Below are 231,016 nucleotides of genomic sequence, written 5' to 3'. Positions count from 1 at the left end.
TATATCCCATTTTTTTGTGGCATATTGTTACTGTTTCTGTTCGACATGGTAACAAGTTGCCAGCCATAATCTTGGCTTATGACTGCCACAGTTCACTTTTTCTGTTACTCTGGCTCTGTCATGGCAAACACTTTTAAAATATTCTGATTTATGACAAACTTTCACCGCCCGCTTTCAACTTTTTGCAGTTGCCATTTGGCACTTTCCATTCCACTTTTTTACTTTCACGTCCCTGATGTCCTTGCGCTTCTTTTCTCAACGGTTACTGTGCAATTGGTGACAAAAAAAAAAACAGGGAAAAAAAAAGGAAAATAGAAAACTCTGTCTTGGAGATGGAGGATACAGGATGCGGGATGCGGGTTGCTGATTCTGCTCACTTTGTCAGCCATTTAATTTAGGCGCGATGGCAATTGCAACTGCAACTGTTGCGGGTAAAGGGAAGAAATCCGGAACATCGGGGGCATTAGGCAAGGAGTTATAGCGCAAAGTACTGTGTCAAGTGGCATCTTTGCAGTTTTCAAAGCAATTAGTTTCAAGAAAATTACGAGAACGAGATCCAGACGAATAGTTAAGCATAACTTATGGCCTGACGCTTTCCCGGTTTCAACATTTCCATGGCTTCGTCCTGGCAGCCTTGCAGCCTTCTGCTAATTTTCAGACAAAATTCATCTGGACAGGCATCATGGCTCGGCTCAGTAATCCGCCATTGATTAAGTGCGCTACCGACCAAAATGGCAGCCTGTCACAAATCACCTAAGACACATGGCCCCTTAATGAATTCGTAATCGTATCCTCGTATTTGTATTCGTAATACTTGTATCCAAATGAACTAATGTCGTCTGTGGTCTGGACTCATGCAATTTAGCGAATTAATTAAAATTTTCTCGTTTGGCATGTTTATGATGGCACTCTCAATTAATTTCAGGGCTCGTTGGGCTCGAGAGCATCGGATGTGCTAAGGACATCGATTGGGGTTTATGCATGTAAAGATTGGGAACTTGTTGATCAGAGAATTGTAATAGTGCAGACAATGTTTTGAGGCTAAATGCCACAAGAAGTAGCTGGTATACTGTACATGAATATTCTTTAATCCAAGTCCCCCGTATAAACCGAAAAAGCTCTCATGTCTTTTTGGCAATTAATGCCTTAAATGTGTTTCATTGTCTCGATCATGGTATTTTCTGCCGTCTGCCAACCGTTTGCACATTCAATTTAATTTGAGCCACCTAAGCGCTAATGGTCATTGGCTTAAACATTGCCAGCAAAACTTCAATTCCCCCCAACCAACAACACTTCCCGTGCCCGGTCTCTGTTGTCGATTGGTATCTGACTCGCATGCGCTTGGCCTAACACCTGTATTGTTCTTGAGTGCAGCAATTAGGTAAAAGCAGCCAAAGCACTCACGTGTGCACTGCGATTTTTAGGGGCTTTCTCCATAGGGGTTCCCTTGTTAACAGGTAAGACTTTTAGTCTTTCTAGTAAACCCTATTTTTCTCACTGCATAATTTCAAGCAAGCTTTTGTGTTGGTTTGTTTGGTTGCTTTATTACCGCTTTTGCGCTTTTCATTGCAAACGTTTCACGTTTTTATTGTTAAATGCGGCGCAACATCAAACATTAAACATAAAACACACAACACGGCAGCAAAAATGCTCACATGCTCGGCGGATTTGAAAAGCTGTGGCTCAACGGAACCGGAAGTAGCTACGAATTGTAGTGCGGATGTTGGATAGTAGCACACATACATTCACTCAGGACTTAGGTGCCTGAGTGGGCCTCTTTGTAGTAGATCCGTCTTTTGCGAATTTTGTGGCTGAAATTGTAATATCATGCTGGGCTATTTCGCTTTGTTTTCCTTCTTTTTTTTACGTCTATTAGCTTGGTGGCCATAAAAGCACCGCAGAGCACTGCATGACAAAAAATTAAGTATACGCATTTGAAGTGACTTAATTTAATGACGTCATCCCGTGAAAGCCGTAAGTTGCATACTTTTGGCCTTATACTCATGATGGCCGTAATGTAGAAGTGTAGTAAAAGCCAAACTACTTGCACCAAAAGGTTTCAGGATGAGCGTCGCTCTCAAAGGTAAACAAGTCAGTAATTGCCACTCCATTGCCCCGCTTTGGCTCTGTCATTAATTTTAAATTGGCTGAAACAACCTTTGAGCTCAGGGGCACTCGAATGCAGCTCTCCATTTAATCTCAGCAATGATTATAAATTTAATTGATGCTCAAGGAGGAGGTGCTTCGTTTCCTGAAAATATCCGAAACGAACCGAATAAGTCAATAAGCAGGATTCTCACAATTCGTCTGATTGTCGGAGGCCCCCAGGCTCAGTTCGTCTTGATTGGCATGGCCAGGACACACACTATTCGCAGAGCATTTGTCTCTTTGGCATTTCTTTCCTTTTGTTTTGGATGTCAGCAAAGTTTCTACATTTTATCTCAATCTCACATGAGCATACACACTCACATGCTCAGTCCTTTGCCATGCCACGCGCATCCTGCAGCCAGGACTTTGTGCGCAATTCGAGCATTTGGCGCTTATCGCACATCTCATCCCAAAAATGGTAACCGACACATTTGCACAATTGCTTCTTGTAACTGACACGTCAGCCACGTCCAAAACGTAAACGTTAGTAAACCCCAGGAACTAAAGCCGAATGTTCTGCGCCATTCAGTACTGCAAGGACGAAAGGAATATCTGTATCTTCCCTAGAGGTGTGTGTTGCTTGGTAGTTCCATGAAAATGTTTTTCAAACATCTGCATATTTATCTGCAGGACTTGAAATAAATCTGATTACATGGCATGCTCAATTTGTTTCGATTTATTTGTTTAAGTGAAAAGTGTTATAGCTGGCCTTAGATGCTCTTTAAGTTTAAATATTAGTTCAAGTTTTAGTATTCTGCTCATGAGCACGAGTCCGCCCCTAATGCAAATGTCCTTTAGCGCCTTCGGTTTCCAGTCCTGTCAGCCGAGCGACTGGGATCTTTGCTCTGGAGGCAGATTTAGTTTATGTTCTGGCAACTTTCTAATGCAATTCACGTGTGCTCTGCAATGCAATTGTGGAATGGTCTGGCGTGGCATAGTCTGCTGTGCGGGTGTCTGTCAGTGCGTGCCTCAAGTGTCGGAGAGAATATTGCAACCATAGAAAGTTTCCCACTTGATTTCTAGCTGGGGCATAAAATTCAATGTCCGTAAGAAGTCCATTTGCATTGAATAGGTGGCTGACAGTAGTCGGAGTAGTGTTCTTTACTTCAACAGTTTTGACCGTGTTTTCCATGTGAAATGCAAAATGTTTTCACAAACTCACAATCTTCTCAGCCCTAAAATATTTTGCCAAAACATTTAAGCCAAATATGCAAAACAGATTTCCACTCCCCAGAGCAGAGAAATCCTGAAAATGAAATTTAATATTTGAACATGACTAACTGAAGAGTAAAAGGACAATGAAAAGCAATTCCAAGCCTACAAATAGGCTTTTCGATGAGACTTAAGTCACCTACTGAACTAATTGAAATTTTTAGCTCGGTGTCAATAAATTGAAACTAAATATACCAAAAAATTGTTGACAATAGTTTGCAGAGGTGAACAATTTCTGAAAAATAATTAAGCAGTCAGGACTTTCAATTACGATGTGTCACTAGACAACTTGCCCTCAACTGCCCTTGACAAAATGTTTGTTTTTTGGCCAACATTCTGTGACGGTTGAAGGGAAACGAGGGCTGCCATTAAGCCCAATTTTGTTTCTTTAATGTTTATATTTTTTCCCTTACTTTTTGGCACTGAAGCAGCTGCTGTTAATAAGGTGTTGGGCAATTTTATTTTATTGGTTTTCAGCTAACAAAAACACTCATTCACACCCACCACTCACATGCTCACCCCCAGGAGGTTCCTTTAATTTTAATTGGCTCCACGCCCAAACGCACGTGAGCCAACAATCGTTGTCCTTGCCAGCAGGATGTTACTATATCGAGGATGACTCTGGCTTCAGTACCAGCTTCGACTCCAGCTTCTACCACTTTGTTTGGTTTTGTTTTTGAGGCATGTGTGTTTCTGTTCTTTTTTATTCGTTGCCTTTTTCCTATTTTTGGTGGTAAGGCTTGGCAAGTCGTTAACATGTTCTTATTTAATGCCAAAGAAATTGCCATTGGCATTTATTGCCGTAATTAAGAGATGGAAAAAAAAAGAAATTCGTAGACCAGGACACTTGGCCATCAAAGACCAAAGCATTGGGAGCGCCACTTTTTAAGATTTTTCAATTGCCAGCCGTCTTTTTGGGCAACAATGAAAAAAAAACCTATTTGTGTTTTCTGGTAGGACCCATTTTCTTTGTTCGGAAAACAACCTCATTCCCCTCACGGCACCTTTTTCCCAGAATACTGAGCCCTGCTCCCGTCACTCATTTTGCTTTGAAATTTATGACCCAGTTAGGAAGGCGTTTTTACCTAGGACTTTTAGGTGTCTGGGCTTCTGCAACAGGCGTTTAATTAAATGATTTTAATGCTGCCGTACGAGAGGCCTTAGGACATTCTATATAATGGAATTTTATAGGAATAGGAATCGAGTATCGAAGTGTTAATGTCGTTATATTTAAATTTCAGCTTTATTGAAAAAGATAATAAATTAAAGTTTAAAATCTGCCATTTAATTGCTCGCTTAAAAATTATTTATTTCGACATATTTGCCTGGCTTTTCCTTGAATCGTTTTAATAATTGAACCAATATATTCCCGCACTTCCATGCTTTAGCTGAACAATTGGAAAAAAAAAAAAATGGGAAAAACGAGTGAAAATCTGAAACAGTTGGGCGGGGAAGTTTACCGATTTAAAAATGCACCAATAAATGCCGACACTTTGAAAGTTCATAAAAATAAAAGTCGTTTCCCGGCGACAGTGCTACTGGCGGAAATTGTGCTTATGTCGGCAGGTTTTTCGGTGGCATCCTGGCTTGATTTCCATCAGATTCCCTTCCACTTCCCATACGTGGCATGTGGCTGACGCATATGTTGAAAGTTTAATTAATGTTGTCACGTGTTCGAGCTCAAACGAAGAAGAAATTTGTAAATTACTCCCAGGCAGTATTAAATAAATATGTAGGTGTGTACCATGTATATAATCAATGTATATTTATTCGGAAAGTATCAGTCGTGGTGTAATGATTGAAATTCAATTTAAAGAAAACTCGGAAAACGTGCGCCACCAAATGAATTTTCACTTTTCCTTTGAATGCCGCCTAGTGTTTAAAATTCAATGCACGCACATACGCATATCCTGGATGTCCTTTGGGCGGCTGATAACACTAAAGTTGTCTGTCTGCCTGGCTGCTTAAGTTTAATTTGATACACAAACAGAATATGAAAAACAAAACAAAACAAAAATCAAGAGAAAGGAAAACAGAAACAGAGAAGGCCAAACAAAACAACATCCGATGAAGCGGCAATGCCAAGGACCGTAAAACATTTAAATTAACGTCTCCTAAAAAACAGTATGTGTGTGTATGTCGGGGGTGTGTGTTTTGAGTCCCTGAAAGGCATTCCTGAAATGGTAGGCATAAATGGCAAAAAGGGTCACAAGGCAGCAGGCATGTCCATAAAGATAAAAACCATAACGTGCTCATAAAGCGCAAAAAGGCGCCAACACTTTTCATCTACTTGGTGGGGGAAAAGTCGGCACAACACATCCACCCCCACATAACAAACAAATACAAAGATAGATAGATACATAGATACTCACCGGAAGTGCAAGTACAACGCTGAGTATACTTAATTAACTTTTTTTTTCAGCAGCCAGATTGCTCTAAAATCCAATCCACTCTGCCAAAACAAATAAAAAGCCGATAGCATCTGTGTTTTACATTCAGTAGTTTTCGCCATTTATTGGATTGCTTTTAAAACAAACGCACTTGCCATACATTTAATGTACGACTATTTCCAACTCAATAACATCAACGCTTAACTACAGTACATAATACATGCAATTATCTGGTCATTTTCCAAGCGACAACACAGAATTTTTAAACATAGTTCTCTTCGATTGTTCCTATTTGGTTTTGTTTTTTAGCGACGGGGTGGGCAATTGTTAGCATTGAATCGATGTTAAAGTACTTGTAATATTGCAGCCAAATGTACGACAGCTAATTAGTATTTAATTGTAAGTATAATTAGAGCTAAATTTGATTTATACACTATATATTCATATATATATTTAGTTGGAAGGTATTGTGTGAGTTTATAAGGAGATATGTGTATTTTACAGTTCACATCAACTTTTATTAACTATTTTACAAAGTGGGCATTATAAACAGAGTGTGTCAGTGGGTCTCTTCTGTTCAGTCAGCCTATGTTGTGTGTGTGTGTGTGTGTGTAATTTTTGTGGTTGGGCTTCCATTTTCAATAGATCGGCACTTAAATATGACTTAACAAGTATCAATATATATAATATATATATTTAACAGCAAATGCATTTTACCACTATCATTATGAGTATACTCAAAAACATTTTCATTGCAAATGATTCGCTGCGATTTTCAATTAGTAAGCAATTTAGATTTAATTATGTACATATACGAAATGTAAATGTAATTAAATTCCATCTAAAACACATGACTTTCAACAAAATTTGTATGCGTTTTGTTGAATACTATGTGTGCTGTGTGTTTGCTTGCCAAATTCAATATATTAACAACATTCTGGGGCTCATTATAGTTGCAAATCATTTTGCTTGGCAATGCAAATCACACCGCCACCGATTTGTTGAAATCGCGTGTTTTAGTGCTCTAGTGCCTATGACTACAATTTTAGCTAAACCAATTAATTATCTAAATAAATATACAAATATAATTATATAAAGTCTTTGATAATTTAACGGCGCCTAAGCAAATTTTTAAACTTTTCTGATTGCATCCGGGCGCTATTAAGGTTGTTTAGTGAAAGGGTTTTCTGAATAAGGATAAAGACTTTAAATAATAAATAATAACGTCTTAAAAATTATGCTAGTTCTATAATATCCTTTCAAATTTTAGTCCTGATTAAATCAAGTAGGAAGCTCTCCCTAAACAACCTCAACAATCCTGGCAAAATTCCTTTTATCCTTCTAAACGGAAACCTCTTTGGTGTACTTGGACCGATCGTTCAGATCCAGGACTAACTTATCCGGCCTCTTGGGTCGCGTGGTGCCCCCACTGCCCCCGCTGGTGGAATTGTTGGAGGCATTGGACACATTTCCCAGGGATGGGGCACCCCCCTGGCTTTCGGTTTCCTTGCCTGGCGGCTCATCGAGCTTTTCACCACTGGCAGAGTAGAGAACGATGTCGTCGGTGGAGTGAGCTGCCTTGGTCCTGGACTCCACCTGGACCTCCACGTGATCCAGGATCTCGCTGCTGCGCGACTGTCCTTGGCCCGGAACTGGCTGTTCCTGGGACAGGGGCTGGGACTGGGCCTGGGAGTAGCTGCCACTCCGCCGGCGACCGGTTAGCTTGTACTTACTTCTACAATTATCACAAATTTGATACGAGATGCTGAGCTCCGTCTCGAGGAGATTCCGGGCCGACCGCTTGCAGCTGGTGGGTGGAGTGTTGGTGGCCGCCGTGCGAACAGTGGGCCGGCGCTGGACCTGCTGGGCCGGATCCGGCTGGTCGAGGTCCTCCGACTGAGAGCACATGCACTCCAGCTTGATGTTGGCGAAACTTATGCTGCCCTCCTGCTGCGGCGACCCCAAATGGTCGCAGGCGCTGCGCGGTGGACAGCAGTAGTAGTGCTCCTTCGACGCGTCCAGGCATCGACTGCAGATGATATGCCCATCGGCTGTCCGCCGCAGAAGCTGTTCCCGGAAATCATCCCCGCTCAGCTCGGTGTTCATGGCGCGCTCCTCGAAAGCGGTCGACGGAGGCGTGGAGCTGGGCGGTGTCTCTAGGACCATAGTTGGAATGCTTGTCCGTCCGCCTCCAACTCCGCCCCCTCCCCCCACGGCGCTTCTTCCATTTGCATTGTTGTTCTGTTGGCTATATTTCTGCATCTCGGCATTTAAAGCCAAAAGGGGCAGGGCACTCTGGCGGTTGGCTGCCGAGTGCCCGTGGGTGGTGGCACTAGCCGCGGCGGCAACCACCATCATGCCGCCGGGTGTCTTCAGGCCATCCAGCAAACTGGAAATGGTCATCACGGCCACGCCCTTGGGCGGAGCCATCTCCTGGATGCGTTGCAGTTGCATGCTCAGCTGGCGGATCTCCTCCAGGGCCTCCTGGTCGGATAGTTTGTTTTCTGTGCGAATTATAAATAAAAATAAAAGTGAAGAGTTTCTGTTAATTGAGTAAAAAATTTCATTGACAAATTTTACAGTCTTAAATGGTTTCTTGAATAATTAAAATCAAACAAACTAAATTAATATAGACTTTCACTTGCAGGTATTTTCTTTCCCCCGTGAATGATAGGATCTGTTATTTGAAGTTGTTCTGCAGAAACCAAGAACCACTTCCACTGCCTGAATAAAAAACAAAAAACCGTGCTGCTGTTTTTCCGCTGCCAACTTTTGCACTAAAAAAGTTACCCGTCCGTGTCAAAAGTTTCACACTCCCCCACCAAAAAAAACACCATCCTCTTAAAAAAACCCAGCCAGAAGCTACCTCAAATTTAAATGCGTAATGTTTGTAAGGTCTGTGGAAATGGGTGGAGAAATGGATATGGAGGTAGGACCCTAATGTGGCTTTGACTGGATACTTCCGGTGCTCCGTTTCTCCGGCCCGAATGATAAATGGCCGTTCAATTCACTTGAAAGCTGTCGGTATGATTTAAGCCACGTCCACTCAAAACAGCTCCTTGTTATCAACTTTCAAATAATAAGGAGAAAAACAAATAAATTTACAAGCCAATTCGCACACTGAACGGTATAAGTTAGGCACATCCTCTGAGAAGGAAAATTCTTGGAAAATGCTTTGTGGTCCTTTGGGGATCTGCCCAGTATTTCCGGTAAGTGTATTAAAAGCTTACTGATGTTTTTTGTTTTGTTCCGCTTTTTTTATGCTTTGTAGGTTGTCCGTTGTTGAATTTAGATTTATGGCTGGGAAATTAAGCGAGCGGAGCAGTCGTCAGTGGCCAAAATTGAATTTATTATGTGTGCCCCTCTTAGTATGCAACACAATATTCCTTTTTTTTCGCTCGCAAAAATATTTAAAATTCGCCACACAGATACAAATCTGCATGTGTGTGTGTGAGTGTGGCGGGCATTTGAGTGTTTGCTACTTTGTGATTGTTCAATTTAAATATGCAAATTGAGAGCCGCTTAAAAACTCGCCTAGCAAAAAGATATTCGAGCAAGGGCAGCCAACAGTAGAACGCAGAACCAACCGAAAAAAAATGTAAATTTAACGCACAATTTACGCAGCCACAAAAATGCGTTACGTTTTTGTGTAAAAATAGAAATACGAGTAATAAAAAATTAAATAAAAACCAGGCTCCCACCGCCACTGACGAAAGCCTATCGAGGCCAAAAGAGCTCGGCCATAAAGCATTAAAACATAAAGCGTCGTCGGCGCTCTCACTTGCAATAAAAGTTCTAGGGGCGCAGAAAATTAAAAAGGTTTTTTTCGCCTCCTCTGCCATGGTAGTGAATAGAAAACATCGCGATAACAATAGGCCCAAGGATAATGGCCGGGAGATGCTACCAAACTGGCACGAACAATAATGCCCAAAATTACATCCTTGCAAAATGAATCTTCTGGTGTTACATTTTTTATTTTCTGGTCCATCCATACCTTGGACTAGCAATTGTTTTGGGAGCACATAATCCAGTTTGTGTGTTTTACCCTGAATATCATAGAACCCATTGCACCCAGGTACTTCATTGAAAATTCGTGTAATTATCTCGGAACCGGAATTTTGATGCCCAGAGTTCTAGCATAGAGGTGAGTTACAGATGGAATTACTAATCAAAATTGATTGGATGGCAGTTGCCATGGTTGGCAGTTTAAATAATTCCCTGTAGTTGAATTGTAGAATCTTAACAGCTTTAAAGTTGGCCGCTAGGCAAATATTGTACCATTTTCCATGGGGATGCCACCTGACCCCAACACCGGATAGGTGGAGGATGTGGGGCGTACCTACCTCGTAAAACCCCCCGGGGAGTACACATAGTTGTTTATACATCAAAGCCAGCGAAGCGATAAACAAATATGGCGTCGGCGGCAACTTGGCGGAAGTTTGCGCTTTGTAGCTGCTTCCTTCCGAGGACATGAAACGTACGTGTATGCGAGAAACACACATGAATCAGGGGGTTAACCACAGTCGAGATTGTTTTGAAGCAGTAGCACCAGCCAGAGCAACATCAGAACATAAATCAGCATCTTGGCCTGTCAACTAGATACGCTCCAGCCATCGCCCTGCGTCCCCAGCCCCTAGTCCTTCCGTTTTGAAGCCATGGCTCATGTCTAGACAGCAGCGATAAGCATGTTAGTGACGCCGCCTGTCTCGCTTATTTTTTAATTTGCCAAATAATAAGCCATAAATAAAAGTCAACTTGTCTTTATAAAGATAGAGCATCGTAGGTCGCCCATCGCCTAGCGTCGTCCTCAGAGATCATTTGTCAAGTGGACACTGTCTCGTTTGTCATAAGATGTCGATATCCCCGGACCATTACTACAAATGGACCAATTGTCCTTTATCGCCGCCAGGACACTCCACGTTATTTCACTCACCTGCTGACGTGGTGCCCGCCACGGGGACCGTCGAAGTGGTCACCGAACTGGGATTCGCAAAGGTTCGCACCTGGGGGCGAAAATTGAATTTGGCCCCCGATGCCTTGGTGCCCAGGCCGATGTTCTCCTGATGTGACTTGCCACTTCGCAGGACAATGTAAACCTGAGCATTGAAGGATACGAAGAGTAGATAGTAAGACTAGGGAAGTCAGGACCAAGACACACAATTGAAGTGTTTGGGGAGGCAGTTACTCACCTTGCTGCCAAAAATGAGGGCCAGCAGCAGGGTCACCGTAAGTTGGGTGTGACAAAAGAAAATAATGTAGAGTAGGTCCGGATTGGCAGGCGATTGCAGAAATAGCCTAATTTAAAGCAGATATAGATAAGGTTATTTGGCATTATTTTTAATCAGAAAATGTGCATAAGTTAATCAATATAATATTAATTAATCATCCTACTTACATGGACACATTGAGGAAGCACGTGAGCAGGAACTCATTATAGATGGCCATGGATATGAAGCGGCTCTCGTTGAACTCCGACGGCGCTTTCCGCACCATGATGCACAAACGAACACCCCAGGCCAGGAACAGGACCTCCACTGCAACAAGAGATGGCGGGGGAATCCCGGTATTAGTTCCTTTGTACACTGCTTTGGCTGCCCGACTCTACTTTGAGGTTTAATTAGCAAAACCCGAGGTGCAGCTGCTCCCCGCCCTCTTCAACAAAAGTAATTACATTATGATTTGCCGCAAAAAAGGCTTTAATTGTTAAAAAAAATGCAACTTTTATGGCTGCCAGGATATGCCTTTTTTTGATGCCGAAATGAAAATAACGAGCTACAACTCGAGGGCTAAATACCTTGTAGATGAAAAAATAGATGAAGGCAAGCAGACTGTTGTATGAAATTGTAAAATATTCTCGTCATGGGTGCTGCAGCAAAGTAAAATGAAGTTATTTAGCATTTGCAAAGTGCGTGATGGACGCAGTGGAACGACAATTTGCGATAATTGTTCTGCGCGTTTGAGATGCTCGTTGGAAAAGGTCGAAAAGGAGCAAATGCAGATAGAAGCCACTCGAGTCGCTTGTGAACTTTTTTAATTAAGTGGAATATGAGACTTGCAGGTTCCCACTTCAACATACAAGACGTAGCATGTGGCATGAACTTGTCTAAAAACGGTTGCAACACATTGGGGCAAGAAAGCATGCATTGAAATCGATAGATATTTTATTCTTGGGATAATAGTATTGTTATTATTTTTGACAAGGAATTTGTGTGCATTCAAAATGTTCTGATAGTATTCTCTTTCTATTTTTCAAAACGAAATATTCATCCCACTGTCTTTGATCTTGGTCTCTCGTTATAGTAACATTTCTTGCTCTATATCTGAATTTACATATTTTTTGTCTATTTTTTCCCCCATTTCAAATTTTTGCAGCCAACAGTGCGTATACGTAACCTACGTTTTTTACTTTTTCATTTTTGTTGGCAGCAAGGGAGTTGCCTTTTAAGTGGCCTTTGGCATATTGTTTTTGGTGTTTGAACTTACTCGACGTGAATGTGTAGTCCCACCAGTCGGTCTTGCAGAGAAACGCCTTCAGGTCGTCGGCAGTCCTGCCAACGACAACGTCCGGCGGTGAGACGAGTGTCCTGACCAACAGGCAAGTGCCGATGGCCCCACAAATGATGCCCAGCCTCTTCAACAGGGCGGCATCTGTGATTTTCACAGCCTTGGCAGAGCGCACTCGGAATATCACCGATATCCTGTAAAGTGGCATTGGGTGTCAATTGGATGAAATCACAGGATATTCCCAGTAACCTGGCAATCAATCAGAGACTGTAATCTTAACTTACCGCCAGGTTTTTAGCATCAGGGCTCCGTAGGTGAGAGAAAAGCCAATTTCGCGAAGCCAAATGCGAGCAGTGCAGGTATAGAGGTTCGGATTCGGATACATCACAATGTTCTGGAAAAAGGATAAATTTAAATTGATATATTGCAGTTCATAGCCTCATGAAACCCCGCTTTATTTAGAAGTCATATTGCAATTGCCCGGGATTATCTTTTTAAATCCCCAGAGCAAATAGCCATCAATTCCCAAGAGCGAGTTCAATGAAACATCCCGCACACAAAAATAGGCGACAGTAAGCCACTATTAATATTTCTGGCTTTCAAGGACAATAGAATGGATTTTCCAGATATTTCCTTCTTCTATTTATGATTCTCCCTCACGTATATTAAAAAAAAATCACAGGGCCAATTCTGCTGACACCACAGACCCTCCTCAGACCTTTAGACCTTCCATTGTGTGTTCGTCAAGTGATACTCAAGACGACTAAATAAATCTGCCATAATATAAATATATCCCCCTGCTCTCCGGCTACTCGTTTAAAGTTGTTTATTTGGCCAGCATCCCATTAGTTTTCATCTCGGGCGGGCCATAAATCAATCAAATTAAATTGTGTTGAAATTGATGGAAATCGGAATCGAACACTCGTGTTGGCACGGTATTCAGGACTCGACAGGATTCACGACGGAATATTCGGGACTGACAACCAAACCCAAAGCGGTTTTCCATCTCATTTTTCATTGAATGCAAATTGTGAGGCAATTTATGGCTTCAAATTTTGATTTTGAATTTGAATTCCTCCGGCAGAAGGCAGCGTCGCATCATTGGTTTAAAATAACACTGAGCTGGAGTCCTTTTTGCCATTGGCCGAATGCAAAATTCGGCTGGTAAATAAAGCGGATGCATCTATTGCCCTTAATTGAATCGTTGAGAGCAGAGCCGGGAAAATGAAATTGATTATGTCACTCAATTGGAATTAAAATGGTTCAAAGAATTGACCATGCAGTCAATTAACTTTGCCCAAAACTTCGAGCAAAAACCTGTTTATTCCACATTAAATTATACGGATTTGTCAATTACTTACCGTGCAGTAAATGAAAAAGGCTCCCAATGCAATGACCCGCAATAAAGCCGGACTGGCGGCCCTTACAACCTGTAAAAAAGACAAAATAACAAATAAAACATTTCCAATTAGTTTCTCACCAACTCGAAAGTCCTGCTAAAAGTTTGTAAATTTAAATTGAAATCATTTAATCCGCACAATTTCTTCTTATGCACAAGGACAAGGCAAGGAAAGCTTTTGCAGACTCTTCAGCACTACAACTGGAAGCTGGGCCCACACTTGGCAGGATGTCGGACGCCGTGTTTAGCGCCATTTAATTAGTTTGGGCACACACACTCACAGATACACACCAGCACAATCACACATTCAGACACACACACTGACAGTCAGTGGGGACATGAACCGAGACACAAATGCGACAGAATCGCATTAGGAATGAAAACAGTTTAGTTGGTCAGTTGCCTTGGGACGCGAACAAGTGGAACGAGAACGGGTAAGTGGGTATGGCAGTCCGGGGAAATCTGGATGCGGAGTCGGACCAGATGGTGGGGCAGACAGGGCAGAAACAGTGTCGGAGCAACAAGGGAATAGTATAACTAACTTTCACTGCACACTGCACAACTTTCGCATTCACACATAAATGCTTGGCAAAACTAGGGATCTACAATATAAAATTCATAAAATTATAATTAAAAAAGTTTAATTAATTATTAAATAGTTAAAGTTAAAATTAGTGGTAAAAAGAAAGATTTATTTAAAGGTAAATATGGAAAGAGGTCTGCCAAAAATAAATTTATTTAAAGCCATAAAACTAATATTTCTTAAATTATCTTTATCATACTCCTTGGATTAATTTCCTGAATATTCATAAAGATTATAAGTATACCAAAATTTTTTCCAGTGCATAATATAAGCAGTGAAGGACAAAGTTGCGAATGGTTTAAGACCGGGAGTCAGAGACAATTGGACGCCGGCTGCCGGACTTGTTCGGACATCTAATGAGCGACCAAGTGACACTACCAAATTGGAGTGTGTCGACTCTAGCTGGGCTTTGGGCCAGCTCCCTCCCATCCCTGGGCAACCGGAAGTTGTAGGTAGTGGCGAATGTTTGCACTTCCGTTTATACGCGACAATATCCGCTATCTCCTGCCAGCCTTCGGGGTTGGCTGTCATCGGATTTCTGAATGGAAGGCCGAGACCTCTACACGTACAATATTAACTCGATTCTAACAATGGTAAGCCGCTTAGCGACTCAATGATGACAGCAGCTTAGGTTGGCCCCGGCTCCGGATCAGAGGAATTTGCCAGTGCCCACTGTCAAGTCCGTGAAAAACAAACACCAAGGACTCCGATGGACAGGTTCTGTCTGTTACGGGGATAATTCCATTAGCCACAATTGTCAAGCCATTTTTGACAGGATTTCCAAATGATTTATCAGAGTTTAAAATTCCACAACAGTGACTCGGAATGGCTCCAATAAAGCAGGTTATGGGGGTTCTTTTAAAGAGTTTACAGGCATTACTAAACTTTAAATATAATTTGCGGTCGTGGCTACCCACATTTCCCACTTAACCTTCCATTTAAAAATATTAATTTACTTTTTCTTATTAAGGGATTTTAATAAAAAAATATTATTCCGTCGGGCCAGCCTCGTGGTTATTCAAGGATCTTAGTGATATTTCATGCAGAAAGGCAATTCAGTTAGTTGATAATAAATAGCTCTCACCTTAACCTGCTGGTAGCGGAAGGTGAACCAAGCCGCAGGCGGCAGGAGGCCAATCACGATGCAGGCCAGGGCCAGGATACTGGTCCGCATTGGCCAATTCAGGGCGGCGATGCAGGGCGAGGCGTCCTCGCAGGAGTCACATCCTTCGGCGCACGGCAGGCACTCGTACTCGCTGTTGCTGTTGTACGTCGAGTTCTTGCCCTAATACATATTTAATGAGTGTAAGGCTCTTACGGCAGCCACTTGACTCAGCATTCGACTCCGAATCCGAGCCAGAGTCGGAGTCAGAGTCCTGACGAGAAATGACTTACCAGCATCAGCTTCTCGTATTCCTCCTCCAGCAGGCTGCCGTTGAAGAACTTGTGCAGCGAGACCACATCGGGGAAGTAGAATCCCTTGCGGCACAGACATTTGTAGGATCCGCGCCGAAAGCCCAGACCCATTATGGGTTCGCACTGGAAAAGGACGGGGGGATTTGGATGAAGGAGGAATGAAAATTAAGTGCTGACTGCGGAAAATTCAATGGTGTGCACTGGGAGAAAAATGTCAAAGAATGAAAAAGAAAAGCCTGTCTCTCTAAGAACTCTTAAAAGAAAACTTATAAGGGAGATATCTTCAATAGTTTCTAATAGCTTCTAGCGTAAAAAAATAATTAAATAATAGTAGTAGTAACACTTAGTCCCCCAGTGTAAGCCCCATAATTCTCACCATTGTGGTCCTTTGCTTGCACTTGTCCGTTCCGGCGAAGATGTTCAGCGGTCGCTTGGTGCCCGGCGTATGCTTCTGCGGACACTGGTCGATGTCCACGCGCCGCAAGTCGATATCGATGCCAGATGTTCCTCTGTTCCAGGATAAAGGACACAACAGAAACAGAAACAAAAAGCGACAATGTCAGCAGGAGGCGTTAAAAATTTATGTTATTAATTTGTCAGTTTAACAATCAACTGGGCGGCACTTAAACCAAATGGCGCCATTTATAAACTCGATTCAATAAAAGCGGTAGCCATAGCAGTGTCCCTGTCCTTGTACACCGTCAGTAGCGTATATTTATGGATCCAGTTCAGTTCTAATTCTATTTCTTTGCCAACAAACAATAAATTGCCACTTTGATTGTGCATATGTCCGAGTCGGTAGTCCAAGATGGCCAAGGAAAGATTTCGCCAACAGAAGGGGATAAACTAACATGCGTGTTTGGTTCCGGTTTCCTGACATTGAAAACCGGATAATCGGATAATCGGAGGGCCGGCGAGCCCGGTTATAGAAAATAATTTTCTTGCTGTCGTTGACGTGGGAGAATGGGAATGGGTTAGCCTTGTCGTTTTACAAAGACATAAAGCCATAAAAAGGGTGCACTAAGCTGTCGACCCCTTCGTCTCCTCCGGCGGCTAGTTGAAATCCTATATAGCCGTAGGCTATATATTTGCCATTCTGGTATGCCTTCGTAAAAGGTCGTCGCCGGCAATGGGCAGCCACCCAATTACACGCATACCTAAGCAGATTGTTGGAGGGAGTTTCGGGGACTCCAAATGGGATTATTTGGGGGGCAACACATTCACACACACATACCCACACACGGAACACCAGCACGGAACACATGTAGAATTTTACGCATAATCTCAGCCCATAGCCTCGTCCACATTTTCAAGCCGTCGATGTGGATGCCCACTCGCCTTCATCCTTTTCTCCCTCTGAACGTCAAAAGAAAGTTTTTCTCCTGGCATCCCTTTGGTATTTGCTTTGGTGTTTCAGTTTTTTTAACTCACTCTCTCTTAATTGTTTTAGAGAATTTTTTGTAAGCAAAATTGTGAAAAATGTTGATCTTAAATTAAAAAATGTAATAGGTGATTGTGTTTCGACTGGAGATGTCTAAGAGTCTGGTACTTTAGAATGAGAAACTGGAGGAGTAACCAAATATTATAGCCTTTGGATATGACTTTTTTAGGAGTATGTTTTTTTCCAGATCATTTCCATTCGGTTGCTTCAAAAGAATAAAGTTCCAACGAAAAGTTTTCGTCTCCACTATCAATATCCTAACTGGCATGGCCACCCACCGTCGGCCGTAATGTTTGTGTCCCTGCCGTATCCGGTGGGCAATGGATTGGGTCTCCGTCTCGGATATTGGGGTTATGGGTAGGTGGTCTTTTTGGGTAGGGACTCAAGTCCGGAGTCGGGTTTCCTGGGGATATTGAGACTGCGAATGGTGCATGTGTGGCTGTCAGTTAATATTGACATATCAGTTTGTATTTATTTGATTGTTTCTGACAACTTATTGATTGCGAGGCCGAAAAAAGGGACTTCTGGGAAATGCACAGCGCCGGGACCCGAACCGGCAACTGTACGATGGCCATATTACATTATCGTAATGATTATGTTAATTCCCAGGCAGTTGATCCCAACGCCTTTATGTTGTGCCTTTTTTTCTATCCTTTTTTCTTTGCCTTTTACCAGGACTTTGAATATACACATACTATATATAGTATATCCGTACATGTCGAATGTTATTTCTTATTTGCCTCTGCCATTTTATTTGCTGTGGTTTCATTTGTCCTTCGTCCTGGGATCCCTCTGCCCTTTGTCTGTCGTTGGTCTGGCTTTGTTGTTGTTGACAGTTTGGCAAAGATAATTTGTAAACGGATATTAGAAAATAAGCTGATTGAGCCGACCGACCGGCCAACCGAATGAGTTTTCTGTACGTGTGTATCTCATATTGATTTATTAGTTTGCGCCTTTTGGCTCTTTGAGGTATTTGGGATACGCAGGAGGAGCAGGAAGACCTGCTGATGCGACAATGTTTGCCTATCTGGCGTATACTTGATTTATATTACTAGCGCCACTCTCGAACCATTCGCCATCTAATGCCTACAAATGAGCCATAATCTGGGGAGTTGTTTTTCCAACCAACATACTTATTAGATAATGTGTTTGCTCGGCCTGTTGATCACTGTGAAAATCTTGTTTAACTTCGAGTGCATTTTAAAGCTGAATCCCACATATGGTTGGCGGATTAGGAGGTCCTTCGGATTGCAGCTTGGGATTCCGAGCACGTGCACCAAACACGCATTACGTGAATAAGTGAAATGCATCCGAAGAGCTTTACCCAGTAGTGGGTTTACAGTGCGGATTCGTTCTGGGGAACGAGGGATTCAGGGATTCCTATTACCCCGTCACACATGCACGTGCCAGCTATTTAAAATCTGCGACGCAGCTCCTTTCCCATTTGCGAGTTCATAAAGTTGGCCAAGTTTAGTGCTGTGTAACCAAAAATATAGCTTCCACCGAAGCAGTTGCTGCAACAAAAGAGTCATTGACAAAGTTGTGGCTGGAAACGTAATGGCATCACACCCCAGAAGCACTCCACCCACCACTCCACACACCACACCCATGGAAAACCCATCACGCACACACTATTTTGTAGACCAGTTTGTAAACAACTCATCTGCTGCTGCGGCACATTACGTATACGCCATGCGTGCCACAATTTTCGGTCGCGCCATCTAATGCCCATAATCAGTTTTGTAGTTTGCACCTCGTCGCCTGGCAGGCAGTGCGGCACACTGGCCACTGCCACCATCAGCCAAACACTTCATCTGCCATATTTGTAGCCAACCAACCGTCCGGCCTTCATTTACAAACTAATTTCAAATACGGCCCCGATGACACGGCCCAAATGCTTGTCAAATATTTTGGCCCAAATTTTCGTTGGGCTTTCAAGCCGGACACCATTATGGAAGCACTTTAAACTGAGCGGCCTTTAATGAAAACGGGCCTTTTAGGGTTCTACCAATATTTGTGTGTGATTTCATTAGATATCCCAGAGGAAGATGTAATGCTCAGCGATTTGGTCAAAAATATGTTTTAATTAGAACCACAAATAAGTTGTTTTCTGGTTATTAGATATACAGTGTTATGTTTCTAAATTTTTGATCTGAACTCTTTGCATTTGGCTGTGGATAACCCTCTGTCTTTATAATAAATCCTAGGAACTGTTGCTGGAATTTTACATTCGGGACTTGGCCCGGACTCTGAATCCTGGATAGAGAAATGAGAAATTGTATATGTTGCACATGCAAACTCATAATCAGGCGCACATTCAGACGTTGCATTCGATCCACAAAGGCTGGCTTATTGCCCGTATGTTTGAGATTTCCGTTTCCGTTTGCATCATTACGCTTTGGCCCAGAGAGAATTGTGGAGGATTAAGGGGGGCCGTGGAGAAGGACGTAAGGATGAGGGCCATGGGTAAGGATGAGTAAGCCAAGCTGTGATGCATAAGTCAAGTAAATACAATTCTGGGATTACAATACGCCCCCGCCAATGCCGGGCTGTTTAATATTGAAACTTTACTCGCAGACCCGCAGAGTTGTGAGCGTTAAGCGAAACTTAAATGAAATCAAATAAAATTATTGCCCCAGCAGGAGGCGCCCTTTGTGCTCGTCTCGTTTTGGTCCTTTCGACGTCCTTTCACAGCGGGCGCCTAATGTGATTTGTGCCTTTTTGCCGCCACCGACCGCCGCAGCGCCTATTCCGTTTTGGCCAAATAATTTATAATAAAATTAACTTTAACTTAATGTGGATGCTTATTGTTCCCGGCCCGGCTTGGCTTGGTTTTGGCCTGGCCTGGCTTGGTTCACCATTTCCGCCAGTTCGCCTGCATATTTCATGCAATTAAGAAAAATGAGGCAGCTACACACACCGCATAGCAAATTAAATTAATTAGCAAGTTTCCGTTCCGCCACTTGCCTCCGCGACTCGTTTAGTACTCTCACTTAATTTCTGTTTCCTCTTCGCTTTTTTCCTGCAGCGTAAACAAATTAATTTTAGCAACTAATGGGAAACTGATAGCAGCACATTATTAACATGAGCCGGAAGCGGACGGACACGAACGGACATTGGCCAACTGCAGGAGCTGCTGGGGTCCTGCGAGAGCCGCAAACTTTAGTCATTTTTCCCCGTCTCTCGCTCTCTAAGCCGCTGAAACAAATGAGCTTTGTTTGACGTGGTCCTGCTGCATTCTATTCGAAGCGGTCCGACTATTTTAACTGGCCAGCTGCCATACCGACCCCAACCCAAATGAACTAACGAACTTTTAACATTTTCACATTAATTGTACTGGGCAAGTTTACAATTTAAAAGCAAAAACTTTCACCTTTTATAATAAAACTTTTAATTTGACAACAAAATGTTTAATTTCTGAACTAAACTCTTAAAGAGTTGCACTCTTAAAGAGACAAACCTATAGAAAATGGCTAAAGAAACCAATTTACGGATGCCAGATACCACTGTGCTATATACCAGCCCCGTTCACTTGGCCAGGCCAAAATTTATGTTGCAACTAATTGCAGGCAGTTGCCGAGCTTCCGGCCAAAGGCAGACAGTTGCCTTTGCCATGGAGGATTCCCTGCCCAGGAGCCATCTCTAATAGCCGCACACTTCCCCAGAATCCCCCATTTTGCCGCCGACTGCGTGCGAAATTTATTGAGCGTGGAAAGTCATCGAACGTTAAGTAGGCATGTGTGAGTGTTGGGCGTGGCCCCAACTTTATAATTGATTGCTTTAATTAAATTTTGAAAACACTGCCGGCTGTCTGTTGTCTACTGTAATATGGCAGCCCACCTGCGATCCCAGTGAAAGGGCATTAACGAGAGTGTAATTAAATTTTAAACGCTTACATAGGTTGAAGTGAACTGCTTGTTATAATTACGGAAGCCATTAGGCAAGCCTTTGTTCTTTTTATTTTCCCGAAAAAGTATTTAGTACTGATAGAGAGATCTAGTGGCCTGATGTGGCTGCACTGGCTACTCCTGGTGCTTCTCTTCTCGCACGTCCTTGGGGATATAATACGCCGGGAATGGCCCCAAAGACCTCTTTCCTGGTGGCAGCGTCAGTACTACCAACGCCGATGTGAGTTCTTCAGCCAACTAATTAGTGTTACCGAAAATTTCTATTCGAACTTATTTGCCAAAAGGGTTTCTGAGGATGCGTTTTACGACTACACCTCGACCAGGTGCCACGGCCGAGCCAGAGCTGCGAATTGTGTATCCTTGCTACTGCCCGAATCCGAAGCCCGGAATACCAGACTATAGGGAGGCTACCGGGTATGACAGGCGGTTAAAGGAACCTGATGATGTATTCTTTCTCAATCGCTAAGATAAACTATAACTATAACTACCTCAACTTGCAATCTGGCTTACTGACTTTCAACGGCTGAAAAAATCTGGAATAATCTGGGGATTTAAATCATGGCCACAACTGGTATTTGCTTTTCTGATGATTTTTAAGATAGCAAACCGATAAACATCACGCAGCAGCATCTCCGCAACAGCATCGAAAGCAATTTAGGTTTTCTGCGAAAAACAAAAGCCACGTAATCCTCCTGGCCACTCCTTGCTTCCACACTACCACTATCTCTCCGACACTAACTCAGCCACTAAGTGAAAATAGTTTGTTGGCCAAAATGGGTTCTTGCTGTTGCAATCTGCTGCTGCTGTTGCTGTTGCTGCTTTTGGCCCTGCTCCTGCTGCTGGCCATGTTGTCTGTCCTGTCTGTTTGGCTGTTGTCTACTGCCAGCCAAGTGATAATTGCGAATTATGGATGAAGTAGAGTGGCAATGCAGACAACCATGATGACTGACAATATACATACACATCTGTGTGTATATCCCAGTGTATATGGCTTGTTCTGTTGTGGCCATTTTGTCATAAATAGTAAAGTGCTTTTCATTTAGCTTCTGTCATTAGGCTGATGGTGGCTTCCTCTCTCTGTTTCTAAAAGCCACAAATTATTTTAAATATTCAAGAGGAGAGATGTTTTAACAATATCCCCATGAAAAGAATAAAAAATCACAGTGTGTTAATTAAATATTGTGGCCAAAAATCATCTCCCAACCTATTGATCTAACCACGCTCCATGAAACTCCCATAAAACTTGGTAACAACATTCAATTGAAAAAGTTCGCCTCCAGGAGCAAGTGAAAAACTATTTGGAGAAGAAAAATGAAAATTATTTAAAATAAAAGCAAAAGAAAATAATGAAAAGATAGCTATGATGGAGATGTGTAGTTTCGAAGAGGGAAAAATTCAGTTGAGAAGACAGAACGTTAAAAAGTTTCATAAGAATGTGCACTTTTAACGCACTACTTATTTTTTTTTATTTTTTGCCTCAGTGCGTGAGCAGAATTTGAAGTTAAAAGTTGGACGATGGCGAGGACAAAAAAACAAGACAGCCCCAAAAAATTGCAACTAGCTTGGTGGGACATTGAACGTGCCACAACAGGAACCCAAAAAAGCTGGCCAAGAGCAGCCATTCAGTTTATTCAATTGCTTTTCCTGTTTCGGTTCGCCCTCGAGACAAAAGCCAATGTATACGAATCCTTTGAGTCCTTTGCCTTTCCAAGTCTTGCATTTTTCAATGCACAGTAAAAAATTTAATTAAATTTTTAAATAAAAACTTAAAAGGTAAATTAATTGAAGAGAGCTATAAAATTTTAATAATAAATAATATTATAAAGTGGCTGAAGAGGGATCTATTGTGGCTATTATAAGTTACCTCTTAAATAGGTATTCGTTTTTAATTCAAATTTCGTTCTAGATCCCTACCTTTCATAGATTTCTGTGTATTTTTTCGTAATGCTGCTGCTGACACTATGCAAAAACTAAAAAAAAAAGTGCACCGCTGGCACTGAGAATGCCAGTTCGGGCTCAAATTTCCCTTGACTCAAATTATTTATAGAATGTTCATCTGGCGGTATCCGTCAAATACATGCCAGAGCGTATATGGTATATAAATTCCACACATTTTGCTACCAGTACTCACTTGAAGTGATAAGTTCCGTTTTCGTAGCCGAAGAAGGGAACCGTGTAGGTCAGCATCCAGATGTTGCCGCCACCGCAGTCGTAATATGGCTTCGACCACCTGCCATCCTCGTACTTCACCGCCAGGGTGTCGTCCTCGATCCGCTCCTCCGTCCTGTTTGAGTAGAGATGGAAGGCTGCAAGTAGGAGGCAGAGGAGAGAATATAGCGTTACATGGGCGTTTCAATGGGGGATATCTATTATGCAAACTGTAATTAGAGAACCCAAAAATCGATAAGCTTTCACTGTGGCGCCCGCGAGCTGGTGCGCTTCAAAGGATGCACAGGGAAAAGGATTATGACGAAGGATTTCAATGAACAAATTTTCAAATGCACTTAGACGTAAGGTTTCAGTAACGAACTTATCTCTTAAATGGGTTTAACATTAAAGTCTTTAGTTCAATTGAATAATAAAAAACCGTTTTTGGAAATGTCTTTAAAACTTATTTTCCCGAGTGTCCTTTGCATTGTCTAAGCCAGTCCTGCGACTAATGACTTTATAAATGCAAACCTAGTGTATCTATGCAACACCTAGCTAGTGTATCTGCCACTGATGAATAAACCAAAAATGACGACGCATTAAAATCGAATCAACGCAGGAATGTGGTCATATAAAGCCACTTGAAATGGCCAAGAAACCCACAAAGTTTAAGCAGAATGCCGCTCTTCGAACGCCTGGAACCAGCTCCTTTGGGCCAAAAGGTCACCTCTCTGGATGCCTGTGTCTACTTTTATCGGACGGCCTTTGTGATGGGCTGGCTGCCTCCGAAGAACCCGGCCTGGCAGCGCTGGATCTACTCTTTGTGGACGGGAACCACAATGCTCTTGGGACTAATCTATCTGCCGCTGGGCCTGACTCTCACCTATGTGGTGCACTTTGACAAGTTCATGCCCAACGAGTTCCTCACCTCCCTGCAGGTGGATTTCAACTGCATTGGGAATGTGATAAAGGCCACCATGACCTTCAGCCAAATGTGGCGGATGCAGAAAATGAACGAACTGATGGCTCCATTGGACGAGAGATGTGTGACGCCATCCCAGCGCCAGTTACTGCACGATATGGTGGCTTGGGTGAATCGCATGATGGTTTTCTTTCTGGCCATGTATCTGGGCTTCAGCACCCTCAACCTGTTCACGTCGGTTTTTGCAGGGAAAGCTCCCTGGCAGCTCTACAATCCTTTGATAGACTGGCGCCAGGGTGTCTGGCAGCTTTGGGTGGCATCCATAATGGAATACTTTGTGGTCTGCATTGGAGTGATGCAGGAATTATTATCCGATACATATGCCATTGTGTTCATATCTTTGTTTCGCGGACATCTGGCCATTCTCAGGGATAGAATCAAGAATCTGCGAATGGACCCCGAACTCAGCGAGGAAGAGAATTACAAACAGCTAGTGGCCTGCATCCAGGACCATCGTACTATTGTGCAGTAAGAATACCCTTTTTATTACCTTTGTTATGGACCAACTTATAGACCAACTCTTTCAGATGCACTGAGGTAATACGTCCCCTGCTCTCGACCACCATCTTTGCCCAATTCATGCTGGTTGGCATTGTCTTGGGCCTGGCCGCTTTCAACATCCTGTTCTTTCCCAACACCTTCTGGATGATCCTTGCCAATGTTTCCTTCATCCTGGCCATCTGCACCGAAACCTTTCCCTGCTGCATGCTCTGCGAATACATCATCGAGGACTGCTCCAATCTCACCTACGCCCTGTTCCACTCGAATTGGTCGACTGCCAACAGGCGCTATAAATCGGCATTGATTTATTTTTTGCATCGAGTCCAGCAGCCCATAGAATTCAAGGCTGGTGCCATTTTCCCCATTTCGGTGCAAAGCAACATCACAGTGGCCAAGTTCGCCTTCAGCATCATAACAGTAGTCAAGCAAATGAATCTCGGCGAGAAGTTTCTAAACCACAAGGTCAGTGGTGAACAGGAGCTATAGGGATTCTAAAAAACAATTCTAAAGCTTTAGGCTGGCATTAGAGAGCCTTTTTAATTCCCTAAATCCTGCACTAATCCTGCACTTACTTATCAAATGTAAGCACTCGGTCATTGAAAGTTAAATGCAACTGTCCATCCATAATTGAGTTATTAATTGGGACTAGTAATTAACTATTAACTTGGCTAATTGGCACTTGACAGAGTTGCCCACTTTGGGCTTCAATAATAAATCCCAGTTCGCACTTTACACATGACCGATGGCTGAGTCTAATTACAGGCCACAAAGCTAGGGGCGTGGCTTGTTGGCAAGTTGGCCGGAATTGAGCACCTGGTGATTGAAAGTGGCAGTCCAGGTGAGAGTATAAAATGCAGGTGATGGCCAGAAAGTGAGAGACTGCCAGACATGGTCGTGTTCGAGGTAATCAATGCCGCTCCGCTCACGGAGAAGGTGCAATCGCGGCAGGCGAACATCTATCTGTACCGGGCCATGTGGCTCATCGGATGGATTCCGCCAAAGAAAGGCATCCTACGGTATGTGTATCTCTTCTGGACCTGTGTGCCGTTCGCTTTCGGTGTGTTCTACCTGCCGGTGGGCTTCATCATCAGCTACGTGAAGGAGTTCAAGAACTTCACGCCCGGCGAGTTTCTCACCTCCCTCCAGGTGTGCATCAATGTGTATGGTGCTTCGGTCAAGTCCACGATAACCTACATATTCCTCTGGCGTCTGAAAAAAACGGAAATGCTCTTGGACGCCCTGGACAAGAGGCTGCAGAATGACAGTGATCGTCAGAAGATCCACGATATGGTGGCACGTTGCAACTATGCTTTTCTGATCTACAGTTTCATTTATTGTGGCTATGCGGGATCTACATTCCTGTCCTACGCCCTGAGTGGTCGCCCTCCCTGGTCTGTTTACAATCCTTTCGTGGACTGGCGAGATGGCTTCATCAGCCTGTGGATTCAGGCCATCTTCGAGTACATTACCATGTCCTTTGCGGTGCTTCAGGATCAGCTATCAGACACCTATCCCCTTATGTTCACCATTATTTTTCGCGCCCATATGGATGTCCTGAAGGATCACGTGAGAAATCTTCGGATGGATCCAGAACGTAGCGAGGCGGAAAACTATCAGGATCTGGTCAACTGTGTTATTGATCACAAGATGATTTTAAGGTGGGTTTACTTATTGATAAGAAATCCTTATAAAGATTATCCTTCAGGTGTTGTGATATGATAAGACCCATTATTTCCCGCACCATCTTCGTCCAGTTCCTGCTGATTGGCTCCGTTTTGGGCCTGACCCTGATCAACGTTTTCTTCTTTTCGAATTTCTGGAAGGGCGTAGCCTCCTTCCTGTTCGTCATCACCATCCTGCTGCAGACATTCCCCTTCTGCTACACCTGCAACCTGCTCATCGACGACGCTGACGATCTGGCCAACACCATATTCCAATCGAACTGGGTGGACGCCGAGCCGCGCTATAAAGCCACATTGGTCCACTTCATGCATCATGTCCAGCAACCGATTATCTTCATAGCCGGCGGCATATTTCCCATTTCCATGAACAGCAATATAAGCGTGAGTTCCGGACTTCTAGTTCCCCTTCACTTAACCATGTTTTATTTTATTTTATTATAAATTTTAGGTGGCCAAGTTTGCTTTCAGCATCATCACAATAGTCCGGCAAATGAACTTAGCCGACCAGTTTCAGTGATATCCTGCACTAGAAATGGCCACAAAAAGTCGATTCTTTATGTCCCCGATTTGCATAAAATTTCTATACTTTCCAGCTTATCTCGTAAGATTTTGGCTGATTTAGTTGCCCAAAATGGTAATGGCGGAACGGGGCCCAGCCCCAGTGGCCTAAAATTTTCAAATTGTGTTAACAGACGGAAATTACAACGGCCAGATGAGTGAGTGTAACAACAACAACACTAACAAATAACAAAGTCAAAAGGATCTGGCCGTCTGGAAGGGAATGGGACGGAGGACACAGGAAGTACATGTAACCGTTTACATATTGTATGCGATTTTTATTTAAATTTTATGCTAAACACGTGACTTGTAACCCACAAGAAATGGGCGGCAAAAGGAGGACTATAATAACATAGAAACGGATCGCCCCAGCACGGGGTAAAAGCAAATATTATGACATATTTTTGCGGTTTACTTGCCACACGCGCGCGTCATCATTTCCCTTCCCTGCCACCCACGAGGCACGAGTACATAAACATGTAAAGTGGTTAGAGCCAAGTTAGATGGACAATGATATATGTTTGCCTCCACACATACGAGTGTGTGCAGAGTCTGGAAACGACAATAGTCCAGAAGTTCCTTTCTTTTCCGTCAAGTTATCCCAGGGCCATGAATTTAATTTCATTTCTAGGTATGCTTTTTCTGCAAATACCTTCAAGCGGTATGGATTGCCCATTTGGCAAAAAACATTATTTAATGGATCTCCATAAAGCCCAGCGAAGCCGGCTCACTGAGCAATTAGCCTAAATTATGATATCAAGTGCGCTCTTAAACCGACATTATTAATCATTTTTCGAACATAAAAAGCAATTTCAATGAAAATCGACATCGAAAATTTATCGGCTACATCGGCTATTAAATTCATTGAAATCGCTTCGCAATGGCATTCGCATTCACGGTCGCCATTTCGCGGCGGAGGGCAAAAAAATATAATTAATTATGCGATGGAGAAAAAAAAGGTAATCACTGTGCGAATTGACTGTTTGAGGTAAATAAAAAGACAGAAAATTTGCATTGCCACCACAAACAAGTAGGAAAATTAATTGCGCATGAATTGCCCTCAATATTGGTTGTAGGTGGTAGGTTGTTTTTCAATCCCCACATAATGCCCTTGAAAATGCGTGAAATTTAATAAATCCGCATCTGGCTGTCATTTATGCAATTTACGATTCCCCCATGTCCTTACCCATACCCATGCCGATGCCCATGGCGGCATGCATCAAGAAAGTTGTCGGTTGAAAGTTTATACCACCACGGCAAACGGCAAACGCAAACGGGAAACTTTAAAGGCCAAAACGCCAGGCGAGAAGTGCAAATATGCAAATGCACATAAATCGAAAGTCAGGCCATCCGGCCGTAGTCTCAACATGCCGTAAATCATAGTTTGCTAGGACGCTCTACGGAGTTTCCGCACAACTATGTATTTGGAGGAATGCTGGTCTAGATAAATGACTCCATGTCATGGAACCGCTTTCCGTTTATTGTTTGAAGTACAAATATAATTTGGCAAGTTCCCTTCATTTTTACATTTTTTTGTTTCTTCCGATTTTTTTTTATTATTCCGTGTGGCTCGGCTACTGTCTTTTCAATTTGTCCATCCGCTGGACTGGCCCGGAATAGGCCAAAGCGACGGCATGGTCAAACAAGCGAATGAGAAACGGACTTTTATGGCAAATAGTTGGCTCGGAGCCTGCAATCAGCTCTTGGCCGGGCCCAAAAACGCTATTAGTATGCATGGGGCCTGGGTCTCTCAGTTTTTGGCCTAAACGTTATCCTGCCACACCCCCATGCACCAACTTGTTTGTTTTCGATTCCATTTGTTTTCCTCAACCTTCCCCAATGTCCTGCGTGTCCTGTGTGTCCTATGTGCCTCGTGTCCTGTGGCCCAGTGTCGCAGCCAAAGTCACACAGAACAATCGAACGTGGCGTATACGTAATACGTATGTAGGCACACATTTTTCAACAGCATCTCATGCATTTTCACAAATGCAATTTGCAGGACCAGAGCCTGCGGCTGGGTCTATCGGATGAGGGGCAATGGATAGCAGGACGAGTAATCACACAGCCAAAATAATGGAAATTAATCATTCAAAACAAGGAAAACCTATCAGAATTTTAATAGGTTGGCTAGTATACTATTTACTTAGTTGCTTTTTTCTCCACGTGTATCTGCCTGGGGAATACAAAAAAGCCCATGTACTGCATAACCACGGCATTTAGTTTTAGTTGTAGGCAAGCAAACAAATAATTTGCATGCCAATGTGGTACACGCGATCCCAGCACAGGAAAATGGGAAAAAATTTGTAGACTAGAGAGACGGATGGGAGACTTGATGGGGAGCATAGTGCAACGTGCAACGTGGTGTAACCGTAACCTTTAATTTGCAAATTATTTTGAAATGTTGCGGCACGGTCGTGTCAAGTGCATTTGTTTCTCGCCATCGGTTTAGTTGTGTGCGAAGTTATGCAAGCTGTCGGACAAAGTTTAAGTTTGCATCATTAAAATTAATTGTGTTTAAACTTTAAGCATTAAAGCCTTGTGCAGGCAACTCAAGGGCTTTAAGGCCATAACTCCGAGCAGCTGAAACCCCACTGCACGTCCTGACCTGACAGCTGAAAGGCAAATCCTGGACAATGACGAGCTTGATAAGGAGTAGCCTTCCTTGTGGCGACTCTGGCATAAAATTGGCTTACACGCATCACTGTCAAACACGGCCTAAACACACGGTCATGGCCATGGCAATGGCAATGGCTCAGAATTAGATGCTCAGTGGAGCAAACAGACGAAACGCAGCTAATTACGAAACGGCATTTCCAAGTCCACCAGGTAGGCAGGTTATTACCATTTAAAGTGGAGTTTTCAGGTTAAAGGCCAAGGCATCCTTTTGCCTTTATTTATTATTGCTTAATTGTTGCTCTGTCACGATAAAAGTGCCTAAAATATGCGACTCCGGCCGAGTGCTGAATGCCGAATACGGAATGGCAACGCAATTAGGCAACATCCTTCCCCCGCAGGATCGCTATTCATCTGTCGTCTGGCCAGTGACTAATGAAGTCGCAGATTAAAGCCTCTGGGCAAATATAAATATTCAAAGCCCCTTACCCTCCTCCATATATAGAGTATATACACACATTTGAACATAAAAGGCAATAAGAGAGAGCCTCTGTCATGGCTATCGGGGTGCCATAAATAAGGAGAATAAATCAAGGACATTTTCGGGGTCCCAAAATAGATACTTACACTTGAGATACTGCTCGTTGCGGGCTATCACCTTTTCGGCATTCTTTCGGGCCAAAAAGAACCACTCGGAGGTATTGCCCAGATAATGATACTCCATGGCCAGATCCTTGGCGAAGACGGCTCCCAGATTCGGAGGTGGCAGGCGGTAGGCAAAAGGACAGAAGAGTCCTGGTTGGGCTGGATGCTCGTTCCAATCGAAGCAATTTCCGGCAGCGAATATATCATCGTCGAACTCCACCATGGACAGAACGGAGGCGTGCAGCAGGTTTACATCCTCCTGCACTGACCGGCCGGTAGTCTTAAAGATCCTGCAAGGATAATAACAACAATAACAATCAAAAAATGTATTAAAACAACAAGCAAACAGCCATTGGAATGCATCGGATATTAGTTGCAGAAGGGCAGCGGAAAAAAATGAAATTTATGACCCTGGCAGGCGGGAAATTGCATTGAAAATGCATGGCAGAAATAGAGCTCTCAAGTAGAACTTTTATATACTCTATCAAAAAAGTCGATGAGTTATGTAAGTAATAAAAATGTCATGAGGAAAGATTGGGCTTTTCCTTGACAGTTAAAGAATTGATTGTACAAATATGTCTTTTATTCGGCAGAACCTTATATTAAAGAGTTAAATATTTACTTTTTATGAGATTACAGATACTTGAATATAAGTTATAATTATGGTATGTACAGGACCCTTGTGTCTGCTTAGCCTAAAAATAACTAAACCCCTTTTTCGGGCCAGGACATATATGGCATAATAAGCTTTTGCCCCCAAAAGTGGCTCATTGGACCAAAGACCACCTAGAATTGGGTTTCTTTTCGTTTTTGTTGGGCTGTCATTTTTGTTTTTATAACAGGAGGACAAGGATGAGAAGGAGAAGCTGTGGATGCTGGGGAGGACTGGGTGATGGGGAGGTGACCTGGACTGGTACCAGTGCATACTTATAGGCGCGGCGCATTCAAGCCAAGCATTCAAACTGTGCTCAAGTATGCTCTCCTGGCTTTCTATTGTCTGTTGCCGGATCGCTGTAGGACGCCGGCATATCCTTCGTCCTCGTCGTCGTCACGAAAATGGGTAAATGGGAAAATTACATTGAAGATTTTAGCCAAGAAGGGAAAGGGCCAAATTACCTCCTTGTTACTGTCTGTGTTATATTAATTAAATTGTTTGCTTTAAGAGAGAAGGGGGCCGAACAACAAAAAAACCTTGCAGCATTGACTTCAATTTCATTTTCCAATACATTAGGCAGGAGCATCTGAAGCGGATTTTTTCCTTCATCTTGGATTTTGGGCCAAAAACAGGATCTTGTGACTTTCTCATGTGACGCGCTTGCTAATTGGGCGTGGCTCATTAATTCGCTTGCGGGCCTCATTTGTAAATGTCAACGACATTTTGTCAGCCCATTCCCCTACTACCGCTCCTCTAACATGGCCAAAATCCACCTCCGCAGTGCACCTCCCACAGTGATACCCCCCTGCCAGTGCTCCCAGCCCAATCCATGCGAGTGTCCAAGGCCGTGTCAGGGCTCAAAAGTCGCCTAATGATGATGATGACGATGATGGTGTTGGCGACATTGTTCCCCGGCGATAATGCTGACTTAGCTGAGGAGCTCAGCATGGAGTTGACAGCGTTTTTTTCCACCAGCCTCTCTCATTATTTATGGCCCATACTGGTTCCAAGGATAAGTGCAAGTATCCATCTCTAAGCAACTTGAGAAGTTGAAAAAAATTAACACTTACCGCTATACATGGAAGTTCAAAAATTAAATCTTAAAAAGTCCACGTTTAGTTTTGTTTTTTATTTATGCAATACCTTGTACCCCAATTAGCATTTTCCGTAGAAAGCTTGAAATGTACGTGCGCTTATATAGTTTTGTGCGCTTACAGTTTCCGAGTTGCACGATTTTCCAGCTTTCCCAGCTTTTCCGATAGTACCGCCGCCCTGTGCCCGCCCCTCCCGGCAGTCGACCAAAGTGTGTTAAAAACACTTTTCAGCACTTGAGTGCTGGGGAAGAGGTGAAAACAAGCGCAAAACAAGCTTCAGGTGCCAGTGCCCAGACAGGACGAGAGATCCTGGAGTAAGTAACTCACTAAGTACTCGAAAGTGCTCTCTCCTTTCTGGCCTTTGTCTATGTATGTTTTTTGGGAGAAGGGAGTCTGGGGGGTTAACTGAATAGTTGGCTTAAAGTCATACTGACGGGTTTCGAAACTCATTTTGCAGACCTCGTTCTGCAACCTCAGATGCCGATTTTTTTATATTTTTTTTGTTTTTGACTTGGGAAGGTCGTCGCGTTCACCGGTCGGCCTCCCTGGTTGCTTGTTAGCTCATATTTGCATACAAGGTCTCTTCTAGGGACTCCCTATAGGGAGCTCTATTGCTATAAGGATACCATTTAATGGCTATATTGGAATGATAGTGAATTTTATTACCAAAAATTTACAAATGGTTATTGTATAATTCCCTTTTAAATTAAATAAATTAAGATTGCCAGGGAATTAAAAGCAACTAATTAATTATGTCTTAATTTGGAAACAAAACTGGAAAATGAAATTTAATTTTGGATTTCGCCACCTGGGAAATTTATGGAAATTTAAGACCTATGTAGGTGGGAAAACGTGGCCCAAATCCTGGAGAGCACTCCTGGGCTGCCAACGTTGGCGTGTCCTTTGGCCAAATGCCTCAAGCAGCGGATGCTCTTCGACAGTAACTGCGTGTCGACATCTTAATTGAAAGCGAGATGCTCCGGTTTAATTATTCAAAGCGCACGCTCTGCCCCTTGCCAGGACACTCTACCCAGGTCCTTGCCTTGGAAAAGCAGACCCGTCTTGAATGAATGGCCCGGATGACGATGATGATTGGCTGGCTGGTTGTCGAGAACCTTTTTTCGCAGGCGGGGCAGGTGGCATGGTAGGTTGTTATCCTGCCATTCGGGCATCCTTTATTTTTGTTTACCGGGTGCGCTTTTAATGGGCCATAACGGTCAAGGCTTTTTGCCAATTTTAATTAGGCTATAATTAAATGATCAAACGGTGAGCCGGAGGCACAACTGATAAGATACATATTTAGATATAATTCCCTGCTAATTGACTTCTGTGAATTATATTTCACAACGCCCGATCGGAGTTTGGGGCCAAAAATATCTTTAAAAGCCCATCTTTTTCCCATGGATTCTGTTAATGGGATGTCTCTACAAAGGCCTTTCGCAAAAAATCAACAAACTAGCAAGGCCCTATGTAAATTAAAAAGTAAGCAGTGCATTATAATAAAAATATGTGGCCTAAAATATGTGTTTTTGTACCCTATGTTGTAACCTAATTTTCAAGACAAGGCTATGAAAGGGGAAAAAAAAACATCAAACATTTCGCTTGAAAGGAAAATCATTTCATCGTCCTGTGATTCTGTGACATGCCAGTGTGTGTTGTTCAATTATGAGGCAGGAAAAGGAGTTCAATTAATTAAAAGTTGGCCCACTTTGGTCCTGTTTTACTTCCCTGGTTTCCCAGGCCCTGCTAGCTTGCGGCTAATTGAGCCACAAGGCACTTGTTGTTGACATGTTTACGCTGGCCACAAAGCTTGCCAGGATACCAAGAAAGGCAGGACTCCTGCTCCCGCTCCCACTCCCATTCCCATTTTGTTCTCACGTCGCCCCTGGTAGCGTTGTTCTTTTCATTGTTGAAAAAATGCTTTTTGATTTAGTCCATTAATTGCTTTCAACTTCTGGTAACTTCTTTTCAACGTACTTTGCCACCCCGATGATTATTATTGCGGGCACTGCTGCTTCTCGCTGGTGGGCTGATGGTATGGGGAGCTAGCGAGTGAAAGCGAAAAGTTGGCAAACATTTTCGGGCCCGTCCCCGAAAAAGTTTCTCTTTTTGATTTCCTGCCGTTGTACAGCGAGCATAATGAGTCCAGAGCCACACCACCGAGTTTAGCGCCTTCCATTCAGGCAGCCTCCTTGGCAAAGACAAACTTTGGATCCTGATCCAAATGTTTTTATTGTGGAAAGAATAGACTGCGAGTTGCCATCAAAAAAGCATAAAGAAACCAAGAAGCGCCGGCGGTGGCTGCGACTGCGACTGCGGCTTTGGCTTAAATGTTACGCATACGCCAAGTGGGCCAAAACCACTCGGGAGCCACTGATTCGGTGGCAGACACTTTCCCCCCTTTTTTTGGCCGGCAAGGATACTCGACAAGTTTGTTAAGCTGTTAAGTTATGGCAACATGTGTTGCACAAAGCGTGCCAAAGGGATGCAGTCATGTAGTTTTCTTCAAAACCCATGAACGGAGGGGAGCCCTTGAAAAATTCACACACTGTTGAGTTCCCCTAAAACGAATACTTATGTAGTCGCATTTTAATTAAATGGCGAGGTGTCGACGGATTAAAATACAAATTTAATTAAACTTTCAGAAAAACGTTAAAACTTTTTCCTTAAAAAAAGGAAATTAACTTCGTCTGTTAGACAAGCATTTCGAAGAGAAAGTCCAATTCTGTTGACATATTGAAGGCCAAATGGGTAGTCAGTGTTAGTGAGTGCCAACTGTAGTTAAAGGGACCAAAAGTGGAGAACCGCCAGGACCATTTACATGGTAGAACGCCGGCAGGCAGCAGACAAGCATTCAGCCAGGATTCAGCTTTCGTCGGTGCAAGGAGTCAAGACCAGATGCGAGAACTGAAATAAACCAGCTGGAAAAAAGGCCGCGACCAAGTGGTGCACTAGTGGTGCTGGTTTCTGGTGGATTCTCTTACCTCCTCCTAACATATTTTGTTTTTTTTTTTATTTTTCGCCCAGTGGGGGCCAGATACCGCCGTTGGCCTACAAAGGCATGCATGTCCATGTCAGCTGCAGTTGTGGGTTTTTCTTTTCAATGGCAAAGGCAGCCGTGTAGAAGGGGGGTTTTTGGTGGAGAATCCACATTAGGATTGTTTTGCGCAAAATGAAAACAATTTCCATTTTGGGGCTAGGCAACTGTTAGCTGCATTCTACGGCGGCAAACAATAAAAATAGTAGAAGCACCGGCTGGGGGCGGCCAAATGGGGCAGAAGTCGGAAAATGGGAAAAGGGAAACGGCAGGGTTATTAGCACCGCCCGCTGGGCAAAGCAGAGTCGAGTAAATCAAGCGTCACAAAGTCCCAAAACCAGGCACACTGAAAGAAATCGAGTGGAAGACAATCAAACAAGCTGACAATTGCAAAACAGTCCACACAGAAAATAGCTTACTTTAAAGAGGTTTTTGTTTTAATTTTTAATATTCTTTAAATAAAAGTGTTTTATAAAAGAAAAGAACTATAAAATTCTCTTTGTTGAAATGTAAAACTTCTGCCTGAACATTGACTTGCATAGATATATTTGTTTGCTTCCGTTTGGAGAACTTTTTGAAGGATGTTGACAATGACGCTGGATCTTCCGTGCCTGGGGGTGCGGATGTCCTTGCCGATGTCGCGTTTTATTGCCGTTGGCAATTGGAACTGCATCGCTTATGCAGATTTCAATTTCGATTTTGTTGTTTGAACTGAGAGCTGAGAGCAAATGCCACTGCCAACTGCCAGCTAGAAGCTACCAACCAACAAGCAAAATTGAAACAAGCCAACGTAAAGGCAATAAATTATTTGCCAAGTTTATCGCCGAACTGGAACAGAAAAGCAAAATCATTGCCTGGCAAATAGTGGAGAGATGTGCACTCGTTGCTGGGAAAAGTCAAAAGAAGCCAATAGAGATAGAGTTTAGAAACGAGAACCAGAAACCGGAAACTCAATTTCAGGAAGAGCCAAAAGGAAAGAGCTCACCGTCACCCTCCCTCCACTCACACAAATCACACCTTGCCACACACCACACTTTACCTCCAAAGACGACAACGACAACACATTTAAGTACTTAAAAGTTTTCCGATTCCATCCACCTCGTTGTCGCACTTTTGTAGGCAACTGTGCCTGTGTACTGAAGTCGCTTTTCCTTCCAGTTTTCCTACAGTTTGTATTCATACACGGTACTGTAAGGGTAGGTAATTGTATTTATTAGAAGTTATATGATATGGAAACGGAATCATGAACGACCCCTAGAGTATACATATATATTCCGGATCAGCCAAGTCCATTTATCAATGCATGCATTTCTGAGACTTTAAAAGATAGATCTATAAGGCTCCTATATCCTTAAAGAGTACCGGGTATCATATAGTCGAGAAACTCGTCCTTGTCGTCCTTTCTTGTGTTTTTTTTTTTTGTTACTTGGTCGTGTTTGCTGTCTACACTTTGGCGGCGTGAACGGAAACTAACGAAAAGTGGCCAAGAAAAGGCAAGAAAACAATTGAAGCTCGTAATTTCAAGTTGAATTGATATTGTTTTTTCTGGCAGTCCCCCCAAACCCCCATCCACCTGGCACCTTCCTCCTAGTTGTTGGTGCTATTGTTTTCCTTAAATGTTATTCTTGTTTTGTTTGAGCAACAAAGTAAACCGAACCGTAGGAAATGCCCAAACACAAAAAGTGAGCAGGATAAAAGGGCGATAACAATGTATCAAAAAACAATAACTTCAATTAGTATCTATGTATCTGTGCAGTCCTGTTTCTGTGTATCTGTGTGTTGTATCTGTTAAGGGTCCTCCATCGTGGGCCAAAGTAATTTCCTTTCTGCGCTCGAGTGAAACTTTTCCGGCCACCCTTGATTATGTTAACACAAGCAAAACTGATTAAAACATTCCCTCTGATTAGAGGCCTATGCCTCATCTTGGCTCTTTAGAAATTTTCGAAATGAGTTAGGAAGCAGGAACTGGGAACCAGGGGGATTTGACCTGCCATCCTGCCATTGAATTTATGACGGCCAAAAGTGGGCGGCCACTGAATAAATCAGCCCGGGCTTTTCACAAACAGTTAGCAACTCCCTGAGGCCACATTCCTTATTGAGCAAATAATGAAAACAAATGTCGGGCATATGACACTAAATGCAATAATGTTGATCCCGATTCTGATCCAGATCCCGGGGTGGCCGGGCGCAATTTAATTTATTGACATTTGTCGTTAACAGCCACGGCAGTGAGACTTTGACATTTTATTGCTCCCCAGGCCAAGTTACAATGTTCTAGATTGTCCTCTGTTTTTTTTTAGTCCCACTCTATATATATATAAATATACTCGTATAACTGGCAATATTTTCCCATTTTCATTTCCAGCTTTTCCCACTTTTCCCTCTGTCACTTAATTTGTCAAACTGTTCAGCCGGGTTAATTGTTTATTTGTGTGTTCTCATTGACAAGCGGCATTTGTTCATTAGATTCAGTTCTTTATTTTCCTTCCATTTTTCCACTTTTTTGTGGCTTTTAACAAATGGATTTTCTCGTCAAACAAAAGTCTTGAATGTCTTCAATCAGCAGTCTGAAAGTTGTTATCGTTTCTTGAAAATTATGTGGTCGTATTGGAATTTTATGTCCTCCCCCCACAAAGGACTCCAGGGCAAAATCACATCCTTCGAATATTATCTAGCGGCCTGTTGCACGGAGCTAACCACACCCATCCTGGCTTCGAAAAAAGTCAAGTTTCTTGTCTCCTTTCCCACAAAGACACCGGCTCTGGCCATTAAAGAAAAAACTGAAAGACATAAATTCCAGGTCTAATGTCTGCCAGAAACATTCTCATCGACGTTGACATATAGAATGCGTGTATGCAGGCAAGGACACTGAACACTGAACACAGGACATAGGACATAAGACACTGGACACTCGACAGTGAACCCACATACCCCAAATCTGAAGAAACTTTACTTTGTTTATTGTCCTGGGCAGCTGCTGGAAAAGCAGAAAACCCAAAAAAAAAAAAATACATCTCTGAGCTAAGCCATGAAAAAATGGGAGAAAAACTTCTGCACAGGATTCGTCTGAGACTTGCCACAAGGATTAGAATTAAAGCTGAGGAACATGTATCTCGGTGGGACTGTCAATTGGTTCGTTTCACAAAAGATACTCAATCGATGGCGGAAAATGAAAACAAAACAAAAGTTAAGTCCGGAAAACTTGCCCAGTTTGGACAGCTAGAAAATTGTGAGAAAAACCAAATGAATTGCCTTCATCGTGCAGGTAAATTAATGTCTTGGCTCTGATTTTCGTCCTTTTTTTGGTAGCAATAACAAAAATGGCGCAAACTTTTTGCCCGGCACGCCTCTGTTCATCTAAGTAATTGAACTTTTATCAAGAAACTGCACGCAGCCAGGCAGACGTAGAGGAAAATTGGGGAGTGGAATGAACAGCCAGGAGGTAGTTCCGCCAACTATGGCAGACAGGACCGCAACAAGAAAAGCACATTATGCTTCTTGTTGACAAAGGCCACTTGGCCATCTGGATGAGCACAAATTGGCGAATAACTACTGAGACGTGAAGGGAAAGCGCTGAAATTCGGAGGACCAATGCTTGGTGATCTTTGAAAAGACATACATCATGGGAAGTCTTCTATAAATTAGTATTAATATTTTTAAAACTCTTTTTCATATTTTTAGCCTTCAAAACTTTTGGTTATTTTTGTCAAAATTATAAACAACAATTCTATTCTTAAATTATTTCCACAAACTCTTTCGGAGGGCGATATCCAAAAATGCCAAATATACAGTTGCAGTCATCCGATGGGGAAGTCTTCAACATCGACTCGGAAACGGCCAAGTGCTCGAGCACCATCAGAAATCTTATTGAGGATTGCGGCCTGGAATCGGAAGAGAACCCACTGATTCCCCTGCCCAATGTCAACTCCACGATCCTCAGCAAGGTCCTGATATGGGCCAATCACCACAGGGCCGAGAAAGCAGAAAAGACTGAAGAAAATTCTGGTAAAGACGAAGCGTCAGCGGTGGTTAGGTCCTCGGATGTGATCAGTGCATGGGACGCGGAATTTTTGACCGTGGATCAGGGTACACTGTTCGAGTTAATCCTGGCGGCCAACTATTTGGACATCAAGGAGTTGCTGAGCGTGGCCTGTATGACGGTGGCCAATATGATAAAAGGACACACCGCCGAAGAGATCCGTCAGACCTTTCACATTCCCAACGACTTTTCGCCTTCCGAAGAGGAATTATTGCACAAGGATAGGGACAACGAGCCAGTGATTCCAGAAGTGGAGTCGAGTTATGGTGAACTATAGAAACTATTTATTGATATTTTATTAAAAATAATCCTTTTCAGAAACTTTCAGTCTTTAATCTTAACAAGGGAAGTCCTAATTTTAAGTTTGAGTTGGATTTGCTTGGGAACTTTTAAAATATTATTAAAATAACAACAAATAGTAATAACAAAGACTGAGCCGGGTCTTTTTGGGAATCCATTTCCATTTCCACTCGTATTTGACCATCGTATGGCCAAAACTTTCGATTGGAAAAGTTTTCCATGTGGATGATATGGGATGGGATATGGTGGCGGAAAAGTTTGCGTGACTCTCACTCACCTGGTCAGCATATTGGCACGATTGACGGCCACTTCGGCCTCCACTCGGAACCGGTCCTGGGCATACCGGTCGACCACGCCCTCTCCCAGATTCAACGAAGTCCCAGCCACACAGTTGGAGCCCATGAGATGCTGTTGCTCAATGTACTGCAGGAATTTGGACACCAGATCAATCTTGCTATCCCGGGCATTGATCACATCGGCGGTAATCTGGTTGGACTCCATGTTCTCGTTGTCCTCAACATCGCCGATGACCAGTTGCTTGGTCTTGTCATCAATCTGTACATCGGGGGGATAGCCATCGTCCATGGTGACCTCGGAGGTGTCCAGAACGGAGTCTCCGGGGTCATCGCCAACATCTCCTCCGCTGTCGAAGCTTATTTGGTTGATCTCCATGCTGGCTGCCTGGGATCTGGCCTCCGCCTCTGGTTGGTTGTCGTTCTTGGGAATATCCTCGTCCAGCCACTCAGTGGTCGTCTCGTTTGTCAACTGTAGTTGGCCAAAGAGCTTACCATCTACCTCGTCGTCGAGGTCCAGGGCATTGGTTTCATAATCCGAATCGGAAGAAGACGAGGTGGAAGAGAAGGCTTTTTGGGAATTGGAACCAAGTTTGTTCCAGGTTCCATTTACGGGCTGAAGTCGAACCACTTTCGGCCTGGTTGTGGTAGATAAAAGCTCCACTTCATCCTCATTGTCCTCGTCATCGTCCTCGTCGTCGTCGTCATCTTCATCGACATTGACATTCTCCTCCATATTGACCTCCTGGTGGCCATCTGCCTCCTCATCCTCCGGCTCTTCCTCCTCGGCTTGATAATTGGCTCCATCACGCACAAATTGCCGATTTGTGGGGGGCGTGGCAAAGGATTCCAGTTCGTCAGCCAGCTGCATAACCTCGCTAAGAGCTGCCACCTCTGCATCCTCACTGGCAGGACGTCCCTGCAGGTGCTCGGCCTCCGCCAGGCTGCGATGGTTCTTGGGCGGATGCAGCAGGCCCAGGCTTTTGTCCACACTCTTGCGAATGCTCTCGTTGATTTTCTTCTTGTGCAATTTACGGATTTTGTGCGTGACAGGGGCATTCGAGGTACCACCACCACCGCCCACAGCTCCCGGCTGCTGGGTGGGTGTCGGTACCGGCAGGAGGCGAGTGACGGTACTGGTGCCACTGCCACTGCTGCTGTTTGCCGTAGTCGATCCATGGAGCAAATGGGAACGAGAACGCCCGTGGCGAATGTTGAAACTGTCGCCCGTCATCAGGGTTTCCGCTTCCGCCTTGATGCGATTCCGCGGGGAGCCCGTAGCGCCAGGAGCGCCATCTGGGGCGCCAGCCTCCACCTCGATTTCCGCCAGACACACACTCAGGACAACACACATCACACTCATCAGCAGCGGCAGTTGGCGGGTCTGCGGCATCCTCGTCCGCATCCGCATCCTTGGGCTCCTGGCGGTTGCTTTGTGAGTCGGCTACCCCTATATCGGCTATATCGCTTAGTTGCTCGCCTTGATTGGCTGATCAGCACTTTTTGTGCTGTGGTTATCGATTTGAGGCTCTACTACCTTTATCGGTATTTTCAGATATCAAAGGGCGTCGCGGCGCCAACATCACGCATTCGCACCGTTGACCGTGCACCGAGCCGGCCACTGGCTGATGGACGAACGATTGATGGACTGGGGCGTTGATTCCGTTCCGCCGGCTTTGGTGGCCATTTCCATTTAGCCCCTTGGCCCCTCAAGCCCCTCTTTCCAACAACCCTGGGCAGCTTCAATTTTACGCGTCAAAAATCAGCTGCAACAGAAGAGAAGAAAGTCGGATTATTAGTTTCGGTTTGCCTTTAACATGATGATGAGAGAGTGATGGAAATGAAATCTATTGATGGTGGATGGTGCATCCTACTTGGAGAATTAAATCAAAAGAATATGGTGACACTGATTCAATAAACTTTGAAGACAACTAAACTATACTTGTTCTGTAGAAAACTGTAAGCATTATTCCTTGAATTCCTTATAAAGGAATTCTATAATTTTATCCATTCATATTTTTTTTCTGTGCATTATTTGGCTAAAGTTAATTGGGAATTTCCAATAACTCTACCCTCTTTTTTCTTTTGCAATTTTCCCCACTATTTTCCGAGATTGTTTTTCGCTCCCCAATGAATTCCTTCAATGCTCCTGCCCAAGTCCTTATATTTTTCGGAATGTAAGCAAAATGTTTTCTTTGAATTATGCGATTTTTGTGTGTAAGTATTTTTTCCACGGACCAAGGTCGAAGTTCGCCTTTAATAATAATTCCGTTTTCGCTCCAAAGAGCAGAAAGCTAGTGGTAGTCAGACCTTTTTTGGTCCAGCACCAGGATACACACAGGACCACAAAAGCAAGCCAGTCCAACAAAAAGTCATACTCTCTGAAAATTCGCGTTAAAGCGGCAATTAAAAATTTCCGCATCTACGCAGCGGAAAAACAACACAAATAAATAATTGTTTTCCCCCGAGTCGCCGGCAAGGAGAAAGCTAAATATTGCGCATACGCCGCGTGGCACCGCTGCATTGTGTCAGCCTGGAGAAAGTAAGTGAAAGTGGAATGCAAAGAGGCGTAGGGATGGCAGGGGGTGGAGGAGCCTCTAGGACGCAAATTAAACGCAATTTCTGAGAAGTGCGCTTTGATTGTCAGCTAGGGGATACCGCGGGGCTGGGCTGGGATGCCAGGAAGCTAAGTCCTGGGAAGCTGGATGAGCAGCCAAGTGTACATAAATAAAAGTGTACGGCCGCAGCTCGCATAAATATTATGGCGCTAACAAATTATATGCCATTTAAATGTAATACTAATTCTGAAAAGAAAATTCACTCGACGGGTACAGATTTCCGAGCTCAAAGCATAAACATTTTATGCTCCACACGAAAATATATATATGTAGTACGATGGTATGTGAGTGTCTTAGGCAGTGCCAGCACCAGTTCTAATTTCGAATTTTATGAGCCATAAAAATTGCTCTGAGGCGAGACCAAAAATCAGCAGACAACCAGCAAACACAGTGGCAACAATGGAATGCTGAAATGGACAAAAGGCCTGGGATCGTAAGGAGTTGGGAAGGTAGCCTAATGGCCAACACAGCAAGAATAATTGACACCCCGACCGCACGGCTGTGTGACTATCAATTTTTCAACCAAAAGTCCTACGGGGCCATGCTGGATTTGTCCAAGAATCACAGTCTCTTTAAAGGATAACCCTGGCTAGCACATAAACAGATAGGTGTTCTGTACAAAAATTGCTGGGCAAACGGCGATGAATTTTGTATGTGCAAGTGTCGCGGCTTTAGTTTTTTCCAACCATGGGATTGGGAACTCAATCCAATCAGACAATAAATAAACAATTGACTGCCAGGGAGACGACGAGTGAGCTGCACTATCCATTATTCATAAATGGAAGGACAAGTCAACGGGGGCGGACAACTAAATCTGAGCGCTCACCGGGTGGAGCTTTACGGTCGGACAGTTAAAAATACTGTCTCCGGAGAGGTGAAAGTTTGATTCCGGTTCTGGGCTCTGGCCTAAGCAGAACCCACCCACCCACACACAGTCCCGGTCGGGCTAATGCATTACGACAAACAAGATGGCAGCAGGGGGTTAAAAAGCAGCAGGACGGCGGCAACAGTGACACTCCCATGCACTTAACCCTTGACACCCAAGCCAACCCACCCACAGTTCCAGCTCAGTGCTAACAGTTCCGGGTCCCAGCAGATGTGAACCTGCTGACAGCTCAAATTTTTCTCTTTTTCCACGGATGAGTGGCTCCTGATGCAGGTAACCTGACCCTTGAACCTTTCCTACAAAACAGCACACACGTGGCCGAGGTCCCTTCAAAAACTTAAAATCCAATTTGTAGCGAAGGGCGAGTGCATCTGTGACAGGATTACCGACTGTTCTTAGCCTGATTAATGCCCACGGCCAACTCAAATAAAATAATAAGGCCAATATAAAAAGAAAAGAGTGTCTGGATCCCCAAAAACTAAACTCGAATTGCAAAAATTCTCTGATTTTCCATAACCCGACAAACAACAAACCTACTGCTTGATTTTTTGCTTCGGAAAATTTATGTAAACACATTAACAGACTCAACGCATTTGCCTTGCATGTACAGGATACAATGTGTCCTTGTTGGCGGTGTCCTTGCCAGTGACAAAGTTGGAGCGTTAAATGAAATTCGGGTAATTTTTCTGTCGTTGCCAGTGAAAAGAAAGAAATGTCTTTTGCCAAAATAGCAAAAAGGAACGGAAGCCGAAACGGAAAACGTCAAAAAAAGAGAAGATTCAAGAAACTGAGGTGGTTTCAGGTTGGTTTTCAACACGAATTTGGAAGTACTCTTCAGGGAACTCTTAGATGAATGGGAGTATTTCATACCTCTACATTATAATTTAATATTGGGGATCTCTGAAAGATTTTAGATCCAGAACTTCTATTTTCATACCAATTTTCCTGTAAATATTTAAAAACAAAGAGTTTCCCTCCTTTATTTAGAAACCAAAGTTTTCAAAACTCTTTTTGACAAGAGTATTGCGAGGCTTGAAATGGAAATGTTGGGCCGTCACCTTTGGCTGTACTCCATCCCACAGGACGAAAATGTCCTCAGCATCGTCAACTCATCAGCGGCGTCACCTTTGTGAGGTAATTCACATTATGTGTCGGCAATGGCGTAAAAATAAGAAAAACGAAAACAAACAAAGCAACAAACAAAAAGGCACGAACGATGGAGGGCATACCAAAAAATGACATTTGACTTTTAAATTAGATAATTTTTTTTAGCTGGCAGTCGGTCTGCCTGACGGCCTGGCTGGTTGCCAATCAACAGGAGGGGGAGGTGCTTGATGTGTCAAGGATAGGGGCAGAAGTGGTGGCAAGGTGGCAGATTTCAAATAATTTAATACGAAAAAAGTGTAATTGATTTTGGTCAAAAGTTGACAAATATTAGGCCAGCTGTTGGCCAACAAAGGTATTTGATTATAATTTTCAATTTAATTTTGAAATGTTTTCTGTATGCACGAGTCTGAATGTATATATGCAGTCGGTGTGCTTTGGTATGCATGGATCAAACAAGATGCTCCCAATTTGCATACAAATGATGCAGAAACACACAACACACGCACACAGCCTCTCGTAAACACACACTGCTGCACACCACTCACACACTCGAGTCTCGAGCTCATCTGGGTTGTGTTCTTTACAGCCACTAATACTAGCTACAAAAATCACATAAAACGCAAGCAAATTGCTCAGATTATGAGCCACTTGGGCTTGGCTTGGCTTGGTCTGGCCTGGGAAATGCGGAAAAGCAGAGGTGTTTAGAGTGTATGTCCTGTGTCTGTTTTTGTACTTATGTATGTATATCTGGGAGCTGCGTTTTTATGAGCTGGCAAACATGCTTTGAGAATTTATGAAAATAAAAATTGCTAAAGCCAGACATGCCACTCGCTACGCAGGCAGCAGTCGCATTTCAGAGCTTCTTGATTTTCTATTTTTCCGCATTTGTATACTCTAGAAGAGGGTATTCTTTTTTTCAAGAAACAGACCAATAATCCGTATAAGCCGTATATTTATTCTACATCTGAATCAGCCTCTGTCCGTAGCTCAGAGTCCTATCCCTATACCCTATAGATTAGGGATTTAAGCATAAAATATACTTCTCAGGGTATTCATCCTTCGACTTGAACCTTTTCTATAATTTTTAACTTGTTTTCCTTTCCACCTTCATTAGTGGCTATTTGTGGACTAAACCGTAGATACAAGTCCTTCCATGCTCCCAGTTCGAATGTATTTATTTATTTATTTGTTTGTTTTGTCTGTCTGGCAGTGTTGTTTTTCCAGCCCCGAATTATTTAGGCCATGGTTATTTAATACAAGCGCCTACACATGTTTATCCGAAAATTCAACTAAAGGTAAAGTTTGATTAAGACATGTTTTTCAAAGGTAGAACCCCCATAACCCCCATAATGTGAAACTTTAAGTCTTCAGAGGGAAACTGCGATAAGCCAATAAAAACATCCCGACAGCAACGGAATATTTCACTTATTATTCCAACATAATTGTTTTGCCTGAAACAGAGAATTTGGAGATTGCACAGCGTACTTTATGTATTATGTGTATTTTTCTTTGTTTATTTAAGCGCCAGCTCGCATAATGGAATCCCCTGAAAATGGATTCGGATTTGCACGCAGCTTAAAGACACAGCGATAAGGATATGCCAGGATATGTGGGATGACGCCGAGGCGCCAGAGGGGTAAACACATACATTGTACGAGTACGTGATGGCAGAAAAGCGAGTGTCAAATGGCAGATTATGTCGCCAGACATTAAATCACCGACAGCAGGTAAAATATATGCGATGCTTAAGCAAAATCAATTCTATTTATACGTGAGCGCATAAATTGCAGGGCAACAGACTCCAACGAAGCCCAGACGAGTGTGTGCCACATGCCCCAGGACACTGAATATAGGATATAACCTATACTCGTATATAGGATTCAGCAATCAGGCAGACAAACGTTGCCGTAATAAAATGGAGATGTAGTCCTAATCCTGGCTTACAGCTTAAAACGAAAACACCTTTCGAACGGCACGGCCTCGTCTCACCATCCCATCCCGGACCAGCCCACTGAAAAACTGTTTATTTCGTGGAAAATTTATAACCGGAATTATGTGCTTTATGCTCAATGCAAACAAAACTTTCCACTCACACAGGCGAAATAAATTTCCCAACATATTGGCATGGGCGGATGTGTGTGGAGCTCTCTGGAGCTTTATTATATTATTGCCATGCATGACATTTATAAATTTAATAAGCCAGAAGGACCCTAGGCCCCAAGCTTTTGTTTCCAGGCTAAGACGGGAATTATGCTAATTATGAGTTTTGATTTCTTTGAAATGTACATTTAATGGAAGGACCAGCCAAACTCCACCCAAAGCCAAATTAATTGGGTTTTTGGCAAATTTTGAAATGCAAATGGGTGAGTTATGAAAAGTTCAACTTTAAGCCTTACTTTCGTTTGATAAACGGCAAAAGTTTCTTCAAATATTCTCCGATAGGGCAAACAATTGGCAATGACCTTGCCAATAAATTCAAAAGCCAGACCTTGTCTGGCCAATAAAGAGGACAAATGCCAAATAACGCATACGCCATGTGGAACGCGGCTTTAACTTATTTCCATTGCTAATAGACTGGGCCGAGATAAAAGTTTTGCCTTTAAACCGTCGCCTAATGGACAAAGTGCGGGTCCATAAATTGACCAAGGATCTTTAGACGAAACCCAAACAAAAACAAAATAAATAAAAAATAAAGAGAGCATAAAGTATAAATATAAAATAAATATAAAATAAGTGAAAAGAAACAGCAGCAGGCGTAAAATCGAAAGGCAAAGTCGAGTCCCCAAGCCAAAGCTCAGTCAGATGGAATTTGGCCTAATTTATGGGCCTCGCCAACATGAGAGCCAATATAAAACATGACGTTGCCCTTTTATTGACCAAACAGACCAGGCCCGGCCAGGCTCAAAGCCGAACCGAAAGGCAAATCATCAGCAAGGACTCGTCAAATCCAAGATTCCCAAATCCATTCCCCCTGTGGGGAATGTGGAAAAATCCCAATTGAATGACCAAGGCAAATAGCTGGCGTTGGCAAACGCAAAGTCTTACTAAAACTATTAACTAAATTATCGACGGGTGGAGCTAGTGAAGTATCGTAAAGATACCAAGATGACGCCATCGTCCTCCCAAAAACCGAAAGTTTAAAGCCAACGCCAAACGGCGGAAATAACAAATGTTAAATGCTCATCAATAACACTTCCTGCTTCCCCTGCCACGGAAAATAAAATTGAAACTGAAACCGAACTGAACCAAGGGATTTTCTCCCCGTTCTCTGTCAAATTTTTTTGTGAAATTTTTTCCTTATTTTTTACCAGCTCTGTTGTGTTGGGTAATGTGATTTATGACATCGTTCTTTTTGTGGCCGATCACGCTGCTAGATGCTTCGCGCTCTGTTCTCTCATGTATAAATAATCAAATCCAATTTGGTTAATGGCCTTCCATGCTCCATGCCGGGATTGCTGGCTCGATGTTTAACCAATATCCAGTTGATTTGGTCCCCCAAAAAATTTCAGCCATTATTCCGCCAACTTAAAGACCTAGTGCCGCCGCTGAAACAGTGTAGCAGTACAGAGCACTGCTTGCCGTTGCGAACCTATTTTAATTTCCTGCCCATGTCAATCAATTTGCAAGGACCTTGAACATGAAATGTCTCTCTGCGCCTGTCTGGTTAAGAGTGTAAAAAGGACGAAAGGAAAGCGGTGCTGTGCGGTGCGTCGTCGATGGGGTGCGGTGTCGGTGGACGAGCACTGACGCACACGTGCCACGGAAGGAGGTAAAGCAAAAAACAAACCAGGTGAGTGTCAGGTCCTTCAATGGATGTGTTTATGGACCGTGTATCTTCATCTCCATCTGTTACATAACTTTCGGCTTATGCACTCACTTACATCTAGATCAAAGGACACCCTTGCTGCCCAGGACCAGGGGTCATTTTCATTTGGTTTCGCTTTTATCGCAGCTCGTAAATTAATAAAATAGGCGAACAAGTGAAGCGGCAGCAATCAAGCCTACAACACCAACACATACACGGGCCAGGACATTGCCGAACCGTCGACAATGGCCACATTAAATAATACAAGCAGCACGGCGAAAGGATACTCGTATCGTTACAATGCCATCTCGACTGTCGTTGCGTTGAGCGTGCATAAGAAATACAAATGTGGGCATGGCAGTACTTAAACACACACCACCTCAAAGACACACACACAAACGCACACACACGTTGGCCGCACATGTAGTGTAAAGGGTTACATTTCAGATTTCTTTGGCCTTTTCGATTCGACTAAGGAATATCTTTTCCTTCTAGTTTCTAATGAATTAATACATTTTGTTTCTTAAGGAATAATTAAATTAAAGCTTCAGCTATTAGCTTTATATTATTTTTTAGTTATTAGCTTTAATTATACATTTTATTTTAAATAATCTTTATAGCTCTGAGGTTTTAGTTTTATATCCAACTCTTTAAAAGTGAATTATTGAGTAAGAAACAAGAATGATGCATTAATTTATCTTTATTTTAAAAAATATATGAATTACATTTCAAAAATGTTGTTAAAAAGTTCGTTTTTTATCATATAAATTTATTGAAAAGACTAAAAACCCGTGAAGCTTAATTTAATTTTCATTTGGGAATATACAAAAAAAAAGTCATCTAGAAATTCTAGTCTAGAATATCTGAACATTGATATTAATACTTTTTTTTAACAATAAACCCAACTTTTTCAGGCAAAAAATAAATCAAATAAATTTATAAAATATTCAGAATTCCCTGAACCTGGGCAAGGAGGAAACGTGTGCTGAAATAACATCGAAAAAAAATGGCAAAGGGTAAGGGCCAAAGGTGGCGCTTACCACATTGGTTTGGTGGGTGGGTTGGATGGCTTTTGCGGGGGAAAGGGGTGGCGTTTTCACACCGACCACGCCCACACGCACGACTTGTCATTCAAGTGACGGTGAAATGCTTGTCTTTGCTCTGGAAGCAGCCTCCGTGGCATTGTCCTTTGTGCCAGGACAATGGGCTCAAGGGGGTGGAGATGGGAGTCGGATGAGTCGTCTGGGTCGCACACAAATGACAATTTAAGGGGACAATTTTCGCGCGCGCGTGTCCTTGGAAAAAGTCTGCATTCAGAGCCATCAAGCAACAACCTTGACACTTGACTGTTGCTGAAGTTTGAGCTTCAATTGGATTGGAACTCGCCACTAGCCGGAGAAAGTTGCAAGTGGTGGCAAGTCGCTAAGATGATGGCAGCTTTTAAGGCCTGACAAATGATACGCTATGGTCCTGTTGGGGCAGTCCTTCTAACCCTTTCCTCCTCCTCTCCATAGGCAGCTTAAAAGTTCCGCTGACAACTGTCGCCATAACTCACTTTTGCAGGACAACCGGGCAAAAGGCAATCCTTCCCGCCGCCAAACCAAAACCAGTAACTGTGACGTCGCAAAACTAGATTCAGGGGAGACCGAAACTTGGTAACGACACTTGGCCAAACAAGTTGCAGGCAAAAGCCAACAGTCTCGAGAGTCTGGCCATAAAGCTGATCCACACAAAAAAAATAAATGCAAAGGAGTTATTAAGTTATTTAAAAAACTAAAACTTTAAATATTTTTTGTTGTGTTGGAGGACCACATTCGAGAACCGTGGGAATTGTTGCCATTTGCAAGTGTTTCAATCACGGCCAGGCCAACGAAAACCTCGGCTCAAAGCACCTGCTGCCTCCAGCAAATGGCAAAAATAAGAAAGAACAACGAAAGAGAAAAAGCCGCCAAGAAAAATGGCATGAGAAATGCGCAGGAAGAATGGCACACTAATCATCTGCAGGGACAATTGGGAGAGAAAAAAAAAACGAAATGCGAATGGACTGGTTGGAAAAGCCAGTCAGTCGACAAGATTGTAACTCAACTTTGGTATTCGACGGCAATTATTCTGTCATTCCTCTACTCTCCCCCAAAGGAATTGCATTCCGGTGACCTGGCCATTGAGTATCCTATTGTACATCGATCACAACCAATATTGCGGGTCAAAGGAAAACGGATACTGAATCAAAGCTGGAGAGTAAATAACCTTTTAGGTTGCTGCCTATACAAATGGAGTCCTACTTATTGGCGTTTAAATCAAATCAACCAACCCCCTAATGAGTGTGTCGGTGTGGTATGATGGGGTGTGTCTAAAAACCAAACATTTAACGGCCCGTCAATCAGGGCCCACCTCGGGCATTTAAAATCGCTTAAATAATTGATTTGTTTAGCCACACCGCAATCGGGTCAATTTAATTAATGTTTAACACGCCACAATCATAACTAATTTAATGTGAATTCAACGAATCGTTGTCCTAGGCAATAAAACAACTAAATTATTTAACAATTGGGCGTGCCAACTAGGCAGGCACAGGCCGAGGCCCAGGGCAGCCTAAAAAGATCAACTCCCGCCCATTTTAATTGCGTCCGTCCAATTAGATTGATTGCCCTTCGGCCTGCTGAAATGAGCTGTGAACACAGTTGGGCTTAATTAATTGGTTGCATGTTGAATGGCCAACAAGCTCCAACACAAATATTGGTCCATCCGAAACTTTTTTGGCCAAAACGAGTAAGCCCTTGTGAGGTAGAATGCTCCTTGGCATAATTATGTTACTTGTTTTCCGTACTTTAAGCCGATTTAAAGCAACTCAGCTTGTATGTCCCGAGGACACATGGGTATTTTGGGAAGGATTAGGCGAAAAAAGAGGACGAAATTCCCACCTAGCTTATCGTGGTGCTCAAATTTAATCAAATATATGCCATTCACTTAGGCTTTCAGTTTGCCGTTATGGTAATTTAATTTTTAATTGCATTTGCTTGGCATGTGTGAGTGGAAATGGTCAACTGTATTAAGCGATTAGTCAAAATCATAATTAAATAAAACACAAGCGCCGACAAGGACACGCAAAGTAACGTGTGTTTTGTTTGTATATCCTTATGTATCAATACAAACAAAGCATACGTAATTATTTTACTGAAAGTAGATTAAGTAGCTAAAAAAATAGGCAAAATTATGCAAACACTGAGCGGTTGACCATTCCGAAAGAAGATGGGGAACCCCAAAGGCTTCCGAAGTGGAGGTTGGGATAGAAATAGCTCAGCTCGAAAAAGTTTCCCTGAAATTTGAGCCCGGACACGTGGCAGGCGATTCCTCGAAATTTGATTCCATATTTATTTTTCGACGTATTCCCTGCTTTGATTCATCTTTTCCCCTTTTTTTCTTTAAACGGAATCAGTTTTGGGTAGTCTGCGCTTAAATTATCTGTTAAGGTCTACAAAAAAAAAGCTCTTTTATAGCGAATCTGAAAATTTAAAAAGAGTTCAAACGCTCAACAGTAAGCAACTGTTTATAAAATAGTACCAAAAAATCTCTTGATCAAAGAAAACTTCCTCTAATAAAGTCGTTAGGAAATTTTAAATAATTGCTATCCTGGGGAAATCGCAGCCCCGCACCCGACTCTCTGTAAATTTTCTTCAACTGTATGCAAATGCCCAACTAAAACTGAAACTGCCAGAGAATCTCCATCACTTCGCAGCATGGGTCAATGGTAATCTGCAGGCATCAGCATGAGACTGCGTAAATTTGCATTCATAAAGCAGAAGCAGCCAGTTGGCCCATTTGTATGCAAAGTTAAGTAAGGACAGACGGCAAGGGGCAAGTGAAAGTAAACACCAGCTAAGAACTGTTGGATAAGAGCCGTGCGCCGAGGGCCAAGAGTGTGCAGGTAAATATTTCGAATTAAAACAATGGCCTAAAACAGAAGCTCAGTACTTTTGGGAGGGAGGTGTATGTATATGTTGGCCGAGCCAGCAGTTAACCAGAATGATGCGAATAATAAGTCCAATGAAGCTCGAATCTGAATGGGGGACAGTAATGTTGGCCTAAAGAAAGCGAAAAATGTGCTGACATCAGAGAAGCATAATTTCTTCATTTACAGAAGCGGCGCCGAATTAATTGGTGACCAGAATTATTCGAAACCTAACAAAGGAGTTTAATTAATTTACCCAGTAGAATGTTGCGAACCACATTCGCAGACAGACCTTGTCCTCGGTTGTGGGTCAAAGTCGCTGTGGAAATACAATTTCACACTTGGACTGGCACAGCCTGAGAGTCAGACAGTGCTCACACGGCGTATGAGTTATTTCGCAGGACCCCCTGGTTTTCGGACTCTACCATACAGATTTTGGTTCGACTTTCTGGCCGTTTCCCTAATTAATTGAGTTGCTTTTACTGAGCCAGAATACTTGGATGGTTATGAACCCCCAGAGGCTGTTCCTTTACATCGTCGAATACAATGGAATTTATTATATATTTTTATTTTTGGTTTGACCGTAACAGTGTGTGTCCTTTGTCAGGGAGTCTTATTTGGAGTCCTGTTTCGAAGGCATATGCTGTCCAAACCAAAGCCCTTTAAACAGTTCCAGTGCAGTGAGTGCAAATGGTTTTATTGTTTTTTCTTTGTTGTTCATTTATTTTCCTGCGGGCTTTTTTTATTTTATGTATAGTATTTTAGCTTTCACTGATTCGGTATTTAAGCCCTTGCCGTACAACTGAATCGCACCAAATGGGATTGACTTAAGCTGTTGTCCGTACAATGGTATTACGTATATGACCCGAATGCCGGAGGCCCGGGAACTACATTTTATAATGTCAAGGATTATCAAAGAAGCTCGAGCTTATTTTTTAATTAAAAGAAAATAAATATTTTTTTTTTCTTTTACAGTTAATTTTTTTCAGTAGTATATTTTAATTAAAAATTAAGCTTATCACAAAAACCTAATTACCAATTAATTTGCCTTACCTTTCAAATATATTCCAAGTTCAGCTTGATTACAATGTAATATTAATTTTTTTCTAATCTTCTACTTAATAAACTTTTTCAACTTTTTTACTGTTACTGCCATTTTGATTATTTTAAACTCGTTCCAATCACTACACTCAACACGCGATCTTTGCTTCGAATAGATCGTATCATATGGTGTTTATTATATTTTGGAATAGTATTTTTTGGATTATCTCTATGGGCAGACAACCACGCCACGCCGCGTTTCAAAACGAACTGCCAGCCGCTGCCCGACATCCGAACTCGAGCATTAAGGGCGCCTTCGGCTGGACGAAAAACTCACCATGCCCCGAAATGAGTCGGGAATCCGAGTGGCATCCGAGCCCTCGGATGACATATGTACATATGGGTCTGTGGAGCAATCGGGAGAAAGTGAAAGCAGTTGCCACACCGACAGCAGCATTGGGGCAGGTTAGTGTCCACTCTCTTTCAGCTATCTTCCTCTCGGATTTCCTGCGATGTTCTTGATTGGATTGGAATCCTCGGAGCTGTTATGATAAGAAACTCTTATAAAGATAAAAATAATCTGTTGAATGCTGGTATATTTTACTATGCCATTTTTTTAAAGGTTCCGAATTTTTAAACAATTTTCGAAGCACTTCCTCCAGAAGATTTGACAAAAAATCCAAAAAAAAGTTTCCTCCCAGTTTTTGATGCAGATTTATGGAGAATCGATCTACAAATCGTTTAAGACACTCCGCTCTAGAATCGGATAAGTATTGGCTCAGATATGGCATTCGCAGTGGGTCATATTTTGCCCCCATACACTTTCCACATTTTGAAGGGGATGGCCCAGAAAATTTCATGAAAAATTTAAAATATATTTTGTTTCCTGATTTTGATGCATATTGATGGAGAATCGATCTACAAATCGTTTAAGACACTCCGCTTAAGAATCGGATAAGTATTGGCTATGATATGGCATTCGCAGTGGGTCATATTTTGCCCCCATACACTTTCCACATTTTGAAGGGGATGGCCCAGAAAATTTCATGAAAAATTTAAAAAATATTTTGTTTCCTGATTTTGATGCAGATTGATGGAGAATCGATCTACAAATCGTTTAAGACACTCCGCTTAAGAATCGGATAAGTATTGGCTATGATATGGCATTCGCAGTGGGTCATATTTTGCCCCCATACACTTTCCACATTTTGAAGGGGATGGCCCAGAAAATTTCATGAAAAATTTAAAATATATTTTGTTTCCTGATTTTGATGCAGATTGATGGAGAATCGATCTACAAATCGTTTAAGACACTCCGCTTAAGAATCGGATAAGTATTGGCTATGATATGGCATTCGCAGTGGGTCATATTTTGCCCCCATACACTTTCCACATTTTGAAGGGGGTGGCCCAGAAAATTTCATGAAAAATTTAAAAAATATTTTGTTTCCTGATTTTGATGCAGATTAGTGGAGAATCGATCTACAAATCGTTGAAGATACTCCGTTCAAGAATCGGATAAGAATTGGCCAAGATATGGCATTCGCAGTGGGTCATATTGTGCCCCCCATACACTTTCCACATTTTGAAGGGGAGGGCCCAGAAAATTTCATGAAAAATTTAAAATATATTTTGTTTCCTGATTTTGATGCAGATTAATGGAGAATCGATCTACAAATCGTTTAAGACACTCCGTTCAAGAATCGGATAAGAATTGGCCAAGATATGGCATTCGCAGTGGGTCATATTGTGCCCCCCATGCACTTTCCACAAAATTGAAGGGGATGGCCCAGAAAATTTCATGAAAAATTAAAAAAATATTTTGTTTCCTGATTTTGATGCAGATTGATGGAGAATCGATCTACAAATCGTTTAAGACACTCCGCTCAAGAATCGGTCCCAAAATCGCAGGGTGTCGCAGGGTCACAATATGCTCCCCTTTACCATTTTTAAATAGGATGCTCCAGTAATTTTGACAAAAAACTAAAATAAAATGGATCGTAGACTTTAATGGGACTTCTTTAGAGAAAAAAAATGTTTTAATAAAGATTTGAATCTTAGACTTTATGTTAACTTGTCAGTTTTCTATGTTTTTCCCTCTTGGTTTGCCGGACATGCGCAGAATGCGAGATTCTCTCCACCCTTTCGTACAAAGTTCCGGCATTTCGGCGTGGTGAGTACGGACTCAGGAAGGCACTGATAAGAATCGCTGATAAGAAATGCAGCTGCATCTGCAACAAAAGCAACACGTTGAGGCGTGGTAATTGCATAAGAAATTTATAATTAAGAGTGGGAAGTTATGGGGCGATAGGAGGAAGTGGCAAAGGGGAAAAGGAAGCTCTCAATGGGACGCTCAACGGCGGTACTTTGTGGGGACGAGGAGGTTGGGTGGCCATAATGATGGGCAAACGCTGTGACCAGCAAACCACAAAATGCTAAACGCTGCAGACGCAATTAATGCGCACCGTTTTACAATTAGCGAACTGGCCCAATTATGCAGCTGCCTTCCTGCAAAGCCCCCTAGACCCCATAGAGACCTCTCTGGCCCCCATCAGTTCCCCAAATTACCCCGGCTGACAACCTCCACCGTGAATCTTGGTCGTTGTTTTGCTTCGTCCGAGCAGGGGCTCTTAATAGCAAATTCATGGCCACTCTGACCGGCCGTTGTTATTTTTATACCCTGTTAGGGTACAGGGTATATTAGAATATTGAATTGCAACGATAATTTGTTACAGGGATAAAGAAAAGCTTATAAGTTTCAAATTTCTCGCTTTTTACCTCTTCAGCACGCTTCAATAATGGAAACTTTTATTAGAGTATTAACGCTTATAGCTATAAAATAGAAAATTTTAAAAGCTGGCATAACAAAGGATTGTGTGTTAGAAAGAGAGAAGTATCGGGTATCATATAGTCTTAAAATAAGACTATACCTAAACCCTCTATTCATTTTTTGTGCCCTTTTTTTTTGCTTTAGTGGGCACCTGAATTTTTGGTTTTCGGTGGCTGGCACAGCCTTTTAATTATGATAATTACATTGTTGTCGCTCTCATTTGCTGACAGCAGCTGGAGTGCAGAGTAGACGGTGGGGGAGGCCCCTCAAAAATTCCCACTTCATTGGATAGCTCCTGTTTAATGCAGGATGCACATTTTGGGTCGTCGCTGGGGGCAAACAACATTCTTAATTTATGCAGTAGAAGGGCATATCAAAAGTTAAAAATTCAAGTAACCGTAAAAACATTTTCTATAAAATACACTTTATTACAATTTACTGAAAAAATGGTGTAGGAAAAAGTTAGTTAGTAACTTTTTCATTAAGTGCACGGAGTAGGTGAGAATAAATTAGAAACATCTTTCATTATAGAACTTAAATATTCTTCTCAGTTTTAGCCATTAAATGAATAATAAATCGAGTTTTAATGACAATAAAATTTATAGGTTTTATGACAAAAATTAAAAATATATGTAATTAATATACATAAACTAGATTATTTTGAATACAATTTTAAATACATTTAACTATTAGAGGAATTGTTTCATATTTTAAATCTCTTAGTGCCACAAATATTTTGATCAGTAAAGATCATGTTTCCACTAGGCCTGGCTCTTCTTGCTACCCAAATAATATGGAAAACAGTAAGTTCAAATATATTTTAGCGGTATCTTAATAATTAAATTTTAAAAAAGAGCTGTGATCCTCTGACGATCTACAAAACCACAAATGTGGAATGCGGAACTGCGCCAAAGTACTCTGTAAATGCCTCCTGTGTGGTCAAGGCCATTAATTGTAACAAGGCTGTGGCCAATGTGGATGTATATCTTGTTCAGCAACTAAAGAATATATCAGTAAGTCACTCAATAGATTATCTAAGTAATAGCTTATACATATTCCATTTAAGGTACGATTTCAAGTTTTCAAGAGAGACTACACCAATAAAATGCAACCATGGTTGATTGATGTCACCATCAATATGTGCGACATTATTGAACGAAGGAATTTTCTGCCCTATGGAAAAATGATTTTTGTGATCACAAAATCATTTTCAAACTTTAATCATTCATGTCCGTATTCAGTGAGTAAGTCTGGCAATTAGTTATGTACTTAATGGACTCAATTACTTTGAATTTTAATACATATAGGGTCATCTGTTTGGTCGCGGACTTTATATTGATGAGAAAATATTTCCAATCGTATTTCCCTTCGGGTTTTACAAATTGTCTATTCATATATACGAAAATTTTTACGACAGGCAGCGAGAATATGTCGGTTTTATATCTCTCACTGTTGAAGCGAAGACGCCATACACACCAAAGCGAAACAAGACTCGATCTAGGTAAAACAAGTATCTGAAAATTTTAGAAATGGTATAAAAATTTCAGTGAGAAATAACTAAAAATAATTGCAATACAATGTACAACCAGGAACCAAATATAATATATTATATGTAAATTGTTACCCCATCAAAGGTTTTATGACAATAATATGATTTTAAATAAAATATCCATTACTTGCATATTTAGCTTGATCTATCTAAAATATTATAAATTATTCTTAATACAATTTTAATTACATCAAACTTTTAAGGTTAATGTTCAGGTTTTTAATATCTTTTTGCCACAAATATTTTGATCAGTAATAAGCATGTTTGTATTATGGCTGGCTCTTCTTACCGTCCAAATAATATTTCAAATAGTAAGTCTTAAACACGATTAAATCAATATAAAAAATATTAAAAACATAAACACAGACGTGTGAACCCCTGACGATCTACAAAACTACAAACGTGGAATGCGGAACTGCGCTAAACTACTCTGCAAATGCCTCCTGTGTAGTCAAAGCCATTAACTGGAACAAGGCAGTGGCCAATATGGACGTTTATCTTGTTAGAGAATTAAAAAATATATCAGTAAGGCCCTAAATAGCTCATCTAGATAATGCGTAAACATCCTACGATTTAAGGTACGACTTCAGGTTTTCAAAAGAGACTACACTAATAAAATGCAACCATGGTTGATTGATGTCACCATCAATATGTGCGACATTATTGAACGAAGGAATTTTCTGCCCTATGGAAAAATGATTTTTATGATCACAAAATCATTTTCAAACTTTAATCATTCATGTCCGTATTCGGTGAGTAAGACTGGCAATTAGTTATGTACTTAATAGAGTTAATCATTTGAAATTTATTTATAGGGTCATCTATTTGGTCGCGGAGTTTTTATTGATGAGAAATTATTTCCACTTATATTTCCCTTCGGTCTTTACAAATTGTCTCTTCTTATATATGAAAATTTTTACGACAGGCCCCGAGAATATGTCGGCTTAATATCTCTCACTATTGAAGCGAAGGCACCATATACCCCAAAGCGAAACAAGACTCGATCTTAAACAAGTTAAACAAGAGTGAAAAATTAACAAAACAATATTTTTAATACAATGTGCTAACCGAAACTAAGTTTAATAATATATACATACTGTTACCTCATCAATGGTTTTATGACAATATAGTATGAATACAGTAAAGTCAATTATGTATCCAAATATCCATTACTTGCATATTTAGCATGAAATATCTAAAATAATCTAAATGTTCAACTCTTTTAATATGGGTCTGGAACCAAATTTTTAATAGAATTATAATTATATCAAACTTTTAGGGTTAATGTTTATGTTTTTAATTTCTTTTTGCCACAAATATTTTGATCAGTAATAAGCATGTTTGTACTATGCCTGGCTCTTCTTACTGTCCAAATAATATTTCAAATAGTAAGTCTAAACCACGTTTATATCTATATTAAAAATATTAAAAACATAAACACAGACGTGTGAACCCCTGACGATCTACAAAACTACAAATGTGGAATGCGGAACTGCGCCAAAGTACTCAGTAAATGGCTCCTGTGTGGTCAAGGCGATTAATTGGAACAAGGCAGTGATCAATATGGATGTATATCTTCTTCAGCAACTTAAGAACATATCAGTAAGTTTCTCATTAGCTTATCTAAGTAATAGCTTATAAATATTTCATTTAAGGTACGACTCCAGGTCTTCAAAAGAGACTACACCAATAAAATGCAACCGTGGTTGATTGATGTCACGATCAATATGTGCGACATTATTGGACGAAGAAATTTTCTGCCCTATGGAAAAATGATTTTTGGGATCACAAAATCATTTTCAAACTTTAATCATTCATGTCCGTATTCGGTGAGTAAGTTTGGCAATTAGTTATGTACTTAATGGACTTAATCACTTTTAATTTTAATACATATAGGGTCATATATTTAGTCGTGGACTTTATATTGATGAGAAAATATTTCCAATCGTATTTCCCTTTGGGCTTTACAAATTGTCACTTCTTATATATGAAAATTTTTACGACAGGCCCCGAGAATATGTCGGCTTAATATCTCTCACTATTGAAGCGAAGGCACCATATACCCCAAAGCGAAACAAGACTCGATCTTAAACAAGTTAAACCAGAGTCAAAAAATAACAAAACAATATTTTTAATACAATGTGCTAACCGAAACTCAATATAATAATATATACATACTGTTACCTCATCAATGGTTTTTTGACAATACAGTATGAATACAGTAAAATCAATTATATATCCAAATATATATTACTTGCATATTTAGCTTGAAATATCTAAAATAATCTAAATGTTCAACTCTTTTAATATGGGTTTGTAACCAAATTTTTAATAGAATTATAATTATATCAAACTTTTGGGGTCAATGTTTTTTTGCCACTAATATTTTGATCAGTAATAGGGATGTTTCTACTATGGCTGGCTCTTCTTACCGTCCAAATAATATGGAAAATAGTAAGTCCAAAACAAGCTTAAATCAATATCAACAAGAAAGGAAAGCTAACTTCGGGCGGAATCGAAGTTTATATACCCGTGGCGCCACGCATCTTATACTATTAGATATATAGCAGATCGTATATAGTTGGCCGATCCTTATGAAATTTGGCATATTGAGTTATATTGCCCAAAGAGGAATCCATTGAAACTCCCATGCTTCTAACTTGAAAAACAACCAAGTTATGGCATTTTCGATCTATCAGGTATTGTAGCTATAGAATATAGACGGCCGATCCTTATAAAATTTGGCAGATCGGATAAATTTGGCCAAATTAGAATGCATAAATATGAGCATAAATATGATTCGCTTATATGAAGACTTTCGGATTAATTTCAGTATATACTGAGTCAATGTTTCCCTTTATATAAAAAAGAACCCAAAACCGGAGAAAATGACATAATTATTCCAGACTATGGACAATAAATGCGTTTTAAATTACAATAAAACTAAAATGATTATAATCAAAATAATATTAGGTGAGTGTGTTACAATAATTTAAAGCAGTAGCAATAATGTGCTTAGTATTTCAAGTTCTGGTTGCCGCTCTTCTGATCGGGAATATGGTACAGTTTAATAAATTAATTTCAAATGCCACCTTATACACACATATCTTTCTGGATTATAAGATCTGTGATCCCCTGATCATTTACAAAACCACAAATATTGAATGCAAAACAACACCAAAGTACTCCACAAACGCAACTTGCAGATTGAAGGCCATTAACTGGAACAAAACTGTTGCTAATATGGATATGGATTTTGTGAGGCCAATGAATAACATTTCAGTAAGATACTTACCAAGATTCTAAATCAATCACCATCACTTATTGGATAAAAGATACGGTTACAGATCTTCAGGAGGGATTCCACCAATCAATTTCAACCATTTTTGGTTGATGTCACCGTGAATATGTGCGATTTTATTCTTCGACGCACTTATTCGCCTTATGGAAAAATAGTTTGGAATTTGGTCAAAACCTATTCCAACTTTAATCACTCGTGTCCCTATTCGGTAAATGAGTTATATGTTAAATGAACATAATATTATTTTCAAATTGCAGGGACACTTGTTTGCCCGGGAAATATATATTGATGAGAAATTCTCGATGATGGTGTTACCTTTGGGCCTCTACAAATTCACCGTGACTGTTTTTGAAAATTTTATAAACAAACCTCCTGAATATGCAGGCACCATCAGTTTATACGCTCAGGCAATGATTCCCATTAAATCAAGGAGACCTCGAAAAACGCTTTAATTTTTCGGTTGTTGGGGTTTCGGCTAATATAAATAATAAATGTTCATTTAAAAATTATTTTTGAAGACTTTTTGGGATGGTTTCTGTTGCTATTGCCTATATATTATATATCGCTTATAATATAATTAAAACTATATTTGTTCCAACCAATTACCTTTAAAAATATTTCGGACTTCATTAGCTCTTTGCAAGTGATATGGAAAATTAGATATCATATCAAATTTAATCTTTGAACTTTAAAGCCAAGTACATGCTGAATTGATATTCCTAATATAACCACAGACATAGTTCCAATATGTTGGTATGCCATGGTAACTACACAGTAAGATAATTATGTTTCTTGTGGCATGAACCGTAATTGGGTTATGGCATGCACAGTCCAGCCAGGCGAAAGATTTCGCATACAACGACTATTTGGAAGCGAAACTCTGGCGCTGCGATGGGAAAATGTCACAATTAAGACCTTAGATGTTTCAGAAACAGTGTCATTGCATTGCAGCTATATTCTTCATGCTAAGGGTGTTCGCAACCCCAGTTTATAGTCGTATAGTCATCGCCATTTTCTATTTTTGGCGCGCTGCCATTTCAACGGCAATGCAACAATTTATGGTGCTGTCAACAATATGGCAACATGTTTTTTGTCCGCCATGCCTCTGGACATGCTAATTGCATGCACCATGCAAAAATATCAAGCATGGTTCGCAGCCGTTGAAATTTTTACGAAGCTCTCAATTTAATGCCCCATAAATTCGTATGTGAGATCGTTCGTGTGTAGTACGCGTGTAAAATTGACAGCGAGTGCGCCATAAATTCTGTAGCATACTTTTTAGCAAAAATTTTGACACACATGCATACGCACAAAAACCGCTGACAAAAGCAGAATAGGCAAATAATACCTAAGCGAGCATACAGATTTTTTTGTCAGTTTTATTAATTAAAATGAGAGCCCTTCCAAAAAGACACCTGAATTATGACATGCGATTTTCCATGCATTTTCGCAATTTTGTTAAGAGTTGACCACAAATGCTAGACCCACAAAATGGTATATAACCCACATTTCTATTTATTTTTTTAGCAGCACATTTAACAATTAGATAACACGTTTCATTTTCATTTCTTCAAAGGACATCTTGTAGAAGACAAAAAAAAACAGTAATTACTCAAAGAAATCTCCTTTATTAATACGATCGTTATAATATAATACATCCCAGTATAATATATTCCAGCCTTCCTTTAATGGTCAAGTGGAAATAAATTTAATCAACAGCAGGTGGCCATCCTTCCTAATTTCAAATTCCTAATTGGTTTAACCACGCAACCTTAATTATCTAATTAGGCAGCACTCATTCGAGTATTTAAGGAGGCTACGGAGGAGACTGAGTTTAAAATAAAGGAAACCATAAAATCATGACCGATGGAACAGTTGATAGTCTTGTATTCTTCCGAAGCCACTGGACAGCCTGGAGAATTCTGGGATTGGCGCATCACCGCACTAAGTCGTGGAGAAACCTCTACTTACTGTACAGTCTTGTGATGAACGTGTTGGTTACCCTGTGCTATCCTCTTCACTTGGGCATGAACCTATTCCGGAACGGCTCCCTCACTGAAGACATTCTCAACCTGACGACCTTCGCCACTTGCACAGCCTGTTCGGTAAAATGTTTGATCTACGGATACAATATCCGGCAGGTGATGGAAATGGAGAGGCTTTTAAGGCTCCTGGATAGCCGAGTTGTTGGCCAGAAGCAACTGAATATTTACAGCCAGGTTAAAGTGCAGCTGAGGAATGTCCTTTATATTTTCATTGGCATCTACATGCCCTGTGCCCTGTTTGCCGAACTCATGTTTATATTCAAGGAGGAGCGTGGGCTGATGTATCCCGCCTGGTTTCCCTTCGACTGGCTCAACTCCACTCGATACTATTATATGGCGAATTTGTATCAGATAGGTGGAATAACCTTTCAACTAATCCAGAACTATGTAAGCGATTGCTTTCCAGCAGTGGCACTCTGCCTCATATCCTCGCACGTGAAAATGTTGTACAAGAGATTTGAGGAAGTTGGGGAAGATTCTGAAAAGGATGCCGAAAAAGAACTGGAAGCCTGTATAACCGATCACAAGAACTTGTTGGAGTAAGTACAGTTTACATTTTTTAATAAGTTTTTTGAGTTTATACATTTTTTTATGATTTTCAGACTTTTTCGCCGCGTTGAGGCTTTTGTTTCTCTGCCCATGTTAATCCAATTCACAGTCACCGCCCTGAATGTCTGCATTGGCATTGCAGCTTTGGTGTTTTTCGTCACCGAACCCATGGCCCGAATGTATCTGATTTTTTACTCGATGGCCATGCCCCTCCAGATATTTCCAACCTGCTATTTTGGCACTGACAATGAATATTGGTTTGGGAAACTTCATTATGCGGCATTCAGTTGCAACTGGCATCCTCAGAACAAGAGCTTCAAGCGAAAAATGATGCTTTTCGTGGAGCAAGCCTTGAAAAAGAGCACGGCAGTGGCTGGTGGAATGATGCGAATACATTTGGACACATTTTTTTCCACCCTAAAGGGTGCCTACTCCCTATTTACCATTATTATACGTATGAGAAAATAGTTTGCTTAAAAACCAACCAAATAAATAAGATTTTTAAGTATTCAATTTCAATTGGCAAACACTATTCACTTTTCAAAAGATTTAATCAATAACCTGACTCCTGTGGGCAAGCCAGGAAGCCATTTGTCGTTTTCGCGTTCAAAATGGCGGACTCGCCGCTCCATTTTGCCAAAACGGAAGTGACTGCAGTGGCCAAAGGCAAAAAAAAATGAGTAGCTAATAAGAATTGAAAGCTGCAATAATTGGTATTTGATTCCAAACTTTATTTCTCTTTATTTCTCTCTACATCGCTTACCTTATTAAGTATACGCCACGTGTGCCCAATGACTGGATCGAATGGCGACTAATTGAATCACTCTGCAAAATTTGCATAAGACCAAATCAATTGCTCAGCCAGGATAACAAGCCTTGAGCCAAATGCCATTGCTCGCATATTTATTTGCACAAGCGGTAAGACATTAAAAGACTTTTGCCTTCCATTCGAGTCCAGAGTCGGAGCTAGAGACGGAGTGCAGAATCCGGTCCCAATCCCAGTGCCGGTCCCTATCCCCGAGTTTGTAATGCGCTTAAGTCGGCACAAAGTCCGTGTTGGATCTGAAAGGGAAGTTAACATTGTAAAATGGACAAAATGGACAAGCCAGACCGAAGAGGCCGAAAAGGGACCCAAATAGCTAAAATTTATAGCTTGCAAAAACTAAAGAGCAGCCTGGGACTTTGTATTCCAATCGATTTGATGACCGTGTACCATCCTTGGGCATTCAAACTTGATTTGAATTTATTACAGAACGCATTTACTTCTGTTTGCCGCCTAATTCCCCAAGCCGAGCACGTACACTAAAGTCCGCGTCCAATTCCGATTCCGAGTAGTCGTCCCAGTCCCAGTTCCAGTCCCATTTCCCAAAACCCAAACTCCTGGACAGGACATGCTTAATTTTTAATAAAAAAGAAAAAATCGACTTAAAGTTTCCCACCCAGGACCTTTGTGTATTTAGCAGACTCAGCTGGTTGCTATCAGCCGGAAATTGTATTTGGTCACTTGGCTCATTTCGTCAGGACCTCGTCATAGCCATTATCATCATTATCATTTTTCCCTGCTTATCATTTCTCCCCCAACCGAGTTGAGTCTGCAAGTCTGCGGGGGAAACTCTAACTGTGGCAAGTCCATTGCACTTGGGCGGGATGATTTAAGTTAGTTTGCAGAACTCGGACACTGCAAAGAAATTTGGAGTAATATTCTGTATACTTTCTATATAAATATTTCAAAAAATGCGCTTTATTCTATTTACTATTCTCAGAAGAATAAATATACAAATTTGATATAAATAGGCATGTTATATTGTTTTCTAACAGTGCATAGCACTCAGCTGGAGTGGCTCATTGGCCACTTGCCACAACCGAATGTAATTTGTTGTTCAGCAGTACGTTAATACGGTTGCAACAGCGGCAAGTGGCAAGTGGCGGTACTGCTCCTTATAAGCCAGCTACTGTTGCTGTGACAGCCACAAGTGGCCAAAGGATGAGTTGGGGGCCATACACGAAGATCCTGATGAGGATTGCTTCGTCGTTGAGCATCAAGTGGTTACCGTACGTGAAACCCTCGAACTGTTCGACGTTCGAACCCTCCAATTCAAGCAAACAGGTACACACGTAAATCAATTTTCCGCTTTCCCACAACTCCTAAGTAACTCACCATTTTCGCCAACTTCCCATTTAATTAGCAATAATTTCAGGGATAAATAGAAAGGTAAGAAAACCAAGGGAAACTATACCCAAACAGCCTGCAGCTTTGACTTGAAATTAATAGTTTTCACATACTACACTCCAGTACAACGATGGGCAAGAAGTTTCCAGTTCACTAAAGTGAATCAAAAGAAAAATTATCCCAAACTTTGTTGGGGAAACTTTTGTCAATGGCTTAACTTGGCTAACAGCCACATGCTTTTAAAGTCGCAAAACGTAGGGGCAGCTGCAACGCGGTGTACGTTTAGTAAATTACAAGGTTTTCGTAGTCCTACCATATTGTGGCTCAGATATACAGGCGAATGTTTATAACCAACAAGAAAAAGTTTTAAAGAACACAGTTTTTGAAAAAGAATCTTGAGTCATTACAAATTAGTGTAAGAATTTATTAAACACTATACTGCCAAGTATATATTTAGAATTCAAGCCCCTGACAGAACTCAATACCCATATGGCCTCGGATAAAAACCCAAATTTTACAACCGGCATAAGAAAGTCACTTAACGTGGCCAATGGCACATTAAGTGAGCGATGAATGGGACTGGTGTGGTGAGTAAAAGTTAATTTTGGCCTCAAAATGTTGGCCATGTATAAGTTTATATGTATTTAGAGCCACGCATGTAGTTTGCCAAAGATTTACAAATTTAAGGATGGGCAAAGAATTTTGACGGCGGTGGTGCTGGTAGTGGCGGTGGAATATTCGTCAGTAACAACATTTTGCCTAAACTATGCCATTAACATACAAAACTTTCCCAGCAGCCGGCCTCTAGTCCTCTCTCTTTCGATCCACTGCCCACCATCTCTTTCTGGCAACCCTTCGAAGCACGTAAATACTTGCCAGAAACTTGCACGAATTAACAACAAAAAGTTTGTCCTTCTTGTGTGACGGAAAACTTGGATAGAATAACACAAGACTGACGCTGGCAAGTGACAATAACACAACAGAACCGGCCCAAGACCGAGAGAGATGGCAAGTTCCGGTTGGAGGGTAAGAGAAAGATACAGATGGTGCGCCAGCAAGATTTATAGAATGTTACCAGGATTTTGAGAGGAAAAGGATTTTCGGGAAGGGGGCAGTGCCAACGGAGCCAAATGTCAAACAATTTGCGGTCTTCTAACCCGGCATACTTCAACCCCTCCCACAATCCATTCCCCCTATCTCCGGGCCAACTTCCCGCCAACTCACTTGTTATTTAAAGCCTGGGCCTAAAGGCCTTTTGGCCAAAGTATTTATAGCTCAAAACTTTATGAGTGCCGGGGCCCATAAAAAGAAAAGCACTTCGCCCCGGCATAATTGCCGCTAAAGACTGTTTGGCGTCCAATGTGGATTGTAGTCCAACTATAACTCATTACGGCTAATGAGCGTTATTTGTGCCCAGACTGGCACCCCCAGACCAGGAGCAGGACCAGGACCCGGACCCGAACCCGGCCATCTCCATTTTACATGAGACATGATGACAGACTGGCAAAAGGTCGAAAATTACTTTGACTTGTGACGCTCTGACAGAAGCTCACAAATACACAAGGACGAGCGGGCTTTAACTCGGCCAAAGGGATTACGTTTAATTGACAGCGACAACAAGTGACAGCCACTGTCGACTTGGCCAAGAGCGGCAAATAGAGGTGGAGACAGTGGAAAGCATGAGCGATAGGAGTATGGGGTGGTTTGGTGGAAAATCTTCAAAGGGCTTAATCTTGGTAATCTCCTTTTTGAAAAATATTTTAAAAATGGTTCGTACGTTTTAAATGAAAATTGAATCCTACATAAAAACATAATATAAATACCAGAGTGTAGTTACTAAAATCTTTAAACTGTATATTTTAAAGCATGCTTTTAGGGTGCTTTCAGAAATAATCAAAAATATACAAGCTTTTTTGTACTTCGTCGGATTGTGAAAAAAACTTAATCTTAACTCATTATTACTCATCCAATCCCTTTAACTCATCCAAGTATCTTTATGTGAGGCCAAAAAAATCAATCTATTAGGTTCAGCTTTTAAGAATTTAAGATCTCAATGAAGCAGATAAATCCCTTCAAAAGAATTTTAAAAGACTCTCTTTTTATGCATTTAATCCTTCGAAAATGCACTCAAAAGCATTGATTCCGATTTTTTGTAGACCTTCCTTGCTGGAAAACCTGCAAAAAATTTCCCATTGCCTAAATTTACAATAAGCCACTTCCCGAGCATACAAAACGTTAAAATGGACCAGAAAATGCAATTTAAAGGACATCCTTTGGCAGCCTGTTTGTCTGAACGAACTGTTTGCGGATGGTCCTGTAGTTGAGCTTAATCGCAGTTAACACACTGTCGTTTAAATGCAAATGATGCGACCCAAACAGCTAAAATAAACGTGGCCAAGAGGCGTCTTTCCCCACATCCCACTTTCCACATGTGTGGAAAATGTGAATGGAGTTGCGGAAAAAAACGGAAAGTACGTGGGTAACCAAGGAAGCGAAAAACAGACACTGGAAGGTTGAAGTTTGATATGAAAAATAACATTCCAAATCATTTAATGTATATATTTTTAAATTACTAACAATGGTTTAAAGAAATGTATTTAGGAGACTCATAAATTCGAATCATTTATATTTCATATTTTCCCTCAGTTCCCTCAAATCTCTTATTAAAAGCGACCAAGTGGGCGTGGCCGGTACACGTGCAGCCCAAATTGGTGGATTTTGGCATCGAGTCTGCGGGACAATTGAAATTTTAAATGCTGCCAACTGGCAATGACAATAATAAAGCTGATGAGCCCGTGACGACGAGTTGGTTGGTTGGCTGGATTGGCTAAAGGACGACCATAATTATGCTGATGATATGTGTTCTACAATATAAGTACATGCCTCGTGGGGCTGATCCAATTGTTTACTCGAAAATCTCTTTGCGAAATACACGTGCCACTTTGGGATAACAGATCCTGGATTATTAAAAGTACATGTAAATGCGATTTATTGTTTAAACACATTTAACACAAATAAATATTACGAAAAGGGCTCTGGAGAATTGCAGGATATTTTAAGAATTGATAACAGCAATTCTTAAATATGAAATAAAATATAAACTTTTTTTGGTCAATGTTTGCAACTAAAAATGCTTGGAAATGTTTTCACTGAAGGGTCAGAGTTTAGGTAAAGGTAAATTTTAGCATAAATCTGTTTTTTGTAAGAGTGGCATTTTGCATAAAAAGCTCCAAGGCACAGTTACATTTTTACGGTTCGTTAAACATAATAGGATTTGAATTTATTTGTTGCTTATTTTTCAAACTTTTAAATGCAACTGGAAATCTTGTGTGTGCTATTTTTTCAGACTCTTTAGAAGGATTTATTTCATAGAAATATCCATTTTGAATGAGTCACAATCTAAGATACAGACTCCAGCAATCACGGTGGCCTTGACATGTTTTAGTTTAATGATTTGGTCTCGATTAGAGCTACGTGCAGTCCGAATAGATAAACATTTGTTAAAATGGCATTAAATTACACGAATGTCGGCTGACAAGAGGCAATTTAAAACTAATTTTGCGTTCATCAAATGCCACCACAGTCAAGGCACATGAAATAATTGCGCAGATATAAAGATAGAGCCGTAGCAGAGTAATTATTTTGGAGTATAATTTTAAAACAAAGAACGTTTAAATGTTATGTATGAATGTGTGAAATAGAAAGCAATTTTTTTATATTTTAATATATAATTCTTCTTAGAGGCTTCATAGCCATTGTGCCTAAATCATTTTTCTCCCATTAGCATCACTAAGCAACCTCAGACAGTTTTTGTTTGCACTTCATTTAATGCAATCAATCGAAAGATGATTCACATTGATTGGGCGAATGCCACAAGTGATACAGAGTGGGGAGTGCCATTGGAAAAGTAATTGAATTATGGACATTAAACAATTGATGCTATAGGATTCCAGACACTTGTGACAGTTTGAATAAGTACTTTTGTTTGCTTGGAACCGAGCCATTGTATGCTCAGCCAATGCCGCCCTACCTCACATATGGGAGCCAAGAAAGCATTTAAGCCAAAACCCATTAACCAAAACATGAGCCCAAACAAGCCCAACTCCACGTAACCCGAGATTTTGACTCTTCGTGTGTTTAAGGTCAATGCCGTGGCTTGTCGCCATAAAATGCGTGCTGTAAAAATAAACTTGGATCGTAATTTTCGAGTGTACTCTTGGTGTCGTATCTGGGAGATTCGCGAACTTTTCAACCCAGAAACAGAGCAAAAAGCAGCTAGCCCAAATGAGACATGAAGCTTCACTTTTATAGAAAGTTCTATTTCCGGATTTTCTGATTATCTTATCATTCAAAAAAGTAATACCAATCAAAAATACTATCTAATAACTATAGTTTGTTAATGTCATGACTGGTTGTTAATAAATAAAATCAATATACCAGTTACAGAGTTAAAATTAGAAGCTCACAGATAAGAGAGCTGTGAAGATCTACAATAAATATTTACAAAGAACACTTACAAAAGAAAAAACAAAATCTTATATACAAAACTTTGTATAAAAACTCAATAAATCAAAAGAAAATCTAAGTAAAGTTGTATTTTTTTGGAACCACAACATGTGTGGAAAATGAACTTGACCCTTGAGAGTGGAGTGCATTCAATTGAGATAACCCTCCTGAATGTGGTTAGAAAAGTGATGGGAATAGTGGATGGGGGAGTGAATGGGGAAATGGAGAAACAAACCAAAATAGATGAGAAAATAACCAATGGGCATACACACACACAGTCGACCATAATTGAGATGCCAAATGGATTCACGTGTGAGCCAAATTTCCCCCGGCCTTCGAAGAATCCATCTGCGTTGGCAATTCACTTCCTGGAAATCCTTCGGTTATTCAAACATTTCCGGAACTCATAGTCGGAACCTACTTCCGCAATAGAATCACGTACAAATCCAGGACCAATTATTGTCCCCTGAACGAATCCTGAATTCAGGACGTCTGGGTGCGAATTAAACTCAAATTTGATTTTGGAGCTGGTTTGGGGATTTCGTCCAGTATCATTAGTGATTGGATTTTTGTTATATTTTCGTTGCCCATCTCTGACCATTCGTCATGCTCTGGTTCCCATCGATGCCAGTTCTCGATGCCATTTCAATGGATAAGCAATTAAAACTCGCCACCAAAGAATGGTTCAATAACTATCAATAATTTTCGACGGCAATTTGCCGATTTTCTCCATTTTCGCATAAATAACAATAGGAGACGAGTGTGGCAGTCAGTTGAACGGAGTTTCCAGACTAACAAACAGGTCAATATTATACACCAAATATCGATAAAGTTAACCTGCGCAACCGTCGACTGCAAACTGCCATTTGCAAACGGCCAGCAAACAAATCAAGTGTAGACTATTTGCAAACAAGGTAACTATAAATATTCGCACCCAACTGTCTGTATATTGGGAGAGACCACGCGGCGTATGAGTGATGCAGTACTGGTGCAGTGTTGCAGTGATGCAGTTTGACGCAACTGACTCATCTCGTTTTAAGTAAATTCAGTGAAAGTTTGTCTAAGCCGAAACCAGAAACTGCATTTGCAATGTTTGACGTGCATGGCGAATTGATTGCCGCATATGCGGAAAAGAAAGTTCACAAATGGCTGGCAAACACAAACACGTCAAGAGACCAACCCACCATCCCACCATCTAGCCAGTATACTCGTACCACTTATAATATACGAGTACATAATCACAATTATTTGCACAGCGGTGGCAGTAGGTTCAAATATCCCAACGGCAAACTGAAAACGGCAAAAGCCAAAAGGCAGCTAATCAGTTAGCCACTCTGACGGGCCCCACTATGTGGTGTTGTCTTTTCGCACCACTCGACCAAAGTAAACAGAAATAGATTGAAACAAAAGTTGCAGAGTGCAGAGCTCAGCTCGGAGTTGAATACCCTCAAAGCTAGCTGACCCACTGCAGCTCTTAGCAAATTAAGTTTTCTGTAATTTATTCACGGAAAACTTTTTGTTTTTTATCAGTAAATAAAAAGCTTAAAACGCTGTAAACAAAGATGCCAACAGTTGATGCTTTAAAAATGTGTAGTACCCTTTAAATTTTTCTTTGAGAAATTTTATAATATATGTATGTATTTTTATTTTTCGCCTAAGTAAATTAATTATTATTTTTTTTTTGGGTAACTATAGGAAATTTTAAAAAGAGTATTCTATATTCCAATTATTTTCAACCATAAAGAATGTTTAGATTGAGCGTCGAGGAAGCTGAAATACTCTTTAATTAGCTAAGCTTTATTATTTTTAATGAGTATGTTAAATTCTACATTTATCAATAAATAAATTATTCCAAAAATAATTTTACATTTTTCGCAATATCTTGAGGAGTAGCTTTTTAGTCAACATATAGCCTTAACTTTATAGAACTCTTTAAAGAAATGTAGATTCGAATGCAGATTGATTAGGAATCTATTTATAAATGCAACAGAGGTAAAAGTACTCCAGCTGGTGCTACCCAAGCCAGAGCTTAATCTTTTTATTAGCCAGTACATTAAATTGTTTCTTGGCCAGAATTGAAAGTTCCAGTACACCGAGCGAAATGATTGAAATGAGACTCGAACTCAGACTGCGCACGCGCAACGCGTACGAAAAACAGCTGAGCTACGTGCTCGGCTACTTAACTACTCAGCGGGCACCTGCCTCCGGTCTACCCCTCGGGCACCTGCCTTCGGTACCCCGTAGACCACCCTTAATCCCTCCACCCTTCAGGCGGCCTACAGCAAACACGTTAGGCGCCAACAAAGCTGAGAAACTCGCCTGGCAACCCGCGCTTCTTACCAAAGAAAAAAACAAAATAAATAAATAATAAACAGCAACAAAAACGTAAGAAAAAAAAAGACTGAAAACAGATAAAAATAAAAAACAACGAAAACGAAAAGAAAACAAAACGTGAGACGCTTCGTTGCCGGCTTGAGATGGCTTGACTTGGCCAGAGCGTCAGAGCCAGGCTTAAAGCAACTCGCGGGCCTCGAGTGTCGGGTAAGAGACTCTTAAGTGCTTGGCTCAGTTCAGTTGCGAATTTCATACAACGCGAGACGGTTGCCTTTTTTGCCTCCGAGCGGCGTTGGGTTCTGTCAAAGCCGAAAACTCTGTCGAAAAGTAGCTAAACTTCATTTCGATTCCGCAATCGAATTCGCAAAAAACAAAACTAAACTCACCAGGAAAAAAAAGAAGTTTCGCGATTAGGCGGAAATTAGTCAAGCAAATAATTATTTAACTCAGTCGGTGTGTGTTCGAGTTTCTGCAATTTTCAAGTGGAAAGTGACTTGAATTCCCAGCATTTGGAGTATTATACTGTGCACTGCAACAAAATGATCGAGAGGCGCAGCCAGTTGGATAAGGTAATAGAACCTTAGTAACTATTAAATATTACTTTAGTAGTTGGTTAAATTTCTGTAACTATGTTTGAAAGTTTTCGCATTGAAGTTGATGAAAGAAAAAAAAGCGTGTGAACCTTACGATTTATTATTTTTTGAAACAATGGGTAGTCAAAATGGGGAACTAAACAACTAGTTAGTTAAACTTGATTATTTCTGCTATCCACAAAAAATAGTTGGCTAATTTTAGCAAAGTTAAAAATACAATATTTGAATATTCATAGAGTATCCGCATCTTCGACCTTGGCCAAAATTAAGTTTACCATTTTTGGTTAATGACTGCCCCAACTGTTTGATATATAGTTCTAATGATACAAGACACAGAACATATTTATTTCGCTGATTGCGATCACTGAAGAGGGTGACGAGCTTTTGCGATTCACACACATAGTTCTCGGATGTCTGATTCAGGTTTTTTTTATTTTTTTTATTTTCTGATTAATCAGACATGTGCGAGATTTTCTTCACTGGTTCTGGGATTCTAGCTTCTAGCTTCTACCAGATCGCACGATTCCATCTGAGAACTTTTGTTTGCTTTTCAAAGTATTCTCTGTATCTTTTGCTGCTTATCTTAAAAATATTCGCAAAAGTAGCTAATTCTTAATTCACATACTTGGAAATGACTCAGTCAGTGGCTTGGCTTTGACTCATTTGCATATGTTTGGCAGTTAAAACTTTTGCTTTTGTTTGGCTGTTAGTCGGGACGCTAAAAAATTTCGAAATGTTTGAAATTCTAATTAATTATGTGCGTGCCAAATTACGTAAGATGCTCCGGCGAAACGAAAGTAAACGCTTCAAATGTCTAATTTATTCAGATTCTCAACGATCGTTTCGATTACAAAGTATTTAAAGCACAGATCGTCACGACGATCCTTAAAAATTCAGCGGAAGTTTTCCGGTATTTTTGGCCAACTGAACGATATAATATTATTTATATTGGGATACGTCATTCGCCTCGGAATCTGCGTCACTGCGCATGCCCAGCTGCATTTATATAGAAGATTAGCCGGGCTTGGGTCTCTTTATGATAGGTTCTTAGGGACTGGCCGTGATCCGTGTCACGTAGACTTCGATGGCAAAGTAAACCCCCATCCCAGCCCTCGCTTTAAGCTTAAAAGCAGATAAAGTTCCATTATTAATGAGGCTTAAAGCACGAAGTAAGCAATTAGGCTAAAGATAGATTTACAAACAAAGGTAACTAAAAGAACTGTTTAAATACAGAGCAATTCTTCTTAAATTCACACTCCATTAGGGGATTAACCGACAGATTAAATTATTTTTAATACTCATAAATTAACGCTAGCGTATATTGCGGCGCATTAAGAGTTTAATGATCAACAATGGATGTTTTATAAAAACAATATGTGACTCGTTAATAATTTGCATATTCATATGAGCAAGTGCACGCTTAATCAGATTAACGGACCGCGTTTAAACTAATAAAGGCATTTGCACTTACCAGCAGAAAAATGTGCATTCTTTTTGATCACTCTATTAAGTCGTTAATAGACCGTTGCAGTTTTGTTTGAAATTTAATTAAATTCTTACTACTTTTCAGGGGAAAGCTTTTTTTGCCATATTATAAAATTTCATCAGGTATAATGGATTGAGGAAATTAATTAAACAAATATATTGGTCATTACATGTTCAAAATAGAATTCCAATTGCAATGCAACGAATTAATTGAATTGATTTTATTTGTATTAAGTGCGGCTTTGCATTGAATGTGTTTGAGAACAGAAACTTAATCAATTTAATTATAATAACTAAAATATGCGTACTGTTTTAAAATAAACATTCCAACTAACAGCTATGAAAAATAAAGCTTGCTTCAAAATCTCTTTTTTAATTTATTTTCCCTATGTAGACCTGCTGCCATTAATTAGCTATATGATTACGATAGCCTCCCCGCCCAACAGCTGCCCATTTTAATTGGTGTTTAACTCTGCCATTGAACTTTGTTTATTTCTCCCAGAGCACTTGGCGTATAATCTCAGTTACTGCCCAGCTAACGACAACCACTTGAAACAATAACAAACTTGGCGGTGTAATTAAATCAAAGCCACTAAGAAGAAAAGTTAACGTAACAAAATAATATGTGTGAGGCCATAAAAAACAACAATACACAAGCTAAATCCAAACAACAAACGCTAAAGCCGCTAAGCGAATAATCAATACTGAAAAAAATCAACAAAAAATAAGAAAAATCAAAATAGGTTCTGTTTTTTGTTCTTGCTTTTTTTACCAACATTTATCTGCACGTGTTCGACACTGGAGTTGGGGGGTGTAATAATAATAAGAAGCCAAAAAGAGGCATACGCAGAAGCACTATAAAAAATATGAGTTGATATTCTTTCCGCCAAAAGGTCACGTACCAAGCCAGACTCAAAACTCGACGCCAAAAATCGAAAGAACGATTCAAACAAAAAAGAAGTGTAATACAATTAAAGGAAAATCTGGCAATCAAGCTTACAAAATGGGGGATTGCTCTTTTTATGGGTGTGTGTGTGTGGGTGTCGGTAACCCCAAGCGAAGTCAAGGGCCTCTGACTCCCACTCCTTTTCACAGAAAGGACTTCTGTACCTTTCGCTCACTCTTTTTCTATGTTGATTGGCTTTCGCTTGTACTCTCACCCTATGACCCAGGACAATGTCAGACAGGGGCGTAGCAAGGGGGTTATAATACAAAAAAATAATAATTTACTTAATTTAAAAATATATGTAATTTCTTGACAACTTAAATGAGAGGTAATTTAGAATTTTATCTGAAAAGAAGAAAAAAAATAACAATTCTTAGAACCTCTTAAAAAGTCAAAAGATTAACTATAAGCCATAAGACATTTTGTCATTTTAAAAATAGGTGCAAAAATTCGTTGAAAAGCCAACTGGGTGATTTTTTATGATTGTTTGTTGTTTCTCTAGCTCGTTGTTTGGCTATTCAAATTTTATGCATTGTCAGCAAACAACAACTACAGCACAATGACCAAATAAAATAGATGACTGGGGAGGAGGTCTGCGGTAGATGTAGCTCCACTGTCTATAGCCAGTCGGTCGGTCGGTCGGTCGGTCGAACATACAATTCAATTTAACGCTTTACGACCCGCCCGGTTATTTGGTTCTCTAGTTCAAGTTGAGGGTCAATAGCTGTTTTGGCTTGCATTTTAGCCGGGCTTTGTGTGTTTGTTTGCAATTTGTAAAATTGCCAAACAAATATTGAATGGCGAATGGGAAAAAAAAGCGCCGGCGAATGCAAACAGTCTCATCTGCTTATCCGACGTAGGCGAAAACTTTACTTTACAGATGCGCCCTTTCGCAGCCCCACCTTTGCTGTTTATATTTATATTTAGCCAGGGTTTCGATGGTGGGGCCAGGGGGAGGGGTGGGATTATAGCCAAAAGGGCGGAGCCGGTTCAACGTGATTCATGCCAAGTTCAATGCATCCATTATCTGTTGAGCTTTTCACAGAAGAAAAAAAACCTATAAAGTTTAATAAAATATTTACACTTTATTTATGAAACCTTTTAATTAGGATTTCTTTATAATTAATATTTTACAAGAGTTGAAAATGTATTTGCAAAATATTTAAGCTTTTAATCTCTTAAAATAATTTTCTGTGGAGAGGCTTAATTTCATTTTACCTTAAGTGGGAAGGTTGTGCCTACAAAGAGTCTGTATAAACAGGAAAACAGCATTGGGGCAGGAAGGTTAAAAAACGAAAAGGGCTTTAACGAGATGACAAGTGAGACGAATGGACACGTGACTCTCGCTTTGCGGCAGATCAGTAATAAATTCATAAGTAGACTAGGCAAGCAATTACACGGCTGACTAAGATAAAAGTATCCCATAGGTTAAAGTTTCTCACAGGCATATATTAACATACTACTCAAGAGATTCGTTAAGATTTAAAGCAATTTGTATTGGGATAGATCAGTATGTAAGAAACTTGGGTTTAAGACTCTTAAAGAATCTTAAAAAATCTTTCATTATAGTATTATAATGAAGGATTAATTGTATCTCAGATGTATAATTTCCATGATCGGCTTGAGCTTGAGATCTGGTTATGAGCTTATTCTGATTCTGGTTATGGCGCCTCTGTTTATGGCGGTTCCGGTCCCTCCCCATTGCACTTTATTGGCTATCCGACTTATCATTGGATTAAAGCAATATAATTTTAATGCCCGAGTGCACAGAACAATGAAACCTGGCATCCGAAACTCGGTCAGACAGATGAGGTGAGCCACTCTAGCGGTTGCCGAGCCACAGAGCCACTGGGCCCGGCTTCTGGCCAAGTTCAGTGAACTGCAGCCACCTATGGCTTGGCATTGGGCGCGAGCGAGAGAGCAGCGATCTCCGGTGAATAAGTGTGTCAGGCCGACAATTACACTGAAAGTAGACTGTCCACTTTTCCTGAAACCAGTTTACCAACAGATGCTGAGAAAGCTGGGGAAACGGAAGAAATTCTCTCGCTTTGTTTGCAAACTTTTACGTTGCAAGACTCTCACCGGCAAACAGCCAGTGCACTGGCCAATATGTACACAAAAAGATACATCAACGGGCAGATACTGTATCTCACACTCACACACACACACCAGTAGTTGTGCCGCGAAAGCTGCAACACTCTCTAGCTCTCTCTCTTACAAGAAATTCTCTCCCACACACACGCTCAGTTCACACATGCACGTACTTTCTCTCTCTTGCCATTTACATGCGAATCTTGATGTAGTTGTAAGATGAGAGCAGATGACCTGCATGATCGACTGGGCTCTCGGTGTAACTGTAACCGTGGTGTACAGGCCTTATAAGAGGCGCATGCGCTGCGCAGCCGCCAGTCGCGCAGGTGCACTCGAAAAGAACACGTCGGCGGGAGGAATAGTTGGCTAGGACAGTTCTGTCTGCCGCCCAAACGGATTTCAAATCATTGCCAAAATGACAGCCAGAACAGCAGCAACAACAAGCACCACACAACGGAGCGTATATATCACTAACGAGGTGAGTTCCTGCTTTGCCAAAATCGGACAGACTCGCACGCAAAAGGAATTCAATGGTCGGTAAATAAATTATGGAATCTGCCGGGGGCACTTTTAATTCTGATTACGATTCTACTGCTGATTCTGTGTCTGACTCTGATTCTGATTTTGATGAGTTCCACTCGTCGCAAACTGGTAGAAACTGGCTGCTAATTAGCGCTGCCTCATTAAATGCGCGACCGAACCAACGAAACTGTTGACGCGGACGCGGTCTGGGGTCCTCGAGACCGAGGCTCTTCAAAAAGTTGGAACAAGAACGAATCGGTGCAAAAAGTCGGAAAAACAAATATCTGAATGGGAGCTGGCAGCCGTTAGCCGGTAGCCATGCCTCTTGCCGTGTAATTACGAAACAAAAGCATCATTTAAGCCAACCAATGTCAAAGTTCAGAGGACCAGACCTTATCCCAGTCCCAGTCCCACTCCCAATCCCGGTCTCTAGAAAAATATCCAAATTAATAATCAATGAAAACAATTAGCGAGCAAACAAACGGCGCGAAATATTCTTGGGAAAACTCGTTCTCAACACTTTTGCTCTCGAGCCAAAAAGCCGCCTTTAGCCGTCGTCGTCCCAGAAGCCTAACGCAATATTGGATTTGAAATGATTAGAATAAATTAGTATTCATTTTCGCCATCGCGACGGGGGCAAACAGCTTTGGGGCCCGAAAAGCTCAAAAGAAAGCAACAGTAAAAAGCAAACAAACAATATCAAAATTTTGACTTGTCCGCCCCAGGCTGGCCCAGGCTGGCTGGCAGGGAAAACGAAGACGAGAAAAACAGAAGTCGAAGTAGAAGCAAAGTCAAATGCAAATTATAAAGAAATAATAATAATAATGTGGCTAATTATGAGTGAAATTTGAGGAAATGAAATAAATAATCAAATAACAAGAAAAGAACGTACGAAAAACCAAAATTGTTCATCATGTGGAAAAAAGACTTCAAGTGGGAAGAGGAAAATTGAATGAAAACCATTGCGGAACTTTAAAATTCGATTATTCCTTCGAAATAGAGTTTATTAAAGCAATTACACCTTAAAGAGGTGAGTCGGTTACCTGCGGTTACCTGATTACCAAAGTTAAATGAGATTGTGTTACACCGTCGCCCACTAATATCACTGTGCGACAAAAAAAAAAAAACGAAATACACTTGGGAAACGAGATAGTGTAGGTTGTTAATCTGGTCGAAGAGAACTCTAAAATATTTTTTTTATATTTTTGGAACCCTCCAATTTTTTTTTATTTAAAAATAACCGTTTTTCGGGACTTTTTTGCGCTTAAAAATTCCTGAACGCGTTTTTTTCAACCGATTTCAAAATTTTCGGTGTTTTTCAATAGTTAAATGTTGTAGCTTTTGAAAAAAAAATATATCTTCGATTTTGTTGAACAAAAAGGACAACATTTTTACACCTGAAACTAAAGTTTTCGACTTTTATTCGTGTTTTTCGGATTTTGATGCCAGTTTTTCGGTAAAACTTACTAAAATTCTGTCATGTTTGCCACATATCAATGTTGTCTTATTCATTTTGAATAAAACGAGACAAATTTCATCAAAAAATAATGAAAATTGGTGAAGTTATTACGCTTTTCCCAAAAAAAGTCAACTCAACCTAGCGGGCGCTTCGGAGGAACAATGTGTATAAAAATAAGAGTATATTGCTTTCTTCTGACAAAAAGTTTGTCATTTATGCCACATATTAATATTGTCTCAATAATACTGAATAGAACGAGACAAATTTCATCAAAAAATAATGAAAATTGTTGAAGTTATAACGCTTTTCCCTAAAAAAGTCAATAAAACCATGGGAGCACTATAAGAAGAAGAGCATATTCCTGACTTATACACACAGGTACTCCGGAGCGCACGCAAGGTTGAATTGACTTTTTTTGGGAAAAGCGTTATAACTTCACCAATTTTCATTATTTTTTGATGAAATTTGTCTCGTTCTATTCAGTATTATTGAGACAATATTAATATGTGGCATAAATGACAAACTTTTTGTCAGAAGAAAGCAATATACTCTTATTTTTATACACATTGTTCCTCCGAAGCGCCCGCTAGGATGAGTTGACTTTTTTTGGGAAAAGCGTTATAACTTCACCAATTTTCATTATTTTTTGATGAAATTTGTCTCGTTTTATTCAAAATGAATAAGACAACATTGATATGTGGCAAACATGACAGAATTTTAGTAAGTTTTACCGAAAAACTGGCATCAAAATCCGAAAAACACGAATAAAAGTCGAAAACTTTAGTTTCAGGTGTAAAAATGTTGTCCTTTTTGTTCAACAAAATCGAAGATATATTTTTTTTTCAAAAGCTACAACATTTAACTATTGAAAAACACCGAAAATTTTGAAATCGGTTGAAAAAAACGCGTTCAGGAATTTTTAAGCGCAAAAAAGTCCCGAAAAACGGTTTTTTTTAAATAAAAAAAAATTGGAGGGTTCCAAAAATATAAAAAAAATATTTTTGAGTTCTCTTCGACCAGATTAACAACCTACACTATCTCGTTTCACAAGTGTTTTTTCACTGTCGCACCGTGTATGCAACCGAAACTATAATTAAGCGCCAGCGACTCGGGGAGAAGACCCACACCAATTCTGTGCTCCTGGCCCACTCCCACTAGTTGGCCCAAATTGTTGGCAAAGTAATTAACTTTTATTGGCTGCGGACAAACAAGAAGATCGTGGGCGGACGCTTCAAGTTGATGTACGGTGTATGTACATGCCGCTTATTTTCGTAAATTCAATCTTTTTCTTGTGTTTTCTACTCACGCGAACATTATATTCATACTTATGTATGAATGTGTATATGCATGTGAATGTGTGTGTGTGTGTCCTGGCACGAACCATGCCCACAGTGTGGGCGGCCACAAAATGGTAGCGAACTGAGCTCCTCTGTTTGTTTGCTTCGCGTTTAGTCTTCTGTTTGCACTTTTAATATTTGCCCAAAATTTCGAGTAAGAATAACAAAAAGATTTTTGCGCGCTCGAGTCAACAGAGTTTCACAAAAAAATTTTGGTGAACACACACATCAGCAGATACGTGTATGTGGAGTATCAATAGCAACAATTACAGACCAGCGAGACAACTAGGCGTATGCGTGATACTGCTCATCGACATATCACGCATACGCCTAGTAGACAGACGGAAACGGCCGACCACAAGTGTTATGGGCCCATGTCTTGTCCACAGACATGTCTGCAATCCGACTGACTGTAATTCAACTTGGCCAACTGCAAGCAAATTGAATTTGCATTGCGAAATGCAAATGTCTCGCAAAAGACCCCTTGAAAAGACCCACTTTCCAGAGACACAAAATGGTCAGAACGGAATCCCATGCACAGACCTGGCCTGAAAAGCAACTTCTTGTTATTCTCTCGATTTGTGTCCCATTTTATTCTGTGGTATTTGTGGCAAGTTTTTCTCATGCAAATGGAATCTCACATTTTTACACACAATTCACTTACTGAGCCAGTGTCTCCCAGGACTCACAATGCGTATATTTCTCATAAATTAAAAGGAAGAAAAGGACTCGATTCGGGTTGAGCCTTTAACTTGTGGCCCTGTGCCCTGTAATTTATATTTGTTGGAAATAGTTTTTATGTGTTTTTAATTACACATTCACAACTTTTCCTAAGGCTGCTTTCCAATTATTGGAAACAATTTCTGACATTTTCCCTTTGGAAGCCGACATATTTGTGTTTACTTTAGAAAAGCACACATGTACCAGAACTGCCCACAAATATGCAAATACATTACATGAATACCTCGTTTTCAATAACCTTTTCCCGTATTCTATCTAAATAATTCATCGAAAATTTGTAAAATAAATAAAATGTTGTCTGATAAACCCATTGGTATAAGCATGATTTTAATGACGGCGATTTAACAGGAAACCACATGGAGTTACCTCTTCCGAACAAAACATTTATTGATATTTTTTTTTAAAAACAAATATAAATAAAAACAATAGCGTTGGTAATTACAAAAACTGTTAGTTAACATATTTTTCATATTTTGCAAACCTTTTTTGGCCATTACAGATTTCAAGTACAAGCCAAACAGAATCTTATTGTTTTTTTTTTGACCAGCAAGGGTCAGGGTAGAGATTTGTTTAATTATTTGTTTAATTAAGCGGCAACATGTTGTATCTGCGGTGCACCTTGCCGGCGATTCGTGTCAGGGCTGCCGCAGAATCTCTGGGCGAGTAGCAAATGTTCGTTTAAATGCTTTTCGAGTAACAATTAGATGGCCAGCAATTGCAGGGTTAACTGCTGGCCCCTTTGGAGCAAAGTCAGTGCCGCCCGTTGAACTGTCATGGCTGGTTGGACACTACCGCCTCACCCCCCAGTCGCTTTTAGACCAATACTACTGCCAAAGTAGCCGAGGCACCGGCTGGTGTTGACCTGCTCTGCACTTGCCTTTTTTATGTTTTGATTTGCTGTTTTACGAACCAGCCCAGCCAGACACACAACAAACACAGACAGCCGGCCATTGATGGACGTCTGATACACACATTTGTATATATATTTTCGTAACTAAATGCGGGCTCAAAGTTCGTTGGATTTGAACCTTTTGCCTTGGACGGGGAGCGATTTTGAAATGCTTTTGCAATTGAGTCGGAGTGGGGCGGGAAAATTCACTCACTGCCATGTGCAAAAACTCGATGCATCCACGCGGTGGCGCATAAAACTGGTTACGCTTCGCAAAACGGCACGCGGCTAGGCAATCCGGCCTTGATCTAATCCACATTTTAGAATCACCAACAGTCAGCAGCAATAGCAGCAGCAGCAGCCGCCACAGTCGCAATCACAGCAACAGGCAAGCAGATTCTGTTTCAACTTGGGCAGCCAAACTTGATTCTCAAGTGTTTGGCCTACGTTTAGCCATGGCTGCCCAGAACAAACTATCGGCTAAATGCTCAACTGGTTGCATTGCTGCAACTTGACTTTCAGTCATTGTGCAGCTCCAAACAAGTGCCGTTCAAGAGCGGATTGCCAAGATCACCAGTATGCGGTAGCATGACTTTCAACAATGATGTATGCCCCTTGTGTGTGTGTGGCCTATCATATACATGATTTGCATTTAATTTTATATGTTTTTCTTCTCTCTCTTCATTCAGATAATCATCACGGCCATGGACCGATTCGTTTGGTTCGTCCTGCTGGTGGTAATGTCGCACCTGGTCACTGAGTTTACACGTGTCTCGGGCTACGCGCGGGGCCAGCGTCACGAGCTGGTTCTCCTAAACGATGTAAGTATGGAATCATGTTCGTTGAGCGTTAAAAGGTTCACTTACTCACTGACGCGGAAAACAGCTTGCGTAAGAGGGCCTTTGTTATTTCGAATGAATTAAAATTGTGTTTGTGAAATATTACTCCAACTAGTAGTAACTACTTTTGCCATTTTCCAGACACTGCTCCAACCGATGCCCGTTCAAAACATGCTCCTTTACCCCGGCCAGGACTACGGACACTACCCGCAACAGCATCCATCCTCCGCTGCCGCTGCCTCCTCTCCAGTAAACAGCTTGCAACAAAATGCGGCACTATTGCTGAGCAGCCTGGCGGCCGGGGCGGCAGCGGGAGTGGGAACCGGAGCATCTGCAGCGACCAGTGCGGTTCCCGGCAGCAACGGGGCCATCCTGGCCCTGGGCGATACCCAACCCGCTCACACGGCAGAGAGCACATACCCGGTGTTCAGTTTGCGCCCGTTGATCGACAGCATTTTCGAGGTGAGTTCGCACCATTGCACCCCGTGGCCCCCATTCCTCCATTGACAATTGTTCATTCGAATATTCCGCAGATTCCGATTTCGACGCTGCGCGCTGTCAACAATTTGGTGGGTCGACTGACCGGCAGCTATCGTCATGCCCCGGGCCCGGAAGTGTCGCAGAAGTCCGTGGCAGCCGGCACAGCCCTGCCCACGGGCAGAGCGGCCAGCCCACTCTATGCCCCCAATCCGGATCCCCACCCCGATTTGCAGCGTAGGCAAATGCGCGAGGAGATGGCGTAACTTTTGGGGTCCAATTTAGTCAGTAATTTTCGAGTGAATGTTGTAATTATGTTTCAGTGTATGTTGAATGTGTTTTTGGGTGTGCATTTACTTTGTTTGTTTGACCTTTGTGATATATGTGAGCCTTTTTTAAGCCTAGCTTAAGAATATTTATGTCTAAACGAAATGTAATAAAAAAAAACTAAAGATAAAAACATATGTAAAAAAATTAAATAAAGATTTTTTAGTAGTTAGACGGTATTAGAAATATATAAAAAGTAGTAGGGTTTAACCAGTCAGTGTAAAATAACATTTCATTTTCAATTTAAAATTGTAAATTCTATATTTACAAGCGTTTTACATTCAACCCTTGGGGGAGAGCCCCAAAGGCCACAATAAAATTCCAATTCCAAATAGACGGCCATTTACAATTTAAACCAAAACTGTTGCATACTTATGAGCGCAGAGACCCACGCACACAAACGAATATGTAAAAAAAATGGGTAAATTAATTCATAAATGCAAACATTTCCCATGTAATGGAATACAATTAAATACTATGCTTTCGTTGCTGGACATTGTACAAATATTGGCGGCTATCGGCGAGTCAATAAACGCATCTGTCGTTTCCATATCAGCACATCGACCAAAAAACGCATCCCCAGCAATTAATCTTTCAACCAAATTATATAATTTGGTTATCAACTGGACGTTGGCATTTCCCGGAATTTAATATGCAATTCCAATGATTTGTAAAACAAATATGTAACCAGTGGAAATTAATTAATTTAAACCGAATAGGAGTTTTAACTCTAGGGCACATACAACATTTGCATATAATTAATGTGGAACAACTGTGATGAAAGGGAACATCAAGTGATTTTATCAACATTGGACATTGTTCAACCATCCATCCATCACCTTTTTTTCACCCACTTTTTTCTCAAAAAAACACCCAAAGTAATCATGCGTGATTCAAAGGACTTGAGACTACTGGACTGGCCCCGTCCATCCGTATCGAATCGTCATTGAATTGAATTTAATTATATTTTTTGTTGGACCCTAGTTGGGTGGCATTTGATTTCGGCCATCGCATTCTAAATTATCCAGCACGTGCTCTGCGGATTTGGTCAGAATTAGGAGCCAGAAGGAAAGGAAAGACAGCAGAAGCCGAAGCAGAAGCGGCACATTAACGCGGCTGGCAGCTTTGTTTGTCATTTGAATACCTAATGAACAAAAGGTTGGAACAAAAGAAGAGAGTCCAATGCGGAACGTTTCACCCAGCCGTAAAATGGCAACCAAAATCGTGGGCTACGAATAAATCCCAAAAGCATCCCAGATGGAAACTTTTTTTTTTGGAAACGGTTTAATCGAATTTGGTAAACCACGCTCAGTGCTTATTAATTTGTCCAACTGCAATTGGCAATCGCCATTGGACGGCAGCATCTTTGGAGCGTGAACGAGTCCAAGCTCGAATTTTTTTTGCGGCCAACTGCAGCCGAAGGCAACCACAAGCGGCCAATTGCTTAAATGCCAAAAAAAATCTGTTGGTAAACAGAGGGGGGAAAGTTGGAGGAAAACCCCCAAAATAAAGTATGTTGCATATTCGCTATAATTTTCCAAACCGGTTGGCAGCAATTTTGCCGAATGGGTTGGGTTTTAATGGGGCGTATGAGTAATGTTTTTGTTTTACTGCGAATCTTGGCTAGTTTTGTAATAAGGCAGGAAAAAACGAATATTAATCTATATTGGATTATCTGGGAAGGTTAATCGATTGCATACGGCTTTGAACTCTAGTTAGTATATGACTTCAATAATGATAATGACTTGAAACTTTTACCTAACCAATGAAAGCTCAAAGTATAAATGGCATAACAGACACACAGTGAAAAGTGGACACAGGCACTAAAAAAAGAACCCGCTTGGAATACTCCCAAATTCTCACCCAGTTGCTAGAACAGGTGCCATGGAAGTGCTAATAGGTCGTCGCCACCTCCTATATGTATAGCTTTTGTCAGAGATTCTTGCATCATCATTGCAGCAAGCAGATTTCAGTCTTCATATGCTTTCGATTGAGAGATAATAAATTATAATAAATCAAGAGAAAGAGGAAGACGACAGGCCGCTGATGAGAATGTGTCGCCTATATAAATAGATGGCTGCATATTTAATTGCGACACAATTCCAGTTTTCGCAGTCAGTAGACAGCAGGCACAAGGCAGAAGCCAGACAGTAGACGGTGGATTCCGTTCCCCTTCGACAGAATTCAAGTTTAAGCCCGGCTCAGACAATCGACTCAACTCGACTCGACCACTGGAGTTCAGTTTGAGGCGAAAACGCGTCGCGACCACAACGAACCACCGGCTGCTTACACTTAACCGACATAATAATAAAATCGCCAGGCATCCAGCGACCGACAGGTACAGACAAAAGCGACAGCTTCGCTAGATTCGTTAATTAATCAGAAAAGTTGAATTCGCATGTGAAAGCCGTAAGCAGAAGGCCCAAGCACAATTATGCTCAGCCGCTCCCCAGAAAAGTGCGAGCAAGAATTCTGGGGGACGCGTCCCGCATATAAAACGAACCTGGAATTGAATTCGATTTCGGGATTGTTTTTGGCACAGAGAAAAATATTTTGAAAACAAATAATTATCCAAAGATTTCTAAGCCTAATTTTCTAATTATTTCTTCCAAACTTAATTGGATATTTATTTTCCAAAGATAATGCTGACATTCTGATTACTTTTTTCTCTGTGTAGATGCGCAATATGTTTATCTTACTCGGAGGACTCTGTCTGCTGCAGATGGTCAGCTTGGTGCCAGCCCAGGTGAGTTGCCTTCAGTGTTCCCCCGATCCTTGGAGATTCCAATTCTCGAAATTAATTAAAACAGTCACTGCAGACTGACACCTGCCATCAAGCCAAGTCCAGCGTTCAGGGGGAGTGGTTGAGGCCCCATTTTGTGGCCAGGACTATTATAAGTCAGTTGGCCAAGTGCGGTTAAAAATATTTTAATTACAACGCGGTTGTGTGGCTATTTATTTGCCATTTCTAGTGAAGAATATTTATTTGGTTGCCGGTATTCAACCTCAGGGGACAAGTTCAAAGCCTCAGATATTTAAGCCCCCCACTAAGTCATATTCTTATAAATCGGAAATAATTCTGAGAAGTATTTTGCTTCGAATTCATTAACTTGATTAATAGTTCAAGCGATGAATTGCTTTTCATGCTTTATAAATTTTCCATTACTTTTACTTTGTGCTTTTGAACTTTTATTTAAGAAAATTATAAAACTAAAGAACCAATTTAGTGTGGGCCAAAGTTCAGCTCGAACTTGGCTATCAAATGGTTGTGCAATGTCCGGCAATGAAGAATTTTTAGTGCGCGATTTCTCAACACGCCGCGGCTCTAATTACGAAAAGGCAACCTTTTAGTTGCCTGCCTGCCTGGATAGCAATTACCTGGCATAGTGTACCTCACGCCTGGCCACTGGCTGGCCCGCTGGCTTGCTTATCATTAATCTTGGCTTCACGAGCCGCGACCAACGATTATACATCATTTTAATAACTACTGCTACTGGTAGTGGCTCACTAGTTACCGCTTTAGTGGCCACCTTGAACTTTGCTCACCTTGCCTAACTAATATCAATTTAATTGCATTTTTCGCCACCCGTTACTCATACGCCATGTTGCACTTAAGTTTGGGCTTAGTAATTGGATATTGTACATGGAGAATAAATTTTTTAAGGGTTGTAGACATGTATTTCAAAAACCCATCTATTTCCTCATATCCTCATATCCTCTGCAGCACCAGGCTTAACAAGTAAACTGTCTATTGTTTGGTTCTTAAAGCTTAAACCCTTAATGCTTAGAACTAAATAACTTTATGGTAATCCTTGTCTGACCAATGAAATTTTCACACATCTCAGCTGGAATGTTTTTTGGCCTAAACACTCTTTCAGCCTTTGGCACCTTTTTCCATTGTTTTCATTCTTTCGTGAGATTTCTTTCACTTTGGAAAGATTATTTCTACTCTGTGGCTTGAGGGCTAACGAAAATTAGATTTTAATCAACGCATGCATGAAATTTGCATTTGCTCTAACAAATCCTAAATGGAAAGAACCCAAATAATTTTTTGTTTGGGTCGTCGGAATTGAAATTAAGAACGAACGTAAAAACTTCTGAGATGGGTTTGCCCCCCAAACAACACAGAGACCAACCAGATTCCATGGAATTCATGCAAATTGCCTGCCGTTTGTGCCCTTTTTCGGTGAGCATCCTAGAAATCCTTTTTGCGACTTTCTTATCATTGCGACTCGTGGCCCAGGCTTATGAATTTTACCAACTTCGAGCGACAATCTTTAATCTTCCAGTGGCCATTACCTTAAATTAGCCAGGCACAATTGTGGCAGTGTGGTTATTTACGCCACCAGCTCTCCTCTGTGGCAACAATAACCACATCCTGATTCTTATCAGAGCAATGGATGTTCTGTAAATATGCCTCTCATTTAATACACGAACTAGACGAACAACTACACAGGTAATACCTGTCAGCTATAAACACTAACTATTGTTTTTTTGTGTTTTAGATAAACAAAAGTTCTGCTATTGTTTGTCTACAAACTTTCCTTAATTATATTAATATAGTATTCATGCATTTCAGTCAAAATATTTCATTATTTAGTAATTTCACAACTTTTAGATAAACTTTTTGTTCGCTTTGAATAATTAAATAAAGTGGCTTTTTTTATTCAAATAGTTACATTTCTCATGATTAAATATAAAACCAGCAACTATTCTATTTAAATAGCTTTCATTGATAAGGCTGTTAAAATTAGTTTGCTTAAAGGATATAATATACATAAATATATTAAATGTCAGTTTAAAGTCACATTTCATTGAGAAGCCGATAGCCTCATGCCTCAACCTCCAAATGACGTTAGTGGGATGTTCAAACTTCAAACTTTTTACATTTTCATATTAAATATTATTTAATTGTCGGGTTGGTAATATTACAGTATCGTAACAAAGTTCAAGGCTACAAATATTGTGAAAGTGTAAAGTTATCTTATCGTTCTAACAAATAATAAATTATTTAAATATAATTACCTTTTAAAATAAGCTTATTTGTAACTTAGTGCCAGTAGGTCTTTAGATTCAGTTTTTTTTTTAAATTTTCTTACTAATACGTAATTATTATTCACAATTCATTGTCACAGTTTTAATTTCTGTGCCATATTAAGGACATTCTAAAGGTCCAGGCCATAAAAAGACACTTGTAGATGAGCAATGCCCGGGGCAGTTATGTTCCCCTGGCCGGCCTGGCAATGCAGGACTACAAACTTGTGGCCAATGCCGCCTCCGGTGATGGAAGCTGTTGCCACACCATCCGGTCCGTCGGTTAGATCCTCGACGTGTATACCCGTAATCCGGTAGTTATCACTGGCATTCTGCCGGAGATTCCCAAGGAGATTAAGCAATTTTCAGACATGTATATTTGCGGCAAAGTGCTTGATATAAATCTCACCTGCGAGCCGTAGATGAGATCTCGGCCCGGGGACCCTGGCGGTAGGTAAACATCATCGGTGTGCAGCAGGCTGGCATATTTGTTGACATGTCCCCAGGTGACCGTGGCGCCGTCGCCGAGCAACACCTGGCCAGATAGCATCACCAAAAGCAGCAATGACAACATTTGAGGCAACCGGAGGTTGTGGACTTTCAATTCCCACACCTTCACTCTTGTCAACATGGCAGCGTACATGTGTATGTCTGCCACGGACTCCGGATTCCAGAAACTTATTCTTGGCGAGTGCTTTCACTTTTCAATGAATTCTGGCTTTCCCACCGCCTACCTCCGTCTCCGCCACCAACGTCTCCTTCTCCACTGTACTGGGTATGGAACTCAAATGAGCTGCCGTCAGGAAGCCAAGTAAAATATAATATTATCACAATGTCTGGCTTGCTGAAAAAACTGTTATCAACTGCAGGTGTAGTTGGTTCTCATATTTGTTCTCTTTTTCCAGGGCCATTATCGCGTTACTATATTTTTTATACCCTAACATTAGATAGCACTACTAATAAGAAATTAGTAACTCTATCTTTTAAGAAATGAGGGCTTTTATCTAGGACTCTATCTTCCACCAAAAATTCCCAAATCTTACTTATTAGAAGAGCATCCGTTAGTCAACAAAGTCTAACCATTTGGTTTGTGAGCTGACTTTTAACTGTCACAATTATTGATAACTTTTAGAGCACGGTTCTCACTGCTCTCATTACCCAGTTTCATTATCTAACTCTTTGGGCCATCATTACCTGCTCGGCTCTCTGTAGTACTTCGTTATCATTGGATCGAAGTAGTAGTATGTAGTTGGGAAAGCCAAGTAATGTGTCTGCTTATCTATCGCCCAGCATTACGAATTTATTTCTCTTCAAACGCCAACAGCTAAAAACAACCTGTGTAAATATTATCAGTCACACGAAAATGTTCTACCTTGACTTCTAGCCAAGACGTTAAGAAATTTTTTTATAAATTGATTAACAAAGGCCTGGGGGCTCAAGGAATATTTATGAAGTAACTTAACCGGGCACAGAAAAGGCGCTTTCTCCTGTTGTTCCATCCTTTTTGACTTCCTTTGTTTGGTTTGCCGAAAGTTGAGCCGCAAGTTTACAACTAAAACTGAAAAACGGACCCAACGTCTAAGTGCAAAAGTTTTTGGCCGAAGAACCGAAGGCTAAAACTTTTACTAGCATTACGTATACGCACCGTGTTCCCAACTTTTTGCCAAAACTCTCACATTTTCATCACGCTTTTCGCCAACAGCTGATTACCCTGCGCGACGGCAAGGTGGGCGTTAATTTTGCCGGCTACCATGCCGATGCTGGACTCGGAGGACTCTTAACCGGAAACTCGGCTCACGGCGGACTCAGCGCCTCCGCCGGAACACCTTGGGGCTCGAGAGCAGCCGCCGGTCTTGGCGGCAATCTGGATGGTAATTGATGACGGTTATCCCGCCAAATACATTCGAACTAGTCTTATGCGTGAACATCCTTTTTAACAGGACGCACTTCTGGAGTGGGTTATGCGGCTGCCCAGGCTAATCCCTCAGTGGGTGCCAGTGCTCTTTTGGGCGGCAGTGTCGGCGAGCATGGTTATATCGGAGCCGAGGCCCACAGTCCCGGCAAGACGCTGATTTCCTCGTCCCAGCACACCGTTCAGCCAGCACCTGCTTCGCCCACGTCTGCCCCAGCCCAGGGTCCTGGAGTGCCCACTATTCGCTCTTACATCCAGAAGGTCAAGCCCCCTAAAAAGTACTCGCTGATCAGTCAAGATGTAAGTATTTAAATTGAAAATTAAAAGAGTATTTTCAGGAAATATAATAGTGCTATAAGTAGAAAGCCTCCCGCAACATAATTCAAATGAAGTTGTATTTACCAACTTTTCATAAGTTTCCTTCAAAGTCAGGTATTCTTGACAAATTTTATAAAACTTATTAAATCAAAAAACTTTTAAAAAAGGAAAAGCCACAGATTTCTTTGATCTAGCAAGTTAAATATAAATTTGAAAAATTTAAAACAACTAATAAAGTAATCGAATGCAATTGAAAAATTCCGAAAACTTGTTCGCAGGCAGCAGCAAGTTTTTGAACATTTTCGGGTCAAAGTTTTTAGTATCTTTCAAGTAAAAAAGTTCTTAAATAATTGTTTAGAGAGATAGGTAAGCTTGCAGTTGGGTGAAAAAAACACCTGAAAAGTTTGTCGGTGAAAATTTAAAATATTTTAAGCCTATTGGCTTACCAATCGTCGGTTTTTCAATTGCGCAATTCGTGGGAATTTGTGCAATAAATCCTTCCCGGCTGGTATTTAACTAGAAAGTTGGATGAGTGAGTGTGGTCGAATATTGATCAACGCCGTATTGCTGTTGGCCAACCCACAACGAGCAATCAATCCATTGGCCACACCCACTCACCAACCACCCAACCCAACCAATCGCCCCCACCGTTGATGTTTTAGCCGGACCGCAGCGAAATCATTGAAAATCATGTTAAAACGGCCGCAGATTCCGATGCGGTGGGTCAACACGAGCCCCAGAGCCTGATAATTGTCAAGCGGCCACGCCTACGCGTTAAACGCCCACGCCAACGCCAACGTACCGTATACGTGATGCATCAGCATCAGCAGCTACAACAACAACTAATTCCGGAAACAGAGGAAGTGGAAGTGGCGGAAGGGGATGCAGAGGCGCGGCAAGAACAGTCGCCGGTTGAGGTAAACGTAGCAACAACATCGAATGCGGTGCGTTGTGGCTAACACACATACATAAAGCACAGCCGCACACACAGATACACACGCACACTACCCACACACATACGCAGACACAAAGATCTGTATCCTTACAGATACACAGACACATGGCACTCTAACGGTGAAACAGAAACAAATTGTTGGCTTTTTGGTGGAGCTGGAAAAAAAACTTTTGCTTTGAGAAGGAATGAAATTTTGGGCTGTAATTTTGTTTTCGAAAAACATTTGCGAACGGTGTGGGCGGGGCTTGGGTCAGCTGCTCCTTTATTATTTCTGTGAATTATATTTTAATACAATTTAAATATTACTTCCCCCGGACGAGCGATTCCCTCGAAGTTTTTCGTGCATGTGATGCTCACCCTTATTTCCTTTAAAAGTTATTTTCATTGTTATTATTTATCCGGAACTGAAAATATCTCATTACCATTCGTAGGCGCCAGTGAAGAGCGAGGCGAAGGCGGTCCAGACCACCAAATACAAGGCGGTCCAGCGAGCACAGCCAGTGAACCAACATTTCATCGCTCCTCAGACCCAGGGACCTGTGGGTCTGGCCCTCGATGTGAGTTTTGAATTAAAAGCATAATCCGGGGAACTCGACTTTAACCATTTAATTGTTTTCTCGCTTCTCTCCTTGCAGATCCCCATCGGCATCCTCCGCTCCTTGCAGCAATCACTTGGCGCCCTTACAGGTGGAGCTCCCCAACAACCCCAAACCGTGTCTTCGGCGGGTTACAAAGGCTAGCCTGCAATTAGCTTGAAAAAAATGTACAAGAAATAATCTAGCTTCAGTATTTTTAAGCTACTTTTTATAAAAATACAAAACACCAGGTGAAAAAAAAATTAAGCTATATAACCCAAGACAAAATTATTTATATGGAAATAAATATGTTTTTTTCATAAAAAATTTTAATAAATGGTAGTAATTTAGTAATTTTGGAACTCACCTGTTCTAAAGGATAATTAAGAGTGTTATTATGTGGCTTTTCTTTTGACGAAGCTCTGACACTTTGCAGTCACTTTCTCACATACTCGGTCAGTCAAGTAAACTGAACTGTTTAAACTGAAATGTTTACTTTGATGATTTTCCCCCCAGGACAATGTTCAACTACTAGGGTCCTGGTAGCCGTTGGTTGTTCCCATGTTTGTTGTTGATTAAAAAGGATCTCAGGCTATTAAATCAATTGCCACAAGGGCCGGGGCCAACAACAATGCAGGGAAATGAATTGAAATGGCATCCGCATTTGAGGACGAGCAGCATATTGTCGGTACAGGATCTGTGAAAATTCGGTGGAAATTCAAGTTGGAAGCATGGCAAAATACCAAGGCATCGTTGCTTGTTTATTTAGGAGGGACTTACATGCATGTGCTAGTGTGTTTCCGTGTCTGTATGGGTATATGTGTGGGTGTGGGTGAGATCCAGACCTCAGACAAGATATGGCACACAGACACCAGCACAATCGGGGGCACCGCTAAGTGTGAGCGAACAAAATATTTCACACTCGGCAACCGCAGGCACTTGGGTGCCCCAAATTTAGATGGAGTGTGCGAGTGGGGAGCTTGTACGGTACGGGGTCCTGTAGTCACACCTAAATGAATGCACGATACAGGCAACATGCATTGTGTAAATGTGCTTAAATACTCCGAGGGCTTTTATGCTTTTTAGACCCCCGGGCCAGTCAAGGGTCAGTTTGTTTAGAAGGGGGGGACATTCACATCCGACGGCGGTTAGTGGCCGCTATTTAAATTTCTTAATTAGTGCCTGGCCGGAACTTTATAGCCCGTTTTTACCTCAACGCTAACTGATACGAGTATTTTCCAGCAACAGGCCTTTTCAGGATTTTTGTGTGTTTGGCCAAGTTCATAAACAAGGCCCTAAAGAGGTCTAATATATTCAACAAAATGGCTGAAAAGGAGAGGTTTTTAAATAACACCATATATTTTAAACTTTAAAATCTTAAAAGCGAAAAAGCATTTTTCCGTAACTAATTTATATTAAAATCTTTAGGCTATAAATTTATGCATAATTACTAGGAATAAATTCTCATAAAAAGAAAATTTGTCGGGCCATAATTTTTCTGCCTCTTCCTGAGACACAAATCTTTCTCGAACGAAACGTATTTCCTTACAAACATTTTCTTCATTACTAAGCCTCAAGCATAACTTAAATTTCTTGAAAAAAGGCAAAATAAATATTCTACCTATTAATGTGTGTGGGTAATATAGTCCAAAATAAACAGTTCCCTTTGTTATACCCTTGTAGAGGGTATAATGGTTTCGGCCAAAAGTTTTGGTCCCATATCTTCGCCAATTTCCATCCGATTCCTAAGCGGAATACCTTAATCGATTTGTATATCGATTCTCAACCTATCTGCATTCAAATCTGAAAAATAAATTTTTTTTAGAATTTTTTTGAAAATTTATGGGGAGTTCCCCTCAAAAATGTTGATAAGTTGATGGAGGGTCAATATGGACCCCAACGATAGCCATATCTTAACCAATTTCTATCCGATTCCTAAGCGGAATACCTTAATAAATTTGTACGTCGATTCTCCACGAATCTGCATTAAAATCTGAAATCTGAAAATAAATTTTTTTTTAATTTTTTTGAAATTTTTTTGAAATTTTATGGGGTGCCTTCAAAAATGTTGATAGGTGCATAAAGGGTCAATATGGAGCCCAACGATAGGCACATCTTCGCCAATTTCTATCCGATTCTTAACCAGAATACCTTAATCGTTTTGTAAATCGATTCTCCACCAATCTGCATTGAAAACTAGAAACAATATATTTTAGGGTTCTTTTTATGTTTCCAACTGGTTCTACTAAACTGCTAGAGTATATCAACTTCGACTCCGCTCGAAATTAGTTCTTCTTTCTTTTTTTCATGTAGAATAACGAAGTGTCCTGTTGCCTGTTGGGGGTCAAAGGCAACGCAACTTGAGCTCGATTTGTGGGTCGCGGTTGCCTCATTAAATTTAACGCACGTGCCGCACAAATTATGTTTGACCTCACATACACACATATAGAGACACCAAGCACCCACAAAGCAAACACCCACAAACCCAGCACCCAAGCTTCAAGCTCAAACTTATGCCCACTGACCGCCTCGCATACATTTAAACATTTTTCTAATTTAGAGTCTGGCACAAAGAATAACGTTAGTGGAAAATTGAAAAGGTTTTCGCTTCGCTTCGGTTCGGTTCCGTTTTTATTTTATTTTTTTGTCTACAATTTACGTGGGCCACATGAACCAAGAACGCATGAATAGGTGGTAGGTTAAATCATTCAACAAATGTGCTCGGCTGCCTGGCGGTCTGGCCACATGTAGGCACTCCAGGACCTCACAGAGGAACCCATAGAAGAGAAACCGCACACTCTTGCTTATTAAGTTGCCCTCTTTGGAACGCCCAAAGGTAGGCAGCATAAAATTTCAGCAATTTGTTGAATAGACCGCACTCTAAATTGATCTGACAAGCTTTAAGTTCCATATAATATGTTTTTGCCTTAAAAAAAACACTCATTTTAGTGAAAGAGCTCTTATTCGCTTACATGTGTGCTCATTTTAGTTAAGTAGCTAGAGATATAAGCCTTTGCACATTAAAGAAGCCCAACAATACTATCTATTCCTTGAAGGAACGAAAACAGAATCGTTTCCGGGACTACGGTGCGTATGGTTTATATTCAACTTCAATCGCCGACTTTACCGCCAGGTAACTAACTGTGGCGCTTATAAATATTCATTGCTGGAGCTTTCGCAGATCGAGTGCCAACAGCTGGAGCATAAATATTCATAAATTCGAAAAAATCTTGTATGTGATGAAAGCCGGGATTCTGTTTTAAAACTTTCCATTCGCCTACGTCGCGCTTTATTAAAGTTGTCGTACACTTGTCTGGGTCGGAGAAATGGCTGCCCGCCCGCATTTGCACACACAATGTTTATATGCAGCATTCAAATATGCGCTGTCTGCATTATTAATGAGTCGACTCCATTTAATTGAAGCAATGTGATTGCGGCCATGCGCCACGAGGTGGTAAGCGGAGGCGAGCGCCCATCCTGGCGGCTGGTGCGTTGATCCGAACCAGGCTGAACACCTGTCGTGCCTGAGCATATGCAAATTCGGTTTGCCACGTGCTCCGGGCTACATGTCACGAAAGACCTCCCCTTCTGGCTGCCCCCGGTCCATGTTAGCCACACGACTGCCATTTTCAAGTGTCAACATTGTGAGTTTTGTGGGCCAACTGTGCCTGTGCAACTTATACTGAGGCCAAAACATTAAAATTTCAACGAAAAAACATGAAATTAATTGGCATTCAATTACCACTGGAACTTTAATTACCATTCATTTATGGATTTAACGTTAAATAAATTTAAAGAATTTTAAAAAATACTATTATCTCTACAAATTCTACAATGAACTACATTCCATAGAGTAGCAAGGCTCCCCCAATTCAATTTAAGTACAATAAGGAGAAAGGACTTTTAAATATTTTATTTCAACACGAATAAGGAACAGCCACAAATAAAAGCACACATCGGGGAACTCTTTATTTCTGTGGCAAAATGGAAAGGTTTATTCAGGTATATAGCTCAATAAATTTTGCAACCAAAGTGAAAATCGTAAACTTCTGTAAGCTCAAGTTAACCGCAAATATCCAGCGGCCTGTCAACAGGTCCTTGCTCCTGTATTTATTTCCGTTGCTTTCAACTGGTTGTGGTAAGTATATGTAAAGGTATTTAATGGTTATTTCAATTTGGAACATTATGCTGAAAAGTTCCAATGCGCCGACATGAAGCAACAGACGCCCTGGAATTTGTGGAGACGAAGAAAATTATGAAAAGCCCTCGCTATAAACCACAAAACACAAACCGCAAAATCTCTTTTAAGCCCTGAACACATCCACTTAAATCCGAACGAAATAATTTAACATTGCGATCGAATTGCAGCAACTTGTTCGCGCCATCTTAGACAAAAAAAAACAGATACAAGACCACCCTGGCAAAGGAGTCGTTTTTCACCAAGAAAATGTGCAAAATCGCGAAGTGAAAAGTATTTCTTTTCCCCTTACGCCTTTCGTAATAAAATCATAAATCCAGCCAAAATGTTGAATGGGAGAGGGCGGAGAAAAGGGGAAAAAGCGGTGGGAAAACCAGAAACAAGGACTCCGGGTCAGGAAGCGGAAATTATGTTGACCTGTCTTCGGCTTAACCTTTGTCTTTTTGGCTTTTGGTAGTCATTTTGAGGATTCGCCGCCATGAATGATTGCAATTTAAACTCGTCGGTGCTTATTTTTACACTTTGGCAGAGTTTTCCTTTCGGGCCGAACCTTTTCCGCTTTTAGCGCAGCCTTCCATTTATGAAGCTCCTTTCTGCTTGGCTACATTTTTATAGCTGCAACAGCAGCATAATTAATTTCATTTTACGACGAGGCGAGTTGCAAAAATGCATAAAGTCAATTAACTGAAAAAGCAGTCGGGGAATGGAGCCCACAGCCAGTAGCACCGGCCGAATGCTAAGATGGATCCTTGGAGCACTCGGAGCAGCAGGAACCGCCGAGGGTGCTGATGAGGTTGTAGTGGCTTAACTGAGCATGCTGAAAATAAATCAACGGGTGAAGTTGCTGTCCGACATAAATTCCTTGAGCCATCGGCCACGGACACTCCATTATACGAATGTTAATTTTTTATAAGCGTTGATTCCGACATTCTTATGAAAGGAATTTACATGAAGAGTAAATTAATTTAAATTGAATTGTATTCTGGATTGGGCAATAATGTAAATTTTATAAAAATTATATATATTCAGCTTTTTGCTTACAAATTTTATGGGTTTTTATATTGGTCAAAGATTGTTTCTTTTTAATCCTTAGAGGAATAAATTTTTAAATCCCATATTTCTCATCTTATATTACATTTTATTATAGTCTAAAAGAATTTATTAATAGCTCCATTTGAATATAAGCTCCGTTTAAGAAACCGTTGTGAACAATCGTGCTGCCACCTTTTCTTATAAAAGCTCGAAAATGGTCACTCTAATGGCCAACAGCTGTTCACCAGCTGATGTGCAAAACAAGCCAATTGGGAAGCCGGTGTTTATTGTTTTATTTACATTTTTAATCGTCCTACAAAAATCACAAAACACAGGAATTAAACCTGCATTAGAACCATCAACGAAGAATATTGCATGCCTAAATTTCCAATGAGCTAGCACGCGGCAGTCAAAACGAGTAAACAAGAACAATGTGAGTAGGTGGCATGGGTGGTGGAAAAGCGCAGGACTCGGATTTTGTGGAAAGGAAAACGCGGCAACGTTCAAAATTCGGACTTCATTCGAGTGGGAGCCGAGCAGCAGAAAGGACACGCGACACGGAGGTTTCTCGGAAACCTGAAAACCCAAACAAACCATAAATCTTAAACTTGAACCCGATTACAAACAAAGTTTTGTGTTTGCCATTTCAGCACCCGAGAAAATGGAGGACTTTAGCAGCATTAAACCGAACAGTTCGGTGGTTAAACTGGCCTCATGTCTGGAGAAGATCTATACCAAAATCGTGGAGAGCCGGGAAAAGCAGGTACCGGAGCACCAGATCAAGGAAATCGAGTTCCTCCGGACGCAATGCAAGCACGAGCACATGCAACTCAGTCTGATGAGCTGTCAGACGTTGGTACGCCTGGTCGACGAGGGAGCCCTGGAGGCTAATGGAGTCCAAAACTCGCTGCTCTCCATGCTGGGGAATTCGGGGTGAGAATATGCATTTAGGATACTTGCCTGTCGGGCTGTCTAGCTAGCCTATAATCTAAACACACACCCTCTGCCGAAGCGACCCACATAGCACAATTCCGCAGGGGTGCGCCTCTGAACTTCCGGAGTGCAGCAGCAATAGCAGGTGGAGGAGTAGCAGCCGGAGGAGCGGCTTAAGTGGAGCGCAGCGACTCCAATTGCAAAATTGCGGAATAACTCAAACAGAGTTGCATAAATTACTCGGTGGTGGGCCCACTCCGCCACTTAATTAAGCTGCCATTTAACGCTTGCCAATGCTCAGATTCAAGTGCTCCCAACATTGTTGTCCGTGTGTCAGCACGCAATCCTTCGCATTTCCGCTGGACACGTGCCCCCCCCACTGTTCGAAATTAATTGCCCAGCACTTGGCACGTCATGTGATAAATGCGAAAATGAATTATGACGCGGATTTCATGTTGTGTTTGGCATTGGCTCGATTTCCGGTTGGCCGCAATCCACAGTCCTCAATCTTCTGGATCAGCGCCATAAAAACTATTAGCCGTTTCCCGCCACGCACAGGGAGAGTCCACTGTTATCCCTCCCACGTATCGCTTTGGCATAAGCGCGACCTTGGATACCAAATATTTGATGTATGCAAAGCGACTGCTAAAGTCTGGCATTGAACTTGAAAGCCACAATAGAAATGTTTGCGGAGCGGCGAAGGACAACCAAGGAGTCATGTAATGCCGGAATTAACCTTGATAAGCGAGCGCCTGCAAGTGCAGGGAAAAAGGATTGCATATTAATTGGCCTGCAGGGGAGCAACCGCAATTAGAGGCCAGACCCCGTCATCCGGTGGCCAGCGCGTGAATTGTAATTACCCCGTCAAACGCAAAGCGATTTACTCCACCTCCAAACTTCTCCTACCTGCGGCCAGCTCCATCCTTGACTGTTGATTTGCTGTTCCGGAAGTGGCTGCTAAACGCCTGTTTAGAATCGTTAGGGACTTATAAACTTGCATTTAAATTGTCTGACGACGATAAGTAAACTATCAAGTTCCTGTGTTTACAGCCGTGTTTTTGATATAAGTTTAGAATACTTACTTATTATGACTTAAGTAGAAATTTCTGTTAATTTTTATAAAAGATCAAAGGACTAACACTTTCTTCTTGTAGACCCATGCACTTTGCCATCATCACTGAGAGTATTCTAGGTCTCCAGTTGCTCAACTTGAAGCGCAAAACTTCCTTGTTGAAGGACTCAGAGACATACCAGTGTCCCTATGGGCTCAAGACCCAACAGCATCCTTTAATATCCTTGATGCAGCACTCTAGTGTTAATATGCATGATGTAGCCAACAAGATTATTGGAATCTGCCAGCACCACGACAAGGGGTAGGTGTCCTGTGAAGTTTTTAATCATTTATCGCCAAACTTTTGATAATTTTCCTTTCCAGTATTCGAGACTTTAGCATTGAGTTTCTGAGGCCCGTGTTCCTCTTTGTACTCTGCAATCCTCAAACACTGCATGACGTAAAGCCCATCTGGACGTGCCTGTTGAATTTAAGTGGAAAACGACCAGAGGCACGCGCTCTAATGCAAGAGCTGCTGGCTTGGAGCAAGTTCAATAACGCTAGTACTTGCCTTTGCACCAGTATCCTGTTGATCGAGGCCATCGATCACTTTCTGCAGCAGGAGGATCACGCCCAGTCCATCGATCTGGCAATCTACCAGGCCTGTCTCATCAAGCAGTTGGCCAACTATGGCATCGATCCTCGCCCCAGTCTTCAGTGCTTGCTAAGGGCACTTTATGCCACACGAGAACACACGAAAGATCACTATCACGTCCTTCTGATACTCTTGGCCGAAGTTGTGCATGTACTTTCGCCCTTTTATCTGGCGGATCTGCTGCGCATCATTGTGTTTGTGGTGGTGCAGGAACGCTGTGGCCATGAATACATTCTGAACATGTGTCTGGACGGGATAATTCAGTGGATGTCTCAGACTGCATTCATACCCGCAGAGGGCTTGGCCTTGGCCGATCAGATAGTCCAAAGGGTTCTTGATCCGAAGAGATCAGACCAGGAGGCAGAGCGCATTTCCACAGGACAATTAAAACCAGCCCACATGCGAAACTATCATCCCGATATAGCAATCGCCTTCGATCTGGCCGCCCTGGTAGAGTCCTTTGACGCCTCTGACAATCAGGACGTCTTTGCCTTTGTGGATGCCTTAAATGTAAAGTCTAATACAGCCTTCTGTCAGCGATTACATCTCTTTCTGAGAGCTCTCTTCTTATCACGAGAACCACCTGTGGACTGCTGGTTCAAAATCTACGAGGTTATTCTGCAAATAATCAAGGTCAACGAAGGCATTGCCTACGACTTTATGATGACCTACATCTTTAAGCTGGCCCATGAAAACAGTCCGGAACTGCAGCTGGAACTCCTGAGAGGATTGGCTAACTTTGCCGTATCCAAAGTATTTTATTAAACAATTGTATTACTCTTTAAAGCTAACATATTTCAATTTCTTTGCAAGGATAACGTGCCCATGATCCTTAATACCATCAGAAATCTTTCCACCGATAATGGCACTTTTTGTGTGGACTTGTATCTGCGATTGTGGCGCGTGGAGACCCGTACTTATCCCTTTTTGCTGAAGCAAATTGCCCAACCCCTTCCAGAAGGCGACAAACGGTGGGAACTGCAGATAGCCCGCACTCATGCCATGAGAGAAATCTGCCAAGAAAAGTAACTAAAGATTATTGAAAACTTTTCCGTAAAATTTAAATTATTCTTATTTTTAGACCCACTTTGCACGGCTCGGAATTGCTGCCCCACCTAAGCAACACCCTTAATAACTGCTCCGATGAGGCAGGAGACTTAGCTACTTCGCTGGCTTTGGATGCCATCTATGCTCTTTGTGACAGTCACACCGTTAATATTGCCTCGACTTGGCAAGCCATCGGCAGCAAGTTCCGAAGTGAACAACGTCCCCAGACTCTGAAATCGCTGTACAAATTCTTTGGCCTGGTTCCACTACTGCAAACACCCACTTTGGAGTACGAAAAAGTGGCTGACGATGCCTTGGAGCAGCTGTGGCAGGCTGTTAGCCGACCGGGAACAGATGCCGCCCAAGTACGCCAAGCGCTCGTAGCTCTCAAAAACTATGAACCTGGAACCACACTGAATCTTCGCCATATTCCCGCCCAATTTCGTTTTGAGATCGTTGGTGGTGGAGTGGCTGGCCCTGGAGGACGGGAAGTTCTGGATTTACAGCAGGAATCAGTACCCGGTGAAGTTTGGGTACAATTGCTGCAGAAGATTCGTCCCGAATGCGGTGACGCGGCTGCAGACCTGATATCTCATTATGTGTCCGGTGAAATTGAAGGGTTTCGAAGCGGAGTCTATCGGCTACCAGAAGGTAAACCGGAGCCACGAAAGCTTGTGGGCTTATTCGCCACCAGTCCACTACGCGCAGTCACAAATTACATTGTGAGCCAGGCGCGATTTGGGGACTACGTTCCCGAACCATATGCCGTAAAGTTTGCGTTAAGATCGCTATCAAAGAAGTTTCCCAAGCCCATTCCACCACTCGACTGGAGTTGCTTGACCAGCTTTTTCCACCTGTCCTTTGATGCTCGTAAGTACTGCATCATGATAGCAAAGAATCAGGCTCTGAATTCCGGAACCGCCAAGCGCTTGTTGGAAAACTTCCTTGTGGACTTTGAGCCCAATTGCTTCGAAGAAGATCTACTGTTGCTGCTCTCGCTGCTGCCGGAGATTGCCAACAGTGTTAGTCTACAAATTCTTAAGAATTTTGCCGAGAAGGTGGCCGTCTACTGCTTCAAGGAGTCGCAGCTGAATGACTTTTCCGAGGGTATATTTAATATTAATAATATATATTTTAATTAAGGAAGAATTTAAATATATATTGTATCTCATTTTAGGTTGCCTCTTTGAGAAGTTCCTTGAAAGTGTCAAGTACATTTTCACTGGACAATGCGACATACCCGAAGTGCTTGACGTTTTCACCCTCATTGTTGAGCGTTACATGGATTCGATGGACTTGGATTCGAGATTGTTTGAACGCTATACGGAGGTGGTGTCCACCTTGCATCCAAATGCCATTGATGGGCTTACAACGCCTGCGAATTGGTGGGAGACGCCTGTGGGAAAGCTGAAAAAGGCAACTATTATTCGGTGCTACTTGGTGCTGTATAACGAGAAACTCGCCAATCCTCTGAAATGGCTTACGCCCATCATTGATGCCTATGAGAAACGGGAGGAGGAGCGTCCGTTTTTCTACCGCCATCTGGCCGCCACCCTTTACGCATTTGGAAGCGATGAACATGCCTGTAACTGGATATCAGAGATGTTTTTGGAAATCCAAATGCTCCTAGCTGAGGCCTCCAATAAGGAAAAAGTTAACCGGGCTCTATATCTACTGGATATCTTCATGTTGGCCGTCGACGTGCTCTCCGGCTGTGCAGTTCTCCTGGGCAGCGTGGATGTGGTGGCCACAAATGAAAAACAGAGGCTTTCCCTGTTTCCAGAGAGCATGCAATACCTTTGTGACCACATTTTCTGGAAGGATCAGGAGGCCAAGGTTGAAAGGTGACAGGAATATAGAAATCTTTACTATAATTATTTACCATTACAGATCTACGAATTCCTTTTTAATCTCTACAAACTCGCTTCCATGCCATCCTCCTACTCGGATGTATTCCGGGAGGCAATCATCTGCTCCCGGAATAAACCCTATTTCGACACCAAGGGAGTCTGGACCAAATACGTAGGCCTGCGTAAATGAGCACGACGTAAACGAACTCACCGCATTTAAACTTCTCTGCCCACGCCTGAAGTGCACTTGAATGGTTGATCCATTCGATACCGTCAATGTTAGTCAATTTTTGATAGCAAACGCGCATTCTTTGTTGTTTGTAAGAGTTTGAAATACATTAAAGCATTTTTGCGCACAAAATTCAAAATTTCTTAAAGGTTGCCAGATAGATTGACAATTTGGCCACACTGATAACACTTGAAAGGAGATATTATCGAAGGCGGAAATCGGTAAAGTCACATCTCTAATTTCCGTGGACATTCGCTGATCAAAATTATTATTGTTTATTTAAAATGCAAATTAAATAGATACCTTCTGTGAATTTAATCCAAAATACTGATTGCTGCCTGAGCTTCTAGGCCGGTTAAATAAAAAACGGAATTATTATCCGGACGGCGTGCTATAAACGGAGGCAACAGGAAAACCCAATCAAAACGTAAACAATGGACGATATCAAGCTGGCCAAGGTTAGTTATTAACTTAATCAAAGCCCAATTATGTGCTACGGTTACGTACTGTCGTGGTCATTACACGGGGCACCTGAGGGCAGTGAAAGAGTTGTGAGTCATCCTTTTTCCGCTTCTCCATTTATTCAAAATCGATGGTCCACCTGTTCCGTGGCAAAAAGGACCGAGGACCGGCCTCCCCCTGACCATACACATCCTTGGGGACCATCCAGCCTTTGGAAGCCAAAAGAACCCAATTCATATCTATTAATATGTTTGTAAAACATGCGCATAGCCCAAGAAAGTAAATTGGTCCTGACCTCTCTCTGTTTTCAATCGAAAACGCGCCCACACGCCCAATGTTAATCATGCACCCACCCACACAGGCGCAGTTTGAGAGGCCAAATTTTAGCCGTGAAAAAGGTGTTCCCCCAATCCAGCGAAACATACGCCCAGCATCTGAAAGGCATGTTTTCAAGCCTGGCCTTCGGCAAGGCCTGTTGAACTTTGTTTAAAGTCTGTGGCCGTTGGGATAGGAAGTAGGGCGGGAAATCTAGTGATTACCGGATTAGTTATTTCTTTATAACCAAGAAATTTTTATTTAGTTATTCAAGATTAAGTTAAGTTAAGGATATATTAACAATTTTTAATTTATTAGTTACATAGTTTTCAGAATACTTTGTCTTTTCTGTTTGGGATATCCTTTTATGGGTAGGGTATGCATTCTCTCGATGAGAGAATTTCCCTTTGACAAATTTCCCAACACAAACTGTAGCACGCTTATAAGCGCGCGCCTTTTGCTGGAGCAGCTGAGTCTACTCGCAGCGGTCGTGGCGAGGGTTTCGCTTAGTGAATTCCATTCCACAGTAACACAAATACACTCTCACTTGTGCACTGGCAATAGGAAGAGTCAGCCAAGAAAAACACATAATATCCCAGTGTATATTTGTGAAAATCGGGTTCGTGTGGCTGGCGAAAAGTGAAAGTTATCCACCTCCCACATTCACGTGATTTTGTTTGATTTGTCAAGCCGAAAAAGCGACGGTTGCTCCTCCTGCTTACTTCGACAGCTCCTACCCGTCGGCTGTTAATTCAAAATCAATAAACCATTCAATAACAAGTGAGCCACTTGGCACTTGCACCATGGACTTCACCAGATTCATGAATAAGTTCAACGAGATCGAGCGCCAGCTGTCCCCCACCTCTGCCCTCCGGCTAAGCTTTGACAATATATCACCGGAGACGGAGGAGCCGCCGGATGGCAACAAGAGGCTATGGGGCGTGCCAGTGCCGCCTTTTGTCTCCGAGAAGGTGGTTTCCTGGATCGAGGAGGAGTTCAACGAGGCGCCCGTCTTCTACAACGGCAACAGTGTGCTCAAGAAGGTAACTGGCTTTCGGATATCACTGTCCGAGTTTCACTGCCCATTCTTCTGCAAATTATGCAAATCCTAAGCCCAGAAGCGAGGCAATCCGAACAAAATCCGACTAATTTTCCGTTTTACGCATTGCCACCGGCTACTGAATGGCCGGAAAATATGCAAATCACCATCGAGCGCTTGGGCAATATGTTCGGAGACCCGGCTCCTCTCAAACCCTGCCGCCCCTGAAACGTATTTGGGTCACATGCTGCCGACCAAGTTCAATCTATCCTGGCTGCATCCGGGCACCATTTGCGTCACAATTCTGGCTGGGGTAATGGGCGAATTACTCTTCCGTTCTGCCCCCACTCGAACTGACAAATTGTTGCATTGTCAGCAGGATACCCGAGTGCGGAGCTCTGGCAATTAAGTGGATGGGTTTTCTATCAAAGTCACAGATGCTTCTGGCCGGGAAATTGTCATCGGTCATCAAGTATTCGCCACCGTAGGCAACAGGCTGACAATTGCAAGGATTCCCTCGACAGTTGAACTTGTTTTTGGTTATTTTAGGTTTCTATCGAATCAGTGTAGTTTCCTGAAAATTATAGCACTTTAAGTACAGAAATCTTGCCAACCTGGCAATCGCTGTTTTAAATATTCAAGAGAACCTTTTCCTTTAAAGTTGCTACTTTCATGGTTCATGATTCTTTTCCCCAAGTTCCTGCAGTGTTTTCCACAATTTGCATCTTAAATTGAATTGTCTGCCCGCTGGCCTGGAGTAATGAACTCCCACTGGCTAAATCAGACAATTAACTAACCTTATCTATCCCGACAATGGACCACCGGCCTCAAACAAAGGCCCCAATCTAAATGACATGAAAGGAAATTAGTCCGATGATGAACAGCTCTCGGGACACACAATATGTATGCCTCCTGGGCAATAAAAACTGGCCCGACTGGTGGGAGTGGGGCCTAAAGCCGCCTGGGCCTAAAGGACCATCAAAGGAATGAATGTGCTGGCTGGCAGGACGGTTATCCTTAATGGCTGAATACCAACTAACCGCAAAGGGCACGCTATGGCTCTATTTATTCAATGCTTTAAAGTTTTCCCATCCTCGAAACCAGATGAGTGCTTCATGATGCATCTTCTGTCCTGTTTTTTTTGTGGTAACAGGGGATTCTGTTAATTGAAAAAGTTTCTTGCTCCTTGTATGTCAATAGAAGTTACTTTTTCATGGAATTCATATAGGTTTAAAGGAGGGGATAGGACTCCAACAGAGCTTTCATAAACAATACCATCCCACTGACGTCAGTGGGAGCAGAATTTAAATAAAACTTTAACCATTTTTATGATTCTTTCTCGATTGTTTGTGCAGGTGGAGAATGTGCGGATGATAGATCGCTACAATACCAAAAATCCCACAGTGGGCACCCTCTATCTGACGGCTACCCATTTGATATTCGTGGAGCCCGACAGCAACAAGGAGACCTGGGTAAGTACCCCCGATGACATCATCAATCCTTAGCACCAAAAACACTTTTCTTTTCGGGCTAAGACGCTTTTTTTCAGTTAGTGTAGCGATATTTTTATTTGCGTGGCTGGCCCACAAACAGTTTAGTGAGTCACCTCGGTGTCGGTTTGTGTTTCTTTCTTCAGCGAACGTGCTCAAATGGAGGTTTTTTCTTTCCTCCCTCGGTTTAGGACCGACCTCGAGCTCGGCTGTCAAAAAGTTTAGAGCCAGCCCCTCTGCTGCACTTCCGCCTTTTTCGCCAAGAATAATTTGAAAGCGTGAGTGCAGAAAACGCCTGCAGATAGTTGTTTGAGCTTAAAGTTTTCTGTTTACACAGGAATTTAATTCGCAGCTGCAATCTTGGCGAGCACTAAAGGAGGTTGTGCATAAGCGTGTTGCGTATACGCCACATTGCACAGATACACGAACAAATTAAATTCCCAGCTCGGCTTTTATGCACAATAATTTCCCACCCACGCCCGCAATATGCATACCCCATGATGTGGCGAGTAAATAGAGGAAGACTCTTTAAATTCCTCAACAGGAACAGCTTGCTACGAGTTGCTAGTTCCAACGCGGTCTCTATTCTTTCGCCAAATTGGATGGGCCTTGGGAAAATGAATGTCCTGTTTGCTCGGCAAATGCGGGCTTAGCGCGTTAGCTTATAAACTAAATCCCTCCCAGAGCTCGTATCCTTTGATATGCGACCGTAACCGCTCAAATCCCCGCCCATGCAAGTGCCACTAAATGCTCTTAATTATTCCTGCTGCGAATTGCCATGGGCTGCCATGCCATGTGCCACCCGCGGCGTATACGTAATCTTTTTATTTGTTTCCAAGGTACGGCAAGCGCCGCCATGCATCGCATTTTAATTGCCAAAATTGTATTAATTATGAAAGTGGGCGAGAGTGTAGTGAGTGCCACAAGTGGCCCCAGAAGAGCAGTAGTCTCAACTATCCTAGTTAGTCCTGGACCAGTGCAAAGTGGTTAATTAAAAGTTGAAACACTCAACGGCCAAGTGGTCTAGCTGCTAGGGAGTGCTGGGAACTACATATATCGATTTTCTGTGCCATTGAAAATTGGTTGTTAAGTTTCCCATAATCCAGCTGCTCCGTCCTGCCATCCTGCTTTCCGGCTCTCAATTTTTTACTGCCCTCCACAGAGGCGCATCAATTATTTAGTGCCAAGAGCAGTTTGGACCGGGCACGTCCGCCCATCGGAAGGGGGAGTTCCTAAAGTTCAGTTGAGTTGTGTCTCTTTATATTTTTTTTGGCGAGTGTTGCATAATCTCATCCCTAGTGGAAGTCATGGTCATAACCAGACTTTTGACGAAGGAAGCTCACAAAAAAGAGTTGGATTTAAGTGATTTACTTTTCTAGGTCACGGATTTGAAAAGAAATTGTATTCAATACTAGCATTATTTACTTTATAGATCCTGCACATGCACGTGGCCAGCATTGAGAAGCTGCCACTCAGCACTACAGGATCGCCGCTGCTCATTCGCTGCAAGACCTTTCTGTCGGTAACCTTTGTCATTCCCAAGGACTCCGAGTGTCACGATGTGTACACCTCGCTGCTGAAACTCTTCCAACCAGGTAGGTATTCTCCAAGGAATCGCCAATAAACCATAAACTCTGATTCCTCCCAACCATCAACAGTGTCCATCAACAAATTATATTGCTTCAACTATCAGCCGGCCAAAGATGACTTCCCCAAGAACGCCGGCTGGGACTTCTTCAAGCTGGAGGCGGAATTCAAGCATATGTTGGTGCCGAACGAGAACTGGACCCTCTGCTCGATGAACGAAAGTTACGAGCTGTGCGACACCTATCCCCGTCAGATATACGTGCCCAAGGAGGCCACCAAGCTGATGCTCATCAGTAGCTCCCGATTCCGGTCCAAGGGTCGTCTACCGGCACTAACCTATCTGCACAACAACAAGGTAAGCATCCTATTTGGCTATCATTCGTACCAACATCTGATAAACTAACCTCCCGAATTAAGGCCTCGATTTGCCGATGCAGCCAGCCGCTGTCTGGGTTTAGTGCCCGCTGCCTGGAGGATGAGCAAATGCTGGAGGCTATTCGAAAAACCAATCCCAACACAGACTACATGTACGTTGTGGACACTCGGCCACGGGTAAGTTTGAGGGCAAGAGAATTCCCAAGCGATTGGCACATGCAAATAATCCACTTACCCTCCTGCAGATAAATGCGATGGCCAACAGAGCCGCTGGCAAGGGATACGAGAACGAGGCCTTCTACGAAAACATCAAGTTCCACTTCCTTGGCATCGAGAACATTCACGTACAACGTGCTAGCCTGCAAAAGGTTCTGGAGGCCTGCGAACAGAAATCGCCGACAATGAGCGCGTTTTTGAATGCCCTCGAGTCCTCCGGATGGCTGAAGCACATTCGCTCCATATTGGACACGTCAAGGTGAGCAAACAAATGGTGGTAGTTGAGCTAGGAGCGCTCTTTACTGTATCTTGGGGATTTATTTATAATTCATAACATCCGATTTTTTGCAGTTTCATCGCCAACGCAGTGGATAAAGGAGTCTCTGTGGTGGTTCACTGCTCTGATGGCTGGGACCGCACAGCCCAAGTCTGCTCATTGGCGCAACTGATGCTGAATCCCTACTACAGGACGATCAAGGGCTTCCAGGCGCTAATCGAGAAGGATTGGCTGGCCTTTGGCCACAAGTTCAGTGAGCGGTGTGGCCACATCCAGACGGATGCCCGCGAAGTATCACCGATCTTCACGCAGTTCCTCGACTGCACCTGGCAGTTGATGTCCCAGCGCAGCGAGTCCTTCGAGTTCAATGAGCGCTTTTTGCTAATCCTACACGACCACGTGCACTCCTGTCAGTTCGGCACCTTTGTGGGCAACTGCGAGAAGGACCGATTGGACCTGAAACTGGCAGAGCGCACCTTTTCACTCTGGGGCTTTATGGCCAACCACTTGAACGAGTATATCAACCCGCTGTACAAGCCCAACGTAGATGAGTCTATTAAGGCCAATCTAGCGCCCCAGTGCATCAAGTAAGGATCAATTAGAAGGGATTAATTGGCATCTTATGGTATGTTTTTGTTACAGATTCTGGCGGGGAATGTACAGTCGCTTCGAGAGTGGCATCCATCCGCGGGAGCCCTTAGGGGATCTGCTACTCGACAGCAAGGAGCACTGCAACTCGCTGGAAGATCACGTGCAGCATTTAACCAAGCGCATTGCAAGCTTCAAGAACTACATCTCCAAGTCGGCCAAAAAACTGCAGGATGCCACTAGCACCACTTCGAAGGTTAGCAAAGAAACCTCAAGCACCGAGATCAATGACAACAAGTAAGACGCACTTTCAAGGACTAGAATTTCTTCTAATGTGTTTCTGTTTCAGGTATAACTATGACAAGAAGCTGAGCGAGCTGTCGGCAGCAGACGACGATCATCCGCTGAAGGCCAGCAACATGTCCTTTGCCAATTTATCCTTAAACGCCGAACAGTCTAGTCCCGCTCAAGCTTTGCCCGACGAGCTCAATTCCGTGGCTGTGGACTGGAAGCCCATGCGCAATGTGACCACCTGCTCCTGCTCCACGCCCTTCGACCAGTTCAGCAAAAAGGTGGGTGCTGACTAATTAATTAAAGAATTTAATGTAAAAGTTATCCTTTTTCAGACACACTGCTGGCGCTGTGGGGACATCTTCTGCGAGCGGTGCATAGACAAGAATGTGGCACTTCCTGGACACGATAGCGGCAAGGCGGTGCCCGTGTGCCGTGGCTGCTTCCGCCAAATGCAGAAACAAAGCCCGTAAATATCATACAATTAGAGTCTATGGCTAGCCTAGTTCAATGTTGTTTGAGGGATTCGAGCTTGGAATCAGCCATCGCAGAGGAAATTCTATTAAATTATATTGTATGGATGTATTTATTGTTGCATTTGTAGCCGTAGTTGCTTACAGAAGCTCATTCAAGTTGTTGCAAATGAAAACCCCCCCGAGTTGAACCAAAATGATCTACTAGCGATTGGCTTCCTTGTCATCATCCTAGTCTGTAAGTCGGGCACAAAACCGTATTTTGTTGTTTACAATTAGAGAGAATAATTTGCCGAAATCCCACACACATTATATACAATACAAGCAAAGAGTACAATTGAATGTAAAATATTACAGAAGCACTGTTATGTCATATAATTATAATTTTATAATCCGATCAATTTCTGGATCAAGTATGTACAGATCGGGCATAGCCCTCCTCTCCTGCCTCCTGGCTTCACTTATATTCCACTAGCTGTAGCGATTCACCCTTAAAATACTACGCAAACTTGTTTATCGATTTGATCAAAGTGTAATAAAAATTATTTATTCAACAACTGCGAGTTTCTACCGAGTGATCCATGATTATAATTACGATTCTTAATAGCCAATATCGGGCTTAATGCGCAGAATAACCGGAACACTGGTGCAGGGCAGGATGGCCACTTCCGTGACCACAGCGCTGACCAGTTCTGGCGGCGTAATGTCATAGTTCAGATTGAGGGGCATCAGTTTTCCCTTGGCCGCCCAGTTATTCAGCTGGCACTTTTCGCCCCGCACCAACTGATTGGGATCGCTCAGTTCGTTATAGACGATGGCGTCCGTCTGGAAGCGCTCACTGAACTTGTGCGTTTCGCAGCAGACCAGCACGGGTACGTTGTGGGCGTTGGCCACCAGGGCCACTTGTGCCGTGCCTGTGCGTGCCATCACATACCCGTTGGCCAAGAGAGCATGGGCTCCTAGAAGGACTTTGGTGGCTTCTGCCATCACATAGCCCACAGCATTGATGAGCACATAAGTGCAGGGGATTCCGGTAGCATGCAGGCGGCGCAGCATCTCCTGGCCCTCGCATCCGGGGCGGGAGTCCACAACGATCACCCGGAACGCCACCTGGCGCCGCTTCGCCTCTTCGCAGATGAATTGGATCAGAGAGGAGCAAGCAAAAGTGAGGATCACATCGCCGTCTGTAATTTTTTCCTGAAGAAAGCCACTTATCGCCTGGGCAGCTTTACCAATCTGATTTTCAATGTAAGTATCGATGAAATGGCCCAGTAACTCCTTAAGCTAAAAAGGAAAAATAGAAATATGAAGACTACTCTTTCTGTAACCTTCCATAACTTACCTCCGTTTCGGGTGTGTCCGTCGGCAGTTGGGTGAGTTGGTTCTTAAACTGTTTATAGGCATTCGAGACGGATACCGCCAGTGGCCGGCACTTGTGCAGATGATCCACATGGTGCTTCACAGCCGCATCTAGACTCCGACCAAACTCCTTTTTCGCAGGGGTCTCAAAGTCCTGGACAACTTGACGCAACGCATGCAGGAAAGCAATGCAACGCGCATTGGAGCCTACCACCGTACGTTTGGCATATTGGACTCCTAGTCTCGCAATGGCTGGATGCACGAGAGGATCGTTGATGAACAGACTATCACCCTTAGCGCAGACCAAGTGGTTGAAGAGCTTGACCCGGCACTCTGAGTGGGAAGTAGCTTGTGGCGATTTGCTTGGCGAACTGCTGGTTGTTGTTTTGGTGGGAGAGGCACTTTCCCTTTTCGGATCTTTGCTGGGGCTGGTCGCTGCAGCTGAAGGTGCTTTGCCAGCTGGAGGAGCCTTGCCGGTTGGAGGAGCTTTGCCGCCAGGTTGGGGCTTTTTTGTTAGGCCTTGCGCCTTTGCTGCTCGTTGAGCCTCCTGAATAGCTCGACGCTCGGCCTTGCTAAGAGCCGGTTTTTTCTGCAAACAAGAGGGGGTTTAAAATATATAAAAATTAAAAAGAATGTAGACAGTACCTCATGCGCTTCTGGGGCTGAGGGTGCAGTTGCAATGGCCGCAGGAGTTTTATCCGACACCTTTAAGTTGGCCAACTGTTGTGTCGCAGCCTCTACTTTGACTCCAGACGCTTTTCCCGCCTTGGCAGCCTGCTTGGCCGCCTTCTTGGCTTCTCGGTCAGCCTTAATTTGATCTCTGGATTTCTCCGCAGCTTCCACATCATTGCCGTTTTCTAGGTTGGCTTGCACCACATTTGTCTGCTGTTGCGTTATATTGTTGTTTTCCTTGTTTGCTGTTACAACTGATGGTAGTTCCAGCTTTTCCTTCGCTGTGGTCGTTGTGGTGGTCGTCAGCTTGGTGGTGATAGTTGTCTGCTCCACTTCGGTGATGATTGTGGTGGCTGGGGAAGCGGCTGTGTTGGGGGTCTTCTGCTTCTTGGCCTGTTTCGCCAACTTCTTTGCCTCCCGCTCGGCCATTACTTGCTCGCGAGTCTTCTCAGGTGCCCCCGCATCCCTAACGCTGTTTTCTCCTGGCATTGCACTCGCAGAGTCGGTGGTTGAGGTCTCCGGGGTGGTTAGGCTGTTATCTTCCAGACGATTTCGTTTGTTTCGCGGACGATTGCGTTGCCTTTGCTTCTTTTGCTTATTTTTGGCCGGCTTACCGACTGTCTGCGAATGCGAAGAATATAATTAGTTCATGGGCCAAAGTATTCGGAAAGGTTTAAGGTTGAAGGTTTTAAAAGTATCCAATTTTTAATCAAATCAGAAACATGCAAAATCAAAGTCTAAATTTCAACTTCTAGATAAATAGGTTTCGGTTGAAGTGAGTGAGGCTATCTACCTGTGGCACCTGTTCTCCCATTAAAACCATTCTGAATGCTTGAAAAGAGATAGACACAATGCAATTTTAGGGGAAAAGGATGTGGCAAGCTGCATGTGTTAGGTGCAGTAGCAGCAAAATCTGCTTCCTGACAGAACCTTGTGAGTTATTAGTTGGTCATATATAGTTCGAAATCCATTCTTAAGTTTGGAAGAGCCCACAAACTTACCTTGATATTTTTATTTTTGTTTAATTTGCGTTAAAACTTTGCTCACGATGACAATATGTGGATATCCAGCTGTTTTTTTGCTGTGTGGCCAATAATCGGATTCCGATAAACTCTTGGCCAGAACTGTTTACGCACTTTCCAACACTAAAAATGTGTCAAAAATACCGTCACCAATGAAAATTGTAGTGATGTGCCAAATATATCGCTATCGAACTTTCGAAACAAGTTGGCATTTCGATTGCTGTCGTTTTATTTGTGAGGTACGTATGTTCGGCTGCCACTGCTGAAAATTACATAATTTTTTGCAAAAAAAGTGAAAAACACTCCTAAATTGCAAATCCCGCTGCAGCAACCAAATCATCAACTATAATGGCCGACAAAGCTGCTGCCGAGAAACCTCTGGGTCGCCCCATGCGCTATCCGTACACCTTCTCGGCGAAGATTGCCCAGTTCCCCATCAAGCACTACATCAAGAACCAATGGATCTGGCGCTACTACTTCATCGCGGCTGTCGCCTGCGTGCCTGTGTTCTACAAGATCAGCAAATTGGGTTGGTTTCAACTGCGATACCTTTATTTGTTATATAGTAAATGTTGCATTTTTCTTATCTTTCAGCTAACTCTCCCGAAAACAAGAAGGCATGGGCTGAGTCGCAGGCCAAGGAGCACGCCGAGCACCACTAAATGGCCATTAATCTAGTTTTATTAGTTGCATCAACATTTAAGAGCTGTTTGTGTTTGGATTAACGTGAGATCGGCGAATAAAAAGAGTTGAAAACTATTATAAATTTGTATTTTTTTTTATAATTTGGCAAATGTTGGCAACAAGAGCGCTAACGATGGTCAATGTGGTATTTTTTATATAAGGTTGCGGTATTTATCGAGGGTACCAATTATCGGCCTTGTCCATCTCTAAGGGAAATGTTTTGGTGACCGGCTGAAGAAAACGCGGATTATTTTAGTTCTTTGATTTGTATATTAAAATTGCGCTAGCCAGTCTAATTCTATAGGCAGCTACAAAGACTTGCAGATTATATACAAAATGCATTGCATCCTCTGTTTTACCATCATTTAAAAGCCACAGCGGTGGTGGACATCGTGACCACGTGAAATCCAGCAACAACAAGTCGCGGCCATGGATTTCCCAGAGTTTTCTGATATTAATATAGATCAACTTTTGAGCGAACCCGCGCCGCTTGGGAATGGGGTGATATCGTCCTACAAGCAGATACCCACGCCCAGAATAAACGGGAATGCCAAGGGGAAACGAAGCCTTCTGGCGGAGCGGATTGCGCAAAGCGACGACCTCATCCGGCAACTGAAGCAGCTGCAGACCAAGAACAAGCAGCTGACGGACCTGCAGAAAACGGCTAAGGAGGTCACCGAGCTCTACCAGAAGGAGAAGCAGTTGCGGCTCGAGCTAGAGGAGAGATCCAACAAGTTGGCCGCCCAATGTGGAGAACTGGAGAAGCAACTCGATGTGCAAGTGGCGACCTGCGAAAACCTGCAAGATGAGTTGCAGGAAAAGGGACTGCCGGTGGAGGCGAAGGATGTGCTCGGCATCCTCATGCAGTTCTACCAGCGACTGGGCGACGACTGCGGGCTCGGGCGAAGGGAAAACAACATCATGAAGAAGCTGAAGGACTACTGCAAGACAGCGGAAATCCCTGTTCCCCCGCCAAGAAGTCCGACCGCGCGGCATAAGCGGAAAAGCCCTCAAAATGGTGTCAACCAGTCCACCCAAACGGACCAGGAGCCCGCTAAGGAGAAGCCTTTGGTTTGCTCGGTGGGCGTGCAGGTGGGGAAGCTGGTGGAGACCAGGAGTCAGGGATCACAGTACAAGAGAACAACCACTACGAGGGGCACCACCACGGCGTGCTTCATTGAGAAGCGTGATGTGGGCACCTGCTTCCCAGAGCCCGTCCTCTCACCCAAGGTGCGCCAGATATTGGATGAAATGCTATCCTGGCGGACAGACAAGGTGATTTCCCCGCTGAGCCCACTTAGTCCCATCAGCGAAGTGCAGGAGATTTGCTCCGCAGTCAGCGTGGCCACATGCACCACTCTGTGCAACATTCAGCGGGAAATCGACTACATGCCGGAGGTGCCATCGCAAATCAAGGTCTCCGCCTCTCGACCTCCGTCGCGCGCCATGATGGATGGCATAAAGGAGGAGGCCCGGTATTCATTAGGCAACAAGGAGCTCGCCAAGGAGTTGCTGAACTTTCTACCTCAAAACCAAAGCTGTCTGGCCAATCTCTCGCCGCAAGCCTTCGATGAGCTGTGGCAGGTGTTTGGCCAAATGGTCCTGGGCCTCTTGCAGAGGCGCTCGATCCAACAGAGCGCCAGCAATGCGGACTTTGTTAGTTGGCTCCACGAGCTCTACGAGAGCACGGAAAGCTATCCGGCGGAGGTGTGCACGAATACCACCAACAAGAAAGGTAAAATCGCTAAAAAGTTAGCCGTCAGTGGAATAATTCAGACTAACCTCCTTTTAGATTTCTCTGCCGGCACAGACTGCGTGGACATTGGCACGGATCCCATCGTTTTGTCGCCGAACATCAGCTACGGGGGAAATGTGACACCCATTCGGATACCACCGAAGCCGAAAGAACGAAAGTCAAAACAGAAGAAGCGCAAAGCGACTTCGAGCGTAAAGTCCTCTCCGAAACGAAAATGCCTGGAAGCGGACGTATTAGAAGACAAAAATAATGCAAATAATAAACCAGTAGATAAGGAAGATCAGAATGAAAAAGTGCCGGAAACGGCTATACAGTTTTTAAGCAATTTGAACACTTTTAACATGGCCAACTGTGATAATCTCAATATGGAATTGGACGAAGAGGAAATGTATCTGCTGCAGCTGACAACAAATTCAAAGAGCCAAGGACCTGAACAAATCAGTAGGGATGAGGTGCAGCTGGAAGTAACTACAAGTACTACTAATTTATTGCCTGCTGTCCAGAATGAAAGCAACTCTCTAAGGGATGATGAAGGAATTAGACCAAGCGAAGAAGTACTTCCAAAAATTAATGAACCTTTGCCTTTCGAACCTGAACCTGAAAATGAACCTGAAGAAGCTAAAAATACGGAAATCTTTGAGGAGAAGGCAAGTAAGCCTACAACAGAAGGGGAACCTGCTCTAGAAGAACTACTATCTGTTGGAAGCTCATTAGAGGAAGAGAAAAGCAGAGTTGCCAAAAAGCTACAAACGCTGAAAAGCTTATTTGGCAGTGATTCGGATTCCGATGGGTTAATAAAATGGAGAGATGAGCAATTGTCGCAGCCAGGCTCTAAGCCTTGTGAAGAATCTAGCACTGATGCTGAGATTTTAAGCCTCCTTACCGTGCGGCCGAGCAACGCGCTTATTGCTGACTTTGATTCCATTTCAAGTGAGGAGTTGCCAAAGTCTGAGGAAGCGGGAGAAGACCAAGCCGATGATGATCCTCGAAAGACTCCCCCTGAGCGACTGGAAGAATCTTTATGCCTGAGTGATTTCACTTCCGATTCGCCCGAGCTTGTGGATTTATCTTTAAGCCTTAGTGATTGTTCCTCTGATTCTCCTAAGCATATGGTTGTGTCTTCGTGTTCTGGTGATTCCAAATCAGATGTCCCGGAGAGTCTGGATGTGCCAACGTGCCCCGCTGATTCTAAACTAGAGGCTCATGAAAGTCTGGAAGAGTCCTTATTCCTCAGTGATTCCAGCACTGATTCGGAAGCCGAGAATGTTTCGAGCAATAATGATGAGTCGAAGGGGGAAAGAGGTACTATGGATATGGATGACATTCAACTGGACAAGTACCTCTCATCAGAGTTACCAAGCAGCGCTCCAAGAACCACCAGTGTCGAGAAGAACAGTGGGCACAATGTGAAAGCACCAGAGGTCGAGTCGTCCGCTCTTCCTGTTCTAAGGAGCACGACGAAGAACGTCTATGGCTCCAGCGATGATTCGGATAATCCCCGCCTGGTCATTGACGAAAGCGCCGAAAGTATGTCCGATTGGGAGAAGACGCCGTCGCCTTTGTCAGATTCTCCAAAGCTAAAGAGAAACATAAAGTCGGTTTCCTCCCTCTTGGAAGTACGGATGACCCGTTCAAGAGCGAAACAATTGGAGCAGAAACTAGATGCGGATGGAAGGACATCTCTGGTGGATCAAATAAGGAAGCGGCTGAAACACTCTCTGCCCTCTGACTTGGAAGGAAGGCCCCTCGCGTCAGATGTCCTCCCCAAAGTAGTTGAAGCACATGTGGCAGAAGGTCAACCCTCAAATGTAAATACCACCCCCGAGGAGTTGCCTAGAAAGAAGGATAAATCCTGTCCAGAACCCAGTCGTGTGATTATCTCGCCTCCCGCTTCTCCCCCACCTGAGCCAATCGAGGAGCATGATGAACCCATCGATATTCCTCTCGAGCAGGACATGTGCCAACGAATCAAGGGTCCGCCACTGCTCATCAGTCATGTAATATATGTCAGCAAGAATCAGGAGCAACGTAAATTGCCGGAGGAGTCGGAGAAACGGAAACTGAATGAAACGCTAGACAGGTATCTCAAGGACACCATGTATCTGAACTCCACCCTCAGGGATCTGGAAGACAACATCAAGAAGGTGACCAACAACGAAGTGGAAATAGTGGATGCCATGATCACGGTAATCTGTAAGATCGGCTTCGAGGCGAATCCCATGATTCGGTTGATGAACGCCCTCCAATATTTCGATTTCACGGAGAGGTTCATGCTGAGGGTCGAGCTACGCCTGTTTAGATTCGTCAAAGACCGTCCCCAGACCGCAATGGCCATGACCTATGTACGGCTATACCTGAAGATGGCTTCAATGATGGGACATGTCGAGAATCCGGCACGGTTACTGCTGGCAAAGATACTGTATCACTATGATAAGGACATGCCTGTCCTGGTCTTGGAACTGCTGACCCAATTCCCCACCGTTATTCCGCATCGGGAACAGCGGGAGTACGACCACTCCGATCCTCTGATCACCGTCATAAAGCACCTTTTGATGAACAAGAAGTATGACATGACCGACCCGGAGAGTCCGGAGCGATTGCTCTTGTCCAAGTTGCGCTTCGAGTTCCACTTTAAGACGTTCGAGCCAACCGCGAATCAGGTGCTGGAAAACCTGGTCGAGAAGCTGAAAGCGGGCCGGCTGGAGCAGCTGGGCTATGCCTTCGCGCTGTTCTGTCGCCGCAGTCCGTATCTGAAGATAGAGGACACTGTTCTCGGGGAGCATCTGATGCCGCTGGCCGCCAGCTACTGTGATCTCGCCACCCGGAGCGAGGACTACGATGACCGGCTGCAGTCCCTGGTGCAGTGCATGTCGATGGCTTTGAAACCGCTGCCGATAGATACCGACATTGCCGCCTGCGTGGGGCTCTTTAAGCGCCTCCTGGTGGCCGTGCCGCGTCCTGCCGTTCAACAAGCCGTCGTCCAGGCTATTCTGCGGCTCCAGAGATTCGGATTCATGCATGTCTCGGACGTCCTGCAGAACTACAGGCCCGAGTACTCTTTGGAGCCGCTGACCCGCGCCATGCTTCGAAGTTTCGCCGAGCGGAGAAGGAAGTACGTTTATAGCCAAACCCACAGAAAGTTCCAACGAGATTAGTCGTTACCTATCCTTGTATGAATTGCAACTATTTATTTATATAAGTGTGTAATTTTTAGATTTTCTGAATTAAATTAAATGCCAAATGCGATACGGATACAAATACGGATCTTTACAAATTTCAACTTATAACTAAAATACACAAATCGATTGCACTTAGGTTAGATCGGGGATTAAATGGGGGGTGTGGATATGGATAGTTCGGCCGGAAACATAGGAAAGCGTAATAAACATTTACAAAAGTGCTTAGCATGAATTTAGACAAGTAGCTATAATTAATTAGTGGACTGTACAGTAACATTTATCTATCTTGGGTCTAGTGCACAGTTGAGCACACAGCTTCAACAACAACAACATCTCGAAATGCCCCTCTGCCGGATGTGAGGTATAAGGTACTTGATGAATTCCCAGGCCCAGCGTTTCAAAGGTGCTCACGAAGCGTATTCGGACAGGAGTCCCAGACCCAGTTGTCGTCGTAGAGAGCATTTAGTTCATGCTAGATTATTTTGTTTAGCTGGAAGATACGAGTTTGTTAAGCATATTTTAATTATTTCTGAAGAGGATGAGGATATCTCCTACCAAGGATCGACGCTGGTGCTCCTTTTCCAAGGCAACCTGGGCCTGTTGTGGCGAGAATTTCAGGACTGCTGATATCACCTTGACCAACGTCTCGTTGTTGGTGTTGCCTGTCAGATACTGCCAAGAAATCAATGGATAATTATTAATTTCCAGTTGAAAGATGATCTGGTGGACTGACTCACCTGGAACATGATATTCCGCAAGTATTCAAACTCTGTGTTGGCGGGAACACTTTCACTATGCTGCATGGATACCTGGAGAGTATACAGAAGCCATTACCCACTTGATCCTTCAGTTACTAGCCCTTCTACCTACCAGTGTTTCATCCAATTGCCGCGATAGCTTAGCGTTCTGCAGCTTGAGTCGTTCGTTGGACTGCTCCAGTATCAGGTAGTTCTCGCACTTTTGTTCCAGGAACAGATTGCGATTGGTCACGTCCTGCACCTCGTTGGCTATCTCCTTGAGCTTCGCCTCCAGCTCAGCCTTCTCGCCCGCGGCGGCCGCCTCCTGCACGTTTTTGGGCGCCATGCTGGCTAGAAGTTGCTGGGCCTGGATACCTGCCCGCAGAGCTTCCAGTTCGTTGATCCGTTCGGCCATCTGTTGGTTGTTGGCCTGCAGCTCCTCCAGCTCCTGCTGCATACTGGACTCGGACGCATTACTCTTGTGTTTCAGATCCTCCAGCTCCCGCTGCAGTCGCTCGTTGAGGCTGCGCAGGCTGTCGGAGTCAGAGGACGCCGCAGATTGCTCCTTCAGACTGGATATCTCCTTGGTGAGACTTTCAATTTTGTCCTGCAGACTTGAGTGTTCTTCCTGGGATTTCGTCAGCTCGTTCTGCTTTTCCTGGAGTTGCTGTTGAGCCTGGAGGAGATCCTTCTGCACCGCGTCGCTCTGCTCGGTCACGAAGCTGGCGTGTTCCTTTTGGCGCGTCAGTTCCACGGCCTGCTCATCGATGGCCTTCTTGAGCTTCGCTGCCTCTGCCTTGGCTGCCTCGCTCTGGACCTCCTTCTCGGACATCTGGACGGCATGCAGCTCGGCCTTCTCCTGCAGAACATACAACTCACACTGGAGGGACTTGAGTTTCCCCTTCACTTCTTCACCCTCCGCCAGCTCCTGCTCCAGTTGCTTGGTGTGCTTGTTAAGGTACTCATTCTCCACCTGGATCTCATCGTACTTGGCCAGTTTTTGTGAGTTCTCCGCCCGCTCCTGCAGCTGCCGATCGCTCTCGGCCAGGATCTCCTGCAGCTCCACAACCCGACGGTTCTTTTGAGCTACCGACTCCTTCAGTTCTTCCACATCCTCCCGATGTTTGCTCTTCAACTGATCCATTTCCAGTTGCAAGGCATCGTTGGCTTCGTGCAGGCGCTCCACATCAGAGTTGGCGGCACTCCAGCGGGCCTCCAGAGTGGCTATCTGGGCGGCTTGGGATGCACTGGCTGCCTGAATCTTCTCCTGAATTCCCTGATCCGCCTGCTGGGAGGCTTCCAGCTGCTCGCGAAGATTCTTGATCGTCGCCTTGAGCTCCGTTTCATTTTCCAAATTCTGGCTTTCCAGCTCAGCGCAGCGCTCCGCCTGGTCCTTCAGCTGCTGCTCTTGTTCCCGCTGGCGTTCCCTCAACTGCAACAGTTGCTGCTGCTGCTCCTCCAGGTTGCGCTCGAGACTGGCCTTAACCTGCTGCAACTCCTCGCTGGCCACTTGGAGACAGTCCAGCGTGTCCTTGGTCAGCAGCTTCTCCTTCTCGTAGGCATCGCATTTATCCTGCAAGGTGCGGTGGTCGTGATCCATCAACTCCTGGGCGTTCTGGAGCTTCGAATGCTCATCCAGGACCTGTTGCAGCTTCAGCTGAATCTTGCCAATCTCCTCCTGCTTGGACTGCACTTGTGATTCCAAGTGGTTCGCCTGCTCCTCCAACAGGCAGTTGCGCTCGGCCAACTTGGTGTTCTCGCTCTGGATCCCCTCTAGCTTGGCAGCCTGGCCACTGCTGTCCAACTGCTCCTGCTGAAGGGCCTCAATGCGGGCTTCCAGTTTGCGCTTCTCGCGCTCCAGTTCGCTGTGTGAGTCTTGAACTTGTTGTAGGTGCGCCTGAATGGTGCCGATCTCCTCCAGAATCCCAGCGACCCGAGTCTGCAGCTCCTCCTTTTCGCTCTCCACCTTTTGAAGCTGGTTCTGACGATTAGTCAGCTCGCTTTGGAGCTGTTCCAAGCGAGCAGTTTGTTCGCTGAACTTCGACTGATGTTGGTCATGTTGCTTCTTCAGTTTGTTGAGCTTATTGCCATTGGCTTTTAGCTCCTTCTCCTTGGCTAGCAGACTAGCCTGACTGCTGGATAGCTCCTGACTGATGGCTTCCAGTTGAGTTTTAAGAGCCGTCACAGTTTCGCTCTCCGAGTTGGCGTGCTGGTCGTTCAGGATTTGAATCTCGCGCTGCAGCTGCTCCAGTTTCAGTCTGTGCTGCTCCTCCAGAGACGCCTTTTCAGAAGTCACGGCGGCCACGGACTCGCGTTCCATCTCAAGGTTCTTCTCCAGCTCCAGGGTCTTGGCCGTTAGTTCTTCCTTGGCCTTTGCCAGCTGCCCCTCCCAGTCGCTCTGTTGATGGCGCTGAACGATTTCCGTCAACTGGTCGTTGTGCAGCCGCAGATCCTGCAATCTCTGTTCGCTGTCGGTCCTTAGGGCATTCAGCTGCTGCTCCAAGGCATCAGCTTGCTCCTCCTTGGCCGAAAGCTCTGTTTGCAAGGCATTTAAACTCTTTTCCACTTCAAAGAGCTTGTTCTCAGCTTTTTCTTTAGCTGCTCGCAGTTTATTCTGCTCTTCCTGTATTTCCTGAGACTGCGAGCTATGATCCTGGTGTTCTTGGCGCAATTTTTCCAACTTCTTCTCGTTTTCCGTTTTGAGAGTTTCGAGGTTTTCCTGCAGCTTCGCCAACTGATCCTCTTTGGCTTTAATTTCTGTTCGAAGGGACGTTATTTCTCCTTCTGCTGCCACAAGTTTAGCCTCAACTTCGTCCTTGGATGTCTTTAATTTATTTTCCTGCTCTTTTGCTTCGTTCGATTGGGACTGAAGGTCCTCTTTGTATTTCCGAAGTGTCTCGAGGTTCGTTTCGTTTTCCTTTTTGAGAGCAACAAGTTGCTGTTCCAATTCCACCAACTGATCCTCCTTAGCTTTGTAATCGTTCTTAAGGCTTTCCAGTTCCTGGTCCTTAGTAGTAAGCTTCGATTCGGCATCCAACTGGGCAGATTGTGCCTTCACAAGCTCCGCGTTGGAGTCAGAGGCTTGACTATCGCGATCTTCGTTTTGTTTCTGAATGTCTTTTAGTTTTTGTTCGTTTTCTGCCTTTAGGGCCTCCAATTGTTTTTCGAGTGTGGCCACCTGTTGCTCCTTGGTTGCGTAGTTGCCTTTCAGCGTATTCAAAAGATGCTCTGTGGCTATCAGTTTGGCGTCGACTTCCTGCTTGGATGACTGGAACTTCTTCAGTTGTTCCTTGGCATCGCTAGTGTGCGATTCCCGCTGTGCCTCAAGCTGCTTTAGCTTCTCCTGCAGGTTTCGCACCTCGATGTCCTTGTGCTCTAACTCCGTGTGGATGGCCTGCTTAGTTTGGGCCAGCAGCAGAACGTTCTCCTCCTCCTGCTTTCGCAGAGCCTCGTATTTCTCGGTAACCTCCTTAAGTAGCGCCTCGCTCTCTTTAAGTTTCTGCTGGAGAAGGGTGATATCCTCGCCAGAGGCGCCATTGGCAGAGGATGCTGCCTTCTCATCTATATCTATAAGCTTCTCCGAGTTCAATTCCTGGCCACTCCTCTCCAGGGCAGCAGTAATGTTGTCGGGATTCTCCCCCAGCAGTTTAAGTTTCGTCTGATAGGCCTGCATCTTGCAGCTCATGTCGTCCATTTCGATGCGCAGAGCCTCCTCCAGGTGCGCCTTGGCCTGCTGCTCCAATGTACACTGCTCTCGCAGCTCGCTGATCCGTCTCAGGGCCTTGTCTTGGGTCTCCACCAGCACCGACTAAAATGTGATTTTATCAGTTACATCGCCAACATAAGCCCACCGATAAGGCAAAGATAAGATATACGAATAGATACCCTCGCCTTGGAGCTGTCGCGCTCTAATTCCTTGTACTTCTTTGCCAAGTCCGTGTAGCGGCATCGGTACTTGTGATACCTGTCCAGGGACTTCTTGTAGGCATCGTACAGCTGATCCTTGGTGACGACATCCAAGCGAGCCGTCGAGGCGGAGTCATCGAACTCACTACTCGTCTCGTCCAGGTCGGACTGAAGGTGGTAGACCTACAAAAAACAATTTTAAATCATTATTTGGTTAGAGATTGTATCCTTTAAGGAGAATTACGGCTGGGGCATCGTAGGAGGGCAGGCGAAAGGACACATCGCTGGCCATCGACGAGTTGGACAACTTCCTCGTCCTGGGCGTGGCTCCGCCTCCGAGGCCATTGAGGGACTGGGTGGAGGAGCGTCCCCGCAGCGACGACGCACTGGTGGCCGGCAGTTTCTGGATGCGATACGGGGAGTTCTGAGGCGTGTCTACAATAAAGAGTTATTCATACTTGGGCGATAAGAAACCTGTACGGTAACTTACCCTCCTCCGTGATGCTGAAAAAGTTTTCGCTGTTGTTGCTGTTGTTCGAGTCCGAGTTGGGTGTTGTGCTCGATGAGCTCACGGCGGCCTGAAAGGAATGGAAATAAGTGAGTAAGTGCAGCAGCTGGCTCTATCAGGTCCACTGAAATGGGTCAAAATGGACAATAAAAATCACTTTCTCAGTTCCCCCGCACACATACACCTCTCGGTGCTACTGTTTTGATTGTGTGCGTTATGTTTTTCTTAATTTGCACTTTTCATCTGACCCCGCATCCCCTCCTAACGAGAAAGTACCTGGGCAGCATTCGCAAATTGCTGAAATTTCGAGGGGGACGCCTTCACCTCCTCGATCAGCTTATTCTTCAGGTTGGCAAACATGATGAGGCCGTGTTGGGCTACTTTTTAACTGCCTCAGTTCCCTAGTTCGAGCACTGTTTTAATTTTTAATTAAAAACACATCCAAAGTGTAAATACGTGTCTGCAGTGGATATTAACAGTCTATATAGAGTATAACAGCTGTTAATTAAGAGAGGAAAATATCTTAGGGCATCACTGGCGAGGGGTAACACTGGTAAAATGTATCTACAAGATACCAGATGGCGCCACCTATGTAAAATGTAGAATCTGTTCAAAACCATCAAGATTCAAGCTAGTTTCTAGCCCTTTTGACCAGCTTACAACAACTATTTTACAGAATTTCCCTGGTTATTATTATCTGCATATACATACATATATTATCTGTACATATATATATATATATTTTAAGCTATTTTTTTAACAGAGCGCCTAAAATCATGCTTCACAGTAACTGCATTGCAACAATTAACATAACAGACTGTGCAGCAAGAGTTTAGGCGCTCTGTTAACAGAGTTGAAATATAATTTTTTAACACTTTCATTACTTGCATTTTTAGTGTAATAATCTACCAGTTATGTCTCTCTTAATTACCAATTTAAATTAATGCAAATTAATGAATGACTTAGCATCTGAAAACAGCGGCTAGTTTGGGAGAATTTCGAATACGATGAATTTTAATGAAGGAAGATGAGCATAAATACTCCAAAGCCGGTTTTAGAAGCAACTAATTTAATATTATTTTCCCGGGGAGGTTACAATTCTGAATGAATTAAACCCTGTTCTGGCACGAGCCATAGTTCACCCCCATCCATTCTGTATTTAAGATTTCTGTCAAATTAAAGCCTTTAAAATATTGGTAGTTTATTTGTGGGGGTTTTCTCGCATACAATGAACAATTATAGGTTATTTTTTAGTTCTAGGTAAGCCAGTGAAGAAATTGTAGTGCGCACTTGGATAGAAAACACAGTTGAGCGTGAAATGCATTTAAGTAAATGTCTCGAGTTAACACTTCTCCGGGGGGCTAGGCTGTCCAGGACGCAGCTACTCCTCACTTGTTCTGGTTCGCGAGGAACTCCTTGTGGCGCTGGATGGCCTCCTCGTGCTCCTTGATCTGCTGGTGATGGAACTCGGCCTGGTGGATCTGGTCGTTCTTCAGGCGCTCCAACTGCTCCCGTTGCTGCAATGAAATAATAAACAAAGTACAAATTCTCAATTAGCTGGTGTGTATCTTCAAGATGAAAAAAAGTCGTAAAAAACTAATTACGGGTTAGCTAAGAACGCCCCTTTCGACGGCTCATCAATTAATAACACAACCGACTGTCATTATTAGCTGCTATCCATATAAGAGGCTTAGATCGCAGCTCCTCCAGAGAGCAAACAATCGCCTTCGCCCCTTTGTCAAATATTTGGTTAAAATTTTTAGCACGAACTCGCCGTCGTCACTACCCGTTTAGAGGCCAAGAAAGTGGTTGGTAGGACAGAGCATAAGGTGCCAAAACATTGGCTGTAAGACCGTCGGGGGAAAAACCACCTGCCACCTGCCACTGAACCTGAATCAGCATCTTCATAAGCTTGGGTCTTCGTTCTGCCTGTTCCCTGCCCGAGTGCTCATCTGATGCCAAGCCTGTTTTCAGTCGATAGTTGGCTCTGACTGGGAAACGACGAAGAAAGTGTTGGAAGATCGGGGTCATCGTATAATATTATTGCGCATTTCAGGCCGCATCTGGCCAAACATCAATATCAGAATACTCAGAAATTCACAGAATATTAAGTTAAATAGGCTTAATTGGCCATCACCTCAAATAGACAATAGCCATTCGCGATCTGCTCTCTTCAATCTCCTCGAGCGGCTCTCTTCACTTATCAGGGCCCGAAAACCACGGACTAGGTTGATAAGCGATCGCCGCCAGAGCGACCGGAACACTTCCCCTCCGACTTTGCTACGGAATGGAGCGGCTACGTATTTTGTTAATCACCCTTGTGGTGGCTTCCGTACAGGGTTACGGCCCTGGAGGATCGCGACCAGTGCGTACTGTGGAGGTGCTGACGCAGTGGCGCCAGCTGGAGTACGGCTTCCCCACGGCCCAGGATCGGGAGAACGCCCAGGCTGCTGGCAATCTGGTGCCCGAGAACGGCACTCCCATCGATGTCCAGGCGCAGTATCTGTCCAATGGCAAGACTAGGGTGTTTACCACAATCCCTAGATTCGCCAATGGGATACCATACACGCTGGCCACCGTTTCCGAGACGCAGGGCAGGAATGGACCCCTTTTAGAGCCCTATCCCAGCTATTCCTGGCACAACGGCAACGGCGAGAACTGTGACCAGATCACCTCCGCATTCCGAGTGGCCGTAAGTTCTAGAAATCTTCTTCGAAAATATAGTCTAATCCCTAGTCCGTTACAGATCACGGAATGCAACCAAATGTGGGTCATCGATTCGGGTATCATTGGCACCACCCAGTACTGTCCACCCCAACTGCTGCAGTTCGATTTGAACACCGACCGGCTGCTGCATCGCTATAGATTCCCCAACGAGACCTACATCCCCAGAGGATCCCTCTTCATCACGCCCAATGTCCTGGTACAGGATCCCCCGCCCAGGGGCAGCTGCAGTCGCACCATGATCTACGTAGCCGATGTTAGTTACCACGGCTTGGTGGTCTACGATCATCAGGCAAAGACTTCCTGGCGGGCAGAGAACCGTTTCATGTACCCCGATCCGGACTATGGACAGCACACAATCGCCGGGGAGAGCTTCAATCTGATGGACGGAATGTTTGCTCTGAACAACGACAAGCGGAACTTGTACTTCCACCCGCTGGCCAGTGTCAGTGAGTACGCCGTGCCCCTTACTGCACTCAACCGGCAGGCGAACTGGGCCGACGGCCCGGAGGCTGTGCCGGAACAGTTCACTCTGCTGGGCAGGCGAAAGAGCGAGTGCGCCGCCTCGGCCATCGATGGCCGGAACAATGTCTACTGTGTCACCTTCAATCCCATCAAGCTGTTTGTTTGGAATGTGAACACCCCATACAATTCTAGATATTTTGGCACCTTGCCAGCCAAGTCCGATGAGCTGCAGTTTGTCAGCGGCATGAAAGTGGTCAGGAATCCAAATGGAAGCGAAGAACTCTGGATGCTTTCGAATCGCTACCAGGTAAGTTAACTAATAATGTTTTCAGTCTGCTATTGATATTAATTAATGCTTTCTTTTTTAAAGAAAATTGCAACTGGCACTTTAAACTCTAACGAGGTGAACTTCCGCATTTTGAAGCGCAAGTTGGATGATGTCCAGGGAGGCGTTTTCTTTGCCAACGATGATGACTTATCCAACCGTTTGGTGTTTACCTAGATGTCTTATAAGCCCAAATATATGTTTTAAGCTAAACTTAGTAAATATTAACACATTTGTTTAGTTTATTCTGGGGAGAAATAGTGAGTTATAGAGATAAGTTGAATTGCAGGGATTATCTTTTGGATTTAAATCTTAACTTGGTTTATGGTCTGGGAAAGTGTCTTGTTATCTTTACAGATTAGCACTTCAAATGCCCACCTCTAGTGGAACTAAATGTCTAGTCCATTTTCTCAAAGCCCTACTGTATGTATTTTCATTTTTAAATCTCTCGAGGCTCCAAAAAATGATGGCAAAGTTCAGGGTCACTGGTTATCGCCTGATGATTGGGCAAGTCTTGTGTCTTGAGGGCTCAGCCGAAATGGAAAATTAGGACGCTCGAGATTACACCATCTTGCCGTGCCATTGCCACTGACCTTAACCGTTTGGATTTTCGGCTTTCGCCAACACACGCAGTTAGTTACTGGTTTGGGAAACAAAACACATTGAATGGATAATTGATAACACTTAATGGGGCGATGAACCGTTCGATCGTTCGAACCAAATGGGTGCCGTGCATAATTAGTCAACACCACCATCCAGCAACTTGTTTTCCGAGGCGTTCCACCGGGCGGTGTGTCCACCAGCGACCAAATAACGAGAATTTCAGCGCACCGAGAGCTTCGAGTGTGCAATTAAACCAGTTACCAAAGCTGACCTGCTTAGCCTGCTGTCGACTGGTTGGATTAGAAAGACATGGGCCAGCTGCCCGCCGCGCATGCGCAGTATCCGCCTGGTCTTTAAGTGGAGCAGATCACCCGAAAGTGAAAGGATTACGAAATGCAGTGTTACATACTACTTGGAGCCTGTTTCTTGTGCCTGACAGCATCCTCCAGAGCCTTGGAGACTGTCTTTGGGGCATTCAACCTGGAACTGGAGTTTCCATCGCCACAGGAAAGGGAACGAGCCCTGCGAGAGGGTCTCTATGATCCCAACAATGTGATTCCCATCGATGTGGACGTCTATTACAAACGTGAGAGCTCTAATTTTCTTCATAGGCGCTTTTAAAACCCATTTCTTTCCAGATGGTGATCAGACACCTTCAATTTTCGTGACTATTCCCCGGTTTGCCAAGGGCGTTCCCTATTCCCTGGCCTATGTGACCAATGAGATGCGTCCGAATGGGACTCTCCTTCAAGCCTATCCCAGCTACGAGTGGCACAAAACCCATGGAGCTGACTGCAACGGGCTGACTTCGGTCTACAGGACACAGATAGACGAATGCGGTCGCATGTGGATACTGGACAGCGGCGAGATAGACTTTGTCCAGCTCTGCCCGCCGCAGCTGTATGCCATCGACTTGGAGAACGGTAGGATTGTGCACCAGTACCGCATGCCGAAGCGACTGTACAAGGAGGGTGTCAGCCGTTTCGTAACCCCAACCGTGGAACTGCATCCCCAAAACTGCGACGTGGGCTACGTATACATGGCGGACTCCATAGGAGACGGAATCGTTGTCTACGACGTGGCCGCCCAGCAATCGTGGCGTATCGAGAACAAGTTCACGTATCCGCATCCGGACTTTGGAACATTTACCATTGCGGGAGAGAGCTTCCAGCTGTGGGACGGAACAGTATCCACCACTTTAACCCCCCACGGACTGGGCGGACGCCGCATGATGTACTTCCACTCACTGTCGAGCGAATGGCAGATGGCCATCCCACTGGATGTGGTGAACAATGGCAGCAACTGGCGACTAAACGATGTGAGCGCCGCTCTGGATCAGTTTCAGCTTTTGGGGAAAAGGGGAAGTCAGTGCGTGGCCGCGGCCATGAGTGAGTCTGGATTTCTGATCTGTGGCCTGGTGAAGCCGGCCAGCCTGTTGGCTTGGAACATCGGAACACCCTACACGCATCAAAACCTGGTGATGCTGGTCGAGGACGAGGAGCGACTGCAGTTCACCAGCGGCATTAAAATCGTGAGAAATCACGAGGGGAAGGAGGAACTATGGGCGCTGTCCAACCGCTTGCAGAAAGCTTTTGGTTCTGGCTTGAACTTCAAGGAGATCAACTTTCGCATTCAAAAATGTGGTGTTCAAGAGCTGCTTAGCGGCAGACCGTGCTATTAATGTTGCAACAGATCAATTATACTCAATTATTAGAAATAGAAGCTTGTGTTTTCTGAGTCTTACCTTCTTGTAGAAGTACTCCTCCTCGCGGGCAGCTTCCAGCTTGCCGAAGGCACCACCGGCCTCGCGGATGGAACCGCCACCGCCGCCTCCCTTGCCGGCGCCACTGCCCAGATCGCCAACCTGGCTGCCGCTCATCTTGGCCAGTCTAAGGGGGAGGAAATGGGAAGATTGGATTAAAAAAGTTTTATAGCTCTCTCAAGGGACTACAGGTTAGAAAGGATAACCTATAAATATATTAAATACATCCTGGTAGAAGCCTATGGCCACCCAAAGCCATGGAACCACCCAGATACTTCTCAGAGCCGGTTACGCAACAGTGAAGTAAAGCATAGAATTCTCTCTTTCACGCACACACTAGCAGTGCGAAAGCCGCCCGCTGGCGAAAGCGATTTGGATTGAATCAAAATTGTTTATCTTATCGCATATTGAGGAAAACTGTCGGCGCATAGAATACATAACACATTGAAGAGTGTGAAGAAGCCATTACCACCCCAGTTACTATTTTTTTTTAAGTTATTTTTAAGCCAATTAACAGGTTAGCTTTTTTCTCACTTACTGAACTCCAGCTGGGTAGAGGCGGGTGCTGCGACGTACGACGAACATCTTTTCTATTCAAATGGACAAACTGCAAGAAAATCGCACATAAAATTTAAGTTATTAATAATCACAATGAATTGCAGTTAACTGTAATGATGTCGCCATGTACAACAGAGTGCATTCAACTTTTGAAAGATTCCAAGGCGCAATATCCAAAAAAAAAAACAAGATATGTATATCGAAAGGTACTCGTATCTGTATCTTTGTTTATTGTTTGCATAAAATATACCCTAGATTTCGTCAGAACGATTCTTTTACATATATATTTAAATGCCGGGAATATTGCGGCGCAGTTGAACTTTTACTTACTTGATTCTTTGAACGACGAAAGTTTTGTGCGGTGTGACCGTAGATGCCGTAATGATATACACCAGCCGGTTTTTTTACGCGGTCACACATCAGAGATGTGAAGTTTTGAACATCAATTAACCATCAAAAATAATTAAGACCTTATTACACTTAATACAGTTGAATATATGTTATATTTTAACTAATATTTAACTATTCGCGAGCGTATTAGGAAACTATTACCTTTTTAAAGTGGTGACAAAAATGTCACCTCTAACTTATCGATAAACAAAAACAATAATCCAAAAAGCTAAAAGTTAGCAATCTCTTCAAGGCGAAATTCTTCAATGGCAGGTATGTCATAGAACCATAATAAAACTAAGACTTAATATATAATATATAATTTTCTACAGAAGATCCAGATAAACCCTCCACCTCTAAGAAGTCCGACGATTCTCCTCTCTTTCCGCCCGCCAAGCCAGGAAAACGGGTGGATTATGGGACAAACGACACACTGGAGCTGCTTGAAAGGATTCCTAGCCAAGTGGTGGATCTCAAGCTGGACGATGTGTTGACGGCGGTCAAAGAAGTGGACAACCTCTGTGACTATCCGCGCTGCAAGACCAAGACGAGCCTTATGGGCCAGGATTGTCACCACTGCAAGAAGAGGTTCTGCTTCAAGCACGGATTGCCGGAGGTGCATGGCTGTGGGGAGGACATCAAGAGGGAGGAGCGCAAAAACTTTCTGCATCCAAAGCCGATAAAAACGATACGCCAGGAGGAGGATGTCAAGAATGCGAAGAAACGTCTTGATGCAAAGCTGAAAGACATGCAGGTGGGGCGCATGCAGAAGGCTAACGGCGGAGGATCCAAGAAAAAGAAAGGAAAATAAGACACCTTGGAAAATAATATATTAGGAAAGGAAAATTGTTTATTTTAATCAAATATAAATTTACAGTTACATACTCAAACACAATATCAGCTGTAGTAAACAAAAGTCAGCTGTTTTCTGTTGCATATTTACAAACGCAACACTTGGAAATTAAAATGTTTTTACTACGCTCTAGGCAGTTAATAAAGCCGGAAATTATTAAATTTAATCTACAAGCCTCCCGTAATTTGCAATATATTCAAGGTCAGTCTCCGGAGCCAAAGATACGTGAATACTTTTACTACATAGATCATGAGGGAATGGTGAGTGTGGCAATAGATAATATAATTGATTGTAATTATCGAATAATGTTTCTCAGCTCTTTCTGGACGATGCCAAAATGAAGAACTTTACCAGCTGCTTCAAGGAAAAAGACTTTCTCCGGTTCTTCTTCTCTCGACTACGGCTGAACCACACGGACAGATACGAAAAAGACTTTCCCTACATTTCCCTTTGCGGCCGGGAGAGAAACTTTATAAGGTGTGATGATACGCCGGTTGTTTTCACGGAGCAGATAAACAAGGATGACAGCGAGGTTCTCAGCTATGCCCACTCGGGGCAAGTCCTTACACAGGCCTACGAGCCTCAAAAATTATATATGGATCCAAGAAATGGAAGGGTTTATCACCCAGCAAAGCCCCAAGTAGGTGGCATTGGGCTGGTTCGCTCCAAGTTGGCAATAGAGCTAAGCCAGCACTTTGAATTTCCGGCAGGCGACCCATCTCCCTCTCATTTCCTTTGGAACGGAGAAAGGCTGAAGCTGGAAAACGACTGGGTCAAGGATACTAAACGATTTCCAATGAACGAGGAGTGTATATAATATAGATTACAATTGAGACATTACAGTTATATATAGCTTATATGTTACAATTATTGTTACTTTTTTTACTCAATGCTTAAAGGCTTGAATTCGCCTTCTTTAACCCAAGAAAGTCCAGTGGCATGTCCCCCATTGGCTTGCTGAGATGCCTCCGCCTTATTTCTGCCAGCTTTAATGCGTTCCAAGACTGGACCATGAACGTCTGGTTGGAACTTTTCGAATACTATGTAGTGTGGATCCTCCGTGGGTGGAGTGTCATAGATGTGAGCCTTGCTTTCCTTAATATTTTCCTGAACTCTAGCCGCGTACTCTTGCCTGTTGTTCATGAGCAGTTCCGCAGCCTCTGCATTCTTAAGCTTATCGGTTTCAATGCCACGAATGCTGTCTACAGGATCGAAAAAGATGGCTTGCATGTACTTGAGCACCTGCCACAGATGATCCTCGCCGCAACGCCACTCAGAGAAAGCATGGCTGATGTCCAATGTGTGGGTGAAGGGACAGACGTGAGGATGCATCACATCCTGCTGGAAAATTATAGACTAAGGAAAATGGAGCTGAGATTTGTATGCTTTTTTCATATTTTCAAGCTTACTGGAAGACTTTTTTCATCCGGAAAACGGTCGGGCAGCAAAATTGAGAAGCGGAAAACACTTTCCGCATAAAATCCCTGGCGTCCAAAGAACACACCGTACCACTCTGAAATGACATAATTATATACATAGGTTTGAGAGCCTCAAATGCATATGTTTTGGCACTTACGCAAAGAGTTTTCATAGCTGGGTATAACGTATATTCCACTTAACTTCTCCGACTCGATCATTTTGCTAAAAATATTATTTTTAAGAAAATTAAGTTATCTTAAAAAGAGTATGTTCAAAACTCACTACTCCGCCAAGATTTTATACTCTTGCTGGATAGTTGTGATCAGCAACTTTTCGTCCTTCTTAGAAGCATCTAAATCAAGTGTCATGGTTAAGATTAAAACAAAATAAAACACAAAACTTTAAAAATAAACAAGGAAAATATTATTTTTCCTCAAACAGCTGTTCGTGATAGAGCTGCCACACTCCTAAAAAGGAAATAAATGGCAGCACTGATGCCAGAATCAGAAAACAAAAATAAATGGATATTTCGCTATTTAATTGCACTTACATGTTGGAATAAATCTCAAAATAGTATAAAAAATTAATGTTTACAATATAAATACAAGTACTACGTAAATCACTTCATTTTTATCCATTTGTTTCTTAAACCCCTTGAAACCTGTATACCCTAAGCTTTCGTTGTACACGGTATACAAACAGCATCAAAGCATGCTGCTGTTCAAATTCACAAAATCTTGACAAACACTGCGAAGGAGGAACTATCTGCCCAGCTTTAAGCCATGGAGGTAGCCGGCATTAACAACCAACAGGAGAAAACGGAAAACAGCGTGTCAGTGGAAAATGCGGCGTCCACAAGTGCCGGCATCACAAAAAGCTTGGCGCCGGAGCCCGAGTTTTACGGCAAGGCACAAAAATACTGGTCGGAAGTTCCTGCGACGGTGAATGGAATGCTTGGAGGCCTGGGGTACATCAGCGCCATCGATATACAAGGTTCAAATACCTTTCTGCGGGAGATCAGAGTCCCTGGGAACAAGCTGGCCCTGGATTGTGGCGCCGGAATCGGAAGAGTCACAAAGAATTTGCTGCTTCCGCGATTCAGTCGTGTGGACATCGTAGAGCAGGATCCCGCATTCGCCGAGAAGGCCAGAGAGTACTGCAGCTCTGAAGGAACAGGCGGATCTGGGGAATTGGATGAGATCTTCAATGTGGGCTTGCAGAAGTTCGCGCCCACGAAGCAGTACGATCTTATCTGGAGCCAGTGGGTACTGGGCCACCTCACTGACCACGATCTGGTGTCCTTCTTCCGGCGCCTGCGACAGGGATTGGCGCCGGGCGCCTACTTCTGCATGAAGGAGAATGTGAGCAGCTCCAGGAAAACGGTAGAGGATAAGCAGGATTCCTCCGTAACACGGCCCCTAGATCAATATGAACGTTTCCTTAAGGAAGCCGGTTTCCGTATTGTGCGCAAGGTGAAGCAGCAAAGTTTCCCCAAAGGCCTCTTTCCGGTTTACATGATTGCCTGCAAGCCCGTTTCCAGGGATTGAAATAATTAGTAGTTTAGATGCGTACAGGATGTACTCAAACAATTGGACCAGGAAATTAAATGTCACAACACTAGCTAGTCACGAAATTTGTAATTTTTAGCAGTGAATAAATAGGCTTGAAATGTTTTGTTCGTTTGACCATTAAATAATGAAAAAATATAGTTTCCCTAAATATTTTTAAAGAATTGAAAGTTAAAATTATTTTCTAAAAATGTTACCAATAAAAACAATATTTTTTAATTGGCAGTTTCAATTTATTTTTAATTTAAACAAGAAAGGAAAGCTAACTTCGGGCGGAGCCGAAGTTTATATACCCTTGCAGCTGAGTCGCAGTCCGCTAGGTGGCGCCACCCATCTTATATTATTAGATATATAGCGGATCGTATATAGTTGGCCGATCCTTATGAAACTTGGAAAATCGAATTTTTTTGCCAAAAGAGGAATCCATTGAAACTCCCATCCTTCTAACTTGAAAAACAACGAAGTTATAGCATTTCCGATCAATCAGTTATATGACAGCTATAGGATATAGACGGCCGATCCTGATGACATTTAGCAGATCATATAAGTTGGCCCAAATTAGAATGCACAGAAAGTCCCATCCTTCTAACTTGAAAAACAACGAAGTTATAGCATTTCCGATCAATCAGTTATATGGCAGCTATAGGATATAGTTGGCCGATCCTTATGAAATTCGACAAATCAGATTGTTTTTCCCAAAATAGAATCTCTACCAAATCCCATCTTTCTAACTTAAAAAACACCAAAGTTATGCCAATTTCGATCGTTCTATGACAGCTATAGGATATAGTCGGCCGATCCTTACGAAATTTTGTACATAAGATATTCTGGTCAAATATAACATGTGTAGAAACTCCCAACTCTCTAACTTAAAAAACACCAAAGTTATGGCATTTCCGATCAATCAGTTATATGGCAGCTATAGGATATAGTCGACCGATCCCGGCCGTTCCGACTTATATACTGCCTGCAAAGGAAAGAAGGGTGTGTGCAAAGTTTCAACTCGATAGCTTTAAAACTGAGAGACTAGTTTGCGTAGAAACAGACAGACGGACAGACGGACAGACGGACAGACGGACCGACGGACAGACGGACAGACGGACAGACGGACAGACGGACATGCTCATATCGACTCAGGAGGTGATCCTGATCAGGAATATATATACTTTATAGGGTCGGAGATGTCTCCTTCACTGCGTTGCACACTTTTGACCAAAATTATAATACCCTCTGCAAGGGTATAAAAATACGTTAAAGAATCGTTTAAAATCGTGTAGCTTGGCAGTTCCGGCCAGAGTTGCCACCACTTCCGATACAGCTGTTGCTCATGCTCCCGGAGCTGATGAAACTTTGCCGCATTGCAAGTGCACGCCGATTGTGATTGTTTATACGTACGCAAAAAAAAAGATTCCCGAAGATGTCTAAAAGAGTTCAACCGGCGTGGCAGGCTCCCAAGGCGGCGGAACGCCCCAAACTGAAGCTGTTTAACAGCCTGACCCGCCAGAAGGAGGAGTTCGTGCCGCTGGACGGGAATAATGTAACGTGGTACAGCTGCGGGCCCACCGTCTACGACGCCTCCCACATGGGGCATGCTAGGTGAGCCGAACGCCACATCAGCATGGTGTGCTTCATATCTTATCTCATCCGAAACCTTCCACAGATCTTACATTTCGTTCGACATTCTGCGGAGAATTCTGGCGAACTACTTTGGATACCACATCCACTATGTGATGAACATTACAGACATCGACGACAAAATCATCAAGCGGGCCCGGCAGAACCATCTCTTCGAGCAGTATGCCAGCGAGGCGGGTAAACTTCCATTGGAGCAACTGCTTGGCCAGCAGAAAGAGGTCCTGCAGAGGTTCGAGGCCACCTGCGCCAAGAACACAGACCCGGACAAGAAGATAATGCTGGACAAGACTCTGTTGCGTATGAACGACGCCGTGGAAGCCCTTACCAAGGCTGTGAGCAAGGGCGACGAAAAGGAGATCTCAGAGAAGCGGCTACATTACTTAAATGAGGCAAAGGACCCCATAGCCGATTGGTTGGATGCCCAAAAAGGTGCCGGAATCAACGATAACGCGGTGTTCGAGGCTCTGCCTCAGTACTGGGAAGATCAGTTTCACAACGACATGAAGTCATTGAATGTGAGTCATTGCAGTACCAAATTGGATGTGATTCACTTAATATAGCTTTTCAAAACTTCCAGATCTTACCACCTGATGTGTTAACTCGTGTTTCGGAGTACGTACCTCAGATTATAACCTTCATTCAGAAGATCATCGACAACGGCTTGGCTTATGCGGCGAATAGCTCTGTCTACTTTGATGTCAATGGATTTGACAAAAGGGAGAAGCATCATTACGCCAAGCTGGTGCCAGAGGCCTATGGTGACACCAAGTCTCTTCAGGAGGGTGAAGGCGACCTGTCTGTAGCCGAAGATCGCCTCTCGGAGAAACGTTCTGCCAACGATTTCGCGCTTTGGAAAGCGAGTAAAGCGGGCGAGCCCTGGTGGGACAGTCCTTGGGGCAAGGGACGTCCAGGTTGGCACATTGAATGCTCCGCCATGGCCTCTGACATCTTTGGATCGACTTTTGATATTCATACTGGTGGAGTGGACCTCAAGTTTCCGCACCACGACAACGAGCTGGCACAATCAGAGGCGGCTTTCAACGAGTCTGAGTGGGTCAAGTACTTCCTCCACACGGGTCACCTCACTATTGCCGGCTGCAAAATGTCCAAGTCGCTGAAAAACTTTGTGACCATCCAGGAAGCCCTGAAGAAGCATTCCGCCACCCAGCTGAGGCTTGCATTCCTTTTGCACTCCTGGAAAGACACTCTCGACTACTCGGAGAACACCATGGAAATGGCCACGCAATTCGAGAAGTTCCTCAACGTAATGAACGAAAAATATCATTGCTTTTCTGATTTTAATTTCCCTTTTATTCTTTTTGGTAGGAGTTCTTCTTAAACGTTAAGGATCTGACCCGTCATGTGCTTTCCGAAGAGCCTCGCCGGCAATTCGATACCTGGACTGAAGTTGAGGCAGCTTTACAAAAGAAGTTTTCCACGGCCCAGGAACAGGTGTATGCTGCTCTTTGCGGTGAGCCATTCAACGCTTAATATTTAATCATTTTATAACTCATTTTTTTCATTGCAGACAACATTGACACTCGAAGCGCGCTGGACATCGTTCGGGAGCTGGTCTCCGCATCTAATGTGTACATTCGAGACAACAAGAGTCGTCTGAACAGCTTATTACTCCGAAATGTGGCCACTTACATCACAGACTTGCTGCACGTTTTTGGTGCGATTGCCGGACCCCGTGGTGGCATCGGGTTCCCCATTAGCGGAGGCTCAGGATCTCAGGCTGCTGGTGCAGATCTGGAAACGACGGTGCTACCTTATGTCCAATCGATGGCTGAATTCCGTAATCTAGTTCGGGAGCAAGCCAAGGCTCTAAAAGCCTTTGATATTCTGAAGCTCTGCGATGATCTGCGCGACAATGTGTTGCCCAATTTGGGAGTGCGATTGGAGGACAAGGATGGTGGGCAGTACGCTGTGAAATTGGTTGACAAGGACTCTCTTCTGAGGGAACGGGAAGCCAAGCTGGCCGCTGAGGCAGAAAAGGCAGCCGAAAAGGAGCGTAAGAAGCAGGCAGCCGCCCAAGCAGCGGCAGCCAAAGAAGCTCAACGACGAGTGAATCCCAAAGAAATGTTCCTCGGGGAAACAGAGAAGTACTCGGCATTCGACGAAAACGTAAGAGCTACAGATTTTTCCCATAAAGACTATTTAATAATGAATTTCTAATCGCTTTTAGGGCCTGCCCACACTGGACAAGGAAGGAAAGGAGGTAAGCAAAGGACAGATCAAGAAACTGCAGAAACTTCAGCAGCAACAGGAACAGCGGTACAAAGAGTATTTGGCCTCCATCAACACGGCGTAAAAGATCAGAGCAATCGTCGCAATGATATTAGCTTAGCATTTAATCCATCGAAAACCTTAAAGCTCACCTTAAATTCTAAAAAAAAATTACAAATGCAGGAGATTTCAGAACAAGCTCAAAGCAGATTCGAAAAAATAAATCATTTTTATGGTAATATCAACTTTTAATGTTCGCGTAATTTCTATTACATGCAGCGGTCCTGAATTCTATTCAATAACTAGGGTCTAAGAGAGTGAACTTATAAATAAATTAAGTTAACAGTCAACTCATAAAAGCCAATCCAATCCAACAACTCACTTTTGCCTACAAAGAGCATCGATTTCTGAAGACAACAAGCCGTCTTTCTAAACAGAATCTACTCTCTGGTTATAGATATATAGATGCAGACTGAGATCTAGCATAAATGGCCAAATATAGCCAAGAGATATGTTCTTCATATTGCAACTTCGACAAAATCGGTCTCCCCACTGTAGTTGAACGCTATTCCAAGTCTTTGGTATATCTCCTAATTCCAATGGAATGTTTTGCGGCTTACAAGCTGCCAATGTCGTTGTATCGCTTCAACTTTTCGGGGAAATTGTCCCGGAACAGTACGGGGTCCGCTCTGAACTCCACCGTGCGTAGCGGCATGCGTCCGTAGATTTTCGAGAAGCGATCGATGCAGGCCGAACGCTCTCGCATGTGATTCAAGTCGGCGGACAGCATCTCTGTGTTGGTGCACTCGGGGCACTTAAATTTCTTCCTTGGAGTAACCTTGATCGGTGGATTATTCGTGATGTTGGCCACTAGGAAGTTCATGGCAATGTCCTCGCAGTTCATGTGTTCATCAACCCAGTCCTTGATATCGCCCGGCATGGCATGGGTGTACATGTGGCTCCAGAACTTATGATGAAAGGCAGCGCCCGTCAGGACCATGGATATTTGGTTTGTCCACTCGGATTCGTAGTGCCAGCGCATGGTGTTGTTGTCCCAGACGTGAATTCGGCTCGGAAAGCCTACTATGTGGTCGGGAAACTCGCGCCAAACTTCGTAACTAAAATTAAACAATTGTTAGTTCAGATAAACAAGTTGTAAGTAATATAATAGTACCCGAAATCCAGCTCGTCTGTGGTCAGCATGATGATATCATCATCTATGGTTAGTATGGCTTCAGTTTCAATTTCCGGATAGGGATAAAAACGATTAGATAGCTTGTTCTCCTTGGTTTGTCGGATCTTCAAAGGCTTGGAGATGGAGGGAAATGTAGACACTATAGAAGACATAAAATTAGAAACAGAAATCGAATCCCTTAAGAAAGAACTCACAGTGCGGAGGAGACTTTTTCTGGTTATTCCAAACGACCAGGATACTTTGCAGCGATGGAACAACGGATAACTTCTGAATCAGCAAGAAGAGGCTCTCCACACGATCGTATGTGAGAATAACTGCTGTGAATCCCTGGGATTTGGGCGCCAGGGTGGGCAAGAAGAGCGGATTAAAGGTGGAGCGGGCATTTGTATCGATGACGTTCCACTTGCGACTGCTGCGGGCCCGCAAAGGAAAGATGCGACTCTCCAGTATCTCCAAAGCAGTCAGTGTCACAGTTTTCAAGTCCTTGAAGTATTTGGAATAGAGCCACTGGACCTGCTTCTGCATTTCCACGATCTTTATATTCGAAATGGCTTGGAGCTTCTGCATTACGGAATGCAGTTCAGACTCCCGAATACGCACAGAGGCGAGGGACCAATCGATGACATCCTCGAAGGGCATTATATAGTTGTCCACAGCAACTACAGGAATGCAGTGCTGGGACATGATCTCCACCAAGTCCGGCTGCCCCAAGCGAAGGCTTTTGGTGATCAGACAGAACTTTCCGCGGGAAAGCAGTCTTGGGTATTCGAGAGACTTGTGGTGCTGGGATACTGGGCATCTAGAAGTCAGATCCATGTTCTCACAGGCTCCCAGTAGCAGCATCTGGTCATTATGGGCCAACGCCACCTCTCGCATGGTTCTTACGAAGCGAGGCAGTATATTGAGCTGAGCCACTAACAGGAGGAATTTCCTCTGAGCTGTTGCATGAGCATGCTGCGGCACCAGGCGCGGACTCCATACGGGAATGGAAACATCGAAACCCGGACGATATGACCAGGAGTCGAAGCCACCGCCAAAAATAATTGCATTATCCGTGTTTACGTCCAAAACGGTGTTGTACGATGGAGCCGCACCGGGCAGCATGTTGAAGATGATATGGTTTGCTCCGCGATCCCAGAAGTCCAAGGATGCCAATGCAGCGCCGGCCAAGTGCTTGTCAAAATTGTTCTGATTGAGCAAGTCCAAGCTGGGCAGGAAGAGGCACGCTTCGTTAGGATTGGAGGTGTAGTAGCGGCTCTTCAGCACTGCCTCTAGGATCTGGAAGTACTCGCTCGAGAGGGTGCTAGCCACATTGTCGCTGCGTTCGTCCACAAAATCCTGCAGCGGATAGATATACACCTTCAGGCGGTCGTGCTCGCATTTGTAAATGTTCAGGCAGTCCCAAAAAGTGCAGTTTACATTCCGCGCTCGCTGCTCAGCTTCTGGGTTGATGGGCACCTCCTGAATGTTCCCCAGATCTAGCACCAGGGTATGGGATTCCCTTTTCCCATGGAAGAATCCATCGTGGGGGCTGTTGGAGAGGTCCCACAGCAGAAATCCGGCGCAGAGGGCCACAATGACTAGCAGTCCATAGGTAAGGAAGTTGAGAATCTGCTCCTTGGGATTCGAATGCGAAATGGAGCGGGACTGGGTCACCAAACCCACAAAATACCTAAATTTGTTCATTTTATCTGTACCCAATGGAACACCTGAGATAGTCATCTCAGTCGGATGTGGCTTAGTCGCTTCGATCTCTACTTCATTCGGGTGGTCTGCAACTGCGCCTAAAACACATAATAAGTTAAAAATAAAGAATTTTCTTTAAATAAAGCTTCTTACCTATACTGGCTTAATGGCTCGTGAAAATAACAATCAGTGATGCCAGTTTGGCTATTACCTAGCTTTTTCTAGCCAATCAGCCAATCAGCTGAAGGTCCTTAAAACAGTGTGCCCATACTTTTTTAAACATTCACTCAGACTGCAAATTTGAATCAGAAATTAAAAGTCAAATAAGTTTATTCCTAAAATTTAAATAACTTAGAAAATGTTGCAATAATTTATTTGATCATAAGAGGAATATTAAATATAAGACATAATACCCGTTTGCTGCCACTGAATGGTTTCCCTCAGGTCAATGGTAAATTTCTTATCGACAGAAATTTGGTGGCTCCGAAACTGAACAACAAATAGTCGACTTAAGACTTTGGGTCCTTTTTCCTGGGCTGCAACGAAACGCTCAGCCTAGTTGCCTTGATAACACAGCTTGGCAGCTGCTTTTGCAATTTGGCCGCCACTGCCTTCATGTTTTTGACGTAGAGCATATCAAAAATAATGAGCTGCTGCAGATTGCTCAACTCTCCAATCACCTCCAGGCCGGAATCGGTTATGTTGTAGCACCCAGACACCTGTAGCCTCTCGAGCGACGAACTGATGTGCAGAAGCCCCTCCAATCCGTCGTTCTCCAGATGCTTGCAATTGTGAAAAATGACCGTATCAATGTCTTCGCAGCCCTTGAAGTGCTCCAGGCCGATTTTCATAATCGAGGCATTGCTAGCGTCCACTACCTTGATAGAGAAGGGATTGTTTTCTAGTGGCAGGGAGTTATAGTCCTTCCACAGCTTGGTGGGGTGTTCCTCAAAGCGGACACCGCCTCCATTCTTGATAATCCATTCGGCGCACAGGCGATTGGGACCGACCTTTGCCAGCCTCTCGGCGTCTACTTGGTTGAAGGCGACAGCCACATAGCCCCAAATACCGCGAGACGAGGGCGTCGTCGCCGGAGGGAGTGGGCGGTGGGCAGCTGCCGGGTCCTTGGACCACTGGATTTTAACCTGTCCTCTTTGAGATATGCGGAGGAGCTTACTTAACAATAACATTTCCCTGTTGGACACAACAGCTGGTCCGGCGGCGCCCCTTTCAACCCTGTTTTGAGGGCTGCCAGCTTGTCAATTTCGACGCAGTTCGGGAAAAATTTACAAAAACTAGGCGAAATTTTCATTTTGGCTTTGAATATTTTTGGTTTTTGTCTTTTTTTCAAAAGCATTGTAATTTATAGTTTTTAAATAAAGTTTGTTGAATATATTTTTGTTTTATTTGAATAATGCGGCTATGTGGGTATGTGGTAAAATATTTAATAGAAAAAATAGATAAATAGGAGAACTACTATTTCATTTATAAGAAAGGAGTTATTAAGTCTAAAAATTAGATTTGAAAATAATATTTAAAATAAAAACAGAGGGTGCCCATAAACAGGAAACACAGGGTGATTCGGGAAAAAAGAAATTACTCTATACGTCTTACCAAACCAGCTCTCTGGTCACACCGCGTTCAATTTTCAGAGCCGAAGGTCGTCCGCGCGCGTCGTCGCTGGAAATCAATTAATAAAAACAAGAACGAAGTGAATAACTTTAATAACCGATCAGAGTGTGTGAAGATAATCGGCCAGATCCAATTGCCTTTTATCAAAGGCAGGCCTAATCAGTTTCCGAAGCGAGTGCGTGTGCGGGAGAACGCTAAGAGCGTGCACGCCAAGAGCATAAAATCTCGGCAATAACAAAAAAAAACGAAAAATACATATGCTTGTGGTTGCGATTGAATCGCTAACTGGCGTTTGTTTTTCGGCCTGATAAGTGAACAAATCACAGTGTTTTGATCGAAACTGAACCTCTGCAGAGGTGCAGTCAGCAGCAAACTCCAAACACCAAACAAATAGCAACAAATACCGTCAAATCTCGATTCCATTCTCGGTTACGTCCGCCGCCGTGTTGTTGTCAATGGGAGTGTGGTGTTGTTGTGGTGGTGTGTGTGTGTGTGTTTGGTTGCGTGCGTGAGAGCTTGCCGCCACCGCAATTGAGGAAAAAAAAAATAAATATATACACCAACACTGTGAGAAATATAAATAGGTTCTGGGTGTGTGAGTGAACAGTGACGTTGCTGGGCCCCCCACCTCAGTCGTCCAACAGACAGCATCAGAAACGTGTTAAAGTGACGAATAAACAACAATCTGGGGGGAAGAAATCATTGCAAGCGATAGACAAACAGAACAGAAACAGAAACAGAATCATTTGTATACTTCCTTGGCACATACATCTGTGTATACACTATAGGCTGCTGCTACGTAATAGTTGCCGCCGCAGACATTAAGGCTCTGGCCCACTCAGCCGCCCACCTCCCCCGGACTAGGTGAGTAAATGCCGCATTCCGGTGCCTAATTAAGTTAAAAATTGACTTTTATTCTACATTTGTACAATTACAGTGAAGCTACTCTAAGTTAGATGAAGGTATTCCCTTTTTAGTTGAGAACTCCTGAGGCACTCAGCAGGGCCCGTGAGAGCCCGTGGAAGAGATGAATGATATACGGCCCGGCCATGTTGGTTGATAAATGGCGCGCTATATTAAATGATTTATTTCTCTAGCTAGAGCTGGTGCTGGCTCTGGTACTGGCACTGGCACTGGCACTGGCACCTACCCCCGAATGCTAATCTCTGGCAATGGTATCTCTCAGATACACATTCATGTTTCGGAGCTAAATGCCTGCCAGCACAGCACACGAGCTTCAAAAAGCCCACAAAGCCCACAGAGATCAGAGCAGCAACTCGGACATCAATCAATTGAAAAATGTGAATAATAGTCTGGAGACTATTGGATAATTGTTCAGAGTCTATTATCTTCTACTCTCCGTACCAGTCTCTAGTCTCTTGCCAAATCCATTCAATATTTTTATCCGCAATCCACAATCTATTCCCAGACTGAGTCAGCCGACTGCACTCTCCTCAATAATAGTTCTAATAACTATTTTCTAATTCCATATTAGAAATATTGTTTTGAACTTAACTTTTTGCCAGTTATTCCCCAGTTTGTGCTCTTTCCGTTTTCTAATTAGTTATAATTACACTTAATGCAATTTAGTTATGAGGTTCTCTGTTTCTGGGCCCACATTCGTGAGCTCCTCCATCCATCTGGGCAACTGGGCCGAGCTCTGTTCGTGCCGTTTCCATTTTTGCATTTATACATTTTAGCATTGATGGGGGATTTTATGATTAGTGCAACTTATTGTTCGTTCGTGTTGTTGTTCGATGCATCTGACTGGGCTTTCCAAGGCAGGATGGGGGGAGGGGCCACTCTGCCACGTTGGACTTTGCAAGGCGTTGATGCAATTTGTAGTTGGAAGATGTTGCAGGGCTGATATTCTTCTATATATTTTAGCCTAAAAGTCTTCAAGATACTTGTTTTTGAACTTCTCCTCCCTAAAACCCTTAGACTTCTACTACTCTTTAGATTTTTAAAGCCTTCTACTTCAGGAAATGACTAATATATTATAATTATCAAGCTTAGGGAGGTATAATACATGTTCTCAGAAAATTTCAGAACAATCTGTACAGTAGTCCTTGAGTTTTGATGGTCAGAGACTTTAAAAACAAGGATTATGGGGAACAAATCCCTAAAAAAAACCCTAGAAGCCATAATTTCCCTCTCCAAATTACCCTTTCTCCATAAAAATATCCTTGAATTAAATAAGAAAACCTCTTCGATTATTAAATAAACAAAAATTAAGCTAAATATATGTGATTTATGAGACTAAACATGACATGTCCTATAAGATATCCCTGCGGCACTTTCGCAACTGCTTCCGCATGAAGAGGGCATCCAGCTCGGCCTGCTTCCGCTTCTCCTCCTCCTCGATGGCCTGCCGGATCTCCTCCGCCTCGTTGTTGGCCTTCTGGGAGATGAAGTGGACGTCGGGCAGAAAGTCGAGGATGCCCTTGCGGATCAGGTACTGGTAGTTCATGGACACGGTGTACTTGATGTCCTGCCCAGTCACCTGGCTGAGCTCCATCCAGTGGATGTACATCCAGTTCTCGTTCCTCAGATCCCGGATGCTGTTGTACACCGGGATGAACTCCTCTATCTTCTCGATAAACGTCTTGGCCACGTCGCTGATCTCTTGCTTCTCGGCGAATATGTCCATGGACTCGTTCAGCTCCTCCATCAGCTTCATCATGTTCTGCCAGACGTCCTCGAGATCCAGTTGGGCGATGGGATTGCCCAGGGTGGCCTCCTCCAGCTTGAGGAAGTTGGCGCAGGCGTACCACAGGTTCTTGTACGGCGTGAAGCTCTCGATGATGCTCTCGAGGAACTCCACGGACAGGGGCTCCAGTTCGAACAGCTCCTGGCGGTACTGCAGCGTCTTGCTGACCTTCTCCAGCTCCTTGATCAGCGCCCACGTCTTCTTGATGTCCACCGAGGTCTCCTGGGCGCGATTCGGATTGAAGGCCAGGGAGTATGCCTGCACCTCGTCGTTGAGGGACTCGAGCCGCTCCTCGAACGCCTGGCACTCGCTGCCGTGCAGGCGCAGGAACTCCTCGATGTCGATCTTCTGCTCGTCCTTGAGCGTCGACAGCCGGACCAGTATCTGGTGGGGCCAGGCGTACACGTTCCACTTCATGGCGAACTGGAAGTCGCTCAGGTTGTAGAAGAAGCTGTCCAGCAGGTCGTACTCCAGCCACATGATCTGAATGTCAGCCCGCAGCTGGTCCACCACGTCGGGCACAGTGGCTCCAAAGTCCCGGATCTCGAACAGATGCTCGATGCTGATGGGCCGTTCGTTGATCCGCCGATAGACCTCCAGGCAGCGGTCCAGCAGGCCCTCGTTCGTCTCGTACATCCGATCCACGTAGTACTCGAAGATGCGCCGGACGATGTCGATCCGCTTCTTGATCATGAACTGCTTCATGATGTCCACGTTGATGTAGTACGGACCGATGGTTATGAAGGCAGGCAGGATGGTGCGCACCTCCTCCTTCAGCCGCTTGTGCTCCAGTATGTCCCGCTTGACCTCCGAGGAGGGCTTCCGGGCGGCGGCATAGGCCGACATGTACGAGTTGATGTTCATCAGATAGAAGTCTATGAACCGCTCGTACATCCGGGCGTACGCCTTGAGGGGCAGGGTGGCCTGGCTGTAGCACTTCTTGATCAGCTCGTTCTCGACCAGATACTTGTCCTCGATCAGCTCCACCGTCAGGATGTACAGGTTGGGGGCGAACTTCAGGAAGCTCATTACGGCGGCGTCTATCATCCGGACGCCGGCCGACTTCTCCAGGCACTTCTTGAATATCTCCATGAGGGCCGGCTGGAACTCCTCGGGGTCTGTGGAGTAGAACACCTTGCGATCCTCGTTGATGCCCAGGGTTAGCGCGAAGACAGGCTTGGGGAAGGGGAACTCGGTGTCTATGTAGTTGCTAGTCCACTTGTAGCTCGGCTTCAGCTCCAGGAACTGCAGGCAGGGATCGCAGACAAAGTGCGAGAAGTTGCGTAAGGATGTCTCTAGCAGGACCTCCATGGACTCCTGCATGCGGAACTTCACCTGCAGGATGAACCGCGATATCTTGCACATGAGGTAGACGGTCCAGGTGTTCAGCGAGATGTCCAGCCACCCCTTGCCCAGGGCCCGCAGCACCACCGTAATCACCGAGGTGAGCTGCTGGGGCCAGTAGACCTTCAGGTAGGTGGCCACGTTGTCGCTGTGCGCCTCCTGGGCCTGCAGGAAGTCCACCAGGGCCAGTGGCTTGCTGAAGCTGCAGATGAATATGGAGAGTGTCTCGATGTACTGGCACTGGCCGGCCACTCCGGCCATGGCCTCGATGCCGCCGCCGCAGTAGAAGATGCTCGCCTTCAGGAATTCGTAGCGTTTTGTCTTCATGGTTATGCCGAGGGCCTGCAGCTCCTCCCGCTCCTTGGCCGAGACGTCCACGGCAAAGGATCGGGGCAGGAACTCCTTCAGATTGATGTTCACGAACTGGGGAAACTCCTTGGGCATCTTCAGGATGTACTGCTCCAGCTCGTAGAGGGCCATCAGGCGCTCAAATACCAGGTTCACCTCGGAGCGGAGTCGCCGCTTGCACTGCTCCGACACCTTGGCCGCCTGCAGGATCGCCTCGATGGGCTTGAAGCTGTAGAAGACCGTCGACTCGATGTCCTCGTGCAGGACACAGTCGGAGATGAGCTCCATCAGCATCAGTTGCTCGCCCTTGTGGCGTTCGTGGACGGCCGCCTGGAGGCGCTTGATGTACTTGTGCGGGTCCTCCGCCATGAACATGAACTGCAACTTCGGCACCGTGTACGTGCATCCGTCCTCCAGCGACAGCAGCGTCCACATGTCCGTTTCCTCGTTGTGCGCCGTTACCGCCGCCATCACCCACTGGCAGTTGAGGAGGCTTCGGTTGAGGGGCAGATAGGCCCGGGCCGGCAGGGGATAGTGGTCGTTGCCCACCACCCCCAGCTCGAACCAGGCCGCCGGGGAGTTGATGTCGAAGTTGCTGTCATCGAAGAAACTCAAGGGGAACTTGTGCGGGAACGCGAACTCCGACATGACGTTGTACTGCTCCTCGGTGGGCTGGAGGACGTCGTCGGTGAGGCCGGCGGCGGCCAGCTCCGCCAGGAGATTGATCTTCTGGTATTGCCGTCGCCGCCGGTCCACCTCCACGTCCTTGGGCAGGTGTCGTTTTGGCACAAACCGGGTCTGGATCACCTTGGGCAAGATCGTGGGCAGGGGGAAGCGGTGCGTCTTGCCCATCTTGTCCACCAGCGTCAGCCAGCGCTGGGCCTCCTGGATGGGATAGAAGACGTCGGTCAGCTGGTGGCGGGGAATGTACAGCTCCTGGTAGTTCATGATGGCGGTGCCCGGCCGGGGTGGCATGATGCAGATGGCCTTCTCGCCCTCCTGCTTGAACCGCGGCGCATTGTCCGACGGGCCGAAGGTGATGGAGTCCCGGTCGCTGCCCACTTCGGAAGGATCATCGGTGCCCAGTTCCCCCCCATAATCGTATTCCGAGTCCATGTTTCGGGTTAATATGTTTTTCTATTTTGTTTTTCGAGTTCGGAGCGAGGCCTTCTCTGTTCCCCGGATCTTTGCCGGGCTTAGCTTCGATCCAAGATCCAAGTCACAGATACTGCCGCACCTGAGCATAATATATTACTGGGTGAGGTGTGAATTCTGGCTAAGCTCTGGCCATCACCTCCGCATCATATGCATATGAGCTGCAATTTTAGCCTGCAATAGATTGCATCAGGTGGTCTCATAAATAAATGCATTTAATGCTTCGCTGGGCTTGGATGAGCTGGGTGTCTGGGTGTCGGACCCTGGGGAATTCCATGCCACCACCAACTCCGAATTGACCATGGCATGTCTCTTGTCTCACGAAAGCATCTCCCAATGAGGAACCGAACCAGTACCTGGGCCTCCTCATCATTAGCAATTTGAAATGCACTCGCCGGGATGGTGGAGCGGGGCATGGAGTGTATCCAATTATTTCAGCATTTTATGGCGTAAATTTCCTTAAACCCCAAACCATTTTTCAACTGAAACTTTTTCAACTAATCGAGCTGGGAGGAGAAGAAAACAAAAAGTTAACCCGCCAGAAGACTTCTTCTGGCTCGCCTTCTCCCCTCTTGGAGTTCCAATCGCCCAGTAAGGAGACTGCCGCTCCAACGGCAGCAACAAATCTTAAAAAGGCATCAAGATTATTGCACAGAAAAATTCTTTTCTTCACACCTTGGCCAGACAACCCAACGTCGTCGTTTTTGCTCCTCAAAGACCTGAACTGAGCTCTGGGGAGTGGGGAGAAAGGGTTTTAAGAAAAAAAAAATAAAAAAAATGAACAGAATAAGAAACTCGAAGAATTAAATACGACTTCAAAGAAGGCAACAGCAACAACATGCTGGGCTAAAAAGCGGGCACATGGACAAGAAATATGGTCAGAACGGAGCTACAAGCCGAGGTCCAACACCACCAACAATGGACATCATGTGTGCAACAACAATAAAAACCAATTTAAGCCGACGAGCAAGCGGCTTGAAGTGTGTGGCAGGAGTGTGGGGCAAGAGGCACTCAAAGAAAATACATTTAAAATATAATAAAAAAATATAAACTTAAAAACAAGACTATCTCTGACTAACTCAGCTAGTCTTTTACTTAATAGTTCTCTTAAAAAAAATATTAAAAATATTTAGTGTTTAGTTTTGAGCCATTTCTCTCAGTGTATCTTTAGTGTGGAGTGCGGAGGATACCTCGTGGGCTTACCTTCTTGTCGGCTTCGTTTAACTGACGTCCCTCACAACAACAACAACAACAACAAAAACAATAAGAATAATAACAACAACAACCAAAGCAACAACGCATACACACAATCAGTTTCAGAAATCAGATTCGGTTCGAAGTTGAATAGTTCTCGGCTCGTTTTTTTTTTTTTTTTTGTATCTATGCGGTATTGTATCTTTGTCATTGCCCCGATCTATGCTGCCATTATCAGTGTAGTAGTGTGTGTGTGTGTGTGTGTTTGTATCTGTCAGATACGCGGCACAGCTGTAGCTCTGGATTAGGGATTTCTCGAGGGTTTTTCGTCGGACCTTTCACAAAGAAAACAGAAAAATAAAAACCTGAACAAAATATGTCAAAAGATGGGTTTTTTTTAGGAAGGGTTTTCAAGTAAATTTAAATAAGAACATTGTAGAATTTAGAAATGATAGGTAATGGCATGGTCCTGCTCCATTCATCTAAAAATAATAAGTCACTTGGTCAGTAAACCATTCATTCTCCCCCATGCCCATTAATCATGGGAATAGTTCCCTAAAATCCCTAAAAATAAAAGACATTACAGGGCCTTCCTCGGAGTCATTGTATTAAGAATCCTGTTATTACCTCAACCAAGTACTTTTCACCTTCAAAGTGGCAAAAAAAAAAAAACTTCAAAAGAGCAACAAAATCCGCTTTCCAGAAAAGACCCAAGACCTCTGAACAGATCATGGCCAGAAACAGATGCTCTCTCCCTTCTAACACGCATACAGTCGAGGAGGAGGAGGACCTGAATACAGGAACCAACCGATCATATCCAGCAACAATGCAAGTAAAATCCCAGAATCTCTTGTACTGCTGCTCTTTGGAAAACGAGGCCCAATCCAGTTTTGTGTTCTGTGCTCCCTGCAGATCTCAAGTTGATTTCTTTTTTGGCTTTGGGTTTCCTGCAGTTTTTTGTCAGAATTTCGTGCTGTGCTCTGTGCTGTGTGCTGTGGCATGGCCTGGGCTGCTTTTGTGTTTTTATTTTTTCTTCACACCTTTGGCTGAAAAGGCAGCCAAAACCAAAACTGAAATTTCAACGTTGACTGGAAATCCAATTCAATTCCAATGGCCGGGGCCGGAGCCCCAGCTGCACCAGGAGTTCTTAGTGTGTGTGTGTGCGAGTGTGTGTTTGTGGGAGCTGGAAAGAGATGGGAACTGGGGAGTAGGGGTTTCTTCCCACAGCCGGTTTTTGGTGTTGGTGTCGCGCTTGGTTTTCTCACTTGGCCCGATCCGAGGCCTGGGCTCACTGACTGGCTGACGGCCTTTTGTATTTTCGTAGGCCGCGTTCTGGAACCCGGGACCGGGACTGGGACCTCAATGGCTGACAGCTCCAAAGCCCTGGGTTCTTTATTATTTTCGTTTTTTTATTCCACACTTTTTTGCTTTTTATTGGGAAGTACACAAAAAAAAGATACTTCTTAGAGTTCTAAAAGTATTTAAAAGATTGTAAATGATATTATATGAAATAAGTTGTGTCAGAAAACAGAGTAGGCATTGCTATTTTATTTAAATAATATTATTTTATAGATCCTCCTCAACTCAAATCTTATTTCTTCTTGTGTAAGTCTTATTCCTTAGGATCGGTTAAGATCTCTCGACATTTTTCTTCATTTCTTGGCCGAATGGAATACAATTTGACATGCTTGGGATTTCCATGAGAGCACAAATAATCGGAAATTATGGCCGCTGCAGATTAATTTTGAGCTCCTTCTGCGGCCTTTTGCTTTTATCTCAGATACTATCCGAATATCCGAATATACGAGCCGATTAAGTCTTAGGGATTACAAGTTGCCGTTTTCGATTCAAGGTGGAGAAGTGAGAGAGATCAGATCTGGAGCGGATTGGGTTTTTGGATTGAAGCCTTCGTCATGACACTATCTGGAATACGTGCCATGTACTCCAACGCTGACTCTGACTCGCACTCCGACTCTTACCAAGTTGGACAAACAATAATAACCCACCCAAAGTACGGTGGTATCAGGGGTGGGTTTGTTTATCATCCGCCTGATAACCACCTCACATTTCGGAAGCCTGGCGGCTCAAATTGTGCAAGTCTGTCATTCGGTTATCACCGACGGACCTCGTAAAGGCCTTTCTCGGAAATCGGTCGATGGCAGGATAAGATTAGTGCCACAATGAGATCAACAACTAGGTCTCTAAAACGTACACTTTTGTTTCAATTTTTTTTGGGCATGATGCCCATTTTTATTGTTAATTTTGTCGTTTTTGTTTGATTTTGTTTTTTATGCCAACTACTAACTGAATAAAATGTGGAGAGATCTAACCTGGGAGATCACCATCAAATTTTGAAATGTAACATTGCCATTTTAAAGCTTAACTCTGATTAGGGACGACGGGTTCCTGCTCCTGCTGCGGCTCTCTTGGCGGCCCTCTTCTTGGCCTGGCCCAGCTGTTGGGGCTTCGAGGACGAGACTCCCAAGTTACGGCGAGCGCGTTGACGATTCTCGGCATTGCGTTGATTTTTGACGGCACTGGCCACCTGCATTTCGGTTGTGGTTTCTGCCTCCTTCAGACGGTAGAGCCGGCCGTTCATTTCCACACAATCTATATTCAGGACCGGCTCCGGAGGCGGCAGATTCACTTTCGATCCGCAGGTGGGGCAGGTCATGCTCATGTCAACGCCGCAGCAGGAACAGTACTCCTCGTCGTCTAGTGTTGTGTTGGAAGCGGAGCGTCTATGCCCTCTCTTAGCCTTGGGGCTCTTCTCTTTGGAATTCTCTAAAATAAGCTCTTCCTGTTTCGATTTCTCCAAGAGCTCCTCCTCGCTCCTGATCCTTTCAAGTTCCATTCTATTTTTAATTCTATCGCTTCTACGAGGAACAAACTCCACAGGAACTTCGACTGGTAAGGTCGGTTCGACCTTCTCCTTGGGAATCATTGACGTAAAAGAACTAACCTGTTGAGGATTGAGGGATTTCCTTTAATAGGATCTCTTGATTATCCCTCTGAAATACTTACAAATGCTGGTAAAAAATCCTTGTTGGCTATTCTTTTGAAAAAATCTTCCATTTTTAAATGCTTAAAATAATATTATTATTTGAGAAAAATATATATATTATTCCTATTTTCTGGCTATGTTTGTTCTGTTCTGTGCTGAGACTCTATATCGAATGAACTATATGAGGAATGAGGCAAGTCACATCTACGAATAGGACTACTTTGTTTTAGGATTTGAAACAAGATTCTTTTTTTTGGGTCATGGGTGTCTTTGTTTTCAGTTTTTTACTATCAAGGTTAAATAGTAAAATTGAATAGAATTCATTCACCTGACTGGCCGGACGCCCACCACACCCCAAAAGATATGGTTAGGATACAATATTTGGCATATGATATCACAAGCTGGCTGGGCTTCTTATCACAATAGAAATAATAACATTTGTTGCGCTTTATTTATTCTTTATTTATGTGCCTTAGACCAATCAAGCAAAACGGTTTATCATTCAAGCGATAAAAAAGACGTTAATTTATTATACAAATACCAGTACACTGGCAAGTGAATACATATATCAACCTATAGACTTATGAACCGGCAGTATGGGGCAAAAGAAAATAATAATAATAACAATAAATGTTTACTAATTGCGCAAAATTGAACTTGAAAATGTAAAAAGAGTAAATAAAATCAGCAAACATGGGAAAAGAAAGGAAGTACAGTGAAAATTGTTTAATTGGGAAAGTGTTTTAAGGGAAAACTTGCCTATTTCAGCAAGAAAAACTGTTTATTTTCATTCATTTTCGAGAACAAAGTCCTTAAAACAGAAACTGTTCTCAAAATAGAGTGACCAAAGTTTAAAGTTTAAACTGAAGCTTAGAACAGAGTTGCCGAAGCTTAAAAAGAACATATAACAGTCCTTAAAACAGAGTTGTCGAAGCTTAAACACAAATAGTCCTTAAAACAGAGTTGTCGAAGCTTAAAAAGAGAAGCAGTTTACCGTAAATTGTGAAAAAAAGCAATCGCAATTATAAACTCTTTATTTTTTAGTTATTTAATTAGCAGGCCCTGGCTGAGAGGCTGGCTGCTCGTTCGCTCTGTTGGACTACGTATAGTACGTACGTCTATCGTATCTAGAGTGGAAAATTAATGGCTACAAAATTAAATTTATTTTTGCAAAATGAGAAAAAAAGCAACTCTGAAGAGAGGCAGCTAAATTAACAGCAACAACTACAACTACAACAACAACAACGGACTTGGGCTGCCAGACAGCCTGGCAATTTTGTTTCTTATTGGATTTTATTCGCGTGCTTGTATATGTGGCTGTGTGTGTGTGTGTTTGTGTGAAATTTATGTTGCTATTTGCGTCGCGGTGGCTGCGCTGCCTCTTATCGTGGGTTCTCGTTGTTTTCTGTTGTTATTGTTGGTATATCTGCTGGCACGTTACCTAATTAGTTGCCGCAGACAGCGCGACGTTTTTACCTTTTATGTGACTCTTGTTGTTGCTGTTATTGTTGGGGCCAACACACACACACACACATACGCACACTTTGACGTAACACATTACGACAACCGGCAGCGGCGACGCTGACGTCGACTGCACGCGGTTTCCGTTCTCTGCCCACGCAAATTCAAATGACTTCGAATGGCGCTGCACACATCACCACAGCGGCAGAGCAGCGACAGAGCAGTGGCAGCGAGTCCGGCACCAGAAGAACTCAATTGTATCTTAAAGATACAAAATAGAACAACAACAACAAGGGAGCTACAAAGCGCAGCTTCTGACAGAAAAAAAAAACAAACAAACAATGGGAGAAAAAGTTAAACTAATTTAATAAATTAAGTTTGAAGCAACTCAGATAGGAAATTCAAACATTTAAATAAAAAAATTAAAAGCTAAATCTTAATTGAGAGTTTAAAATTGATGAATAATAAAAATAAAGAAAAAACCACCCACTGTACAGTGGGTTTTGGCAGCAGCTTTGTCTGCAGCTGCTTGGCGACCCCACCTCACCTTAGCCACACCACCCCACACCACCTCACCCCACAGCACCTCACCCCACAGCACCTCACCCCACAGCACCACCACCCACCTCCTCAAGACACGGCACTTTTTTTTTTTTTTTTTTGACCGCCCACTGCCAGAGGAGCTCTAGTGGTTTTTTGGCTTGTGGCGCGGCTTTTTTTCTTCTTATTATACTCTTACAAAGTATACTATACTCTTTTTTAAGTGTTTGTTTCTTCTTTGAAGGAGTAATTCACTACCCTATAATCTGTTATACATTATATTAGTTTAAAAATAAAAGAGCCTAGTCCCTAAAGTCTAGACTTTCCACAGAGGTCTCTGAATGGCTGGCAGTTACATACAATGTATATAGACCAAGTATGAAGTATTTTTTTTGCCATTTTATATTTTAAGATACAAAAGCTATAAAAACTGATTCCAAAATCCATGTAAAATACGAACAAAGCCATTTTTTTGATTAATCGGTATTGGGAATCGAACCTGTGTCCTGTGTAAAGGGCTTTGGGAGACTCTACTTTCTGAACTTCAGAATGAAAGTTTCTGAACTTTGAAAAATATTAATTATAGAGTATTATAAATTCGACTACTTTTGAAGTAAAATTTTTTTCTCATTTATTTATTTTTTATTTCATTATACGCCAACGACATCTAAAAGAAAAACAACACTTGAGCAAATGCAACACTCAGCTTATTCGCAAAAATATTGCATATGGTGTATAGTGTAGAGTGTGTGGTGTTTGGGGTATGGTATATGGGGTATATTTTGATTCGTTTGGCAAAGGTAATAAAATGCTAAAACAGACAAAAAATGGTAGACGCAGAAACATTTTTGGGGAAAAAATACGTATTTCTGTAAAAGAGACAAACAAATAAAAAATAAAAATCGAGACAGAGATGAAAAAAAATACAAAAAAAATGAAAGATAAATATGTGGGCGACAACAACAAGCGTTTAAAAAAGAAAAAGCGACAGTCTGAAGAGAAAAAATTACCAATTTAAATTTAAATGTTCGATTCGGACGCAAGCCACTAAAAATTAAGTCAAATAAAAATGCAGGCAGGGCATTTAAAGAAGTAAGCTGCTAAACTGCTAGACAAAAAATACAAAAAACCACAAAAAAAAATAGAGAAAAAGATGAGGAAAATGTATACTCGAATGCATAGATACGATAATTATATAAACAACAAAAACTGATTGTCGATGGGCTCTGTTGCTATCCCTTTTCCATGGGGGCTCTCCCTGCCCCACAATCCGCCTGAAAAATGATGTCGTTCTTGCCCCGACTATCCCGAATGATCATTAGAAGATACATGAATATGTGCCGATAGAGATACGGATACAGAGATACAGATACGTAGCATAAACATATGCTATTGCTATGCTATAGTATGGTGTGGTATATGGTATATGGTATGGAACTCGGACCATTGTATATATCAATGGGTCTATTATCATATCATCATCGGCACACGGACAGGCGACAAACGTCGACATTTTGTCGTTTTCGTTTTTTTTTCTGTCTGTTTTTTAAGAAGACAATACCCGGGGCCATGCCAGCGTTATCTAATAAATTGTGAGGGAGTTGACAACGGTTGACAAAAAAAACTAAACTTAAAGAGGAAAACAAGTCAATGAAATCTGCATTTGATCGTAAATATTGGTGTTGTCTGTAAGCTGTCCCGAAATGAGTTCAGAGTGAAAGCCACAGACCCCAAGAGATCTTCCTCTCGATGGCGTGGGTTTTCCCCCAATCGACTTAACCTTTTTGTGGCAAAAGAAGAATCAGTATTTGTGCTTATCGATATGCGAATTAGGCATCGATTATGCATGCAAATCGATTCAAAATGGTGGCACATTCGTGGGCAGTGGAAATTAGCGCTCTCCGCTGATTGGTGTGTGAAAATTGAGCCAGAGATCGTCTCAGATAGCCCCGAGAGATATATAGTGATTTAATGGCCCGCATTATGCTTAGGATTTGTGTGCTGATCGATAGGTGCGAAATCGGTACCATTGTTCCTCGATCGATGATCGATGGGGTATTGCCATGCCCTCTTGCCCCCCATCCAGGTTGGCTTTCGCAAATTTGGGAGCTTGTCTGGGGATTAATTTATCATAAAATTTTATAGAGGGGTTAGACTCATAGACCTATCATAGGTGTAACTACAAGACCTCTTTCTGTATTAATTTTTAAGCCATTTCCTTCAGTAAGTAGGTTAGTAACATACTTATTTCCACTTGAATGGGTAACCCTTCTTCGGAACAGGCACTTGTCCCATCAAATATTGACCGACAACCCCACCATCTCCACCAAGTATCAAGTACAAACATTTTCCTCTGTAGATACCGCGATCGGAAAACGAATAAAAACGAAAAACTGCGCAAACCCCTTGATTAGATAATTGCAGAAGCTTAAAAAAACTGACAAAATGTAGAGCATGTTGGGGGAGAACGTGTGACAATCTTCAAGATACGCCACCAACAGATACAGATACAGATAGAGATAGAGATAGAGAATTGGTGCCAAGACTTCTACTCATTATCGACGGAAAAAACTAATCAAAAAACCTCCTCACTCCCGGAGTCCGGACTCTTTCCTGGCCAACTTCAAGCACATAAAAGTAGCTGCCTGGCCTGGCCTGGCCCCGTCCTGCCTATATATAGCCCGGAGCGAGATGCAGACATGGAGCTGGTGGGAAATGCCCGGAAAGTTTCCTTTGCCGAGAAAACTCTTTGAAGAAATATCTTGAAACTAAAGTAAGCGGTTGCCTTTGCTGACTGGCTGGCTGGCTGCTGGTATTTTTTTATTTCTTGCCTCTGTTTGCCTTAGTGTGTTACTAAATTTGGTTGTCTGGGCATTTTTACGCGTCTACCCCCTATTTTCCGCCCTGCCTGCCCTCCCAGACTCGAGTGTGTGTGTCCGGACCATTTTTAGTAGCCTGGCTAGCCGACAGTCTATATATGCACATCCACAAAGAAAAAATAATATAAATTATAAATAAAGCAAGAAGAGATTAATTAATTAAATAAAGATTAATTTAAGGTCTATACTTAATCTTTATACCTTTTTTTCCCAGTGCATACACTATCTAAGCTAACATTTTCTTTAATTTGTTGCTGAGAGGTGCCCTTTTTTAGTGGGTTCCTGGGAAACTGCTCCTCCGCTCTCCACTCTGCCCGTATCCGGGAGAGAGCCATTGAAAGGTGACACCCCCACCTCCACCACCTGGCATCCGCCACTGTATTCATCCGGCAGTTAGTCTTTATCTCTTCGGAGTACCCGGACCCGGACTGTCACCGAATTTAGCGAGCTTTGGACTCTCATCTCATGCCCCCCCAGTGTTTATTCCAATTTCGAAATAAAAGCTGCACACGCTGCACAATTCTGGAGTGGAGAGATGAAGACATTACGTCTGAATTGTGATTTCTGTTCTGTTTTTCTGAATTCTGAATGCCTTTGGGGGCCTCAGTAGTCTTCGTCGTCTTCGTCGCAATGGTGATGATGATGATGTTTTGCTGTTTTTCTGTTTTTTTTTTTTTTTTTTGTTTTGTTTGCATTATAAAATCGTTGGCTTTGCGCGTTTTTTTTTTCGCACAAAACATCCGGTCGTATTTTAATTTAATGAGTATAAATTCTGTGCTCGGCCAGAGACACTGGCAATTCTGCACAATTATTATTTATTTATAAAGCATGAAAAATATCTATACATTTGCGGACTATATTATTTTCATTTCATTTCCTTTGGCTGGCAAATCATGACTAGGTTTTTGGATTGTCTAGACGAGAGAGGTTTTTAGAATTAAATGGATTATTTTGGGGAAATATTTAAGTGATATTTTCTGGATAAACATATATTTTGTTATGAAATTTAAACAATGTATTAAAGAATTTTCAGGGAAAATATACGAAGGAAATAGGAACATCTGAAGGGCTTATTAAATTTTTACTGTTTAAAGTATACTCGTTTTTGACTAAAAAAAATAACGTTTTATTTGAGCTTTAATATTGCTAAAAATATAAACAAATTAAGAAGAAAACTGTCCAGTATTAGCTGGTACATTTTATTAAGAAATTGTATACAAAATTTCACAAAAATCGGTATAGTAGTTATGGAGTTATGATTGTAAAGATAGGTCCTTCGAGGACAGACATGATTTTGGGATTTGGACACCTACTACCTACTACTCGTTTAAAAATAGTCATAACTCTGTCAATTTTGTTCCAATTGTCTAGCCCTTTGGACCCATTATTCATCAGATATTAAGTATTATAAACTAAAAATAATAAATATTAAAAATCTCTCTTTTTTCCAGACATCATCATGCAACTGCTTGGAGACTGCACGGCGAGCGGAAGGAACTGTCCAGCTTTCACGGACGCAGAGTGACATTCGCGGGCATATCGGCGCTTTAAACGCTGCGACTTAAACGAATTTAGTAAATACCACGAAATGCACGTTTCGGCCATAAACTGGCCACTGTGGAGGCCAGCATCGAGGGAGAGTGATGGCAGTGGCGGAGGTAGCAGCCGCCTCCGAATATGCCGGAGTAGGAGCAGTACTATGGCGAATGGTAAATTTTTAATGTCATGCGACAAGTGGCGACGTCGCCGGAAAGGCAACACAAGCACTAATAACAACAGAAACAACAAAGAGCCAGCAGCATCGAGTCGCAATAATGATAATTGCAATTATTCTACAACCAATGATTTCAATAAAATCAATAAACTGCTGCTAATTACGTACATGCTGCTGATAACAGCGGCCACAATTTGTCAAAGCGCCGCCCAGTCGCCGTCCTCGTCGTCTGGCGGAGGACGGGACGGCGAAGGAGGATCGCCGCTGAGTGCATTCCTCAAGTCTGGCGGTGCCTCGTACAATCAGCAATTGCCGCAGCAGCAGTTGTTCGCCATGCTGACCAGGAACGGGGGATCCTCTGGGTCGGGATCGGGAGCTCGTGGCAATCGGGGGAATGCGAATCTCCAGCAATTCCTAAACCTGCGCGAAGATGAATCCGATGCGGATGTGGATGACGAGGACATGGCTGCCTTGCATATCCCCCATCGGTCTGGAGCAGCTGCATCCCATCTATCCTCCGTCCAATCCGGATCACTGGAGACCAATGGCTTCGTCTCGGACGACGGGGGGCAGTACGAGCAGGCGGAGAAGGCGTTGCGAGAGGCGGCTGCCGCGGCCAACAACAAGTACAACATCGACTGCCCCAAGGACTGCAAGTGTGTGGCCGGACTCTTCGAGTGCGACAAGCTGCATCTGGAGAGGGTTCCGGTGCTGCCCAACTACGTCCACACTTTGTGAGTATCTTAAAGTTCCTAAAGCCGCCACTCCATTTCATTTTATTTGCCAACATTGCTCTTAGTTCTTTTGGAATACTATCCCCTTTTTTTTTTTATTCTTTTTTCTAACCCCCAAAGTCCTCCGCCATGGTGGAGGTTGAGGAATTCGACAGAATTTGAATCCTCCAGTATTTGGCGAGGGGATGAAATGGCAGCCACCCCCACCACTAAGCTGCCAATATAAATTGCAGTCGAGTCACAACCCCATTCGGGTTCGACATTTGCCCTCAATTTGCTGTCCTTTTATTTCGGGGGGTTGCGATTTTATCGCCGGGCCTTTAATCAATGTAATGCATGGAGAATTATGCAAGCTCTGTTCCTTTGTTATCAGCGGCTCTGCATCGATAATTGCGCATAATTGCACTTCATAAATGCACTCTCTAATCATATCTCTCCTCCGCAGGCAACTGGCGAACAACAAACTGAACGACACGACGGTTCTGGAGATCCGAAATCTGTCCAATTTGATAAAAGTGTAAGTGCTCTAGGGGATTAAGGACACAATAGCTTATAGTAATTGATTGAATTATTGTATTATAGAACCCTGAAGCGGAATCTACTGGAGGTGATACCCAAGTTCAGTGGCCTAAATGGCTTGAAACACCTGATTTTGGCCAATAATCACATTACCAGCATCTCCAGAGAAGCTCTCTTGGCTCTGCCAGCGCTAAGAACCCTGGATCTGTCCAGGAATCAGCTACACAGTATTGAGGCTAACTCCTTTCCCATACCCAACAGCCTGGGTCACTTGTAAGTATCCCAGAAGACTCCTCTAAGCCACTAGAAGACTACCAACTAACTTCTCTTCTGTTCCACAGAATACTCAACTTCAACGAGATAACCAACATAGATGTGGCTGCCTTTGTGCCTTTGAATAATCTCACAGATCTGGAACTGAATAACAACCAAATCGGCAATCTTCCAGTGGGAACCTTCCAAAACCTAACTCGATTGAAGAAACTGTAGGTGGCAGGGATATGAGTTCTATAAACTATAAACTACAACCTCTGTCATTCTCCCTTTCAGATCCCTCAACTTTAACCATCTGGAGATAAACTGGTCCACTTTCAAGGGCCTGGTGGCCGTGAAGAACCTCCAACTGAAGGCAAACAGGATTAGGGCGCTGCAGGACGGCGTCTTCTACGTGATGCGGAACATTGAATCCATTGACTTGGCCCAGAACCAAATAACATCGCTCTCCCGCAAGGAGCTCTACAACCTGACGAAGCTGCGCCACCTTAATTTGTCGATGAACGCCATTTCGCACATCGAGGTGGACGCCTGGGAGTTCACGCAGCTGCTGGAACTGCTGGACCTCTCCCACAACGCCATCACAGAGTTCAAGCCCCAGCATCTGGACTGCCTGCAGCGCCTGAAGACCCTGAATCTGGCCCACAACCGACTCCAGTATCTGCAGGACAACACCTTCAACTGTGTGAAGAACCTGGAGGAGCTGAACCTGCGGCGTAACCGCTTGTCGTGGATAATCGAGGACCAGAGTGCCGCTGCACCGTTCAAGGATCTTCGAAAGCTGCGAAGACTCGACTTGCACGGCAACAACCTGAAGCAGATCAGCAGCAAGGCAATGAGTGGCCTGAACAACCTGGAGACCCTCAACCTGGGCTCCAACGCCCTGGCCAGCATCCAGCCCAACACCTTCGAGCACATGATCCGCCTTAATAAGTTCGTCTTCAAGTCCCTCAACTTTATCTGCGACTGTGAGCTGATCTGGTTCCGCAACTGGTTGCAGAGCCAGTTTCCCCAGCACATGCAGCACGTGGTATGTGGCTATCCGGAGCACCTGCTAGACCGCCAGATTAGGACTCTAAGTGACTCGGAGTTGGTATGCGGTAAGTTGAAGCGTTAAAGATTGGTTTTGGAACAAAAAATAATCATTTTGTTGGTCTTTCAGTTGACTCCCCCAAACCCAAATTGGAACAAGAGCCGCCAGAAAACATGCTGGCAGTGAATGGAGCCAACATAACTCTGGAGTGCATTGCCAGTTCTCCGGCAGCCGCTTCCCTGGCCGCAGCGGATGAGCTGAAGATCAAGTGGCGGCACGACAACCAGCACGTTCTGGAGCGACCGGCCGCCCTGCATGACGGCTCCAGCACCGAAACGAAGATCCACCACGACCAGGGCACTAACCAGACCTCCATCTATGGCTATCTGAGACTGACGAACGTTAGCTACGAGAGCGCTGGACGCTATCAGTGTGTGGTATCGAATGCCTTTGGAACTACATACGCTCAGAAGTTCAAGATATCCATAGGAAGTAGGTTCACAGATTCCATGTCTTATGGCCAGCATTAATCCTTCTCCTTTTATTGCCGCAGTTCATCCCACTTTCCTGCAAGTACCCTCCAACCTGACACTAGATGCTGGCGAAACGGCCAGGCTGGTGTGCTCGGCCAGCGGGGATCCTACGCCGGAGATGGCCCTGCAAAAGTTCGGCGGCAGCGAGTTTCCGGCGGCCACTGAGCGGCGATTGCAGGTGATACGCGAGGAGAACGCCTTCCTGATTACCAACGCCAAGCCGAGTGACTCCGGAATCTACACGTGCACGGCAGTGAGTGCCGCCGGAGAGATAAAAGTAAATGCCACGCTGGTCGTAAATGGTAAGTTCCCCATTAACCACTTTGTGTGAACAGTCGCTAATGGTCTTCCATTGCACCTTTACAGATAAGCCCCAACCGAGTATACCGCTGGTGCACCAAGAAGTGGTTGTCGGCCGCACCTGTGTGTTGGAGTGTTTGAGCGAAACGGCCAATACGGAGATCGAACTGGAGCATCCGCATCGCGAGTGGTTCAAGGAGAACAAGCCCATCCACATCTCGGACGGTGATCGCTACTACTTCACCAACAGCAAGGAGCTGCTCGTGATCCTGAATGCGCAGTCCAGTGATGCGGGTCACTACCGATGCGAGATCACGGACAACTCACGCACTTTCACCCTGCAGTCGGAGCTGGTGGTGGTCAAGGAGAACCTTAACTGGGACGTCTTGCTCATGGGCATTATTGCGTTGACGGTGACGTGCGTCCTAGTGGACTGCTGCATCATTTGGTGTACGTTGCGGTACCAGAAACGGAAGCTGAGGATGAGCCTGGCTGCCGAGCGTTTGGCCGCTCGAACGCAGGCCAGTTTGCACTCAACGCTGGACAAGGATCAGATGCAGCTGACCACTCTCAACCGCACGCAAATGAGACCACATCAGTCTCAGTTGGTCCTGGACGGGATTGCCTCGCAGCACCAAGCGCAGGCACGTCCACGCAGTCTGGCCGATTTGGGAAGCGACGATAACCAGGCGGCCCACAGTCGGCTGATCGTGACGACGACTCCCTCCTATGAGCAGCGCTGCCTGGAGCAGGGCCTGACGCTCAGGTATCTGCAGCAAACTGACCTGGAGACCCAGCAGGATCGCCTGTCTAGCAAGGACTCGGGCACTGGATCGGATGCTGCTGTCAAGCGCAGTCTCGAGGACCTTGTGGTGGCCATGCCTCGGCACAAGAACCACACAGATGACGAGGATGATGAGGAGAACGATCTACAGTACGCTCCTACGCGGGCGCTGGGCATCTCCGAGTACGATGACATGGAGCTGTATGAGCTGAATCACACGGCAGCCGAGCAGCAGCATTTCCTGCAGAACAACAATCACAACTACGACGGTGGCGGGGGTGGTGGTGTTGGTGCGACGGGAGCTGCTGGTCTACCCAAAGTGCTGCCACGCAGTAACTACAACAGCATCCAGCAGCAGCAGCAGTCCAACGCAGTGGACATTTGAGTGGAAGGCTAAACCAAATGTAGCAGGATCACATACCAAAAACCCGCAACCCGCCCCCAAAACGAACAAAGACTGTTTAACTCATAATTGTAATTCGTAGGCCGCCTTATCGATGCCTTTTGGGGAGGAAATTAGGACAGCTAGAGAAACATACCAGTGTCTTCGTAATTTATGAAATTTTTCTAAAGCGCCCCCAACTATTTGATAATCTGAATCGTATATTTATAATTTTGTTTTGCTTGTGATATTATTTATTATTTTGATTGCCCGAGTTTTAATCGTAATACCTCTGTATATACCACCTAGCCACTAAGAGTAGTTCGTAATTGGATTCGTAAGTTGATGCACACTCGGTGGAGAAAATCCAGTGGCCAGTACCGGCTAGGACTCCGCCGATTGACAATGAATATTTAATGCATATTTTTCTTTTTTGGTTGAATTTGAAATTACTTTGCCTTACCATTGGCCTTGACAAAATGTGAAACAAGTCGAAATATTTAATAAAATTAATGCATTATTCCAATATAAAAAAGATGTATTTTAAATCATTGACTTTGCAGACTCAGACTCTGGTCATAAAAAATAACAATAGTCTTTATTTTGGCTATTTCAGATATATATTTAAACATAAAATGCCTTAAATAAATGCTTGGTCAGTTGGAATCTTCGGAACTGTCGCTGTAAGCAGCCAAAAGTGATAGCCCAGCTGGCGCGGAAGATGCAGGAGTAGGGGCTTTTGGTTCTGCTGCCGTAGGCGCTGTTGAGGCTGGAGTTTTTGACTCGACTGGATTACTAACTGCAGGCTTGGTTCCATTAGAGTTCGTTACACCCACTGTCTTAGGTTTGACCAGCACTAGAGGCGCTTTTCGCTTCACCAATGGCTTTGAGGTAAGTGCTTTGCTGGAGGAGGATGCGGCCACGCTGAGGGTATTCGTCTTGGCCTGCTTGGCTGATGGGGGCGCTGGTAACGGGTCCTCTGGTTCCTCCTTGATTTCTTCAATGATTTCCTCGGCCACAATGCGCGAGGCTCCCTCGGATTTCGACTTGAAGTTGACGGATCTGTGGGGAAGGATAAGAAAGTTACAAAAGGCAAGGCATGGACACGCTGCAGTCCGACGTACTTTATGAATTCCTCGTCCTCGCGCTCCTCCCTTTCCAAGCGTTCTCTCTCCGTTTCCACCGTATTGTACTGCTGCAGCATGGTGGAGTAATCCACAGTCTGCTGTCGGCGGTTCAGATCGCGCAACTCCTCGAGACTTTCGATCATCTCGATCTCGTTCCGCGACTGCTGTGTCCGGTTTTCCAGCAGCTTCATTGGGTTGTTGGCCTCCTCTTCGCGAGCCTCCTGCTCTTCGCGTCTCGCCTGCTCCTCGGCCAACTTCAGGGCCATGAAATTGCGCGTGGCACCCGCCTCAATCTCGTAGTCCGTGTTCTGGGGATCTGTTTTGAAGGAGATCTCCTGCAGGCAGCGGGTGCACTTGATGTAGAACCGGTATATCCTGATGCCGAGATATGTCTCGTTCTCAACGTCTTCCTTGCGGGCATTGAACTTTTTTCCCTTGTAAATATACTCGCCGCAGGTTTTGCATCGCATATTAAACGGAGCCATTAGTCGGACGGTGTATTGCCTGTTCTTGGCCAGTTTCATGCGCGGAATCTTCGACGGATCGAAGTCCGGAGGATAGTATTTCTGCAAAGAACAGCGTCAGAAGAGAGCCATGATTGTGGAATTGAAGAACAACTTACATTTAGAACTTTGCGCTCGGACATTTTGCAGAAAACGTAAAACTTTGTGGAAAATAAACCTAAACACAATATTATAAACTGTTGTTGCTTCTTAGTATGACCAAGTGATAAATAGTGGTGGACAAATATTCTTCAAAATGTCGATATATTTTCGCGTTTTCTAATACTGACCTGCAACTGTTAACTAGCAGTCTGTTGTTAACAGATTGGATTTTTGGGCGGACGTATTTTCATTTTTAAATATTTGGCATTAAATTTTGGCAAAATATTGTTGAAAAATGATTTAAAAGGGAAATAATGATACCGAAACCCAAAAAATAATACTTTTATTTGGCGATAATAAGCATTTTTTTATAAATAAAAGTGTAAAAACAAAAATTAGTTAGTTATAAAGCTCCACTTTTAAGATCCATTTGCTACGATTTAGTCACATTTCTTTGGCTATTATTGCACATAAATTATGGTCGTATAATACAAATATACAGGTATACAGGTTCTGTCATTTTCTGCCTCACATATTGGTGCTCGTGATGCTTATAGAATCGGGTTGAGGACCGCTCTTCCGCTGACCAGCATACCGAGCGGGAAGCTGCAGAACAGGCACACCACCTTCCGAATCCGGGAAAGGGACTGTGTCCACTTCGGAGTCGCCACTGGCGCTGGTATCCACGTCTGGGAAGCTTACCTTCTTGGGTGCGGAAAGTGGGGGCACAGTTTCATTAGCCGGCTTGGGACGATTTTCGAGCTTTAGAGCCGCCCGAGGAATCTTGTGCTTCACCAATTCGTAGGTGCAGGCGTAGAGGAAGGTGTACTGCTGTATGGTCTGCACCATCTTCATGCGTTGAAACCTCAGCTTCTTGACCGTCTCAAAGATGTTGATCTTGGACTCGCTCTTCAGACGCTGCATGATTATGTCCAGACCGATAAAGGTTCCTGTCCTGCCCACACCGGCACTGCAATGAACCACAATGGGCGAGAAAGTGGGCCGCCGCTCCGACTTCACCTTCTTCACAAAGGTGATCAGGTGCATTGGATCCTCGGGAACGCCATGATCTGGCCACTTCTTAAAGTAAAAGTGGACCACCTTCTCCTTGAAGCCGTACTTGTCATGGACTACAGTGAGCTCCGTGCGATCGTAAAGGTCAAAGCTTTCCTTGCTCTTCACCGTGACAGTTAATCCTCGCATGGTATAGGGGAAGTACTCGTGGCACTTGATCTGTGAAGGCAATCCACATCTTAAAAAAGGATCAATGGGTAATCTAAGGCACTTACTATGTTGCCTTCTCGGAACTGGGTGACCTGCACAATAATCCGCACATTATACTGAAGCACCATGCGCCAAAAGTCCATTACGCTCTCCGGCTTGGGTCCTTGGGTGGCTATATATTCCTTTTTTCGAGTATGACCCTGGGAAAGGAGTTTAGTTTAAGCTCACAGTTCATTTGAGGATAAATCACTTACATCTACAAAGGAGGCATTAATATAGTCCGATCCTTCAGCATCTATGTCCAGGATAACGCGGTTCTTGTCATCTGGAAAAGGTGAAAATTGAATACATTTTTAAAAGTCTTTGTTGATAGTCAGAAGGATACTTACAAGGATATATGTCTGCGTAGCGATTTTTGTGACAGCCCAACTCCGAAGCTGCATAACTCAGCACCACGGCCGCCACGGTGATCTCTTTGAATTCCCGAGCCAATTTCTCCGGCTTGGCTACCTCGGAGTAGAAAATGGCAAAGTTCTTGGCAATGATGTTGCCAAAAGGATCTTCAATTCCCTGGCCAGAATCGCGATGCCTGCGGTCAAATATTTCACTAATCAGTTAACACTTTCCTAGTTAAGTCCTGAACTCACCAAGCAATCCGCTTTCGAACCCACAATACCACCAATCCAATGACAAACGCCAGGAGCAGGCAACTGCAAACGCTGACCAGGATCAGGGTTACCTTGATGGCTGCCTCAGTTTTGAACTCCAGGAGGGCAGCATCACTATATCCGGACGAGGTGAACAATCTTACTACCAGATAGTATTCCGTGTCCGCCAACAAAGGTCCGTTGCAGAATCGATCGTTATTGGGACACTTGTCCTCGCCGATTGTAAATACGATTTCGGAGTCGGTATCGGAGTCCGTTGTGTCGTAATTACTCCGTCGATTACGGGCACTTTCCAGGTTGCGTGCTACAGGATTCCAACAGAACGGGGTTGTCTGGTACTGGGCAACGCAACCGGCGCTGCCATCTCCTCCTGCATCTTCGTATGTCAGCGAGTTGGGCCACTCCTTGGAAACCTCGAATCCCAGCTCTGGTTGGGATGCCCCGGCGCAGTTCTTCTGCGAGACCAACAGGGCAACGTATTTGATCTCACCCGATTCGGAATTCATGATGCTTGCTGGAAGACGGACCACCGCCGACTTAGTTGGATGATTCGTTTCGTCGGTCTTGACCCGCATCTGACCCACCAGATCCTCGCCCAGGCGTGATGGTACTAAGGACATATAAAAAATCAATAAGAGGGAGGTCTTCGATATGAATTTTATACTCACATCCTGCTGGCGACTGCCACTGGCCGGACACTCCGCCGCTCAGTTCATCCACATTGAAGTTCTTGACTGCCACCGTCACCTTGTACTCGTATTCCGGCTGCATTTCCGTCTCCGTGTAGGACATCCGCCCCTTTTTGTTTTCTGTATCTAATGGAACCTGTCGCGTAAAGTTTTCATTCTTGTGATTTGTTCGCGTTCCACTAAAATCGAGCTGGAAGTACTCGATCTCGCCATTCGACCTGCAGGGCACTGTCCATGTGATTGTGACATTGGCGGAGTATTCGGGATCCGGATAGGGTCCCATGGGAGACACAGTCAATTGCGTTACGTTGTCGGAAACTATAAAGTAAGTCTTAGAAAGTGTCTTTTAGTTAAAATATTTTAATATAATATATACCTGATGGCAGAGTAATGCCAATTACGGGGGCTGTGTAGTCTCCCATTCCGAAATCATTTTGAGCAGCCACCTGGATCATATACTTCATTCCTGATGCCAACAATGAGTAGTTGGAAGTTGTGAGGGCATTGGTCTCTGACTTGGACCACTCATCGAGGGTGCAATCTTCGGGCATAAAGTAGTTGGGTTCGTGGAGCATTAGGAAGACCTGGTAAAATTTGAGGGCTCCGTTTAGATAGGTGGGTGGATCCCAGTTGAACTGGAGACTATGCGCCGTCCTGTCTACGTTCTGCAAGTTCTCTGGCCGCTCAGGAACTATAAACAATTGAAGTGAATATATAAGATTCTAAGAATCTCCTGTATCACTTACAATAGTTTGCTGTGGAGATACCAGTTTCGGTGACTCTTTCCGAGGGCCCGGCCACATTGTAAAGTATCACATAGCACAGATAAGTGGTGGACGGAGAAAGTGGGTTAACATTCGCCTGGAAACCTGCAAGGTTACACGGTTATAAGATAAATTTTCATGTTATTCCCTGCCGGATAGATACCCACCTCTTAGAGTGTGTCCTTCGACGTAACGATCGGCGTATTTGTAAGGAACATTTTCATTTGTGGTGCAATTGAAAAGGGCATAGATCGTCGGGCAGGAGTTGTTGAAATCATTGTTCAGAGCGCTAAGCTCGATACTGTGGGAGCTAGTGCTCAACTTTTCAAATTTTATCTAAATTGGGAAAACAATAAAATATAAACAAAAAGTATTCAGTCTGTATGATTTTATACTCACTTTTGGTTGGGAAACAACCGCAGCTCGCATCTCAACTGGAACCTGTCTCGGAGTTCCTCCATCACGCTTTTCAGTGGTGTACGGAATGATCTGGATTGTATACATTTGACAGGCGACCAGATCCGAATAGGAGACACTCGTATCTTTCGTGGTGACACTGAGAGCCTCCACGTCCACATCATCATCCGTCCAGCCAGATAGGCGATAGCCATCGATGCAAAGGTCCGCATAGGCGGGTATCTCCCAACTGAGATCCAGGGAAAACGCATATGTTGTTACAACAGGGTCTAAGATCTCGGATGGCTCTGAATCCAATTATTTTCTTCATTAGTAAACATGGAAGTTTATACACTAATCTTGATTGCTTACGATCTTCTTGGACAGTACCCTCTCCTTTATAAGAGGCCCCACTGGTTCCATTCAACATGATCGGCACTATTTCCACCGTGTAGATACCACAAGGGTCTAGATTTTCGAATACAGCCGTTTTTTCCTCGGTCACCAAGTCCTTGGACACCTTTACCGGACGCTGACTGGGTCCAGTCAGGCTTACACTATAGTTGGCCACACATTTTGGGTGATCCTGCGGCTCTGACCACGTCCAGTTCAACATTCCCTCGATAGTAGACTCTGTACTGAGTGTGGGTTCAAAAACAATACTGGGGACTGAAGAAGGATCGAAAGTTAGTTAAATTTGTATTATGGCCCTCTGCGATGGCCATATCTTGGCCAATATTGGACCGATTCTGGAGCGGAATACCTTAAACGACTCGTAGATCGATTCTCTTTCAATCTGCTTCAAAATCTGGGATTAAATTATTTTTGAGATTTTTTCCAACATTTTCTGGGCCATCCCCTTCAAAATGGGGAAAGTTCATGGGGAGCCCATTATGACCCTCTGCGATGGCCATATCTTGGCCAATATTGGACCGATTCTAAAGCGGAATACCTTAAACGATTCGTAAATCGATTATCTTTCGATCTGCATCAAAATCTGGGAACAAAATATTTTTGAGATTTTTTCCAAAATTTTCTGGGCCATCCCCTTCAAAATGTGGAAAGTTCATGGGGAGCCCATTATGGCCCCATGCGATAGCCATATCTTGGCCAATATTGGACCGATTCTGGAGCGGAATACCTTAAACGATTCGTAAATCGATTATCTTTCGATCTGCATCAAAATCTGGGAACAAAATATTTTTGAGATTTTTTCCAACATTTTCTGGGCCATCCCCTTCAAAATGGGGAAAGTTCATGGGGAGCCCATTATGACCCTCTGCGATGGCCATATCTTGGCCAATATTGGACCGATTCTGGAGCGGAATACCTTAAACGACTCGTAGATCGATTCTCTTTCAATCTGCTTCAAAATCTGGGATTAAATTATTTTTGAGATTTTTTCCAACATTTTCTGGGCCATCCCCTTCAAAATGGGGAAAGTTCATGGGGAGCCCATTATGACCCTCTGCGATGGCCATATCTTGGCCAATATTGGACCGATTCTAAAGCGGAATACCTTAAACGATTTGTAGATCGATTATCTTTCGATCTGCATTAAAATCTGGGAACAAAATATTTTTGAGATTTTTTCCAAAATTTTCTGGGCTATCCCCTTCAAAATGTGGAAAGTTCATGGGGAGCCCATTATGACCCTCTGCGATGGCCATATCTTGGCCAATATTGGACCGATTCTAAAGCGGAATACCTTAAACGATTCGTAAATCGATTATCTTTCGATCTGCATCAAAATCTGGGAACAAAATATTTTTGAGATTTTTTCCAAAATTTTCTGGGCCATCCCCTTCAAAATGTGGAAAGTTCATGGGGAGCCCATTATGGCCCCATGCGATAGCCATATCTTGGCCAATATTGGACCGATTCTGGAGCGGAATACCTTAAACGATTCGTAGATCGATTATCTTTCGATCTGCATCAAAATCTGGGAACAAAATATTTTTGAGATTTTTCCAAAATTTTCTGGGCCATCCCCTTCAAAATGTGGAAAGTTCATGGGGAGCCCATTATGACCCTCTGCGATGGCCATATCTTGGCCAATATTGGACCGATTCTAAAGCGGAATACCTTAAACGATTCGTAGATCGATTATCTTTCGATCTGCGTCAAAATCTGGGAACAAAATATTTTTGAGATTTTTTCCAAAATTTTCTGGGCCATCCCCTTCAAAATATGGAAAGATCATGGGGAGCCCATTATGACCCTCTGCGATGGCCATATCTTGGCCAATGTTGGACCGATTCTAAAGCGGAATACCTTAAACGATTCGTAGATCGATTATCTTTCGATCTGCATCAAAATCTGGGAACAAAATATTTTTGAGATTTTTCCAAAATTTTCTGGGCCATCCCCTTCAAAATGTGGAAAGTTCATGGGGAGCCCATTATGGCCCCATGCGATAGCCATATCTTGGCCAATATTGGACCGATTCTGGAGCGGAATACCTTAAACGTTTCGTAGATCGATTATCTTTCGATCTGCATCAAAATCTGGGAACAAAATATTTTTCAGATTTTTTCCAACATTTTCTGGGCCATCCCCTTCAAAATGTGGAAAGTTCATGGGGAGCCCATTATGACCCTCTGCGATGGCCATATCTTGGCCAATATTGGACCGATTCTAAAGCGGAATACCTTAAACGATTCGTAGATCGATTATCTTTCGATCTGCGTCAAAATCTGGGAACAAAATATTTTTGAGATTTTTTCCAAAATTTTCTGGGCCATCCCCTTCAAAATATGGAAAGATCATGGGGAGCCCATTATGACCCTCTGCGATGGCCATATCTTGGCCAATGTTGGACCGATTCTAAAGCGGAATACCTTAAACGATTCGTAGATCGATTATCTTTCGATCTGCATCAAAATCTGGGAACAAAATATTTTTGAGATTTTTCCAAAATTTTCTGGGCCATCCCCTTCAAAATGTGGAAAGTTCATGGGGAGCCCATTATGGCCCCATGCGATAGCCATATCTTGGCCAATATTGGACCGATTCTGGAGCGGAATACCTTAAACGTTTCGTAGATCGATTATCTTTCGATCTGCATCAAAATCTGGGAACAAAATATTTTTGAAATTTTTTCCAAAATTTTCTGGGCTATCCCCTTCAAAACGTGGAAAGTTCATGGGGAGCCCATTATGACCCTCTGCGATGGCCATATCTTGGCCAATGTTGGACCGATTCTAAAGCGGAATACCTTAAACGATTTGTAGATCGATTATTTTTCGATCTGCATCAAAATCTGGGAACAAAATATTTTTGAGATTTTTTCCAAAATTTTCTGGGCCATCCCCTTCAAAATGTGGAAAGTTCATGGGGAGCCCATTATGGCCCCCTGCGATGGCCATATCTTGGCCAATATTGGACCGATTCTGGAGCGGAATACCTTAAACGATTCGTAGATCGATTATCTTTGGATCTGCATCAAAATCTGGGAACAAAATTTTTGTGAGATTTTTTCCAAAATTTTCTGGGCCATCCCCTTTAAAATGTGAAAAGTTCATGGGGAGCCCATTATGACCGCCTGCGATAGCCATATCTTTGCCAATATTAGACCGATTCTGGAGCGGATTACCTTTAACGATTCGTAGATCGATTATCTTTCGATCTGCATCAAAATCTGGGAACAAAATATTTTTGAGATTTTTTCCAAAATTTTCTGGGCTATCCCCTTCAAAATGTGGAAAGTTCATGGGGAGCCCATTATGACCGCCTGCGATGGCCATATCTTGGCCAATATTGGACCGATTCTGGAGCGGATTACCTTAAACGATTCGTAGATCCGCCCAGGATGCAAAAAATTGCCCCCTCTTATATTTGGGTAAAATATACTTACGTTTTTCAGCAGATGTGAACTGTTGCGAAGCCTTAGACGTCAAATTCTCATTTATGAATATTTCGAAGGTGTAGGGCTCACATCCTTGCAGGTCCATCAGCAAGAACTCTCGCAGTTTGCCATCGGAGGAGGATTCGCTCCAGTTACATTCCACTGTGGGGAGAATGGGGAAAATGAGTGGAGTCCACTCCTCTGTTGGATAAAAGCACTCACCCTTGCCGTCGTCTGGTTCTAAGGGCGTTTCCATTGTGGTACTAAGATCATAGTCCATGTCAGGGGTGGTCAGGGTGGTGGGCTCCATCGTAGTGCTCTCCTCTGGATATGGGTCCTGGGGACATTCGTCGCGCCGCCACTTGAACTCATAGTTGCTGATGCAGTACTCCTCGACGGGATCGTTCCAAGTAATCATAGTAATGCCGTTGGCCAGGTTCGTGACGTTCATCGAGAGATCTCCCGGTTCTGCGTAGAGTGTGTCCACCGTATTGACGTCTGTGTCCACCACGACACTGGCATTGTTTCGGGTCAAGAGGGTGATTGTATGAGTGAGGCAGGCCTTTATGTCTTTATCGAAGGTGTAAGTGCTCTTCTCGTTCAGCTGGACGACATTGTAGCCGAAGCCCGTTGCCGATGCCCTGGCATTGATTTCAAAGTTCTCCACACAGGCTCTATCGGTCGTCTGCCATGATATCTTGATGGTATTCGACGTAGGCTCAAGCGATTTAACAGTGGTTCTAGGCTCTAAACAAGAAATATTTAAATATTATTTATAGAAAAAAGTTTTTGAAGTCCACTCACGTTTATACTCCGTGTAGGCATAAATAATCTGATCGGCAGATGGTGGCTTTTCGGCTACATTGGATCGAAAGGACACCACACAGGTGTAGAAGGTACAGGGATCGAGGCTTTCGCTATAAACCACAAGAGGAAGTTTTTAAGAAAATAACCCCATACTCCGTAGATATTTCTCCTACCATACATTATCCTCATTGGCTATCGTTTCCTTCCCGCTGGAATTTCGACAGGTGACACCATTGATGGAGAACTCCGTCTCATCGGTTAAACTAAAGCGAAGAGTATAAGCCGTAGCTGCCACATTTACCTCAGCTTCTAAATGTTTTAAAGGTAATATAAATAATCATATTCAATAAATTGTAATATAAAATTATATACTGGTGCTTTGTCCTTGGGCCCAGGCAACCAAAAAGGTGAGAATCAACCCGTATATCCTCAACGTTGGCTTCCACTGATGCTCGATACTCATCTTAGGGCCACATTGCTTCCGATGCTGTTGTAAATTATTAAGAATAAAAATAATTTAATATAAAACCGGTTGGTTCTGGGATTTTTCCCAAAAGCATTAACCTCACCCAATTGCAAATCGTATTTGTATTCTTATAATTAGTGCCTACAAAAACAAAAATACAAATAAGAGTTCACTGCACGGTTTGAAACGAAAGGTGATTTCAAATTTAAATTTATGGACAGCGAAGATTATCTGGCGAGTTTCTGACCAGCTCAACAAATGTAAATACTGTCCCCCTACTGTCCCCTATCGCCAAAATTATAATTTTTTTTTTTAATCACTAGCCCTCCCAACAACTTATGAATGGTAATTGCGAAAATTCCTTTAATAATTGAAAAATGTAAACAAAGAACGAGGCGAGATAGGGCCAGAAGTAAGTATCAAAATGTGGGTCTTACGCCAAGTAAGTACTCGATAAACTCAACCCAACTCATGGACAATTACTCATGGGAATGGGAATGGGAATGGGAAGCGAGTTTTAAAAACCAATCTGACCAATGTCAGGCGCCGAATGTACGAAAATCTTATCTGAGCACTTCATCCACAGCAGAAGTGGCCAGCAGATATAGCAATTGATGATAATCTGGCTTGTTGGACACAATATTGGGTTGCTAAAAATTAAAAATCAATATGAAACACAGTGCAGCACAAAATATTAGTTCAAAACTGAATGACTTTGTTTGCAATCCTGTCACGAATTCGAAAAACCAATTGATTGCAAATAAAATAGAAAAATATAGCCGACGTGGGGGTGCGTCACTCGATCTGATGCTCTAATCGAACGAATACCGCAAAAATAGTAGCTCTAATTACTAATTTCTGTTGTCGCCCCAACGACGACGGAGGCAGCCAAAGACAGCTCTTAAAGGCAAATAAAATTACACTTTTTAATAATTATTGATGGCGCACGTTATCTGTGCCAGTGTGTAGGCGAATACCGGAGACAGTTGGCCAGGTTACTGGAGCCCCGTTGGCTGAATTGGTTAAACAAATCGCGTCGCTCCAAACACACCAAATAAGCCAATAATAACAATTTAACGGTTACACACGACAAGCTGCCTTTATCAAGCGCATATAATCAGAACCCAGGTCCAGATAACGTGCATATGTTCGTTAAGCTGCGACGGGAGTCATAAATTTCCATCAATTTCGGTACAAAAGCGCAATAAAGCCTTTGGAAATAGCTTGCAATGACCAGGATTGGCTCCTGTTTCAAATGGTCTTTAAACTTCGGTCGTAAGCTCAACGGATTTCTTGTTATCGGTTATTATGGCATTGCAGTAGGACGAAAAATTTCCTGATTAATTTGATCACTTCGATATTGACGAGGCGTGAGAGCCTTAATTGGGAAAATGATTTACATATTTTGGCAATTTGCACAATGAAATTGGCACCAAACTTGGTGATATCAAAAAACAACACTCACTGCTGCAAGATCGTTACTGATTTTGTCGCTTGTTGTATTTTAAGGTGCGCGCGACAGCGAATATTCGACACTTTAACGATCGCAAATATCGGCCGAACTAATTTTAACCGTTTCCGCTGAGCGTTTGTTGAAAACTGAGCGTGAACGGGAATAAATAAACGCCTCTTGGGCTGAGTGAGCACTGATAAGGAAACTCTACTCCCATAATGTGTATGAGTGAGATAACATTTGCAAGTTTATTACAAATTGGAGATCAGCAGAGTTGCTAAGCGATCATAAGAAGTTTTAATGTAAATTGAATATGGAAAGCAGGATATCCTTAATAATGAATCTTGGTTTTAACAACGGTAGCTATTACATTTTTTAAAGTTACCGCCTTTCACGCTATTTAATTATACTGTTTTTACAACACTTAAAATAACCGAAAAAAGGTTGCCAGAATTTCGAATCTGTAATGTTAAATATATCTGTTAGGTTTAACAGAACAGTTTTTTGAACAAGAAATATCGATAGTTGGAGCAAAGGTACCAATTAGATTACACTAAACACACAACGAATAATTAGTTAAACATTGGATTGTCTTTTACCTTTTTAGTACTAAAATTTAGTGCTTAAATAGAGACCCTTTTATTGTCTTGTTTAGAAAAATTCAATGAATCAGTAAACAAATATCGAGATTCTTATACAAAGAATATCGATAGGCTGAATTTTGATACATTATCAACAGTCGCAACAAAACACCCATCTCTATCTCCTATCTCCGTCATTCTGCGTAATTGTAATTCCTTCGAATAATTCTTGATAAAAAAAATAAATTTAAAATTGTATGAAGCAATAAGCAAAACAAGTGGAAGTAAGTATGCATAGCGCATAAATAAATCAAATTGATTCGCCGCGTGGAAGACGGAAAAGCAACGATTTTCGCAACTGCGAGCTGTGTGAAAAAAAAAAGCCATGGAAAAAGTGTCATATGTACGATAATGTCTGGGTATTGGTGCGCGCGTTATGTACCCCGAGTGGAGGCGAATAAAACGAGCACCTGAACAATAGTTTTCGTCGAAAAGCCGTGCGTGCAATTGTTGGTTTGTCCTTTCCAATTTTGCATAGTGCCTTTTGAACTCTAATAATTTTTTTTCACTTCGAGCCCCTCTACCTCCCCCTCTCTCTATTCAAGATGGCCGTCGTAACAGTTGATTGTTGTTGTTGTTGTTGTTGTTGATGTTGGCGTTGTTGTTATTGTGTGTTTGCTTTGTGTTTGTTATTGAAAAGAAAACGGGAAATAAGAGAAAAAGAAAGAGTTATGCAAATTGTATTGGACAGAGCAGTGCAAAATGAAATGAAATAACGAAGAAACAAAACATTACATTTATTTTTTTTTTTACAACCACCAGAAAGCGATGACACATCGCCCTGCTACAGTGTGCGTGTGTGTGTGTGTGTGAGTGTGAGTGTTTTTTGCGCATGTGTTAAAGAATGTGTCCTCCCCCGCAACCACCCCCTCTCAGCAGGCGATTGATCGATTTTTAGCCAACTCCCCGGTATTCCTGGCCAACAAACACCCACCACCCCACCGCCCAACATGGAAATGGAAATGGAAAGAAATGGGCCCAGACACAGACCAAACCAGTTCTGCCAATCCGCAAGAAATCTTGTTTCATTTTCCACTTTGGACAGGCCATGGCCAGGGCGTTCTTTTAGGTATCCAACGAGACCCGTTGCTTGCCATTTCCCGGAATGTGTGGAAAGCGATGTCTGTCGACGGGCTGTCTGTCTCTTAGTCTCCTCTAGCACCTTGCCCCCTTATCTCTCCAACCAGCTTATCTAAGTACCTGCCCACCAGCTACCAGCTCCAGTTCCGAGTGCTGCTTCCACGTTAGCACCTCGAACAGTTAGGGCCCTTGCTACTTTTGATTTCATTTAAATGAATATTTGAGGCTAAGAGCAAGTTTTAATCTCATATATATATAAAAAATATAAAGATTAGCCTCCTTTCTCCTCCCCCTTCCAAGATCTAGGGCTAAAGTCACAGTTTAAAGCTTTTTATTTCCTCGCTGCACTTGAAATTGCACCACGAAAGTGCCATGTTGTGTTGCATTTGGCCGTTGCAAGCAAGTGTGTGGGTTAATCAATGAAACTCGCAAATCGGTTGAACAACAAACACACGGCAAGTGCAAGGTCTGTTGCCAAAACAGCAACGGGGAGACTGCCAGAGAGAGAGTGTGGAGGCGTCCTTATTGGATATCTTGCAGCCCTGGTCTCTCAGCTCTCACGCCCCCGCGATCTGGCCGCCACTGTGGCAAGATTAAGAGCATTTTAAATTCAAATTCCAGACCGACTTGAGCAAGCACAGTGAGAATCTGCTGCCATTCCACCGATTTTGTAATATTTCTTTTTTTACCGAAGCGTGCGACCCAAAACGCCCCCTTCTCATTGTTTTTTTTGCTTTCTGGGTGGCACCGTTACTGCCACATTTGGAATAACGGTCGCAGTGCGCATGTCGGTGTGCTGGAATGCTGGTTGCCACAACACAAAAGCTGTTGACTCCGTCCGGAGGAGCCCTAATCCTCGACCTTTAACCCGCCCACTAGTGACGCTGAAACTTTTATTGATTTTATTTTCATGTTATATATTTAGATGCGCAGTTTGGCGGTGGAACAAACAGCCACCTACAACCCACCAGATATTCAAATGTCCGCCCAGAGTGCTCCGCCAGCTGATAAGGGGCAAGTCGCGCTCAGCGGAATGAGTCATGGCTACAGTGGCGGTCAAGAAAATAGCACTAACTATCGGGATTTAATCGATATTAATATTTTTGCTAAGAGATTAACTTATTTTTGGCATAAGAAATAGTTTTAAATTAGAAATATTTACACTTAAAACTAAGCCCTTGAATAACTAACTAAATAAACTTGAATATTAACCCCTTTTTTAACCAAAAATGGCACATGCTATTTTTTTGCACCGCCATCGTAATGACTCAAACCCGTTTGGTCAGTTTTTGGCATTGCTAGTTTCAGACAAAAAAAAAAAAAATCGTTAAATATCATTTGGCCAAAAATAATTTGAAAACGTCATTTCCTAGTCTCAACGGGTTAAGCGTGTTGTGAATGTGTGTGTGTGTGTTTGTGTGTGTGCTTCTTTTGCAGCCTTATTTGCCTATAAGAAGTTTCTTGAACTACCGTTAAGTCCGTCTAATTGGCTTTGGCTTTGAGTTAGTTGGCAACGCGGGCTAGTTGGCCAAGTTGTTGTCCAGCTGACCAGCCCGCCAGCCGCCCATCTTGCGCTATCAAGTGCCCGAGATATGCGCTCGTTGCTCGTTTTGTTTTCTGATTTTATTTCTGATTGCCGCTTTATGGCGTGCTATACCTGTGATTCGCCCACCTTGAGTTGATTGAAATGGACTTGCCAGTGCCGCCACTACACAGTAGTTGTCTAATTTCTAGATTTTAGCTTAGCGATTGCCGGTCGACCCTTGAACTGCCATTTAATTGCCGGGCTTCTACGCTTCTAACTTGACTTCCAACATACCTATTCGATTACTATTTCTCTCCAATTATTTGAGGTACGAGGTACGGACAGAAATCTGTGCCAGAAACCCAAACTGCTCATCATAATAATGATGATGCTCCGTTTTGGCAAAGCCACAAAAAAAATTAAAACCATAATGACTGGCTGGAAAGATGAGCAGAAGAAACTCAAACCCCTGGGGCATTATTGCAACACAAAAAACACACAGAGAATAACCCAAAAAATGTGGGTGACTTGCCCTCCATGAGAACTCAAACGAAACTCGCTGGCATTTTTGGCATTTAGCCTTTTGCGAAACCAATTTCCTGTCTCCAGCTCTGCAATTCATCATAGAGCTCCGCTGATCAGCAACTTGAACAACTTGAAGCCTCAATGTCGAATTCCAAATTGTATTTATGACAAAAAAAAAAAAAAGCAAACACCACCAGCGGATGGACAATATTTGTATTATAATTCCATTTAGGGTTAAAGGGAAAGTACAACCATTTTTAATCGCCTCTCTCCTCTCCATTGCAGAACTGCACGAACTGAAGGCGGTTGAACCAAAATCGAACGAGAGCAGCAAAAAAAGCCAAATCAGAAAACAGTATGAAAATGGTGTTGTCGCAGCGGCAGCGCGAGGAGCTGTAAGTTTCTTTTAAAACCTTCATAACTATATCAAAATGTAACCCTATTTTTCCATTCCCGCTTAGTAACCAAGCGATTGCCGACTATCTGGGCTCAAATGGGTACGCAGACTCTCTGGAGGCATTCCGGAAGGAAGCCGATCTCAGCACAGAGGCAGAAAAGAAGTTTGGCGGCCTGCTCGAAAAGAAGTGGACGTCCGTCATCCGGCTGCAGAAGAAAGTGATGGAACTAGAGGCTAAGCTAACCGAAGCTGAAAAGGAGGTCATCGAGGGTGCACCCACAAAGAACAAACGCACGCCCGGCGAGTGGATACCTCGGCCACCAGAGAAATACTCCATGTCCGGCCATCGGGCCAGCATAACGAGGGTAAGTTATTGGACTTTTCTCTTTAAGAAACCAAAAGAATACATTGTTTCCCCTTTTCAGGTTATTTTTCATCCCATTTTTGGACTTGTGGTGTCTGCATCAGAGGATGCCACCATTAAGATTTGGGACTTTGAAACTGGCGAGTACGAGCGCAGTCTGAAGGGACACACAGACTCGGTGCAGGATGTGGCATTTGATGCCCAAGGAAAGCTCTTGGGTAGGACATGGCCACTCTAAATCAAAAAATTATTCTAATTCCTCTTTCTTTCTCTTAGCTTCCTGCAGCGCCGACTTGTCTATTAAGTTGTGGGATTTCCAGCAGACCTACGAGTGCGTTAAAACCATGCATGGTCATGATCACAATGTATCCTCGGTGGCATTCGTGCCTGCCGGTGATTATGTTCTGTCCGCTTCGCGAGACCGCACCGTCAAAATGTGGGAGGTTGCCACAGGGTGAGCTAAAAATAAAACCCAACCAAGAAATCACTTTTTAAATCGAAAATACTTGATAGTTACTGCGTGAAAACCTACACCGGACACAGGGAATGGGTGCGAATGGTGCGAGTGCACATTGAAGGCAGCATCTTTGCCACATGCTCAAATGATCACACAATCCGTGTTTGGCTGACGAATTCAAGAGACTGCAAGGTAAATAAATTTAAATGCCAATAGAGTCTTATGTTTTTAATAAAAATATCACTTTAGGTTGAATTACGCGATCATGAGCACACTGTTGAGTGCATTGCATGGGCGCCAGAAGCTGCAGCCTCGGCGATAAACGAGGCAGCCGGAGCGGACAACAAGAAGGGCCACCATCAGGGTCCCTTCCTCGCCTCTGGCTCTCGCGACAAGACCATTCGCATTTGGGACGTGAGCGTCGGACTTTGCTTATTCACGTTGAATGGCCATGACAACTGGGTGCGTGGCCTGGCATTCCATCCGGCTGGAAAGTACCTAGTCTCGGCTAGCGACGATAAGACCATTCGGGTCTGGGATTTGCGCAACAAACGATGCATGAAGACGCTCTATGCGCATCAGCATTTCTGCACCTCCATAGGTGGGTTAGCCCTCCTTCCCCTCCGAAGGAGTTTATTACCCTCGAACATAAAATATAATGTATTATTTCGTTGCAGATTTTCACAAAGCGCATCCGTACGTCATTAGCGGTAGCGTAGATCAAACAGTTAAGGTCTGGGAGTGTCGTTAAAGAGCTGGCAAGGAACAGTTGGCAAGGGTTCTGCTTACTTCTCAATTTAAACATAAAGAAAGCTAATATATTAAATCACACACCAACCAACCAACACACACACACACCACGCCCACGTATGCGAGCAGTCTCAGCCACCATAGCGGCAGTTTATTTTCCAGGCGCTTTCTGTGTCAGCGTCCGCATGCAAAATGAACATAATTGTATTTTAAAAGTGAATGAAACTACTGGCGAAAAAAACGAATTATTTATTTAATTGTACGACTTTCTAAATAACTAACTACCTACCAACCTACCTATTATATACAAAGTACATATACATTAATGCCTAAATATATGCCTATCTAAAGTAAAGCCGTATCGCCGCGGGTCTCCTCTTTTAGCTGAAAAGTAACAGGCGCAAGTCGAGTTTGTCGTAGAAATCGTTTAAAGCGATCAAGTATTTGCAATTTTATAAAAACAAAAGTTTATTATCCGACAGAAAGCTGTTGTTCCAGTGTGGCACGATTTATTCTTTTTCTATCCATCCATCCATCCATAACTTGTACCCGAGCACCACACACTCACTTATACACAATCGAGAAATTAAATGAAGTTGACGTGTTTAAGTGTTTGAACTAAAAAATAAATGAAAAACTAAGCATAATAGAAAAATACGCTGAAGGCGATTTAAGCGAAAAGAAAGTATTTCAAGTAATTAGAAAACCTTGTAATCACAAAGATATATTTGTTATTGAGAACTACTTGGATTAATGTATTCAGTATGCTCTTTTTACCATAACTGAGGTAACTTCAATATCGAGTTCTTTTTAAACTAACCCACTATCCAAAGCCCTGTTTTGTGTTCTTTTTTTTGCGAAAGGATCTTCAACAAGAGCAAAAGCGTCTATCAGCAAAATGCTTACAAATTAAGTTGGCTTAAGTTCAAAATATGATTTACTTTTACGGTTTACATAGTAGAAAAATGCTGCAAATTTAATTTTAATAGTTTTTATAAGTGCAACGGCAAAATATCTGTCAAAATATATATATATAAAATTATTATACAAATTGTGGAAAAATCGAAACGTTCGTATCAAATGTATGCAAAAAAACAAAAAAAAACAGCCGAAAAATCGATGAACACCAATCATTTGAAGAACAAATTTTTGGATTCCATGAAAACGAAACACTGAAATCAATAAATGTTTGCTTCTTCAAAAAAAAAAATACAAAAATAAATTGGAATATGACTGTTTCTGTCAAGGGTGTGTACCTTAAACTTGACTTTTGCTATTGATGTCAAATTTTTGGATAGCATTTACTGTACTCGAAATGCTGCACCATATTATAATAAGATATTAAAATGCACTAGAGACAACAGAAAATCGAAATACACAAATCGCAAACCTGCTTCTCTCCTTCAAACAAGCTGCTTTAAATCAATGGCCTCAGATGAAAAATTCTATAATACACGGCGATTTATAGCGTTCGCCTGTTATACATACATATAACGAAAACTACTATAAATAAAACTGCAATTTTGTTTTATTAATAACTATTCGGTGTATTTCTGGAGAGCGTGGGAAGGTAGACTTTCTTCTTAGCTTTCATTGGCAGGTTCTTCAGCTTTCGTTTCTGGGGTCTTCTCATCGACCTCTTCTCTTGAACTTGCTTCGTCTGGTGGGTTTGTCTCCTGAGCCTCCGGCTTCAAAGGCACTTCCTCCTTTTCGTTTGCAGCTTCCTCCCCTTCAGAAGCACTTCCACTTGACTCGGATACGTCCTTGGCTTCCGGTTTCTTTGCTTCCCGTGGCTTCTTTGCGCGCAGTTTCTTCTTCTGCCGCTTGGCCCTTTTCTTCGCAGTCTTTTCCTCGGCCGCCCGGCGGTTGTCCTCCAGCTTTTGTTGGTAGGCATCGTCCGCTGCTTCCCGAGCACTCTGGTTCTGTATGTTCTTTTGGCGGGCGTACTCCTTGCGCCGGAGGTGGCGGTAGACGTGGAACTCGCCAGATCCGGCACCCGCACTGCTGCCCATCACGTTCCTTACAAAGGTGGGCACAGAGGACATGTAGTCCCGCTCCTTCCTCTGCTCAGGGATCACCACGGGCTTATCCTATTGAAAAAAATCCATTTAAATGCTTGTTTAAGGAGAAATGCACCAAGAATTACAGGATTCTTCATCAGCTTTTCCAGCTTTAGCCGTTGCAGGTCCGTGGCGGTTTTGACAAAGGATCTGGGGGCTTTGTCCTTTTCATCAGAGTCGCTGTCGCCAGATCCTGCATCCTTCTTCTTTTTTCTCGGCTTGACCTCGGGCTCCTTTATTAGGTTTTTTATCAGCGACATGTTTATTTATGCTTGGGTCAGTGTGGCCAGACCCTAAGCAATGCTGTTTTCGATAGACCCTGGCAACCCTGTAGTGGAAAATAATCGATAACACCTTATCGTTTTCCTGCGACCTCTAGTCCATCTTCATTGTACAAATTTTTGCTGGTCAGATGGAAAAACGACGCGAAAAATGAAAACGCAAAATAGAAAATCGAAATTGAAGTGAAACCAAGTGCAACTACGTCGGATTAAAAGGTGCCTTATTTAGATGATTAAGAAAAGACAGCCCACCGATTGCGTGGCGCCCAGAAAAGTGCTGCTCCCCCGAAAGAAAAGAGAGCCATAAAAATCGATTCTTCAAAGAAGTCGCACGGACTGCGAGCGAGCGAGGCTTTTTCGCGCGGGCGGCGGAGCCTTTGCTTTTTAGCCAATTTAGTCAGGGCCTCGAAAAAGTATATATGTGTGTATATACTTTTTTTCATTCGTCCAGAAGGGGTGGTGAAGAGGAGGTACCTGTGCAAGGTGCATTCAATGTGTGTCTCTGTGTGTGTGTGTGTATGCGTGAGTGCGAAAAATGCGAAAAAAATGAATGTCCTCTTAGTCCCAGTTCTCATGTGTATATTTTATTTATTTTGTGGACAGGACACTCGAATCAAACTCTTAATTAGCTAATTTCTGGCAAATATTTAAGTGTGCGTCGCGCAAATAACAAAAAATGCCAGCACATGACAATAAAAAACACAAGTGTGTGAAGTAACAACAAAGCAGAGCCAGAGTCAGAAGCAAAAGCAAAAGCAAAACAAAGTGAATGACAAAAGTGGAGAATGAAATGGAAATCCAACCAACCACCCACTTCCACCCCACCACCCCCACGGACTCTCTCTATTTGTGCGCCTGTGTGTGTGTGGCGCTAATTGAAGAGCCCACAAAGTTCTCTACTTACTTTTTTTTTTGGCGCTTTTCATAATATAGTTGGAATATATATATGTTTCTGTGTTTGTGAGTCAGCCTACAACTTCCACCTGCTTTCCAGATTGCGTGCACACCCAATTCCCGCGAGGACAACAGTAAAAAAAAAAAAAAACAGCCAAATAATAACATTACTAACAAGCTAGCGAGGAAGGAACAGGAACAGGAGCAGGAGCAGGCGCTGCCCACCACCACCACCACCCCCTATCCCAGCGAGTGGTGCATGAATCACTCCCCGGCCCGCATCGAAAATCATCCAGAAGCCTCCGCCATGTCAAGTGATAAGATCAAAGTCGCGGTGAGGGTGCGACCCTTCAATCGACGCGGTGAGTATTCTTCACAGCAATGTGCCAAGATTATGTCACAATTCATTACAAAGTGAGTAGAGTAGAGTACTCCTTTCTGCCAGATCTCAACTCTAATCTGTCCATTTCATCTCAATAGCTGTTATAATTTTGAAAACAAAGCAGATCCCTTGTTCCCGATAGCAGTCTGCAAGGAGTTGTGGCCTCCAGTGGCCTTCCTGTAGGGACACATTGTATTCTACTGCAGATTGCAGGTTCCTGGTTGCAGGTTGCCTGCAATCAATAATGCAAACTACACAACCCGAGAGTGTGTGTGTTTTTTTTGTGAAAAATACAAAAATTTACATGGGCTTCTTCGCTTCCTTTGAAATTCAGTTTCTTTTTTCAACTGCTGTGCCAGCGGATTTTTTCACGAGTACCTAAACTGCCAGGGACTACCTAAGGGCGGATGGACGGAGGGACTGCCTGGCCTGTCCCCGGGTCCCGGGTCGTCTGACAAACGATTTTCAACGTTTCCAGCTAATTTCGCGTTTCCCACTGCAGCCATGAAGTGTTGCAAGTGCAAAAAACAAAAAAAAAACAACAAAAAATCAAGCAACAACGACGGCGTCAGCGATTCCAATGTCAACACTGATCATTCATTTGGCTTATCCGTGACTCACCCGGCGAGAGTGTGTGTATGGAGAGCGGAAATGAAGGATGGCAGGAAAGGAGGAGGCAGGGCTAAACAGGGGGCATGCCTGGTGCGTGGGGCAAGGTCCGCTTGGATTCTCGCTTTATTGATTGAATGCCAAGTGTTCCTCCGCCACGCCAGTTACACATTTGTTTACAGCCGAGTTTTGTTATTTATTTACAAGCAAACATTGTTAGATTTGGGTTTAATGTCAGATTGTTGACTTTTCTGCTAAAGTAACAAAAACTAATTAGGTTAAGGGACTAGGTAACTCATTTTCCATTGAGAGTTGAAGGTGTTTTTAGTCTAAAGAGGGGTTATAGTTGTAAGAATCATATCATAGTTATAAGTTATAGAGCTATAGAGTTATAGAGCCCTCACTTCCCCAACAAATCAGTTGTTTAGGAACTACTACTAACTAGTACCTGAAACTATAACCCCTGACTAAGATACTCTTTCCTACAAACTCGATGGAAGGCAGTTTTATTTTTAGATGCTTGACTGTTTGTCTGATTCCCTTTTCCGATTCCCCAGCACTGGGTATTCATGTTACTTGGTTGTTTGCCACTTGCCATGATCCACTGCCACCTTTCCGCCCCGGAATAGTCACCGGAATGCCTCCGATAAGCAGTCTATAGTCGTTATCTGGCTGATAAAGTTTGATGATAAGAGGATATACTAGTGTAGGGAGACGCTTGACTTGAAAATGACAGCAATATATAACATTAGTCAATCGTGGGCATCGTATTTGGGCCATGTCCGTAGCTGGTGACCTCTTCAGAGCCACCAGAGCGTAAAATGAAAACAGAAACACAGACAGACAGACATCGCAAAGGCAATTTCAAACGCAAAGACAGCCAGCAGGCCAGCAGGCGGTTGGACGAGCGGACCAGCAGACCAGCGGACAAGCGAAATGAAGTCACAGCTCTGACCAGGCCGGAGAGTTGCTTACCAAAAAGCTTAACCTGTTTTCACCATCTAATAGTGTGTGTGTGTATGTTAATTTCCATGTTGGACAATAGCAAACGGTCCGAGAGAGAAATCCATTTGAGGTTATATGGGTCTCGAGTCGCTATCAAATCCAACTAACCAGAACTACAAATGAGACCATCACCGTCGTCAAATAATTTATGACACGCCTTCGCCGGCCTAAGGCCTACAGCCCAAGACATACCAAGATGGCCAGGAAGGACGCCCTATACAGGATTGGTCCTTTGCGGCTTTCATTTCCATGTCATGTCACGTTCTCGATGTGTCGTTTTTGTAATGTAAAGCGGAACGGAAGTTCCAAAGGCCAGACAGCCAGCTCACCACCAGCACACACCAGGATATGATGGGATATACGTTGTATATTGGTCTCCTACCCTACCCTACCCTACCTCCTCCCAGCAACACATGTGTGTGTCTGCCAGTCAGCCAGTCTGCCAGCCGGGGTTTGGCTTTTGACGTTGCTGTTGCTGCCATTTCCTTCCCTTCTCCATGTGATGTTTTGTATTTATTGGGTTGCCATTTGGCTGCTTGGCTGCTCTGCTCTCTGCCATTTTCAGCCGAACGGAGAATGCGAAGGACACACGGAACGGAGGAGGCTTCGGAACTGAAATATTTCCACGATTTATTAGCTGGAATGTTTTTTATTTATAAACGTGCCATGGTTGAGTGAAAAGAGCAAGGATATCAGTCTTAATATCACTCTATTGTCATTCCAAAAAGTAATATTTCAGTTTCCATTAGAAGCTTTATTTATTTGCTTGAAAACCGGAAAGAAATTAGAGTGTGAGAAGCCACTTTTTATCAACCAAACTCTCAAATCTCATACTAATCTGCTCCCAAGAATGCCAAGGGCAATCGAAACCCACTTTTTTGAGCAATCTAATCAGCCATTCTCCACTGGTTGTTGTAATATTTATTACAAGAACTGCCTGACTTCTTTTTTCGTTTGTTTACAAAACGAATTGGCTATTTGAAAGGTTCTCCATTGAGATTATAGTAGTGGCATTGGCCATTTATCGCCCCTCTCGCCGACGCGTCGGCGGATCCATTTTCGCACATAAGTACGAAAGCCCCCAAGTCGAAAATGAAATACACACACGTTTGAGAGCTATGTGCGCTCTCCGGGTATAGCAAAAGTATAAAAATTAAATTGTTTTTGCCACTTTGAACTCGTTATCACCCCAAGCGCGGAATAAAGGCGAAATTATCTCAATTTTTACGCTCATCATATGCGATTTATATATTCCGGAACCCCATAGCTGAAGCCATTTTTCCTTTTTTTTTTGTTTCAGAAATCGAATTGGGTACAAAATGTATCGTGGAAATGGAAAAACAGCAGACTATTCTGCAGAATCCACCCACATTGGAGAAGATCGAAAGGTAAGCTTGAAGAGATATTCCAGAATTCTTAAATAAGTATTTTATTTTTATTTTCGACAGAAAACAACCAAAGACATTTGCATTCGATCACTGTTTCTACTCTCTGAACGCCGAGGACGACAACTTCGCCTCCCAGGAGACGGTGTTCGATTGTGTGGGACGTGACATTCTGGATAATGCGTTCCAGGGCTATAATGCCTGCATATTCGCCTACGGCCAGACAGGTATGGGTCTCCGACCAAGAAACAAACAAGGTTTAGACAAAAATGATTAATTCTTTACCTTCGTTGCAGGCTCTGGCAAGTCGTATACGATGATGGGCTCCCAGGAGAGCAAGGGCATCATTCCACGCCTCTGCGACAAGCTCTTCTCCGCCATCGCCAACAAATCCACCCCCGAGCTGATGTACAAGGTGGAGGTCTCCTACATGGAGATCTACAACGAGAAGGTTCACGATCTACTGGATCCGAAGCCCAACAAGCAGTCGCTCAAGGTGCGCGAACACAATGTCCTGGGTCCCTACGTGGATGGCTTGTCGCAGCTGGCGGTGACATCCTACCAGGACATCGACAACCTCATGACCGAGGGCAACAAATCGCGCACCGTAGCTGCCACCAACATGAACGCCGAGTCATCTCGCTCGCATGCCGTCTTTTCGGTGGTTCTCACTCAGATATTGACGGACCAGGCGACGGGTGTCAGTGGCGAGAAGGTGTCCCGCATGTCCCTGGTGGACTTGGCCGGCTCGGAGAGAGCTGTGAAAACGGGAGCAGTTGGCGATCGCCTGAAAGAGGGCTCCAACATCAACAAGTAAGTTAGTTAGTTAGGTTTATTGCTGGAGATGCAGGTTCTCTGTCATTCGGTTGGACTTGCTCCACCCGCATCTCAGTGGCCTGCATTCCCAGTGAAAATTAAGCTTATTAAGGTTCTTAACTAATGATTATCATTACTAGATCTTTGACCACGCTGGGCCTGGTCATATCGAAGCTGGCCGACCAGACGAACGGCCGGAAAGGCGGCAACGACAAGTTCGTGCCCTACCGTGACTCGGTTCTCACCTGGCTGCTGAAGGACAACCTGGGCGGCAACTCGCGCACAGTAATGGTGGCCACCATCTCCCCCTCCGCCGACAACTACGAGGAGACACTGTCCACGCTCCGGTATGCGGATCGAGCCAAGCGAATTGTTAACCACGCCGTGGTGAACGAAGATCCCAATGCCCGGATTATCCGCGAACTGCGGCACGAGGTGGAGACGCTGCGCAGTATGTTGAAGCATGCCACTGGGTCGCCGGTGGGCGATGTCCAGGACAAGCTGGCCGAGAGCGAGAATCTGATGAAGCAAATATCGCAGACGTGGGAGGAGAAGCTCGTCAAGACCGAGCGCATCCAGAACGAACGGCAGCAGGCTCTGGAGAAGATGGGCATCAGCGTGCAGGCCAGTGGCATCAAAGTGGAGAAGAACAAGTACTACCTGGTCAATCTGAACGCAGATCCGTCCCTCAACGAGTTGCTAGTCTACTATCTGAAGGTGGGTTATAGCTTTAAAGAAGTTTTTTATATTGAATTTCATTAATAATTAATATTTTTAGGATCGCACACTAATTGGTGGTCGTAGCATCAGTGGCCAGCAGCCGGACATTCAACTCTCCGGTCTGGGAATCCAGCCGGAACACTGTGTCATCACCATCGAGGACAGTGGCCTGTATATGGAGCCGGTGCAGGGTGCTCGTTGCTTTGTCAATGGCTCGGCCGCTGTGGAGAAGACGCCGCTGCAAAACGGCGATCGTATTCTGTGGGGCAACCACCACTTCTTCCGCGTCAATTCGCCAAAGAGCAACAATACCAGCATGTGCGCCTCCGAGCCACAGACTCCCGCTCAGCTGATCGATTACAACTTCGCCCGAGATGAGATTATGCAGAATGAGCTGAGCAACGACCCCATCCAGACGGCCATTGCTCGGTTGGAGCGCCAGCACGAGGAAGATAAGCAGGTGGCGCTGGAGAAGCAGCGGCAGGAGTACGAGCGCCAGTTCCAGCAACTGCGCAACATTCTCTCTCCCAGCACACCGTACGCTCCGTACGCCCCCTATGATCCGCTGCGGATGGGCAAGATCACACCAAATACTCCCACCTCGCAGATGCGAGTGGAAAAATGGGCGCAGGTAAGGGGGAATTCAAGGTGACCTCAATTAGAAACCAGGTGTTAATACTGTGTGTACTTTCAGGAGCGCGACGAGATGTTTCGGCGTAGTCTGGGCCAGCTGAAGACGGACATTATGCGAGCCAACTCTCTGGTACAGGAGGCCAACTTCCTGGCTGAGGAAATGGAGAAGAAGACCAAGTTCTCGGTCACTCTGCAGATACCGCCGGCCAACCTGAGTCCGAACAGGAGGCGCGGTGCCTTCGTCAGCGAACCGGCGATCCTGGTGAAGCGCACCAACTCCGGCAGCCAGATCTGGACGATGGAGAAGCTGGAGAACAAGCTGATCGACATGCGCGAGATGTACCAGGAGCACAAGGACCGGGTTATGAACGGACTGGTATGTTAAAGGCGGTCGGTCGACCGATCTCCTGATCTTCTCATCCACCTGTTGCCATTGTGCTGTTTACTAACCATTTACAATTGTATCGATTCACACACGCATCCAATTAACCCCTGACTACAGCCCCTTGTAGAGCCATTCTCAGACGAAGAGTACGACGACAAGGTAATTAATCCCCCAAACCACCACCCGAAACATCAACACCACCACCACGACTAAACTATATCGTAGATAGTATGGTTGGGCTGTTACTACCATTTCTAAACTGATCTCTTTCCAACAGGACGAGGAGAACAAGCCTCAGGACCCGTTCTACGAGTCCCAGGAGAACCACAACCTGATCGGAGTGGCCAACATATTCCTGGAGGTCCTCTTCCACGACGTGAAACTGGACTACCACACGCCGATCATAAGCCAGCAGGGCGAGGTGGCCGGGCGCTTGCAGGTGGAGATCGAAAGGATTGCTGGCCAAATGCCGCAGGATCGCATGTGTGAGTCGGTGTCCGAATCGTCGGGTGACTCGAGGGACGAGTACGATGATCCCGTGGATCCTACCGCAAACCAGATCACCTGCCGCGTGACCATCAAGTGTGCCAGCGGCCTACCGCTCTCGCTCTCTAACTTTGTCTTCTGCCAGTACACATTTTGGGGCCACCAGGAGATGGTGGTGCCGGTGATCAATGCCGAGTCCACAGCCCATGACCAGAACATGGTCTTCAAGTTCGAGCACACCAAGGACTTTACTGTGTCCATCAACGAGGAGTTCCTGGAGCACTGCATCGAGGGAGCTCTGTCCATCGAGGTGTGGGGCCATCGCAGCGCCGGGTTCTCCAAGTCCAAGGGCTGGGAGGTGGAGCAGCAGCAGGCCAAGGCACGATCTCTGGTCGATCGCTGGGCGGAACTCTCGCGCAAGATCGAGCTCTGGGTGGAGATCCACGAGCTGAACGACAACGGAGAGTACTCGCCCGTGGAAGTGACAAACCGCAATGAAGTTCTCACTGGTGGCATCTACCAGCTCCGGCAGGGGCAACAGCGAAGGGTCAATGTGAGAGTGAAGCCTGTCCAGAACTCAGGCACCCTGCCCATCATCTGCCAATCGATTGTGAATGTGGCCATCGGCAGTGTCACGGTGCGGTCAAGGCTGCAACGGCCCCTAGACTCCTACCAGGAGGAGGATCTCACAGTGCTGCGCGAGAAGTGGAGCGAGGCTTTGGGTCGGAGGCGACAGTATCTGGACCAGCAGATCCAGATGCTGATCAAGAAGGAGGAGAAGAACGAGCAGGAACGTGAGCGCGAGCTGAGCTTGGTCCACCAATGGGTGTCACTGACGGAGGAGCGCAACGCAGTGCTGGTCCCAGCACCCGGATCGGGCATTCCCGGGGCACCTGCCTCCTGGGAGCCACCGTCCGGCATGGAGCCACATGTGCCAGTGCTCTTCCTCAACCTCAACGGCGATGATCTTTCCGCGCAGAACACCAACGATGAGCTGTCAATTGCCGGCATTAACTCGATCCTTTCGAAGGAGCACGGCCACAAATTCTATACCCTGCAGATCCTCCAGCACCTGGACAAGGACGTTTGCTGTGTGGCCAGCTGGGATTCGTCCATGCACGACAGCCAGGCTCTGAACCGTGTCACCGAGGCCAATGAACGCGTCTATCTCATCCTGCGGACCACGGTGCGCCTGTCGCATCCTGCTCCCATGGATCTGGTGCTGCGCAAGCGGCTGAGCATCAACATCAAGAAGGGCCAGACGCTGACCGATCGATTGAAGAAGTTCCGACTGGTGCGGGGCGAAAATGCCATCTGGCAGAGTGGCGTCACCTACGAGGTGGTATCCAACATTCCGAAGGCCTCCGAGGAGCTCGAAGATCGCGAGTCCCTAGCCCAGTTAGCGGCTAGTGGGGATGACTGTTCCGCCAGTGATGGAGAGACCTACATAGGTAGGAGAGTCTAATCTAGTTCCAACAGTAGTTATTAACTAATTCAATGTGTCATCTTGCAGAGAAATACACGCGTGGTGTGTCGGCCGTGGAGAGCATCTTAACCCTGGACCGACTGCGTCAGAATGTGGCTGTCAAGGAGCTGGAGACGGCCCACGGACAGCCGCTGTCCATGCGCAAGACCGTCAGTGTGCCGAACTTCTCGCAGGTAAGGATTAGTACCCATCCGAGACCCACTCCGACTCATCCCATTGAGCCGCTGCCGCTGCTGCGCCGCTTTTGCACATCGACGCTGTCGCCGCCGCCGCCGCCGCTGCTGATATTTGTGCTTTCACTTACTCACCTAACACACTCGAGCAAAATTAACCAAGAAAATCTGACTAAATCGCAAATTCTTTCTCTTTTCACACTTTTTCTATGCGCTTTCACCAAACTAACCCAAAACCCCCAAAAAACAATGCAAAATTATAATTAAACTTGAAAACCACCGTAAAAAATGAAACAAAATTAACCAAAACTCCAATATTCGGCGCGCACTCCTCGCAATTTTGATAAAATATATATCCCTCTCTATGTGTGTGTGTGTGTATTGGTATTATCCTTGTCTTAATGTTAATACTGTGTATGTGTGTGTTGAACCAAAAAAATGCTTCTCACTGCGCACATAGGCGGTAAAAGACACCACCAATACCGGGAGTGTAAGTAACTAGTAACCAGTATTCAGTTTTCTGTTTCCTGTTCTCCTGTTTCCTGTAACCAGTATCCTGTAACCTGTAACCCGTATCCTTTATCCTTCTACCTGTGCCAAGCACTGTATATTAAGCTTCTGTAGTTGATCCTTTTACTTTAGTTACTGTCTCTTCTTAGATTCTACAACTAAAATACAACCTGTTCTCTAATACGATTTATGTGCGCCCTTCAGTTTGCCATCTCGTTGTGTTTCGTTTTTTACGTTTTTGATTTCCATTTCCGTTTCGTTTTTAACTCGAACATTTTTATTTCATCCTGTTGAATAACATTTGTTGCCTTCGCAATTTATGGTGCAAGAAACTCATAAATAAACTTATGCAGATTATGCGCTTCGATGCATCGATGGAGTCGCTACTGAATGTGGGACGATCCGAGTCCTTTGCCGATCTCAACAACAGTGCCCTGGGCAACAAGTTTTCGCCAGGTAAGGTCATCTATAAGATATCTATTATGGTATAACAGTTTGTTTATCTCTTCCAGCTGGCCATGGCGCAGGAGGAGCAGGCAGCGGAGTCATCCGCAATCGCCACAGCTTCGGTGGCAAGGGAAGCAGCGATGATTCCCCCGGAAAAGCCTTTGGCATTGGTACGTGCTTGTCGCAAAACGAAGCAGTCCTCCTTTCTTATACCCGACAGTCTTATTTTATATACTCACCATTAACTTTTGAGCAAAATGTTGAATCTATAATCCATATAATCGAGTTTTTGAATCCACTATATATTAAACTATAAACTAAACTAAGTATTCTGCATATGCTTATGCGAAGGCAATGCGATCTAATTGCTCTAGAGCAAGGGATTTATCTTTGTTTCAGTATCAGTATATATATATCAGTATAAAATCTGTTTATAATCAGTATATGATAGTTTTAAAAAGTCCTATATGTAGCTGTTTATGAGTACATCTAGTTTTAATTAAATCGACCTAATGGCAACAAGATAAATCCTTTTCCGAGTCTTTTTGTGCTTCCTGTGCACAGAACATGTTTTAAGAAAATGTTTTTTGAAATTCTGTTATGCTTAATTCCGCTTTCTTCATGCCCAAAAAAGAGCAAGCAATGTTTAACTAAAAAAATAATATCGAAAAAAGGCAAAAAAGAGCCATCTTTCTATCTCTCGCCTTGCTTAGTTCCAACTTCCGAAATTTAATCTAAGTTTTAATGTTTGCTTTGCTTTGATGCAACACCTGCAGCAACCAAGCAATTAGCAATAGCAAGAGCAACCACATCAACTCGATCAGAAGACTCGAGCAATTCTTCGTCCTCGACACTCGATGCACTCGACAGCTCCCTCCCCATTCCATTTGCTTATCATATAAATTGACATGCAACATGCAACATCCACGAAACCCCATGAACAAACCATACAGAATCACACCGAAGCCCACATATGTAGCTTCTACAACGTACTTACTTACTTACCTTACCTTACGTATGGTTTCTCACGTGTCCAACTCTCTTTCTTCGCTCTTCGTTCTTCGTTCTCCGTTCTTCACTTTAACGTAAATCGTAATGAAATTCCACGGCCACGGCCAACAGGCACAATAGCTCTGCTGTCAGGTAAAGGCCAATAACTTATGCCCAAAAATAAATTCAAATCCGAAAGTGCATTCTTGATTGCTATTCATTGATTGTTAGTTGAGTTCAAGTTTGTCTGTCTATCTCACACACCGAATCACACACGATCACCGTTCAGTCATTCAGCCACATACTATATATGATCTCCCATTTGAGTCCCAGAGGACGCCCCTTCTTCCTCGCCATTTAGAAGTGTTTTAATGTAGTTTTGTGTTGGTTCTGTTTGCTGGTAAATCTGTCTTCCAATCATACCCGAGACTCTCTTGATCATCAACCGAAAATCAAACTGTTCATCATTGAACTGTTCATCACATCATGCCATTCCGACATTCCGAAACCACGCAATCCGGCGCACAATTCACACACCAGCAACGCACACAGCACGAGCGTATATGTAGTGATTTTATTCTCAACTTACCTAGACCTTAGACCTTAGAGCCCTAATTGGTGTTACTACTATCCTAGTGCGTTGCCAGGGATAGGGGATAGTCCTATCCCTGGCCAGTTTGATCACTCATCCATGACTGTATATTGCATTGTAACTAACCATAACACATAATCATTGTCTTTCCCCGCCCCCGAACATTGTGGAATGCAGCGCGTCCAACATTTTTGAATCTCAATTTGAACTTGAACACATTGAGAAATGCGCCAACGAAACGTATGTGGTTTGTCTAGCATTAAGAGTGGCTATCTGCAAAGAGGGAACTTCCTGAAACTAATCCATTCTCTTGAATGTTTCCACAGCTTCGCCGGCCACCACCAAGCTACTGGGAATGCGGATGACCACGCTGCACGAGGAGCCTCTTGGTGGACATAGATCTCTGGATGAGGAGCCAGAGGACAGCTACAGCGACTCCGAGTACGCCGCCGAGTACGAGCAGGAGCGGCAGCAGAACAGGAGCTTCGCTGGCGGACGCTCCCGGCTAACGGCCTCCAAGACCATGGACTCGTTCATGGACGTCAGCAACCACTCCAACCAGAGCTACTTGAGCTACACGTCCAGCGCCAATTCAAATATGAAGCATCTGACTGGCCTGGCCACGCTGAGCATGAGCTCCTCCACCAGCAGTGGCTACGGCTCCCAGGCGGTCTCGTGCAACAATCTGAGCAACGAGGACATAGCTTCAATGCGTTCCATGAGCATTGATGAGACGCCAGGTGGGTTCTTGATTAATTAATGCCTTTAAACTGTAGTTAACTTGATCTCGTAACTTGTAGATTTCGATCGAATCAACTCGAATTCGCCACCCAACCGACAGACTCGTGTCAATCCCTTCCTGAAGGACATGCCCAAGGCAAAAGCCCAAGATCAACCGGAGCCTCAGGCCAAGAAGCTGCAGGAAACGTTTACGCACCCATTGGAGCTGCCAAAGGAAAACGCACAATCCGACGAAGATGAACCCGAGCAGTTGCCAAAGAACAACAACAACAACAATGTTGAATCGGTCAAACCAGCGGAGCCAATGATCGTTGCAGAGATGGAGCAGGAGGCTGCTGACCCAGAAATCGAATCACAACCAGAGCTTGCCACAGACAATCAGAACGGCAACAAGTCCGCGGAGGAGGAGGTGCTGGAAGGCGATGGCATCGTTACGGAAGAGCTGCCCGCTGGCAAGGTTGTGCGGCGCAAGAAGTCCAACACGCAGCCACCGAACAACCTGAACAACAACAATACCAGTAACAGCACAAGTCAGGCGCCGCGTGTCAACCATCGCGCTTCGGTGGCCAAAATGGAAGGCCTCGCCGCCCTAATGGACTCCAGCATAATGACAAGCAGCACAGAAATCGATGGTAAGGGTAACAAAGCTAAGGTTAAACACTTCTAATCTAATATCCAATCCTTAAAGATGAGAGCAAAGATGTGGAAATCACCGTGCCCGATTGGATAGTGGTTGGCGAGTCGGTGTTGATACGCCCTTACAACACGAGCGGTGTTATTCGCTTCGTTGGCGTCACAGAGTTCCAGCCGGGTGCCTGGATTGGCGTGGAATTGGATACCCCGACTGGCAAGAACGACGGCAGCGTGAAGGGTATTCAGTATTTCCAGTGCAAGCCGAAGCACGGCATGTTCGTGCGCTCCGACAAGCTGATGCTGGACAAGCGCGGAAAGGCGATGCGGGCGTACAAGGCCGCTGAGAAGAGCAACAGCATTAGCAAAGGTAACACCACTGGCCTTGTCTAAAAAGTACATTTACTTCAAATCGTTTTTTATTTATTCTGGCAGAGATGAGCAGCTCGATGACTCGATCGAAGAGCCGCGGCGAATCACTAAATGTGGCGGCGCGAAAATGATTGTATCCGAAGTGTTCGCATCAGTTGCAGCGCTGGACTAATTGCCGACAATCCAGTGTCACCAGCAGCAGGCCAGTAGTAGCAGCAACAGCAACAGCGGCAGCCACGGCTACGGCCACAGCAACGTGCCACCGGTTGCGTGCAACTAACGGCGCTGCAGATGCGAACAGTCACGGCAAGAAGTGCAATGCCAATCGACGCTCGACGGCCTTCTAGAGGCCGTCCGGTTAAAGGACATTAATGGAGGGACGTCGTAGCCCGTCAATCAACGAACAATGCGGAGCATAATCCACAATCCAACCATATTCTAGCTTACTTAACTACTCTCTCACACCAATGCCGCAAATGAAATGCCGTACACTTAACCCCCCACGCTTCTCTAAGTAGTTTAAGGCGGTGTCTACAGCAGAACTAAATACTAATTACTAGCTAAACTAAACCGAAACTAAGCTAAGCCAGGCAGAGCGTAGTTGCAATGCTAATCTTTTAAGAACCGAGTTTAATGACGAGCGCGCACTTGGGCAAAAAAAAAAAAAAAGAAACGTAAAGAATTCGTAATTCGTAATTCGTAAAATGTATGTGTGAAAATGAACAACTTTTGATTCCATTGTTTTGTGTTCGTGTAGTTAATTGTCGTTTTGCTTATGATTACCGATTACCGATTACCTATTACCGATCTATATATATTTTTGTAATGGTTCTTTGCCTTTTAGTTTAGTTCAATTGTTTTTGATATGAAAGTGACTTGGTTAACGATGAGCTTATATTTTTAATTGTTATCGACTATATCCAATATATAAATCATTTGTATATATTTATAATTAAGACCATGCAATAATTTTGTTTCCATTATCCCCCCTTTTTTGTACCGAGCTCACATTTTTCTTAGCGCATTTATACAAAAATAATATCAATTACAATATTAGCAATTAATGAGAAAAGCAGCATATTCTATACCGGCTGTGTCCAGGCACTGGGAGCCCTCGTCCTTAAGATGGATCCCCCCATCTTTGATCTTAGTCCTCCGATTAAGAGGCTTCGCTCTGGCGCAGTTGATGTGTAAATTGTATTATTTTGATGTGATGTATTTATAATTTTCCATTTATATATGCCTTAATATATAAATAAAATTGATTTTATCGTATTACCTCTTTATTTTTTCAATTAGAGATTTATACATTTTTTAAAGATTTAAGTTCGTATCCCGTCCGGAATGTGCAATATAAGTGTTAGGATCTTTAAGTTGTATTTAGTCAATGTTGAAGGTTGTGCGACGATGTTTGTGAAGATACAGAAGCTGAACCCACAGCTCGGCAGTTGACAGCTGTGGCTGTGAGTTTGTCCATGAAAGCAATAACTGCATGAATATTCGATTTTATGTTAAGATATTGTAATAATACACCCAATTCGATGATTGAGTGTGAGTGAGTGAGGCACCTCCAGGCTGGGAGCAGCTGGGAGCGTGTCTAAAATTTAAACAAGAAACTAAATAACCGGCACCGGCTGACAAGGCACGTTTGTACGTAGAAACGTAAACGTATCCATCCATCCATCCAACCAACCAACATCCAAGACACTCCAAAAACTGAGTCTGAGATAAATTGCAATTTAAAAACTAAAAAAAATGACAAAATGAAAAATATTAATGACAACAATAAGATGAGCGATTTACACTTAGAAACCCCAAAGAATAAAAATAAAAACTATTACTTAACAGACCGAAAGCCCAACTGGACGATCTACAGCCATTCATCCAGTGTATACAAGCATGAATATACACACTTATATAATATATATTAGGTATATATTTTCGAACTGTTTTTCTAATTGCGTAAATGCGAAAAGCAACTACCAGAATATACTTGAAAATACGTCCAAAATTGAAGAATTCAAGGTCAAGATACAACTACGATATATACTTACGATTGCATGGATATTCATGAAATATAAATATTACTTCATATTTTACCAAACGATAATCCTAATGTACTAGAACTCTTAGTTTAGAAATTTTCGAGTGCGTATTCCCAGGATATGGCACTCTATATAATTATGGTGTGTAATGTGTGTGTGTGTGAATTTATGTAGACGCCGCAAATTAATTCCGTAAATCATAAATTATATATTTAATTCTGATTTAATGTACATAGTGGGGCTAACCACCAAACATCGGCTAAATCACCAGCAAATTAAAGCATTTAACAAGCGCAGCAAATGGCATTCAACTAGAGCTTGATTGAGTAATAGAACCCCGGCAGAAAATCGAAAGTTAGCAGCACACATTGGGCTTTAATTGTAAAATAGATCGAGATTATATAGCTGTAGTCAGTTACAGATACAGATACAGATACAGATTGCATCGCAAAGATACTTAAATACGTAGCTGTAGGATCGATTGGAATCGCCGACAAATTAAATCGTACCTTGAAGTTATTGAAAAAAATAAAATACAAGAAAAAAACAAAACGCAGAATTAATCATATTTTTGTGCTATATAGTGCAGTTCTCCCACGCAATCAGCCCCCGATAATCTAGTTTGCAAATTGCATATAGCATTTAGCATTTAGCATTACGGAATGTTAGGCACACACATATTAAATGGGATATTATGTAGGATCGGAGGAGCCTTCGGAACGGAAACTGTTTACAGAAATATTCGTAAGTTTGCGCACTCTTAGAGCTTTTAGCACGATCAACGAATAAATGTTATTGTAAAACCCAACAGCAATTCCATCAGTCGTTATACAAGAATAAAAACTAAATGAAAATAAACTAACCAGAGTTCAGCAGAAATTAATAAACTAATCGACATGCTAGATCTGCTTTTATCATAGCACACACTACAATACATTCGAGGCTAGACCATTGTTGATGCATTTGTTTAGTTCTTTTTGTAAGTACGATGATAATCCGAGTTCAGTTGACTCTTCACTTGTAGTAATAAAAAAACAAAATTAATGCAAAAACGGAACAAAATAAACAGAAAAATAAGTGTCAGCAGCGGAAACCATAAAGATAATTTTAGTAATTTACAATTGTTTTACTCCAATTTAGATATTTTAAATGCAAAAAACTTCAGAGAAACAAAAAACACATGCGCATTATCAGCAAATTTAAACAATTTCAGCAAAAAAAAAAACAAGAGAATATAAAATATGTACTTATATCTATAAATAACATACAAATATACAAACATGCAATGAATATTTTTCAATGGAGTTGGCTTTTATTTCCCCCACTGCTGTCACAGCTGGTCAACGAATGTTTGGCCAACAAGGTGGCCTGAAAAGCCTTGAACTCGGCCCTCAGATGTTACCTGGTTACCTGGTTAGTGACTAACTGGTTAGTTACATTTAATTATGCCCAACAGCACCTCTGGCCTAGAGGGTTTCTGAGAAATGAAGCCATCTGTCTTATGATGTGCATCTTCCAGTCGGAAGAGCTGTTGTTTTTTATTTTATTTATGAAAACAAATGGCAAAAATTGATGTTAGTAGATAAATGCTTACAACACTTTTAGTTTACAGTTTACATAGTTGGTTTTGTTTTTTGTTTAATAGCAGGAGACTCAGGTCGACTCCCGTGCGGTGGAATGCATTTGTTGCATCCTCAAAGTTTCCTGATCACATGGCGACTATAAGGTCATCGGTGAAGCATTTACATAGGATATACCGACGCTCTGTTTTTGTTTACAACTCTCTTTCTCTCTCAATATATAACTAATTACACACACAGAATACACAACACACAGTTAATTGTTATTAGCGTTTCCCAAATGACTTGTTTGCGTTTGATTTCCTTGCTTTGATTTGATTTGATTTGCACTAGCTACCACTCCTCATCGGTCCTTCCTTAATATACACAGTGGGTGTGTAGAAAATATATAATCTATCGTTCAATTTTCAGTTATTTACAGGTTGATGCTCTAATTCGAATTCGAGTCTGTTTTGCGTTCAGTCGCGTTAGTCAGTTTGGTCCCCATCCCATCCCCATCGTTTCCCATTGACTCCGGTCCTTAGTGCTGGATGAGCCACCTCTGCGAGTCGCTGTGGGGGTCGCAGGGCGCCACCTGGGCATCGTCCAGGGTCTTGAGGCCCCTGTGGTCCAGGCACATCCCTGTGTTGCTGTGAACAAGGTGCTGGCGCTCGTACTTCCACTGCTCATTGAACTCATCGTTCTCCAGGCACGGCACCATCACCACTCTGTACGGTGGCGACTCGCTGTGCTGGACTGTGGCACAGCTCAGTTCGTTGCGCAGCACTTGGGATTTGGTGAAGGAGAAGAGCTGTGACTTTTGCAGCGTTTTGCCGCAAGGATAGAGGCCCACATTGTAGGGCTTCTCATTGTTCTGCAGCAGATCGTCGAGGCAGAGGTTGCCGCTCACGGCCTGCACCTTTCCCCAGGCATTCACATTGTGGGTGGGCACGAACTTCTCCGGGTAGATGTTCTTCAGGTACCATTCGAAGTTCTTGCAGCGCAGCTTCTTGCGGAGCATCACCCGGTGGGTAACGTCACCGATGTCTGCGTGGAACTTCAGATCCGGTCGGTTCAGGAAGAAGATATTTATGTACTCGTCCATCCACACTAGAGCCATGCGGGCCGTATTAATGCCGTGAGTGTCTCGATCATTGGGGAATCTACAAAAGAATATAAATTAGATTTTTTAATGAGACCTAATATCAGAGATCAAGCCGAAATGTCCAAGGTCACCATGAGTTTTTGTGATGATACGGATATGGAAGCTGTATACTTCAGAACTTACTTGTAAGGATGGAAGTCACGGAAGATGTGGCCAACCCGGGAGCAGGGAATCGTCTCAATGGTGCCGCCACACTGCCAGATGCGGAAGGACATCTCCAAGTTCTCGCCGCCCCAGCCGTCCATCTGCTCATCGTAGCTGCCCACCTCCCAGAAGTAACGCCGATCCATGGCAAACAATCCGCCAGCCATGGTGGGACTATAAGCCGGGCAGATCTCCCGCTGCTGTTTGCACTCCCGACGCTGACGCTGCTTCTCCCGCTCCGGCAGATTGATCCAGTCGAAGTGGCCGTTCCATTGGAAGCCTCCCACCTGGAAGGACTTGTAGCCGTTGGTGCTGTACTGGAAGTCATTGGCATCGATGACATCGATGATGGGCACCAGGACACTGGTCCTGGACTCCTTGATGCGCTGCAGCAGGGGCTCACACCAGCCGATATTGCCCTCACAATGGGCATCCAAAAAGATGAGTACATCTCCCGTAGCGATTCGTGCACCGGCCAGTCGGGCCCGGATCAGACCCAAGCTGAAATGAGAAAGGCAAAAACTTTCTTCAGCAATGCCAAGGGAATGTTTTAATGGAAAAAAAAACCCAAAACAAAGAAAATTTATTGGGTCAACCGAAAAACTTCGATGATTTGCCAAGCACGACTTACACTGTCTTACAGGGTTCGTAAAATCATAAAAACTTTTGAGTGGGGTAATATTTTTAAAGAGTTTTGAGTTCATGAAGAGTTTATAAACTGCCTAGTAATATTCATAAAGTTCAAGATTTTCGCTAAGCTTCCGATTGCTCAAATATGCTAATTCCCCACTTATAGGTCATAAATTAGAGACCGAACAGCTTCCTACTATTAGTTTCTCGATAGTATGGGGTTTCTAGCTTTCTGGTTTCATTATTTGTGAAGTTCCCTCCATAAACCTTAACCTGTAATGCCCAGAAATGTGTCAATAATGGTGGGCCATTAAAGAGTCTGCAAAGCACCCATGCTGCCGAGTGTAAATGCACGCAGAAACCATCGTCGTCGTCGCTGGAGAGTTACAAAAAGTCAGGCCCAAGCCCGAAAAACACACATAATCGTAACTTGACGAACTGGTTTTCTCTTCATTTTTTAGTTTTTAGCCTTTTGTTGTGCGGCCTGTGAACGTTTGTCGGTTCTGGCCAAAATGAAGATGCTTCTGACATGGCAAACAAGTTATTCAAATGAGTTCATGCCGTTCCAACGATTCGATTAGCGGAATATCTGAACTTTTCCTAGCCCCGTAGGTCTGGGTTTTGGGTTAGGGTTTGTATGGTGCTCCACTTACCGGTTCTTCAGCCTCAGAATGGTCACCTTGCCGGCGGGTATCCTCGTGCGTATGTAGTAATCCAGTTTTCCGCCAAGCTCGGGATTATCGCTGCCATCGTCGACCAGGATGATCTCCTTCAGGGCCTTCTCGTTGCAGGTGGTTAGGGTGCTGTGCACCGTGCGCAGTAGAACGGAGTAGGGTTCGTTAAAGAAGATGATCACCACACTGGCCGTGGGCAGGGTGTCCACATCGAAGCGTTCTGCCGCGCACAGCGGATTCCGGTGGTCGCCCACACTCCGGTTGTACAGCAGCTGCTCGCTGAGTTCCTCGTTGAGGGCGATCTTCTTGTAGATGGCCTCGCCCCGCTCCTTGGCTGCGCCGGTCAAGTGCACGGCCACTCCCTGCTCCCCCAGGCCGACACGCTGCTTCTGCAAGTCCAGCTGAATGGACTGCTCGTAGGGAGAATGGGTGGCAGGTCGGGCAATCTCATTCTCATTGTCGCTGTAGCCCTCGAACCTGTCGCGTCCGTGGCCACGCAGGGCAGCCGGTCGGAGGAGTGGTGGTGCCTCCTCGTTGGGGCTATTGTGCTGCACCTTGCTGTACAAGATGAAGCACAGGGCCACCAGGATGAAGATTATTAGCTTTCCGTAGAAGGACCTGAACCGAGGCAGCATGGTGTCTGGCGGTGGAGGTGGGATTCGGTCTGGAACTGAAACTGGGACTGGGTCCGGCTTGGACAGAGGTAGCAGACGTGGCTCTGGATCGCGTGCCCACTCCTAATGCTACTACTGCTTCATTTGTCACGGCGAGCACATACACACAAGTGTCTGCATATATAAGTAAACCTCTCGTGCATATGTTTCTTCGGTTTCGGTTTCAGTTGCCCACGGATTCCAGTTTATTCTGGCCTATCGCTCTCTGCCGCGCACCGTCGTGTGGAGTGGCTTAAACTAGACTAAGTGGAGGTATTAGTTCTAAGCGCGACTCGCCGCCCATAACGCCAATTAAACAACAACAACGGTATCAAAAACGAATTCTTCGCTTGTTGCTTTCCAGTGTTGACAATGGCAACCAGTGTTGTAAGGCAACAAATTTGAATTTTAAATGTTAAATAAAATTTGAAGACTCTTATATTTGTTACCTTGATTTAGCTATTAATAAACTATTGATTATAACCGTTTTAGTTTAAATTATTTTTGTAGATGGTTCTCTACGTTTCTGGTATATTCTCTTAAAAAAGTAAACGGTCCTATTTATCGACATAGCAGAGTTGTCTAACATAACCACTGGTTGCCCGCCAAAATTAAAAACCAAAAAGCTTTTAAGCTCAACATCTTGGTTAAATCAATTTTATATGTTATTTGACTTGTTGCTTCTAGTTTCCCAAGCTTTCCGTACGTTAATGCAACTCATTTCATAAAAAAATCATATTTTTTAGAAAGGTTTAAAGAACTAAGAAACTTAAATAGGATTATTAAAGAATGGACATATAAAATAATATATAATAACAATATAAAAATAAATATTGCCTAATACAGCAAGTTGTTTCTTGTATATAATTTATCTTTCAACACTTTAAAACCAATTACGGCGGTTAGCTCTCTCATTTTGATTGATTTCTTATCTATTAAGTAACAGCTTTTTAGCTTTTAACCTTTTAGTTTATCGCTCAATTATGAATGCAATTTACCACTAAAAAGTCAATAGCTCTCTCCCAACGCACTTTGTGGCCCAGTTGGCAGAGCAATTACCTAAAAAAGCGGAAATTTAAATCAAATAGAGCTTCCTGTCTCGAGTACCGTTGTGAGCTCTAAACTGAAAACGAAAGGGACTGACCGGAGCTGACCGACCGACTGCCCTGCCTCGCACTTGACACCTTTGGTGGCACTTAATGCACAAATGGCATGTTCGTTTGTTGTTAAAATGAGACAAATGGGTTTCCTATTAAAAACCTGTTGCTCTACCTTCAACAACATGCAACCACATGTTGCTAGTAGGAGTCGCAGTATTGTTTGTTTGGCTAAATTTCATTTTAATTCTAATTGAGATGGGGGATTCGGTGCGTTCTCATCGCAACTTTCATTTGGTAATTCTTCGGAACGATGCCAACAAGTCTGTGCCCATTTTTCGGGGGCTGTGATTAATTTTGGCAATTAGCATCGGAATCTGAGTTTTTATTGCTGAGAGTCGGTGGCGAGCTCTTTGGGCCGCATAATTAATACGTTACGTATACGCATTGGTGTCGCTGCGGGAAACGCCACAGGCCAAATCAGCGGGCGGAGCAAGAAAATAGTGAAATTAAAGTTCAAAGTGCTTTTCAGCGATGGTAATTGGAGTTTCAGTGGGAAGCAACCGGTTAGCGGCTGCGGCTCCGACTGCACCACTGAACCGCTGAAAGGTGGCAACTGTTTTGCCAATCTTCGCCAAAACTCCCTTAATGGCTTTGAGCGACAAAAACTAGGAAGGAAATAAATTACTTTTGTAGTCTTGGGGAGGATGGACCTGCTCGGTTTCAGCCTTTGTTTTAGTTTAAGCCGCCACAAAAACAAAAATAAAATTGGTTTGAAAAAAACAAAAATAACCAAAAACCAAAAGTGGTGACGGGAGATGGTGGATGGAGGAGCATCGGATGGCTAGACCAGATTTTGGAATTTCATTTCGTGTGTGTGCGACCTTAAAATACTAGTTTGTAAAATGTGCAGCAAAATCCGGCATTGAAACTGATTAGTTTCTTCGGTTGAAAAAATTAACACCTCTTAAATTTGAAATACTCTTTTATTATTATGGCCCCCGAAAACTTAATATGCATTTTCAGCACATTTGTGAAATTGTTAATGGCCTCAGGTCGAATTAGTTGGCTCTTACGCGATATATGAGCCGCAACCGGATTGAACCACCAGCTACCACTAGCCATCAGGCCCCCAACCGTCAAGAGTCCACAAATAGGTTTGTGTAAATAGCAGAAGTACTCGATAAATAATTTTTAAAAATTACTCTATTCAATTATGAGTATGAGGCTGAAGATTCCCAACGAGGTCTCATTAATGTACACTGTACAATAAAAAAAGGGTTAAAAACAACAACCGAAAAACAGTTTAACCATCGCCAGACATTGTTCCATACGTGGAGTCGATTATTGTGGTTAAGGTGGCCGCCGTAATGACTCGAGCCACAAAAATCTATTAAATCCAAATGGCCCTGAGGATCACCACACAAGCAGCCAAGAAATGGTCGACTTTAACGATCATCATTCATCAATGGAAATGGGCAGTCAGCGTTTCGGATAATAACAGAATTTGGGATTGCAATTGAAAAATGTCTGCCATAGATTTTACGGATTACGGATTATGGATTTGTTTTTGTGTTTGGCCACTTTCGTTTCGGTTCAAAATGTTTGCCCTGTTTTGCCAAATGTCAAAAGGTTGTGCAATTGGGATGATTGCGTTGGCAGTTTCGTCGGTCCCAAGGGATGAGTACAGGTCAGATCGGTCAGCTGCGATTGGTTCCCAATCCGATCAAAGCTGGAGCAAGTCCAGCGATGACTTCCCATGACAAATTGATCCACTTGGCAAGCGTAATGATGTGCCACATTATCATATATACTTTCAGGCATGATTTATGATAGATAGAGTCTGACCGCGTTTAAAAGGGGAACTTCGTTTACAACTATTTCGAATCGAAAGTGAAAGATTTCACGATACCACATCAATGGCAATGACAATGCCAAGCCATTGTCTCACCCACTAAGTTGCTCTTGGCGCCTAGGTTACCCAATTTCCAATCCCAATCCCTGAAGTAGTGCCCTAGGTCCAATCAGCACGCGTCAAATGTGGCGCCAAATTGACGAATCAAATTATGATTCGAATCAAATATGCTCGGAGACATCGCACAAATTATGACCGCTTTATGGCGGTAGCAGGTCCATCTTTTGCATAATCCCCGGCTCCGACAACGACTACGAATGCGACTGAAACACCCGCATTGTGGTCTGTTTATGGGCATATTTATGTAAGAGCCAATCATGTGAGATGTCATCAAATATTTGGCCAGTTCACTGGGTCGTCGACTCATCGTATCGCCTGGAATGCACATTGGGTTTTCACAATCTCCCACTGATCGCAGATGGACATGTATAGATACATCCGATTGTCTTTTAAAACCACATCAAAATCAATATCGCGTATCGATCAAAATCCAAAATTAAGCATTGTCTCACTGTTGGCAACCTCCGATGTGATGATTCGAATCCATTCGGTTTTGATTTGAATAGCCCATGCTATTCATACAATAACCCCTGCTTCTTCATATCCGCTATCATTTATTGTGCGGAGGTGGCTAATCCCAATTCAGCATTTCTTTGTTTGTTTTATGGCTATTGACGAAGGTTGAGCAGAATGGGTTTAGCTATGCTAGCGAAAATTTTTAATTTAATTCAGCATATTCGTGCAAAAAATATGGAAATGATTCACAAATACGTTATTCAATGTGCCGTAATCTGAAATATTATAAAAGCTTTTATGTTCCACTGAACATCCTGTAACGCCTCCATGTGTGCTCCATCACAAAGCCGATGCAGCCAAGAGCCAAACCTATGAAATATAGGGCGAATATCCATGAGAGATCGTCCAGGTCGATGGCGTCGCCGTCATCTTCCGGAAGGCTCAGGTCCTCGAGGGGTGTAAGACCCAGCTTAACCATATCGTAGAAGCTATTATCAATCCAGTGTCTTAGCAGGCCGAACTCCTTTTGGCTCAGAATGTGCGCCTCTAAGAGGTCCCGATAGGGCAGATATCTTCGTATGGGTAAGGTCAAGAAGGTGAGCCTGGTAAGGCAGAAGTCATCCGAGTAGTAGAATATGGGTCGGGCAAAGAGCTTCTGCTGCTCGCGGTAGGTTTCCCAGCGGATATCCGAAACAGGGAAAATGTAGTTGATATTGAAGGACTCTCGCAATGTAACAAACTGATTGAATTCATCGAACACTTTCAGCCGATCCTTGTGTATTATATGCATCATGTGGCCCTCCGTCTTATGGACCATATCCCACTCCACCTGGCTCAAGGCGATTTTATATCGGGAGTTATCCACGTCCAAAAATGATCGCAACATGGGCTCTGGCGGAGGAGTCGTCAAGAAGGACTGCAGATATGCCTGGTACATGGTGGTGGTGATAAGGCTGGCAAAGCATAACAAAAAGATGATCAGCTTTAGTTGCCGGTTGGAGTTCAATGGAAAGGGATACGGTTGACCCAGAAATCCTCGGAGGCATTTGTCGTTTAGCAGAAGGTTGGCAAGGTTCAGTCCCCGCCAGGACTTCTTTTGACTGTAGATCAGCAGCAGCGAGAAGATGCAGAACAGGAGCAGCATCACGCCCAGGACATGTGAGTCAATTATCTCCGAATAGATCTGATTGTATGGCAAACTCTGTGGTAGCGGTACCATGAAGCAGTAAGTGCATCCCACATACGGGTAGGTGAATGTATCAAGGTTGATCTTCCGCCAGGTGGGTTCGAGTGACATACCAACGTCCAGTCGGTCTTCCTGGGTCCATTTCGATATGTTGCCATAAAATATGGTTTCACTTACATCATCTAAGTCCATTACCAAGGTGGCGTTAACTTTTTGTACAAAGTTGTTTACCAAATTGGCCACGTAGCCAATAGCTTTGGTCTCATTCGTTTTTGGATCGCGATAGGTCATAGAACGGGGCGCCAATTTATCCGGCAGACTTCGGATCGGAGCCCCATGCATGTTTCGAAACTGATTTATGAAAACCTGTTTGTTGCTGTAGAGATCAATCTCCTCGTAGTTGGGGTCTTTAAACCAGCGACAGGCTTTTAAAACAATTGAGTTATTGGGATTAACACTAATAATGGCTACGTTATACTGATCCTTGATGGCATAGCTCCTGCACACTGACTCTGGCTGAATGACCTCCTCGGTGTAAATCAAACGTTTGTTGCTTTGCAGCTTCATCAGAGTGCGATAGTTTTCCTCCTTCTCGGCATCCAATCCACAAGAGAGCACCAGGGCCAGGGTGCTGAAGTCCCAGTCGAAGTCCGTGCCACCAGAAGATACCAGAACAATGGCAACTTCCAGTCTCCTTGCGAGGGAATGAAAAATACAATCCTTTCCGTAGACAAGCACTGTGTTGTAGGATTCTTCGAGTTTGAGTCTTAAAAGAAAGTTCAACAGTTCGCCTTCCACTTGTGTTTTATCCCTCATCTCCAGGAATTGGGCTCTTAATTTCCCAAGACATAGCAGAAGTACAATAAACCATGCCATGACTACTTTGGAACTGTTGGAAAAAAGGGCTAGTCCCTCAGTTTTTATTTTATGAACTGGGTTTGGTCTGGCATGCACTTTTTATGTTAACATCCCTTGGAGACTTGTGTGGGCCATTATAGGGTACATTTAAAATGCAAGTGATTTTATCGGCAAGAAGTATTTTATTTTCCAAATACATGCAAGCGACTCCACCTAACTTTGCTACCTCCAAGCTCTAGTAAAAATATTAAAAAGCTAAGCAACATTCCTCCCAAATAGGCTTTCATTACCACTGAGATGTCATCCATTAGGAGGCTTGGTGAAAAGGGTTTGGGCTGGCTCAGGTCCTTCAGAGGGGCTAGCTTCAGACTCACCATATCGAGAAAGCTGCGACTTTTCATGTAGGACACCAAACCAAACTCCTGTTGACTAAGCATGTGGTCCTCGAAGAGATGACGATAAGGCATATGGGGTCGTAGGGGAAAGGACAGGAACAGCATCTGGGTGAAGCAAAGGTCCTTCGCGTAGTAGAAACTGGGCACTTTGAAGAGTTTCTGCTGCTCCTCGTATAAGGTCCAGCGATCTTCTGTGACGGGATAACCATAGCTGGTGTTGAAGCTATCGCGAACACTCAAAAACTTGTGCCAATCTGGAAATATTACTCTGTTGGTGTCATGTATTTTTTTAAATCGGGAACTGTTTAGACTGGCCAGTAGTTTCATCTCCACGCCACTGAATGCTACCTTTTGTTTGAATTTCTGCAAGTCATTAAAGGACTCAACCCGAGGTCCATATGGGGGACTTGTAAAGTAGGACTGCAGGTAGGCTTCATACATTGTGGTAAGCATTATACTGGCAAAGCACAAAATTACGAAAACTAGTCTCAATTTCTTGCTAGCGTTGGCAGGAAATGGAAAAGTTTGGCCCAAGAGACCGCGGAAACTCTTGTCATTGAGCAGGACGTTGGCCAGGCTGAGATCCTGCCTGGAAAATTTACTGCTAAAGATCAGCAACATGGTGAGCAGGCCGAATAGGACAATAATGATTCCAACAACCAGGCGATCCACTATCATCACATAAACCATATTGTAGGGTATCGTTTCTGGAACTGGCATCATTAAACAGTATGAAGTTGAAGTCCAGGGGTAGCTGGCTGTGTCAAAATTTTTGTTGAACAAAGAAGCGTCTGCAGCTATTCCAAAATCCAGTTTTCCTTCGATTACCCACTGCTTGATGATCAAGTAATCGGTACGATTGCCTATTGTTTCCAATTTCAAAGTGGCATTTATTCTTCTTGCAAAATTTATAACCAGCATGGCCACATATCCGAATACTCTATGTTTTTTGCTCTTCTCATCATAAAAAATCAATGATCTTGGGGCCACACCATCTGTCATGGCTCTGATGTCTCTTCTATGCATATTTCGAAGTTGTTCAACATAAATTGGCTTACCTGTTGAGAGGCCTATTTCCTCGACAGTGGTATTCGGAAAGAAGCGACAGGAATATATTGTTTCTATTTTATCAAAGTTGTCTTCCATTATGGCTATATTATACTGCTCCTTGGTCGAATAGTTGTTGCATATCTCCTCTATTTGAGAGTTATCATTATTGAAAATCAAACGTCGACTGCCTTGAAGTTTCATGAGAGTGCGATAGTTGTGCTCCTTGTCGTCATTGGATCCGCAAATAAGAATGAGTGTTAGGCTACTAAAATTCCAATCAAAATCGGTGCTACCTGATGATACCAAAACAGCAGTGAATTCCATATATTTGGGCAGAGTGTGAAAAATACAATCCTCTCCATAGATAAGCACAGTATCGTAGAATTCTTCATTTTTCAATCTTAATAAAAAGTTTAATAGGTTCCCTTCCACATCCAGTTCATCTTGATGGGATAATTCTATGGAGTGGCTTCTCGATTGCTCACAGAATATGAGAAGTATGAACAGTACTGTCAGAGTCATCTTGAAACTAATGGAAAACCCGATGGAGTGCAACCTTTTTGAAGGATTATGTTCTTTCTCTGAGGCATGTGATATTCGTGTTAACACTGCTGTGAAGGCCATTGAAAAATATTTAAATGTCGCGTTCATGTCGTGATGTCCTCCACTTCCATAAACGAAAACACGACATCCGTTTGATACAAATCTCTAGGAAAAAGCACAAAATGCTGACAATCATGGCGCTAACATAGAGTGTCAATATTCCGGAAATATCCTTGAATACTATACTGGCCTTTTCATCTCTGGAGGTGCTCACATATTTATAAGGAACTAATCCCAATGACTGCATTTCAGAATAGCTACTCCTCATCCAATAATCAAATAATCCAAATTCGTTCTGACTCAGAATGTGATTTTCAAAGATATGGCGATACGGCAAGTTGCGTCTCAGGGGAAGGGACACAAATATCGTTCTGTAGAAACATAAATCCATCGAAAAGTAGAAAAGCGGATCCTTAAATGTGTTTTGGTGTTCCATTAAAATGCTCCATTGACTTTCCGCTACCGAATAACCATAACTGGTGTTAAATCCGTTTCGGAGATTAAAGAACTCCTCCAGAGTCTCAAGAACGTATAAGTTATCTTTGCTTATTTTTTTAAAAGGTTCATTTTCTCTAGCGGTTAGAACCTCGATATCATTTTCGGTAATTGCTATCTTCTGATTATATTTTTTGAGACCTTCATAGGACCGAATCAGTGGTCTATATGGCGGATGGGTGAACAGCGAATTCAGGTAGGCGGTGTACATGGTGGTGATCATGATACTGGCAAAGCAGACGATAAAGAAAATTAGTTTCATGTGTCTGTTTGGGTTGGCGGGAAATGGAAACGATTGGCCTAAAAGTCCCCGCAGGCCTACATCGTTAATCAGAATGTTCACCAGTCTAACATCTTTCCACGATTTTGTCCTACTGTAAATAATCAAAATGGACAGAAGGCAGAACATAATGAATAGGATTCCCAGCACAAGACGATCCAATATAATCAAATATAAAATATTGTGGGGTATTTTCTCCGGCAACGGCAGCATGGTGCATAATTTTGTTATCATGAAGGGATAGCTACCGGTATCGAGATCGTGGCCCCCTGAAGGAGTTGTCTGGATGATGGCAAAGTCCAGGTATCCTTCGTCCACCCCTTTATCAAGATCTGTTAATTTGTTATGGCCCAATGATATTATTTCCAAACTAGCATTAATTCTGAGAGCAAAGTTGGTAACCAGATTGCCACAGAAGCCCTTCATTTTCTTTTCTCCAGTTTTTGGGTCCACATAGGGTATTGATGCAGGAGGAATTTCCGAGCCCATTACTACAATCGCACCACCTTGCATATCACTAAAATTCTCAATATAAATCGGCTGACTGTTTGACAGATCGATTTCTTCGAAATGGGCTTCTTGAAATTTGCGACAGGAGAATATAATGTTTGTTTGAGAAAGGTTTGGTCTCATCATAGCCACGTTATAATGTTCGTTTTCGGCATACAAATCGCATATATCTTTAGGTTTTGTATTTTCTTGGATCAAAATCAAACGTCTGCTCATCTGTAGCTTATCACGAGTTTTATTTTGTTGTATTTTGTTTTCAAAGTCCATCGAGGAGTGACAGCTTAGTATCAGTACTAGACTATTTAAATTCCATTTAAGGTTGGGATTTTCGGAGGATAACACAACCATGGGGGCTTCGAAGCTTCTGAGAAGAGATAGAAAAACACAGTCCTGTCCATATATGAGCAATGTGTCGTAGGGTTCTTCCCTATGCAATCTTTCGAGTAGAGAAAATAATGATTTCTCTAGGTTATGATCTATGGGACTTTCATCGAGTATTTCCAAGAAATTACCACTCGCACTGGAAAATCCAAAAAGTACAATAACCAACCAAGCCACGGACATAATGAAACTGTTTTAAAATTCCATAGATTGCCACGTTTTGTTCTTTGCCGTGCGGAATATTTTATTTTGTTTGGTCATGCAATCTTTATGTTCCCTTTTAAATTGTTCCCTTTGGGGTAGTAGCTTATCTGCTATTTATTGTTATATTTTTATTAGGAGTTAACCTTTAAGTAAGGTCTAGAGGTTTAAATATTGCATTTTATTTAATTATTGAACATTATACAAATTACCTTCTGCCATATTGACAGATACGCTTGAATATTCTTCCGTATTCCAAAATCTCCAGTATAAAGAAACAAATACTTATCAGAATAGCGCCTGCATAAACTTTGAGAATCCGGGAAATGTCCTCCAACAATAGACTCTGTGGTTTCTTTTTCTGGCTCAAGTCATTGAGGGAAGCTAGGCCCACTTCCACCATTTCAAAATAGCTCCTGGCCTTCCAGAACTTCACCAAGCCGAACTCATGTTGCCGCAATATGTGGTCCTCGAAGAGATGGCGATGTGGCAGGTACTTTCTTAGCGGAATACTGAAAAACATAAACTGGGTGAAGCAGAGGTTGAGGGCCAAGTAGTATGTTGGCTTTTCGAATAGCTTTTGCTGCTCCTCGAAGCACTCCCATCGATCAATCGTCACAGGAAATATAAAATTTGTTTTCAAGGAGTCCCGCAGGCTAAGGTATTCGGTCCAATTGTCATATATGACTAGTTGATTCTTGCTTATTTCACTGAAATGAACATTTTTGGAGCCTATCAGGATGTTTGCCTCAATTCTGCTGATGGACATGATGTGTGAGAAGTTAGCTATATCCGGGAAGTCGCGAATAAACGGCTCAGACGGTGGCCTGGCGAAAAAGGATTGCAAGTAGGACTCGTACATAGTGGTTATCATTACGCTGGCAAAGCAAAGAAGGAATATTACCAGCTTCAGGTGTTTATTTGGATTGGTGCGAAGTGGAAATGATTGGCCCAGAAGGCCTCGCAAGCTTTTGTCGTTGAAGAGGAGATTGGACACATTCAGGGCCCGCCAGGATAAGTTTTGGGTATAGATTAGCAGAACGGAGAATATCCAAAACAAGGCAAGAATTATACAGAGCACCACAGGATCCACTATCATTGAGTAGACCAGATTGAAGGGCACATTGGCTGGTTTGGGTACCATCAGGCAGTAGCTGGTCAGCAGATACGGATAGGATATGGTGTCCATCGTTGAGTGCTGCAAGGAGCTGCCCACTCCATTGGCAATGTCGAGCACACCCTCAACTGCCATCCTTGCAATATCCTGTACGCTAGCTTTCTTCAAGCCCATCTTGGAGATATCAATGAATTCCAGGCTGGCGTTTAGTTTCTCGCAGTAGGTAGTCAACAAATGTGATAAGTAACCCATCATCTTCAACTGGTTGGTGTTTGGGTCTACATATGTTATAGTTCTAGGTGGAATTGGGTCAGCAACGGATTTTATACTAGATCCTTTCATGTTCCGAAAGTTCTCGATGTAGATGGGTTTGTTTTCGAAGAAGTTAATTGCCTCGTAGTTTGGTGTTTGAAAGAAACGACAAGAATATATGACATCCGTTTGATAGAAGTCTGGCATTACCATGGCTACATTGAACTGCTCCTTGAAGTTATAGTCCCTGCAAACAGATTCCGGATGTGTTTCCTGCGCTATTGAAACAAGGTGCCTGCTCCTTTGTAGCTTTTGTAGAGTTTGCTGACTTTCCCCGATTTCCCCAGCTGCTTCACAGGTTAGTATGAGTGTGGAGCTACTAAAATTCCAATCAAAGTTAAAGCTACTTGAAGCAACTATCACCGAAGGTATCTTTAAGGGCTCTAGCAGAGAGTGAAATATGCAATCCTTTCCGTAGACGAGCACGGTATTGAAGTCTTCCTCCAGGCGAAGACGTTGCAGTAAAAGCACCAATCTTTCCTCCGTTTCAAGTTCCCTGGAGTTTGTCATATTGAAAAGAAATGCCTTCGACTGATCCAGGCAGCAAAGTATAACTATAATTATAAGCCCGTGTGAAGCCATCCTAAAACTGTTGACCAATTGCAGAGGACTTGCAGTTTTTGTCACATTCGGAACACTGTTGGCTGTCATGCCATTTCCATGTTGCATTTATGGCATTGTTAGCCCATTTGTGAGGCAATTAACGGTTGCACTTTTAGGTCTTTAACTAACAGTTATTTTATGCGGGACTCGGACCCTGAGAATGTCCAGTCCCGAGGGCAAAGCCCAACCGCTGGCCTTGTGCGTGTGATTGCCCCATTTGCATTTCTCGAAAGCCTTTTAACAACTTCCGCTCCGAACTTGCAGTCCATTCCAATGTGAAGCATGTTTGCAGATGAGAGTGAGTTTAAAACCGATTGGAAGACAAGCATATAGACAGTCGGACAGTCGAACAATTCAAATGAAATTTTCCGGCAATTTGAGCCAAGTCAAGCTCATTGCATTCGATTTTGTGTGACTTTGGAGCCGGGGTCCCGCATCGAAAGTGTAGAAACGCAAACATTTAATTTTATGCTCTTAATTGCAGTGCAAGTGGATTTCAATTATTCAAATGATTTGTTTTCCTGGCGTGCAGGCTGCACTTCCGAATTTTTACTACCAAAAACTACAATTTGTCTGAAAACTTAAAAAAAATGCAAAACATGATACAAAACTGGTCTAAATACCAGGGCATGGCTTTCTTGGGAGAAGGCTAAGAGTAAAGCCAAAGTCGAAGGCGAAGGCGACAATGAAACTGAATTTCTTCTGCTTCATCATTGTCTTGTGATGATATCGTGGCTTTATCTCTGGCCTGGCTTTTGCCATTTGGCTCACCGATGCTGTTGTTGGTGCTTTTGTTGTTGTTGCTTTTGTGAATGACGTTTCAGCGAAAGTTGTTACGATACCATCGACAACCATCCAACACCGAAAGCCTATGCAAAACCGGTCGGTCATTGATTTTCGGTTACTGCAAATTGTCTGGCCATGACCAGCTGTGGAGCACAACTCATCTCCATTTGCTGCAACTGCAACTGCAACGGCAACAGCAACTGCATCAGGCAAAGGTAACTGAAAATGCACCGACATCGACAACGGCCACAAAAAAATATCTTGTTGTCACTTGTCCCGCGCCACACTGCGTATACTTGATTTGGCCATAATGGCTTTTGTGCGTGCAACTGTGTGTGGCGAATTCGCAATTTATGGCCGGTAAATGTTTATCAAGTCAACTAGTTGTATCCCCCGACCGAAAATTGTTAAAAATATATTTAAAAAAAATATTTTTGTTTATTTTTTTTGTCTAATATGCAGACATCAAAGACAACCGAGTATGTTTTCTTTTTTTGATTGGTTACACTTTTGTTTGTAAACATTGGGAATATGATGAGGGGAATTACATTTGGTGTTATTAATAAGTACAACATTTTGTTTATTGTTAAAATGTATACTTTTTCCTGGAAAAACTAATGAGAGATACATTTTGTATTTCCGTTTTTGGTAAATTGTTAATTCAAGATTTTTAAGATTTCTGAGACATGTCTTCTTGATTTTTGTTTAGAAACTTTATGTCATTAATTATATTTTTTTTTAGTGGGTGGAAAAATTCGATAATCTTTTCAAGGGTGTAAAATTTATTTATGTGCATTATTTATGAAGTTGTATATATTATTTTTTACGGAAATAAAAATAGTTTGAATGCTAAAATCATCCAAAATCTGCATGATCTGCCCAAGACAAGAAAGTTAAGTGTAGACATGTTTTACATAATTTTCCGTTAAATATTCTAGTTTAGTTTAGTTTTGGCCAACTGACCCAAATACAAACCAAGTTTAATCGCATAAGAACGGTTGTATTATTATAATCCCAAAGTGCAAAACGGTTTGCATTTCCTTTCACTCTTTTGTCTGGCTTGTCAAATCGCTTGTAATCCAAGGAGCCATAAAACAAGAGCCAAGAGCTAAAAGCCTCCGAAATCTGCACAAGCTGTTCATTAGGTCTTCGATTGTGTTTTTGTTTTCCAATTTTTTCTTCAAGTTGTTTTATTTTTGTATTTCTTCCAGCACGAGCATTATATTTTTGGCGTGGCTCTCTTAATGTGGCCACTTTTGGCCTTTTTGTTTGTAGGCCAGCTTACCGGCGATTTTAACACACATTGCCCAGACAATTGTTAATGTCCAATAGCTCTAGCTGGCGGCAGAAATGCGGTTACTACTTTTTACTCTCTTTTTACCATGAAGCTTAAGCTGGAACTGGAGCTGAAACTGAAGCTGGAACTGAAGCTGAAACTGAAACTGAAGCAGTTGCCATTGAAAGTAAAATCGATGGCATATCCCAGATTCACTTTCGATGCTTTTTGATTGAGAATACTTGAATCTGGTATTGGATCCATCAAGTCGAACCGCAAAGCTCATAAGGCAAACGAGGGTCGTCTTCGGGCCGCAACTCTCTCGGCTGATTTTCTCTCATTTTTACTCCGGCTTCGTCTTCGTTTTGGCCAACTTGACGCCTGCAGACGGTTTCAAGTTTCAGTTACATTTCGGCAGCGACTCGGCTTGGTTGCTCTTCCAACGACTGCTCCGCGCGCGCCACTCTGTGATTATACCATTATCCTGATCCGCGTCCAAGGATAATCGCCAGAAATTAAGTGGGTGTAGTGCCTCATTGAATTTGATTTTATATTTTCATATTTTTCGCGTGTGCTGATTTTACAAAATTTTAATTTTTTAGCAGCCGAATTCAAGGGATTCCGGATTACAATTAGCATCCTGTCGCGATGAGAACTCTGCCATTGCTGGTAAGTGCAATTAGATGATTGATTTCGAAGGGAAAACCCCGAAATTAAGTGGAAAATTATGTAACCGTATGGGTTCGTTAATCTTCAAATGCGAGGTGTTGATGCTTTGCTTGACCTGCGGCCTGTGAACTCCAGCTGGCGACCTCTTCCCCATCATTGACATTGACAAATTGTGTCATTACATTACGGGCCAGAAAACGAAGCCCTGCAGTCTGCTCTGGAGCGAAGTAAGCCAAGTGTAAATTGCCTTCCGGCCTGCCTGGCTGCCTGCGACTCTGACACTTCAACTTGGCACTTGTTACGCGAAGAAATGTCGGCCTATCTCACGGATCTGATCCGTATCCATGAGATGCACATGGCACATGTGTATGCTCCGTCTGCAAATTGTCTCATTGTTTTCCCGACCCTTGTTAGCATTACCATAGATTTGCACTTTTCTTTGGGTAAACAAATACCCAAAGTCGAGTTATTGAGCAAATTTTATGCCCTTACTTATTTTTCAAGGAATTTAGGAATTAGATCTTTAATCAGATCTGTGTTATATAAATTATTCATTTGTCAATCAATATATTCGTTTCTGTAGGATAAAAAAATTATGAAAAGCTATCTACTTTTTATTAAAATTTTATAAAACAAAGCACCGATCATTACTGCAATCATAATGAAATTTCAGACATAGAAATCAACAGAAAATCAATTATTTTTCATCAGAAAAATCCAACTTCTTTGCCCCGTCCCCAGTACAACCCATTATTTACACAATCACATCCCTTTTGCAATATCAAATCACATGCAATCAGCCACCTGCTGTAGAATTGCTGGAGGGGGCAGCTGGTTGGCAGAGAGCTCATTTAACATCTTCATCTGCATCATCAACAAAATCAACATGAGACCCCGAGCACATCTGGAACTGTCCTCCTTTCAATCTCTTTGCCTTTGTATCTGTATCTTTTTTTTTTATTCATACTCGTATACTTGTATTCGTATTCGTCTTCGTCGCCTTTCAAAACCATCTCGGCGCCAAATGGCCATCAGATTTTGGCTTTTGCAAAACCTAACCAGAGATGACTCTAAACTTTTGCAGCCGAAAAATCCCCTTGATGATCATTAGTGATTGCTATTTGGATCATGAAATAATGCGATGTGTGTGTAACCTTTACAAAAGGCACACAAGTGACTTCGTTTATTGAACTTCTATTGCAATTTCGGTTGAAAAGAGTCTGGCCAAATACATAAATGCCAAAGTGTAAAGAGTTTGGCCCAGAAAGTCATTATTTCAATTGTAAAGGAAATCATTTCATGGCTAATTTTCGAGCACATGAAAATGAAAGAAAGAAAATGCTGATTGTCATGGAGCATATTTGTTTTGGGCCAAGAAGAATAACTATGTGGCTATTTGGCTAGCTATTTTCTGTGACTTTCAGAAAGCTACAGAGGCATTTGACCAGCGGCTATTCACGACACCTGCTTTTGGCTCGTCGTAGTAGTATTTCCCCAAATAGGCCGAGGTTGAGCATATTTTAATATGCTGCACGCATGCAAACTGGCCATTTGGGTGCTTGGAGTGTAGAAAGTTGATTGGATTTATTTCGTCTTCTTTGGGACTTTGGATTCGAATTTGGATTTATTATGAATTTAGAGTGCAGCCCTGCGATGTTGAATTTTATTGAGAAGGAATGCACCTTTCACTTCCAGTTCAATTATTTCCTTGCCGGGATCGAAATCGAAAGATGCGCTGACTGGATGCTGTCCAGCAACCGAAATCCCAAAAAACAACAAAATATATAAATACGGGAAAAAAAGGAAAACTTTTGCAATTGAAGACGAGTTGTTAGCAGCCAGTTTTTCGGTTGGCCAAATGTGAATGTACCATCCGCAAGATCGACGATGAGGTTGCTGCTGCTGCTGTTGCTGCGGCGACACACGAAATTCATATTTTGGAATGCGGTTTTCGACCGCAGACAATTTCTGTGTTCGGCTCACAATTACACCAAGTATCCGCAATTCGGTGGTCAGTGCTCATCCGCGGAGGATATTTATTTAATTAAATGTTGCCCAAGTGGCCGGCATCTCTCTGAATGCACCGACTGCACGCATTCCCAATCCTCTGGCCCCCCTGATTATTAATGATGATTCGAATTTGTTTGGATGTCGTTTAGCTAGTCTACTAATTTGTGGCGTTAACATGTTAGGCGCTTTTAATTATCCAAAAAAAAAAAAAAATACAAAAATAACTTTTCACCGGCGATGAGAAGGCAAAAGAGAGCATTGCGTAACGGTCGTGAATGCGGCCAGAGTTCATCGTGGTTCCGGCTGGGCTATTTGTGTAAATATTTTGTGGCTATCAGCGTCTAGAGACTCGACCAGATTTGTTTAATTTATGCATGTCTCTTCATCCAGGGGTTACCGATTATTTATTTGATTTTTATTTATTTTATGCAACGACCTTGCTCATCGCTTAGGTTAAGTAATTAAAAGTGAGCCATAAAAAAGGCAACCAAGACAGCCAGCCACTGACCGCCCTCAACAGAAATTGGTTGGTTAATTTGGGATTGTATCATTTGATTGGTTTTTGCAGCCCTTTCCATCTTCGGCGGCTGCTAAATTAGGATTTAACTTTCGGTTGGTGGCACGAGTTCGTTGCCTAAGTCTTTTGTTTCTGCTGACGTTTTCGCCTCCTTTCGGTGGCAATATTTGCGCTATCCAATTGTTATGTTGCCACTCGGTGGCAAACATGGGCAGTGCCTGGTCATTCGTGTCTTACCAGCTAATTTGCTTGATTTGTCGTCGTTTGCATAACTTGTTGTATGTAGTTATTGTTGCTTTTTTTGTTGCTTTTGTCACATACGCAATGTTTGTTCGATTGCATTTCAATTCACTCATTACTAAGTAATTTGCAATTGACACATTGCATAGATTGTCAAGATTGCAAAAAGGCAACTAGATATGTATTTGCATAAATGATGCTAGCGAAGTGAAATGCTGGCAAAGAAGTTGGTCAAATTACAATTGAGACCCGCGGTTGTCACAATTGCTGGCGCTCTTATTCGAATGAGGAAAAGCCTGCAATCAATTCGAGAGCTCCCCCATTTGTAGTCGAGATCCCTTGGAGTGGTTGGACAACTTTTACATTTGTTCGGCATGCAACAGATTCCAAAGTGTGCATAGCTTCATCTCCCATCATTTGCCAGTAGTGCCCATTATGCAGATCAGCTTCGCTGGCGGGGCTCACGCACAGGTCCAACCCGCCGCTGTTCAGATACAGCCCAGAGATACTTCCCACACCCGCTGAGCACGCACGGAGCTCCAAAAGTTGCCACTTGTCGGCAGGTGGACCTTCTTCATCCGCCAAGCTTTCTCGGGGCCAATCCATGTCACGTTGGGGCTCTAAATACACACAGAAAAAAAGTAATGGCCATTATTTTGGGCGACTATGTTGTTTTTTTATATCCCAATAAGATTTTGTATCTTGTTAGTAAAACTTATAGATTTATAGCACCATTATATGAAAGATTTCTTTGATTAAACCAGTTTTTCTTATATTTTTGGAGATATTTAGTTTTTTATAATTTAAAATCTTGTAAAGGCATATACATCTTGAGATAAAAAGGCTTATAAAATATTTAAAATATATTTAAACTTCACATGCCTTGAATAAGTTAATAAATTTTCAGTTTAAATACAAAGAGTTCATTTAAACCCACTCTGTTTTTTGTTGTTGTGTACTTTTAACCCGCCACAGTCGCAGAAGCAGCATAAAAACACTTTCATTTTTCATCTCATTTAATAATTCATCATATTTTTCACCTTTTGTTTCTCTTGGCCGTCATCGTTTTGGCGTTATCTGAACTGAAATGAAGTGAGCCATCCCCCCGCCGAAAGTGTTTATGGCCTGGTCCACATTTTCCCGGCTGGCGGTGTGTCGCTTACTTCCGTTTTCGTTGGCGGCGGAGTATGGCACTTCTAAAAAACACAATGACGGCGGAATGAAAACGATAAATGTTTTATTTTCGTACATGGCTCTTGTTTTTTACACCATTTAGTTCGGCTGAGCGAATCGAGACGCTGTGCTCGCACGCCAAGTTTGTCGCTTGAGTCTTTCGTTTGTTTTCGCAAGTCGCACATTTTCTACACCTCAATTTAAGCCCGCCACTTCCTTTCTTCATTCCTGCCGGCTGGGTATCTGGCTGGTTGCGCTACAGTTATTCCATTTGGACAGCTGTCTCGATCTCCATGGCTTATGCAACCAGGGCCTGGGATTTAATTATAAGGATTTACCCGATTGTTGGCAATTTTGCGCGAAAACGAAACGCGAAAGTGACGCATTATTTACATCCGCTTCGGTTTATTTCTTTCAGCTTTTTTCTTTAAGGAAATGATGTCACTTACGGTTATATACTACACTAATATGTGTGGGCTGTTGTTCTCGATGTTGGTATTTCATTTCTGTGGACATTATAGTTGTTTGCAACTTTTGCATAATGTTATGCGATGACTGACGGTTCCTATCCACTCGGCTAATTGGCCTGCAGACAAGTCTGCAAGCGATTCTTAACTTAATTTCTCACAGAGATGACTTTCAGGTTGGTGGCCAGAATTAGCAGTGTATAGTGCCATGTCAGAGGAGTATCTGCAATCTATTCACATGACAGAGGGGCCAAACAATGGCAGATCATCTGGCACATATCATAACTGTTCATCATCAAGTGCATATGATTGCATGATTGCAGTTAGCCGGGTTTTTTATTCATCTGGGCCTGGCCTAGCCGGGTGGTGCTGGGCTGGTTATGATGTGCTAGTGCCAGTTGCAGTCGAAAAAAATAAACACAATTTACATGAGAACCACTCCGGACAATTTGTCAGTTGCAGTTTACCCGACATGTTGTATTCATCCAGCAGATTTCACTTGGCAAATCGTTAGACACCAAAAGCAAAAAACCAACCGCAAAAACGTGCCGCTTGTAAACAGGCAGTTGTAGCTGCCACTCTCGGCTCACTTAGCCACATGCCACAAGTTGTTAGTCCTGCGGTCAGCTTGTTAGCTTCAACCGGTGTCGGTGCCGGTGCCGGTACTGGTGCCGATGGTGGAGATGGTGCTGCTTTATCGGAATGACTTCTATGACCATCCCCCAACAAAAACATTTACACAATTTAGGACATTACACAACAGCAGCAGTTAGAGTTACAAGAGAGTGGTCAGCACAGCACAGCACAGCACCCAGACTGGACTTGATTTACACCTGCCTACTAAATGCTTGCCAAAAGATTTTTGTCAGGTTGTCGAGCTTTCTTCTTCATTTCATTAATATATATTCCTGTTGCATAACTGTTTCTTTTAACTTTTTGGCCAAATGGAGGAAAACTCAGGCCGGCTGACATCAGATTTATTGGCCTGTAAACATTTTCGTTATGTTAATGTGCGAGTTCAGCTGTCGAGTATTTTCGGGGGTTCAGCTCTGGCTCCAGCTCGAGATGAGATGATTTTTGATGGTTTTTTACTCAGCAGCTCAGTAACTTTCTCCCATTGTTAGCATCTTTCTTTTCATGAACTGCTTTTGGCTGTTCGCGCTGTCGATGGTGCTGTTGATTTGATTATTTCTTTTTTTTTTCGTTTACCATATACATTTTGTTTTTCATATTTCAGTTTTTGTTTCCTTTATGGAGTGTGTTTGGCTTTGTTTTGGCAAATCTTTGACATTTACTCATTGTATGTGGTCAGCGGAGTGTGTGAGCTTTCTTTGGGGGATCGACTACTGGACAAACACTCGAGACTCGAGTCGAACTGGGCATCGCCAAAGGTGTAGGTCAGTTAGATGGTCACCGGTATGGTAATGTGACAGTTTCTTTGGGAAGTCACTATTGTATAATCGCATTGTTTGTGTGGGTTTTGATTAGCATATAGTAAATATTATGTGGCTCACAAAGGTTATGGCATAACCTCCTCCCCCCAAAAACGAAATTAAGCCGAAAAAAAGTGAGTGTATCGTAGTGACATCACTGCCGGCCGACTGACTGCAGTCTGCACATCATAATTGCAATTAAAAATAGTGTCATTAAGCTGTCAAAATGCGTGTTGAAAAAAACGAGTATAAAATGTGAAAACAATGCGAACACAAAAGGAACTCAGACAGTAGGGCTGTCTCAAGAGCTGTCAAAACACGGTCTCACCAGCTTCCGTTTTGACATGACACTGGGCGGGATATGCTGGTACATGGATGAGGCCCAAAAACAATGCCTTGTAGATGCCATAATCAGCTAACACTACCGTGAGATACGCCATCGATGCCGATCGACAGACAGATCTACACACTGAAAAATATATCAGTGGGAGTTTATTAAAATTATACATATTTTCTATGTGAAAAAGAGGTAGAATTCAAAGCACGAGCCTGAAGTTTTACCTTCTGAATCATAAAACATTATACATTTTTTAAAATACATGCAAACAATGAGCAAATTGTTTTCTTTCGGTGTCGTACAGTGGGTTAACTCTCATTGTCGGTCGAGTGTGTATTATTTTCACTTCACTTTCGGCTAAAGCCGTCAAAAAGTGTTATATTCGTACGCGTACTCTTTATTATATAGATACAAATCAAATGTCAAGCGCGCCCACACACTCCGCCCATTCATCTGACATTTGCAGTCCAGGTGCAGTTTGGAAAGTTTTTGGAAAAAGAAAAATTTCAAGACTCGCGCTGTGAAACAGAATTGAGTTTTCCATTTCTGTAGCTTTTGGCATTTTTGCGTGGGCGTGGCCCAGAAACTGGCTCACTGGTGAGTGAGACTTCGGTGCTGCCTATTCGGGGCCGGTCAATTGAAATTCGTCGCCGCACTTCATGCCAACTTTCACGGCTAAACAAAAGCAAAATATAAAGGCTGTGCTGCTTTTTCCGCCAAGCAACCGGCGATGATTCAATGCCGTCGCAATTCCCTGATTAACCATATCGTAAATCGAGTCAGAAACGGAATGCTTGACTTGAGGTCGAGCCTTGCCTTTAACCCATCAAGTTGGCGGTGTGTCAATTCTGTGGTCGACATCTCAATCCCCAGCCTCTCCAAGTTTTCATCCCAATCTCCGTCTCGTTAGCCATCTTAGCCGCAACTTGACATTGACCCAATGCAAAAAAAAAGCCGAAATGAAATAGACAAAAACCCGTCAACATTTTGTTGGGCTAATTTGTTGGCGCTGTTTGCGTTTATTGCGTTTTTAATTCGCCTTTTTTGGCATTCACCAATTTGCTTTGCCATCTTCTATTTGGACCGGGTAAAAGTATGTTTTCGGATGTGGTCTCTTGTCGGGGTCTCGACCTTGTCGGCGCTAAACAAAAAATAAATATCAATTAAAATATTTGTTTACAGGAATCACGGTGTAACTTTTATCTCCAAGATTTACGGCATCTTTCAGATTTTCGGCTAACAATTTCCCCCAAAAAATTAATTTCGCTTTCAAGGCTGATCTTTATCTTCCTACTCGTATGATCTATTCAAATTTAATACGAGTTCCACGAATTTTTAATTAAATTATATTTGAATTTTTGTTTGCTTTTTGTCGGTTGTACTAAGACCCAACTTTCTTTTCAATTTGCAGTTGGCGCTGACGCTGCTGGCCATAGGAGTGGTGGCAGCTTCATCCTCCACGACCAGCGCCACCACCACCACCACGGCGAAACCAAAGACCGAGGAAAAGTCCAAAGTTGAGGTCGAGAAGCCGACCAAAGAGCCAACTTCGACAACCAAAGCTACACGACAATCGAAGGCCTTGAAGCCGGGCGATAATCGTGGCAAGAGGACTTTGTACGACTTTGGAAATGCCGGTTATTTGTATCCCGAAGTGGCCAGTCGGAGGACCGGCTATGTGGACAACACGGCTGGCTACTATCCCCAGACTGGCTTCTACAATGGTCAAAATGCCATTGGTAACTATTAAAAGATATATCCATTTTAAAAACTAAACTTAACAATCACCAAACTTTCAGGTCAATACTCCAATAGCTTTGGCCCGTCCTACTCCCCGTATCCTCAGTACTTGGAAGCCCCCGAGCCCATCATTGAAATCATCATCAAGGATGCTAACGAAACCCTAGCCGAGGAGCCGGCACAGCCCATTGTTACCAAGAAAAAGAAGAAGAAGGAGAAGGTCCATGTGTTCTATGTTAACTACAAAAAGGATCAGAACAACAAGTTGCATCTGGAATCGCCCATTGCCTCTCTGAACAACGACGACAACGAGGAGGAGGAGGAAGAGGAGGAGGAGGTGATCCAGTACCCGGCTACTCCACTGCCCCCCGTTAAGTCCACCACGCTGAGGACCATTATCCACCCGGACTCCGAGAAGTTCCACAGCAACTCGGGCATTCATGTGTCCTTTGGTGCGGAGAACAAACACCAAACTCTACACATTCTGGAGGAGCATGATGCCGAGAGTATCCAGCGTCAGGTGGTGGCCCTCCCCCCATCTGTGGGCAACACCCGTGCGGATTACGGTAGGGAAAGCAACTTCGGTCGGGGATCCGGACCTTCGGCGAATCTTTTGTTCGGAAACTACCAGCAGTCTGGCATCAACTATCAGCACCAGCAACATCAGCAGCAGCTGCCTGTCCAGCATAGCAACAACTACTTCAGGCCACCGCAGGCTCTGGTTGGTCCTCCTCCCAGTTACCCCAAGCCACAAGTGCAGCAACAAGTGTCGCAGCTGCAACCACAACAGCAGCAACAGCGCCCTAGCATCACCCAGCAACAGTTGCCGTCCACTTCGTCGCAGACGATATTCAACAAGTTGGTACAACAGTCTCAGTACTACATCAACCACAATCAGCAGTACCAGCAGCATCAGCAGTCTCATCAGCAGCAAGCTCATCAACAGTCACATCAGCAACAGCAACATCAGCAGCAGCCTCACCAGCAACAACAGCAGCAGCAACAACAGGCGCCACAACAACAGCAATATCAGAAGCCTCCCAACAAGCAAGTCCAGGTGCCATTCTTTCCAACAATTCCGCCAAAAAGTATAACTCCTGCGCCATATCAGCCCGTTAAGTTCAGACCCACACCTGCCCCGGCTGCCCAGGTCAAGCCTCTGCCACTGCCCGTGAAACTAGATAATGTCAACTACCAGCAACAGCAACAGAAGCAACTGTATCAGCCACAGCAGCAACAGAAGCTGCCGTTGCAGCAGCAGTCTTATCAGTTCGTGAGACAGCCTCAGTTCGTGCAACAGCCCCAGTTTGTGGTGCGTTCGCCCACTCCACCCCCCGAATACTACTCGCAACAGAAGCAGCAAACGCAGCAGCAACAGCAGGTGCAACATCAACCACACCACCAAAGCAGCCTCAGCTATTTCGACATCAAGCCCTCCAAGGAAACCGAGCTGCTGAAGTCAATTCCCAAGTTTGAACAACACATCACCGAGACGGTGCACAATCCTGTCCAGAATTCTCCCTTGCCTCAGCAGCAATACCAGCAGCAGCAACAGCATCAGCAATTTGCTTACAGCAGTACTCGCAATGAAGTGATCCATGATGTTCCCGCCCCCAACTTGGGTCCCACGGTTTCGGGACACTACATCACCGCCAGCTCTCCCTCCGGAAGCCAACAGCAACAATCCCACTTCTCCAGTTTTCCCAGTGAGGCATCACCCCAGCCTCCCGTCTATGCTGAGTCCACCCATGGTCAGAAGGTGATGGTGGTGACCCCAGTGCCCCCGTCGGCCAACTATGTGACCTACAGCCAATACAACCAGGTCCCCAACGAACATGTGGTCCATGTAAATGCCCAGCCAGCTGCCGCCGCTCTCCAGGCTCAGGCCAGCACCAACTTCGCCCAACAGCCCAGGCAGCCAGCTGTCTCCCAGATTAGTGCCACTTCCACGGACAACTCCCCATTCAGTGTATCCACCTTCCATTCGGATGTCTTTAAGGAGTTGGAGCAGCGCCATCAGAAGGACCAGCCCAAGTTGCCGGCAGCTCCCAAAGCCTCGCCAATTCCTGTTGCCGCTCCCACCACCACTCCAGCATCTGCTCCCAATGGAAAAGCCTCTCAGACCCTGCTCCAGCTGCCTGACGAAGTTCCCGATGATCTACGCCAGCAACTGTTCTCCTCGGGAATCCTAAACAATGCCGACATTTCCATCTTGGACTACGACAAGCAAGGAGACATTGCTTTGGAGAATCTGCCAGCCGAGCACTTGCAACACTTCTACGGAGCCGGTGGTGGCGCCCAGATTGCCGAGACCAATAAGGTTCTGACCGTGGTGAAGCCCAATGGCGACAAGGTGGCTCTCAGCGAAAAACAACTGGACAGGGTGAAGCAGACAAACTCGCTGCCCCAGAAGCAGAATCTGGACGTCAAGGTGGTGCGATTTGATGCTGGCCAGGAGCAGAGTGTGAGTGAGAAGTACTTGCGAACTGATGCTACTGTGGTTACGCCCGTGGATCTGGCCGAGCGCCAGCAGTACAACCGATACCTTCCTCTGAAGATCAATGGTGCCCAGTTCCCGATCCCCGAAAGCGAAGAGCTCCTGGGAAAGCGAATTGTAAGCGTGGTGGTCCTGGCACCGGTGGAGGCACAAGCTCCTGCTTCCGGCAGCAGCGAGGCAAGGAGTGCGTCGGATGTTAGCAGGGAAGTGAAGTTCCTCGGCGGTGAGCTCATCAAAACGCTGGTGAAGAAGCCCACCAAGGAAAACTTCAAGCGCTGGCTGGAGAAGGAGGCACGCACGGATCTGGAGTTGCAGTCCGTTGTGCTGTTGGTGGCCAAGTAAGTATAGCTTCCTGAAAACCCACTTCAACCTAATCAATTCACATCTTCCAGATCCAGCGATTCATCCTCGGAGCAGGAGATCTTCATGTACGACATTGGAACGGGAAGCATCAATCGCCTGAATGGCGAACTCTCCAGCACGTTTGTGAACGTGGCCGAGGAGAATGCCAGCACCGAGGATCTGGAGCATGCTGCCACCTTGGACCCCAGTTCGCTGGAGTCTATGATGCATCTGCGCCGCAGATAGAGATCGAGTACGAGTCGAGCCGCCGAAGTCCACATCAAAATGCCATTTAGCTTCTCAACTAGACATTGATCATTGTGCGCCCCTGAAAACCCCTATTGATTACCTAAAACCCTTCTTAGTTTTTTTTCTCCAACTTTAATCTATCCTCAGGTTGCACAATTTCCACAAAAACAAAAGAACACGTTCACGTTGATCACGGCATTGCATCCAATCCTCTCGTAGTATTTCCATCTTGTAAATATTCTATGCTGATGTTACAATTATAGTAATTTAAGTTAATTTACGTAAAAATATTAAAATAAAAATGAAAATTCAATAACAGTCTTTGGAATTGCGGTATTTTTAAAGCTTACGGGGCGAAAATCAGGGCACTAACCTGTTTGGAAAGAGTATAATCTTTGGTACTTTCAAATGAAGCATAATTCCAACTTCCACTAACTATAACTCGGTCAATACATCGACGAATCACCGACGAATACACCGATCGACGAATGTCATACCTTCCCGATCTTGTATCTTTACGTACTATGATTCTACATCAAAACCTGGCTAACTAAAATCTGACCCAATTTTCGAAAATTTTCAAAGGGGTACCCTCATGATTTTGGCCGAAAATGGGTCCAAAATTGTATTTCTCGATTTTTGAAATATTTTGATGCAGATTTTAGGAGAATAGTTCCCTGATTAATAATTGGTATACCTTTTTCAAATCCGATGCAAAATGGCTTAAATATGGACTAAAATCGGACTCAAAAGTGTTCATTTTGGCCACTCTTATATCTTAACTTGGTCAAGAGGATTTTCGGCTCTATAAATTGCAGGGAAGTAGTCATAACTTGGTCAATATTTATCCGATCGACGAATGTCATACCTTCCCGATCTTGTATCTTCG

General features: G+C 43.4%; 39 protein-coding genes across 60 annotated transcripts; 22 read left to right on the top strand and 17 right to left on the bottom strand.

Moving 5' to 3' along the window:
• Nucleotides 1-5,847: 5,847 nt before the first annotated feature.
• LOC6495901 lies at nucleotides 5,848-53,230 on the bottom strand. 2 transcript variants are annotated; one of them, XM_001959784.3, is made up of 14 exons: nucleotides 52,967-53,230; nucleotides 39,533-41,314; nucleotides 30,113-30,420; nucleotides 23,133-23,307; nucleotides 16,029-16,161; nucleotides 15,632-15,775; nucleotides 15,321-15,521; nucleotides 13,616-13,684; nucleotides 12,539-12,648; nucleotides 12,234-12,448; nucleotides 11,146-11,284; nucleotides 10,940-11,045; nucleotides 10,684-10,846; nucleotides 5,848-8,254 (listed from the first exon to the last, which is right to left on the bottom strand). In XM_001959784.3, the coding sequence occupies exons 2-14, from the start codon at nucleotides 40,957-40,959 to the stop codon at nucleotides 7,092-7,094; spliced, it is 4,353 nt and encodes a 1,450-aa protein (XP_001959820.2). In that variant the 5' UTR covers nucleotides 40,960-41,314; nucleotides 52,967-53,230; the 3' UTR covers nucleotides 5,848-7,091. The 2 variants fall into 2 exon arrangements, with proteins under 2 accessions (XP_001959820.2, XP_032306376.1); XM_032450485.1 differs by lacking the exons at nucleotides 5,848-8,254; nucleotides 10,684-10,846; nucleotides 10,940-11,045; ... (2 more) ...; nucleotides 12,539-12,648; nucleotides 13,616-13,684 and adding an exon at nucleotides 15,213-15,262.
• Nucleotides 21,055-21,494, top strand: LOC6494706. The gene is made up of 2 exons (XM_001959782.4): nucleotides 21,055-21,221; nucleotides 21,286-21,494. The coding sequence occupies exons 1-2, from the start codon at nucleotides 21,101-21,103 to the stop codon at nucleotides 21,465-21,467; spliced, it is 303 nt and encodes a 100-aa protein (XP_001959818.2). The 5' UTR covers nucleotides 21,055-21,100; the 3' UTR covers nucleotides 21,468-21,494.
• Nucleotides 23,500-25,258, top strand: LOC6494707 (putative odorant receptor 59c). The gene is made up of 3 exons (XM_044715279.1): nucleotides 23,500-23,522; nucleotides 23,817-24,599; nucleotides 24,659-25,258. The coding sequence occupies exons 1-3, from the start codon at nucleotides 23,500-23,502 to the stop codon at nucleotides 25,116-25,118; spliced, it is 1,266 nt and encodes a 421-aa protein (XP_044571214.1). The 3' UTR covers nucleotides 25,119-25,258.
• LOC6494709 (odorant receptor 59b) lies at nucleotides 25,521-27,261 on the top strand. Its single transcript, XM_001959780.2, has 3 exons — nucleotides 25,521-26,290; nucleotides 26,338-26,695; nucleotides 26,763-27,261. The coding sequence occupies exons 1-3, from the start codon at nucleotides 25,521-25,523 to the stop codon at nucleotides 26,829-26,831; spliced, it is 1,197 nt and encodes a 398-aa protein (XP_001959816.1). The 3' UTR covers nucleotides 26,832-27,261.
• Nucleotides 38,596-39,382, top strand: LOC6494710 (S-phase kinase-associated protein 1). 2 transcript variants are annotated; one of them, XM_032450486.2, is made up of 2 exons: nucleotides 38,596-39,221; nucleotides 39,274-39,382. In XM_032450486.2, the coding sequence occupies exons 1-2, from the start codon at nucleotides 38,693-38,695 to the stop codon at nucleotides 39,288-39,290; spliced, it is 546 nt and encodes a 181-aa protein (XP_032306377.1). In that variant the 5' UTR covers nucleotides 38,596-38,692; the 3' UTR covers nucleotides 39,291-39,382. The 2 variants fall into 2 exon arrangements, with proteins under 2 accessions (XP_032306377.1, XP_001959814.2); XM_001959778.4 differs by having other exon boundaries at nucleotides 38,612-39,221; nucleotides 39,284-39,370.
• A 3,306-nt stretch (nucleotides 53,231-56,536) lies between the features above and the next one.
• On the top strand, nucleotides 56,537-57,045 carry LOC26513840. Its single transcript, XM_032450188.2, has 3 exons — nucleotides 56,537-56,587; nucleotides 56,639-56,797; nucleotides 56,851-57,045. The coding sequence occupies exons 1-3, from the start codon at nucleotides 56,537-56,539 to the stop codon at nucleotides 57,043-57,045; spliced, it is 405 nt and encodes a 134-aa protein (XP_032306079.2).
• Nucleotides 57,046-62,493: 5,448 nt separating this feature from the next.
• LOC6494711 (odorant receptor 59a) lies at nucleotides 62,494-63,696 on the top strand. The gene is made up of 2 exons (XM_001959774.1): nucleotides 62,494-63,218; nucleotides 63,282-63,696. The coding sequence occupies exons 1-2, from the start codon at nucleotides 62,494-62,496 to the stop codon at nucleotides 63,694-63,696; spliced, it is 1,140 nt and encodes a 379-aa protein (XP_001959810.1).
• An 8,762-nt stretch (nucleotides 63,697-72,458) lies between these two features.
• On the top strand, nucleotides 72,459-84,044 carry LOC6494712. 2 transcript variants are annotated; one of them, XM_001959773.4, is made up of 4 exons: nucleotides 72,459-72,807; nucleotides 82,991-83,122; nucleotides 83,282-83,602; nucleotides 83,674-84,044. In XM_001959773.4, the coding sequence occupies exons 1-4, from the start codon at nucleotides 72,778-72,780 to the stop codon at nucleotides 83,881-83,883; spliced, it is 693 nt and encodes a 230-aa protein (XP_001959809.2). In that variant the 5' UTR covers nucleotides 72,459-72,777; the 3' UTR covers nucleotides 83,884-84,044. The 2 variants fall into 2 exon arrangements, with proteins under 2 accessions (XP_001959809.2, XP_014762926.1); XM_014907440.3 differs by lacking the exon at nucleotides 72,459-72,807 and adding an exon at nucleotides 77,659-77,831.
• A 2,003-nt stretch (nucleotides 84,045-86,047) lies between these two features.
• On the top strand, nucleotides 86,048-93,065 carry LOC6494713. Of its 2 annotated transcripts, XM_001959771.4 has the most exons (7): nucleotides 86,048-86,282; nucleotides 86,622-86,690; nucleotides 90,681-90,849; nucleotides 90,919-91,190; nucleotides 91,871-92,125; nucleotides 92,595-92,720; nucleotides 92,799-93,065. In XM_001959771.4, the coding sequence occupies exons 2-7, from the start codon at nucleotides 86,622-86,624 to the stop codon at nucleotides 92,901-92,903; spliced, it is 996 nt and encodes a 331-aa protein (XP_001959807.2). In that variant the 5' UTR covers nucleotides 86,048-86,282; the 3' UTR covers nucleotides 92,904-93,065. The 2 variants fall into 2 exon arrangements, with proteins under 2 accessions (XP_001959807.2, XP_014762927.1); XM_014907441.3 differs by lacking the exon at nucleotides 91,871-92,125 and having other exon boundaries at nucleotides 86,052-86,282.
• On the bottom strand, nucleotides 88,348-89,831 carry LOC6495897. 2 transcript variants are annotated; one of them, XR_004309886.2, is made up of 3 exons: nucleotides 89,388-89,831; nucleotides 88,970-89,310; nucleotides 88,348-88,898 (listed from the first exon to the last, which is right to left on the bottom strand). XR_004309886.2 is itself a non-coding variant. In XM_001959772.4 (2 exons), exons 1-2 carry the CDS (start codon nucleotides 89,619-89,621, stop codon nucleotides 89,110-89,112), a joined length of 435 nt encoding a protein of 144 aa, XP_001959808.2. In that variant the 5' UTR covers nucleotides 89,622-89,831; the 3' UTR covers nucleotides 88,349-89,109. The 2 variants fall into 2 exon arrangements, 1 of the variants encoding a protein (XP_001959808.2); XM_001959772.4 differs by having other exon boundaries at nucleotides 88,349-89,310.
• Nucleotides 93,066-98,199: 5,134 nt separating the features above from the next.
• LOC6494714 (focadhesin) lies at nucleotides 98,200-103,865 on the top strand. The gene is made up of 8 exons (XM_001959770.4): nucleotides 98,200-98,401; nucleotides 98,619-98,901; nucleotides 100,056-100,274; nucleotides 100,337-101,360; nucleotides 101,421-101,632; nucleotides 101,689-102,761; nucleotides 102,832-103,490; nucleotides 103,545-103,865. Exons 2-8 carry the CDS (start codon nucleotides 98,630-98,632, stop codon nucleotides 103,692-103,694), a joined length of 3,609 nt encoding a protein of 1,202 aa, XP_001959806.1. The 5' UTR covers nucleotides 98,200-98,401; nucleotides 98,619-98,629; the 3' UTR covers nucleotides 103,695-103,865.
• An 80-nt stretch (nucleotides 103,866-103,945) lies between these two features.
• On the top strand, nucleotides 103,946-111,403 carry LOC6494715 (myotubularin-related protein 6). Of its 2 annotated transcripts, none has more exons than XM_014907442.3 (10): nucleotides 103,946-104,191; nucleotides 106,905-107,021; nucleotides 108,472-108,634; nucleotides 108,698-108,981; nucleotides 109,044-109,178; nucleotides 109,247-109,476; nucleotides 109,569-110,081; nucleotides 110,137-110,379; nucleotides 110,432-110,654; nucleotides 110,709-111,403. In XM_014907442.3, the coding sequence occupies exons 1-10, from the start codon at nucleotides 104,168-104,170 to the stop codon at nucleotides 110,844-110,846; spliced, it is 2,070 nt and encodes a 689-aa protein (XP_014762928.1). In that variant the 5' UTR covers nucleotides 103,946-104,167; the 3' UTR covers nucleotides 110,847-111,403. The 2 variants fall into 2 exon arrangements, with proteins under 2 accessions (XP_014762928.1, XP_001959805.1); XM_001959769.4 differs by lacking the exon at nucleotides 103,946-104,191 and adding an exon at nucleotides 104,978-105,553.
• LOC6495896 (translation initiation factor eIF-2B subunit delta) lies at nucleotides 111,359-116,448 on the bottom strand. Of its 3 annotated transcripts, XM_032450679.2 has the most exons (5): nucleotides 113,879-113,995; nucleotides 113,671-113,708; nucleotides 112,851-113,498; nucleotides 112,189-112,794; nucleotides 111,359-112,130 (listed from the first exon to the last, which is right to left on the bottom strand). In XM_032450679.2, exons 2-5 carry the CDS (start codon nucleotides 113,698-113,700, stop codon nucleotides 111,447-111,449), a joined length of 1,968 nt encoding a protein of 655 aa, XP_032306570.1. In that variant the 5' UTR covers nucleotides 113,701-113,708; nucleotides 113,879-113,995; the 3' UTR covers nucleotides 111,359-111,446. The 3 variants fall into 3 exon arrangements, with proteins under 3 accessions (XP_032306570.1, XP_032306571.1, XP_014763528.1); XM_032450680.2 differs by lacking the exons at nucleotides 113,671-113,708; nucleotides 113,879-113,995 and adding an exon at nucleotides 116,366-116,448; XM_014908042.3 differs by lacking the exon at nucleotides 113,671-113,708 and having other exon boundaries at nucleotides 113,879-114,007.
• Nucleotides 113,999-114,658, top strand: LOC6494716. Its single transcript, XM_014907443.3, has 3 exons — nucleotides 113,999-114,138; nucleotides 114,228-114,428; nucleotides 114,494-114,658. Exons 2-3 carry the CDS (start codon nucleotides 114,248-114,250, stop codon nucleotides 114,559-114,561), a joined length of 249 nt encoding a protein of 82 aa, XP_014762929.1. The 5' UTR covers nucleotides 113,999-114,138; nucleotides 114,228-114,247; the 3' UTR covers nucleotides 114,562-114,658.
• LOC6494717 (little elongation complex subunit 1) lies at nucleotides 114,756-119,597 on the top strand. Its single transcript, XM_001959766.4, has 2 exons — nucleotides 114,756-116,318; nucleotides 116,376-119,597. Exons 1-2 carry the CDS (start codon nucleotides 115,013-115,015, stop codon nucleotides 119,492-119,494), a joined length of 4,425 nt encoding a protein of 1,474 aa, XP_001959802.1. The 5' UTR covers nucleotides 114,756-115,012; the 3' UTR covers nucleotides 119,495-119,597.
• Nucleotides 119,505-125,173, bottom strand: LOC6495895 (golgin subfamily A member 4). Its single transcript, XM_001959765.4, has 8 exons — nucleotides 124,946-125,173; nucleotides 124,652-124,739; nucleotides 124,406-124,596; nucleotides 124,141-124,344; nucleotides 120,389-124,063; nucleotides 120,256-120,327; nucleotides 120,074-120,190; nucleotides 119,505-120,008 (listed from the first exon to the last, which is right to left on the bottom strand). Exons 1-8 carry the CDS (start codon nucleotides 125,027-125,029, stop codon nucleotides 119,991-119,993), a joined length of 4,449 nt encoding a protein of 1,482 aa, XP_001959801.1. The 5' UTR covers nucleotides 125,030-125,173; the 3' UTR covers nucleotides 119,505-119,990.
• A 672-nt stretch (nucleotides 125,174-125,845) lies between these two features.
• On the bottom strand, nucleotides 125,846-131,498 carry LOC6495894 (ATPase inhibitor A, mitochondrial). 2 transcript variants are annotated; one of them, XM_001959762.4, is made up of 4 exons: nucleotides 131,437-131,498; nucleotides 131,087-131,155; nucleotides 130,531-130,675; nucleotides 125,846-126,186 (listed from the first exon to the last, which is right to left on the bottom strand). In XM_001959762.4, the coding sequence occupies exons 2-4, from the start codon at nucleotides 131,131-131,133 to the stop codon at nucleotides 126,058-126,060; spliced, it is 321 nt and encodes a 106-aa protein (XP_001959798.1). In that variant the 5' UTR covers nucleotides 131,134-131,155; nucleotides 131,437-131,498; the 3' UTR covers nucleotides 125,846-126,057. The 2 variants fall into 2 exon arrangements, with proteins under 2 accessions (XP_001959798.1, XP_044571145.1); XM_044715210.1 differs by lacking the exon at nucleotides 131,437-131,498 and adding an exon at nucleotides 131,386-131,424.
• Nucleotides 126,213-128,411, top strand: LOC6494718 (protein yellow). The gene is made up of 3 exons (XM_001959764.4): nucleotides 126,213-127,361; nucleotides 127,416-128,165; nucleotides 128,229-128,411. Exons 1-3 carry the CDS (start codon nucleotides 126,957-126,959, stop codon nucleotides 128,358-128,360), a joined length of 1,287 nt encoding a protein of 428 aa, XP_001959800.1. The 5' UTR covers nucleotides 126,213-126,956; the 3' UTR covers nucleotides 128,361-128,411.
• LOC6494720 (protein yellow) lies at nucleotides 128,413-130,505 on the top strand. The gene is made up of 2 exons (XM_001959763.4): nucleotides 128,413-129,372; nucleotides 129,425-130,505. Exons 1-2 carry the CDS (start codon nucleotides 129,180-129,182, stop codon nucleotides 130,465-130,467), a joined length of 1,236 nt encoding a protein of 411 aa, XP_001959799.1. The 5' UTR covers nucleotides 128,413-129,179; the 3' UTR covers nucleotides 130,468-130,505.
• Nucleotides 131,499-131,609: 111 nt separating the features above from the next.
• Nucleotides 131,610-132,515, top strand: LOC6494721 (DNA-binding protein SMUBP-2). 2 transcript variants are annotated; one of them, XM_001959761.4, is made up of 2 exons: nucleotides 131,610-131,769; nucleotides 131,829-132,515. In XM_001959761.4, the coding sequence occupies exons 1-2, from the start codon at nucleotides 131,763-131,765 to the stop codon at nucleotides 132,305-132,307; spliced, it is 486 nt and encodes a 161-aa protein (XP_001959797.1). In that variant the 5' UTR covers nucleotides 131,610-131,762; the 3' UTR covers nucleotides 132,308-132,515. The 2 variants fall into 2 exon arrangements, with proteins under 2 accessions (XP_001959797.1, XP_032306026.1); XM_032450135.2 differs by having other exon boundaries at nucleotides 131,634-131,769; nucleotides 131,832-132,515.
• On the top strand, nucleotides 132,463-133,216 carry LOC6494722 (UPF0598 protein CG30010). The gene is made up of 2 exons (XM_001959760.4): nucleotides 132,463-132,609; nucleotides 132,666-133,216. The coding sequence occupies exons 1-2, from the start codon at nucleotides 132,463-132,465 to the stop codon at nucleotides 133,164-133,166; spliced, it is 648 nt and encodes a 215-aa protein (XP_001959796.1). The 3' UTR covers nucleotides 133,167-133,216.
• LOC6495893 (protein crossbronx) lies at nucleotides 133,140-134,253 on the bottom strand. The gene is made up of 4 exons (XM_001959759.4): nucleotides 134,051-134,253; nucleotides 133,926-133,990; nucleotides 133,759-133,862; nucleotides 133,140-133,705 (listed from the first exon to the last, which is right to left on the bottom strand). The coding sequence occupies exons 1-4, from the start codon at nucleotides 134,134-134,136 to the stop codon at nucleotides 133,232-133,234; spliced, it is 729 nt and encodes a 242-aa protein (XP_001959795.1). The 5' UTR covers nucleotides 134,137-134,253; the 3' UTR covers nucleotides 133,140-133,231.
• Nucleotides 134,254-134,427: 174 nt separating this feature from the next.
• Nucleotides 134,428-135,440, top strand: LOC6494723 (alpha N-terminal protein methyltransferase 1). Its single transcript, XM_001959758.4, has one exon. It carries the CDS (start codon nucleotides 134,551-134,553, stop codon nucleotides 135,313-135,315), a length of 765 nt encoding a protein of 254 aa, XP_001959794.1. The 5' UTR covers nucleotides 134,428-134,550; the 3' UTR covers nucleotides 135,316-135,440.
• Nucleotides 135,441-136,641: 1,201 nt separating this feature from the next.
• LOC6494724 (cysteine--tRNA ligase, cytoplasmic) lies at nucleotides 136,642-139,445 on the top strand. The gene is made up of 6 exons (XM_001959757.4): nucleotides 136,642-136,932; nucleotides 136,997-137,486; nucleotides 137,549-138,235; nucleotides 138,298-138,442; nucleotides 138,500-139,098; nucleotides 139,160-139,445. Exons 1-6 carry the CDS (start codon nucleotides 136,754-136,756, stop codon nucleotides 139,283-139,285), a joined length of 2,226 nt encoding a protein of 741 aa, XP_001959793.1. The 5' UTR covers nucleotides 136,642-136,753; the 3' UTR covers nucleotides 139,286-139,445.
• On the bottom strand, nucleotides 139,428-142,351 carry LOC6495892 (exostosin-2). The gene is made up of 4 exons (XM_032450249.2): nucleotides 142,235-142,351; nucleotides 140,590-142,179; nucleotides 140,375-140,534; nucleotides 139,428-140,318 (listed from the first exon to the last, which is right to left on the bottom strand). Exons 2-4 carry the CDS (start codon nucleotides 142,115-142,117, stop codon nucleotides 139,817-139,819), a joined length of 2,190 nt encoding a protein of 729 aa, XP_032306140.1. The 5' UTR covers nucleotides 142,118-142,179; nucleotides 142,235-142,351; the 3' UTR covers nucleotides 139,428-139,816.
• Nucleotides 142,352-142,437: 86 nt separating this feature from the next.
• LOC6495891 (ATP synthase subunit s, mitochondrial) lies at nucleotides 142,438-143,511 on the bottom strand. Its single transcript, XM_001959755.4, has one exon. The coding sequence runs from the start codon at nucleotides 143,269-143,271 to the stop codon at nucleotides 142,591-142,593; it is 681 nt and encodes a 226-aa protein (XP_001959791.1). The 5' UTR covers nucleotides 143,272-143,511; the 3' UTR covers nucleotides 142,438-142,590.
• Nucleotides 143,512-143,709: 198 nt separating this feature from the next.
• LOC6494725 (leucine-rich repeats and immunoglobulin-like domains protein 3) lies at nucleotides 143,710-165,155 on the top strand. The gene is made up of 9 exons (XM_001959752.4): nucleotides 143,710-144,577; nucleotides 159,800-160,796; nucleotides 161,242-161,313; nucleotides 161,379-161,588; nucleotides 161,657-161,800; nucleotides 161,865-162,688; nucleotides 162,751-163,113; nucleotides 163,175-163,456; nucleotides 163,521-165,155. Exons 2-9 carry the CDS (start codon nucleotides 159,937-159,939, stop codon nucleotides 164,621-164,623), a joined length of 3,858 nt encoding a protein of 1,285 aa, XP_001959788.2. The 5' UTR covers nucleotides 143,710-144,577; nucleotides 159,800-159,936; the 3' UTR covers nucleotides 164,624-165,155.
• Nucleotides 145,945-149,271, bottom strand: LOC6495890 (dynein axonemal heavy chain 1). Its single transcript, XM_001959754.4, has one exon. It carries the CDS (start codon nucleotides 149,229-149,231, stop codon nucleotides 145,989-145,991), a length of 3,243 nt encoding a protein of 1,080 aa, XP_001959790.1. The 5' UTR covers nucleotides 149,232-149,271; the 3' UTR covers nucleotides 145,945-145,988.
• Nucleotides 152,712-153,653, bottom strand: LOC6495889. The gene is made up of 2 exons (XM_001959753.4): nucleotides 153,489-153,653; nucleotides 152,712-153,426 (listed from the first exon to the last, which is right to left on the bottom strand). Exons 1-2 carry the CDS (start codon nucleotides 153,537-153,539, stop codon nucleotides 152,854-152,856), a joined length of 624 nt encoding a protein of 207 aa, XP_001959789.2. The 5' UTR covers nucleotides 153,540-153,653; the 3' UTR covers nucleotides 152,712-152,853.
• A 6-nt stretch (nucleotides 165,156-165,161) lies between the features above and the next one.
• Nucleotides 165,162-166,526, bottom strand: LOC6495888 (splicing factor YJU2). Its single transcript, XM_001959751.4, has 3 exons — nucleotides 166,370-166,526; nucleotides 165,745-166,313; nucleotides 165,162-165,682 (listed from the first exon to the last, which is right to left on the bottom strand). The coding sequence occupies exons 1-3, from the start codon at nucleotides 166,391-166,393 to the stop codon at nucleotides 165,277-165,279; spliced, it is 999 nt and encodes a 332-aa protein (XP_001959787.1). The 5' UTR covers nucleotides 166,394-166,526; the 3' UTR covers nucleotides 165,162-165,276.
• A 172-nt stretch (nucleotides 166,527-166,698) lies between these two features.
• Nucleotides 166,699-176,826, bottom strand: LOC6495887 (phosphatidylinositol phosphatase PTPRQ). Its single transcript, XM_001959750.4, has 17 exons — nucleotides 176,679-176,826; nucleotides 175,120-175,234; nucleotides 174,921-175,056; nucleotides 174,745-174,857; nucleotides 174,163-174,687; nucleotides 173,950-174,102; nucleotides 170,466-170,762; nucleotides 170,097-170,401; nucleotides 169,865-170,033; nucleotides 169,680-169,802; nucleotides 169,310-169,624; nucleotides 168,913-169,251; nucleotides 168,224-168,854; nucleotides 167,966-168,165; nucleotides 167,831-167,901; nucleotides 167,642-167,776; nucleotides 166,699-167,585 (listed from the first exon to the last, which is right to left on the bottom strand). Exons 2-17 carry the CDS (start codon nucleotides 175,208-175,210, stop codon nucleotides 166,881-166,883), a joined length of 4,308 nt encoding a protein of 1,435 aa, XP_001959786.1. The 5' UTR covers nucleotides 175,211-175,234; nucleotides 176,679-176,826; the 3' UTR covers nucleotides 166,699-166,880.
• Nucleotides 176,827-177,387: 561 nt separating this feature from the next.
• Nucleotides 177,388-182,760, top strand: LOC6494726 (lissencephaly-1 homolog). Of its 2 annotated transcripts, none has more exons than XM_001959749.4 (8): nucleotides 177,388-177,531; nucleotides 180,723-180,832; nucleotides 180,899-181,199; nucleotides 181,260-181,416; nucleotides 181,475-181,652; nucleotides 181,712-181,847; nucleotides 181,905-182,256; nucleotides 182,333-182,760. In XM_001959749.4, exons 2-8 carry the CDS (start codon nucleotides 180,795-180,797, stop codon nucleotides 182,404-182,406), a joined length of 1,236 nt encoding a protein of 411 aa, XP_001959785.1. In that variant the 5' UTR covers nucleotides 177,388-177,531; nucleotides 180,723-180,794; the 3' UTR covers nucleotides 182,407-182,760. The 2 variants fall into 2 exon arrangements, with proteins under 2 accessions (XP_001959785.1, XP_044571143.1); XM_044715208.1 differs by lacking the exon at nucleotides 177,388-177,531 and adding an exon at nucleotides 177,727-177,744.
• Nucleotides 182,761-183,931: 1,171 nt separating this feature from the next.
• On the bottom strand, nucleotides 183,932-184,784 carry LOC6495886 (PRKR-interacting protein 1 homolog). Its single transcript, XM_001959748.4, has 2 exons — nucleotides 184,552-184,784; nucleotides 183,932-184,495 (listed from the first exon to the last, which is right to left on the bottom strand). The coding sequence occupies exons 1-2, from the start codon at nucleotides 184,723-184,725 to the stop codon at nucleotides 183,989-183,991; spliced, it is 681 nt and encodes a 226-aa protein (XP_001959784.1). The 5' UTR covers nucleotides 184,726-184,784; the 3' UTR covers nucleotides 183,932-183,988.
• Nucleotides 184,785-184,801: 17 nt separating this feature from the next.
• LOC6494727 (kinesin-like protein KIF13A) lies at nucleotides 184,802-199,277 on the top strand. Of its 10 annotated transcripts, XM_014907451.3 has the most exons (20): nucleotides 184,802-184,962; nucleotides 185,741-186,002; nucleotides 188,937-189,024; nucleotides 189,085-189,248; nucleotides 189,318-189,834; nucleotides 189,978-190,554; nucleotides 190,616-191,188; nucleotides 191,252-191,566; nucleotides 191,693-191,734; nucleotides 191,853-193,512; nucleotides 193,575-193,720; nucleotides 194,181-194,210; nucleotides 194,584-194,686; nucleotides 194,743-194,847; nucleotides 195,800-195,820; nucleotides 196,437-196,499; nucleotides 196,586-196,999; nucleotides 197,060-197,632; nucleotides 197,689-198,000; nucleotides 198,066-199,277. In XM_014907451.3, exons 2-20 carry the CDS (start codon nucleotides 185,900-185,902, stop codon nucleotides 198,131-198,133), a joined length of 5,874 nt encoding a protein of 1,957 aa, XP_014762937.1. In that variant the 5' UTR covers nucleotides 184,802-184,962; nucleotides 185,741-185,899; the 3' UTR covers nucleotides 198,134-199,277. The 10 variants fall into 10 exon arrangements, with proteins under 10 accessions (XP_014762937.1, XP_014762931.1, XP_014762930.1 ...); XM_014907445.3 differs by lacking the exon at nucleotides 191,693-191,734; XM_014907444.3 differs by lacking the exon at nucleotides 194,181-194,210.
• A 2,269-nt stretch (nucleotides 199,278-201,546) lies between these two features.
• On the bottom strand, nucleotides 201,547-205,258 carry LOC6495885 (polypeptide N-acetylgalactosaminyltransferase 1). Its single transcript, XM_001959746.4, has 3 exons — nucleotides 204,199-205,258; nucleotides 202,895-203,416; nucleotides 201,547-202,769 (listed from the first exon to the last, which is right to left on the bottom strand). Exons 1-3 carry the CDS (start codon nucleotides 204,852-204,854, stop codon nucleotides 202,148-202,150), a joined length of 1,800 nt encoding a protein of 599 aa, XP_001959782.1. The 5' UTR covers nucleotides 204,855-205,258; the 3' UTR covers nucleotides 201,547-202,147.
• A 3,406-nt stretch (nucleotides 205,259-208,664) lies between these two features.
• Nucleotides 208,665-210,462, bottom strand: LOC6502570. Its single transcript, XM_032450962.1, has one exon. The coding sequence runs from the start codon at nucleotides 210,460-210,462 to the stop codon at nucleotides 208,696-208,698; it is 1,767 nt and encodes a 588-aa protein (XP_032306853.1). The 3' UTR covers nucleotides 208,665-208,695.
• Nucleotides 210,463-210,504: 42 nt separating this feature from the next.
• On the bottom strand, nucleotides 210,505-212,832 carry LOC116654681. The gene has a single exon (XM_032450189.2). The coding sequence runs from the start codon at nucleotides 212,538-212,540 to the stop codon at nucleotides 210,627-210,629; it is 1,914 nt and encodes a 637-aa protein (XP_032306080.2). The 5' UTR covers nucleotides 212,541-212,832; the 3' UTR covers nucleotides 210,505-210,626.
• A 1,735-nt stretch (nucleotides 212,833-214,567) lies between these two features.
• Nucleotides 214,568-216,459, bottom strand: LOC116654682. The gene has a single exon (XM_032450192.1). It carries the CDS (start codon nucleotides 216,455-216,457, stop codon nucleotides 214,568-214,570), a length of 1,890 nt encoding a protein of 629 aa, XP_032306083.1. The 5' UTR covers nucleotides 216,458-216,459.
• Nucleotides 216,460-218,822: 2,363 nt separating this feature from the next.
• On the top strand, nucleotides 218,823-230,440 carry LOC6494728 (putative uncharacterized protein DDB_G0271606). Of its 2 annotated transcripts, none has more exons than XM_032451091.2 (5): nucleotides 218,823-218,972; nucleotides 219,059-219,122; nucleotides 226,711-227,038; nucleotides 227,099-229,874; nucleotides 229,929-230,440. In XM_032451091.2, exons 2-5 carry the CDS (start codon nucleotides 219,102-219,104, stop codon nucleotides 230,122-230,124), a joined length of 3,321 nt encoding a protein of 1,106 aa, XP_032306982.1. In that variant the 5' UTR covers nucleotides 218,823-218,972; nucleotides 219,059-219,101; the 3' UTR covers nucleotides 230,125-230,440. The 2 variants fall into 2 exon arrangements, with proteins under 2 accessions (XP_032306982.1, XP_001959777.1); XM_001959741.4 differs by having other exon boundaries at nucleotides 219,056-219,122.
• The last annotated feature ends 576 nt before the right edge of the window (nucleotides 230,441-231,016 follow it).

The sequence above is a fragment of the Drosophila ananassae genome, chromosome 3L (assembly GCF_017639315.1).
Source record: "Drosophila ananassae strain 14024-0371.13 chromosome 3L, ASM1763931v2, whole genome shotgun sequence".
In the NCBI taxonomy this organism is placed as follows: Eukaryota; Metazoa; Arthropoda; class Insecta; order Diptera; family Drosophilidae; genus Drosophila; species Drosophila ananassae.
This window is presented reverse-complemented; position numbering and strand designations above follow the sequence as displayed.

Bases quoted from the DNA above. Each gene is read 5' to 3' on its own strand.
- LOC6494725 (XM_001959752.4), top strand. From the start codon at position 159,937: ATGCACGTTTCGGCCATAAACTGGCCACTGTGGAGGCCAGCATCGAGG. The intron at 160,797-161,241 runs GTGAGTATCTTA...TCTCCTCCGCAG, and splicing joins CCCAACTACGTCCACACTTT to GCAACTGGCGAACAACAAAC. The intron at 163,114-163,174 runs GTAGGTTCACAG...TTATTGCCGCAG, and splicing joins GTTCAAGATATCCATAGGAA to TTCATCCCACTTTCCTGCAA.
- LOC6502570 (XM_032450962.1), bottom strand. From the start codon at position 210,462: ATGGCATGGTTTATTGTACTTCTGCTATGTCTTGGGAAATTAAGAGCC.
- LOC6494726 (XM_001959749.4), top strand. From the start codon at position 180,795: ATGAAAATGGTGTTGTCGCAGCGGCAGCGCGAGGAGCT. The intron at 181,417-181,474 runs GTAGGACATGGC...TCTTTCTCTTAG, and splicing joins TGCCCAAGGAAAGCTCTTGG to CTTCCTGCAGCGCCGACTTG. The intron at 182,257-182,332 runs GTGGGTTAGCCC...ATTTCGTTGCAG, and splicing joins GCATTTCTGCACCTCCATAG to ATTTTCACAAAGCGCATCCG.
- LOC26513840 (XM_032450188.2), top strand. From the start codon at position 56,537: ATGTTTCCACTAGGCCTGGCTCTTCTTGCTACCCAAATAATATGGAAA. The intron at 56,588-56,638 runs GTAAGTTCAAAT...ATTTTAAAAAAG, and splicing joins CCCAAATAATATGGAAAACA to AGCTGTGATCCTCTGACGAT. The intron at 56,798-56,850 runs GTAAGTCACTCA...ATTCCATTTAAG, and splicing joins AGCAACTAAAGAATATATCA to GTACGATTTCAAGTTTTCAA.
- LOC6494716 (XM_014907443.3), top strand. From the start codon at position 114,248: ATGGCCGACAAAGCTGCTGCCGAGAAACCTCTGGGTCGCCCCATGCGC. The intron at 114,429-114,493 runs GTTGGTTTCAAC...CTTATCTTTCAG, and splicing joins CTACAAGATCAGCAAATTGG to CTAACTCTCCCGAAAACAAG.
- LOC6494714 (XM_001959770.4), top strand. From the start codon at position 98,630: ATGGAGGACTTTAGCAGCATTAAACCGAACAGTTCGGTGGTTAAACTG. The intron at 101,633-101,688 runs GTAACTAAAGAT...TCTTATTTTTAG, and splicing joins AGAGAAATCTGCCAAGAAAA to ACCCACTTTGCACGGCTCGG. The intron at 103,491-103,544 runs GTTGAAAGGTGA...TTACCATTACAG, and splicing joins GGAAGGATCAGGAGGCCAAG to ATCTACGAATTCCTTTTTAA.
- LOC6495892 (XM_032450249.2), bottom strand. From the start codon at position 142,117: ATGACTATCTCAGGTGTTCCATTGGGTACAGATAAAATGAACAAATTT. The intron at 140,535-140,589 runs GTGAGTTCTTTC...TGTCTTCTATAG, and splicing joins GAAAAAGTCTCCTCCGCACT to TGTCTACATTTCCCTCCATC. The intron at 140,319-140,374 runs GTACTATTATAT...GTTTAATTTTAG, and splicing joins ACAGACGAGCTGGATTTCGG to TTACGAAGTTTGGCGCGAGT.
- LOC116654681 (XM_032450189.2), bottom strand. From the start codon at position 212,540: ATGAACGCGACATTTAAATATTTTTCAATGGCCTTCACAGCAGTGTTA.
- LOC6495886 (XM_001959748.4), bottom strand. From the start codon at position 184,725: ATGTCGCTGATAAAAAACCTAATAAAGGAGCCCGAGGTCAAGCCGAGA. The intron at 184,496-184,551 runs GTAATTCTTGGT...TTTTTTCAATAG, and splicing joins AAAAGCTGATGAAGAATCCT to GATAAGCCCGTGGTGATCCC.
- LOC6495896 (XM_032450679.2), bottom strand. From the start codon at position 113,700: ATGGTTTTAATGGGAGAACAGGTGCCACAG. The intron at 113,499-113,670 runs GTAGATAGCCTC...TCGCATTCGCAG, and splicing joins TGGGAGAACAGGTGCCACAG to ACAGTCGGTAAGCCGGCCAA. The intron at 112,795-112,850 runs GTACTGTCTACA...TCTTGTTTGCAG, and splicing joins CAGCCCCAGAAGCGCATGAG to AAAAAACCGGCTCTTAGCAA.
- LOC6495895 (XM_001959765.4), bottom strand. From the start codon at position 125,029: ATGTTTGCCAACCTGAAGAATAAGCTGATCGAGGAGGTGAAGGCGTCC. The intron at 124,345-124,405 runs GTAATTCTCCTT...TGTTTTTTGTAG, and splicing joins CCTCCTACGATGCCCCAGCC to GTCTACCACCTTCAGTCCGA. The intron at 124,064-124,140 runs GTATCTATTCGT...ATCACATTTTAG, and splicing joins GCGACAGCTCCAAGGCGAGG to TCGGTGCTGGTGGAGACCCA.
- LOC6494728 (XM_032451091.2), top strand. From the start codon at position 219,102: ATGAGAACTCTGCCATTGCTG. The intron at 219,123-226,710 runs GTAAGTGCAATT...TTCAATTTGCAG, and splicing joins TGAGAACTCTGCCATTGCTG to TTGGCGCTGACGCTGCTGGC. The intron at 227,039-227,098 runs GTAACTATTAAA...CCAAACTTTCAG, and splicing joins CAATGGTCAAAATGCCATTG to GTCAATACTCCAATAGCTTT.
- LOC6494715 (XM_001959769.4), top strand. From the start codon at position 105,314: ATGGACTTCACCAGATTCATGAATAAGTTCAACGAGATCGAGCGCCAG. The intron at 109,179-109,246 runs GTAAGTTTGAGG...ACCCTCCTGCAG, and splicing joins TTGTGGACACTCGGCCACGG to ATAAATGCGATGGCCAACAG. The intron at 110,380-110,431 runs GTAAGACGCACT...TTTCTGTTTCAG, and splicing joins ACCGAGATCAATGACAACAA to GTATAACTATGACAAGAAGC.
- LOC6494718 (XM_001959764.4), top strand. From the start codon at position 126,957: ATGGAGCGGCTACGTATTTTGTTAATCACCCTTGTGGTGGCTTCCGTA. The intron at 127,362-127,415 runs GTAAGTTCTAGA...AGTCCGTTACAG, and splicing joins CCTCCGCATTCCGAGTGGCC to ATCACGGAATGCAACCAAAT. The intron at 128,166-128,228 runs GTAAGTTAACTA...TCTTTTTTAAAG, and splicing joins TGCTTTCGAATCGCTACCAG to AAAATTGCAACTGGCACTTT.
- LOC6494711 (XM_001959774.1), top strand. From the start codon at position 62,494: ATGACCGATGGAACAGTTGATAGTCTTGTATTCTTCCGAAGCCACTGG. The intron at 63,219-63,281 runs GTAAGTACAGTT...TATGATTTTCAG, and splicing joins GATCACAAGAACTTGTTGGA to ACTTTTTCGCCGCGTTGAGG.
- LOC6495890 (XM_001959754.4), bottom strand. From the start codon at position 149,231: ATGGACTCGGAATACGATTATGGGGGGGAACTGGGCACCGATGATCCT.
- LOC6494712 (XM_014907440.3), top strand. From the start codon at position 77,769: ATGACAGCCAGAACAGCAGCAACAACAAGCACCACACAACGGAGCGTA. The intron at 77,832-82,990 runs GTGAGTTCCTGC...CTCTTCATTCAG, and splicing joins GCGTATATATCACTAACGAG to ATAATCATCACGGCCATGGA. The intron at 83,603-83,673 runs GTGAGTTCGCAC...AATATTCCGCAG, and splicing joins TGATCGACAGCATTTTCGAG to ATTCCGATTTCGACGCTGCG.
- LOC6495893 (XM_001959759.4), bottom strand. From the start codon at position 134,136: ATGACACTTGATTTAGATGCTTCTAAGAAGGACGAAAAGTTGCTGATC. The intron at 133,991-134,050 runs GTGAGTTTTGAA...TAATATTTTTAG, and splicing joins TATAAAATCTTGGCGGAGTA to CAAAATGATCGAGTCGGAGA. The intron at 133,706-133,758 runs GTAAGCTTGAAA...CATTTTCCTTAG, and splicing joins CGGATGAAAAAAGTCTTCCA to TCTATAATTTTCCAGCAGGA.
- LOC6495901 (XM_001959784.3), bottom strand. From the start codon at position 40,959: ATGCGGATGCGGACGAGGATGCCGCAGACCCGCCAACTGCCGCTGCTG. The intron at 23,308-30,112 runs GTAAGTATCTAT...TCCTACTTGCAG, and splicing joins CAACGAGCAGTATCTCAAGT to CCTTCCATCTCTACTCAAAC. The intron at 11,046-11,145 runs GTAAGTAGGATG...GCTTTAAATTAG, and splicing joins TGCTTCCTCAATGTGTCCAT to GCTATTTCTGCAATCGCCTG.
- LOC6495888 (XM_001959751.4), bottom strand. From the start codon at position 166,393: ATGTCCGAGCGCAAAGTTCTAAAT. The intron at 166,314-166,369 runs GTAAGTTGTTCT...TGTTCTTTGCAG, and splicing joins CCGAGCGCAAAGTTCTAAAT to AAATACTATCCTCCGGACTT. The intron at 165,683-165,744 runs GTACGTCGGACT...CCTTCCCCACAG, and splicing joins GAGGACGAGGAATTCATAAA to ATCCGTCAACTTCAAGTCGA.
- LOC6494706 (XM_001959782.4), top strand. From the start codon at position 21,101: ATGTGGCTGCACTGGCTACTCCTGGTGCTTCTCTTCTCGCACGTCCTT. The intron at 21,222-21,285 runs GTGAGTTCTTCA...ATTTGCCAAAAG, and splicing joins TCAGTACTACCAACGCCGAT to GGTTTCTGAGGATGCGTTTT.
- LOC6494710 (XM_001959778.4), top strand. From the start codon at position 38,693: ATGCCAAATATACAGTTGCAGTCATCCGATGGGGAAGTCTTCAACATC. The intron at 39,222-39,283 runs GTGAACTATAGA...AGAAACTTTCAG, and splicing joins AGAAGTGGAGTCGAGTTATG to TCTTTAATCTTAACAAGGGA.
- LOC6494720 (XM_001959763.4), top strand. From the start codon at position 129,180: ATGCAGTGTTACATACTACTTGGAGCCTGTTTCTTGTGCCTGACAGCA. The intron at 129,373-129,424 runs GTGAGAGCTCTA...ATTTCTTTCCAG, and splicing joins TGTGGACGTCTATTACAAAC to ATGGTGATCAGACACCTTCA.
- LOC6495885 (XM_001959746.4), bottom strand. From the start codon at position 204,854: ATGCTGCCTCGGTTCAGGTCCTTCTACGGAAAGCTAATAATCTTCATC. The intron at 203,417-204,198 runs GTAAGTGGAGCA...TTCTCATTTCAG, and splicing joins ATTCTGAGGCTGAAGAACCG to CTTGGGTCTGATCCGGGCCC. The intron at 202,770-202,894 runs GTAAGTTCTGAA...ATTCTTTTGTAG, and splicing joins CGTGACTTCCATCCTTACAA to ATTCCCCAATGATCGAGACA.
- LOC116654682 (XM_032450192.1), bottom strand. From the start codon at position 216,457: ATGCAACATGGAAATGGCATGACAGCCAACAGTGTTCCGAATGTGACA.
- LOC6494707 (XM_044715279.1), top strand. From the start codon at position 23,500: ATGCACTTAGACGTAAGGTTTCA. The intron at 23,523-23,816 runs GTAACGAACTTA...AAACCCACAAAG, and splicing joins CACTTAGACGTAAGGTTTCA to TTTAAGCAGAATGCCGCTCT. The intron at 24,600-24,658 runs GTAAGAATACCC...CAACTCTTTCAG, and splicing joins GACCATCGTACTATTGTGCA to ATGCACTGAGGTAATACGTC.
- LOC6494723 (XM_001959758.4), top strand. From the start codon at position 134,551: ATGGAGGTAGCCGGCATTAACAACCAACAGGAGAAAACGGAAAACAGC.
- LOC6494722 (XM_001959760.4), top strand. From the start codon at position 132,463: ATGTTTTTACTACGCTCTAGGCAGTTAATAAAGCCGGAAATTATTAAA. The intron at 132,610-132,665 runs GTGAGTGTGGCA...AATGTTTCTCAG, and splicing joins ACATAGATCATGAGGGAATG to CTCTTTCTGGACGATGCCAA.
- LOC6494717 (XM_001959766.4), top strand. From the start codon at position 115,013: ATGGATTTCCCAGAGTTTTCTGATATTAATATAGATCAACTTTTGAGC. The intron at 116,319-116,375 runs GTAAAATCGCTA...ACCTCCTTTTAG, and splicing joins GAATACCACCAACAAGAAAG to ATTTCTCTGCCGGCACAGAC.
- LOC6494724 (XM_001959757.4), top strand. From the start codon at position 136,754: ATGTCTAAAAGAGTTCAACCGGCGTGGCAGGCTCCCAAGGCGGCGGAA. The intron at 138,236-138,297 runs GTAATGAACGAA...TCTTTTTGGTAG, and splicing joins AATTCGAGAAGTTCCTCAAC to GAGTTCTTCTTAAACGTTAA. The intron at 138,443-138,499 runs GTGAGCCATTCA...TTTTCATTGCAG, and splicing joins GGTGTATGCTGCTCTTTGCG to ACAACATTGACACTCGAAGC.
- LOC6495891 (XM_001959755.4), bottom strand. From the start codon at position 143,271: ATGTTATTGTTAAGTAAGCTCCTCCGCATATCTCAAAGAGGACAGGTT.
- LOC6494713 (XM_001959771.4), top strand. From the start codon at position 86,622: ATGCGCAATATGTTTATCTTACTCGGAGGACTCTGTCTGCTGCAGATG. The intron at 90,850-90,918 runs GTAATTGATGAC...CCTTTTTAACAG, and splicing joins TCTTGGCGGCAATCTGGATG to GACGCACTTCTGGAGTGGGT. The intron at 91,191-91,870 runs GTAAGTATTTAA...TTGATGTTTTAG, and splicing joins ACTCGCTGATCAGTCAAGAT to CCGGACCGCAGCGAAATCAT.
- LOC6495894 (XM_001959762.4), bottom strand. From the start codon at position 131,133: ATGTTCGTCGTACGTCGCAGCACCCGCCTCTACCCAGCTGGAGTTCA. The intron at 130,676-131,086 runs GTAAGTGAGAAA...CCTCCCCCTTAG, and splicing joins CTCTACCCAGCTGGAGTTCA to ACTGGCCAAGATGAGCGGCA. The intron at 126,187-130,530 runs GTAAGACTCAGA...ATTTCATTGCAG, and splicing joins AGGAGTACTTCTACAAGAAG to CAACGGGAGCAGTTGGAGCG.
- LOC6494709 (XM_001959780.2), top strand. From the start codon at position 25,521: ATGGTCGTGTTCGAGGTAATCAATGCCGCTCCGCTCACGGAGAAGGTG. The intron at 26,291-26,337 runs GTGGGTTTACTT...ATTATCCTTCAG, and splicing joins GATCACAAGATGATTTTAAG to GTGTTGTGATATGATAAGAC. The intron at 26,696-26,762 runs GTGAGTTCCGGA...TATAAATTTTAG, and splicing joins CCATGAACAGCAATATAAGC to GTGGCCAAGTTTGCTTTCAG.
- LOC6495889 (XM_001959753.4), bottom strand. From the start codon at position 153,539: ATGGAAGATTTTTTCAAAAGAATAGCCAACAAGGATTTTTTACCAGCA. The intron at 153,427-153,488 runs GTAAGTATTTCA...AATCCTCAACAG, and splicing joins AGGATTTTTTACCAGCATTT to GTTAGTTCTTTTACGTCAAT.
- LOC6494727 (XM_014907451.3), top strand. From the start codon at position 185,900: ATGAATCACTCCCCGGCCCGCATCGAAAATCATCCAGAAGCCTCCGCC. The intron at 197,000-197,059 runs GTGGGTTCTTGA...CGTAACTTGTAG, and splicing joins GAGCATTGATGAGACGCCAG to ATTTCGATCGAATCAACTCG. The intron at 197,633-197,688 runs GTAAGGGTAACA...CAATCCTTAAAG, and splicing joins AAGCAGCACAGAAATCGATG to ATGAGAGCAAAGATGTGGAA.
- LOC6495887 (XM_001959750.4), bottom strand. From the start codon at position 175,210: ATGAGTATCGAGCATCAGTGGAAGCCAACGTTGAGGATATACGGGTTG. The intron at 169,803-169,864 runs GTGGGTATCTAT...GTAACCTTGCAG, and splicing joins CGAAGGACACACTCTAAGAG to GTTTCCAGGCGAATGTTAAC. The intron at 169,252-169,309 runs GTATATATTATA...CTTACTTTATAG, and splicing joins TGGCATTACTCTGCCATCAG to TTTCCGACAACGTAACGCAA.
- LOC6495897 (XM_001959772.4), bottom strand. From the start codon at position 89,621: ATGTACGCTGCCATGTTGACAAGAGTGAAGGTGTGGGAATTGAAAGTC. The intron at 89,311-89,387 runs GTGAGATTTATA...AATCTCCGGCAG, and splicing joins ATCTCATCTACGGCTCGCAG to AATGCCAGTGATAACTACCG.